The sequence below is a fragment of the Schistocerca piceifrons genome, chromosome 8 (genome assembly GCF_021461385.2).
Source record: "Schistocerca piceifrons isolate TAMUIC-IGC-003096 chromosome 8, iqSchPice1.1, whole genome shotgun sequence".
Taxonomy (NCBI): Eukaryota; Metazoa; Arthropoda; class Insecta; order Orthoptera; family Acrididae; genus Schistocerca; species Schistocerca piceifrons.
In genome coordinates, this window is record NC_060145.1 from 128,124,308 (window position 1) to 128,399,146 (window position 274,839).

The 274,839-nt window shown below is 42.0% G+C and overlaps 2 protein-coding genes across 3 annotated transcripts; one reads left to right on the plus strand and one right to left on the minus strand.

The window, feature by feature from the left end:
• Positions 1-15,696: 15,696 nt before the first annotated feature.
• Positions 15,697-117,699, minus strand: LOC124711671 (ribonuclease P protein subunit p29). 2 transcript variants are annotated; one of them, XM_047241863.1, is made up of 6 exons: positions 117,502-117,699; positions 106,207-106,367; positions 100,975-101,183; positions 50,207-50,394; positions 41,176-41,349; positions 15,699-16,105 (listed from the first exon to the last, which is right to left on the minus strand). In XM_047241863.1, the coding sequence occupies exons 1-5, from the start codon at positions 117,521-117,523 to the stop codon at positions 41,213-41,215; spliced, it is 717 nt and encodes a 238-aa protein (XP_047097819.1). In that variant the 5' UTR covers positions 117,524-117,699; the 3' UTR covers positions 15,699-16,105; positions 41,176-41,212. The 2 variants fall into 2 exon arrangements, with proteins under 2 accessions (XP_047097820.1, XP_047097819.1); XM_047241864.1 differs by lacking the exon at positions 41,176-41,349 and having other exon boundaries at positions 15,697-16,105.
• Positions 117,700-117,948: 249 nt separating this feature from the next.
• On the plus strand, positions 117,949-232,675 carry LOC124711670 (N-acetylglucosaminyl-phosphatidylinositol de-N-acetylase). Its single transcript, XM_047241862.1, has 6 exons — positions 117,949-118,490; positions 149,718-149,811; positions 200,942-201,038; positions 201,193-201,292; positions 226,836-226,966; positions 231,815-232,675. Exons 1-6 carry the CDS (start codon positions 118,139-118,141, stop codon positions 231,950-231,952), a joined length of 912 nt encoding a protein of 303 aa, XP_047097818.1. The 5' UTR covers positions 117,949-118,138; the 3' UTR covers positions 231,953-232,675.
• Positions 232,676-274,839: the final 42,164 nt, after the last annotated feature.

The window sequence follows — 274,839 nt, forward strand, 5'->3', positions numbered from 1 at the left end:
TTCACTTTTTGCAAGCTAAAGGCATCTACGAGCTTGAGAAACAAATAATATAATTTTTCTATGTAGTTCATCATCCACAAATTGCAATATACCGGGTGATCAAAAAGTCTGTATACATTTGAAAACTGAATAAATCACGGAATAATGTAGATAGAGAGGTACAAGTTGACACACATGCTTGGAAAGACATGGGGTTTTATTAGAAGAAAAAAAAAAAACAGATGGCGCTTCATCTGATCAGAATAGCAATAATTAGCATAACAAAGTAAGACAAAGCAACGATGATGTTCTTTACAGGAAATGCTCAATACGTCCACCATCATTCCTCAACAATAGCTGTAGTCGAGGAATAATGCGGTGAACTGCACTGTAGAGCATGTCCGGAGTTATGGTGAGGCATTGGCGTCGGATGTTGTCTTTCAGCATCCCTAAAGATGTCAGTTGATCACGATACGCTTGCGACTTCAGGTAACCCCAAAGCCAATAATCACACGGACTGAGGTCTGGGGACCTGGGAGGCCACGCATGACGAAAGTGGCGGCTGAGCACACGATCGTCACCAAACCCCATTTCATTTCCAGCATGTGTGTCAATTTGTACCTCTCTATCTAAATTATTCCATGGTTTATTAAGTTTTCAAATTTATACTGACTTTTTGATTACCCGGTATTTAATCTCAGTTTGAATTTGTAACTACATAATTTTGAGAACTCATCAAAACATGAAAAAAATGAATAAAATAATTCTTATTGTCTCATTCCAATACTTCAATATCTGTGGTTTACATCACCATTAGCTGATAATAAGCACCATGTTTACACAGACGCAGATTTGAACCAGTGTTGTCCTGAATGCGAGTCCCGTGTGCTAACCACTGTCAGTCCAATAGAAGAATGACCATGCTGGAGGAAACGGAAATGACATTCGAGATGTATGTCATGCTGCACCAATATTAGTGATAAAATGCCCGTTCTGAGAAGTGAAGGGCAGGGGGAGGGCACATTTTTTAACTTTAAAATACTTATTATTTTTGTTGCAATCCACGTAAATGTGGACACCCACTATATACTGATAGTAACATTTATTAACATATTTCTCTTATACAGAGCTGCTTCCTGTCCTTCCTCCTACCACCACACATTGTGCATAACTAGAGGTGTACATGTCCCGCTTTTAACCCGCCCATGCTTGCCCGGTGGCCAGGCCGCCGCTCGTTGTCAACAGAACGGGCAGGCTGCTTCACTCCCAGCCAAGCCAAGCAGAACCCAACCCGGGCAGGCTGCGGGAAACTTGCTTGCCTGCCTGCCCATATTACTGCTGAGCTGCGCTACGCAGCCGTTTAGTCTGCGCGCGTCATTGTCGTATTATGAACGTTAATCAAAAGTTTTTATTTTACCTGAGCACCAAAAGACAAACCCCAACATTATATATATATATATATATATATATATATATATATGTATTAATTTCAGGTAAAAAAAATATTGGTTTTATTTGTATATTCTTCCTTTACGCGTATATTTCGGGCTGCTTATCTATATAAATAAAAATTAATTGCCAAATGTGTTGATAAGCGTAAAACTCGAGAACGCCTGGACCAGTTCGGCTAAATTTTTTTTGCTGTGTTCGTAATTCTCAGGACAAGGTTTTTATGAAATAAAATTTTTCGAAAATCGACCGAAAAATTGGAAAATTTGACAAAAACTGAAAGTGCGTTTTCATTGTGTCCGTGTGTTTGTATTGCATACAATCTTGATTAAATTTTGCACACTATACCTTGAAACCAAGAGGAAGGTCACAGTCTACATTAAATTTCATATGGTGCATGGCAGAGGTTACTTTACATAACGGAACTCGACAAATTGTACGTATTTATCCCGATCTTGATGAAATTTGGCACACTTGATATTCAAAGCAGGATGAAGGGCGTTGCCTGCTTAAAATTCTGAATGGTGCATGGCGGAGGGTACTTTACGTACACACTTCTACACCAACCTACAATTTTATTCCGATCTTGAAGAAATTTTGCACACTTGACCATCAAGAGGAACATCACTGTCTACATAATATTTCGGACAGTACATTGAAGAGAGTACCTTACAAAAGATTTTGACATCGTTTGCGGGTTACCATGAAAGTTCACTATGTACGCATGTTTCCATGGAGAAGGTTTTTGAATATTTACATGTGCATATATATATATATATATATATATATATATATATATATATATATTTGAGAGCTGTCTGACACATTCACAGTCATCGTGTTGGACAATTCGCGCACAGCAAATGTCGTTTAACAGTTGCAAACCATTTTTGGTTGAGTGAACGTGTTATATTGGCTGCAAAAAACCTTGATGTTAACGAAATGAATTTTCAGATTCAAAATATGACACCTGGCGAATTGCTGACATACAAGTCGGTTTATTCCGTTACTAACCAAGATGATGTAGTCAACTATCCTACGGAATTTTTAAATTCGCTGGATTTCTCTAATCTAATCTAATCCCCAGATTACCGCCTCCCAATCTGTAATTAAGTCGGATCGGCAATCATGTTGCGAAAGGTAAACCAGCCACGTCTTTGTAATGGCACCCGGCTTGCGGGGAAGAAGTTAAAGAACAACGTAATCGAAGCCACAATTTTAAAAGGAAAGTACAAAGGTGAGGACAGTTTGATTCCAATATCACTAAGATTCCGACCGACATGCCATTCGACTTTAAACGGTTATAATTTCCAGTGCAGCTTACATTTGCCATGTCGATAGATAAATCGCAGGGGCAGTTGTTATATGTTTGTGGCATCAATCTTGAAAAATCATGTTTTTCACATGGCTATTTGTATGTCGCATATTGCCCTGTCGGGACACCTTCAACTTCATTTGTTTACGCACCAGAAAACAAAACTATCAATGCTGCGTATCAAAAAGTATTACAATAAATGCTACCTAGCAATAAACTTTGACACTGATTCACTGATCACCACAAAAGTTGACAGATATATATGAGTTTTCATAGATAGGTGAAGAGGAGATGAACTGAGGTGGCGGAATCCAACAGAGAGAGGACGAGGAGAAGGATAGAGGGTGGGGGGGAGATGGGCCAAGGGATGGGTTCAAAAATGGTTCAAATGGCCCTGAGCAATATGGGACTTAACTTCTGAGGTCATCAGTCCCCTAGAACTTAGAACTACTTAAACCTAACTAACCTAAGGACATCACACACATCCATGCCTGAGGCAGGATTCGAACCTGCAACCGTAGCGGTCGCGCGGTTCCAGACTGTAGCGCCTAGAACTGCTTGGCGACTTCGGCCGGCCAAGGGATGGGGAGTGGGGGGGGGGGGGGGGTGATCAAAGAGATAGTGGGAGAGGACTAAATGGATAGAGAGAAAATACGGGAGGGAAGATGGACTACGAGAGTATGGAATAAATAAATGCCCAGGCAACGCAATGCAGTCTGTGCTGCACTTTTCAACACCGAAACGGATGGATATTTGTACTAAAGAAGTGAACCTCCACCCCCCAAAAAGAAGATTGGTCACCTCCCCAAAAGAATAAATTATCTACGCCCCTATTAACCACTGTACTGCAATGAGAACCAAATTAAGATTTTGGAAGTCTAGATTCTTTAACTTTAGTATGTTTCAGCCAAGTATGACACCAATTATATAAATATTTAACTACGTTTCCAGGATGTATTTTACTGGTTCTGTGAATTCATTCGAAGTTGGAAAAATCATTCTAAATTGCCAAAATGCATTTTAACAAAATCGAAGGACTTGTTTCGTATCCAGTTCGTCTAAAAACTATAGTACTGGGAATACAATGGCGACCCTGAGCCATTTTTCGCGGCTCCTACGTTTGCGTCATGAGAGTCCACACTTGTAGTCTAGGTCTGCATCATGAGGGACCATATTTCGGACCATCATGATGCAGACTAAGACGACGAGTGTTTACTTGCATGATGCAAATCTAAACGACGACTCTAGACCCTCATAACACAGACCTAAACGACGAGTCTGAATCCTCATGACGCAGATATAGACGCTGTGGAGAGTGGCTCAGAGTTTCCATTATATTCCTACTACAATACATTCATGGAAAAAGACGCTCTTCATTTTAGGAGTATTTGTAGTATCTAGGTTTTCAGCATCTTGACTCTGCATGTGGGATTCCCCTTAATATAGAAATACAAGAATAAAATTACATTTTGCAATGTGTGTGGAACTCAACAAAATAAATTGTAATTTAAACTCAATGTGTATTGCCTTACTCCACAAATGAATATTTTATTTTGCAGAACACTTTTCAACATAAAATCTTTACAAATTTTCCTTCAGTTCCCCTGAAAGTATTATTTAGGCCAAACCAGATACTCCTAAAAATATTTGGCTACTTTTGCAAACCCAAGTAACAGAAAATGGTTTACAAACAATAATTAATGTCACTTGGAAGGATTGAAATCAAAAATTTTAGTCTAAAATAAAAATGAACTGTATGCATTACAAAATTTCTATCTCAGAAATTGACGCCCAGGAAGCACAAGAAAGAAATCTGCACTCTTAATTAGTAAATTTGCGCTCAAACTCATAGTTTCCCGTTTAATGTTCTACTGTATTTTCAATGTGTCTGCTGATTAGTGTTTGAATTAATTATGACGAGATCGTTAAGTCTGTCTGCATTAAGACGTGATCGTTTTTCGCTAATTAGGTTTCCAGCGCAACTAAAAATTCTCTCACTAGACGCACTAGTGGCTGGTATATTTAATATTTTTCTTGCCACACACGCAAGTCGAGGAAGTCGTTGGGAGTTACTTTTCCACCACTGTAGAATATCTCCCTCGTTCACACAGTGTTCTTGCAAGTATCTGCTGACTTCATCACGTAGGAGAGGAGGCTCTTCTGCCCAGTCCTCAAATTTCGCCATTTTGTACGGCCCTGGATTTGTTTCTTGGTTGCTGTGATTGGGCACTTGTACTGAAACTGTACAGGTTCCAATTAATATTTGCAGAATAATGTGAAGATCGTACTACACATAGTTGAAATTATAATAGGTTTTAGATGATGCTATCATTTATCGTCCTGTAAAGTCACCAGAAGATCAAAACTAACTGCAGGACGATTTAAATAAGGTATATATTTTTGGTGTGAAAATCAGCAGTTGGCAATAAATAATGACAAGAGCGAAGTTATCCCTGTGTGTACTAAACTAAGTCCGTTAAACTTCGTTTACAAGATCAACCAGTCAAATCTAAAGGCTGTAGATTCTACTTAATACCTCTGATTACAATTACGACCTACTTAAATAGGAATGGACATACAGAAAATGCTGTAGGCGTTTTAATGACAAAACACTCTTTTGGAGCATTGCTACGTAGTTGGAGAGCCTTACTATTGACGGAAGAAGTCGAAAGAGTCTAAATAAGGGCAGCTGGTTTGGTATTATCGTAAAACAGGGGAAAGAGTGTCGTGGAAATTACACAAGAGTTGGGGTGGTAATCATTTCAACAATGGCGTTTTTTGACGTGGCGCGATCTATATATGAAATTTCGATCACCAACTTACATCTCCGAATTCGAAGAGATATTGTTGAGTCCCATATACATTGGAAGAAATGATCATCAGAATAAAATACAAAAAAGCAGCGCTCAGACGGAGAGCTGTAGGTGTTCTATCCCGCGCGAAATTCGAGAAAAGGAGAAAAATAAGTTGAAAGTGGTTCGATGAACCCTCAACTAAGCACTTGCGTGTGTCTTGCAGAGTAACCATGTACATGTAGATGAAGAATATATGCATTATCTTAGGAGCTTACCTTCAGCACACATCTGTCGTGCTGCTTGGTAAACTTCAATTTTTTCATCCTCGGTTAACTTTCTTAATGTGCGGTAGTTAGCCACCATAAACGTTGCAATTTTATGCAACATACTAACGCACATTTTCTGTTCTAGGAAGGCATCAGCGGCTTGTTTCAAAGGTTTCATGTCCTGAAAATACATTTTCTCAACATACATATTTCACAAGTGGTTCTATAATATTCAGATGGAATAAAATTACAAACCTCTTCATCGTTATCCCGTACGGTACAGTGAGTTTTTAAGGCGTAAAACCACGGTAGAACTAAATGTAAGGTTGGATCCTTGTCACTCTCTAGATCAACTGTGGCTTCTTTAAACGGCTTAAGAAATTCTATAAGCTGGCCAGTTATATGGTGGTCATAACCCAGCATCTTATCAGAGGCACCTTCATTATGTAAAACAGCCTTCACTGAATCAATCTGAGAATGGACTGATACAAGCATGTCAAAATAACTATTCCAACGAGTTGAAACCCACTGCTTTAAAGATGAGTTCAGTCTCACACAGAAACCTCTTCTCTTGAAGTACGAAACCGTAGCCCGCACTGTATTAAGAATGGCTAATATATTTGGAACATTTTCTTTCAAAAACTGTTCGCTCAGAACATGTTTCAAGACTGTGTTTATACTATGAGCCATGCATGGAAGACGCTGATATACTTCGAGAGCTTTGACAATGTTACTGCCCTGGTCTGTGACAAACGTAATTTTGGCAATGTCTTCACGAGAAACACCCATAGTTTCTAAGCCATCTTCCAACTCATTTCGAATATTCGAGCCAGTTTTTGGGCAGTCAGGAAACGCAGAGCACATTAGTACATATTTATTCAAACGCCAGTCTGAATTTATGTAATGCATTGTCACGGACATGTAATGCACCCCTTTGTAATTGTCTGTCCATAGATCAATTGTACTGGCACATATACCAGAACGAATCGCATGCACTATATCTGGGAGCATTTTGCTGCGCACTTTATCAGCTAAGGTTTGAACTTTCCTAGCTACTGTCACTCGGGAAGGCATAACATTTTTAATATCAACTGAGCCATATTTTTTACCTATGTCGATCAGCGTCTGCCCTAAATTAAGAAATCCTTCTCCCTCTATACTGCTAAATGGTCTCAGGTCCTTAGTACACATTTCGACGCACTTTTCGGCCACTAAATCTTTGTCCTCTTTCAAGATATTTACGGAGTGAGGGAACTGCTTGTCAAATTTGCACACATGTCGTAACATACTCGAGGTTCCCGAATAAGTGCTTAAGAGCTTTTTACATAGTTTGCATTGACACACACCTACCGATTTATTTGAAGCAGCCTCATAAAACACACGAAAACGTTTCCCATGCGGCACTTGTGCTCTGTTTCGTTAGCAGCATGTATTCGCCAGTTGTCAATTTTTTTTCAATCTCACTAAAGTTCGACCTATTCATTGTGCTGCCTCCACCGTTGCGATAAATGAACTGCAGGCTAACTACCTGGCTACTCTAGTCACGGTAGCTTGACAGCGCAACCTGTTGTCAGGCGCAGCAAGCTGAGCGGGTCCCGTGAAGCTTGGCAGGCTTGCGGGAACCCAGGTAGCCCGGGCTTGCGGGAGCCCGTATCGCCCGCATTGCCCACTATGCCTCAGTACACGCGCACTCTTGTGTTTACATCGCGGCAGGCTGACCTGCATGAATGGTTGCAGAGGTGCTAGGGGCAAGCAGGCTGCAAGGGGAATTTGTACACCTCTGTGCATAACCACACTGGATGTTTTAATATGATAAAGGTATGGAAATTTGTTTCATTGGGTATCAGTCTCCGTATTCTACGTTGTTGTGTGGTATCAATAACCTCGATTTATCTTTTTTCTACATAAAATTCAGACAAATCATTATTGATTTACTATTTAAGTAAATATTCTATAAATAACAATTATGCATGTTACCCTGTCATATCCCAAATTCAGCTATTATTAATGTTTTTTTTTAATTTTTTTATTACAATTTAAAATTAAATTGTCTCAATTACTTATTTTATTTTATAAAATTAATTTTTATAATTTCAAATTACTGGCACAAGAACAAAAAAGATTATTTTTTTAAACTCAAATTTCTGTATGTAATATCTCTGAATCGACTGTGTACAGTTTCGGGTACGAACAGGTTACCAGATGTCCAGATAAATCCAGCTATGTCCCCCTTTTTATCTCTTTGTTCACATCTGGGCGGATTTTTACATTGTCCTCCTTTTTTCACAAAGTTGACCGTAATAAAATTATATTGGCTGTCATTCATGATCTAGTGCTCTTTTCTCAAATACCTTATCTACAGATGGCAGCAGGATTATCAATTTTATTGATTTTCCACAACTGATCATCGATTGATCCGCAAGTGCGTTCCGCATTTTCAGTTCTGGTTCCACCTTGTCTTGGCTTGGCATTATACATGTGTTTCATGTCATGTACTCAGGACTCACGTGTGAGTGCGATTTGCTCTTTATTGTAATCAAGTGAGTTTTATAAAGTATCTGGCAAAGCCTAAACACAAGGGTACATTCTCAGATGTTCTTTCTTACAGACATCCTGCCTTCAAGCATGGGAGAAATGAATTTGAAACTGAATGTAAAATATGTGGAACTCGAACTTACATCTTAGTGGCCAAAAGATGTAAGAAACAGCTTAACAGATTGTTTTATTGTCATAGTTTTATTTCATGGTTTCTTAGTCAATCAATTTACTTCTGTGAGAAAAACTGGTGATAAAATTCTCCAGTTCTGCACAGAATACATAAACATCATTTAATATGATTTAATGTTATAAAATAAAATGCATGTCACTGTGTGACTGAAATATTTTAAATTTCTTGTACTTGGTGGCCAAGATCTCGGCCATCACACATTTCATTTTGGAATCATATTACCTTGAATGCCAAAATTTAATAAAGTCATTTGTTTCAGATGTTGCTAAAAAGATCTCCTCAGCCAGAAAAACCTCAAAGCACTGAGACAATGTAATTGGTCCTCATGCCTTGAAAGTAACTATGGAAGCTTTGACTGGTGAATCCTGTTTTGGTGTCACAACCAATGGAAGTAACCACAGCAATATAAAAATGTTCCCCATTCTTTTTCGGTATTTTGACTACAATCTTGGTGGTTTAATAACAAAAGCAACTGACCTAAAATCTACCCATAATGAAACATCCGAGACTGTTGAACAGAATATTACAAAAACACTACGTCATTTCCTATTGCTAATAAGTGTGTATCATTTACCGTTGATAGTGCTAACACAAACTTTGGACGTGTAAATCATAAGGAAGGCAAGAATACATACAGCAGATTAAAAAGACATCTTTGAACAATAAGAATTTAATCAGTGTGAGATGTCCCGTTCACATTTTGCATAATGCAATTCAGCATGGTGCTGACACTCTTTCCGTTGATTTGGCATGAGTCATTGTGAAAATTACACTTTTTGAATGGAACAATTACACTCCTTGTGTGAATTTGTCGAGGTAAATTACAAACAAGTCCTGGCTTATGTGGAAACTAGGTGGTTGTCTATTTTCCCAGGCACTGAAACGGTACTGGGAATATAGCCTGCTCTGAAATATTACTTTCTGTCAGAAAGAAAGCCACCAAAGGTTTTATTTCAGTTCTTTGAGAATACATTAAGTGAAACCTACTTATGGCATTTGCATTCATTGATGTATGTGTTCAGTTCAAATATTGTACAGCTAGAAAAGGACAACTCTGTGCTTGAAGTGACTGACATTTTGGATTCTGTACATAAAGTGTTTGAGGATGAATTAAATGAAAAATTCATTTGCCTAAACATTCAGCAGAAGCTGGAAATTGTAACATAAAAGGCTTTGATAAATAAGTTAAACTTTTTCTGGTTGCTTTATCAATCATGCCATGAATATTTAAAATGATGGCTCTGTATGTTTGATGACTTTTTCTGTTTCAAACAGATGTTTCTTAAAAAGGTGTTAACTACAGTGACATTGAAGAAAAATGTAAATCTTTTGGAATCACAGATGTAAAACATTTTGACCAATTCTGTAATTTTAGGCAATTTCTGAAAAGAATAGTAATGATCCTTAATTTAATGGGTTAACTTGTAGTGGTGGAAAAAGAAGAAAGAAAGAAAGAAATGGGCCAAGTATTTTTGTGGAAGTTGGTCTGCTGATTGTCGTTCAGAAATGTTAAAATTTGCTAATACTTTATCAGTACATCATGGCATGATGCAAATACAAAAAGAGTATTTTTGCTCATTACTACACAGTGGCCTGGAGATGGGAATAGGTTGAACCTTGAATCTGTTAAAGGTGTGTTGATGGTCTAGTATAATTTAAAAGAACTTTCCTGTGTCTCTTTTTACAACTATCTGCTAAGCAAGCCCAAACTTCTACAGAAAATTGGATCTTCAGAGAAGTACCAATAAAGGTTAAGGATTGTTATGTCTATTAATTAATTAATTTATTAAATTTGAATTTGTCCTCCTTTTTGAAGCTGTTTGTTCTCTTTTTTTATATGTCTGTATTTGCTCCCCCTTGGCATGAGTTGCTGTGCAAACAGAGGTTGTATAACGACAATGTGAAGTATAGTGTGCATGTGTTCAACATTTTGTGTGAAAAAAAGGAAGTAAATAAACTGATACATCAATGAAAGCTGGAAGTCAAAATTACTTCATACAATGAAGCATGCACATGAATAATGCTTATGGCACACTTTGACATTTTGTAGAATCACATGGAATAATGTTGTATGTGTCAGGCTGCATCACCTGCTGTAATAGTTAACCTGTTTACAGTCTGAGGGCAGCATTAAACAGTGAGGAGATTAATGCAGTTTTCACACTTCTTGTGTGAACAATGCTCTATGTTACAAGGGTGGTGGCGTGTAGAAGGGTGACACTTACAGCAAGTGGTTTGAAATGTACAAATAACGCATAGAAAAGTAAAATTCACTTCAGTAATTGGCCGGATAATAAAGGGAAAAGACTTTGTGATGCTCGATTTGAATACAAACCACAAAAAGGTAATGTAGTTCCTACAAAACTGCCTACAACACAGGTGAGAACAATAATGCTGTTTGGGTTTTGTATAAAGGGATAAGTCTATAGAGTAGCGCACACACACAAAAGAGCCAAAGAAACTGGTCCACCAGCCTAATATTGTGTAGGGCCCGCGAGAGCACGCAGTGTGCCGCAACATGACATGGCATGGACTCGACTAATGTTTGAAGTAGTGCGGAAGGGAATTGACACCATGAATCCTGCAAGGTGGTCCATAAATCTGTAAGAGTATGAGGGGGTGGAGATCTCTTCTCAATAGCACGTTGCAAGGCACCGCAGATAAGCTCACTACTGTTCATATCTGGGGAGTCTGGAAGCCAGCGGAAGTGTTTAAACTCAAAAGAGCATTCCTGGAGCCACTCTGTAGCAATTCTGGACATGTAGGGTGTTGCACTGTCCTGCTGGAATTGCCCCAGCCTGTTGGAATGCACAATGGACATGAATAAATGCAGGTGATCAGACGGGATGCTTACATACGTGTCACCTGTCAAAAGTCATATTTAGACGTATCAGGGGTCCCATATCGCTCCAACTGCACACACACCCCCGGTCATTACAGATCCTCCATCAGCTAGAACGGTCCCCTGCTGACATGCAGGGTCAATGGATTCATGAGCTTGTCTCCATATCCGTACACATCCATCCCCTCGATACAATTTGAAACGAGACTCATCCAACGAGGCGACATGTTTCCAGTCACCAACAGTCCAATGTCGATGTTGATGGGCCCAGGTGAGATGTAAGGCTTTGTATTGTGCAGTAATCATGGCTACACAAGGGAGCCTTTGGCTCTGAAAGCCCTTATCAATGATGTTCCATTGAATGGTTCACACGCTGACAGTTGATGGTCGAGACCTGAAATCTGCAACAATTTGCAGAAGGGTTGCACTTCTGTCATGTTGAACAATTCTCCTCAGTTGCCGTTGGTACTGTTCTTACAGGATCTTTCTCCAGCCGCAGCGATGTAGGAGATTTGATGATTTACCAGATTCCTGATATTCACGGTATATTCGTGAAATGGTCGTATGGAAGAATCACCAGTTCATTGCTACCTCAGAGATGCTGTGTCCCATCGCTCATGTGCCAACTATAACACCACGTTCAAACTCACTTAAATCTTGATAATCTGCCATTGTAGCAGCAGTAACTGATCTTATATCTGTGCCAGACACTTGCTGTCTTATATAGGTGTTGCCGACTATAGCACCATATTCTGCCTGTTTTCATATTTCTGTATTTGAATACGCATGGCTATACCAGTTTCTATGGTGCTTCAGTGTACGTCCTGTACAGTGGCACATGTGCCTTCTACAGTACATGGCTCTAACGACGTAAATTATCTACAACTTCTGAAAACACCACAGTAAAAATACGAAACTTGAACAAAATTAACTACAGATATGTAGTTATCACTGATGAAAAAATATAATGCATAACCTGAGCACTGCTATATTATCAAGAGAATGTGAAGTACGATATTCCAATGGAATATTACAGGTACTAATACTGATAATCCAACTGAAGGTTAGGTAGTAATAGTGACTGCTTAAATGATTCAGGATCATGTATGCAAATGAAGGAAAGGTAAGACAGACGAGACTTCACAGAGACAAGCTACTTTCAAACACAAAGTCCAGTCAGAAGAAGTGTGTCAAAAACATTGGACATATTCTGCATCACCCAAAGACGAATACAGACCCTTGAACATACACTAAAAGGTGAAATGACAACTCCTACAGATGGCCGAGGAAAATATATCAATACGCCACATGCCATATCAAATGAGGACAGGGCTCTGTTTCAGGAACACATTAGAGTTTGCCAACGCAGATGAGCCTTTACAGCAGAAATAAATTGTCAAAAGAATATCTATACCCTGATCTCAACCTCTGCAGAATGTACAAATAGTTTACCAAAAACTTTCCTGATAAATCAATAAGCAAGTCATACTATCAAAGTGCGTAGCAAACAATTGTAATTCGTGTTTCAGAAGGCTTAGATCAGATACTTGCAGATGGTGTAATTTGTTGTTTAACCAAATGATTGCATCTTCAAACAAAACAGAACTGCACAATATCAAACTTGAGTCAGTTGCATCATGCAAAAGTAGACCAAGCATACAAAGTGATAAACAATATGGAAATGGCTAAAAGGAACAATACACATGTTATGTGTGTTGACCCACAACAGGTTTTACTTTGTCGTACATTGACACATTCCACAGCGTTCCATTGCAGACAGCTGTTGCTGTATAATTTTGTGGTTCATGACGTTGGTACTGGAAACATCACAGTAAAGGAGAAGTTCAGCCGAGATAGTTCCTGTCTCTTTAAATTTGTGATGAACAATTACAATACACTTGAAGAAGGTATGGAATGCAAACTCATTGGATGGTGGCTGTGTCAAACGGAACAATAACTGGAGTGTTTTAGTGCTTTATTTCTACTCTCCTGGAAAATGAAAAAGAACACCACGAATTCATCACCCCAGCAGGGGGAAATTTTATTGACACACTCTTTAGGATGTAAAAAACACTCTATCACACAGACAGAGCCATATGCATGTGAGTAACTCACAGTCAACAGAGTGCACACAATGTCAGTGCTAGTACCGTGTATACCCTTCTTTTGTAGCAATGCAGGCTGAAATTCTCCCATGTAGACAATTGTAAAGGCGCTGAATGTAGTCTTACAGAATGGCCTGCCATGCAATTTACACCTGGTGCTTCTGCTGGGCCAGTGTTCGTGCTGGACGTGCAGTCCACGCAAGATGATATTTCATCCAGTCCCAAACATGCTGAATGGGAGACAGACTGCATTGGTCAGGATAGTTGAGATATATGTTCAAGAGTACAGAGGGTGGCCGGGATACATGCGAACACGCATTTTCCTGTTGGAAAAACACATCACCTTGCAGAATGGTAGCATGATGGGTTGGATGATGGTTTGAATGTATCACACACTGTTCAATGTTCCCTTGATGACCACCAGAGGAGTACGGCCAGTGTGGGGTATTGCTCTCCACATGGTGACGCTGGGCGTTGGCCCTTTGAGCCTCTGTCATATATACTCCTGATTTTGGCACTCACCTGCATGACACCACACACGTGTACGACCATCACTGACACCAAGGCAGAAGCGACTCTCGTCACTGAAGACAACACATCTCCATTCTTCGTTCCATAAACGCCTATCGTGACACCACTGGAGGTGGGTTAATGATGCTGCGGCATGAAAGGAACATGCTTTAAAGGTACACAGACCGTAGCCCTGATTCATGGAGATGGTTGCGAATGGTTCTTGCTGATATCCCTGAAGCAACAGTGTCCCTAAGTTGTGAAGTGACAGTGTGGTCCAGAATGGCATTTTGTAGGATGCGACGGTCTTGGCATGCATCTATGTGTCATCACTCTCCAGACCCAGGTTGACAGGCATGTGCACCTTCCACTGACGATTGGTGACAACACTGATGCACTGTGGAGACCTCGCACCCCCATATGTTGCGCAATTCTGCGGTATGTCCACCTGGCCTCCTGTAGGCTCACAATATGCCCTCGCTCTTACTATATGCCCTCGCTCATATGCTCTCATTCAAACTCCACCAATTGCACAAATGGTTCATGTACACACTGTCGCGGCATGCTAACAATGTTGTAGACACCAAAGGAGCTCCGTATGACACATCAAACTGGCTGCCATTGGCTCTGGCAGTGACCAACCGCTGCACAGCTAGCAACAATCCACGGCCGATAACGAGGTTCCTGGTGTGTATGCAGTGCTGCGTATTTGTTCATTGCATGCACCACCCTCTCATAGTGTACAGTGCAAGTATGATAGGTCTTATTCACTTGTGCCACTGTGTTTGTTTTTCATTTTGTAGGAGTGTATCTGGTCAACTGCAAGTACTTTACAGATACACATCAAAAGTTTTTATGTTCAGGTACTAGTTTCCTACCTTGTGACAGGGACTTCACAATGATCCGAGAAAAGAAACAAAGTGTCAAAAGTTCCTTCAGAATGAAAGCATCCACTGAGTTGGTTTTGAAGAAGCCTCATGGTTTGAAAACTACTGGTGTGCTCTGGTTGAAGTTGTGTAGTGACAGTCCTCAAGGTGTAAGTGTGCGTCATAGTCACAAAGTGCTTTGCTATTGCGATAGACACTGTATGTTGAACAATGGTTCCCTTCTGGTTTTTGGTTGCTCTACAACGGGGCACTGAAACTTCATAAGGGGAAGAAATGAAATTAACTGGACATGGTTAATGAATGGAGCCAAAATACTGGCTCTTTTTTTTTTTTTTTTTTTTTTTTTTTTTTTTTTTTACAAAAGCTTGCAGTGTGACAACTGAGTTTAATGTACCAGATTTGTCTCTCAACTTGATGACAAACTCACGTTTTATGGCATTCTGGCCCGAACTGTTGGAGTTGGCGGTCATGTGTGCAAGAGATGTGCTTGCTTGTGTGAATGCATGGTGTGTGTTTCTCTTTCTCTTTTTCCGATGAAGGCTGAGGTTGAAAGTTTATGTGTAAATGTCTATTAATTGTGCCTGCCTGTGAATTAGAGTGTTATCTTTGCAGTAAGTAGCAATCTGTGTTTTCCTACATTGTTTTATACCTGCCTGGAGTTTCCATTGTTCCATGTTCTAATACTTTTTTTTAAGACTAAAGTAATCATTTATAATAAATATTATTTTGTGTCTAGCTATAATTTTCTTATGTACAAGTTTTGGATTATGGACAATCTTATCATTACCAAAAACACAACCAAGTAGTTTTGACAGCCTGTATACATAAACAATACATTTCTGCTATTACATTTTTATTTTACAATATTTATCTGGAATTAACAGTTTTTTTTTAATTTCCTAAAAACTGCAAAATATGTCATACATGATAATTCATGCACATCAAATCACCAGCTTCACAGGTGACATACAGACAACACAAAACCAGGCATCTAATGGAGACATGTAAAAATTATGCTTCTCTTGGGTAACATTTATAACATTACAACAAACTTGTTATTTTGGAATACACTGCTATTACAATGGAAGTATAAATATATTTAACAGTTGAGAAGAGCAGGAGCATTACATTATTCTATTGGGTTGTGTTCTCTTAAAAAAAGGATTTCACACCTTTTATTCACAGCACACCACACTGGCCAAGACAAAAGACTGCTGTACAACCAAAATCTGCAACAGGTAACAAGAATTACAATGAAATGCTCCACTTGGTGTGGCACAATGAACTCCTGCACCAGAGTATCTCCCATATACATCATTTAACAATGAATTAGTTTGAGGAAATAACAATATTAGTACATGAAATTTGTCTGGCTTCTGCAACTATTAGTTCTGTGTGTCTCTCTCTCTCTTTTTGTGGGGTGGGGGTATGTTGAAGAAAGTTGCAAAAAAGAGAGGGCAAGTCACTTGTATTCCTCACTACATCCTGGAATCTGAGTGACCTACACTTTCCTTTTAATCTTCCCTATTCCCAACCATAACCCCCTTTCAAACAAGGCATCGATAGTCCCAATTGCCAGAATATTCTCATTTTACTTTCATGAGTGTCCAATCATGAGTGGACAGTCTGAGTTTCTGCAAAAAAATCTTGGTGGCCATGCTAAAATCCGCTCATCAAAACAGAACCTAGTCTAATGCCATTTAAAGATTATAAGGTTTATAGTTAAATGAAATAACTTTGTTTGCAGATACCTATAAGTATGACCTATTATTCTCGTCTTTTCTGTTGTTCTGAATATGTAACTGCTCTGTATTATAACATTCTGAAAAGATACTTCCTACACCAGTTTTTTTTAATAGAAACAGGTGACAGAGCTACAATCAGTCTTTCTTTAGGTTTCAATGAATAATCTTTCTTAAAGTCAGTCCGCACTGAGTATTAATAGAGCACAGTTCCATTAATTTGGACACCCATCTTGCTGACTTATTCCACCCTCCACATCCCCAAAACTTCCTCCACCTTCCATGAACACACTGTTCCAGAACACCCATTCCACAACACTGTTGTCACTTTTACAATGAAACTCAATACTTCATAAAGACCTCCCCTTTGGCCCAAAACTTAAGTTCAACCATACTGGACTTGTAAGGGACCTCCTTACCTTTACTCATTCTCTGCAGTGGAAACATTTCTTCGCCAACCAAAACACCAAATAGAATCTTATTTATGAGGGTTGACTGAAAAGTAATGCCTCCACCTTCGTAACTCTTCAACAGTTGGCAGCATCGGTATACGGCAGGTACTGGCTTGTTCCACAGCCTCTTCTCTACAGCTCCAGTTGGCAGGAAGCCTTAGCATTGAACAGTTGTGTTGTTACAGTGTTAAGTATGGAACCGTGTGCAGATGGTCGGTCAATGCAAATTAAGCAATGTGCAGTCACTGAATTCTTGACAGCAGAAGTGTCATCCCAAAGGAGATTCATCAGAGAATTAAAGCAGTTTATGGTGACTGTATTGATGTGAGCACTGTGCATCATTGGGTGAGTAAGTTTAAAAATGTTGAGGCAGGAACATCTGACCTGCGTGACAAACAAAGAGTTGGACGTCTTGTGACAGCGACCACCGAGTTTCACAAGGAAAATGTTGCAGATTGATTCAGGATGATCGTTGTATCACTCAGAGAGAAGCTGCAAGCACAATCTGCATTACACAAGAACATGTGGGTCACATTACTGCTTTGCCTGGCTATCTGAAGATCTGTGCACGACTTCTCTCCCTTTGATTATGCCATTTTTGGTCCCCTTCAAAAGGCTGAGGGGCAAACGATTCGCCTCAGATGACGATGTCCAGCAGTATGTGCAGAACTGGTTAAAATCGCAGCCCCAGGAATTTTATGGGAGCCATTCACCCCCTTGTATCACAGTGGAACAAGTGTCTCAACAGCTGGGGTCAATACTTCTAACATACAAGTGCTGGTTTCTGTAACTATGCCTCTGGCTCGTTTCTTTTTGAACACCCCTTGTTTATTGCCCCTACATAATGCAAAATGTTTACAAAAATACTTTCATTCAAAAATCCTTTTCAGCACTCCATCTGTAGAGACCTTGTTTGATGGGACACAAAATCCAATTTTTCTCTCCTTCCTTCTTCTTGTCCTTCCAACGAAGAAATCCAACAGGCCATCATGTAAGTCTACAATGCCATTAGTCACATCTGAACCCGCTGAATAGTTGAGGTGCTTAGTCCTGTACAAAACTTCAGAGCTATAAAGTAAACAATTTAATTCCCCCAAGGACTTTACATTATTAGGAAGATTTTACATTAATTTTTTATTATAACATAAGATTTATATGTTTGTGGTATTGTAAACAAACATGGTTTTTGTTATTTGTTACTGACTGTAATAGTAGTAGTAGTAGTAGTAGTAGTAGTAGTAGAGGGGTTTTTGGGCGCACGACAGCAAGGTCTTCAGCGCCCGTTCAGTAACATAGGGAGACGGGTGTCAAGAAAAATCCCAGAACAGGAATATAAAACGGAACATAAAACACGGGTAACAATCATTGAAAAATATGTGCTCACCCACACCGAAGCGTGGGATGAAGCAGGGTGTCAGCAGTAAAACATGGACAACACAGGAAGAAAATGATAGAGGGAGCTAAAACAATGTAGCAGATGGAAGTGGCTGGCTGACCACAAGGAAAAAAGGGGAGGAGTCAGCCACTCTGCAATACACTAAAACCTCCAGCCTAAAAGTTTAGGCCAGAGTCCAGACACATCACAAAACTTAAAAACCCTAGGCACACTCGTCTCATCATTAGCTAAAACAGAAGGCAGATCCTCATCAACTTGTGCTTCTGCCCTTGCATCACGGTATAAAATGCAGTCTGTTAAAATGTGCCGGACACAGATGTGCACACCACAAGCGTCACAAAACGGAGGATCCTCCCGCCGTAATAAAAAGCTATGTGTGAGAGGACAGTGCCCGATCCGAAGACGTGTGAGGCCACCTCTTCCCGCCTGAGCAACCGGCAGGAGGAACGCCATGGCCGAGTGGTTGACTTTACCAACCGCAGTTTATTGGCCGTCACCGCCAGCCATTCGTCCTCCCACAACTCCATGCACTTCCTGTGGAGTGCAGCAATAACTGACTTCAAGGGGATAGGACACTGGTCCACATCCTGCTCTCTGCAGGCCTCCTTGGCAGCCCGATCGGCCTGTTCATTGCCCCATATGCTGACATGACCAGGCACCCAGCAGAAGGATACCTCTTTACCCCGCCGTTGGAGCAAGTACAGTTGGTCATATATCAGCTGGACCATCTCCTCAGTTGGGTATAGGTTCTGCAGTGATTGTAAGGCACTAAGAGAATTGGAGCAGAGAAGAAATCTATCGCCCTGAACACGATGCATCTGCTCCAGTGCCTTCAGGATCGCGTGGAGGTCCGCTGCGAAAACGGTATATTCAGCAGGGAGGTGAATCCGAGTAACATGATCAGGAAACACCACAGAACAGCCAAGGAAATTCTCCTGTTTGGAGCCATCAGTGTAAACGACAGTGAAACCGTGATGCACATCTAAAATGTTAAAAACCAGTGACTGGAATGTAAAATCTGGCATGCCATCTTTCTTAAAACGAGTCAAATGTAAAATAAGTTTGGGTCTCTGGAGGAGCCAAGGTGGAGATCTGCTCCAACCGCGACGTAAAACACAAAGACCAGCCATAGACATCGCAGCGAGGCAATCCTGTGCGCGAATCCCATAGGGCTGTGTCGCACCTTGCCGGTTATGAAATAACCGTGCCAGAGGAGGCTGAGCAACGGTATGGTATGCAGGTGTGGACAAAGTTTTATACGCCTGGCATACCGTAAATAGCCGTCGCCGCATATGAAGTGGCGGTTCACCTGCCTCTGCACAGAGGCTTGGTATGGGGCTAGTTCGGAATGCCCCAGTGGCCAACCGAAGCCCTTCATGGTGCACAACGTCCAACATCTTTAAGTAAGAAGGCCTCGCAGACCCATACACCGTGCACCCATAATCGAGCCGAGATCGCACAAATGCCCTGTAAAACTGGAGCAGACAAGTCCTGTCAGCTCCCCATGTACTGTGGCAAAGACATTTTAAAATACTTAAAGCCTGAAGCGACCGCTGTTTCAGGTCTTTAGGATGAGGTAACCACGTGAGCCTCGAGTCAAAAATGAGCCCCAGAAATCTCACCGTGTCTGTAAAAGTAAGAATAGTGTCCCTCAACCGCAACTCAGGAAAGTTTAAAATCGAACGAGAACGGTTAAAAAGAACGCATACAGACTTCTCGGTGGAAAACTTAAAACCACTCTTCTGCACCCAGTCATCCAAACGCCTAATCGTAAGTTGCAACTGACGAGTTGTCGTTGCAAGGCTTGAAGAAGAGCAAAACAAAGAGAAATCATCCACAAACAAAGAACACTGGACAGGACTTTTCACTATGGACGTAATGTTATTAATAGCGATGGCAAAGAGAGTCACACTTAAAACACTACCCTGAGGGACACCGTTCTCCTGCTCAAAGCGATCAGACAGGACGTCACCAATTCGGTATATAAAATATCGTAGCGAGAGGAAAGACTGAATAAAAAGAGGAAGACAACCATGAAAACCCCATTCGTGAAGCTGCTCCAGGATGAGACGCCTCCAAGTGGTATCGTAGGCCTTCTCAATGTCGAAAAATACACCTAGAAGGTGATGATGGCATAGGAAAGCTTGTTGTATAGCTGCCTCCAGGAGGGCAAGGTTATCGAAGGTGGAACGAAACCTCCTGGACCCACACTGAAAGCGACTAAGGAGTTGCCGGGATTCTAACATCCAGACAAGGCGGCGGTTGACCATCCGCTCCAAGGTCTTCCCTATGCAACTAGTGAGGGCAACACTATGGTAGCTACTTGGGCTCGTGCGGTCTTTCCCAGGTTTTAAAAAAGGGATTAAAACTGCCTCACGCCACGCGTCAGGAAAGTGACCCAATGCCCAAATGGCATTAAAAAGTGCGAGGAGGATTTCTCTGTTGCGCATTGTGAGGTGCCATAGCATACTGTAATGGAGCCTGTCATGACCAGGGGATGTGTCACGAGCTTCAGACAATGCAGAATCCAGCTCCCACATAGAAAATGGGCAGTTGTAAACTTCATGAGAGGTGGACTGGAAGTTCAGACTACATCTCTCAGCAACCGCTCTATGGCGCTGGAAACCTGGATCCTGACTGGTTGTTGCAGTAACTGTGGCAAAATACACTGCCATAGTCTGGGCAATGTCTCGCGGATCCGTGTGGAGAGTGCCGTTATTCATTACAGCAGCTATGGGGCACCTCCCTCCTCTGCCAGAAATTCTCCTGATGGTCTCCCACACAATGGAACTTTTGGTGGAACGATTAATGGTGTTCAGGAACTTTTGCCACGACCTCTTCTTGCTCTCAAGATATTGCGGCGACATCTTGCCCTCACCACCCGAAAGGCTGCAAGATTCTCAGCAGTCGGCCGACACTTGAACCGACGCAGAGCCGCACGCCTGGTCCTGATTGCAGAGCGGCATTCGGCACTCCAACAAGGCACAGGTGGCCTCTTCCGGTGGCCTGTGGACTGTGGAATGGATGCTGCAGCGGCGTGGAGGACCGTTTTGGTAATATGATCCACCCACACCTCAACATTCGCACAGTGTTCGAATTGGGCCAACTGGCTATAATGTGTCCAGTCAGCTCCACTGAGAACCCATCGTGGTGGTCTCCTTTCGGGGCCCACGCCATCTGGCAGGTGAATCCAGATTGGGAAATGATCACTGCCATGCAAGTCAGCGACCACTTCCCAGTGAGCACTGGCGGCAAGAGCTGGAGAGCAAAGCGAGAGATCAATGGCAGAGAACGACCCAGTTGCCGTGCAGAAATGAGTACTCTGTCCTCCATTGAGCAAGGAGGCACAGGATGACAGGAGAAGCCTCTCAATTGCTCTACCCCTGGGGCAGGTAATTGCAGAGCCCCAAAGCACATTGTGGGCATTAAAATCACCACAAATAATGAATGGCTGGGGGAGCTGTGTAAGAAGGTCGGTGAGGGCTGCTTCATCAAGAGCATCATGTGGGGGCAAGTGAAGTGAACATACAGTCAATGGATGACGTACGTGCACGGACACAGCGACGGCCTGTAAAGTCATCGTAAGTGAGAGAGGCGAGGAGTGGTAGTCTGTCCTGACGAAAATACCTACGCCTCCTCTAGCTCTCTCTCCACGCAGGTCGTCCTTTTTGTGGAGTGTATAGCCTCGTATCTCAGGGGAGTATGATGGATGGAAATACGTCTCCTGGAGACAGAGACACAGTGGTCTACCCTGAGAGAGTAGACGAAGTTCCTCCACATGCGTCCTGAACCCTTGCAAGTTCCACTGAAGTATGGGAGCCATCTATGTTGGGGGTAGCATCTTCATCCTGTCTCTCCGACGGGGCGGGGAGACCGCAGCAGGTGGAGGGGCAGGCGTGGGATGAGATGATTGCCCCACACATACATCGTACTCCATCAATTCTGGGGAAGAGTCAGATGAAGCCTCACGTAAAACAACATCCGCATGGTCAGATGGTTTACCACGGGATTTGACCCGCTGTTGCTGCTGTACAGTAGCTTTCTGTGATTTGGTGGACTTTGGGGGAGCTGATGTGGGAGTGGTAATTGGCGCACTGGGCTTGGGAACAGCCTCAGCTGTTGGAGGCGTCAGGGGCTGGCCCAAGTTCGCCACTGTACCTTTGTCTGCCGTTCGAGTAGGGGCTACTGGCTCTGAAACACTGGCTGCGTTGCAAGTGCACTGACAGCTGCAGGTGTTATTGCCAACGCTCACCACCTCAGTCTGCGTTGAGGCATCGACTTTTGGAGTAGGCTTCTGAACCAGGGATGCAAAAGATGTAGCAAATGTGGGAGGTTGCATCGACTTATAGATCTTCTTGGCCTCACCATAGGGGATACACTTGGTTGTTTTTATTTCCTGGACCTTGCGTTCCTCTAAAAATATTCGGCAGTCCCTACTCCAAACAGGGTGGTTCCCAGAGCAATTAATACATTTAGCCGGAGACGAGCAACCAACTCCTTCATGAACATCCTGACCACAGTTTCGACAAGTCGCTTCGCCTTTACAGCCTAAGGTGGTATGCCCAAAACGCTGGCATTTAAAACAGCGCATTGGGGTCAGGAAATAAGACCTCACACTAAGGCGAAGGAAGCCACCTTTAACATGTTCAGGAAGTTTTGTGCTACTGAAGGTCAGAATAAAGGAGTCGGACTTGACAAGAGTGCTATCAACCCTCTTCATGATGTGTTGGACATCAACGATACCTTCCGGAGCCCACTCACGTTGCAGTTCTTCCTTGGGAATGTCAACTAGATCCCGACATGTTACAACACCTTTGCTGTAGTTCAAGGTGCTGTGCAGTTCAGTGTCTATGGCATACTCTCCAAGGCATTTAGCAGATTGGAGGTTAGTTGCTTGCTAGGAAGTGGAAGTTTCCATTAGCAAGGTCCCATTACGTAAGCGCTTCACCGATTTTAAGGAGCCACAGATTCCCTTCAATCCCTTTTGTATATAGAAGGACGAAACCTTCTCGAAACTACCCTCCTTCCGTTTCACAATGAGAAACACATTCAGATTACCAGAATGCATTCTGTTACCTAAGACTGGACTTGTCAAAGAAGTGCCGGAGTCAGGGGGACTGACTGCACGGGCCCTCTTAAGAACTGGGTGTTCGAACCTTCCAGCGGCCCACCCTTTCCGCTGGGAGGAAGAAAAGAGGATTTCGAAGGATCCATCTTGGTCCTACGAGCAGCTAAGGAACTACAAGTCCCCCTAGACAGAGCCCCGCGTGCCTTGTACAACTGAGGTGCGGCAGGTTCCCCAGAGGTTGCCCGCTAACGACTGTTCCACCTCAACAGCCATGCATCTCATCAGCGCGCAGCACACCTTGAGATTGAGGGGTTGTTTATAGAGGTTTATTCCATCCTCATGATCCGGGCGGTCAAGCCACGATCCCCACTCCCTGAGACACACAACATTCCACCGCCGCGCCGTACGGTGGTCGTTGAAGTATGCTCAGAGCTTACGGTGACAGAGGACTGGCGGCGCTTACCAGTCCCCAGCTCAGGAACCCCGGGGTCGCCAAGCCAGTACCCAGCAAACGAATGCTGAGCCCCTTGACTGTAATAAGTGAGATCAAAACTTCATTTTCAAACTCAGGATTTGTCAACAAGAAAAATCTTATACTGTGGTCGAACACAAATCCACAGAGGCTTCTTTAATCATTAGGCCACTGTGTCAAATCATAGTATGGTGTTTTGTATTATTGTTTATCCTACTATAGTTGTTTTTATGGTCTAAAACAAAACAAACAAACTGTTTACCTTATCTATATTTTGTGGGGTATGATATGAATGTACTGTTTCTGTGAATCACAGCCTCATAATTACCAGTCATTTGATATCCACTGTTGAATAAAGGCTCCCTGTGCACTTTTCATTGCATCAGTCACCAGCTATTCATCTCTGTGTTGCTCCTGCATAGGTTTCAATGTCATCTGTGCACCTTCCATTAGGTAATCATCTCAGTCTTTTGTTATGTTTGGGAATTTAGAAAAGAACGTTAGTCCATCTGCTATCTGCTCGCTTTGCAACTGTCCGCCTCCATAGCTGAGTGCTTAGCAGAATGCCTTACAATAGGCCCAGTTTCAATCCCTGGCCAGGTCAGAGATTTTATCAACTCAGGGACTGAGTGTTGTGCTACCTTCATTATTGTTTCATCCTTATTGAGGTGCAAGTCGCAGGAGTGGCATCAACTAAAAGGATTTGTACCAGGCAAATGGTCTACTCAATGGGAGGCCCTAGCCACCTGCACGTTTCAGTTCATTTACTTCACTCCTCCTCTGATCCACCTCCAATTCATTTTCCTGATTCCTTTATTTGGTTTTTCTATCTCTTCTAATAATTCCCGACATGAATCTCTCCATTACTCACTGAACAGAAAAGTTTCTGAATGGTTTTTGCATTAGTAGTTCATTTCTTGGTGTCCGAAATGAAAACTGTTAGTGCACACATTTTAAACTCTTTTTTTTTTTTTATTTTTTTTATAGACATAATGGAATCTTAATTTTTGGAAACTTATTTAGTTAACTAATTTTCGAAACCTTATTTAGTTTACTAAAGTACTCCAGCCTATTTTTTACTCCTATGTTTCTTTTTTCTATTTGTTCAGTCAAATTGTTGTTTTCAACTGCCTTATGTACAAAAACTCATCAATTGCCTCCGTGACTTCATAGTTAATAAGGCCTATTTTCTTCTTGATGTGCCAATTATTCATTTATTGTTGTTATTGATTTTCTAGGGTCCTATCAAACTTTTTCTATTAATTTCTTCTACTTGTTGAAGTTCCTCTACACTGGTGAAAATGGTTTAGATATGTTCCATTGTCACACATTGCTTCTTCTTCCAGTTTAGAATTTCTCAATGTACTGATGAAGAGAATTCCTTGAAATATACATTCTTCTTTATATTAACATAGATTGAATTAGTGCCTTGTTTCTCAAGATCTATTATAGAAGTTTAGCTGAGTCATTTAAGGCTATCTCAAAACGTATTAATGTCAGTTGTAGCAGCAATTTACTGTAATAGTTTCAGTCAGTTATGTTATATCTACTTCAAAACCAGCTCACTTCTTTTCATAATGTAATGTTTGGTTTATGTGGTTGGTGGTAATTTTAGTGTCCATTTCGTGTGAAATAATTCTTCAGTTTTTGAGGAACTTTCTTTCTATGCAGACAGCGTGTAAATAATTTTGAAGGTTCCTTCTCTTCCTTCATATTGCAAAAACACACTAACACGAAAATTGAAAAAACGAAAGTACAAAAAACGCACCACGAAGGAATTACAGACATGGAACGGAAATCTTTAGATGTGATGTACATGTACAGACAAACAAGTGATTACAATTTCAGAAAAAACTGGATGATTTATTCAGGAGAGAGAGCTTTATAAATTGAGCAAGCCAATAATACATTGGTTCATCTCCGGCCCATAGGCAAGCAGTTATTCAGCTTGGAATTGAATAATAGAGTTGTTGGATGTCCTCTTGAGGGATATTGTGCCAGATTCTGTCTATTTAGCATGTTGGATCATCAAAATCTCAAGCAGGTTGGAGGGCCCTGCCCATAATGCTACAAACATTCTCAATTGGGGAGTGATCTGGCAAACTTGCAAGTCAAGGTAGGGTTTGACAAGCGTGAAGACAAGCAGTAGAAACTTGCCATGTGTGGGCAGGCATTGTCTTGCTGAAATGTGAGCCCACGATGGCTTGCCTGAAGGGCAACAAAATGGGGCGTAGATTATCGTCAGTGTATCACTGTGCTGTGGTGTGATGGTGACTAAATGGGTCCTTCTATGAAATGAAATAGCACCCCTGGTTGTTGGACCTTATGGTGGGCAACACTATACCAACCAGTCTGTCCCTCACTTTTCATAGCAGGGCCGCTTTGGTTGTCATCAATGGCACTCCAACAGCACTGCAGTATGTCAATGATATTCTGTGCCCCATTTTGTTGCCCTTCATGGCAAGCCATCCAGAGCTTGCATTTCAGCAAGATAATGCTCATCTGCAAATGGTTGCTTGCCAAATGCTATCTGGACCAGTAAGGTCACCGAATCTCTCTCCAATTGCAAACTGGCAAGGTCCTGGTATTGTTGGTACGTTTCAGTTCAATTAAACCTGCTTACTACCCAATTAATGAGGATGCAAATTTTCTACTAGATCACATGTAAGAGAATTGAGTGACAGACGTGAAGAGTTTTTTTTTGTTCCTTTCCCAGAATGTATTATCTAGAGGAATGAAAGTATAGTTTGGGCTTTGGGATTCATGGGCTTGTAAGCATATGGTTATTACCTTCCAGCTAGAGCCCTTGGACACCCTTTATAATCCTCATCCTTTGGCATCCTTGGAGCCCATAGTATTACTTTTGTGCTTGTTGCTATCCTCCCAATCAATATATGACTGCAATATCAAAAACTAATTTCCGGACATATTCCCTAAGAAGTTGCTCACTGTCTTCACATTTGGTAATTGAGCTGGGCATTGATCAGGACTACTGCAACCAGTCTCTCATTGCCCTAACTTACACGTAGCTGTATTATCATGCGCAGACAACACTGTGTATTCCGTCATGTTGGTAAAACCTGAGCACGTAGATGATTATCATTTTTATCGTCATCAGCTGCACATCTTGCATCATGGTTGAGAAATTAATGTTCAAATCATGGTTGAGAAATTAATGATCAAAAATACATGTAGTAGAAATCTAGGGTAATCTTTTTTTGGAAGTTAGAGTGAAAGTGGTCATTGGAACCATGGGCCAACAACATTTTTGTCATATATGTATGTGCCATTTGTCATGAATGTTGGCTTGACCAGCCTTGATTGTTGCATGTTCCTCTATGTCTAACATAACTGATTTTTGTCAGTGTCACACTGTGAGAGAGGGCATATGTGTAATGTCTGTTCATCAATTTGTATGGTATGCTCACTGGGTACTACAATCTGCTGGGAATCCCATAACACTAAGTTACTTTTTCTGGAAAGAATATTAGGTTTATACATAGATCACCTAAACAATCCACAAATGTAGGAGATGTATTATTTGATTGTAATACATTTGTTTTCAGATGTAACTAACTGTGACAAAGTTCAGGCTATGTGCTAGACTGGAACTCAAACCAAGATAATGCTGATACACATGCATGTTCTATAAAGTGCACCATTTAAATATGCCTCATAAACGTGACTCAAAATGTCTTTCAAGCTGTCTCCCCACACCATCCATAATCCATAAAGGTATCTCCAGAAAGCAGAAGGGGGGGGGGGGGGGAGAGGGGGGACGGGCACACACACTCTCTCCGGAGAAGAAGCTAATAGTTCTGAAAGATTTGACAGTTTTTTGTGCTTTGTGTGCTTATCACCAATACATAGAATTTCACCTGCTGTAGGTAGCAGTTAGTATTAGCTAGCCATTCGTAACATTATTGAGCTTCTGTGCCTTGAACGATGCTGTTTTTTCTTGTCCCATAGATGAACTTATAGGTGCTTAGACTATTTTTAAACAACTGAAAAAAAAACAGTGTCAACATTAGATTTCATTCAGTGCTCAACAATAATGGAAATACCTCGACGGAAAAGTACATAAAATTAGGGAAAGACAACCACTAGCCTACTGCTGACTGATGTGTAACTCATAGACACATGTAGTAGAACACAATATTCACCAGATTTTGGGGTATCTCTCTTCTTCTAGCATACAGTACACACATTCACACACATAATCACACAGACACACAAACACACACTACCACAGCCGTAATGACACAGATTAATTATTGAGAGTAGTTGCTTGGGCTGATGCATGTGGGGACGGAGTTGAGAAGGATGCACAAGGCAAGGAGGGGTAACACGATAGTTTGAGACAACAGCAGAAAAGACAGATGACTCAGTGGGTGCACAACAAAATGAAAGGAGTTCTGAGGGGGTAGAGTACATAAGAAATATACAGAAGGAGGGAGGGGGGGGGGGTGGGAGGTGGGAGGTGGGAGGAGGGAGGGAGGGAGGGAGGGAGGGAGGGAGGGAGGGAGGGAGGGAGGGAGGGAGAGAGAGAGAGAGTATCCATATGGCACGCATAGTAAAGCAGCTACTGAAGTCACTTTTGTTGTTGTGTACAGCAGGTTTGACAACTTGATGAACAAGTTTCTGGTTTGTCACAGTTTTGCACTGACCATTCCTTTGAGTAGCCAGTTTGTTAGTTGTCATGTCCACATATAATTCTGTGCAGTAATTGCAGAATATCCTACATATAACATGGCTGCTTTCACATGTGCCTCTGCCTTTTATTGGGCAGGAAGTGCCTGTGACTGGACTGCATTGTTGGTAGTTGGCTGTATGAGACAGGTTTTGCACCTGGGTCATCCACAAGGGAATTACCCATAGGGTTCGGGACTGGAATAGCATGGCAAGGATATTCTGTAGGTTGAATGTGTGGTCGAACACAACTTTGGATGATGTTGGTAAGATTCCCCTCACCTCAGAGCATGCCAAGAGGTAGTCGAAACCCTGGTGAGGGTGTAGTTGAGCTTTCAAAGGCCAGGGTTATATTTTGTAATCAGAGGAGTGTCGGTCAGTGGCTGGTTAACACATTTTCTAGTACCAGAGGAAAAGGTCGCACAAAAGGTCTGCATATGTGTGAGCTGTGTAGGATATTGTACGTCAGTAAACATTCTGGTAATGTTATCGGTATATTTCAACAACCCCTGCCTACCACTGCAGATGTTGCATCCACACATGGCACTGCTGTAACAAGAGACTTTTTACAAGGAACAAGTGATAGCTGTCAAAGTGGAGGTATCATTTGTGGTTGGTGCACTTGATATTTATGGAGCCATCTGAGAGGTAGAGGTTGACATCTAGGAAGGTGTCTCTTTGCGTTGAGTGGAGCCATGTGAAGTGGATTTGGGAGTAGTTGTTGAATATATGGGGAAAGAGCAAATATTGTCCTTGCCATGAGTTTAGATTATGAAAAATTATCAATATATCTGAACCAGACAAGGGGTTTTGTTTCTGACTGGATAGGATGGATTCATCCAGCTGACCCATAAATAAGTTCAAATAGAATGGTGTCATGTGAGTACTCATGGCAGTACCACAGACTTGTTTATACATATGGCCTTCAAAGTGAAATAATTGTGTGTCAGGATGTGCCTGACCTGGAGGATTAAGAAAGAGGTGGTGGGGAATGCTGAGAAAGGTAGTGTGGGAATGCTGGTGTACAAGCATGTCGTATCCACAGTGACCAACAAGGAGTTTAGTGGTAATGTGATAGGGTCTATGAAGGAAGTGAGCAATATCTTGGATGTAGGATGGGAGATTACAGACAGTGGTTTGGAGGAGTTGGTCAACAAAGGCAGTAGTCCATGGGGTAAAGTTTATGGAGGTTGGGAAGTTGGTAAAAGGTAGAAGTGTAGGGAATTGCTGGTGTTAGGATGGGAGGGATATGGATTTACGTGTCAGGTTTTGGGATGGCAAAAACTGTCTGCAGAAAGGATATGGTCTGGATCGGTTTTCAGGTTAAAGATAGTTGTGTGTCGCATAGGAGTGGCATTCGACTCACTGGGCAGCGATTTATAGAAGGAAGGTGAGGCCTGGATAGAAATGTGGAATTCTTGAAAGATTACCAGGGAATGACAGGCGGGATGTGAAACAGCAGTGTCACAGTACTTATTGTTTATATTAAGAAATTGAGGCATGTTTGATTTTTATAAAAATTACACAAGGTTATTCTGTGTATTAAGTTGTGACCGGGAATGCAAAATTTATTTATGCGTATTTACAAGTATGAACACACCTGATAAGAGGTCAATAATGTGTACAAACACATATATCTACATAATTATTTATGATACTATGATCATGGGTGATGAATGACCATGCTGCTGTAGATTATTTAATAGTTTGGAGCTGGTGAGTGGAGAATTTCAATGAATTGCAGTTTCACTGGGGCTAATGCAGTGGAACAGAGGAAGGGGTTCCTAGTGATGTTCTTCCTTGGATATGTAGGTCATGTGTTGAAGACAGGAAAATCACAGTACAAGAGGTGAAGATTTCCACACTTCAGGCAAAGGCTGAGGCCATGAAAACTGATTTAGAGATGGTGGAGGCAGGGTAAAGGGGGGAGGGGGGGGGTGGGAGAGGAAAGGTAACAGGAAAGGGGAGGGGGTGGGGAGGGGGAGGGAGAAGGAACAGTTTGGACAGTTCTATTACTGTTGAGATAAAGAACAGATACAGCCTGTTATGAATTGAAGGGGAGAAGTCTCATTCAGCTTTTTAAAAAAGTAGGACACAGCAGATCATAAATAAGAATTTAAGAGACAGTTTGCAGATTAAATTAAGTCAGCTAGATAGCAGTCTTGGTAGAGGGAATAGGCTAACAGCTGCTGGAAAAACTAGGTTCAGGGTGTAATGGATCTGGGAGATGTGCTACTTTCTACCGGATTTGTTGATACCAAATCTAATGAGGGAGGTTGTAAATGTTTTCTTATATTTTTGTCAGAATATTTTTTTGTGAATTGTAATTTGCCTTATTTTATGCTAATTTGCTTATATGTTCGAGAGTCACAGCATATTGATTAATATTAGTAGGTGTGACGAATAATATCAAAGAGACTGGTTACAAGTGGAAGCTTGTGTGTTGTGTGAAATGTCTTTGACACTGGAGTCGTCTTTGACCATAGTCAGTCAGCAGTGAACACTCGGTTTGTGACTGTGGAACAATGTACAGGTCCCCGTTATAATAATTTGCAAGTGACCAGCTAAAATGAGTTATTCTACTACTTTTTTATATAAACATCAAGAAGGAAGCACATTCGGAAAAATGGTATTTGAAGCACCAAAACTGAGGCAAACGCATTGAACCAGGACATTTCTGCAGCCGACAAAACAGCATTATGGAATCATACTTTCACTAGACGACTGAAGCGAACACAAAAAAAGGCAAATATCATCTTATAAACATCCACGGACAAGTGAGTACTGTCAGGAAATATGCTAAATTCAAGTATATAAAAATAGTGAGCATATTCCAAGGGTACCATGCCACAAGTATCATACAACCTAGTGCTAGCCTTGATCAGATAGTACAAGGACATTGAGACACTGACTGTGGATTTGAATGAAGAGAATTAGGTACTGATAGTTGAGGGTGCAAGCAACAGTCTGGAAAGGACAGAGAATACAGTATCAGGAGGGACCTGGAGAAGCTAGGTGCAAGAACATTATACACACTGTGGGCTTAGTTAAGTTTCTGCTGTGGCACAATCTACCCTGTATGAACAAATCCACCTGGCAGATTAACCAGGAACTGGTGGGGTTATTACTGAGATAGGGAAGGGCTTACATTGGTTCTGTGCCAGTTCCTGCAGTAAGTGACAAGGATTCACAAGACTCGGCCTACACTTTGTAGCAGAGGAAAGAAAAATTAGGTGAACTGACAGCTGAAAATACAGGAAAAGGGTTCAGGGTGGGGAGAGAGATCATAAACAAGGACAGAATTGCTGAGATTACAGGTCTGAGAGGAAGCCTTTTTTTCCCCTCTAAATACCTTATTTAGACGGGCTGCTTTAAAGGACTGCTCGACTGTTGTGTTGTTGTTGTTGTTATCTCCAGTTCAAAGTCTGGTACGTGGCAGCTCTCCATGCTAGTATATCCTGTACAAGCCTCTTCATCTCTGCAACCTACGCCCATTGAACCTTTTTACTGTATTCAAGCCTTGGTCTCCCTCCAATTTTTATGCCCTTACTTTCTTCCACTAGAAAATTTATCAATCCTTAATCATTAATGATATTATCTGTGATCGACTGTCAAAGATCTTGGGACAATCCTCAAGGTCTTGCTAGCTTGCTGCCTCACTAGTAGGTGATGAGTCGCAATTCTGCAAAATAAAGGAGCATACGCAGTCCAGCTAAGCGGTCTCTTGGGCCCATCTGCGAGCAGTGCTCTATGTGACGCCAGACAAATAGTTTCTGCACTGCCGAGTCTATTGTTGTTGTTGTGTTGTTGTTGTTGTTGTAATTGAGAGTTCAGGGAAGATCCTGTGGGAGTTGTCTGGTGTTGCTCTGATAGTTGGTTGTATGGTGTTGTTCCTTGACTGACATAGTGCACCTTGCTGGTAACCATGGTAGCCATAGTGGACTGCTACCAGATACAGCCTATTAATAGAGATGCTGCACTTCGGCAATCAGAAACATCAGACAGTGTTTTCGGCCACTCCCCATATTAATCACCTGCTGTGGGTGCTTCCCAAGATATGTCTGTTGATGGAGAGCAAAAGAACACTTCAATACATGGTGAGTGTCATGTCTGCATGCAAATGGTTTTTCACTAGCAATGGGACAAGAGGCTCATTTGTGCTCTGAACATCTGAGTTTGTGTCTGGGCTTTGAAGTGCATGAACTTGACTGGCCCTAAAGCTTTTGCTGGGTTAAGAATGTGTTGTTTTAAGAACAGTGGTTAAATTATTTAAAATTCATTGTGTGTTTGTTGGTACAATATCTTTTAGACATTCTTATTGTCCTGGTCCACTTATTTTAGTACCATTGCTCTCCTTGTAGTTCATCTTGAGTTTAAATGATTATAATGCTTGAAGCAAGTTATGAAAGGTTACACCTAGATTGTAATTCCATGGGGCTCTGTGTCAGCTGATTGTACTTACATTGCCAAGTGTTAAAATTCTACCTTAAGGTAAAGTGTATGTTCTGTGAAAAATTCTGTTCAGCATACCGGGGCATAAACTTTTAGCAAATATTAAGTTTTATTACTGGTTCTTCAACTCACCTAATTTAATTTGATTTTCACCCTAAGATTGGCTATATAAGTGTCAAGCACGTTTTCTTTTAATTATGTTGAATGATTATTCACCAATATATGTGTGTTTCAGATTTTGCCTATAACATACATTTGTTAATATGTTATTTGGAGGTAGCAGTCAGCAAGGCTGTAAAAACTATTTGTTTGAAGCCTTTGCCATTTGAACATCTTTTAAACTATTCAGATTGTTATTTGTTGGTAATTTATTGTTGAATAAATGTATTAATTTGTGTGTGGTCCTCTGGGTTTGTGTCCATGATCCTTCCATGCCAAAATTGAGGTGTTTTAAATTTTTTGTCCAGGACTGCTCAATTAGAAAATTTCCCAATCCTCGATACCTCAGGATGTGTACTGTCAACCAATCTCTTCTTTTAATCAAGTTGTGCCATAAATTTCTTTTCTACATACTTTGATTCAGTACACCCTCCTTAGCTATTTGATCTACCCATGTAATTTTCAACATTCTTCTGTACCACATTTCACTTATGTACAAGGCTACACTCCAGACAAATACCTTCAGGAAATACTTAAATTTATATTTGATGTTAACATATTTATCTTTTTCAGGAAGGCTTTTCTTGCTCTTACAGTCAAATTTTACTCTCTCTCTAGTTTGACTCACTGACTACTTTTAGTGTTTCATTTCCTAATCTATTTCTTAAAGCATCGCCTGATTTAATTCAACTACATTCTTTTAACCTTATTTTTGTTGTTGATGTTTCTCTTATAGCCTCTTTTCAAGATACTATCGATTCTGTTAAACTGCTCTTGCACGTCCTTTGCTGTGTCTGCAAGAATAACAAAGTTGTCGGCAAACTGTGAAGTTTTTATTTCCTCTTCTCGAACTTTAATTCTCTGCCCATGGTTTCCTTTATTGGTTGCTCAGTGTATGAACTGAACAACATAAGGGAGAGGCTACAACTGAGTCTCCATTCCCTTCTCAACTACTGATCCCCTTTCGTGCCTTTCAACCCTCAATTGCAGAATGCTTTCTGCACAAGTTGAGACACTTTTTTTCTTACTCTATTTTATCCCTATTACCATCAAATTTTCAAAAATGTACTCTAATCAACACCATCAACTCTCTCTCCAAATCTATAAATGCTGCAAACGTACATTTACCTTTCTTCAGTCTATCTTCTAAGATAAGCTATTGGAAGAGTACAGCCTAGTGTGTTCCAACTTCCAACTTTCCTCCAATCGCCAAACTGATCTTCCATTCCCAGTTTTTTGATTCTTCTGTAAATAATTTGTGTTACATTTTGTTATGATTACTTATCAAAATGATATTTCAGTAATATTCACACCTGCCTTCTTTGGAATAGGAATTGTTACATTCTTCTTGCAGTGTGAGGCTATTTCACCTGTCTGATATACCTTGCATACAAGAAAGTGAAGTTTTGCCATGGCTGGCTCTCCTAAGGATCTCTAGAAACCTGAAGGTATGTCTTCCACTCCAGGGGACTTTTTTTGATTTAGGTCTTTCAGAGTTATGTCAAATTCTTCTTACAGTACCATATTTCCATCTCAACTTTATGTATTTCCCCTTCTATTTCTATAAAATTGTTTTTAAGTTTGTTTCCCTTATATAGACCCTATATGCATTTCTTTCATGTTCCACACTTCCTTTCTTTACATAAAGGCTTGACATATGATCTCTTAATATTCATATATGTGCTTGTCTTTTCTGCAAAGATATTTAATTTTCCTTTATGCTGCCTCTAGCTTTCCCACAGTAATGCATGATTCTGCAGCCTTGCATTGCTTCCCAGACATTCCTCCTTTTACAGTTTGCTCTTCTTGACATCTGATGTTTAGATGTCTGTATTCCCTTTTACATACAGCATACTGAAATGTCTGGATACACAAAATCATCTATCAGTGCAATATTAAATACAAACTACACAATGATGAAATGATTTTGACATTGTGTTCACTATAGTTATTTTAGCACTTGAAAACTATGAAACAGTTTATAAAAGTAACTTTGTAAGCTCATTCACAAACTCAGTTTTGGAACAGAATTTCCTTTTCCTTAGGTATTTAAGCCCAGAGAGAAGTGAGTTGAATATTCTGGCACAGTACATGTAACACATACAGCGTGTTAGGGGTATAAGTGCAGATACTTTTACTCGTAACTGAGAATAGTGTACTGAACAACATTACATCAGTATTTACTTCATATGCAGACTAATAATTATAACTATCAGTAGTAGTATGTTTTTAGGTTGGTTAGTACTTCCAAGTATATGTGGCAAGAGCAATGCCATTAATGCTTATTTTCCCCTGGGCAGCAGGTCAGGTGCTGACGTGTGGGCAAAAAATGGTAAGTCTATAGTGACAGGTGTAGTAAACTTAGTGATGCAGTTATGACCGTGCAGAAAATGTCAGATGTTACGTGTTTTCAGGACTGTTAGATGCAGAGGAAAACAACTAACACACAGAAGTGGGTAGATATTAAGGCACCAATGATCACAATATACACATATATATCCCTTATACCCTTTATTTGCACCAAGAATAGTTTTTTTTAAAATTCATATCACCTATCATTCTCCCATCTGATGTCAGACTTTGGCACTGCATTCATAAAAAGAGTGGTTCTTTAGAATGAAGCACACAAGGGAAAACATATATTGCAAAGCAGCAGCAAGTATTTGTAAGTACCAGAACAATTTGTAGCAAGAGGTTCTTTCAATTACTTAAAAAAATATTTTAATCACTATTTAGCTTCAAACTTCTCATTACTTTACAAATGAGTTAATGTGTAAAATGTAAGGAGAAGATCAAAAAGTTTCCATTTGTGGACACTGATGCAGCATATATGCAACATAGCGCACCCCCACCCCCAATGCTGATACATACGCACCGGCATGTACGCAAGGATTAGAGTGGCATTCGTGCCTTTCCAACACGCATGCAGTAAATGCAGAAATGTAAACTATGGCAACATTACTACCAAATGCGCCAAAAAAAAAAAAAAAAAAAAAAAAAAAAAAAAAAAAAAAAAAAAAAAAGTCTGGAGATTCGTTAGATATGAATCACCAAAAGGGCCCAGCACATTTTTATTTAAATCAAAGACAACTGATCTGAGTCTCTCTCTATGGCATCACAAAGCTATGCAACGGCTATAAAAACACAAATGGAAACACTGAAAGAGAACGAGTAACTGCTGACATACAGGTTGCCAGCAACTTTGTATGATTTCTGTAAACTTTAACATGTAAAGCAATTAAAATCGACTAATGAGCAAATGAATTCCAACCACTGGAAAAAAACTGAAATGGCAAGTTTTCGAAATTAATATCCGGTTTGAAGGTAATTAGTATAAATTTGGAGAAATAATGGAATAATCAGGACACAGGAGAAAACTATGGGCGGCACCAACTTGGTCTTTGAAAGTATGGAGCGACAGGAAATTTTGGATGAAAATCTGGAGTGGGCCCCAGAGACCCCACTCATATAAAGTGGCAAGGATGTGATGTTGCCAGGTTGTCTCATACACTTTCTGTAAATCGATAAAGACAGCAATCAGGTGTAGGCACCTGCAAAAGGCCGTTCAGATTGCAGACTTGAGAAACACAAGACTATCAGTGGTGGAAACTGCCCTGACATGGAGCCAGTAGGCCCCGTGAAGAACACTGGTGAGGCTGATGGGCTGATAGCTATCCACATCAAGTGGGTGTTTACCGGGTTTCAGCACTGGAATGATGGAGCTCTCCCGTCACTGTGATGGAAAGGCGCCATCACACCAGATACAATTGAAGATGATGAGGAGGTGTCGCTTGTAGTCCGACGAGAGATGTTTAATCCTCTGACTGTGGATCCAATATGGCCCAGGAGCTGTTTTGGGGCAGTGTGTAAAGGTGCTGTAAATGGAGCATTATAGGGTTCACTGTGAACTTTCAGTGAATGAGAGGAGCTTCCCTTCCATCCGCTGTCTGAGGGTTCGAAAGGCTGAGGGTTAATTCTCCGATGCAGAGGCTTGAGCATAGTGCTCAGCAAAGTGGTTGGCAAAGTGGTCGGCAATGGCTTTGCATCGGCAGATAACACGCCATTGATGTTAATGCCAGGGACATATGTCGGGGTCTGGTGCCCAAAAACACATCTGATCTTCGTCCAGAATTGGGAAGGTAACGTATGGCACCCAATGGCCACGGCACACCTCTCCCAACACTCCTGTTTCCATCTTTCTATATGCTGGCGAAAGCAGGCACAGAGCCGTTTAAAAGCTATTTGGTGCCCCAGGGAAGGGCGCCGCTTATGTCACTGTAGAGTTTGCCGACACTCTTTAATTGCCTCAGTGATTTCTGCCAACTACCAAGGTACTGACTGTCCCTGGGGACACCCTAAGGAACAAGGGATCACATTTTCTGCTGGCGAAATGATCATCCTGGTGACTCGCTCAACCACAACATCGATGTTACCATGTGGGGGAGATACAATGGTGACAGCAGAGGTGAAAGCTTTCCAGTCTGCCTTATTTAAAGCCCATCTGGGTAGGCGTCTGTGGGCATGGTGCCAGGGGAGTGACAGGAAGATGGGGAAGTGGTCACTACCACACAAGTCATTGTGGGCTCTTCAGTGGACAGATAAGAGAAGTCCTGGGCTGCAAAGTGATAAGTGAATGCCCGAGTAAGTACCATGCACACCACACAGAAATATGTGGGGGCCCCAAAATTTAAGAGGCAGAGGTCGAGTTGAGACAGTAAATTTTCGACATCTCTACCTCGGCCAGTAAGCATGGTGCCATCCCACCAGGGGTTCTGGGCGTTAAAATCACCCAAAATTAGGAAAGGTTTAGGGATTTAGTGAATCAGTTCAGCCAATACATTCAGGCGTACTGCACTATCTGGAGGAAGATATACGCTGCAGATGGTTATTTCCTGTGTCATCCCTATCCTGACAGCCAAAGCTTCAAGAGTAGTTTGAAGGGGCACAGGTTCACTACATACTGAGTTCAGGACATAGACATAATCTCCACTTGATGCTCTATTATATTCTCTACGGTTCTTGTAATATCCCCTATAGCCACGGAGGGCAGGGGTTCGCACTGCAAGGAACCAGGTTTCCTGGAGGGCAACGAAGAAAGCAGCTGTAAAGCTTAACAGTTGCTGTAGCTCAGTCAGATGGTGGAAAAAACTGCCGCAATTCCACTAGAGGGTGACGTTATTGTGAGATTGGGAAGGCATGAAGTGCACAAGGAGGCAGGTTACACCTCAGGGTCACCTGCTGCCACTGACTGAGTATTGGTAATCATTCCTATTGTGGATGATGCATCAGTGAAATCCAGGTCCTCAGGGTGCACAAAGATCTCCACTTCATCCTCAGTAGGGATGAACTGGTAGGGAGTGGTGGTGTTGGGGGCTGTGGAAGGTCCTGTTTCTTAGCAGTCTTCTTCTTGGATTGCTTGCCCTCTTGCTTCCCTTTAGAGCTTGTTGAGAGGACATCTCCAAAGTAGCTTCACGCCAGGAGGAAGACCATGAAGCTCTTTGTCTAGCAGCTTTTGGCTCATTTAGCCACTGGTTAGTGTCCGCTGTGGCATTAATGGAGACCTTGGAAGAGAGGGTCCCAAGAGACTCCTTCCCCACCTTCCGCACAAGAGGTGATGGAGGACGCTTTTGCTTGTCCAGCTGGAGAGAGGGGACCAATGTCCCAGACATTTGGGAAGAGGGGGGGGGGGGCATTGCTTCCAAAGTAAGTGCTTTGGGAGCAACAGAAGATTTGCCCCCTACCACCAAGGGGGTGGATGTATTCTGGTGGCCCAGAGGGACCACTGTTCGTGGCACAGAATGTGAAACTACTGGCACTTGTAACAGTGATACTGAAGTTGCTGCAGCATATGTGGACGTAAACCAAATGGGGTATAATCTTTCAATTTTACATTTATCCTCTTGGTAAGTCAACCGGTCCAGAGTCTTGTACTCCATAATTTTCCATTTCTTTTGGAGTTCTGTGCAGTCTGGCGAGCAGGGAACTGGTGCTCTCCACAGCTGATACAAGTGGGAGGAGGCGCATGTGGAGTATCTGGATGCAGTGGACGTCTGCAGTCTTGACATGTGGCACTGCAAGTGCAGTGAGAAGACATGTGCCCGAATTTCCAGAACTTAAAGTACCGCATAGGGGGAGGCATGTATGGTTTAATGCCACAGTGGTAAACCATCACCTTGACCTTTTCAGGCAATGAACCACCCTCAAAAGTCAAGATGAAGGCACCAGTAGCAACCCTATTGTCTTTGGGTCCCCTGTAAACATTCCGGATGAAATGAACACCCTGCCGTTCTAGATTGGCGTGGAGCTCGTCATCAGACTGCAAAAGGAAGTCGCGATGGAAAATAATCCCCTCGACTATGTTGAGGCTTTTATGGGGAGTGACGGAAACAGGAATATCACCCAGCTGAACATAAACCAGTAATGTCTGGGATTGGACTAGGGATGTCTCATCTTGAACAGTACTTTCACTTCCCCAAGCTTATCCTCAAGATGTTCAACAAAAAATTGAGGCTCCATAGGTAGAAAGGAGTCCCCAGCCATTCTGCTACAGACTAAAGACCGAGGTGAATATGGCTCTCTTCTTTCTATAGTCCTACGTTCCTCCCAAGGTGAACCGATGGAGGAAAACGATTTAGGGTCATATCTGTCTGCATCATATTTGTTCTTGCTCTTCTTAGAGACTGCTGGCGTCGTTCAATCAGCAGCAAGAGATGACTTCATCTGCTTCATTGCGAGTCATCCGCACTGATACCACCACTCCGATCAAGGGCTCTCCCCGCAGGTGCCACCCAGCCACAGCGAAGGCTACCTGGCATGATGGTCACTGTCGGGAGTCTGGGTGCCCCACGAAAATGGGCATCTACTTCTTGGCATACGTGGGGAGTTTGCAGCTCAGGCATCAGCAGTGTGATCCCTGTGTTGTCAGGGGGCTACCATGAAATGGGTACACGACGGCCCCACCACAACGGACTGCCTACCATGCTGGATATTGGGCACAGAGAAATCCATATTGTCATGCAGGCAAACGAGGACAACAGGAGAAAATGACATACCCCAGAAAGTGTCCTCACCCAAATACTTGAATTGCAGGTGGAGGTGCTTAGCCATGACGAGAAGAGGTTCAGGAGTTCGAAGCTACGGGCACTATGGATAACTTGTGCACCATTTAAGGTATTCTTCCCCATATGAGCCGCACTTCTGTAGAATTTTGAAAGTGGCAGGTCAAACCATAAAATGGGACCTGAACTTATAGGGCCAAAACGTGTGAGACTTCTTTTAGTCACCTCTTACGACAGGCAGGAATACCTAGGGCCTATTCTAACCCCGGACCCACAAGGGTTTTCTAATTGTAATACTTGTCTTGTTGTACTAAAACTTTAACATAAGATTATGCCTGTGAATGAGGAGATTATGCCATAATTTTAAATTTTTAAATTGGGTCAGTAGTTGCATGCAACACTGAAAATCAAATTTTTGCCGCCCATGAAAGCTGTTAACTAGGCAATCTGTAACCAGCACAATGAATTTTGTTATTCGATTAGTAATATAGTTGAGTGTAGCAATCCACAGCTCTCTAAATAGACAATGATATACAAATGGCAGCACAACAGTAATTGCATATTATCTCTAGTGTAAGAACTGTCTATATCAAGTGGTGCAGAGTCTTTATTTCATTACTATACTTTGCATAACATTTTATGCCTGTAAGTAAAATTCAGTTGAAAGTTACAGTAAAGAGGTCTTGCACAAATAGAGAGAAATTAAAACAGAACTAACTAAACGGGGAAAGCAATAACTATATAATCAGTTGCTGAAAGTAAATTCTTTGAGCCAAAATGTCATATTTGAACAATTAAAAAGAATACTTACTCATGCATGGCTGAAGTATGATGAGTTTTGCACCCAACTATAGATCTGGCAACAAGAATGATTTTATTTTCTTTGCGCTTCGTTCACTAGGCCTGATGCAAAAGTGCTTCCCATATATGGTAAAAGTAAATGATGACAAAGTGAACGTAAATATACTGTTCATCTTTGGCACAACTACAAAAAGAAGAATGAAATTGTTTTATATACATATATATTCATATATCAATCTAATATTGAGTAATTTATTGACAACACATAAAACAAACCACCGTCTAGTTAGATGAATAAAAGTTGCTGTGCAGGTTAAGCATTTAAGGAGACCAAACACTTAAAGTTATCAGTCTCCTATTAACCCCCCCCCCCCCCCCCAAAAAAAGGACAAAAGCAGTGTACTCCAATCTGTCTCCATATAGATTAAATTGTGTAAGTGCGAGAAAGTGTTCTAAATGTTTGTGTAGCATGTATCTGAGGTACAACATGGAATCAGCCTGGGAAACTACATAAAAACCACATCCAGGCTGGCAGGCACAGCAACCCCTCATTGTTAATTTGCTGGTTGGATCAATAAAAGTGATTTTCTGATTTGGTAACTCCAGTTTACTCTGTTATTGAGCATTTGAATAGATGTAACACAGATCTTCTATGACCACCTGTCTCTCTCTCTCTCTCTCTCTCTCTCTCTCTCCTCTCTCTCTCTCTCTCTCTCTCTCTCTCCCTCCCCTCTCTCCAGGCACTGACTGACTTAAGTATAGATGTAAAATGTTTATTTTCTTGAATTTTCATTGCAATTACACATTAATTTTACCAATACATTCAACTCTTCCATTTCTTACTAATTTCTGTTGTTTGAAAAAGAAGAGAAGATTCTTGTAAACAATACTGATACAATTTTCTAATAAAATTTGCGAGAGGAGCTTGAACTTCACAACTACAGATCCATCGCTGGTAGACACCTTAATTTAAAAATACAGGTAAACACTTAGCTTTGGGAAATTTACCACACTAATTAAGAGCAGAATATGAGGGAAAGGGTATACGCACATATAAGTACAGAAAGAAAAGGTGCTTCAAATCTGGGAAGTGAGAGACACATAAGAAAGGAAATAATTAGGAAGTTATCACAGACTACAGTTCAAGAGTCAAAGTACCTGCTAACTTTAATAATGATACTTCAGGGTGTATACATGGACAAGAAAAAAAAAAAATTCCCCAGTTCAAAATATACTTTTTCCGTGTTAAGTGATAGTATACTTTTCCTCGGCACTGTAAAACTTATGAATCCTTAGAATGTTTAGGGTTTTCTACACAGACATAGAATTTGCCAGCACTTTTGAAAACGAAACCCGGGGGGGGGGAAATCACGTTTTGGAAAGATTTTTAATGTGCAGCAACGTGTACGCTGCATTTTTCGTGTTAAGGAGGTATAAATTCGAATTCCACCAAACACTGCATGTTAATTTCCGAAGCAATGAAATCGAGATTGCGACGCGCTTTTGTAAGCCATATCTCATGTCACGTGATCTCGCCAGCTGATGACAGCATAGGACATGTGATGTAATTAACCAATAGCAAGATGACTCTTTAAGTAGTGTGAACACACAAAAAAGAAAAGTTACTGGTTTAAATTAATATACATAGTGTTGCTACAAGAAAAACAAAGCTTTCACAAATAATACTGGTCACGAAGATTAATAGGCTGCAAGAGAAGCTAAGCTTTCACATATAATGCTGATCTTTTTGCGCATGTTAAACTTTAAGATACATCACACAAATATGCCAGTAAATGTCTGATCTTCTGGGCTCGAAATTCTTCTAGATGGTTGTCCTCATAGAGTTGGTTTTTAAATGAGAGTCAAACGCTCTGTGATTTAAGATATTCATCGTACATTCTCGCACATAGTTCGTCTTATGTAAAAGGAAATTTACTTTGAAAGTAATACTTTTCAAACCAACATTCGTTTCAGCCTTTGCCAGAGGGCGCCAGATAACAGGCGTCACTGCGCCTGCACAGCTACGATGACTCAGGAAGCCCGCATGTTCGTATGTATAAAACATTAAAAGATCTTGCATTATGACATAAAAGAAACAAGACATCAAAGGATACTTCAAGTGCATCGGAATTTCGTGAACCATACTAAAATGCATAATTCGCCTTAAAGTGCACAATCGTATGTCCAGATTCGGATGTAAATTTTCTTGAGTACCAGTACTGCATTATCTCATGTTTGGTTCTTTATTATGGCATAATGCCATACGAGCTAGAAGATGGAAAACGTGCACTTGAAATGCAGCGTACAGTTGAAACTAGCCAACAGTGTGAAATTAAATGCTTCGTTTCAAATAAATTGACTGCCTCAACGCAAAAGACTAATAAAAGCCAAATCTCTTTAGCAAACCGACAAAAATAACTTCATTGTTCTGCAAGGCGATTAATGCTTGACTGTCAGAAAGGTGGAAATAAAACCTGTAACTAACAACATATTTTAGCCTTCCGTAATTATGCGATCGTATTTTAATTCATTTGGTAGCTCCTGACCACAGAAATTCGTTTTGTTTTCATTTAATGTGAGAGCAATAAACGAAGAGGAAACAGCAAAATCGCTAAATGTAAACAAAGGTCACGTGGAAACTACCCACCTCCCCACTACAACTCAGAATGCTCTGTGAATCAGCCCCGGATCTACGATATTTCCGAACCGGGACAATACTAGATAGTGGCACCCAGCCACACTTCTGTAGCCAGAAGCGGGGGAAGGTACTACTCAGACGCAACTCAACTGCGCATGCGCATACAGCCCGCAACTGCTCAAATGAATCTAATGTAAAAACAGCTGTCACGTCACACTCATCGTAGGCAATTTGTTGTTAGGAAGCACTGCATATTCTTCCTAAAGCCTTTGACACACTTTGGTTAACTTGTATGAGCACATTTTGTTGTTGTATATGGCGGATTTCCTTTGTGACTTGAGTTTTATTTTCGTTTTTTTTGCTGCAGTATTATTCTGCAGAAGTGGGATACAGTAATATCCTTCGCTAGAATATTAGTTCTTACCAGTCAAAATTACAAAAATTTAACTGGTAACTAAACAATGAAACATTCCCGGAATTCTAAAAAATTCCCGGGTGTTTCCCGGTTTGCTCCCGGGTCATATACACCCTGTCCTTATATAGTAAATAATTCTAACTTGACAGCTTAATTACAATAGAATTGAAAAAGAATGCAAATAAAAGTAAAAGGCAAGGAAATACAAAATACGAATTGGTAAAGCAGAAGCTAGAAAGGAGGGTCATGTAAAATTATGAGGGGCATTCAATAAGTAATGCACAATATATTTTCTTTTTTTCAGCTAATTTCAGTTGAAAAAATCCAGAATTTGCTGTGGGACATTATGAAATAGTCCTGCTTCACCCCCTATAGTAGGAGGTGGCACTGTATGTAGCCTTCAAAATGGTGTCTAAGGGAGGTGCATTTCAAGCAGTGTGTCGTCACTGAGTTTCTTTTGGTGGAATATCAGAGCATTGCAGATATTCATAGGCGCTTGCAGAATATCTTTGGAGGCCTGGAAATGAACGTAAGCACAGTAAATTGTTGAGCAAGGCATCTGTCATCTCAATAAGGTCAAGCACTCCTATCTCTTCTCCTGCATGCCAGCCAGCTGCACACATTTGCGACTCCTGCAATGTTAAAACTTGTGGACACTCTCATTCGTTGTTGCAAAGGATCACAATCTAATACCTTGCTGGTCAACTGGGCATCTCTGTTGGTAGTGCTGACACAATCATCCACCAGTTGGGGTACTCAAAGGTGTGTGCCCACTGGGTTTCCACCATCTAACAGAACACCATAAAGAGCAATGAAGGATCATCTGCACAGAATTACTTGCACGTTATGAGGCTGACTGTGACAATTTTTTGGGTTCACCACTTTGAACTTGAAGCAAAACAGCAATCCATGGAGTAGTGCCACACCACCTCTCCTCCAAAGAAAAAGTTCAAAGCCGCACCCTTAACCACGTAAGTCATGCCAACTGTCATCTGGGATTCTGAAGGGTTTATTCTGTTTGAAGTCCTCTCATGGCGCAACAATTAACTCTACTATCCTCAGGCAACTGAAGAAATGACTTCAACATGTTTGTCACCACAAAAATTCAAATGAACTTCTACTCTTCCATGACAGTGCAAGGCCTCACATAAGTCTGTACCAGAAAGAAGCTCACTGGACCGTTCTTCCCTCATCCAACTTCTAGCCATGATCTCGCACCTTCCAACTTCCATATGTTTGGCCCAATGAAGTGTGCACCCCACAGGAAGCAGTACGCGGATGATGGGTAGGTTACTGATGCAGCAAGATGATTGTGATGTCAACCAGTAGAGTGGTACTATGTGGGCATACAGACCATCTCAGTAAGGTGACATATGGCCATTGCATTGAATGGAGCTAATGTTGATAAACAGTGTTTTGTAATGAAGTGGGGAGTCATATGGTGTATTGGAATCCTGAATAAAACCAACATGCTTTCAGAAAAAAAAGTCTGGCATTACTAATTGAACACCCTTCAAATAAACATGCAAAAAATTGAAACAAAAATATGAAAACAAAATGAAACAATGGTACGCCACATGAAGACACATCACACACACGAAACAAGAGAGAGTGAGAGAGAGAGAGAGAGAGAGAGAGAGAGAGAGAGAGAAGCCAAATATTATTTAAAGTATGGCAAATGGAAGGCAAGTAAAAGGAGACTAATGTAAATGAAGATATGACAGACAGGCTCAGAAGATGTTTGACAAATATGTCTCAACTCTTAGAGTTCAGAATATCTGGTGTCGGGAAATACATGCCACATCAACCATGTTCCAAGGCTCTTGTATGTTTTGAAGCAGCTAACAAATGGTCTCTCTTACTGACTTGCTAAGTCTGACAAAACCAAAGATTTTCTTTTGGGGTTTACTCCCTCAGCCTTTACCAGTCCCCTGCAGTATCTGTGAGACAGTTGATTTTTGAGTGGTATTTCCTACACTCAGGCTTTGTCAGCCCACAAAATGAGAACTCTTCCATTCACAGCCATTGGTTCTCCCTTGGTTGGTCAGGTGTGGTACTAGCTGCCCAACACTTGGCCTGACAGTCCCAACTTGAAATGTGAACTGTCACATATGGTAGCATGAATGCTCCTGACCTGACATCTGAAATTCCTTAGATCCACCACCCAGAAGACCAAGATGGGTTACGTTAAGGAATGAGGAGATGAGGACAAAAGCTGAAATCAAGGATAAGCAGCTCCATACTATGGCCGTATGGGCACATAATGGGGTTTGAGCCTGCAAGAACAAACCTAAACAAATTTGGAAAGAGAGGTGGAAGGAAAGCAACCTGTAGGAAGACCCAGTACACACTGGATGGCTGTGACCAAGGATGGTCTCACTGCCAGAGGAAGGAAATGGATTATTTTCTCCATGACAAGTTATACATGGACAGAAGGAAGTGGAAGAGGCTCATTAACAGCATCCAGAAAACTGGAACTGTGCAATAGTGGTTATTATTATTATTATTATTATTATTATTATTATTACTATTATTATTATGACAATGATCCATATTGTGATACAGATGCTTATGATATCTGACGATTAGATACAAGGTGTCGTTGGTGTAGGCAATTTATTTACAATCATTCATTTGAAGTGACTGCTGATAGTCTTTGTTTTACCAATGAAGAAGTAAGAATATGTGCCTCAGCTAGAATACACAGGGCAGGTAGAACAACAGAAACATTAACAATGGCAGGATATGTGGGATAATTTATTATTATGATGGATGTTATAGTACCTAACAAGTACAGTACAAATGTCTTATGTGGCAAGCTGTCACTTGGAAGATAGTGTAATTTAATAGTCAAAAGTCTGATGTAGATACAGATTTATACTCTAACACTGTAGTTCAGAGTGGTATCATGCAAAAAGGGGCACTGTTTTCCTCATTTTAGAGGGGGCATTACTCAGTTTCTCTACAGCCACAGCAGTTGATGAGATTTGCTTCCATACAAACTGAACTGTAGGATACAACAACATTTAAAAGGATTATGAAATTTTGTTGAAATTACAAATATTCTCGTATCATCAGCTTTATTAAGCATCGAAATCATACCTATTGGTGAGACGTGAAAATCTGTGCCGGACTGGGTAAGCTGCAAGCTATGGGGGGATACACACTGTGGCATATGGACGTTTGGATTGGTCCTGGAAGGGTGCTTGGATAGCCGAGATGGTTAAGGCAACCACTTGCAATAAGCGGAAACCTGGATTAGAGTTCCGGCCTGGTACAAATTACAACAGGTAGGACTACCATGCCTAATACAACAGGTGTCAAAAGTATTCACAACTGATGAAATTATGTAATATTACTACAGCTGCAGATTATCATAAAAGTTTGTTCCTTTAGACATGCATGTATGTTTGAAGGAACAGATGCTGTAATAATAAATTTAAAAACAAAATGTTAATGTTGTTGTTGTGATCTTCACTGGTTTGATGCAACTCTCCATACTACTCTATCCTGTGCAAGGCTCTTCATCTCCAAATAACTACTGCAAACTATATCTTTCTGAATCTGCTTACTGTATTCACCTCTTGGTCTCCCTCTACGATTTTTACCCCCCATACTTCCCTCCAATACTAAATTGATGATCCCTTGGTGTCTAAGAATGTGTCCTATCAATTGAACCCTTTTTTTGGTTACATTGAGCCACAAATTTCTTGTCTCCCCAATTCCATTCAGTACCTCCTCGTTACATACGCGATCAGCCCATCTAACCTTCAGCATTCTTCTGTAGCACCTCATTTCAAAAGCTTCTATTCTCTTGTTGTTTAAACTGTTTATTGTCCATGCTTCACTTCCATACATGGTTACACTCCAGACAGATACCTACAGAAAAGACTTTCTAACACTTACATCTATATTTGATGTTGACAGATTTCTCTTAGTCAGGAATGATCTTCTTGCCACTGCCAGTCTGCATTTTATATCCTCTCTACTTTAGCCATCATCAGTTATTTTTCTGCCCAAATAACATGACTCATTTACTACTTTAAGCGTCTCATTTCCTAATCTGATCCCCATAGCATCATCTGAGTAAAATGTTTATGAGAATTCAGTTATTTATTACAATTTGTTTGTTGTTTTTTTTTTTTAGACTGTTTTCATTCTTGCTGTATCTCAAAACTAATAAAATGCACAATCTTTGTTTTGGTATAAATGAGAAGTGGTATCACTGCATTTGATCACTGTCAGATTGTGTTTACCTGAGAGGGGACATTCCATCTCCAAGGCTTTGTATACACTAAGTTTTTCACATGCCACAAAGTAAGGTTGTGCCATGAGTTTCTGGTTTGGGAAAATATGCGGCTGGTAGATTCTATGACAATGGGCATTGCCAGCAAACCATACTCCAATTCAATGCTGGACAACAACATGGACAAGAAGTGGACATATTCAAATGTAGGAGATTTTTTAGATGTGACGAAATGGGTCCTGATATATATGTCAACATCCATTGCCAACAAACAACAGAAAACTACTTCAGATTACGTGCATTTGTTTGTTTGTTTACAGCACCCCACTGCTAATCTGCATTCTAAGGAAGATGATCACCCTGTCACACCTAAAATTTGTGACCATTATTGCAGACTCTAAAATGTATAGCCATGTGATGAATCTAAAATCTGTTGCACTGTTCATTATTCCTGATGATGTGTTACAGAGAATGTATACCCTTAAGCAAAACGTATTATCTATATTCACAGCCCCAGCTCTACTGTAAATCAGCAACAATCTGTAACATCATGAAAAAAATATTGCCACCAATATTTGTGTAATGGTGAGCAAGACACTTCTGACATCTGTGGATTTAATTTATTGGCTTTACAATAAATATCTCGAATGTGTCAAACATAGTCAAACACCGAGTTACTTCTCTGGTATCACCGAGATAATCTGGCAAATAATAACTACCAAGATTCTCTTTATTGTAAATGCAATGTTAATGTAACATTGCTATTACGTGGATGAGAGCAAACTCAGTAAATACGAGGAGCAAAAGTATGCTGCAGTCTTCAGTATCTGCTCAGGGGTGACAGCGCCACTACTCTAACACTGTTGGTGCAGGTACTTCAGGAGTCGACAGTTGCTCAATAACATCCAGGGAACAAAATCCTGTTAGCTGAAACGAACTCACTGTGTGAGTCTATCTAAAGAAAGCAGAGCGCCCAAACCTACATAGAGACATGGATGGCAAGAAACTCGGCAAGCAGCTGGCATGGGTGGTTAATGACTAAGCGACAACAACAACACTTGACACAAAGTGCAAGGTGAACCCCATGGTGGTTAAGGTCAGTGTGAGCACTTCCCACTCTGCTAACTGCTGCTCGCCAATAAACAGTTTCATCAACAGGTCCACCCCTACTATGTGAAGCCTTGACAGGTTTTCGAACTACTCTGCTCATGACAGTTAATCTGCCTCCACATTGCAATGTTCATTGGTGGGCATACTGAAAAGTCTTACTTTAGGACTAAATAATTACTAATAATAAACAAACAGTACACTTTTTACCGGTATTCATGTGATGCTGACAGAAGTGTATACCTGTCAGGATACTGAAAGCATTTGGAGGCAGCGAAGTTAGAACCATTTCCTCCATAAATACTGAAATGCTCTTTTATCAATGTATAGTGAATTCGAACATATAACTTTCCAACTTGTTATCTGGTAAGAGCACAGCAATACCGATGGAACCAATGTAGAAAGTGAAATAATATTTCCTATGTACAGATTATTTTTAAAACAAAAGTCAATATGATGACAGATTACTGTACTTAACTAATCTGATGGAAAATCCACAATGTAATATGTGTACTGGAAGATCACTTTACACACACACACACACACACACACACACACACACAGAAAGAGAGAGAGAGAGAGAGAGAGAGTTAGTTAGTTTTGATTTATGAAGTGACGATATGGTGAATACTTACTTAATAGTCTGTTTTCAACTGTTACAAGCTGGAATGTGTTCTTTGTCTCCAGCACAACCAGACCCTGCTTGCCAACAAGGCTTGGACATCGAGAACGAGTGACTGTCAAAAGACATCCATGATAATCGGCTTTCATGAGCAGTCTTGAAACATGGTCCCAGTGCTTGTCTGTTGGTTCTGCAGTAAAGCTGAAGAAAACACAGCACTCTGATTATTGCAACACATAGCACATGAATAAATGCTTAAAAAGATAATGAATTGTATGTGATTAAAGAAGGGCATCAGAATGGTCCTCATCCCTCTAAACTCAATCCTTTCCAACCAAAAACCTTTAAATTTGATTTTAAAGCATTTTGTTTCAGTTTACAGTTGACTATTTACCCCTGCAAAATATATCAGTAACATTTTTCTTCCGCAGATATAGAAGTCATATTCTATTTCAAAGATTATTCATTTCTCTTCTTGTTTGCGACTAATGATTCACAAACACAGATTACTGTTTAAACATAAGTTTTTCCATAATACCTTCCACCCCCCCCCCCCCCCTCCCAACCCCAAAAGAAAGAGAGAGAGAGAGAGAGAGAGAGAGAGAGAGAGAGAGAGAGAGGGGGGGGGGGGGGAGATATTTTATCGTGAACTACAAGACAAATTATTTACTAGAGTGTCATAAAATTATTTTAGAATGAAAATTGCTAGCGGATAAAATATATATGGGATTTATTAGACAGGGAGGTAGCCTCCCAAGAGTTGGCCCATGATTGTGAGAAGTGGGATTTGATGTGAAGCCGTAAATCCACTGCAGGAGGGGTTACAGAGAATGGGGGCTAAGGGACTGCTCCCCCCAGCCAAACAATCAGTAAGCTCATTACCTGGGATACCCACATGGCCAGGGACCCAAAGGAAGTCAACGGAACAAGCAGCACGGGGAAGATCAGCGAGATGGTCATGGATGGCCGACACCAGGGGATGGCGGGAAAAACACTGGTCAATAGCCACTCATTGAGTTCGTACATAACAAAACGCAGTTGTGTTGGGACTGTTTAATAAAGGTAAGGGCTTGGGAAATTACCATAAATTCCACAGTAAAAACCCCACATGTAGGTGGCAGAAGATGATTTTCCGTGCCAACAGAGGACGTGAAGGCATATCCCACACGATTGAGAGATTTAGAGCCATCAGTGTAAAAAACAACATCATCCGGAAACTCCCATAAAATTTGGCGGAAGAAACAACGAAAGACCATCGGGGAAACGGAATCTTTCAGACCTCGGTGGAGATCCATCCGAATTCGGGGCCGAGGAACTAACCAAGGGGGAGTGTTGGGGAGGGAGTGTGGGAGACAGGACAAAGAAGGAAGCTGAAAATCATGGTGAAGAGATGCCAGGCGGAGCCCAACCGGTAAATCCGCCCAAGGCCGGGAATCAGGTGGGTGACGTCCATGGTCTGGGAACAGGACAGAATGGGAAGGATGAGTGGGAAAGGAATGGACAGCAATTGCATAAGAAACCAGAAGCTGGGGCTGCTGAACAGAAAGGTGGGAGGATCCCAGCTTCAACCAGGAGACTATCAACAGGGCTAGTAGGGAAGGCACCGGTGGCCAAACAGATACCACGATGGTGGACCAGATCCAGCAGGTGCAGTGTGGAAGGAGCAGCCGAACCATAAACTTGACAACCATAGTCCAAGCGAGGCAGCACTAAAGCCCAATAAAGGGAGAGAAGGATGGAGCGGTCCACACCCCCAAAAGGTGTGGGCAAGGAAGCGAAGGACATTGAGTTTACGGAAACATCCTACATTCAGAAGTCTGATATGAGGCAGCCAAGTGAGCTTGTTGTCGAAAAGAAGACCCAGGAAATGAAACTATGGGACCACAGGTAATTGTTGTGCATCGAGATAGAGCTCCGGATCAGGATGGTTCGTAGTATGGTGACAGAAGTGGACCACCCGCGATTTTAAAGGAGAGAACTGAAACCCGTGTGAGAGGGTCCATGCATAGGCACGCTGTATAGCTCCCTGGAGCTGCCGCTCTGCAGAGGCCATTGAAGAGCAACTAACCCAAATGCAGAAATCATCCACATACAGAGCAGGGCCAACCAAAGGACTGACAGAGGCCCCAAGTCCATCGATAGCGATGAGCAAAAGAAGTACACTCAATACAGAACCCTGTGGGATGCCATTCTCCTGGGTCCATGGAGAACTAAAAACAGTACCAACTCGAACCCTGAACAACCGATGGATCAGGAACTGGTGGATAAAAATCGGGAGTGGGCCCCGAAGACCCCACTGATGAAGTGTAAGTAAGATGTGATGGTGCCAAGCTGTGTCATAGGCCTTGCAAAGGTTGAAAAATACTGCAACCAAATGGCAGTGCTGGGAAAAAGCCTGCCGAACTGTGGATTCCAAGAGAAGTAAATGATCGATCGGACACCATCCCTCTCCGAAGCCACACTGGTAAGGGGACAATAGATCCCGAGATTCGAGGACCCAATTGAGCTGACGGGCTACCATCCGTTCAAGTAACCTACAAACAACATTTGTCAGACTAATTGGCTGATAGCTTTCGACAAACAGGGGGTTATTACCAGACTTAAGGAGAGGAACTACGAGGCTATCCCTCCTCTGAGAAGGGAAGTCACCCTGGAGCCAAATACGGTTTAACACCCGGAGAAGATTTTGCCATTGTGGAGCACTGAGATGTTGAATCAGTTGGTTATGGATGGAGTCTGGGCTAGGGGCCGTATCATGAGAAGAAGAAAGTGCGGAAAGAAGTTCCCATTCAGTAAAAGGTTTGTTGTAAGATTCTGACTGACAAGGGGTAAAACATAAGGTGGAAGCTTCGGCCCACTGTTTCTGGTGAAGGATAGCAGCCGGATAGGAGGCTGATGCTGATGCTGTTGCAAAATGGGTCACAAGATGTTCCGTGAGAATCACCGGGTCCGTGCAAAGGTCATCCAGGAGGTGAAGGCCTGGGAGGGTGGACTGCCCGATGGCAACCTTGGAGAGAGCAAAGTGTACCCCATACCCATGACATACGGACAGTAGAACCGAGGCAAGAAAAAAAGCGATCCCAACACATCCGTTTGCTCTGTTTGATTAAGTAACGGGCTTTAGCGCAAAGGCGTTTAAAGGTTATAAGGTTGGCAACAGATGGGTGCCTCTTAAAGTGTTGCAAAGCTCGACGGCGATCACGGATGGCAATGGCAATGGCTGTACTCCACCACGGGACTTGCCAGTGGCAAAATGGTCCAGACGAGTGCTTTACAGCAAGGCCAGCAGCGTGAATGATCACGTCAGACATGTCACGGAGGATGTCATCAATACAATCTGACAAAGAGGGAGAAAACACGACCTGTGCCATGTATAGAGGCCAAGCGGCATTTTGGAAAGACCAACGAGGTAACCTGTCCATCAGGGAGTGGGAAGGGAGCGAGAGAATCAATGAGAAATGGTCACTATTACAAAAGCTGTCATGTGGCGACCAGTGTAATGAAGGGAGGAGGGAGGGAGAAGAAAGAGAAAGATCAATGGCAGAAAAGGTACCATGACCAGCACTGAAATGAGTAGGGGAGCCATCATTAAGAAGGCACAAGTCATGGTCTGTAATGAACTGGTCTATGAGAAGACCTCGTCTAGATGGAAATGCACTGCCCCACAAGGGATGATGAGCATTAAAATCCCCGAGGAGGAGGAAATTGCTAAAGAAGGGCAGTTAAGGCAGCAGGTGTAAGAGTCCTGTCAGGAGGGAGATAAAGATTGCAAACCGTTACCTCAGAGTCCAGGTGGACACTAACAGCAACCGCTTCCAATGTGGTTTGAAGAAGAATCTACGTGCTAGCAACGTCTGTATGGACCGACATACAAACGCCACCAGAGGTCTGCAGGGGGCCAACAGAAAACACAGAACCCACAGAGGGGCGGTGAGTGATCATGAGTAAAATGAGATTCCTGTAGAACCACACAAGTTGCAGAGTAAGACGAAATAAGGGATTTCAACTCCGGAAGGTGACGGTAATAGCCATTACAATTCCACTGGATAACCACAGAACGATATTTCAAGTGGGGGTTGAACAGGCTAAAGCCAGTCATGGCGCCGGGTCACCACCTGTCACCAACAAGGTGGGGGCGACATCCATAAACAACAGAGCAGAATCAGGTTGTGAAGCCGCGGATGAGACCTCTGGTGACATCAGAGGCTCCTTGTCCCGCGACTTACGTCTCTTCTTCTTTTCTGTTTTGAGATCAAGGAGTGCTGTCTGGCATAAAGGGACCAGCTGCAGCAAGATCGGGAACAGAAAGAGATCGGACGACCTAGGGGCCCACAAACTGGGTTCTCGCAGTCGTCGCGTGGCAGCAGACATTTGGCCTGGAAGGTGCCGGGAAGGGGTATCCCAGGAGGGGCGCCCTTGACCGGCAGGCGCTGAAGAAGTGGGACACTTCTCTGGCTGGGGAGGGGGATTGGCGCCCGGAGGAGAGGGTGTGGGAGCCGCAGGGGAGGGGGAGAGGAGAGTGGTTCGGGACTGAGGTAAGGAAGGGGGTGGAAGGGGTGAAGATGTAACTAAAGCATAACTAGACGCCATGGACTCAGGGTGAAGACGTGCGTACTTCTTACGAGCCTCAGTGTAGGTTAAACAATTAAGGGACATACACTCCTGTATCTTCTTTTCCTTCTTATATACTGGGCAATCTGGTGAATGTGGAGAATGATTTCCATGACAATTAACACACACAGGAGGGGGAACACAGGGACTCCCCTCACGGAGTGGACGTCCACAGTCACCAGAGAGAGGGGCCTGTGAACAGTGGGAAGACGTGTCCAAAATGCAAGCACTTAAAACACCTCATAGCAGGTGGGATGTATGGCTTCAAATCACATCGATAAACCATAATCTTTACTTTCTCAGGGAGGGTACCCCCTTCAAAGGCCAGGATAAAGGCACCAGTATCAATGTGATTGTCCTTCGGATCCTTCTGAACACGCCAAACAAAGTGAACACCCCGCCGTCCGAGATTGTCCCGAAGTTCCTCATCAGTTTGAAGGATGAAGTCCCTGTGAAAAATCACACCTTGAACCATATTTAGAGACTGGTGGGGGTAATGGACACAGGAATTGTGCCAAGATGGCTACAGGCACGAAGGGCCGCAGACTGGCAGCTGAAGCAGTTTTGATCAACAACGAACCTGACCACATCTTGCTGAGAGAGCCCACTTTGCCAAACTTGTCTTCAATGTGTTCCACAAAAAATAAAGGTTTGACACTGGTGAAAGTATCCCCATCAGTCCTGGTGCAGACTAGATAGCAGGGGAAAGGTTTCGCCCCTAGCGGATGGGCCTGACCCTCCTCCCAGGGGTTAGCCATGGAAGGGAAGGCCAAAGGGGCAGGAGAAGCAGCACTAAAAGAATCAGTTCCACGCAGAGAGACAGCCGCAGAAGAACAGCCAGAGTTCTGGACCCGTATGCATTTAATTTGCATAGCATCCGCCCTGATACAACCCACTCCGATCAAGGGCTCTACCCACGGGTGCCACCCAGCCACAATAAGGGCTGTCTGGCACGCCGGCCATTGCCATTGCCGGGAGTTCCGATGCTCCAGGACGACAAGCAACCACTCCTAGGCTTACATGAGGAGGTCACAGCTCAGGTATCAGAAGTGTGATCCCTGTGTGTTCAGGGGGCTCAGGAGGGCACACGTCGGAGACACTAGGTAAAGTGTCTTCCCCAAATGGCTCACACTACGGAAGAGAAATTTAGTAATGGAGGTCAAACCCCAGTGGGGGGGCCAGGTAATGCCAAAAGGATGAGGTGATTATGCTGCCGATTAACACGCAGTACTGAGTTTTTTTAGCAGGTGGTAACAGTCATATCACCTTCCTGCATTCTTCTGCAATTAGTTTAGGGCATTCCATTGAGTAAAATCAACACACCACGCAGAGAAACAAAGAAACAACAAAAGTGAATCACGCTGTTACATTACTAGCCAAAAGTGTTGTCTGCAACTGACTGTGGCAACTGGCACCTGAGGTAGCAGACAAATACAATGATAGCGAACAGAATAGAAAGTGTGATCAAGTTCATTCTTAGATTGGTTGCTACTATTGTAGCTGTCCTGTAAACAAAAACTTTTGCATTGTGATCCCGTTCTACCTGAGTGATGGCACCTCTATACTCATCATTGGCACTCAGGGTTCAACAATGAGGCCCAAATCAACTTGTCAACAGCACTGAAGGAAATCCTCGAGGTCGTGTTTGTTAGTTGGTTTGTGGGATTGAAGGGCCCAGACTACTAGGGCCATCGGTCCCTTTTTCCATGAACTTGAAACACCCACAAATAATAAAAAGAAATAATGGGGATGACAAGAGACGACACAGGACAAGAAAGACATAGACAGAGAGCAGAAAAAAGGAATTAAAATCACACTGAGTGTGACAGTGGTTGGCTGACCATACAAGCAAAAAGGAAAAGCCAACCACCAAGAAACGCACTAAAAACCCCAGTCTAAAATCGTAGGCACGAAGCGAGACTTGACACAAAAAAAGGCAAACACTTAGATCAAGTGATAAAAAACTCCTGCAAGAATAAAACTCAAAACTAAATCAGCCATTGCAACGTCATCTGATAAAAGTGCAAGGAGCGTATCAGGCAGCGCAAACGTGAAAGAAGGGTGTGCCATTCTTCACCCCAGGTGCGAAGTACCTTCTGCCGCAAAACTGACCTGAGGTCACTCTCTGAAAGGCCAATCTCCAAGGCTGGTGCACTGACAGCCTGTTTGGCCATCGTGTCAACACGTTCATTTCCTGGGATGCCGACATGACCCAGAGTCCACACAAAGACCACAGAGCGGCTGCAACAGGCAAGAGTATGGAGGGACTCCTGGATAGCCATCATCAGACGAGAGTGAGGGAAACACTTGTCGGTAACTCGTAAACCACTCATGGGGTCACTACAGATAACGAAGGACTCACCTGAGCAGGAACGGATATACTGTAGGGTGGGAGAGATGGCGACCAGCTCAGCAGTGAAAGCACTGCAGCCAGCCGGCAATGAGTGTTGTTTGTAATGATCATCTAGAGTAAGAGCATAACCGACACGAACAGCAACCACTGAACCGTCAGTATAGACAATGTCAGAGCCTTGGAACGCGGCAAGCAGTGAAAGAAAGCGGCGGTGGAGGGCCTCAGGAGGAACCGAGTCCTTTGGGCCCTGTGCCAAATCGAGCCGAAGGCATGGGTGGGGCACACACCAAGGGGGTACACGCAGAGGGACCTGGAAAAGAGGTGGAAGAGGGAAACTCTCAAACCCCGAGAGAAGAGCTCTGACTCGAATCGCGATCGTACACCTTGACCGGGGCCGCCACTCCGGAAGATGGACGACCAACTGAGAGAACAGGAGACGATAATTGGGATGCCTGGGCAAGTTACAAACCTGTGTAGCATAAGCGGCCAGTAATTATTGGGGCTGGAACTGCAATGGAGTGACACCTACCTCTACAAGCATGCTGTTGACAGGGCTTGTCCGGAAAGCTCCAGTGGCAAGTCGGATCCCGCTGTGAAGGATGGGGTCCAGCAAACGCAATGCAGAAGGGGATGCCGAACCATAAGCCAGGCTCCCACAATCTAGACGGGACTGAATTAACGCCTGGTACAGCCGTAGAAGGGTAGACCGATCGGCACCCCAGCTGGTGCGACTCAAGCAACGAAGAGGATTAAGATGCCGCCAGCACGTCTGTTTAAATTGCCGAATATGAGGGAGCCAAGTCAATCGGGTATCAAAAACCAATCCCACAAACCAATGTGTCTCTACCACAGCAAGAGGTTCACCGTCAAGATAAAGCCGTGGCTCAGGGTGAACAGTCTGTCGCCGGCAGAAATGCATAACGCAGATCTTTGTGGCCGAAAACTGGAATCCATGCTCTACAGCCCATGACTGCGCCTTGCTGATAGCGCCCTGCAGCTGCCGTTCAACAGCTGTGCCAGTAGAGCTATAGTATAGGTAGAAATCGTCAGCATACAAGGAAGGTGAGACGAACATTCCCACTGCTGCAGCGAGCCCATTAATTGCAATTAAAAAGAGGCAGACACTTAAGACAGATCCTTGCGGTACCCCATAATCCTGAACTTGGGAGGAACTATGGGAGACCGCAACTTGCACGCGGAAGAAACAAAGTGACACTCAAGTAGCCAACTCAGTTTCCGGTTCACCATGCGTTCGAGCAACTTGCAAAAAACATTGGTAAGGCTAATGGGGCGGTAGCTGTCCACCTCCAGTGGGTTCTTGCCATGTTTTAACAAGGGGATTACGATGCCATTGAGACGGGAACTCACCCTCAACCCAGATACAGTTGAAAAGGTCGAGGAGGCGTTGTTGGCAGCCCACCGAGAGGTGTTTGAACACCTGACAGTGCATGCGATCTGGCCCGGGAGCCTTATCAGGGCAAGCGGCTAGGGGACTTTGGAATTCCCACTCACTGAACGGAGCACTGTACTATTCAGGGCGGCGCGTGTGAAATGAAAGGCTCCGAAATTCTTTCAGGGAGTGGAAGGCCAGTGGGTAATTCGCAGGGGTGTGGAACTCTGACCAAAATGCTCCACTAAGCGGTTTGCAATTGTGTCGGAGTCAGTAAAGACTGCTCCATTCAGTGAAAGCGCAGGTAAACTTACGGGGGTCCGATAGCCATAGAGTCGCCTAATCTTGGCCCACACCTGTGATGGAGAGGTACGGAGGCCAATGGTGGAGACATACCTTTCCCAGTACTCCTGCTTGCGATGGCGAATGAGGCAGCGGCCTCGCGCACGGAGCCGTTCAAAGGCGATGAGGTGTGCCAATGAGGATTGCCGCTTGTGACGCTGCAGTGCCTGCCTGCGATCTTTAATCGCCTCAGCGATCTTGGGCGACCACCAAGGCACAGTCCTCCTGAGGGGACCCAGAAGAACAGGGAATTGCAGATTCTGCAGCAGAAATGATTCCGGTGGTGACCAAGTGAACCACCACATCAATGGCGTCATGGGAAAGAGGCTCAATGGTGGCAATGGAGGTGAAAAAGTCCCAGTCAGCCTTATTCATAGGCCATCTGGAGGGGCGCTCAGAAGAGTGATGCTGTGGCAGCGACAGAAAGATCGGAAAGTGGTCACTACCGCAGAAGTCATCATGCACACTCCATTGGACAGATGGTAATAGGCTAGGGCTGCAGATTGAAAGGTCGATGGCTGAGTACGTGCCATGCGCCACACTGAAATGTGTGAAAGCACCAGTATTTAAAAGAGAAAGGTCAAGCTGTGCCAATACTTGCTCAACGATGCTGCCTTAGCCTGTTGCCACTGATCCACCCCACAGATGGTTATGGGCGTCGAAGTCACCAAGTAACAGAAAAGGTGGCGGCAGTGCAGCCAGGACATGCTGCGGGATATCACCATCCGGTGGAAGATAGAGACTGCACACAATAACAGTCTGAGGTGTCCACACCCCAACAACGACAGCCTCTAAAGGTGTTTGTAGAGGGACAGACTCGCTGTAAAGAGAGTGAAGGACGTAGATGCACACGCCACCAGATACCCTCTCATAAGCTGCCCGGTTCTTATAATAATCCCAATAGCCATGGAGGGCAGTTTCCTGAAGAGCAATGCAGAGGAAAGGGTGAAGACTGAGAAGTTGTCAGAGCTCAGCAAGATGGCGGAAAAAACTGCTGCAGTTCCACTGAAGGATTACACTGTCCATGGCCGAGAAAGGCGTGAAGGGACCGAGGAGGCAGATTACGCCACTGGGTCACCTGCTGCCACTGACTGAGTACCGACGGGAGTGATATCCATCATGTCTGAGGGACCGGCGAAATCTAGGTCCTCGGCTGATGCCAGAATCTCCATCACATCCTCAGATGCAGAGCTTGTAGGTAGTGGTGGAGTGGGTGCCACCACAATTTCCTTGCTCTTAGGGGCCTTCGATTTCGATTTCTCAAGCTTTTCCTTTGGTTGCCCTTGCTGGAGGGACTGAAGAGGACCGTGAAGCCCTATGATCAGCTACCTGGGGCTTCTTCAGCCCCTGGGGGGTGTCTGGTATGCCACTGGTAGGAACCTGGGAAGGGAGTAACCCAAGGGATCCCTTCCCAGCGAGAGAAGCCGAAGAAGACTAACGCTTCTCCAGCTTAGAAGTGGGGACTGGTGTCCCCGATGGTTGAGGGGGATGCTGGCCCGAGGTAGGTGGTGCGGGAACAACAGGGAGGGGAGTGCCCCCCCACCATCAAGGGGGCAGGTGTGGTCCTTCGGCTCTAAGAGCTGACTGTATGTAGTGCAACGGATGGAGTTGTAACAGGCGTGACAGTGGCGGCATAAGATGACATCATGCGCACGGTATAAAGCCGTTCAAATTTCCGTTTAGCCTCAGTGTAGGTCATTCGGTCCAGGGTCTTTTATTCCATTATTTTCCATTCCTTCTATAGAATTTTACAGTCCGGCAAACAAGGGGGATGGTGCTCTCCACAGCTGACACAGATGGGAGGCGGGGCACATGGAGTATCGGGGTGGGACATATGAGGCTGGAAGCACAGTGGGAAGACATATGGCCGAACTTCTAACACTTGAAGCACCGCATCGGGGGAGGGATATATGGCTTGACATCACAGCGGTAGACCATCATCTTCACCTTTTCGGGTAATGTGTCACCCTCGAAGGCCAAGATGAAGACACTGATGGCAACCTGATTATCCCTCAGGCCCCGATGGACGCACCAGACGAAATGGACACCTCATCGCTCTAAGTTGGCGCGCAGCTCGTCATCGGAGTGTAAAAGAAGGTCCCTGTGGAAGATAATGCCCTGGACCATATTTAAGCTTTTATGGGGCATGATAGTAACAGAAACGTCCCCCAGCTTCTTACAAGGGAGTAATGCCCGTGACTGGGCAGAGGATGCTGTTTTTATCAAGACTGACCCAGACTGCATTTTTGACAATCCCTCCACCGCCCTCAACTTGTCCTCTAACTGCTCTTCAAAGAACTGTGGCTTCATGGACACAAACGATTCCCCTTCAGCTCTCCTACAGACTAGATACCAGGGCAAATACGTCTCACTGTCATTCATAGCCTTTCGTTCCTCCCATGGTATGGCCAGGGAGGGAAACGATTTGGAGTCATACATGTTTGCATTAAAGTGAACCCTTAAATACTTAGAGACTGCTGGTGGTTGGCCACCAGCACAAGATGATGTGCCATGCTTTATTGCGTGTCATCCACTCTGATGCCACCTACTCCAACCAAGGGCCCTCCCCAAGGGCACCACCCAGCCACATCAAGGGCCGCCTGGCAGGATGGCCATTGCTGGGAGTCCAGATGACCCAGGGAGATAGGCATCTACTCCTTGGAATACGTGGGGAGTTAACGGCGCAGGCATCAGTAGAGCGATCCCTGTGTTGTCAGGGGGCTACAACCAACAGGGTACATGACCGCCCCACCACAACTGACTGGCTACCGTGCTGGATGTTAGGTGGAAAGTGGTCCACGGTTGTCATCAGTGCAGAAAACGACACTGCAGAGTGCATGGCAGAAATTGCACCCAGGAATGTATCCTCGCCCAAGAGATGGAGAGCGAGCGGGACTGCAATGCAACGACGGACAAGCTGGCTAAAGGTCTCAATGCACGATGAACACAGTGCACTAAGTAAGGCGCCCTTCCCCAATTGGCTCGCTCTTTGGAATAATTTTGAATTATGGTGGTCAAACCCAAGACGGGACCATCACATAAGGGCCGAAACATTTGAGACTCCTTTTAGTCACCTCTTACAACAGGCAGAAATACCACGAGCCTATTCTTGCCCCCAGAATCCGCAGGGGGATCGAGGCCATGTTTACGAGGTGTGTGAGAAAAGTCATAAGACTCATAACACTACAGATCATCTGGCAAGTGATTTTCTACTTGAGTATGCCAGTGTCTTTATAACTACCAGATTCTCAGTCCAAGTTTCAGCTCCATACACCTATCATGTGACTTTTGAGAGCACCATCAGTGAAATTGTGTTTCTGTTGTGTATCACAAAAATGGAACAGTGGAATGTAGAGCAACATTATGCTATCAAGTTTTGTGTTAAACTTGAGGAATCCACAAGTGTGACCTTTGAAACGTTGAAACAGGCCTATGGGGAACATTCCTTATTAACAGCACAAGTTCTTCACTGGCACAAATCATTTTTGGAAGGCCAAGAATACATGAAGATGTACCTCACTCAGGGACTCGTAACTTCAAAAACTGCTCCTCCAGGACAAATTGTTAACCAAGTGTTTTACAAAGATGTTCATGAAAGGTTGAGAAAAAGAATGAATTGGGCGAGACTGACTGGACATTGCTGGCGAGTGGATGCTGCGTCTGACAAAGCCCCATGTCTCATGGCTACTTCCATCATGGAATTTTTGACTGCAGAAGGCATACCTGAGTCCTTGTGATTTTTTTCCTTTTCCTAAAATTGAAAAGGATCATTAAAGGACATCATTTTGGCACTCTGGAGAACATTCAAAAGAATGTGACAAACATGTTAAAAGCTTTACCAGTTGGAGGTTTTCAGCATTGTTACCAAGACTGGGAACAATGATTCTGTTGGTGTACATCTGCTGAAAGGGACAATACTGTTGTTAAAAAAAATAAAAGCTTTAGTAGATAAGAAATCAGTCTCATTACTTTTCTCACACACCTTGTGAACTAATCAATAGCATCTGAGCTGCAGTCAGGCATACCTACAGAAATTCTCCAATGGACTACTAAGAACTGTCAAGTTGATATGATTTCAGTTTGTGTCTGAAGGTGGTAGGTCATCGAAGACTTATTTCTGAATACCTCACTATTTTTTGTGCCACAGTAAATCTGAATGATATACAGTACAAGTAACCTCTACTTCTAGAATAATATCAATCAGTATTAATGTTTTCAATCTATTATTAACTGTTGACAACAAACTTCATAAGGGGGTATACGTGGGACACTACTGTCAGCTTGTAGGGTGGACGCCACATTTTATCCTTATTTAATGCTTCTGTGCAACGAACACTGTTTTCCTCAATGACAAGATCCCAGAATACAATGGCTTAAGATATTAGTGAATGAAAATAATAAAACAACAATATTGGGAAAAGGACAGATTCCTACTCACCATAAAGATGACCAATTTAGGCCAAAACACACACACACACACACACACACACACACACACACACACACACAAAAGCAAGCAAGCACAACTCATGCAAACATTTACAGCTAACACTGTCAGTCCAACCGGAATGTGACTGCCACATGAATAGCAACTGGTGTGGGCCAGTGAAGGGGGATGGATAGCACGGTAAGATGGAGGGAGAGTAGAGCTTGTATAGCAGGCATGCAGGGACTACAGACCGTCAGGTGCAGTGTTAGGAGGTGCAGTGCTTGGAGGGGAGGGGGGGGGGGGCAGAAAAGAAGGGGAGCAGGTAACGGGAAAGGATGGGCTGGTACGGTGGCAGAGGGTGGTGTCATACAAAAAGGGAGAGGGAGAGGGAAAGGGAAAAAAGTGGACAAGGGGGCAGAAACTGTAGGCTCAAGGGTGCAAGGGTGTGGGGACATTAGGTTACTGTAGGTTGAGGACGGGATAATTTCAGAAATGGAGAATGTGCCATAAGGATAATTCCCATCTGCACAGTTCAGAAAAGCTGGTGGTGCAAGGGAGGATCCAGATGGCATGGGGTTGTGAAGCAATCACTGATGTATAGCATGTTATGTTCAGCTGCATGTTGTGCTAGAGAGTGGTCTACCTTGCTCTTGGCTACAGTTGGGCGTGGCCATTTGGTGGACAGCTGCTCTCTGGATGGCAAGGTCTTAAGTGAGGGATTCTTTAATGCTGAATGGATGGCAGCTGTCAAAATACAGGAACTGTTGGTTGGTGGGTTTAATATGGACAGAGGTGTGGGTGAAGCCATCAGAGAGGAGGGGAGGCAACATCTGAGAAAAAAGCACACTGGGACCAGAGGATCAGCTGAAGTGGATGGGAGAGACGTTGAGGTTGTGAAGAAATGATGATAGGGTGTCTTTGTCCTGAGTCCAGATCATGAAGATGTCATCAATGAACCTGAAGCAGACCAGGTGGTTTGCAGTTGGGGTTTTGGGAGGCTAGTTGGCATTTTTCTTGTTGTTTTAGGGTTTTATGTAGCAGCTGGCTTGCTCCTTGTAGTGGAAGCTGAGTCAGAACACTTCATGAGATCTGTTACCTGTCATAATACCTGATGTATTTAGTCCCCCCCCCCCCCCCCTCTTTAAATCACATCAATGTAGTTGATTCTCTTGAAGTAGAGGTCCTGCTAATCAGTGCCTCTGAAGTTACATACATCTACATCTACATCTACATTGATACTCCGCAAGCCACCCAACGGTGTGTGGCGGAGGGCACTTTACGTGCCACTGTCATTACCTCCCTTTCCTGTTCCAGTCGCGTATGGTTCGCGGGAAGAACGACTGTCTGAAAGCCTCCGTGCGCGCTCTAATCTCTCTAATTTTACATTCGTGATCTCCTCGGGAAGTATAAGTAGGGGGAAGCAATATATTCGATACCTCATCCAGAAACGCACCCTCTCGAAACCTGGCGAGCAAGCTACACCGCGATGCAGAGCGCCTCTCTTGCAGAGTCTGCCACTTGAGTTTATTAAACATCTCCGTAACGCTATCACGGTTACCAAATAACCCAGTGACGAAACGCGCCGCTCTTCTTTGGATCTTCTCTATCTCCTCTGTCAACCCGACCTGGTACGGATCCCACACTGATGAGCAATACTCAAGTATAGGTCGAACAAGTGTTTTGTAAGCCACCTCCTTTGTTGATGGACTACATTTTCTAAGGACTCTCCCAATGAATCTCAACCTGGTACCCGCCTTACCAACAATTAGTTTTATATGATCATTCCACTTCAAATCGTTCCGTACGCATACTCCCAGATATTTTACAGAAGTAACTGCTACCAGTGTTTGTTCCGCTATCATATAATCATACAATAAAGGATCCTTCTTTCTATGTATTCGCAATACATTACATTTGTCTATGTTAAGGGTCAGTTGCCACTCCCTGCACCAAGTGCCTATCCGCTGCAGATCTTCCTGTATTTCGCTACAATTTTCTAATGCAGCAACTTCTCTGTATACTACAGCATCATCCGCGAAAAGCCGCATGGAACTTCCGACACTATCTACTAAGTCATTTATATATATTGTGAAAAGCAATGGTCCCATAACACTCCCCTGTGGCACGCCAGAGGTTACTTTAACGTCTGTAGACGTCTCTCCATTGATAACAACATGCTGTGTTCTGTTTGCTAAAAACTCTTCAATCCAGCCACACAGCTGGTCTGATATTCCGTAGGCTCTTACTTTGTTTATCAGGCGACAGTGCGGAACTGTATCGAACGCCTTCCGGAAGTCAAGAAAAATAGCATCTACCTGGGAGCCTGTATCTAATATTTTCTGGGTCTCATGAACAAATAAGGCGAGTTGGGTCTCACACGATCGCTGTTTCCGGAATCCATGTTGATTCCTACATAGTAGATTCTGGGTTTCCAGAAATGACATGATACGCGAGCAAAAAACATGTTCTAAAATTCTACAAGAGATCGACGTAAGAGATATAGGTCTATAGTTTTGCGCATCTGCTCGACGACCCTTCTTGAAGACTGGGACTATCTGTGCTCTTTTCCAATCATTTGGAACCCTCCGTTCCTCTAGAGACTTGCGGTACACGGCTGTTAGAAGGGGGGCTAGTTCTTTCGCGTACTCTGTGTAGAATCGAATTGGTATCCCGTCAGGTCCAGTGGACTTTCCTCTATTGAGTGATTCCAGTTGCTTTTCTATTCCTTGGACTTCTTCACATTCTGCTGCTATTATTGGAGTACAAGAAGATAACTTCTACTCATATCACGAAAAGCATGTCCATTACTTTCCTTTTACAAACATGTGTTTCCTTGAGTGGGTGTACAGATCACTACAGTGACTTGTGAATTAGAGTAGACTGCAATTTTTCATTAGACATACGCCTCGAAGGCTCAAAATGACATCCAAGATTACAATCTAATGTTTTTTATTCCAGTCTTTGATCACAATATAAAATCCTTCAATGATGACCGGTTTCAGTCAGTAATGACCATCTTCAGATCTACAACAAAAAAAGTATATGACTGGTGGACAGTCTATCTTTCAAAACAATATAGTATTTCATACCACGATTTTACTCTCATACAAACTGGGAATGAACAGATAAAAAAGGTAAAGCGTACCTGTTCTACACCATGTCCAAATGCGATAAAGCCACAATGGCATCATCAAACATATAAATACACTCAGCAAAGTATCGTCATGTAGAACTAAAATATGGTGTAAAATAGGCCACATCGTCCACACAGTCATCCTGCAACTGGTGCTACTGCACAAAACATACTGACGAGCAGTAACTACCAGAAATATGATTGCCTTTATGCTTCAAATATTTACCTTATTTTATCAGTACATTGCCAGTTTGTATGAGAGTTTGCCTCTGAGTCGATACTGATCACCTACAAGTTTTGGGCCTAAAATTTTTCTTCTGATCTTCTGTTCCTTTTTCTGCATGTTTTCTATATCGGTTTTCCTGTTTAAAATTAGTGTTTCTGATCCATATAGGCATTCTGGTTTTATGGTGGTATTGTGGTGTTGTAGTTTTGTGTGCTTGGAGACACGTTTTTTATTGTAGATATTTTGAGTGGGTCGATAATCACTGTCCATCTTTTGGCATCTGACTTTGTTGGCTTTTGTTCTATTCCCTTTTTCCTGAATCGTTTCACCGAGATATTTAAATTGTGGGACTCGTTTAATTTTGCCATATTTTATCTTCATGAATTTTGGTGCTTGTTTGTTGCAAGTCATATATTCTGCCTTTTTAAAAGATACTTGCAGGCCAACTTTTACCGCAGTTTCTTTCAGGAGTTGAATCTGTTTTTTGGCTGTTGAAACATTGTGAGATAAGATGGCTAGATTGTCTGCAAATGCTAAGCAACCTCCTGTAATTTTCCTCTGCCGAGAGTAACTGGTTGGTCAATCTTGAGGACTGATTTCAGTTTGCACCATTCTTGTATCACCTTTTCAAGGAAGAAGCTGAACAGCAGTGGAGAGAGTCCATCTCCTTGTCTTACTCCTGTTTTGATCAGAAAAGATTCAGAGATTTCCCCCATAAATGTGACTTTAGATTTTGTGTCTATCAATGTCTGTGGTATGATTGCAAGTGTTTTCAGATCTAAACCCTGTTCTTTTAATATTTGGAATAATGATTGATGATCAACTGAATTGTAGGCTTTTTTTAAAGTCAACAAATGTGCAAACTACATCTTTAACACTTATTCTCTAATGCCTTAAGATTAGTTTCAAGTTCAGAATTTGCTCTGGACATGAAAGGCCTGGTCTGAATCCTGCCTGATATTCTCCAATTTTTGGTTCTAGTTGTTGTGCTCTATAAGGGAAGGCACTAGGATAGAATCTTGTAAGCTACTGATATCAATGAGATTCCCGTATAGTTGTTTACATTCGATCTATCTCCTTTCTTGAATAGAGGATGAATTAGTGCATTTTTCCAGTCGTGCAGAATTCGTTCTGTTTGCCAAATGTCTTGTATTATATCGATGATTTCCTTTATAGTATTTGGGCCTGCTGATTTGAGGATTTCCACTACGATTCCATCTTCACATGCCACTTTATTGTTTTTAAGACGTTTGGTCTGTTTGGTGACTTCCACATCCAGTGAAAATGAGTTTGGGTTTGTGGATTCAGGTTCCTCAGGCAGAAATCTTTGTGTTGTTTCTGGGCAGTTCAGCAGATTTTCAAAATATCCTGCAAGTTCTTCACAATTTTCTTGAGTGTTCAGCGCAAATTGCCCATTTCCTTTCTTGAAGCAAAGATTTTGTGGCTGATATCCTGCAAGTTTTGTTTTGAAATTTTTGTAAAAACTTCACATGTTGTTTCTTTCAAACTCGTTCTCGATTTTAAGTAGCTGGTCCTTTTCGAATTTCCTTTTGGTCTTTTTGATTAATTGGGCTGCCTCTTTCCTCACTGTCAAGAATGTATTGTAATTCTTCTCAGTCTTTCTGCTGCTCCAATTACTATATACTTTCTGTCAAGATTAGATTGCTTGTTCACATTCTTCATTCCACCAAGGGTGTCCTTTTCTTTTTTGCAGAGGTATCAGTGTTTGTGCAGTTTCGATTAGTTTGCTTCTGAGTTGCTTCCAATTGTTGGAGGGCTTTTTCTCTTATTCTTCTGTGAAAGATGGTTGAATCTGGATAGTGTCAAATTTTGGGATTAGTGGCTTCCTTTTTGTGAACCTCTGAGGTTTTAACTGTAGTTTGATTCTCATTAGGTAATGGTCTGAGTCTACATTTGCACCCTTTCTTACTCGGATATTCATGATTTCTCTGTGGTTTGGACAGGAAAGATATTCATGATTTCTCTGTGGTTTGGACAGGAAATTGCTACATGGTCGATTTGGAATTCACCAATGAATGAGTTGGGTGATCTTCATGTCATTTGTTTTGATGGTTCTTCTTGAAATACATTGACATGATTTTAAGGATGAATATCCTGCAGAATTCGGCCAACCTCCATCCATTTTGATTAGTCCACTTATGTGCCAGGAAGTTTCTTATTGTTTTCCTGTATTTTCTTTCTTTGCCTGACTGGGTATTAAAATCATCTAGTAAGATTTTGACATGGTTTTGTGGAATTTTGGATACTATTTCTTCTAGTATTTCCCACAACTTGTCTACCTTCGCACGATCTGTTTTATGGTCATCATTGACAGGCATGTGTGCATTGATCAGTGTGTATGTTTGGTTGCACACTTTAGAATGATTGTTATTAGTCTATTATTTACAGACTTCACATGAGTTTCCGAGTTGAGTATGCTCTTTTTGACTGCAAAAGCAACTCCTAAATGTATTGTATTTTTGAGAATCCGTTCGTATGTTTTGCTTTTGAAAACTCTATAGTTCCCGGAATCTATTGCATTTTCGTCTGTCAGTCTTGTTTCTTGGAGTGCCAGTCTTTCCAATTTTTGTTCATTAAGGATTTTCTCTAGTTCATACAACTTCCCTACCCGCAAGAAAGAATTTATATTTGGTATTTGGGCGAAGTTGGCCAGAGGTCTCCAACTCCCTTTGTATGCGTGTCAAGTCAGACTCCTTAGAATCTGATAGTCTGGTTGTGCTGTTGATGGCAGCAGTGGATTGGTTACCACCTGGGATACAAATTTGTTTCCTGTCACGCCTCTTAGTACTTGATCATCACAAGTTTTGAACCGTAGTCCAGTTTCATAGGACTGGAATGGATAGTTCCAGAACATACATTTCTGGCGATCAGACACTGACCACTTTGCTGCTTGTTGCAAGTCAGACGCAGAGTGGATTTAAGTCAGTTCATCTTCCCTTTCTGCCACTGGGGTTTCCCCTCTTCTGCCTACGAGACTGTTTACCATTTTCCTCATTCCCTCAGTTGATCCGCGGGTGCTTATTTGGCTATGCCTTATTCACACCTGTCCTGCATATCTACAGGAATTCCCCTATCAGCCATTGGGACGCGCCGTATCCGGGTTGAGCTCCCCAACCCATTGTTGTACGCAGAGTTATTCAATTCAGAGCTAGACCCTCATGTAATATCACATTATTATTATTATTATTATTATTATTATTATTATTATTATTATTATGAGGGCTATTCAGAAAGTAGGGAACATTTCCGTCTGACGCCATTAGCTGCACATCGATTGCGTATATTTTGGTATGTGTGTGCTCGACAGCTCAGTCAGCATTCATCCGTGACAGTGAGAACATCTCTGACCGTCTGGTTTTCTTGATATTCGAATCTGAAATGAGCACTGCATTCGAAAATCCCACCAGTTGTGAGATGCAGTCTGTGATAAGGTTTCTGTTGGCAAAAAACCCAAAACCTAAAATCTATAGAAATTTATCGTGAACTGTGCGAAGTGTACGGAAACAACGTAATGAGTGAATGTTCCGCCCGGAAATGGTGCATTCGGTTTAAAAATGGTCGAACCAAGTTTCATGATGAAGAGAAGAGTGGACACCCGAGCACTGTGACTGACGATCTTGTCGCTAAAGTTGATGAAACGGTTTGTGAAAACTGTCACTACACAATAATGGAGCTTTCAGTTTGTTTTCCACAAGTTTCACAGACTTTGTTGTTTGAAATTGTCACTCAAAAGCTAGGCTACCACAAATTTTGTGCATGATGAATGCCCAAAATGCTTACAGAGCACCATAAACAACAGCAAATGGGGGCAACATTGAAATTTCTGGAGGCCTACCATAAACATCGTGATTCATTACTGGATCAAATTGTAACTGGTGATGAGATTTGGATGAAACATGTCAATTGCAGGACAAAATTACAGCCCATGGAGTTGAGGCACACAAGGTCCCCCAAAAAACCAAAAAAATGTTTGCAAACCTTGTCAGCAAGGAAGTTGATGGTGACAGTGTTTTGGTATAGGCAGGGTGTGCTTCTTTTCGATTTTCTCAAACGTGGAGCAACCATAAATTCTGCCCGGTACTGTCAAACTTTGCACAGCCTTAGGAGAACAGTTCAAAACAAACGCCTAGGAAAGCTGAGGTCCAAAATTTTGTTTTTGCACGACAATGCCCGACCTCACACGGAAAACTGCACTAAAGAACTCATTAATTCATTCAAATGGGAAATTTTCTATCTGCCCTACAGACCCGATCTTGCACCAAGCGACTTCCACTTCTTTCCCAAGATGAAGAACTGGCTTGCAATGCAGCACTTTGATGATGACACGGAACTCCAGGCAGGTGCAACTCACTGGCTGAAGTCTCAGGTGGCAGAATTTTATGACGAAGGGTTCTCAAAGCTTGTCCACCTAGGATAAGTGCCCATCAATGTGTCACATATGGGTTCAATAGGACCACGCGAGGTACAATCAATGTCGCTTTTGATGGTTGGCCTTCCTTTGTGTACAAATCTGTTTCATCCTTTCAGAACCAAATCTCTTCCTTTCATCAGATCACGGTGCTCCAGCCCGTTTTCTAATTTCCTACTGACCAAGTTTCCAATGAATATCTTTTGTCTGAATGTTTTTCTATCTGTAACGTCTGCCTCAGTTATACTGCCTACTTTAAGATTTTCCTTAATTTCAACGATCCATTTCATTGGCTCAGTTTTCACCTTCCTTCTGTGTTTGTGGACTTCTACTATTTGTTTTGTCAACCTAGTGAATGCCATTCTTTTAATGTGCCCTTAAAATTTAAGTCTTCATTTTCTCGCATCACCATATATGTCTGTACACTCTATTTCCTTACTGCTTCTCAGCCTATAAGTTTCTCCATCAGTAATTTTGGGGTCTAATACTTTCCTAATAATCTTTCTCTCTTTCTTTCTTTTGAATTTCTTCAATATCCCTCTTTCTATTTAAAATTACAGTTTCTGCTCAGTACAGACATCCAGGTTTGATTACAGCACTGTATGCCTAAGTTTACTGAATGTAGAAAATGATTTTTTATTATAAATATTTTGTGTTAATGTGAATGCAGTTGCCATTTTTTTGACAGCGAAATTTGCTTGCAGATTTTTCCAGGTCATCTTCTTTTATAATTTCCCTAAGTATATAAACTGAGAAACCCTTTTTATTTTTCCATATTTCGTGTTCAAAAACTATGGTGCTTGTTTGCTGCATGTCACATATTCTGTTTTTTTTCCTGAACTTCTTTAAGAATTTCTATTTGTTTTTGCACTGTGATAATATCCCTAGTTAAAACTGCCAGATAATAAGCAAAGGCAAGGCACTCTACTCTAATATTACTTCTATCTAACTGGATTGATTGATCTATATTTTGACTCAACTTCTGCTCTCACCATTCTGTAATTACCTTTTCCAAAACACAGTTAAACAGCAACGAGAAGAGTCCCTCTCCCAGTCTAACACCAGTCTTCATATCAAATGGATCAGAAATTTCTTCCATGAATTTAACTTTAGAGCTAGTGTCGGTTAACATTTCCTTAATCAGTATTAGAGTTTTATTGTCTAACCCTTTTGTCTTTAAAATTTGGAGGAGAAATTCATGATCAACTGAGTCGTAGGCCTTTTTAAAATCCACAAATGTACATACAATTTTGTTACTAGAAATCCTTTGCTGCTTAAGGATTAGTTGTAAATTAAGAATTTGTTCCAGACACGATCTGCTTGGTCTAAAGCCTGTTTGGTATTTACCAACTTTAGGTTGCAACTGTTCTTGGGCTTGATCAAGTTAACACTGCGAGAGAATTTTGTATATTATTGGGAGAAGAGAGATTCCTTGGTATCTATTAGGTCATTCCATGTCAATTCAACCAATCTGAGAAAATGTTCCAGCTGATAGTCTCAGATTTGGCTGAAATTTAGAATACCAATGCTACCAAGTGTGGAAACTCATGTACAACATTTTAAGTTCCCCTGCCAATTAGTTCCAGAATTATGGCTTGTGAAAGAAGGTAGCGTGATCCGGAAATTGCAACCCACATCTGGGTCATAATAACTTTGGAACTATTCTGCACAGTCCAGTGAAATTTTTACAACCCAGTAATATCCACTTAGAGAACACACACTATGAATCAAAACACCAACAACATATTTCTGAGGGAAAATAAAAAATTCCAAAATGTGATTTAAAAAATGTAATACGTTAAAAGGTACATATTGTAGGTACCCTCTACGCCAAATATAATTCAATCAAAAAAGAGTATAATTTTTTTTTTGTGGTGAGCTTAATGTGGCCGAAGCACACACAGAACTCATCTTGCCCATATCAGTCACACAAAAAGAGTTACATGCACATGAAAATACAAACATTTGAAAAATTACCTGAAAAATATGGATTTTTAAAGTGTGGTAGAACAAAAGGGACTGCATAAGTAGACCATAATATAATATGTGGCAAAATTTCAACTCATTATTGCAAGGCATTTGTGTACAATAAAAGTTGACAGAGATGTATTTGGTTATGTTTCTTTTAACACGGTTTAGCAAGTAATAGTGATGATGCAGAAAGCTTGTTTCAGAAGAAGCTGCAGCAATTGTTGGGAACCATTAGGCAACAGAAAGTTAAACAATGGTAGTTTTCAGGGACAGAATGAGTCATTGTTAACAGGAACAACAAAGGAAACAAGCAACAATTACAGGTTACTCACATTTTTTAGATTCTAGTTCAAACTGGTCAGTACTGTTGTGGAAAGTCAGTATGGAGGCAGAAGAGTGTACTAGTGGTGCTTTCATTCAAACAATTTGCAGTATTGGTAGAGCACAAGCATCTGAATGTCCTAAAACAACATATGGAACAAAATGTGGCATTCGCTTTGTACTGTATGATTTGGATGAATCGGACCAAGATTTGTTGCTATGGAGATCCAGGATACACCGTGGGCAAAAGAAGTACAGTTCCAAGAAACTTTAGTGTTTGTTATCATCATATGAAAGTGTTTCTGGATAAGTATTCTTTCCTACATAGAAGTTGTTTTGATCCATTTCGGATTCATAAGAAGACGGTGAAGTGCAGCCTCAGAGAAATTGATACAAAATCAATATTGAAAGTGAATCAGTGCATGGGACTTAACATGAAACCAGGACAAAAGTTATGTTCCAGGTGTGTTACACTGCTAAAACATGAAAAATATTCTGATAATTTACACGACAGTGATGTAGAGTATCAGCCACTAACAACCACAACGGATGAGCAATTAAATACTTCAGTGACTGCTCTTGGTTTGTCTCCCACGAAAACACACAAAGTTGGGAAAAGAGACAGGCCCAGCTATGGTAGAACACAAAATAGCTGACACACTAATGGTGGAAGAGGAAGAACTATCTGCTCCAGAGGAACAGAAATCATGCCAGAAACGCTCCGATTTGGACAAAATTGTGCATGATTTGAAAGAAAAATGTGCCATATCCACACGCCAGAAAAAAGTAGCTATTCTTACCCTTGCACCTTCCAGCTGGTCTACTGACTACACTGCAAAGGAATTCAATGTTTCTACATATATGGTAAAGTAAGCTAGGAAAATAAAAGCAACCCAAGGAGTGCTTCCACAACTTCAGCAGGGTCAGGGTAAGCAATTGAGTTCAGAAATAAAGGTGCTAGTGTCGGAGTTTTATGAAAATAATGACTACAGCCGAATAATGCCTGGAAAAAAAGACTATGTAACAGTGAAAATGGGAAATGTACAGGTACAGACGCAAAAAAGACTGTTGCTATGCAATATATCAGAACTATATGTAGAATTCAATGAAAAGTATCCCAATACCAAAGTATGTTTATCATCTTTTTTCAATCTTCGGCCAAAGTGGGTTGTGCCTGTAACTGCAAGGGGCACACACAATGTTTGTGTATGTGAGACCCATCAAAATGCTAAGCTGATGTTTGCTGCTATAAAGGATTCTGGTCTGGATTACGAAGGTGCAATGAAGCTGCTAGTGTGTAACATCAGTTCCTACCAGTGCATGATACACAGATGTGAAAAGTGTCCTGGTAAGGCAAATCTTGCAGAACACATGAATAACAAACTGTATGGTGAACTCCTTATAGATGACGATGAACTTGTTTCTTTCAAACAATGGACACACATGGATCGCACAAGTCTTGAAACGAAGCAAAGCACAGTGGAAGATTTTGGTGAAATGTGTTATCAAAAAATGGACAAACTGACCACACACAGCTTCACAGCAAGAGCACAATCAGCTTATCTCCAGTTTTGTAAGGATAATTTTGAAACAAGATGAAATTAGAGTGATACTAGACTTTTCCGAAAATTATGCATTTATAGTTCAAGATGCCATGCCATCCAAGGATGTCATTGGGACAACAGTCAAGCAACTCTCCAGCCATTTGCGATTTACTATAGAGGTGAATCAGGTGATGTGTGTGTCATGAACCTGTGCGTTTTTAGTGACTGTTTAATTCATGATGCCATTGCAGTTCATGCCCACATTTGCACTGTCATGGCATATGTGAAAAACAAGCTGCCTCACATACATTTTGCGAAATACTTCAGTGATGGGGCAGCTAGTCAGAACAAAAACTGTAAAAATCTCAAAAATTAATGCATGCATTACCATGATTTTCAGATTTACGCAGAATGGAATTTTTTCACAACAAGTCATGGTAAAAATGTATGCGATGGTATTGGTGTTACCATTAAGCGCATGGCATCACGAGCTAGTCTGCAGCACCCTACAGAAGGTCACATTCTAACACCTCTTCAATTATTTACCTGGGTACAGAACAATATCTCTGGCATACGATCATTTTATGTTTCGAAAGATGAGGTGAAATCAGTTGAAGAGTTGCTAAAAAGCAGACTATAACACGTTAAAACTGTTGCAGGCACAAGGAGCCATCATCACTTCTCTCCAGTGGACTCTGACAAATGTGCAGATGAGTAGATTGTCCGGTTATAACTATAGGTTCATGCACAACATGTGTCTTCACAGTGTGTCTGACTCAGGATGCAGAAGCAAAAGCAGCAAAATACAATCAGGTTGCTATGTTATTGGTGTTTATGATGACAAATGGTACTTAGGACGTGTTGCAGAGTGCTGTGAAGCAGAAGGTGATGTATTTGTGAACTTCATGGCACCAGCAGGACCAGCAAGATCATTTCATTGGACAAGTTTGGCAGACAGGTGTTGGATTCCTTTTGAACATATTCTTATGACAGTTCCAGTTCCTACCACAGTGTCAGGAAGACAGTACAATTTGCGCCTCAATGCACAGAGTACAATAGCTAAAACGTGGGAGGACTCCTGTTCGAAGCACAATCGACTGGTTTTTAGCAGTTAAGGTGCAGTAAACATTAATGATAGGTTGTGTTAATCTGCCTATATGTTGTTGCTTAGTGATTAAACAGTTTTGGGAGAGGATAAGAAGAGGCAGAACAGTTTACGATATGTTTTTACAAAATTGTGTTGTGGAGCAATGGCCACATCACCAAATACATCTGTCAACTTCCATTGTACACAAATGTCTTGCAATAACATGCTGAAATTTTGAGATATATATCATTATGGTCTAATTATGCAGTGTGTGAAATTTGGCTTGGATACCACTTGTCCCTTTTGTGCTATCACACTTCAAAAATCCATGTTTTTCAGGTAATTTTTCAAATTTTTGTATTTTCGTATGCATGTAACGCACTTTTTGTGACTGATATGGGCATGATGAGTTCTGTGTGTGTTCAAAAAAAAATTATACCCTTTTTGAGTGAATTATATTTCGCATAGAGGGCACCTACAAGATGTACCCTTTAACGTATTACATTTTTTTAATCACATTTTGGAATTTTTATTTTCCCTCAGAAATATGTTGTTGGTGTTTTGATTCATTGAGTGTGTTCTCTAAATGGATGTTACTGGGTTGTACAAATTTCACTGGATTGTGTGGAATAGTTACAAAGTTATTAAGACCTGAAGTTGGGTGTGAAGATAGATTGCCAGATGTGTGTTGCAATTTCCGGGTCACGCCACCTTCTTTCACAAGTCATAATTCTGGAACTAATTGGCAGGGGAAACTAATACTTTGTACACAAGTGTTTCACACATGGTAGAATTACTGTACTGAATTTCAGTCAAATCTGAGACTATGAGCTGGAGCCCCTGGTTGAACAGACATGGAATGACCCTAATATTTTCTTATAATTGCTAGATGTCGACAATTCAAAAGATTTTATAACAGGTTTTTCTTGCGAATAAGTGATGAAGCAAGGTGGGATAATTTTGATTCCTTTCTTGTTTTTCCATCTGCCTCCTTAAATTCGTTTTGTTAGTTTTAACAACTTATCATAAGCATATGTGAATATAATCTGCATTTTCATTAAAGGCCTATTGTGGGATTAAAGCTGCAATAAGGCTAATTAGCTTTGCTATGTCCAAAGGCTTGTTTATCACTAACTACCGACATAGGCAGCTGCACAAAGGAACATGGGTAAGCCAAGATGGAAAAACAGTCAACCAAATATACCACATAGCAATCAACGCAGAAACCAGGAACTGGATTATGGATGTAAGAAATTCCCGTGGGGCTGAGTGTGGTTCCGAGCATTTCTTGGTTAAAAGTCATCTCAGAGCCACCCTGAAACCAAACCAAAGAAGTAAACTAAAGAAAGGAGGATGTTTCAAAATAGAAAAAGTAGCACAGGAAGAAACCATTAATGAACTTAAGTTGAGATCAGGAATCGTTTTACAGTACTGCCAGACACAGAGGACTCAGATGTAAATCAGCAATGAGAAGAAATTAGAAATGTGGTTACAAATTCTGCAGGAGCAGTCACTGGAAAAAGAGAGGCGAGGAGGAAGAAGAAATGGTTCAATGAGGTTTGTGAAGAGATGGTCAACAGGAGAAAAGAAGCCCGTGACAAGTGGTTACAGTCAGCAACTGGTAGGATTTGACAGAGTCCAAAGAGAAACACAAGCGGTATTACAGAGAGAAAAGAGGAAGTTCGTGAGTGTGGTTATTACAGAAGCAGAAGAAGACTTCCAGGGAAGGAGGATGAAGAACATGTACAGAAAGGTCAACTATCTGAGGAAAACCTATAAACTCACAGAGAAATTCATAAAAAATGCCAAAGAAGAGATAATGACAAATTAATATAAAATTACAAAGAGATGGGAAGAAGATACTGAATACCTGCCACCAACTGTACAAGAGATCAGAAAACAGATAAAAAAGGCTTAAAAAGGACAGAAGCCTAGGAGAAGATGGCATCCATGCTGAAATAATTCAGGAAGGGGCGAATACCTTGTTGCAAGGATTCACAAATTAATAGGGACTATTTGGAACACTTAAAACATTCCAGAAGACTGGAGGAATGCAATAATCTGTCCCATCCACAAGAAGGATGACCGAATGGCGTGTGCAAACTATCGTGGTATCACTTTCCTCAATATTTGTTATAAGAACTTCTCAAATTGTGTTCTAGATCGAATCCAACCATTGGCAGACTCCATTATTGGAGAATATCAAGGTGGATTTCATCACAGGAGATCTACTATTGACCAAATCTTTGTGCTAGGCCAGATCACAGAAAAAAGGTAGGAGTTTGGCCAAGAACTACACATGCTATTTGTCAACTTCAGAAAAGCATATGACTGCATTTATTGGGAAAGAATGCTGAGGTGTCTGGAAGAGCTTGGTTTTGCCAAGAAACTAATAAGCCTCAATAAGGCCTGCCTGATGGATACTATAGCAAAGGTAAAAATTGGAAATAAGGTGACTGAAACATTCAAAATAAAAACTGGGCTACAGCAGGGTGATGGACTATCAGCTGTTCTTTTCAATCTCATATTAGAGAAGAATATAATAGACGGAAACATTCCACGTGGGAAAAATATATCTAAAAACAAAGATGATGTGACTTACCAAACAAAAGCGCTGGCACGTCGATAGACACACAAACAAACACAAATATACACACAAAATTCTAGCTTTCGCAACCAATGGTTGCTTCGTCAGGAAAGAGGGAAGGAGAGGGAAAGACGAAAGGATGTGGGTTTTAAGGGAGAGGGTAAGGAGTCATTCCAATCCTGGGAGCGGAAAGACTTACCTTAGGGGGAAAAAAGGATGGGTATACACTCGCGCGCACACACACACACACATATCCATCCACACATATACAGACACAAGCAGATATATTAAAAGGCAAAGAGTTTGGGCAGAGATGTCAGTCGAGGCAGAAGTGCAGAGGCAAAGATGTTGTTGAATGACAGGTGAGGTATGAGTGGCGGCAACTTGAAATTAGCGGAGATTGAGGCCTGGTGGATAACGGGAAGAGAGGATATATTGAAGAGCAAGTTCCCATCTCCGGAGTTCAGAAGGGTTGGTGTTAGTGGGAAGTATCCAGATAACCCGGACGGTGTAACACTGTGCCAAGATGTGCTGGCCGTGCACCAAGGCATGTTTAGCCACAGGGTGATCCTCATTACCAACAAACACTGTCTGCCTGTGTCCATTCATGCGAATGGGCAGTTTGTTGCTGGTCATTCCCACATAGAATGCATCTCAGTGTAGGCAGGTCAGTTGGTAAATCACGTCGGTACTTTCACACGTGGCTCTGCCTTTGATCGTGTACACCTTCCGGGTTACAGGACTTAAGTAGGTGGTGGTGGGAGGGTGCATGGGACAGGTTTTACACCGGGGGTGGTTACAAGGGTAGGAGCCAGAGGATAGGGAAGAAGGTATGGGGATTTCATAGGGATGGACTAAGAGGTTACGAAGGTTAGGTGGACGGCAGAAAGACACTCTTGGTGGAGTGGGGAGGATTTCATGTACGATGGATCTCATTTCAGGGCAGGATTTGAGGAAGTCATATTCCTGCTGGAGAGCCACATTCAGAGTCTGATCCAGTCCCGGAAAGTATCCTGTCACAAGTGGGGCACTTTTGTGGTTCTTCTGTGGGAGTTTCTGGGTTTGAGAGGATGAGGAAGTGGCTCTGGTTATTTGCTTCTGTACCAGGTCGGGAGGGTAGTTGCGGGATGCGAAAGCTGTTGTCAGGTTGTTGGTGTAATGGTTCAGGGATTCCGGACTGGAGCAGATTCGTTTGCTACGAAGACCTAGGCTGTAGGGAAGGGACCGTTTGATGTGGAATGGGTGGCAGCTGTCATAATGGAGGTACTGTTGCTTGTTGGTGGGTTTGATGTGGACGGACGTGTGAAGCTGGCCATTGGACAGGTGGAGGTCAACGTCAAGGAAAGTGGCATAGGATTTGGAGTAGGACCAGGTGAATCTGATGGAACCAAAGGAGTTGAGGTTGGAGAGGAAATTCTGGAGTTCTTCTTCACTGTGAGTCCAGATCATGAAGATGTCATCAATAAATCTGTACCAAACTTTGGGTTGGCAGGCCTGGGTAACCAGAAGGCTTCCTCTAAGCGACCCATGAATAGGTTGGTGTACGAGGGGGCCATCCTGGTACCCATGGCTGTTCCCTTTAATTGTTGATATGTCTGGCCTTCAAAAGTGAAGAAGTTGTGGGTCAGGATGAAGCTGGCTAAGGTAATGAGGACAGAGGTTTTAGGTAGGGTGGCAGGTGATCGGCGTGAAAGGAAGTGCTCCATCGTAGCGAGGCCCTGGACGTGTGGGATATTTGTGTATAAGGAAGTGGCATCAATGGTTACAAGGATGGTTTCCGGGGGTAACAGATTGGGTAAGGATTCCAGGCGTTCGAGAAAGTGGTTGGTGTCTTTGATGAAGGATGGGAGACTGCATGTAATGGGTTGAAGGTGTTGATCTACGTAGGCAGAGATACGTTCTGTGGGGGCTTGGTAACCAGCTACAATGGGGTGGCCGGGATGATTGGGTTTGTGAATTTTAGGAAGAAGGTAGAAGGTAGGGGTGTGGGGTGTCGGTGGGGTCAGGAGGTTGATGGAGTCAGGTGAAAGGTTTTGTAGGGGGCCTAAGGTTCTGAGGATTCCTTGAAGCTCCGCCTGGACATCAGGAATGGGATTACCTTGGCAAACTTTGTATGTGATGTTGTCTGAAAGCTGACGCAGTCCATCAGCCACATACTCCCGACGATCAAGTACCACGGTCGTGGAACCCTTGTCCGCCGGAAGAATGACGATGGATCGGTCAGCCTTCAGATCACGGATAGCCTGGGCTTCAGCAGTGGTGATGTTGGGAGTAGGATTAAGGTTTTTTAAAAAGGATTGAGAGGCAAGGCTGGAAGTCAGAAATTCCTGGAAGGTTTGGAGAGGGTGATTTGAGGAAGAGGAGGTGGGTCCCACTGTTACGGAGGACGGAACTGTTCCAGGCAGGGTTCAATTTGGATACTGTCTTGGGGAGTTGGATCATTAGGAGTAGGAGTAGGATCATTTTTCTTCGTGGCAAAGTGATATTTCCAGCAGAGAGTATGAGTGTAGGACAGTAAATCTTTGACGAGGGCTGTTTGGTTGAATCTGGGAGTGGGGCTGAAGGTGAGGCCTTTGGATAGGACAGAGGTTTCGGATTGGGAGAGAGGTTTGGAGGAAAGGTTAACTACTGAATTAGGGTGCTGTGGTTTCAGATTGTGTTGATTGGAATTTTGAGGTTTTGGAGAGAGTGGAGCTGGAAGTGGGAGATTGAGTAGATGGGAGAGACTGGGTTTGTGTGCAATGAGAGGAGGCTGAGGTTTGCTGGAAAGGTTGTGAAGGGTGAGTGAGTTGCCTTTCCGGAGATGGGAAACCAGGAGATTGGATAGTTTTTTGAGGTGAAGGGTGGCATGCTGTTCTAATTTGCGGTTGGCCTGTAGGAGGATGCTATGAACAGCCGGTGTGGATGTGGGAGAGGAAAGATTGAGGACTTTTATTAAGGATAGGAGTTGACGGATGTGTTCATTGGCTGAGTTGATGTGTAGGTGAAGGATTAGGTGGGTGAGGGCAATGGATTGTTCAGTTTGGAACTGGTATAGGGACTGATGGAAAGAAGGGTTGCAGCCAGAGATGGGAACTTTAAGTGTGAGGCCTTTGGGGGTAATGCCAAATGTCAGACAAGCCTGAGAAAATAGAATATGGGAGCGTAATCTGGCTAGGGCGAAGGCATGTTTGCGGAGGGAATGTAAATAAAACTTAATGGGGTCGTTGTGAGGGTGACATGGTATTAGAAGGTGGAAAGTGTAACATGAGGCTGAAATGAAAATGAAAATAAAATATATGGGGAGAGAGCTTCAAGGAATCCTCAGAACCTTAGGCCCCCTACAAAACCTTTCACCTGACTCCATCAACCTCCTGACCCCATCGACACCCCGCAACCCTATCTTCTACCTTCTTCCTAAAATTCACAAACCCAACCATCCCGGCCGCCCCATTGTAGCTGGTTACCAAGCCCCCACAGAATGTATCTCTGCCTACATAGATCAACACCTTCAACCCATTACATGCAGTCTCCCATCCTTCATCAAAGACACCAACCACTTTCTCGAACGCCTGGAATCCTTACCCAATCTGTTACCCCCGGAAACCATCCTTGTAACCATTGATGCCACTTCCTTATACACAAATATCCCGCACGTCCAGGGCCTCGCTGCGATGGAGCACTTCCTTTCACGCCGATCACCTGCCACCCTACCTAAAACCTCTTTCCTCATTACCTTAGCCAGCTTCATCCTGACCCACAACTTCTTCACTTTTGAAGGCCAGACATACCAACAATTAAAGGGAACAGCCTTGGGTACCAGGATGGCCCCCTCGTACGCCAACCTATTTATGGGTTGCTTAGAGGAAGCCTTCTTGGTTACCCAGGCCTGCCAATGCAAAGTTTGGTACAGATTTATTGATGACATCTTCATGATCTGGACTCACAGTGAAGAAGAACTCCAGAATTTCCTCTCCAACCTCAACTCCTTTGGTTCCATCAGATTCATCTGGTCCTACTCCAAATCCCATGCCATTTTCCTTGACGTTGACCTCCACATGTCCAATGGCCAGCTTCACACGTCCGTCCACATCAAACCCACCAACAAGCAACAGTACCTCCATTATGACAGCTGCCACCCATTCCACATCAAACGGTCCCTTCCCTACAGCCTAGGTCTTCGTAGCAAACGAATCTGCTCCAGTCCGGAATCCCTGAACCATTACACCAACAACCTGACAACAGCTTTCGCATCCCGCAACTACCCTCCCGACCTGGTACAGAAGCAAATAACCAGAGCCACTTCCTCATCCTCTCAAACCCAGAAACTCCCACAGAAGAACCACAAAAGTGCCCCACTTGTGACAGGATACTTTCCGGGACTGGATCAGACTCTGAATGTGGCTCTCCAGCAGGAATATGACTTCCTCAAATCCTGCCCTGAAATGAGATCCATCCTTCATGAAATCCTCCCCACTCCACCAAGAGTGTCTTTCCGCCGTCCACCTACCCTTCGTAACCTCTTAGTTCATCCCTATGAAATCCCCATACCTTTTTCCCTATCCTCTGGCTCCTACCCTTGTAACCGCCCCCGGTGTAAAACCTGTCCCATGCACCCTCCCACCACCACCTACTCAAGTCCTGTAACCCGGAAGGAGTACACGATCAAAGGCAGAGCCACGTGTGAAAGTACCGACGTGATTTACCAACTGACCTGCCTACACTGAGACGCATTCTATGTGGGAATGACCAGCAACAAACTGTCCATTCGCATGAATGGACACAGGCAGACAGTGTTTGTTGGTAATGAGGATCACCCTGTGGCTAAACATGCCTTGGTGCACGGCCAGCACATCTTGGCACAGTGTTACACCGTCCGGGTTATCTGGATACTTCCCACTAACACCAACCCTTCTGAACTCCGGAGATGGGAACTTGCTCTTCAATATATCCTCTCTTCCCGTTATCCACCAGGCCTCAATCTCCGCTAATTTCAAGTTGCCGCCACTCATACCTCACCTGTCATTCAACAACATCTTTGCCTCTGCACTTCTGCCTCGACTGACATCTCTGCCCAAACTCTTTGCCTTTTAATATGTCTGCTTGTGTCTGTATATGTGTGGATGGATATGTGTGTGTGTGCGCGCGAGCGTATACCCGTCCTTTTTTCCCCCTAAGGTAAGTCTTTCCGCTCCCGGGATTGGAATGACTCCTTACCCTCTCCTTTAAAACCCACATCCTTTCGTCTTTCCCTCTCCTTCTCTCTTTCCTGACGAAGCAACCGTTGGTTGCGAGAGCTAGAATTTTGTATGTATATTTGTGTTTGTTTGTGTGTCTATCGACGTGCCAGCGCTTTCGTTTGGTAAGTCACATCATCTTTGTTTTTAGTCATATTAGAGAAGGTAATATGAGTGATGTCATCTAATGAACTCACAGGTGTCCAGACTGGGGATGTGAATATAAAGTACCTCGGATATGCCGATGATATAGTGCTACTATCTGGGTCACAAGAAGAATTAGGGGAAATGGCTGACATTCTGGAAACAACAAGCAAAATTAGACTTCAGATCAATCATGACAAGCTGGAGTACATGGTTCTACACCATATACATAATAAAACTCAAGAACCACTCGCACCCTTACAGACAACTGAAGGTTCTTATCATCAAGTCAGGGAGTTCAAATATTTGGGCATAGTATTCAGATACGAACCATCCAGTAAAATGGAAATACAGGCAAGACTACAGGCAAGTAATTGCTGTTACCACAACCATAATGCTCTCCTCAAAAGAAGTTTGTCCAGACATTTCAAAATAAACATCTACAAAACACTCCTATAGCCAGTAGTACTACATGGATGAGCCACCTGGAGCACAACCAATCAAGATCTGAACAGACTGATGATATTTGAAAGGAAAGTCCTCGGACGATTTTTGGACCAATTTACGATAATGAGAGTGAAAAATGGAGGATTCGTCACAATACAGAGTTGTATGACATTTACAAAGAGCTGAACATTGTGGCCATAAGGAAGACATGACGACTCCAGTGGGCAGGGCATATTGCTCAAATGCAGGACAACTGAAGGCTGAAAACTGTACTCCTCACCAAGCCAATTGGCAGAAGGGCCGTAGGAAGACTTAGAACTCTATGGAGTGACTGCATATCCAAAGACCTTCAGAGAATGGGACTGCTGGAAGGATGGCAGAAAGGAGCCGAAGACAGGCTGAAGTGGAGGCAATCTCTCAAAGCAGCACACAGTTCATTGCGCCTGATCATGTAAGGTAAAGTAAGTAAGTAAGTATTTTCATAAAAGAGAAAGGCTGGCCCTCAGTTTTAAAGAATATGACACCAAATCTAATTTTGTGCTTAGTTTTATGTATGTAATTGATTTTATAATTTATTTCGACTATTCCTAGTTAGTATCTTTTGTTATAGAGTGAAATCAGTAATTGTTTCATAACTTAAATTCTATTGTTGACACATAAACAAATATAAATTCTGAAACTTCCTGGCAGATTAAAACTGCTCTAGTTCTGCAAGGTTTGCAGGAGAGCTTCTGTTAAGTTTGGAAAGTAGGAGACGAGGTACTGGCAGAAGTAAAGCTGTGAGGATGGGGCGTGAGTCGTGCTTGGGTAGCTCAGACGGTAGAGCACTTGCCCGCAAAAGGCAAAGCTCCTGAGTTCAAGTCTCAATCCGGCACACAGTTTTAATCTGCCAGGAAGTTTCATATCAGCGCACACTCCACTGTAGAGTGAAAATCTCATTCTGGAAATATAAATTCTGTACTAATTATAAACATTTGGAGTAATCTTAAAGTATCTATTTGGCTCTATTTGAAAACATATTAGCAAAGCCAGCCCTTAATTAATTTCAAGGTACTTAACGGTTTTGTCAAAACTACTGTTTGCCTAGTGATATTTGTTAATTTAATCATTTAAAAAAATAATTCGGCCTAAACCTTGTAGAAGAGGAAACTGATAAAAAGACAGAATTTTTCGATGTATTCAGTTAATTTAATGAGTTAAGTTTTAATTGTAATTTCTGTAAATTTAATTTCGAACAATGTGTAGTTTCCGTACCTATTATTGTGAGGATATATAAGAGCCTGATGTTTGGTCACGAGACAGTCAGTCCATAGCCAAGTTTCAGAGGAGAAACCTGTGTTGATTAGAACTACAATAAAGCTTCAACTTCACTGTGGAGTAAGTGTTAAGCAATTAGGCTGTGCGTAAAAACATTGACAGTGTCTGCTCCATACATACATGATTATTCTTCAAAAACTGTGAACTTAGTGGTTAGGTTTTACTGCTCGTAGATGTTCCACAGGAAACTATTGCAGTAGTGTGAAGGTTTGCCTGTAAACTAATAATGAGACTTATCAAAAGTTAAACAATAGTGCACTCGCCATATTACTGTGTATTGTTAGGGGCTTGTGAAAAGTGAAATTAAAGTACTGTGGAAAGCAACTGTGCACCTGTCAGCTACATTTATTTACACTAGCCAGTGTCAGAATACACAGCCCATTTTTCAGCCAGTGTAGCAACGCAGTACGTCAACAACGAGGATAAGACATGAAGAAAATAAAGCAGGAGGAACTGCGAAAAATACACTAAGAAAACGTTATTGTAATTAACCCCTCATGGACCTACTCCTTGTTGACTATTAGTAACCAAACCTTCTCATTCTCATGTTAACTCTCAAGATCTTGCTTCTTATTCAGCTACGCTTGTTGGCAGTCCATCAATTTGTCTTGCCAGTGCAATCCTACTGTTGTAGGTTGTAAAATTCAGTATATAGACTGTTAAAAGAAGATATCTTGTGGTAGAAATTTTGGATATGGACAGAGGGAACATAAATTTGGTACTCCTAAAGAAAAAGTAAGAAAGGAAATAGAGAGAGGTATGTTAGGATTGAAGAAGAGAAGAAGGCAGTACCCCATAGATGGATTCCCTAACAGCCTCCCACCCAGGGACCCCATGTGCTAAGGTACTTCACTGTGGCACCAGAGGGACATGTTGTTCGGGATTCACTACAGAACAGATATGCCACAGCTTCATCACCACAGACAGACCGAAAATGGATCATAATAAGTCTTACGAAATGCAACTGAATGGGCAAATATATTCACGTTAAGTCAGTACAATTTCTGTGGTCTGTCTATTCTTCAGTCAATACTCAATAGAGGTGACATCACTACTCACTATTAATCTCCACTAAAAAAATTCAAATACAAACCTAACCATTCTATTCTTCTTTCTTTATGTTCAAAAGTTTAAAACATGTACAAAACCAATAACTACTTCTGTTACCATTGAGCTGACTGCAAATAAATTGCAGGCAGCTCAAGATGGTTAATCAACAGTGACAGATTTTAACAGCTGATGCGGAAGACAGCCATGCAAACGAATGTATCAATAACTTCTTATTCTACATCCTGCAATGTTTAGCTTACTATATTCATAGCTTACGTAAAGACCTTGGGAGTTGAAGCATTTCTCTGCAAGTGTCTTAGGGCTATAACTTCTTCCACTTTCTATTATTGGCATATCATAACATAGCTAAAATCTTTCTTATTCTTGGCTTTTCGTGTACTACATGTACAGTACAGCTTCAAAATTTGCCTTGAAATGTTAATTTATAGTCACATTTATTAACTAACCTCATGGCTATCTTTGTAAACAGAATGATGTAGTTATTATCTAATAACACTAGACGCTATGTGTAAAAGTGTTGGGGTCGTAACTTTTTTCATAGTTCTATTTCTCGAAGAAGTGGTAGTTGAAGATATAATATTAATAAAAGATAATAAAATAGTCAAGGAAGGTAGAAATTGTCCTCGATAAAACTAAGGTAGAAATACAGAAACAATTTAACCCTGACAGCCTGTGGTCGTCAATCCACCAAATTTGAAAAGGGCACGAACTCTACTGGGGGCCTTAAATCTTTTAATCATATCTATGTTGTATACTCCTGCCCTGTATCAGAGTTTATTAGATACACTGTTCTTTGATGCAGGATATTCTGAACTTTAAATCCATCAGGTTTGAATTTTGGAAATTGCTTAAACTCTTATTACTTTCCAATTGTAGCTACTCTAATAAACTACTCGATAACACACCTATTTTCGGCTGCCTTCTTATGGATTATGAATTAGTACTCTCAATAGCCTTCCATAATCTCATTAAGTCTGTTTTATGTTATTCAGCACCTTCCTTGGAAGGGGTGTTAATATTAAGTGATACTTCTTTCCCTTGTATGGCAGAATTTACAAATTCTTGTAATCGTTCTTCCAAATTAGATGCATTTCAAATGTGTTAACCATTTCCCTGAATTCTTTGCATTGTTCTAATACAGTTTTCGCCTCCGAGATTGGCTCTGTAACCTGATTGAACACTCTAACAGCAATTTGACCTACTTTGTTAATTTTACCATCTAATTCTTTGAATTTCTCTTTTGGTTCCTTGTGAACAAAATTGCATTGGTTATTGAACTCATCCTTCAACTTCTGATGCATCAGGGTCAAAGTATTTGCAATGTTAGTTAATTGAGCAGCTTCTATTTCCTGTTTGATATGTTCTGTTACCTATGATTTTAGTTCTTCTTTTGTATTTTCTACTTTGACAAACAGTTAATTAATTTTAGACTCTACTTTGTCAGATAGTTCCTTAATTTTAGAATCTACTTTGTCAGATAATTTCTTCTTAGTGTCCGATAATTCATTCCTAGTGTCAGTTTCTTATTTGCTGGATCTACTTCACAGATAACTCCTTCATAGTGTCATAGTTCTTATTTGTTTATTTACTTTGTACGAAATTTTCTTAAAATTAGAATTCATTTCATCAAACATTTGTTTTAATAAACCTTTAAACCATACTGGTGCTTCTCCTGCCATTTTCCAAGTAATGATGGGCACACAACACAAATATTATCTATTATGTACCCTCTGTTATGCTAATAAATGATTACTGCATAGTTTTCATAAATGTGATAACACTGAAACACTGTGCCACTGTGTAGACAGAAAAAAGTTTTCACAGGGGATTTCTGTATTTTCTGAATAGCTCACCCTTTCTGATTAACTGCACACTCTTGCCATGTAGCCAATGCAACCACGTGCATGTGGCGAGGTACTGCAATGATTTACAGATTTGCAGCACCCGGCACAGCTAATGTCTCGAACACAGTGATAGATCGATTGCACTCATCGTACAGCAGCACCCCTGCAGCATTGCTCAGCTACTACTGGGTCCCTGCCGTTGTCAGAATTCAGAAACTTATTCTCCAGGCCCACCGGAAAATTCTTCTTCTCCAAAAGCTGAGAAATTACTCTGTTGTACTTAAAATGTTCTTTTATTAACATGTTGACGTGGTTTTCTTGACATGAAAATTTAATCGAAGTTGCGGTGATAGATGCACCACAATTGCATAAGTATGGTTTGTCTCCAGATTTCGTGAACTGTTCCGAGATTTCCTTTCACTTTCTTCTTAACGGATCTTTACTGAATTTAGACAATATAGTTATGTCCATTCACTTATACTCTCTTCTTTTGTTTAATCCTTGTTTCTCTTAGCAACCCCATAATTTATCACTCGTTCAATTTCACGATTTTTTAAATTTATGGTTCTTTATTTTCTTCCTTCTGCTTTCACTGCTCTGCATTCTGTATACTGGGAGCCAAATGAAGTGTTTTTCTTGGTGGTTTAGGGTTTTATGTAACTGCTAGCTCGATCCTTGTAGGTTGAAGCTTAGTCAGAACACTTCCTGAGATCTGTCACTCGATGCATTATATGACACATTTACCTTTCTTTTTTTAAAAAAAATCCAGTTGCCATCATAATTGATGCTCTAGAAGCAGAGGTCCTGCTAATCAGTGCCTCTGATTTCGAACATCCCATGTGTAGCTGAGGAAAGTCTTTACCATGATAAAGTGTATCCACTACTTTCCTTTTAGATACATTTATTTTCTTGAATGGGTGTACAGATCATAGGAGTGACTCTTGAGTTAGAGTAGAACATAGCTTCTCATACGACACTTTTCAAAGCCTCACCATGACATCCAAGATTACAATATACATTTTTTTGTCACAAAACCACCTTGTCTGTTGTTTTCATTCTTGGAGAGAGTGGTTGCTCCTTGACGGTCAAGCCACTGCAAAACCACAACACAAAAATGTAAAAGGCCTCACCCACAGCAGATGAAGCCATTTACTTGTCGTCACACCTTGTAGTTTTGTCGTGTTCCACACCTCCCATTTAATATCTGCACATAGAAAAATAAATAACTGCACGCAGTATATGTTCTGTGACTTACTCCCTACTTAATATTATTCTGTCACGATCATCTTTCCTTGCACTACACAAGGAGTGTGACGTGTTGGTGGTCACAGGTGTTGATCAATGACGAACAAATTCCTTTGAATGGGGGCACAATAACCACCTACAATGGGGCATCCAGGACTGTTGGGTTTGGGCATTTTGGGGTACATGTAGAAGGAGGGTATGTAGCATGTCGTAGGGGTGATGAGCAAAATGGATTCGGGTGAAAGGGTCTGGGAAGGGCCTAAGGCTTTAAGTAGGGACTGAAGATTATGTTGGACTTCTGGGATGGGATCACTAAGGCACAATTTACAGGTGGACGAGTCAGACAATTGGGAGAGGCCTTCTGCTAGGTAGTTACAACTCATCATGACAGAGTGAAGCCACTGTCTGCAGGGAGGATGATTAGGCCAGGATCTGTTTTAAGACTTTGGATGGCTGTCCTTTCCTCTGCTGAAAGGTTGGTGTTGTTAGTAAGGGACCTGGAGGAAGGACGGTGGGGCCAAGTTGGAGGTAAAGAATTTCTGGAAGATGACCAGGGGGTTGTTAGTTGGGTGGGGGAGAGGATCACGGCTGGATGTGGTAGAAATTGGGAGAGGCTGGATTCAATGTTGGAATTACATTGGCTTTGACTGGAGCGAGTGGTAGCACAGAAGTGTGTCTATGGCAGGGATCAGGAAAAGGCAAGTAGGGTTTTCGCAAGTCCAATATGGTTAAATTTGGGTATATGACTAAGGACGAGGACTAAAACTTCTGTGGGGCTCAGGATTTTGGCGAAAAGATTAACAACAGTGTTTTGGGATTGTTTAAGCTCTGGGTTTGAAGTGTTCATATGGAGTTTTGGGGGACGTGGCAAGTTGAAAAGGTCCATTAGGCAGGGTCTGGTTGCTATGAGGGATTGACGAGCAGGAACACTATGGGTAGGACAGGGATTAGATAGTGGTGCCCCAAAGTGGCAGTATGATGTCAGCAGATTGGATAACTTAAGGAGGTGCTGTCTGGAATGCTCTTCCAGGAGCAGAAGAGCAAGGGATTCAATTTCAAAGATGTGATGAATGTAGTTAGGATTGCACAGTAGCAGTATCTTGTGGAGGGAGCAGAGGTAATTCTGGGATGCCTACGCCTCGGAGATGTATTTTTGCTGTAACAGGTTTGTGAGGGACAGCGAGTGGTGGAATCTGAAAAGGTGAAGGTCGCTGTGAAAGGAGGGGTGGGATCCTGAGTAAGGAACTTTAATGGTTTGGCCATTGAAGGTGGTGGTGGGAGAGTCCATGGTTTAGGCAGCATCTAAGAAACACGATGTGGGACTGGGTTTTAGCCATGAGCAATAGGAATAATTTCAATTATCGGCAGAAAGAATTTGGGGAATGAGATGCTGCAACAACAATCAGCACAGTCAGGTAGCAAAGTGTTGTGCACGGATGAAAGTTGTTGATACAGTGGGTCTTTGAAGTCAGAGGGTGCACCATTTGAAAGGTGATGAAAACACATGAAGGAAGTAAGAAAAGTAAGTCTACTTCATTTCATCTCAGAATTCTAATAGCGCACACATTCAAGAAGATATGTAACGTGTGACTTCCAGTTCATGTTCTTATCAATATAAATACCTAAGAATATTTTGTTTTATTCTCCATTTCGAAGAGTTCACAATAGTGTCCCCCCATATTTCAGTCTGCTGGGAAATACACCCTGTGATAGTGAACTGTTGCCGCGTGTCACTGAATACACTGCATATATGTGATAACAAGATTTTAGTACTTTACTTCATAACAAGATTTTAGTACTTTACTTCAGATATTATCAACTGAATGAGAGGTTTTTCGTTTGAAGTAATTAATTATGCTCTTAATTTCTTTCCCAGAGCATAGAGCAATTGTAATCTGCATTATGTATGAGGCATTTCTACATGCATATAATATTGTTTTATCTCAAACTATCCAAGTCAGTCTTTTGAGCTATTTTAAGGAAGTGATTACTAAATATTTTGGCTACCTGACTGCTACCAGTTATTGTTTAGCTATTTTCTTTAATAAAAAAGCCCTCACATCCCTTATCCGATTTACCCGTTTCCCTTTTAACTATTGCCCTTATAGCGTTTATTTTTCAAGGTATGAGAGAAAAGTCACACTGAGAGCAATCTAGCAACACTGTGTTTTTCTACTTGTGTAGTCTAGTCTGTTCATCCCTTCCAGATGCTCAGTCTGAGTTTTAGCTCTATACAGCCATCACATGATTTTTGAGTGTGCAATCGGTGTTGTTACAAAAATGGAACAGCAGAATTTAGATCAATGTTATGTCATCAAGTTTTGTGTTAAACTTATGGAATCCCAAGTGTGGCTTTAGCAAAAGTGAAACAGGCCTACAGGGAACATTCCTTGTCAAGTTTTCCATTGGCACACATCACTTTTTGAAGAATGAGAACACACTGAAGGTGAACCTCACCAAAGGAGACAGTTAACTTCAAAAACCAATGAAAACATTGGACATTTGGATGCTCTTGTGAGATTGTTCCTCCAGGAAAAACTGTCAACCACACATTTTACAATGTGAATAGAGTGAGACCTGACATTGCTGACAGCATCCCATGTCACACAGCCACATCCATCATGAAATTTTTGACATCAAAAGTCAGTCTTGTTGTTCCACAGCCCCTTACTCACCTGACTGAGTCCTTGTGACTTCGAATCTGCTTAAAAAATATTAAAATTTCCACAGAGTATCATTTGCTTTCTTTTGTCTGCCATGTGGCATAATACTGACTCAGTTTCTTGTAAGAATATTTTAATGTTTCCCAGTGGGGATCTGTATACTGTAACAATCATTAATGACTCTGTAAAATGGGCGATAAATCTATTTTATTTATTTACTTTGTCCAGGTATTCAAGAAAAGTTTGTACCTGAGCTCTGTTAGCAGTATTCTGATGTAACAGGATCCCAAAAAATCCCTTCCCTGGATTCTTTTTTTTTTTTTTAAATTAAAAAAAAAAAGCTTGGAAGACATTTCGCATTATGATACAGTCCTCCTCTTGCAGTGAAGAAAGGACATATCATTCTTTTGTTCTTTTGTTCACATTCCTTGCTCTTTCCACATTTGTTTAAAAAGTATTATTAAGCAATATTCACACACACTACTGCTGTTTAACTGGTTCAGTCACTTTTCATAATTATGAGTTATGAAGGTGTCCCAAATTTAAGCCCTCAGTATCAAACCAGACAAGCACCCACTCAAATAATCCCAAATGCTGTTCCTGCAGTGTCTGCCATAGAAAACTTGTCTCATGTGTAGGACATCTGAGATGGCTACGAGGTTCGGTGGGTATTTTGCATAAACTATTCTTTGAGCGACAAATGCATTTTCAGAGTGTTAGAACTAACCTTTATCTTTAATTTGGGAAAATATAGATTGCTGCTTACTGTAAAGAAGACAGATCAAGATGCAGACAGGTGTGAGTAAAAGACACATACACACTATGTGAGTGTCTTTTAATCATGTCTGTCTGCAACTTGATGTGTCTTCTTTATGGTAAGTAGCAATCTATCTTTTCCTACATTGTTGATATTCCTACCTGGAGTTTCAATCATTTTATCTTTATCTTCTATACATATTTTCCATTTCTTCATTCACTGGGCCAGTCTAAGACTGGTTGTAGGAGGAAGAAATACCCCAAATACAATTTTGAAAACATTGATTTTTGCTCAATCCAAATTTGAAATTGCAAAAAATACTGACAAGGAAGATCTCACATTTGAACTTCCTGATTAGCTGTGAATGCATATTGTATGGAGCACAATACTGCAGACCCCTACTAATTCTAATATTTATAAAGCACAACCATAAGACAATTGGTTACATTAGGTGTTGCTATCACTCACTCACTTTTGATGTGCAAAAACAATCATTCTTAAAATGTTTTTTAGACTTGCTCTTGTAGTGTTTTCCATGCTTTCATTGTAATGAAAATATTACAGGCCAGTCATTTAATACAATATTTACACCAAATCTGCATTGCATTGTAATGATAATGGATAATAATGTCATCATTACAGGCCACCCAAAGATTTTGCAACCTGACAAACAGACATGTAGAAACCCACCCTGAATTTTTTATGCAGGAAGAATACAACAAAAGAAGTGCACTGTGAAATTTTAACTGCCAAGACACACTGCAAGTATTTTTGAAAACTTGTTGAAGTTACTCATTTCTGATGGTGACACAAGTAAATTGAAGCACCTACACCATACAAAAAAATGCCATGTTTCATTAACGTTTAGAATAAGACACAGTTCACTTTGACAGTTAAACTGCTGCATATGTAATTCTTACAATGGTGACTAGCAAAGGAAAATAATTAGACAGAATTACGTTAGAGTAAGAAATGGTCCTGGCTGTTGCTCAGCTTATTGTACTACATACTGAGCATACTTAAAACCATTTGTAAAATGTGCTGATGCAAACTGATAATGCACAAATTACTGAAATTTAAGAATATTATTCTCCTGACAAATCTCAAATGACACTGAGCAATCAGAAATTATGTTGTCTGGTAATTTCCTTAAATGCTTTCTATAGTTGAAAAAATTCTTTATCAGGAGTCACAATGGTTGTTCTGGGTGGAATCTGAATTATATCAACAGCCTTTTTGTCATCATCCTGAAAGACAGAGGTATTGTTATGTCCACACCAAGAGTCCAACAAAAGCAATGAATTAATCTGCAAGTGGTTAGAAACCATTTCGAATGAAATGTTAAAAATTATTCTTTCCTGTTTTTCCAGATTTTGATAGATCGATTATAATATTTTTGCCACTAAACAATCTTTTTTTTAAATATTTGATGTTAATATGCCTTAAAGTCCCTGAAGACACATATTAAGCTGTGGAAACAGTAATCCACTCTTACCTATCACTGTCATTGTTGTACATTTATGTTTCATAGCATTAACACATTCCACAACAGTCTCTGTGTTTATTTACCTCAAAATGGTAGAATGCAGTTTGCTCATAGTTCTTTCATGAAACCTGACTGATTGGCATTAAACACAGCAGATGTGGGGATAACAGTGAGCCTTGTCTTCACATTAGGTACAAATTAGTGGATCTCCTCTACACTTTTACTTGAAGTAAACTTCAATGTTTTGAGACTTCCTTTACTGTATGGTTTCTTGAATCTACTTAACCAGGCTGAAGAAGACTTGAAATTGACAATGTTCATCTGAACTCTTAGAACTCTATCGTTGCATTGCCACTCACAAGAAACTCTACATTGTTCGTATCTCAAGAAAATTCCTCTAAGGAAGAGTTGTTCATGCTCTTTATTGAATTTTAGGGGTATATGTTGGTTATTAATGGGAGGTAACAGGACTTTGTGGCCACACTCTACAGTAAGTCTTTCCAACAGTTATTCTTCCATACTTTTGGGAATTTCATTATAGTGCATATTTATTACTTCGTGTAAAACTTTCTTCCATGTACACAGTTCATGGTCAGATTTTATGAAGCAATACTCAGTGTTCACACAACTTAACATTAAGCATTAAACCCAATTAATATTAATTCAATTTTACTTCATTCCCCAACACATTATCATAAAATCAAACTAGTAATTATTAAGGATATTAAATGAGTTGTGAATATTAGTGAACAGTAAATGCAGAAAACTGTCTCAGAGAAACCATCAATGAAAACTGATATTTGCTTTACAAATTACAATTGAAATGAGTCATGTTATTTGTATAGATGCGCCATCAACCAAAGCTAGGTGCCTGTGTCACGGTGCACATGCGCAGTCCGCTACAGCTAAAGTAGGGTGTACATATCTCCAGCTGCTTAGCGAACTACAAATTTGGGAATTTTCAACTTTTTTAAAATACTTGCAGTGCGTCTCAGCTGCTAAAAGTTTGACAGGGTCTTTCTTTCAGTGTATTCTTCCACATTCGTGACAAAGGACATGGGCTAAAACTCAGATCAAATGATAAAACCCACCCTCACGAATAAAATACATAATTAAAGCTGCTGTTGAGGCACTGTCGCCCAACACCAAAGGTAAGGTGTTAGGAAAATTAAAAGTCCGCCACAAAGCAGCTAAAAGTGGGCAGTCCAGCAAGTGGTGGATGACTGTCATTTGGGAGCCACAGCCACTCTGAGGTGGGACCTTGCAGCGGAGGAGGTAACTGGGTCCTCGCGACCGACGAGGTAACCATGTGTGAGCCACGTATGGCCAATGCGAAGTCGACAAAGGACAACTTATTCCCTGCAAGAAGCCCGCAGGGAAGACTTCCACACATTCACAGTAACTTTAATGACACGCAGTTTGTTATGCATCCTTTTATGCTACTTCATCTCCCAAAGCCAAAAAACCTTGCACACAAGACAGAACGCAGGTGAGTTTCAGAGATGCCCATCTCCAGGAGCGGTTTCCACATAGTCTGTTTGGCCAGCCTGTCAGCAAGTTCTGACATGTCCTGGGGTCTACACAAACACCACTGAATGACTGAACTATTCCACGACAGAGATGGACTCCTGGATGTTCACTACCAAAGGATGGCAAGGGTAGCACAGGTCGATAGCTTGTAAGCTGCTCAGGGAGTCAGAACAGAGAAGAAACAACTCACCAGAACAGGAATGGACGTACTGAAGTGCACGAGATATAGCCACAAGCTCTGCAGTGAATACACTGTAGCCAGCAGGCAAGGAATGCTGTTCAGTATGGCCTCTGCGGACATAGGCGAAGCCAACATTACCATACGCCACAGAGCTGTTGGTGTAAATAACTTCAGAACCCCAGAACATGTCATGTCAAGAATTGACAGGGCCACATAAAAGCTCCAGATGAAGCTTCGGCCGAGGTGTGCACCATGGAAGTGTACGTGAATGGACCTCAAGTAGACGTGGTAAAGGGAAGGACTTCAGTTCGGAGAGAAGAGATCGCATTCAAATCGCAATCGTGAGCCCTGACTTGGGCCGCCGATGCGGGAGATGAACTGCCGCGGGTGGGAAAAGAAGACGGTCATTCGCATCCTCAGGAGAACTACGAATATGTGCAACGTAACTAGAGGGCAGTTGTGCATGTCGTATTCGCAATGGAGGGATTCCGGCCTCTGCCAGGACGTCACCAGACTCGTTCTAAAAGCTATCGTCGTTAGGCAAATGCCACAGTCATGCACTGAGTTGAGGATACGTAAAACTGAGGGCACCGCTGAACCATAAAACAGACTCCCCAAGTCAATGCGGGGTTGAACAAGGGCTCTGTAGAGCTGCAGCAGCGTAGAGCGATCTGCACCTCAGTTGGTGACGCTCAGGCAGCAGAGAGCATTGAGGTGCTGCTAGCACTCCCACTTAAGCTGACAAAGGTGAGAGAGCCAAGTCAATCAGGTGTCGAAAACCTGTAAAAAGAATCGATACCTCTCCACTACAGTGAGTGGATTGCCATTAAGATAAAGTTCAGGTTCCGGATGAACGGTACGACGCCGACAGAAGTACACGACACACGGCTTTGCGGCTGAAAACTGGAGCCCGTGGGCTACATCCCATGACTGCTCCTTGTGAATGGTTCCCTGTACGTGCCGCTCAGCTACACCAGTACTGGAGGAGCAATACAAAATGCAGAAGTCATCTGCATACAGAGAAGGGGAGACAAATGGTCCAACAGCTGCTGCTAGGCCATTGATGGCCACTAAAAATAAAGATACACTCAATACGGAACCCTGCGGAACACCATTCTCCTCAATACGGGTGGAACTATGGAGGGCACCGACTTGAACATGGAAAGTACGGAACGAAAGGAAGTTTTGGATAAAAGTTGGGAGTGGGCCCTGTAGGCCCCACTAATACAATGTAGCAAAGATATGACGTCGCCATATCGTGTCGTATGCTTTACATAAGTCAAAAAAGATGGAAATCGGGTTTTGGTGTCTGGCAAAGGCCGTTCGGTTGGCAGACTTTAAGGACACAAGATTATCAGTGGTAGAGCGACCCTGGCAGAAGCCACCCTGACATGGAGCCAGTAGGCCACATGACTCCAGGACCCAAACCAATCGCTGACACACCAAACATTCCAGCAGCTTACAGAGAAAGTTGGTGAGGCTGATGGGCCGATGTCTACCCACATGAAGCAGATTTTTACAGAGTTTTAGCACCGGAATGATGGTGCTCTCCTGTCATTGTGATGGAAAGATGCCATCGCACCACATCCGATTGAAGATGACGAGGAGATATCACTTTCAGCGAGACGAGAGATGTTTGATCATGTGACTGTGGATCTGATCCCGCCCAGGAGCTGTGTTAGGGCAATGTCCAAGGGCACTGAGGAGATCCCACTCTGTAAATGGGGCATTATAAGGTTCACTGTGGCATGTAGTGAACAAGAGTACTTTCCTCTCCATCCGCCGTTTGATGGTGCAAAAGGCCGGTGGGTACCTCTCCGACGCAGAGGCTTGAGCACAGTACTCAGCAAAGTGCTCGGCAATCGCGTTTGTGTCAGTGGAGTGCACACCACTGATGTTAATGCCAAGGACACCTGTTGGGGTATGGTACCCAAAAAGACATCTGATCTCCGTCCAGACTTGGGATGGTGACGTATGGCACCCAATGGTCGACACGTACCTTTCCCAACACTCCTGTTTCTATCGTTTTATAAGCAGGCGAACATGAGCACAGAGCCACTTAAAGGCTATTAGGTGCTCTAGGGAAGGGTGCCGCTTATGTCGCTGTAGATCTCGACGATGCTCTTTAATTGCCTCAGCGACTTCTGGCGACCACCAAGGGACCGTATTTCACCGGGTGCATCCTAGAGAACGAGGGATTGCATTTTCCAGCGCAGAAATTATCGTTGTAATGACCTTCTCAATCACAACATCGATGGCTCTATATGGGAGAGTGACAGCAGAGGTGAAGGTGAAGGCTACCCAGTCTGCCTTGTTTAAAGCCCATCTGGGTAGGCGAACATGGGCATGACACGAGGGGAGTGACAGGAATATGGGGAAGTGGTCACTACCGCACAGGTCATCATGTGCTCTCCAGCGGATAGATGGGATGAGTCCTGGCCTGCAAATTGATAAACCATTGGCCGAGTAACTACCATGAACCACACTGAAATGTGTGGTGGTGCTAGTATTTAAGAGGCAGAGGTCGAATTGGGACAGTACATTTTTGACATCTTTGTCACGGCCAGTAAGCATGGTGCTACCCCACAAGGAGTTATGGGCATTAAAATCTCCCAACAGTAGGAAATGTTTAGGGAGTTGATCAATCAGTGCAGCCAATACATTCAGGGTTATCATACCATCTGGAGGCCGACGTATGTTGCAGACAATTATTTCCTGTGTCGTCCTTATCCTGACAGCCACAGCTTCAAGAGGAGTTTGAAGGGGCACAGGTTTACTACACACCTAGTTCAGGACATAAATGCAAACTCCACCTGACAGTTTATTATATTCACTACAGTTCTTGTATTATCCCATGTAGCCGAGAAGGGCAGGGGTCCGTATCTGCTGCCACCGATATATTTCCTGAACAGGCTATAGCCATTGTGTATGAGGGTCTGGCGAGATCTAGGTCCTCAGCAGATGCCAGAATCTTCACCTCATCCTAGACACAAGCTTGTAGGCAGTGGTGTGTGGGTGCCACTGCAAATCCCTTGGTCTTCGGGGGTCTTGTGTCGGAATTTCTCTCACTGATCCTTGGGTTTCTCTGGCTTGGAGGGCTTCACTGATTCAGTCTCCGGGCCTGAGGATGATCCTGAAGCCCTACGAACAGCTGCTTTTGGGTATTTCAGCCACTGGCGGGTGTCATCTAGCAGAAACCGGAGGAAAAAACCTGTACTAACCACTTAATATTAAGTCCCGAGTTATCCCATTTTTATTACTTTGACAGTAATTTAAAATACTCGGGCAACTTAAGAACAAATCTGCGAAAAAATAAAAACTCCCTCATATCTGTTTCAGTGCAAATAGTTAAGTGTTTGGCCATTAAAGAGCGTCCAGTCCTACCTTTGTAGCTTGGCTGTTGTCTTTTGGTTGAGTTGGCTGCCACTAGATATCATCTTTATTGCATGTAGATTTGGATGCATGAAAAAATGAGCTTAAAGCATCAATTCTGTACTGCTGTTTAGGTAATGCTTCCAAAATCATGAGTTTGGTATTGAATTTAGTGGCTCAGAAAGTGAGGAAAAATGAGATATTACATCATTAGACATTGAAAAGAATGGCAGTTTGTCTGATGACAGACAGGTGTTCTCCCATGATAGGACATAAATATGTCCACTGTGTTCCATCCAGCTTTGCCAAGATTCTCCTTAGTGAAATACAGGGTTTGACTTCATACATACAAAGAAACTAAAAAAATTACTAAATTTCAGAATATTTTAGTCAGATTCCATTACATGACTATATGCAGCATTTTATTAATTGTGACATTCGAAATTTGTAAGTCATTATTTTGAACTTCAAATACTATATTTATATGTCTACATTATTCATTATGGGGCAATTTTCATTAATAAAAATATATTTTTGGAACACGATTTGTCAAAAAATTAGTATTTTAATGAGTTAAGGAAAGTACTAGATATTTTTCCTTAGAAAGCAGAAAAGGCTTGTTTCATTTGCATCAGAGGGATATTTTTGTGTAAATTCAAACACTGCAATTAGGAGACTACCCCCTACTTGTTCTCTTTTCTCTGTTTCAAATGGCTCTGAGCACTATGGGACTTAAATGCTGTGGTCATCAGTCCCCTAGAACTTAGAACTACTTAAACCCAACTAACCTAAGGATATCACACACATCCATGCCCGAAGCAGGATTCGAACTGGCGACCGTAGCAGTCGCGCAGTTCCAGACTGTAGCACCTAGAACCACACGGCCACTCCGGCCGGCTTCTCTGTTTCAAAATTATATTAAACTTGAATTTACAACACTTACACTAACATACACATTTGACCTAAAACATTGCCACATCTGAAAAACAGGAAATTTGACAGAAATTTCTATTTCTGACAAGTCAACTAAAGGTTATTTACAGATTCAAGAGAAACTTTCTGATGAAAAAATGTAGAATCCTTACCCAGACTCTTTTAAAAAACTTATATCTATATAGGAACTGAAATATTGTTTCCATAAGGAATGTAATGGACAAAAGTCACTATATTTCAAGCCACTTTTATTCAACTTGTGCAAGCCAAGTTCCCTCTTTTCACTAAGGGTCAGCTGAGATTTCTTCTGTCGCTGTGATCTCTTATGACCTTTCAACCTATGTTTTGCTAACAGCAGCCTCTGCAACAACAGAAAAGTTTGGTTTTCTCAATAAATAATTCTGTTATGTAACCATATTCAATACAAAATATGAATGGCAACATCAAATTTTTATTCCTTTAATCACAAAACATTCATACTTCGTTCTTCATTATGAATTATGAAACCAATAAAGGCAATGATGCCATTCTCCAAATATTAAAATAACAACAATTAAAAACTGACAATAGGAACAATACAAACAAAGATCATATTTATGAAACAATTTCAGTAAAACTGCTTTTTCTAACACCCATACAGTATTATGCAATGCCTTCCTCCTTGCAATTAAAAATTGCACATTGTTGTGCAGCAGGCTTATCCTGTAATCTTTCGTTGTTGACCATTCAACATGTCAAGAGTTTCACAAAATAATATTTCAAATCAAGAAGAAATAAGCTTACAGGCAAATTTCGCTTTCTCAACATCGATTTTGGAATCAATGTCCAGAAAGGTGTTCCTTTAGGACAGCAAATTTGTTTCTTCAGAAAATGGCACTCTGGGGCTTGGGGCAACATGGTGATCACGTCACAATCTTTTTCAATTACATATTTCAGCCAACTATATGATAAAGTTTTCTAATAAAAATTCATTTGCAATGAGAAAACATAAACTAAATACACAATTTGCATTATCTTATAATTTAGGATCGTTAATATCAAACATAAACTAAATACACAATTTGCATTATCTTATAATTTAGGATCGTTAATATCAGTGTACACAGAAGAATGTGCATAATGTCGCAGAAACAAATCTGTGATCATGAGTAGGAACATTTTTACGTATTGCTAAATGAATTTGAAATGTAAAGTATCATTTCATAAAAGTGGTAAGATATTATACTTATATCTGTTACCAATGAATGGTTATCGTCAGCTGCACTTAGAAATTTCGACAAATGATTATTGTCATCTGCACATAGAAATTTCGTTGAGTGGGTAATAAATGTGAATATGGTAACTGTGCGGAAACTAATTTGTGTGTGCATAAAATAGGGAGGCTGGACGCATTGTTTCATTTGTGGTAACTGTGCCGAAGAACATCAAATCTGCTAACTAGAAAAGAAGCAGGGAGAAGAAGAAAGATAATAAGAGTGCAGAAAATCATAATTATGTCACAGTACCAAAAAATCAAAAAGTGGTTGTAAGCAATGAAGTATCTCTCATAGTGGCAGTTAGGAGCAGAACACAATCAAATCCTAAGTGACAAACTTGAGAATGTTTAAAGATGGCTAAATTATGTAATAGTTGGGAAGAAATGAAGTATTTTTGGCAGAACAACTGAGGATAAACAAACGGGTTGTTCTTGAAAAGGGGATCAACAACTGTTACTGAGATGCAGAACACAAACTAATACTTGCACTGCCCTCTCCGCTCTCTTAAAAGTTGAGGAGGGAAGAACATATTAGTGGAGAAAAAGGATGATCAAGTTTCTTGACAGCATTTATATTCCCAAATGAAATTTTCAGTCTGCAGCACAGTGTGTGCTGATGTGAAACTTAATGGCAGATTAAAACTGTGTGCCATGCCAAGACTCAAACTTGGGACCTTCGCTATTCGCGGGCAAGCCATGTCTTCACAATATCCTTTCTTTCAAGGGGTGCTAGTTCTACTCGGGAAATCTGGAAGGAAGGAGATGAAGTACTGGCAGAATTGAAGCTGTGAGGATGGGTCGTGAGTCTTGCTTGTTTAGGTCAGATGGTAGAGCACTTGACTGCGAAAGGCAAAGATCTCGAGTTCGAGTCTCAGTCTGGCACACAGTTTTACTCTGCCAGGAAGTTTCAGCATTTATATTAAAGAAGCAAGTTATAAATCCGGACTGACACAGCATCAGTAAACTGTTACTATCTCATCAGCAATGTGTCAGTGCACCAGAGGTTGGCCAGAGATATCAATTAATTCCAGTGTCTTAGATGATCCATCACTGAAATGGCATGGGATTGTGGCTGGTCATAAACTTGCAGAAATAAGGAATACCAGCAAATATTTTTTATAAAATATATAACTTACATGACCAGTTGCAACACTGTATTAATGTATCTTCAGGCCCCTATGCAAACCGAATGGTGATATCCAATCACCGGTGCATTAGGACAGGTACCATGTATATTCACTTGTCTCAGGGATTTCTATTTACACGATTTGTGCAATCCAGCAATGGGGAATGTCAAAGTAGTTGTTATATGGCTGGAGTGCACGTCACATGATTATACATGAAACCGTGGCTGGATATCACCCTTCAATTTATATAGGGACCTAAAGATGACAATAATGTAGTGTCGAAACTGGTAACGTAAATAGTATATTTTATAAAATTATAACTGTTGGTATCCCTTATTTCTATAAATTCCAGCATTGGCTGCAGCCAACAGACCACCTACCTACAGCACTGCAGTTAGCATCACCCGCCAAATCAGCCTCTCAGCAACAATTCAACATGACGTGTGCTGCCTTTACACTTTGGTGAGCTGTGTTAGAACCACGCTGTTTGTTTTATTCACGACCATGGTAGTGTTGGGTGTTGCAGTCTGATGGAAAGTGATTTTATTCATTGAAGTTTCTTTTGTTAAATTTATAACATGCTTAAGTTACATAGTGGCCGCAGCTAACTAAAACTTATATACAATTTAGTCTTGTTAATGGTGTACACTGGCTGACATGTAAGCAAATGCTGAATTAAAAACTGAATTCAATGTTAAGGTCAATAGTTCTCGTACCAGTCTAAGAAGAGAACTAACTTGTAATCTAAAAGCAGAACCAACTTCTAGCCTGCAAACTCAAAGTGACATAAAGAATGAAATTTCTGTGCTGCAAAACACAATAGCCTCTTTAACCAAGGAGTTACATATGGATGTATTACAATAGTGGGATACGAAAAAAAACCGATGATGTAACACAAATTCAGGATTTTGCTGAACACAAAGAAAATTAAATACAAGAACAAGTCTCAGATACAAAACAAAGGGTAAATATTTTACAGAATGTCAAAGAAACAAAGGGGACTGCTTTTACAGATTTGATTTTGGCAACTTTGGATGAACGAGTTAGTGAGTTAATAGAATAGAAGTTTTATAAGCTGGTCAATTTATCACCCAGTACATTTAAGTCTACAAAAAATTTAGAAAGCACTTAAGAGGAATTCTCCAAACTGTGGGGTAAAACAGTAAAAACAAGGATGAACTAACTAAGAGGAAATTTGGCGAAAGTTATGACCATTCTACAGCTGCATCCACATCCACACCTATACTCTGCAAACTACCATCAGGTACATAGTTGAGGGTACATTCCATTCACATACGGGGCATAACAAGAACGATTGTCTGAATGCTTCAGTGCACGTAGTAATTATTCTAGAAATTACAGAGCCAACCACAACCATAAGAGAATCACGTACGTGGATACACAGTGCAGCATCAGACATTGTTACCACAATTATAGTATAACAATGAGTTCAGATGTCTAGCTAAAATAATGACAACTAAATAGCAATAAGAATAGTGCAAGTTCATGCTGGTTATTAGCAACACCACATTTGATGGAGAGGAGGAAAGGGAGATAATTTACAGGAATGGGGAATACTTGTGTTCTAACAGCCAGCGTACAGGATACCACTGTGGTCCACTGAGACTTACTACAGAATAGCCAAGTAAACAGATACACCTGAGTATTGTGGTTCAGCTGAAAGGGTGTACTGCATAAACAATAAAGACACAGTGGTCTGAGCTTTGTGAAATACTATTGATCATAAGAGTATTGACTAACAAATATCTCAAAAGAAGCAATGAAAGGTTACTAGCTGCAATTGATCAGTAACTCCTTACGTTAACAACAGGAAAGCAAAGAATGCAGATTGGCAAAATAGAAGGTGCTGTTGTGTTTAGCTCGAAGTCTCTACATAAAGCACAGTGAAAAAGAGTACTACAGAAAACTTGCTGGATTATTATTATTATTATTTTATGGAATGATAATGGAGAGTTTTATAAAGGGGTATTTATACTTCGGAGTGATCATTGCTTAAACGTTACAGTCAGGTCAGTATACAATTTTAAGGGTACTTTGTGCAACCAGGAATGGAGTACATCCACTCCCTTCTTAACTGTGTTACCTGTGGAGAATCAGAAGCAAGTAAGAGGTCAGTACAACCTTCATAGGCTGAAAGTACAATGCAAAAACAATAGGATGTTTATATGTAGCCTCTGGATTGAACAGAGAAATGGGAAGAGCAAACTCTGAAAGTATTATAGGCTTAAAATGATATAAATCAAAAATTGATTGGAAATGAGTTTGATTACCACCACATAAAACTGGGCAAGGCAATCAATTGATAGCTTGATTAGTTTTAAGAATAGCTCTACATTAAAATGATATTAAACATGAGATCAATGATGAATAAAAACAGAGCTGAAACAAGATAATACATACAACTTGCCTAGAATGTTGGGATATTACTCATAGTAAATAAAATTAAATAATATATGTCATGCCCTGGTGGCTTCCGTTTTACTTCTAAAGTTTAAAGAAAAGAAAATTAATTAGATATAAGTTTGGGTTAAAATTACAAATGTGGTGAAAGATGTGAGTAATATTAATGTTGATTACATAGTTAAGTTTTTCTTTTTGAAGATGACAACATTATTGAATCTCATTATGAAGTCACATCTAGAGAAGTTTACAGGAAAGTCTGTGTCCAATGGGAAAACTCTAAAAATGTTTTACCTTCACACTTTATGTGAAGAAAAAGTGTCAGACAGATAGCAACTAATGACTGTGAAGAGCTCCGAAGTACAAGAAAATGTCCCAGTGAGTTGCAAATATGCTATTCTTGAACAATGCAATCGTGTCATATCATACTACAGAAAGATTTAAGGCTTTTGACTCAAAAGTTAATTTCTAAAATTTAAAAAGAGGCTGTCGATTTCTTCTCAAGACATTCATTGCAGCCAGTGAGTAAGAGGCTGATGATTATGCTACCTCTACACAGTCGAAGTAAAGTGGAAACTTGCCTTTTTCAGTTCTCCATTTATCCGCTTTGTGTCAGTAGCAGGTAATACTGATGATAAATATGCTTTTACTGCTTGCTCTTTTGAGTCGCTATCAACAGCTGACTGTGTTGCTCCAAACACTCGTTCCTGAAGTGTCTCAGGAAGGGGAGAATAAAGTAATTCTGGAAATGAGTGTCGTCATAGTTAGAATGAAAGCAATGCGAAATGAAACATTCACAATTGTAAAATTAAAGCTATTTAGCATTGGCTACTAATCATCCAGTTCATAATTATCAAGTAATGAAAATCGAAGCTGAATTCACTTCATCTTTAGCAATATTTTTTCAGTACTCAAATTAGTGCATTAAAATAACTTTATGTGAAATTAAAATTATGGTAAAATTTACCATTTGAAACATTTTTTTATTTACACAAACAAGAAACAGCTTTCCTTATAAAATGAGTTTTTCCCAAAAAACAGCATGTTCCAAAGGAAGATGAAAACATCCTCACTTTTTATAAAGGGACACCATTCATCAATATGTGAATTGTAAGGGAACGGGTGAAGTAGGCAAGCGATCGTCCACCCTCCAGCGCGGTACACATGTTTCCGTCACAGCTGATTCGGCATTGTCGGGTCACTGCCCGCACGAGTCAGCTAGCAACGCAGAATAAAAGTGGGTCTTTCTGTCGGCCGGGCGGCTGTTGTCATCAGACACCCTGCTGCGTCGTCAGACACCTGGCTTCCGCGTCGCGTTCGGGTCGGTAGGCTGCGAGAACACTGACCGCTTCTGAGTATGTATGTAATGAGTTTTTAATAAAAATTAAAGTAAATTATTTGACCGTGTTCAAATGCTGATCACCGGCTCACCCTAAGACCCTCACGCCCACCCGCCATCATCCTGACCAGTCAAATGCCTTATAAAATGGTGTCAGAAGTGGGATACTCTGGAAATACTTTTCTGTGGAGAGAAGAAAACCTACAGTCTTCCAAGAGGGTATAGCGGTGATTGGCATTGTTCGCGAAGTTCGTGTTTCATATCCGTACGTGGAAGCAGCACAAGGCAGATACCATCCTCTGTCGGAGCACATCTCTGCAGACGATGCAATGGAACAAGACCCAGCACTGAAGGCAGGACTGCAGCAGATACTGGCTTTGCTTGGCGTGCATGCGAACAGCAATGATGGCAAATTTTTAAATAAATAGAGTGACCGGGTTATTCAGTATGGCAGAGGCACAACAAGATTTGCAGACTGTTATAGCACAGTTACGAGAAGAAATTCAGCGATTGAAAACAGATTCAGAAAGTAGAATGGATGTGGGACAAGTGAATAGTAGCCTTCGGAATGTAGCTGATGAAAGCACAACAGATTCAGCAGTAGTTAAAAATTTTTCTTTGATCCCCACAGTTCCGGTCTTCCGTGGGAAGTCTGATGATGATATTCACGTATTTTTTAGTAAACTGGAAAACGCAGCAAGTTTAGGATCCTGGAGAGATTCAGATAAAGTAACCGTGGCAAAATTGCGAATTCAAGATGATGCACTCGATTTTGTTACGTGTGATACCATGTGCACTCGAGCAGCTACCTATGACGTTTTTAAGCAGACACTGGTGCAATGGTACAAAGGGAAGAAGACAGCAAGATTTTACAGGGAACAACTGTACAACATGCGTATATTGGACAGAGAATCTATTGAGCATTTTGCTGATCGCATTAGAAAAGTGAACGCTAATACTTATGAGCTCAGCGAGAACGATTCGTACAATGACGAAAAATTGTTTGAACCAGGACAAAGGGCATTAGATACATTTTTGAATGGGTTACAGGGTGAAGTCGGTCGTGCAGTCAGATTGGCACGTTGTGAGACATTTGAAGAAGCCATACAGACAGCAGTTCAATTTGTGGAAGAGCTACGGAGACCTCAAATAGACCGCAAACCGGATCGGCGTGTGTTCGAAGCTTATTCAGGAACCAGTTATCGTGGGAACGGGCAACAGGCAGCCAATACTCGTGGGAAAAAGATTCAGTGTTTCGTTTGTGGAAGGGAAGGCCACATAGCGCGGAACTGTAGAGGAAGGAATGCAAGGAGTACGTTAAACGACAGAGGGGACGGGAGGGCCACCACTACTTCCGCCCCCAAGAAGCGATAGTTACTGCGAGCTCCACGAATGACAGTTCTCAAGGCCTGTTTGTTAACACAATTTACCATGGACAGAATGTCTGTTTTCTAGTTGATACAGGGGTTCAAATTTCTCTAATGTGGTGCCATGTAGTTAAAGAGAGAAGCTGGAGGCAGTGGAGTTGTACCATTAAAGGGTTAAATGGCAACCAGGTGCACAGTTATGGAGAAGTTGTGATTAACTTCGTGACAGGCCAAGATGAATATGAGGCCAGAATGCAAGTGATAAGAAGTAGAGAGAAACGCTACGAAGGTATACTAGGGTTGGATTTCCTGCAGCTAATCACGCTCAGATTGATGTAGCAAAGAGAGAATCCAATTCGGTCATAATGATTATGGCTGCAAAGGGCACTCTAAGAGTCAGACTCAAAAGAATGTTAGTGACGCTGAGGTAATGCGAAACCAAGTAGCGGCACAAGTATACCGTTCCGAGTCGACGTACATTTGACTGAAAGTGAGTGCATCCCCCAGGGAACAGGAAAAACACTGTATATCGACATGAAGATACCGAAGTTCTGAGGAAGTAATTTGTTGTTAACAGAGCCATCAGTAAACGGTTTGCTAGACCAGAAGCATTGTTATGTAGCAAGAACTGTCAGTGATATTGAGGACGAACCAAATGGGAAACTGCGAGTAATGCAGAAGCGGAATTACCACGGGGAACTCCTGTGGCAACAGTATCGAACCTAGATCCACAAGACGTGATAGAAATCCCTACCAAGGAGAAAGATATACAAGTAGCAACTTATGGTCCACCGAATGTCAATACAGGAGAGGCAACTGTCGAAGCACGTGGATCAATCGAACAAGAGCTGGTTACTAAATTAAACCATTTATCGCCGGAGGATCGGGAAATAATTTTACCAGTGCTACTTAGATACTCTGATCTCTTCCGTGAGTGGGATAATCTTCCAGCAACTCCATTAGTTCAACATAGAATAAATACCGGAAGAGCAGCAAAAATGGTTCAAATGGCTCTGAGCACTATGGGACTTAACATCTGATGTCATCAGTCCCCTAGAACTTAGAACTACTTAAACCTAACTAACCTAAGGACATCACACACATCCATGCCCGAGGCAGGATTCGAACCTGCGACCGTAGCGGTCGCGCGGTTCCAGACTGAAGCACCTAGAACCGCTCAGCCACACCGGCCGGCGAGGAGCAGCACCCATCACTCAACGACCATACAGAATTCCTTATAACCAATAAGCCTTAGTCGACGAGATGATTAAAGAACAACTGGAAGTCGGGTTTATTGAACATAGAGAGGCATCTGATCCAGCCTGGGCCTCCCTCATTGTGATCGTAAAAAGGAAATCGCCTACAGGAGAACAGAAGTACCGATTCTGTATTGACTACCGGAAGCTGAATGCTGTGACGTTACCGGATATTCATCCATTACAGGATCTTGTACACTCGTTGGATTATCTTGGTTTGTGCAAAATCTTTTCTGTTTGTGACCTAACCAACGGGTACAATAAACTGACTGTACATCCAGACAATCGGGCTAAAACATCGTTTATTATGCCTACAGGTGTGTACAAGTGTAACCGTCTTCCTTTCGGTCTACAGAATGTGCCAGCAACATTTCAACGTCTGATGGATACAGTCCTCAAAGGACTAACCTCGATGATGTTATTATCTTGTCAGGACATGCAATAACCCGCTGAAGGATTGACAGCTGTTTTTGAGAGACTACGCAGAGCAAAATGAAGGAAGTATGGAAGCATGTAAAGGCTCGGAACCATCAGTCCTTTTTGCAGCAGGCCGCGCAACACAATCGCAGAGCAGTCGTACCTAAGTATTGCGTTGGAGACTTAGTCTATCTGAGTAACCCAGTGTTGAAGAAGGGTCACGTTAAGAAATTTAAATTGCATTGGAAAGGGCGATATAAGGTCCTTGAAATTATCTCCCCGGTCACATTAAAAGTCCAATTGCCGTTTCACTCTATCACAGTGCACGTGAACCGTGTAAAATATTTGAGCAATCCAGCACCGGAACCAGCTGATGAACCAGAAGAACGACCCCGAGGCAGACCCTGGAAGCAGCTGAGACATCCACTGAGCACTCCCGGAGGTAACCAGCCAGTGTGCCGTCGACGCCGAGATCCACAGTGCAATACTGAGAAGCCAGGTCGCCGCCGAACGTGCCCCAGTGCGGCCCCGCGCTCCCCCTCGTCAATGTATTTGCTACGACCGAGACAACACTAAGCGTGTGCTAAGTGCTTATACATTGTTTGCAGCAGTGTGCAGTGTCTAATTGCGTATGTGCAGAAGTGGAAGTGTGTTATTCTGGTAACAACTAACTGAGTCAGTGTTAACATTGTTCTTATTGCAGAAGACTAACTTCTTGCCTTTATTATGTTAAATTTAAGGATAATGATTGTTTTTGCTTTGATCATTTGCTTTTATTTTAGGTTTTGTTTGTCTTTTAGAATTCTTCCGCATCAATCTGGTGTTCTTTTTGAACCACAGACTAGTATGGTACAGTACAGTTGTGTATACAGCTGTCAGAGAGATCTTTTCATGAATGTTCAACCCCAGAACTACTGTCCCAGGAACCTGAAAACACTCACTCAACCCTTCCTACAATGGTTCGCAGAAGGTATCATCGCAACAATTGACCTGACCTTCATGTGTAACAAGTCCTTCTCCCCCTTTACCCAAAAGATACAAGGTAGTGGTTTTGTGGTAGACATAGAAAACTGTGAGCTGTCAAGTGACTTTTTCCATGTATCCCAAATATCTCAAGGCACCTTGTATGTAAAAGTCAAGTTATCTGTAACTCCCTTTTCTACTGTATTCCACAATAATACTTACTTACTTGAGTCAATGAATTCATTCAACTTTAATTTAAGTGGGACAGTCAAACTGTACAACCAATTAGTTCAATCCATAAGTACTAGTGGCAATGATTTGAATTTGATTCGTGCTTTTAACAGTATTAACCAGTTATCGACAAGCTACTCAGATTACCATTACTTTAAAGCTTTCCATTGGACTAACTACAACTTTTGCAATAATTTTGTTATGTTTGATCACCTTTGGTTTTTATGTATTAAAGCGGTCAAGGCCCTCTGCACCTGCTGAGCTCGAATGCATTACTGCCGGTGACATTGTAGTTGACTTAGCAACTATTGTGAATGAAGCCTATGGTTATTAGAAGTTATTTGGTACAGGATTGTTAATGAGCCACCAGGTAGCTCAATGTGAATTTTTATTCCCTACTGATTTGTTTCTGGTTTTGGAGTCATTAGTTTCTCATGCTGTTAATAATTTGAAACTTAATTTCTTTTATTTTCCTTTTTTGTCTGGTACTAGGTATGGATTGTACCACAAAATTTACTAGTAATTTGTTAGCTCCTGCTGTGGGTAACAATATGGTCACTACATTTAAATATTTTCATATGACCTTGTGGCAGAAAGAGTGATGTGTGAGTAGTGCAGTGAATTGCTGGCATAACAATATTTGCACTCTGAGCAGAAAGGGTTTCTGGGTCATTAATGGTTATTTTGTTTTTGTATCGCGTGTATGTGGGTATGAATGTGTGGGGGTATGAATGACATGCCAGGCTAGATATATTTGTCAGCTGACTTTGGGTAGTTAATGCAGTTCATTCTTATGGCTCTTTGTTCTTTATTGTACGAAGTGTCGTGTGTGTGCTTATGTACAAAATTATCTTTGGGCTATGGCTATCAAAATTTATAATGAGGTGTTTTTTTTTTTTTATGGTTTGTCTTGTTACTTCAACCTCTTATTTCGTAGGTCATACTGGTGGGTGTCATGGAGTATGTTGCAGTTATTTTGGTCTGGTTAGGTTTGATAATAGTTTATTCTGTTGGCTGTGGTCTAGCGGTATCATGGACTTTGTTTAAAGTTATACAGGACAAGTGGAATTTTCAATATCCAAACTCTCTCTTTGTTATTGTGGCTCTGTTGATTGTTGATGTTTTCATTTGGTTCATTTTTGCATTGCTATTTCTTCTGGTGCATCTTCATTATTAGGCTTGTCAAATATTTCGTACATACCTACCTAAAATGCCCTAATTTCCGTACTTGTTCCATTAGTTTCATGCTGTTCTTGTAATTAAACATTTTTTAGTTTTTGTCTGTTTGCATGTATAATGTATCTGCTTCCATCAAACATAATGAGGTATCTTGAACAGAATGATTTCCTCAATGCAAACCAGCTGGATTTCAAAAACATCAATCACGTGAAACCTAACACTCACTTTTCTCACATGACATACTGAAAGCTTTGGTTCAAGGCAGTATTTCTTGATTTCCAAAAAGAATGTGATCAGTATGACACCTACACTTATCATCAAAAGTTCCATAATATGGGGTATCAAGTGAAATTTATGACTAAATTGAGGACTTTTTGGTAGTGAGGACACAGCATGTTATCTTGGATGGAGAGTCATTATCAGGTGCAGAAGTAACTTTGGGTTGGTTGGTTGATTTGTTGAAGGTATCAAACTATGAGGACATCAGGGCCTTTGGGTTAGAGAAGGAAGTCTGTTCTACCCTTTCGAAGGAACCATCCCAGCATTTGCCTGAAGTGATTTAGGGAAATCATGGGAAGCTTAAATCTGGATGGCTGGATTCGGGTTTGAACCACCATCCTCCCAAAAGTGAGGCAAGTGTGCTAACCACTGTGCCACCTCACTTGGTGTAACTTTAGGTGTGCCGCAGGAAAGTCTGTTGGGACCCCTCTTGTTCACATTTTATATTACTGATCTCGCAGACAATATTAGCAGTAAAGTCAGACTTTTTGTACATGATGCTGTTATCTATAATGAGGTACTATCTGAAAGAAGATGCATAAATACTGAGTCAGATGTTGGTAAGATTTCAACGTGGTGCAGAGATTGGCGATTCTGTCTACGTGTTCAGAAATGTAAAATTTTGCCCTTCACAGAATGAAAAACATAGTATTCTATGACCACAGTATCGATGAGTCACCACTGGAATCGGCCAATTCATACAAATACCTGGGTGTACCATGTTGTAGGGACATAAAACAGAATGATCAAGGAGGTTCAGTCATGGGTAAAGCAGGTGGTAGACTTCATTTTATTGGCAGAATACTGGGGAAGTGCAGTCAGTCTACATTTACATATCACTTGTGTGTCCAGCTCTAGAATACTGCTCAAGTTTGTGGGACCTGTACCAGATAGGACTAACAGGTGATACTGAAAGTATACAGTGAAGGGCAATATACTACAACACCCTAGGTATCATTCACATAGGGATTATGAAGATAAGATTAGAATAATTACTGTATTAACACAGGCATTCAAACAATTGTTTTTACTGCACTCCATACGTGAATGGAACAGGAAGGAACCCTAATAACTGGCACAATGTAACATACCCTCTGCCATGCACCTCATGGTGGTTTGCAGAGTATAGATGCAGATCATATTATACAAGCGTTAAGTAGGGCACAGATTATAAATGGTCTATGACGTATGAGTATCTGACATCTTGATATCATGAATCAAAGCTGAAATGTCTTAACACAATTTTTGGCAAGTTCCAAGTACAATTGTAAAATGATATGCTCCTGAAATGATATTGATAATAAAATCACACTTAAAAGAAGATCTACCATCATATACTCAAAGAACTGAGCTCTAGAATGTAAGTTGCAGTGGAATCCCAAAAAAGAACTGATTTTGATACACCCTCTTCTGCAGACCAAGTCATATTTAAATAAATGAACAGTTTTTCCACCATGCTGTTAAGACGAATTCCATTCTGAGCATTTTAATATACAGACAATTTCAAATAACAATGATCTGCTGTTTCAATGAAAATGTTTGATATACACTCCTGGAAATTGAAATAAGAACACCGTGAATTCATTGTCCCAGGAAGGGGAAACTTTATTGACACATTCCTGGGGTCAGATACATCACATGATCACGTTGACAGAACCACAGGCACATAGACACAGGCAACAGAGCATGCACAATGTCAGCGCTAGTACAGTGTATATCCACCTTTCGCAGCAATGCAGGCTGCTATTCTCCCATGGAGACGATCGTAGAGATGCTGGATGTAGTCCTGTGGAACTGCTTGCCATGCCATTTCCACCTGGCGCCTCAGTTGGACCAGCGTTCGTGCTGGACGTGCAGACCGCGTGAGACGACGCTTCATCCAGTCCCAAACATGCTCAATGGGGGACAGATACGGAGATCTTACTGGCCAGGGTAGTTGACTTACACCTTCTAGAGCACGTTGGGTGGCACGGGATACATGCGGACGTGCATTGTCCTGTTGGAACAGCAAGTTCCCTTGCCGGTCTAGGAATGGTAGAACGATGGGTTCGATGACGGTTTGGATGTACCGTGCACTATTCAGTGTCCCCTCGACGATCACCAGTGGTGTACGGCCAGTGTAGGAGATCGCTCCCCACACCATGATGCCGGGTGTTGGCCCTGTGTGCCTTGGTCGTATGCAGTCCTGATTGTGGCGCTCACCTGCACGGCGCCAAACACGCATACGACCATCATTGGCACCAAGGCAGAAGTGATGCTCATCGCTGAAGACGACACGTCTCCATTCATCCCTCCATTCACGCCTGTCGCGACACCACTGGAGGCGGGCTGCACGATGTTGGGGCGTGAGCGGAAGACGGCCTAACGGTGTGCGGGACCGTAGCCCAGCTTCATGGAGACGGTTGCGAATGGTCCTCGCCGATACCCCAGGAGCAACAGTGTCCCTAATTTGCTGGGAAGTGGCGGTGTGGTCCCCTACGGCACTGCGTAGGATCCTACGGTCTTGGCGTGCATCCGTGCGTCGCTGCGGTCCGGTCCCAGGTCGACGGGCACGTGCACCTTCCGCCGACCACTGGCGACAACATCGATGTACTGTGGAGACCTCATGCCCCACGTGTTGAGCAATTCGGCGGTACGTCCACCCGGCCTCCCGCATGCCCACTATACGCCCTCGCTCAAAGTCCGTCAACTGCACATACGGTTCACGTCCACGCTGTCGCGGCATGCTACCAGTGTTAAAGACTGCGATGGAGCTCCGTATGCCACGGCAAACTGGCTGACACTGACGGCGGTGGTGCACAAATGCTGCGCAGCTAGCGCCATTCGACGGCCAACACCGCGGTTCCTGGTGTGTCCGCTGTGCCGTGCGTGTGATCATTGCTTGTACAGCCCTCTAGCAGTGTCCGGAGCAAGTATGGTGGGTCTGACACACCGGTGTCAATGTGTCCTTTTTTCCATTTCCAGGACTGTAGTATTCAAATAAAGAAAAAAATATAAACCATATCATATAAGACTTCATACATCAGTATATGAAGGCCTTAATATATTCAGCCAACAGAAAAAGTTCCAAAAGTACGTATCCCATTTTGTGGCGCATTCTCGAGCAAAATAGAATGCATACGAGGTATCAGACCTATGTTTAAAGTGCCAAGGTAAAATAAAGCAGCAATTGTAGAATCAATAAAAGACTCATTAGTTAAAATTTCCAGGCTGAGACGCCATGGTCAATCTATAATACTACTACTTCCTGACGTTTTGTTGCTAACTGCAGACAACATCATTGGCTCATCTCGGAAAATGTTGTCTGCAGTTGGCAACGAAATGTCAGGAAGGAGTAGCTTTATAGATCGACCATGGCCTCTCAACTCAGAAGTTTTAATTAATGAAGACGCTGGGCATGAAAGCCATTTTATTAAAAGAATGCTTGCATTTGAAGGTATCTGGTGTTTACACGTGCCAAGCAAACTTTGAGAAAAGTACATATAGGGCAAACAGTTCACACTGTACCCAAGGTTTGCAGAGTGTAAATGATAAATCAGGGTCTTTTTTTTTTTTTTTTTTTTTTTTAAAAAAATCAGCAATAATGGAATACAAACTCATGGCAGAAAGTAAGAATTCCCTGGGAGCTACAAAGCTTACATCTCATGTTTCATTTAACTGTGCTTGTGCAATAAATATAGCAGCAGAAATTCAGATAATCACATTTAATTTTAACAGAACTGGCTATTATCATACTGTAGTCTAGAGCTGAGCATTAGAGATGGAATGAATGCTCATAAAGAAGCACAAGTAAATATTTAATTTCATAGGAAGGTGATGGGGCTTGGGGCTGACTTTCTTCTCCTGCCCCTAATTCTGGTCTGAGGATAGCTGAGGCTGTACTCACTTCACTGTCCACCTAGTGCACTCAAAACACGAACCAGGTGATGTCACTCCACCGGTGTTACTATTTGTAAGGAACACAAACTGGTTCACTGATACTGTAATCTCCCGATAAACAATACAGTGAATGTCTCTGAAATCTCATGTTTTAATTCAAACCATAACATGACTAGAAAACTGATAAAATTTTATACATGGATCATGTCACAATAAAACTCTGAATCCATATTGTATACTGTCAAATATTTCAGAACTTGGCATTTCGATGAATGATACTTCCTCGCATTCAATAAGGCCTAAGAATCCACATTTATAGCTCGTGACCTGCTCAGTTAGTTTCTTCCAGCCTTAAATGTATTCAAACTTTCCATAGCACTATTGTATGAGCACTTGATAGTCCAAATTGATGTAACTCCATCATCTGGTACAATAATAAAGAGAGAGGAGGAACGGGTCATATACATCCAACACGCAACAATATAGGAACAACAAACATGATTTTGTGTGTGTGTGTGTGTGTGTGTGTGTGTGTGTGTGTGTGTGTGTGTGTAACAGACGGATGTTTCGTTCATGTGTGACAAACATAACGAATAATGAATAACTTATTTATTTTATGAAACTAGTTTGTTCCATGTATAAACATAACAGCATTATCACTAAGTGTAAACTGAATGAAGACGTTCATTTGTTACTGTAGGAAACTGGCCTATCCTTATTAAACAAATGGCTCTGAGCACTATGGGACCCTTATTAAACAAATCTGAACATTTTTGTACCTCTGTATAAATGACATTTCTCTCCTTGTACTCGGCTGACAACTCTTATATCGTTGTAAAAGCGATTCTGGGACGACTAATTACAATAATATACTATTCTTCTAATCTTTATGTACATTTGCCGGTACTAATACTAAATATAAATACTGAATGATAATACTTAATATAAAGGTTCACAAAACTTCACCTGTAACTCCCTTTTCTGCCATTGTTCATACCTATCCGACGCAGCAAATCGTTCTAATATAAATCAATACCGCACTACCGTAAATCTTCACACACCTCCCCTCACTCCTCACTACAGTTGTTAAAGTGTTTTCCGTTCTGTTTGTGACACTGCATCGTGTTTGCTTAACAGTGTGCGTTATTCAGTTGTTCGCAAATAGGTGGTAAACAATTGGATACAATTGCCAACACTACCATGTTCGTAAGACTTAATGTATTTGTGTCAGTCAGAAGAACAGGAACAATTTGAGTTTTGATCTTATTTGATCTTAAGATAAATGGAACCAAAAGAACATGCTGTACTCGCAAACACGACTGTTTATCTTAAGCGTAAAAATTTAAAACTCTGTTGATGAACCATTTGACCATGTTATATTGGTCATGCTCAGCCACTTGCCGTAAACGTAAGAAACATTCGATGATCACATTGCGTGACGAGTGGAGTGCTCAGTGCAGTGTTGGGGTTAGAGTGTGGGGCTAATATGTGCATAATAATATACTAATGAATAGATTTGATGTCAAATTTTTGGCTGTGCAATTTTTATTTGCGTAAGAGTATGTATTTCGGTTTTGTTAAGAAAAGGCGAAAGGTATAACTAATGGACGAATCACGAATTTCTTTAATGTCGATTTTCATTGATATTTTCCATGACCGTATGGAAATAGTCAGAAACTTTTACAACACGCTTGTTGATGAATCAGTACAATATGCCAAAGACACCACACTGCACCTGACAATAGGATTGCTTTTGTATATTGTAGCATGTGTCGGTGTTTATTTTGCAACAGTGTACCTGAAAGTTAATCGAACATGGGGAAAGATAAAGTCCGTTAAAAGAGTTTTATTTGTCACCGCTCATCCTGATGATGAGTGCATGTTTTTTGGCCCAACGATTTTAACCTTGGCGAAACAGAAAGACTGCGGGATGTACCTGCTATGCCTTTCCAATGGTGAGTAGCTACAGGTCTTATTAACCATATATTATTGTAAGATGAATAAATGATGTACTTATCAAGTTAATAGAGCAAGTTTTCGCAGAACGACTCAGTTGATCATATTCTTTATATGGGGCTAAAAATTGCACATGTAGTGGACTACACATTTTCGTATGTAATGTGCGATACTCAAACGTAATATGTACCAAAAAACTTGTCTGGCATTTGTCAGTTGGATAATATGTGCTAGCCTTCCTGAATTTACGTTGCAGTTTTCGCTTTTATAAGTAAAAGTGCGTTAATTATGTCGCAACTGTCGGCACTATGATATACTGACACAAAGCAGTGTGTTATTACAACCATTATTACGCATTCAAATTCATTGACATCACCACTCAACCAATTTATCACCTGCCAGCCTAACCTAGACCACAGGCTCTGTGTGAAAGGGGGGGGGGGGGGGGGGGGGGGGGGGGGAGCACAACATTCACTTCCATATGCGAGCATGGGGACAGCCATATAGAATTCCATGATATGTTGCTCAAGCTTTTTTGTTACTATTTGTAATTCTTATCAGTATATTAAAAACTGAAAAGCCGTATAGAGATAAAACTAGGACGACTAAACGGCAATAAGCTCTTCAGTTAGGGCACTTAAATTTGATAACTGTATGGCAGTATTGTATGCTTGAAACTTCTTGCATTGGTCTGTTGTACTAGCCCAGCACATTTACTGAAAGAGAATACTTTTTTGTGCAAAACTTTCACCTTACTGTGTTAGAACTGTTTCTTGCCATTTCCTTTGTTTTAGAAACCTCCATTTTGTTTCTTTTAATTTTTAATTAGTTAAGCTGGTGTCATGTCTTCACTTTAGACACTACAGTTCTCCATTAACTCTACTATCTTACCTCAGTTAACATTCATAACAGAAGGAGGAAACTAACTAGTTATTTTTACTCAAAAAGTGCAGTGCTCCAGGAGAAATGATCTCTAAAATTAGTCATTTTTACATTTGATTGTCAGTCAGTCTATATTAACTGAGGACTGTCCACTTAGCCTCTCTACTGCACCTCTACTACCCCCCCCCCCCCCCCCCCCCCCCGTCCATTCCAAGCATCAGTGTTATCTAGAGTTAAAACAAATGTGACACCAAGTGCAGGTCACCCACTGGAGCATTGTCAGACTGATTGGATGCTACTGATGAAAAGATACGTGGCACTGTGATCATTACCATTCTTCTTAATCTCTTGGCCATGGGGCTATGCGGTTATAAAAGCCGGTTTTAACCTATCAGAGGAGGTTGTGGTAGGCAAACCATATATGTCAATGCAAATGCATCTTCACAAGGTGGTATCACTTTAGGGGACGTCATGGTGGCTGCAGTGACATCTGAGACATCATAACACTCACAGATGCACTTACTCTATTTCAAGTCTTGAAAAATAAATGATGCATGGCAGCATGTCAAAACCTCCAGATTTGCTTGTATAACTATTGGATGAAGTTGGATACTTCAAAATCATTATTAGAATTGGTATCAAAAAATTCTTGTGGTGTATATAGCACGCGCACACACACCAGCAGTTTTTGCATTCAATCAGCTATTTGATAGAACCCCTTTCCAATACTCAAATATTGGCACTTGCCAAATTGCACAATCTATCCACAGAATAGTGTTTAGCTACTGAAATGGCACTGGCCTAGGTAAGGGAGTTCAATGGAGAAAAGAGGACACTTTCAGTAATACGCTGGCAGAACATTTTGCCTTGACATCCACTGAACACTTTGCTGCTGCATGCCACTCAGTGCATGGCGAATTACTGAAACCAGGGACACTTTGGAATGTGTCACACATGATACCTGCTACAGTAGCACCACAATGAATCCGCCCCGGCATGTGAGGGGCCCAAGGGTTGAACTGAGGTCCTCCTAGCCACCGAGCCACTAGGTTGCCTGCCAGTGCCAGTTGTCACCAGACATCTGTCTCATACTCAACAGGCTGTGTCAGCCTGCCATATCAGCCCGGAATAACTTGCGCACTGGCCAGGGATGTTGACTACTCTGTGCTGCATCATGCATAGGCTGTACTGAGCATAGCAGATGCTGGTGACCTACCACAATGCTTCGCCACCTGGTCCATGGCTAAGGCCCGCCTTCCAATGCCCCACCAGATATGGGCTTGAGACTGTCATGTGATTTTACTGCCTTTGGGCAGAGTCTGCCTTCCATCAGAGCACAGCTACACTCTCTGCACTACAGTTCGAGCTGTTGTGTCTTCCTGTGGCTACATTTTTGCCACAGTAAACAGTAGTAATCATCCATCAGGTGGTTTGCACAGCCTTCTGATGTCTGAAGTGGTCCAACAGTATTGATGTGTATGTACTCAAATTGCTGATTTGGTGGAACAAAAATGCTAAGGTGACATTGTGACTAACGTTAATCTGCCACATTGCTGGGCGAAATATTTGTGGTCCTTTTCAATCTTGGGCCAGTCATATGGTCTCCTGAGTAGACGTATTGTCGGTTTATCTTCTGGGTGGAGCAGACGGTGGTGAAGGAGATGGCCTGTGATGGAACTCATCCATAACGAATGGGAGTGCAATCTTTTTTTAAAGGACATATTTTGTGTTGACTGTTGAAATTATTTATTTCACAATTGCTATTTTGGTCTTAGGGCCATTTTCAAGTGGTACTGCAAAAGATTTTGTTTCAGCTTTTCAGACTTTAAGATCCTCTGGCATGTATACATGTCATTGTCAAAACTAATCTTTTTCACTGTAGAAATACAGTGACATCAAATGAGTGCGATGCTCTGTATATAATGAAATAGTGTAAATTATTTGAACTGTTACCAGTGTTATGCATAAATTGCTACAAGTCAGTGTTCTAACACATATGGCAACAGATGCTAGCAAAGATTGAAGCCCAGGGGGTTATATAAATGAAGGCTATGTTATGGGGAGAGTTTCCACCTTCACAATTCAAAAAACCCAAGTACTGGTATTAGGAATACAGGTGGCACAGATGAGGAATACAGGTGGCACAGATTATGAAGCAGTCATTGAAGTCAAGCACAGTATTGGCTGACATACTGGCAACTCTGTGGTCCAGCTGTCTCGTGACTTAGTTTGGTGGTGACCATTCATGTGGACAAACAATTTGTTATTGGCCGGTCGTGCCCATGTACAATGTTGCACAATGATTGCATCTAAGTTGTAGATAGCATCACTCTTTTCACAGGTGAACCTTCCTTTGTGGTGGGATATGTCTGTGACAGGACTGGATTAGATGTTTTGCATGTTTACATAGATATGACCCATGGGGCAAGGGTATGGGAGCAAGGATGGAATAAGGACACTCAAGGATATTGCACAGATTGGGTGGGCAGTGAAATACCATTGTTTGAGTCATGGGGACAGTATTCCTCATTTCAGGGCATGACAAGAATAGTCGAAACTCTGACAAAGAACATGATTCAGTTGCTCCAGTCACAGGTGGTGCTGAATCACAAGGACGGCACTCCTTTGTGACCAGTAAGTGGCTATGTAGTGACTGTGGTGAACTGGGGAGACGTGGTTGGGAGAGTAATTTTGGTCTGCGAAGACCTCAGTGAGGCCCTCCAAATATTATAAAGGTCTTTAGTGCATTGTGTACACCGTAAGCCTACCCATTCTGCTTTATGCTTACATCCAGGTACCACGATTCTTTGAAAACTTAGTACTTAGGACCCATACAGTGTAGAGCACTGACATCATACAGGATTAGCAGGTACATTTGGAAGAGTTATTCAGTAAAAATGGATATTCAGAACATCAAATTATGGCAGCTCTGCAAGCAAAAACACCAGCCCAACCAAAGAAAGAGCAAGGACTTTGCACTATATGTGAGAATCAAAAATTGTCAGAATAGTGAAAAAAGCATAAAGCGGATGTGATCTTGTGCCTACAAACCAAGATGACTTCCTCTTTCAAGATCTCTCATTTTTTTATTTTTTATTTTTAAATGAAAAGTAGGTGTTTATGAAATTTTTGCCAATGTGGTAAAAATTACATAGGGCAAACTATATGCACTGTAGAAGAATGGTGCATCAAACACCAGAGACACACTGATCTTCCACAACACAACAAATCTGCAGTGGCTGAACGTTCTGTTTGCACTTAACATTCCATGGAGTACGGAAAAGTTCAGATAGTTACCACGGCTTCATCTAGTTGTGAGTCAGTGGTAAAGAATGCTGTGGAAATACATACAACCTGCTCAACCGAGATGAAAGTTTCCAGCTTAACAAATCATGGTAACCATTCATTCCACATCTGCCCCTCTGAGAGGAATTATTGTTCTAAGTCTTCGTTGCCTTGCATTTCAACTTATGTCATCAATTTTACTAATCAACCAGATAATTCAATGGTGTCATGTCAGGTGGTTTTAATTCAGTCACCAGTTCATCTTGAAGATGGCTGTATCATTATCAGCCAGAATATTGGGAGAAGAAATGTTTCTGTCTCAGATGCACGTCCAAAGATTGATGGAATATTCTGTCTACAGCGAAAACATTCAGAAACACTTCTAAGAAATACTTTACGGATTTGTCAAAGTTTTTTTGTGTTTCAAGAGCAGCAGTCTAAAGAAAGCTTACAGTGAAAGTTTATCAGAAAATAAATTTCAATTTCCTTCATTAAAATTCCTTCCTGTATACATTTTCTAATTGAAGTTTCTCTGTTTTTGGCAGTTTGAAAAACAGAGCTGACTGATAGGATATCTCTTGTATCTGTGCAGAATTTACCTTCATTGCCAATTTGTTAATTTGTAAAAATATTATCTATACAAGTTTCTGATTCGTAGTTTTCCCTATTGCATTTAGAAAAGTTTAATGTAAAATTTATTGTACAATGTTCCTTCAAAAGAAGGTGTGCGCTAACCAAAGTTGTGAGATATGGGAAAGGCCTGTTGTGGTTAGGCAACTGTGTTAGTAAGCTGCTCCAAACTCAAAGACAGCTTTACTGCGAATTTAAACATAACCAAAGCTTCATAGACAAATAAAAACCGAACAGAGCCAAAATTTGTGTAAGGAGAACAATGCATGAGGCATTCAGTGAATTTGAAAATTAAATTCTACCATCCAATCTTACAAAAAATTGTAAGAAGTTTTGGTGTCACATTAATCAGTAAATGGATTGAAGCCATCTGTCATGATCATAATGGCATAAAAATCGAAGATGACAGAGCAAAGGCTAAAAAACTAAATTATCAGAGTGAACACTGGAACACTAAACTCCTTTTTCCAAACTATTTCCTTGAGGAATATCACACTCATTCCTCCTTTAAATCTTCATACAAAAGTCAAAATAACAGATATCAAAATAAGTGACCACTGGATACAAAAGCGGCTCAAATTGCTCAGTAGAGGAAAGATCACTGGACGAGATGGGTTGCCAACACGATTCCACTTGCCAACACGATTCCACATAGAGGATGTGAAAGAACCTGTTCGCCCCCTATTAGTAATGTACTGCAGATAGCCAGAAGAGCTAAGTGTACCTGTTGTTGTTGTGGTCTTCAGTCCAAAGACTGATTTGACGCAGCTCGCCATGCTACTCTATCCTGTGCAAGCCTCTTCGTCTCCGAGTAACTACTGCAACCTACATCCCTTTGAATCTGCTTAATATAATCTTCTCTTGGTCTCCCTTTACGATTTTTACCCCTCACACTTCCTTCCAGCACTAAATTGGTAATCCCTTGATGCCTTAGAATGTGTCCTACCAACCTATTCCTTTTTCTTGTCAAGTTGTACCACAAATTTCCCTTCTCCCCAATTCTATTCAGTACCTCCTCATTTGTTATGTGATCTACCCCTCTAATCTTCAGCATTCTCCTGTAGCACCACACTTCAAAAGCTCCTATTCTCTTCTTGTCTGAACTGATTATCATCCATGTTTCATTTCCATACATGGCTACACTCCATACAAATACTTTCTGAAAGGACTTCCTGACACTTAGATGAATATTCGATGTTAACAAATTTCTCTTCTTTTGGAATGCTTTTCTTGCCATTTTATATCCTTCCTACTTAGACCATCATCAGTTATTTGCTTCCCAAATAGCAAAACATATTTACTACTTTAAGTGTCTCATTTCCTAATTTAATCCCCTCGGAAGCACCTGATTTAATTCAGCTGCATTCCATTATCCTCATTTTTCTTTTGTTGATGTTCATCTTATATCCTCTTTTCAGGATACTGTCCATTCTGTTCAACTGTTCTTCCTAGTCCTTTGCTGTCTCTGACAGAATTACATCATCAGCAAACCTCAAACTTTTTATTTCTTCTTCCTGGACTTTAATTCCCCCTCCACATTTTTCTTTTGTTTCCTTTACAGCTTGCTCAATATAGAAATTAAATAACATCAGGGCTAGGCTACAACCCTGTCTCACTCTCATCTCATCCACTGCTTCCCTTTCATGCCCTTCGACTCCTCTAACTGCCAACTGGTTTCTGTACAAATTGTAAATAGTCTTTTGCTCCCTGTATTTTACCTGCCACCTTTAGAATTTGAAGTAGAGTATTCCAGTCAACATCGTCAAAAGTGCTCTCTAACTCTACAAATGCTAGAAACATAGGTTTGTCTTTCCTTAACCTATCTTCTATGAGAAGTTGTAGGGTCAGTATTGCCTTGCATGTTCCTGCATTTCTCCGGAATCCAAACTGGTCTTCCCTGAGGTTGGCTTCTACCGGTTTTTCCATTTTTCTATGAAGGATTTGTGTTAGTATTTTGCAGTCTTCACTTATTAAATTGATAGTTTGGTAATTTTCACACCCGTCAGCATCTGGTTTCTTTGGAGTTGTGTTTAATATATTCTTCTTGAAATCAGAGGGTATTTTGCTTGTCTCAAACATCTGGTTCACCAGATGGAAGAGTTTTGTTATGGCTGGCTCTCTCAAGGCTACCAGTAGCTCCAACGGAATGTTGACTGCTCTCGGGGCCTTTTTTCGACTTGGGTTTTTGGGGGGCTTTGTCAAATTCTTCGCGCAGTATCATACCTTCCTTCTCATCTTCCTCTACGTCCTCTTCCATTTCCATAATATTGTAATATTGCCCTCAAGTGCACCACCTTTGTAGAGACCTTCTATATGCTCCTTACACCTTTCTGCTTTCCCTTCTTTGCTTAGGACTGGCTTTCCGTCTGAGCTCTTGATGTTCATACAGGTGGTTCTTTTACTCCAAAGATTTTTTTTTTTTTTTTAATTTTTTCGTTGTTAGTATCTATCTTACCCCAAGTGATACATACTTCTACGTCCCTACATTTGTCTTCTAGCCATACATGCTTAGTCATTTTGCATTTCCTGTTGATCTCATTCTTTAGACATTTGTATTCCATTTCACCTGCTTCATTTATTGCATTTTTATATTTCTCATTTCCTCGATTAAATTCAGTACCTCTTGTGTTACCCAAGGATTTCTACTAGCTCTCATCATTTACCTACTTGATGCTCTGCTGGCTTCACTATTTTGTCTCTCAAAGTTACTCATTGTTCTACTTTATTCCTTTCCCCTGTTCCTTTCAATCGTTCCCTAATGCTCCCCCCTGAAATCCTCTACAACTTCATGTTCTTTCAGTTCACCCAGGTCTCACCTCCTCAAATTCCTGCTCTTTTGCCGTTCCTTCAGTTTTAATCTGCAGTTCATAACCAGTAAATTGTGGTCAGAGTCCACATCTGCCCCTGGAAATGTCTTATAATTGAAAATCTGGTTCCTGAATCTCTGCCTGACCATTATATAATCTGTCTGAAACCTCCCAGTCTCCAGGTGTTTCCCGCATATAGAATCTTCTTTCATGATTCTTAAATTATGATTAAATTATACTGTGTGAAAATTCTACCAGGCGGCTTCCTGTTTCATTCCTTTCTCCCCAGTCCATATTCCCCTACTACTGTTCCTTCTCTTCTTTTTCCTACTATAGAATTCCAGTCTCCCATGACTATTAAATTTTTGGCTCCCTTAACAATCTGAATAATTTCTTTTATCTCATCATACGTTTCTTCAATCTCTTCCTGGTCTGCAGAGCTAGTTGGCATATAAACTTGTACTACTGTGATGGATGTGGGCTTCATGTCTACCTTGGCTACAATAATGCGTTCACTATGCTGTTCGTAGTAGATTATCCGCATTCCTATTTGTTAACTTGTCATTAAACCTACTCTTGCATTACCCCTACTTGATTTTGTATTTATAACCCTCTATTCTCCTAACTAGAAGTCCTGTTTCTCCTGCCACCGAACTTCACTGATTCCCATTATAGCTAGCTTTAACCTATCCATTTACATTTGTAAATTTACAACCTACCTGTCCAATTAAGGAATCTGACATTCCACACTCCTGATAATGACATCCTCCTGAGTAGCCCCACATGGGTCGGAATGGGGGACTATTTCACCTCCAGAATATTTTCCTCAAGAGGATACCATCATCATTTAAACTTACACTAGAGATGCATATCCTCTGGAAGAATTACTGCTGTAGTTTTCTCTTGCTTTCAGCAGTTTGCGGTGCCAGCACAGCGAGGCTGTTTTGGTTGATGCTACAAGGCGTGATCAGTCACTCATCCAACCTTTTGCCCCTGCAATTGCTGAAAAGGCTGCTGGCCCTCTTCAGGAACCACACGTTTGTCTGGCCCCTCAGCAGATAACCCTCTGTTATGGTTGCACCTATGGTACGGCTCTCTGTATCACTAAGGCACGCAAGCCTCCCCACCAATGGCAAGGTTCATGATTGGTGGGGGGAAGATGTGTACCTAGTGATTGGAAAAAGCACAGATGATCCAGAATGAGATTTTCACGCTGCAGCAGAGTGTGTGCTGATATGAAACTTCCTGGCAGATTAAAACTGTGTGCTGGACCGAGACTCGAACTCGGGACCTTTGCCTTTCGAGGGCAAGTGCTCTACCTCCTGAGCTACCCAAGCATGACTCACGCCCCGTAGAGCACTTGCTCGCGAAAGGCAAAGGTCCCGAGTTCGAGTCTGGGTCCGGCACACAGTTTTAAGATGCCAGGAAGTTTCAAGCACAGATGATGCCCGTTTTCAAGAAGGTTGGTCGAATAGGTGCTCAAAACTATGCCACTGACGTTGGCCTGTTGTAGAATTCTTGAATATGTTTTATGCTTGTGTAGTAAGAAATTTCTAAAGACCAAAAGTCTCCTCTACAGAAATCAACATGGCTTATGACAACAAAAATTGTGTAACCCAAAATATCAGACAAATTTGTGATTGGATTGAAGAGTTACTAGCAAATTAATGGAGATAATTTTTCACAGTGAGAGTAACTGTGGATGTATCCCAGCTTAGTGTTACACGATCATTACTTTTGGCAGTACATGTAAATGACCTAGTGAATAAAGTAGGCAGCTCTGTGAGGCTGTTCACTGATGATGTCCTTGTAATCAGAGAAGATACAACTTTAGAAAATTGTGATAAAATACAGAAAAAGCTGCAGGGGATCGGCACTTGGTGCTGAGGTCGGGGTTGACCCACAATGTAAACAATTGTATTGTATTGTGCATAATAGGCAGAAAGACCATTGTATGATTACACAACTGCAGAACAATCACAGGAAGCAGTCACATTCATTAAACATCTTGAAGTGTGTACATGGAGCTATTGAAACTGGAATAACCACATAAAACTAAATTCAGGTAAGGCAGATGCTGGGGGAGGTTGCTTACAAAAACCTCATTAGACCAATACATGAATATTGCTCATTAGTGTGGGATCCATACCGGATTGGATTGATTAGAGGAAATACAGAAGATCCAAAGAGTAGCATATTTCATTACAGATTCATTTAGTAAGTGCAAAAGTGCCACGGAGATGCTCGGCAAACGCTGCTAGGGGGGTGTTGTGCATCACGGTATGGTTTGCTATTAAGGTTCTGAGAGCATATGTTCCCAGAAGATTCAACCAATTTATTGCTTCCTCCTATTAATATTTCATAAAAAGATCATCAAGGTCAAATTAGAGAGATTCGAGCTGACATAGGGGCTTACCAAAAATTGTTCTTCCCGGAGATCATCTGCGTCTGGAAAGAAAAGGGGATAGTGATAGTAGTACTGAAATGTACCCTTTGCCACACTCATCAGGTGGCTTCTGGAATATAGATGTAGATGTCAAACATGAAATTTTACAGTCTCACTACTCTCACCTATTACATTTTAGTTAAAGTCATCTTCAGTTGTAAACTTTTTTCTCCTTTCATTTTTAAGTTTTTCTTGAAGTCATTGAAATTTAGATAGGACTGGTTTAGTTACAGCACTTCTAAAAACCTACCGAGTGATATCATCACACTTCTACAGAGCAACGTTTAAGAATGCCTTCTTTGTTTAAAATCTTATCTTTATTTTGTAGTCTGTTAAAGTATAAAGGAGACTGCAGGAACCTCCATGAGATATGTTCTTTCTATAAAAGTTCCTACTGACCTTATCACACTTTAGACGACATCCAAGTCTCGAGTGCCGTCTCAAAATGGTTTACATTGTGACAAAATGCATTGTTCACAAGGAAAAAATCACTTTCATCTTATTATTGGAATTGTGTGAAAACATTGCCACCTTACACTTTTTTTACGTGTTTAATGCTGTCACTGGAATCATCCTCAGAACCATAAAAACATTTATTCACAGAGTCATCCAGATCTCACATTGCATGTGAGAATGCTCACTAGGATCATCTGAATAATCATCGTCAAAAACCTCCTTAACTATTTCAGATTCATTCATTTCATTCTGTTTTGTGAATAGGGTCATCCTGAAAAGCAGGACGAACATAGTAACTTTGAATTATCAAAATGCTAAAATTGTAGGATGTGAGGTCCACCAGTTATGCAAAACACTGTTTTTCCAAGTACCCACACGTGTTTCGGCACCAGTATGCCAGCATCAGTGGCTTTCCATTTTATTTAATCTTTACACTTGGTGCGCATGATTTTTCAGCACCACTAGTGTATTATTTATTACAGGTAGAGTGTCACATTTTCGTGTGGCAAGCCCTTTTACTCTCAGCATCATGGCGAGGTGTCATGATGCACATGTATTTTCACAGATAAGGTCGTAAAAGCACTTTGCACTTCACCAAAACACAATGTAATTGTGGACAACCATAATACTCCTCTGTGATACAGACAAGGGGGAGATTGAGTCAGTAATTAAATCACTGAAGACTAAAGACTCTCATGGTTATGACTGAGTACTGTGCAGCACATGTTAGCTCTGTATTTAGCCATATTTGTAATTTTTCCTTTAGGAATGGTCAGTTTCCTGAACGATTAAAAGTACTCAGTAGTAAAGCCACTTTATAAAAAGGGAGAAAGGGATAATGTAGATAATTTTAGACCTATTTCTATGCCATCAGTGTTTGCTAAAGTTATTGAAAAGGCTGTGTATGTAAGGATAATTGATCATTTTATATCACACGATTTTCTGTCAAATGTACAGTTCGGCTTTAGAAGTCATGTGATTGAAAATGCTCTTTTCTCTGTGAGGTACTGGATGGGTTAAACAAAAGTTTTCGAATGCTAGGCATATTTTTTGATTTAACTAAGGCATTTGATTGTGTTGGTCACAAAATATTGCTCCAGAAGTTGGACCATTACGGAATACGGGAGTAGCTCACAATTGGTTCACCTCTTACTTTAGCAACATACAGCAAAAGGTCATTATTCACAATGTTGAGAATGGCTATGATGTGGGGTCTGAGTGGGGTACGGTCAAGTGGAGGGTGTCCCAGGGATCATTGTTGGGGGGCCACTTCTGTTCCTTATTTACATAAATAATACACCCTCTAATATCACAGGTAACTCTAAAATATTTCTGTTTGCTGATGACACTAGCTTGGTAATAAAGGATGTTGTGTGCAGCATTGGCTCAGTTTCAAATAGTGCAGTTCATGACCTAAGTTCATGGCTTGTAGAAAATAAAGTAACGCTAAATCACAGAAAGACTCGGTATTCGCAGTTTGTAACACACATTTCAACAAAACTTGACATTTTAATTTCACAGAATGGGCATATGATTAGTGAAACTGAACAGTTCAAACTTCTAGGTGTTCAGATAGATAGTAAGCTGTCAGGGATAGCCCACATTCAGGATCTTGTTCAAAGACTTAATGCTGCCATTTTTACTATTCGAACGGTATCTGAAGTGAGTGATTGTTCAACACGAAAATTAGTCTACTTTGCTTATTTGTATTTATGTCATATGGTGGTATATTCTGGTGTAACTCTTCCCATTCTAAAAGGAAATTTTTGGTTCAGAAGCGGGTGGTTCGGGGCAATAAGTGATGTAAGTTCACAAACCTCTTGTCGACCCCTGTTCACAAGTTTGGATATTTTGACATAGGCCTCTCAAAATAAATATATATATATATATATATATATATATATATATATATATATATATATATATATATATATATATATATATTCCTTACTGTCATTTCTTGTTAACAATTAAGTTATTCCCAAGAATAAGCAGCTTTCACTCAGTTAATACTCGGCAGAAATCAAACCTGCATTTGGATTGGACTAGCGTAACTCTTGCGCAGAAAGGTGTACAGTATACTGCTGCATCCATTTTCAACAAGCTACTACTCGAATTCAAAAATCTTAGCAGTAATCCACATGCTTTCAAATCAAGACTGAAGAGTTTCCTCATGGGTCACTCCTTCTATTCTGTCAAGGAGTTCCTTGAAAAATTAAGCTGATTTTTGTTGTATTGTTGACTGCATTTCCAATAAACTTATGGACTGACTTTTTTAGGGTTCATAAACATTTATTTTTATCTGTTATTACTTTTATGTTGTAATTTCGTGTACTCACACATTCCATTACCTTGGAGATTTGCTACTCAATTTGGTCCTACAGAACTTGACGTTTAAATAAATAAATAAACATCACCAGGATGGGGTGTGTTCCTCTTCTCTGTTAACTCTTGGAGTTCGATTTTGGTTCTTGCTCCAGCAGATTCACTTCACGCTACCTACAACTTTGCTGGTAGGTGTGAACTCCTCACCACCTTGGCTTTTTATGGTGGCAACCCTGCTTTATCACCTTCAGTTTCATGACCTTCACATGGAACTTTGCAATAGTACCTTTGTGTACATTGATGGAACTTTGCAATAGTACCTTTGTGTACATTGATGGCTCTCGGACTGACCGTGGTGTTGGGTGTGCTTTCATCATTGGTGCCAATATTTTTTGGTATTGGCTTCTGGCACACTCCTATTTACAGCAGAGCTCTTCACCCTGTATCAGGCCACGGAGTATGTCCGGCAACGCAGGTTTTTCAATTGTTTCATTTTCTCAGACTTCCTTGGTGCCCTTCAAAGCTTCTGTGTGCTGTACACTGCCCATCCTTAGTGCGACAGGTCCAGAAAAACTGTCACTTGCTCACTTTTGTTAATTATATAATAGATCTGAAACCAGTGGTACGAGGATTAAATTGGGGCAAATCTCCTGGTTTTTCCTTTGTAAGGGAGCATTTGAGAGTGGAGTGAAGCATTTCAGCTCTTACTTTGCTACGCTCAATTTCAGTTTCTTTCTCATTTGTTAGGGACTGGACACTAACTTTGGTCCCGTGAACAGCCTTTACGTAGGGCCAGAATTCTTTGGGGTTCTGTGAAAGATCACTTGACAATATTCTGCTACAATAGTCATTGAAGGCATGAGGCATTACTGTCTTGACAGCCAAATGTGTTTCATTCAGTAATCTCCATTTGTTTAAAAGTTTCTTTACAGTGTATGTATACTATGGAAGTTCTCTCCCATTATGAACTGTTCTCCTGGGTACATATGTGTCCAGTGTGTGGTCAAATATTCTTTTAAACTTGAGCCAGAGTTCCTCTACATGGTCCTGCCCTATGCAGAAAGTTCAAGTTCCTCATTGAGATATGACTACTGATTTTTTATCTAGTTTACTGAAATATGTATCTTTCTGATTGTTTTAGTTGTCCTTTGTGCTTTGATAATCATTTTTGCTACATCCACATAATGTTCAGTGATACCAGTTTCGACGTGAACATTCTCAAAGAGGTCAGGTCTATTTTCTGCCACTAGATCCAATATATTTCTATCAAGTAAGGTTCTGAACTATCTGCTCTAGGTAATTTTCATAGAAGGCATTCAGTAATATTTCACAAGATGTCTTGTCACAACCATCACTAACAAAACTAATTTTCCCAATTGATTGTTGCCTGATTAAAGTCGTCACCGATGATTACAGCATGATTGGGGTACAAGTGAACTGAGGTTTTCTCCAAAGTTTTTGGTTAGTAGATGGATCTGGTAGACAGTAGAAGGCTCCAATTATCATTTTATGCACATCCCTGATACTGTGTTTTGCCCAAACAATCTCACATCCAGCTTCATGCCCAAACAATCTCACATCCAGCTTCATGCCCAAACAATCTCACATCCAGCTTCATTTTCTGTCTTGGTGACTCTGTGACAAGCTAGGCTGTGGCTTCCTGGTCTTGGGCCATTTCGTTGAGAACTGTAGGATCCCCGTAAGTAGTTGAGGTGTACACTACACATTAGAGGCTGCTGCTCAGGTAGCTGACTGTGTGTTGGGGGCACACAAGGTTTTTTTAAGATTGGTTGGCTCTCCATCCAATCCAGAAAATGATAGCTGTAGCAAACCCAGAAGTATCAGTGTAAGTTTGAAAGATCCACAGATGAGAGTATTAAAATTCTTGTCTACTGTGACAAATACACCAACTCCATTTCCCATTTACCTATCCTTTGGATATGTACTTAACTTTTCCCCAAAAATCTCATTGCTAACAATTTAAGGTTTCAACCAGCTTTCTGTACCTAGTATTATGTTAGCTTCACTGCCTTTTTTTCATGAGTGCTTCAAACTCTGGCACTTTGTTGCGAATGCTTCAGCAGTTCCTCAATAGGACTGTGATACTCTCACCTATGGAAAGCATATCTTTCAATCTTATACTGATTCTTCTGGGTTTCCTACAGCTACCATTATCTAGATTGGATGGAGAGTCACCTAATCTAAAAAAAACCCTTGTATACACCACACACAGTCAGCTACCTGAGTAGCAGCCTCTGATGTGTAGTGCACACCTGACCTTTTTAAGGGAACCCTATAGTACTCAATCCTGCGGCACAAGTTCAGGAAATTACAGCCTAGCTTGTCACACAACTTTGGAAGTCTCTGGTTCAGTCCTTCATGTCAACTCTGAACCAATGGGGCACAATTAATTGTGGGAAAAATTCTGCAAATAGTGAACTTTGTTGGAATTCCACTCGCATAGCTGGTCTTCTCAATCTTGTGTGCCAGGTGCTGGAGTGACCCAAGAATGACTCTGGAGCCCAGATGACAGGCATTGTTTGTTCCACCGTGTGCCACAATCTCCAGTTGGCTCCACCCTGTTTTAGTTTTAGTTATGTCATGTTCCGTAGATCATTTTCCTGATTATTTTATCGATATGATGTGGAACAGGTCAGATTACAAGATATATATACTCACATGAATAGTGCTAATGTTAATATTACTGAAATTTTTGTTCTACACATGCAACCACATTTAGAGGTACAATCTTTTTTTACCATTTCTGAAACAGAAACTTGTCCATGAAGTAGAAGGAGTTGTCCAAAAGAAATGATTTTAAGCTAGATTTAAAACTTGATCTGCTACCTGCCAGGCACTTTATGTTGTTGGGCGAATGATCAAAGATTTTTGTTGCCGAATAGTGTACTCCTCTTTGAGCAACTAACAGCTTCAATAATGGATAGGAAAGTTCGTTTTTCCCTCTAATGTTGTACGAATGAACATCACTGTTCTTCGCAAATTGAGATGGATTATTTGTAATGAATTTCATTAGAGAATATATGTACTCTGCCAGTGCAGTTAAAATACGTAACTCCTTGAAAAGGTGCCTACATGATGTCTTTGGGTGAACACCACTAATTACTCTCACTGCTCTCCTATGTGCAATCAATACTTTGTCTAAGTGGTGAGTTACCCCAGAAAACTATTCCATAAGACATTATTGAGTGGAAATATGCAAAGTACATTAGGAGGCTGATCTGCACTCTCAGTGGCTGCAATTCAACATGTTGAGAAAGGCTCACAGGTGATTTGCAGCTGTTTATGAATGTCAACCAACTTATTGCTTGTTTGAGAACAGCGTTCACAGTTGGCCTGAATTTTAGCTGGAGCAATGTGTTGCAAAGCAGTGAAAGGTAACTTTAAATTATGCCTGCTGTTTATCTTGTCATCTGTTGAGCCAAAAAGTTGCTAATTCCCTTTAAGAATTGAAGCAGATACACAAAACGAGATTTCGATTAAGGCAACACAAAAACCTGCAGTAAAATGAATAGTTTCCTGAAACATTTTGGTGTTAATTACGGTTGTTAGCAAACTCAAAAACAGAGTTAATTTGTGATAAATGCAGACAATACATACGGCTTCTCCTCTCCAAGGGGAAACTAGATGTAACACAATATGTTAGTTAGATAATCGGCCACAGTAACTAAATCATAAACACTGATTTGACACAAATTGCTCATAGACTATGCAAAGGACAATGGTAGCTTCCAAAAATTCTCAGAAACGCACATTTATTTGCATTGATATACAGTGACATTCAGGAGTGATGTATTCTTTGGCTGAACTTTGAACCACAAAAGCCGACTTGCTTTGAAATAAATTACGTATCCAAAACATTCGTTTGGGTAACTTTCGAAAATAGTTTTCAAGCATCCGAAAATTCTGAAACTAACCTATTTCCTACATAATTGTACAATGAAATTAGAGAAAGATTGTTTTGAGTGAGGATAGGCCTGCCATTCTCAAATTTTTTAAAGAGCGCAATCTAGTTTAAGCCTACAATTGACCATAACAGTACTGGTTGGACTTGCAAATGCTCGAAATTCCACAGTATATCTCATTACAAATGGGTATTGATACAATCAGTGAAAGATCACGCAGAAGCATCACCATCAGTAAAAATATATGACACACACACACACACACACACACACACACACACGCGTGTAATGCATAAATTTTCCACTTACCTGATTCTGTGTGCACTCCTATACTGGGGTGTCGAAGAAGAACACTACCGCTTGAGTTTATCTTGATCAAAATTGCTAAAATTTGAAGCACCAACAAGGCACACCTTCTGCCTGTTGCAACTAACAGTGAATGTTATAATGTCGTCTGCCTCCCCCTGTGGGTCCGGGGCTTAGAGTAGGCCCAAGCTATCCCTACCTGTCGTAAGAGGTGACTAAAAGGAGTCTCACAATTTTCGGCCCATTTTATGGTTTGACCTTCCACTTTCCAAATTCTACAGAAGTGCAGTCCATATGGGGAAGAACACCTTACATGGTGAACGAGTTATCCATAGTGCCCTTAGATTCGATCTCCTGAACCTCTTGTCATGACTTTGCATCTCCACCTGCAATTCAACTATTTGGGTGAGGATACTTTCCGGGGTATGTCATCTTCTTCCGTTGTCTCCTGTCCTTTTCTACCCCCTTGATAGCATTGGATTTCGCTGCGCTCAATATCCAGCATAGTAGCCAGGCCGTTGTGGTGGGGCCGTCGTGTACCCATGTGGTGGAAGCCCCCTGACAACACAGGGATCACACTGCTGATGCCTGAACGGTTAAACTCCCCACGTATGCCAAGTAGTAGATGCCTGTCTTCCTGGGGCATCAGGACTCCTGGCAACGGCCATCATGTCAGGTGCCCTTTGCTGTGGCTGGGTGGCGCCTGCGGGGAGAGCCCCTGATTGGAGTGGGTGGCATCAGGGCGGATGACCTGCAATGAAGTGGACAAAGTCATCTCTTGCTGCTGGTGACTGTATGGCACCAGCAGTCTCTAAGAAGGGCAAGATCTAGTACAATCCTGACAGATACAACCCTAAATCGTTTCCCTCCCTGGCTACACCATGGGAGGAATGTAGGGCTACAGAAGGAAGAGAGCCATATTAGCCTTGCTATTTACTCTGCAGCAGAATTGACGTGGACTTGTTTCTACCTATGACGCCTCAATTTTTTGTTGAACATCATGAGGAAAAGTTTGGGGAAGTGACAGCACTATCCAAGATGAGAAGTGGTGCAGTCGTGATTCAGACAGCATCTCCAGCTCAATCTCATGCGGTACTCGCTTGTGACTGGCTGGGCGATATTCCTGGTCCTGTAATCCGCAGGGGATTATTTTCCATCGCGACCACCTCATGCGGTCTTGACGACAAGCTCCACGCCAAACTAGAATGGCGGAGTGTTCATTTCATCTGGCGCATTTACAGGGGATACAAAGACAACAGCGTTGCTACCGATGCCTTCATCTAGGCCTTTGAGGGTGAATCATTGCCTGAAAAGGTCAAGGTGATGGTTTACTGCTGTAACGTTAAACCATACGTCCCTCCCCCTATGTGGTGCTTTAAGTGCTGGAGATTCGGGCACCTCTTCCCGCTGCACTTCCAACACCACATGTCAAGACAGTGGATGTCCACTGCATCCAGAAAATCCCTGTCCGCTTACTCCCACTTGCATCAGTTGCAGAGAGCAGCACTCCCCCTGCTCACCGGACTACACAGTACTCCAAAAGGAGCGGAAAATTGTGGAGTACAAGACCCTGGACCGGTTTACTTACAAAGAGGCTAAATGTAAATTTGAAAAATTACACCCCGTTCGGTTGATGTCCACATACGCTGCAGCTACATTACCATTGCCATCAGAAGTACCAGTTGTACCTGTGCCACAAACAGTGGTCCCTCCGGGCCTCCAGAATACATCTGGCCCGTTGGTGGTAGGGGGAAAATCTCCTTTGTTGCTCCCAAAGTACCTACTTCAGGAACAAGGCCCCCCAAATGGGACATCAGTCCCCTACCCCTAGCCGGAGAAGCAACAGCCTCCTCCGGCTCCTCTCGTGCAGAAGGGTTCCCTTGGGACCCTCTTTCCCAAGGTCTCCACTAATGCCACAGCAGACACTCGTCAATGGCTAAAGGAGCCAAAAGCTGCTGGACAAAGAGCTTTGCGGTCTTTCTCCATGTCTGAAGCTACTTCAGAGAAGTCTTCCCAGCAAGCCCCTAAAGAGAAGTGAGAGGGCAAGCAAATGAAGAAGTATGCTAAGAAAAAGAACCCTCCAGTGACCCCAACACCATCACTGCCTACCAGTTCTGCACCTGAGGATGAGGTGGAGATCTCAGCATCCCCTGAGGACCCGGATCTCACTGATGCCTTATCGACAATAGGAATGGATACAAATACACAATCAGTGGCAGCAGGTGACCCTGAGGCGTAACCTGCATCTTTGCATTCTTCATGCCTTCCGAGCCTCACGATAACATCATCCTCCAGTGGAATTGCTGCGAATTTTCCACCACCTGGGTGACCTACAGCACCTGTTAAGCTTTACACCTGCTTTCTGCATTGCCCTCCAGGAAACCTGGTTCCCGGCAATGTGGACCCCTACCCTTCGTGGCTATAGGAAATATTACAAGATCCATAGCAACTATAATAGAGTGGCAGGTGGAGTTTGTGTCTATGTACTGAACTCTGTATGCAGTCAGTCTGTGCCCCTTCAAATACCTCTTGAAGCTGTGGCTGTCAGGATACAGACGATGCAGGAAATAATTGTCTGCAACCTATATCTTCCTCCAGATAGTGCAGTACCACTGAACGTGTTGACTGCACTGATTCATCAACTCCCTAAAACTTTCCTACTTTCAGGATATTTTAATGCCCATAACCCCTTGTGGGATGGTACTGTGCTTACCGTAATGGCCGAGGTAGAAACTTTCCTGTCTCAACTTAACCTCTGCCTCTTAAATACTGGCCCCCCACACATTTCAGTGTGCCTCATAGCACTTACTTGGCCATTGAATTATCCCTCTGCAGCTGAGGACTTCTCCCGCCTGTCCACTGGAGAGCCCACGATGACTTGTGTGGTAGTGACCACTTTCCCATCTGTCATTCCCCCAGTACCATTCCCCCAGATGTCTACCAAGATGGGCTTTAAACAAGGCAAATTGGGAAGCTTTCAACTCTGCTGTCACTGTTGAATCGCCCCCACATGGTACCATAGATATTTTAGTTGAGCAGGTGACTAGAATGATCGTTTCTGCGGCGGAAAACACAATCCCTTGTTCTTTAGGGTGCCCCAGCGAAAGTCAGTACCTTGGTGGTTTCCAGAAATTGCTGAGGCCATTAAAGAGTGTCGGCGAACTCTACAGCGGCATAAGCTGGACCCTTCTCTAGAGCACCTATTAGCTTTCAAACGGCTCCATGCCCACATTCATCAGATTATAAAAAGATGGAAACTGGAGTATTGGGAGAGGTATGTCTTGGCCATTGGGTGCCATATGTCACCCTCCCAAGTCTGGACGAAGATCAGACGTGTTTGTGGGTACCAGACTCAGACAGGTGTTACTGGCATTAACACCAATGTCGCGTTATCATCCAATGCAAACACAATTGTCGTGCACTTTGCTGAGCACTATGCTCGAGCCTCCGCGTCAGGGAATTATCCCCCAGCATTTTGCACCCTCAAACACCAGATGGAAAGGAAAGTCCTCTCATTCACTGAACGTCATAATGTACCCTATAATGCTTCATTCACAGAGTGGGAGCTCCTCAGCTTCCTTGCGCATTGCTCTGACACAGCTCCTGGGCCAGATTGGATCCACAGACAGATGATTAAACACCTCTCGTCCGACTACAAGCAACATCTCCTCCTCATCTTCAACCGGATCTTGTGCGATGGCGTCTTTCCATCGCAATGGCAGGAGAGTACCATCATTCCAGTGCTCAAACCCGGTAAAAACCCGCTTGATGTTGATAGCTATTGGCCCATCAGCCTCACCCAAGTTCTTTGTAAGCTGTTAGAACATTTGGTAAATCGGCGGTTGTGTTGGGTCCTGGAGTCACATGGCCTATTGGCTCCATGCCAGGGTGGTTTCCGCCAGGGTTGCTCTACCATTGATAATCTAGTTTCCCCCCATGTCTGCCATCCGAACAGCCTTTTCCAGATGCCAACACCTGGTTTCCATCTTTTTTGATTTACAAAAAGCTTACCACACGACCTGGCGACATCATATCCTTGCCACATTGTATGAGTGGGGTCTCCGTGGCCTGCTCCCAATTTTTATCCAAAATTTCTTATCGCTCCGTACTTTTCATGTCCAATGAAGCCATACCAACAGGCATTACATGCATTGAGCGAAAATAATAGTGCTTTGAGAATGGCTAGCTTCTAGCCGAAATCTAAATCTGCGCAATAAAATTTTAAAAAGGATGACTGGTCACTACAATCTATAATTTACAAGTCTTTTCTTGCTGTTGATAGACTGTGTTTTGTAATGTTTTTAATTTGTCCTTTCTCCACCATTGAGTTGCAGTGAGAAAAAAACAAACACCCTCCAAACAGGCTGTGAAGGCCCAACTGTACCGACCAGCAAACATGTCATCCTCAGCCCTTGGGCATCTCCAGATGCGGATACGAATATGGAAGAGCACATGGTTAGCACACTGCTCTCCTGGCCATTAACAGTTTTCATGACGAGAGTCACTACTTCTCAATCAAGTAGCTCCTCAGTCAGCCTCACAAGGGCCTCAGCATCCCACTTGCTAATAGCACTCGGCAGACGCGGACGGTGGCCTGTCCCAAGTGCTAGCCAAGCCTGACAGCACTTAAGTTTGATGATCTGACAGGAACCGGTATTACCACTGCAGCACGGCCATTGGCTGCTGTGAGAAAGATTGTTATAAATTCAATTCGACAGATAATAAGGTAATAAACACCCATTTTTGGGGCCATTACTGGAAATAGCATTATATGGTGCCTGAAGAACGACACTTGGTGCTGCCTGAGAACGTTATAGCTTGCTGTAGCGCCTTCAAAATATGGTGAAAAAATGTGTCCTTAGGTGTTTTGATGAGATTTGATAAATAGGACATTTTCCTAAACTGTGGAAACTTGCACTTTTAATCCTGCATTTAAAACCAAGAGAGGAGTAAACATCACGTAGTAGTTAAAATAGTGCTTAATTAGAGTGTGTTTCATGAATACCCTCCATTGTTGATTAGTGAGTGTTTCACAAATGCCCCTCCATTAGTACATGGGGATTCCTTTTGCTATATCTCACATAGTAGACGTCGGAGAAACAACACATCCCAAATCAAGAAGAGAGAGGTTTATTACAACACAACATGATTTTAACTAAACAAAAAACTTCCTCTTACGAAACAACAAAGCTAATTAAGACTAAGGAACGTAAAGATTGATCCAACAAAGTTTCCCACTGGAAGGAAGGTGAGTGTACTCGGCAGCAGCTGGCGAAAGATACTTGTTGAAGGCAATGTTAAAGAGGTCCGAAGTCCTTCTGTGCGCCTCCAACTGGGCTCTGATTGAAGGGCTAGTATTAGCTGGCACAGGAGTTGCCGATGAGTGGAGCTGTGCTGCTATAAATAGCCAGTGTGTGGAGCATATTTCTGGATCTACTTCCATGCATGTGACTCAGCAGAGGGAAATAAATCCGCAGTGAGGAGGGCTTCTGGTTGCGCTTGCCCCACTGTCTGTTGGTTCCGATACAACACTCACCAGTGGGCAAAGCCCTGGAAGATAATGCCCTGGAGGTACGCAGGTAGCAATGCTTCTCCACCTGTAGGGTTGCTAGTCCATCAGGCGTACTGCTGGCATATGACAAATTTGCTCTCTGTTTTGTAGGTATGATATTGGTAACGTTTTACAGACCTTTTTGAACATGAGAATAGTTTTCCTCAAGGCTAAAGAACAAGCAATGATGTCCTTTCAGCTACAACAGACAATTGGGAGCCTGGACGGGTGGACAGCAATGACTGTTTTTAGATTTTATCCAGCAAAGGCTGTGTTGATTGTAAATCTTTTGTCACTCATACTGCAGTGCAGCTTCTAGGCCACCTGTCCAGTGACGTTATTGTTATTATTATTATTGTTATTGTTGCCATTGTTATTATTTGGCATTGATGTGACAGTCAAATAGCTATCACACAAATTATACAATTATCACTATTTGTTACAGTAGATATTCAGAAAATTGTCATCCTGCAAAATTGCCCTCGATCTTCCCCTCCTCTCCCCTTCCAAATACACATTACAATTTTTAATGCTGCATTTCTTATGCAATAAGGAGGTTCAGTAGTATAGTAGCTGGTAGACACTGACATTGACAATAGGCAGAAGTGTTAAGCTGTGATGTCCCCTGTATCCCAAGTTCAGCCCCCTCAGGGAGCTCACAACTCTTTCACGAGTATGTGCTTGGCGAGCGCAGGGCCCCAAGCTATCACAGTTACCTACTACCTTTCCTGTTCTGCAATCTCTCATCTCTGACTATTGTTCTTTCTTGTACTCTCTTTACAATGGTGGCAACCGTGTCAAACCAGCTGTTCCTTAGGTACTGCTTTCATTTCTTGGAACATTCATTCACTCATCCATCACTTTTTGGCTGTAGTAATTTTTGCTCTTCTTCTGGGTTTGACCTTTATTTTTCAAATTTTTACTGTAGTGTGGACTGATTGAGGAAGGGAATCTTAAATAGTGCTTACTGCATGCAGTGTTGAAGATCATTTGTAGCCAATACCTGTGTAGCCTCATATATGCATTTCATAGCCAATGCAGTAATCAATCCAATGTATGTACCCTTTAGGTTGAGCTGCTGACAACACAGGGGTCACTCTGCTGAAGACTGCCTTAGTAGTGTCCAGCACATGCCAAGAACTAGATGCCCTACTTTCTGGGGTATCTGGACTTTCGGCAACAGCCATTGCACCAGATGGACTTTGCTGCGGCTGTTTGGTCCCCATGGGGAGAGCTTGGAGAGGGTGGATACTTCTCACATGAAACATATTAAATTGCATCAAAATCCTTAATTACACCAGATCTGGCCATCTCTTAAGACGGGTAGGGAAATGTCAATGTGGACTCTATTGCTCTCCCTACCCTGGCTACTCCATAAGAAGAGGGGCCAGCCAGATGTCTGGAAGTGAAGCTATTAATCTAATACTTATTGGATTGATCAGTGCTTACTCATTGGTAGTATGTCGTCCTGCTGCACAGCAGAACCAAAATGCGGTAACTCTGGACAATCACTCTGTGAACATAGTCCTTGTGAAAAGCAACATCTGCACTGTCTTTAGGAAAGAAAAGAAATACTGGTATATAAATATATTGATTTCATGTCGTATACTGAGGCTGAAAAAAATATGAGCACCTACATCACGTTGATACGAAGATGAGTTATGTGAAAGTCACAGCCATCACTCTTGCCGTCTCAGCTTTTCCAAACCAGGTTTCTCACTACCCTCCTCACTTGTGATTCCAGCGGCACCATTTTCGAAAACCACATTCCATACCTGCACAGAAGAGCAGCTTCCTTCTCTAGTCTCCACCGGCGAAATGGCCCCATTGTTGGACATTCTCCCCAGAAACCCATAGATCAGAGGTCTGATGCCAGCCAGTAGTTGAAGGAATCTGGGCTGCCCATCTTCATCCATCCCAGTACTCATTGCAGATAGGCCCTCACTAAAATCCCAGACACCAAAGGCTGTGGAAGAGGAGGGGGGGAAGAAAAATCAGAACAAGGCTACACTGATGACCCCAGAGGCACCAGATCCCTCCATGGTGTCAGACTCTGAACCAGTGTTCATTGTTGCCATGTATGACAGGCTATGAGCCTGGGTAATGACTGGCCTTCCTGGCACATTAACACCTAATGTGGATCCCCATAATGTGATCATTCAGTGCAACTTATATCCTCTTATTTTGCAATTTGGTTGTTCTACAAGAAACACATTTCATTGCTGAGCATTCCCCAATGCTCTATGGTTATTGTACATTGTCAGAACTATGCTGGTCCTGGGATAGCATTTGGAGGGACCTGTACATTGGTTCGCACACATATTGTCATTGAATGGATTGCCCTTCGTACTACATTGGAAGCAATAATGATGCAGCTACAAACAACCTCAGTGATCACCATTTGCAATGTTTACTTAGCTGCAGCCAGGCTACTTACTTACATTTCTCGTACTTGGTGACTTCAGTATACACCACCCCATGTGGGGAGGTACTAATTTGTCTGGTGGGGGAGGGGGTCTTAGACCAATTTGTCTGGTTGGGGCTTTCTAATTGACCAGTTTCTTACCAACCATGATCTGTGCCTTCTCAGTGGAGGTTATTCTATCCACTTCACGGCCACTGTCACCTTTTCAGCTATTGATATAACTGTCTCTTCCCCTAATTTCATTGCTTCCCTACAGTGGTCGCTACATGACAATCATTGTGACAGTGACCACTTTCTGGTGATCCTTGTCAATTCCTGGCCAGTGCCACATGGACCGGCTACCACACTGGGTGCTCTGAAGAGCCAACTGGCACTGAATGCCTCTGCTGTTACCTTCGCCCCTTTCCGTCAGACTGCATCGATGAGGCTGTGCGAGACATCTCTGACATGGTCATCCACACTGCTGCAACTACTATTCTCCCCTTCACCCCTCAGTATGCTGATTTATATACTCTTACAACAAAAAAAAGACACATCACAAAGGAATTATACAAATGGGATGGGAAACTGTAGATGTGATGTACATGTACAGAAAAAAAGATTACAGTTTCAGAAAAATTGAATGATTTATTCAAGTAGCGTTGCAAATTGAGCAAGCCAGTGATGCGTTGGTCCACCCCTGGCCCTTATGCAAGCAGTTATTCAGCTTGGCATTGATTGACAGAGTTGTTGACTGTCCTCCTGAGGGATATTGTGTCAAATTCTGTCTATTTGGCATGTTAGATGGTAAAAATCATGAGCTAGGTCCTGCCCATAATGTTCTAAACGTTGTCGACTTGGGCAGAGATTCACTGACTTTGTTGGCTGATGTAGTGTTTGGCAAGCACAGAGACAAGCAGTAGAAACACTTGCTCTGTGCGGGCAGGCATTATCTGGCTGAAATGTAAGTCCAGGGTGGCTTGCCATGAAGGGAAACAACAGGGGGTGTAGAATATCGTTGATGTCCTGCTGTGCAGGAAGGGTACCACAGATGACAACCGTAGGGGATGACAATCATACAGGTCCTACTGTGAAATGCAATTACACCTCAGACCATCACTCCTGGTTGTCAGACTCTATGGTGGGCGATAGTCAGGCTAATATCCCATTGCTGCCTGGGACACATCCAGACACATCTTCAGTGGTCATCATGCTCAGTTTGAAGCGGCATTCATGGCTGAAGACAATCCTACTCTAGTCAGTGAGAGTCCAGCCCGAATGTGACAGACACCACTGCAAACGGAATTGTTGGAGTACGGAGGTCAATGGTAGTCAGCGCAAGGGGCGCCGTGAGCTCAGCCCCCTTTCTGTGAGCTGCCTATTAGTGGTCCTTTTGGTCAGTGAAGCTTCAGTTACACATTGGAATGATGATAATGATGAATCTGGGGGCCTGAGTGTCTTTCTGGAAATTGTGCAGGCCTCACATTCTTTTGTCTTTCTAGGTCAATTGCTTCCTTCTTGACCATGTGTTCAACTGTGGTTCATGCATTCCTGCCATCATCACCAAACAGTGACATCACTCTTATTCAAATGTCAGCGTCTTTGACCCCACTACACTTGCTGACATCCGCATATATTGTTTGTATTCCTGTTTGTGAAGGTGTAGTTACTGTGCATCTGGGCACACAAAACGAAATCCACAAAGGCTTTATGCCATGGTTAGTAGTATCCTTGCCAGCTGCCTTGCAGCATTGCACATTCTTCCATCGGCCACCAAAGTTTACAATTTTATGAACGAGTAGCAATTTATGACCAACTTGCACAACTCCTTCAGGGTGGTGGTTTTTTTGTAGAGTATATAATTAACGTTTCACTGATGGGGAATTGCTTCAGGCTCTTGCCCCATATCACAATATGGCCCCAGGCCTTAATTCCATTCACAATCAGATGATACAACATTGACTGGTACTCAACAGCTCCATCTCCTCAGAGTCTTCAACCGTATTTGCCTCGGAGATGTCTTCCCTTTGCTATAGTGAGATAGTGTCATTGTTCCATTCCAATCCTTAAAACAGACAAAAAACCCAACATCCATTGACAGTTACTGCCCAGTCAGCCTCACCAATGTGCTGTGCAAACTGTCTGAAAGAATGGTTGCCCTCATATCGTGCTGTGGTCGAACATTGGGGCTGTTGTTTCCTTATAATTATTGTTTCTGGAAGGAACAGTCCACAACCAACCATCTGGGTAGATTGTAAATGGCAATCAGATACTCTTTTTTTCAAATTCCGACACCTGATTGCAGACCTTTTTTACCTATATAAGGCATACGACACCACCTGCCGCTGTCACATTTTAGTTTACCCTTCATGACTGCGGCTTTCAACCCTCCCTACCAATTTTTATTCATGATCTTCTGTCCTACTGGCTATTCCAGGTTAGAGTCAGTATTTTACCCGGGTCTCCATGGGGCAAGATAATGTCATCCCACAGAGCTTTTTACTGAGTATCATGCTCTTCTTCAACGCCATCAACGGGCTAGTGACTTCTGTGGGAGCACTGGCCACCCCCAAGCTGAATGTCAATGGCTCCTGTAGCCTTGGTTGAATGCTAGTGTCAAGGCGCCATCTGTGGAGCCTTTATCGTGATTTCCAATTCTCTCCTGCAAAAAATGCAGATCTTCCGTTTTTGAAATCTTACCACAGTTCATCTTGGCCCAAAACTCTACTCAGGCACCCAGTGCTTGGATAGTGTTTGTCAGTCTCAAATTTTGTGACTCCTCTTTGCAAGAAGCTGGCTTGGATAACGCATATTTGTCATCTAAAGACTAGCTACATATGAAAGTTTAATGCTCTCTGCTTCATTACTCACAAATCTTGCTGTGCAGCTCGCACTACTCCAGTTCATTTGAACTATGGTTACCAGGTGTAGTGTTCGGCAGCACCTTTGGCCTTGAAACTGTTAGACCCAGGCCCATCGTTGTGGAGTCCAGAGCCAATGACACCTTCTGGACTAGTCCCATTGACTGTCTCCTTGATGAAGTGGGGATCTTCCCTATTCAGTTCCAATGGTACCAACTCTTGCTCACATGTGCTATTGCCATTCGACAGTTTCCTGTTCACCCAACATACCCTATTCCTTTTTACATATGGGGAGCATCAACCCTGCTGACACTGGCACTTGGGTGGAATTGCTTGTTGGTATGCACCTTGCAGCTCTGTCAGGACTCCTCCTATCATTCTTGAAGTTTGCTTCCCCAAGTTCTCCCACATAGACCCACTTGGTTGGTGCCAGGCCACAGTTTAGGACCAGTTTATTTCATGGACCTGAAGTGTCAGCTGCCTGCGAGAGCCTTCGGTGTATGTCTGTATCAGTCCATCAGGAGTAGAATGGAATCTAAAGCCATGGGCAGTGTGGGTTATGCTTTTACATCTTTCACCAGTCTGTTCATTGCTGTTCCTAATAACTTGCTGAAGCTACTTCCGCACGTGTGGAAGTTGACTTATTGGGAGTGTTTCTACATTAAACAACCTGCAGAAGTAGCTTCAACAAGCAATATCCTGAAGTTTATTTGCTAGTGAACATATACCCAAACAGTGTTCTTTGATAGTGCTGCATGTATCCCATTAGAAGTCCCTTTTGTTTTGTGATGTTCCTGCGACTTGTATTACAAAACATGAGCACAAAATCTTATCATACTTCTGATTGCTTGTGGTAATAACTTCTTTCACTGACTTGTCAGCTGTTTTATTCCATTGAAGCTTGCAATGATCTTTTATCCATATAACAATAATTTTGTGGTACCTCTCCTGCAAGTAATTCACATGCTGCATTATTTAATAAACCAGCTGATGTTATTGTGCCTTAACTAAGTACAGTGTCATTGCAAATGAGTAATGCCTCTCCACCAAATCCTTCTTCTCTGTCTGGTCTTATGGCCTGGTAGCCTAGAAATGTAAACGAACTCCTGGAGTCACCCATGTTTCACTTATTGCACAAACAAGAAAGTTGTTTAATTTTTGCTGCTGTTTGGAGTGTCATTTATTTACTATTTAATGGTCTCGAACTACACTGTAAAATAACAGTAGCCATGTTTTATTGACCATGAGTAGTTGACTGATGGAGTGTGTTAACTATTCTTCTATGAGTTGCTGAATATCTTCTGCATTTACATATTCTCCTACTATTTTTTTACTCAATGATTCTTGGTATCAGTTTAAATAATCGATCAACAATGCTACTTTGCTTTGTATGGCATAATGAGGATAACCATTACTTCAGTTCCACTTAAACCTCTGGTGTCATTTGGCCATGTGCACTTTTATTTTGTTATTATGTATTTGTAATGCTTTCAACAGATTTGTCAGCTGTGTGCTCTCTCTGTGTTAGTGTTCATGTTGCCTCATTGCACCTTAAGCTGTGGCGAGATACAGGTCTTGCATGTGTCTTTCCACATAGCTTGTATATGATCTTGTTCAGTGCTGAACTGCCTGTTGTGGGAATTTGTTGGCCTGCTGTATTTAACCTTTGATCTTCTGCTTGGGGCCAGGTTGACATTTCGTGTAAATAAGTATTTTGCAGGTGACTGTGATAACTGAAATGTTTCACTTGCCTCTCTTATTGAGATATTACATTATGCTGCAAACCTTTTAAAAAGCTCAATCATACGATAGAGGACTCATTGACGTCTGATGCCTGGATAATACTTATTTTGATATTTCACACTAAAAGTTTCTTTATTTTATTTCCTGACCAGAATCATCTATCATTTTACCACTCAACTACCCACTGCTTTAGCCGCAATTGACTTTAACTTCTGATTTTTAACACTTCACATAATTTATAATGTCATTTTGAATTAATGAGGAAGAACTTTTTGTGAGTATTCATTTTATGGCTTATCTTTTTTCACATTTAAAAGTGATCAATCACCTACATCTCTTCGCTTTATGATTATAACCATTGTGAGTTTGTTTTATTTGATTTTAACACAGAAACACACAGTAAAAATGTTTGAGGTTGTATGGGACTGTGCGAGCGTGCCCAGACAAGTTATGTTGTAAGAAAGATGTTACTTTCTAAATGTGAAGTTATATGTTTTCAGCCATATTTGTCTCATTTCAGTGTGGGCATTAATAACCATGCTGTTGCTATCTTATAGAACATCTATGTGCTTTCTGCTATAATTAATACTGTTTTCTTTTTTCACAGTTCTGGGTGAATTTGGCAATTATTTACAAGTTCTCATTCACCCATATTTCTGTTCTCTCAGTTGCTATCTTGCCTTTACTGTTTTCAGTAACTACTCATGTAGTTACATGCTGTATTTTTCCTGTTGTGCTGATTCTAGTTTATAAGTTTGGATTATGTTTCAAAGTTACAAACAATAGTTGAGATAAAATGTCCATAAATACTGAGAACTATACCTGATCTGAAACCAGGAGGTCCAGTGGTAAAATGGGAATATGCATATCAGTCTTTATCTTTTGTATCCAATGACTCCCTCATCTGAAAGTGAGGCGTGGGGAATAGGTAAAGAGCAGTACAGGAGCTAGCAAAGTACTTAACGATGAATAAAAAAAAGGTAACCATTTATGTAGAGGATCTCTTGAGTGGTGGAAAGGCACATAAAACAACTCCTTGTCATCTCCAGTGTATGATTGGTGGATACCTTTACTCATTCTGTTATTTATATTCAACCAGTATTTTTCCGTATCGTACTAAAATAATAAAATAATGGAAGTTGGAACCCTCACCCTCCAACCCATGAGAAGTGATTTTTTTTTTTTTTTTTACAGTGTCACTGTGGAGGATTTTTTTTAACCCTACTATCTTTTCCAGCTTGCTACGGAATTTATTTTTCCCTTATTTTTTTTATTTTGGCAAGGGGTTCTTTAATTCTGAAAGCCAGAGGATTGTTTAGCTTTTTTATTATAGTGTTAGTAACAGATAGCTAAAATTACTGCAGTCTGCTAGAGTTGTGGTCTCATTCTATTGTATGTAACTGAAACAAAGTCAATAGCACTGAAATAAATGTACTCTGAAAAACTGGCAGAATTTGTCAAGATTTGAGATTCATTGTCATTTATGACATATGGTTTTAGCTGTACTCCAATTTTTAGAGTGTAAGATGGCTGCAGAAATTTAGCTGTCTATAGCCAGTTATAACTTGTATTTTTTTTATTTGTAAAAAGGGTTACTTTATTTTTAGGGAACTTTGAAGAAAAAGGAAATGAGAGGAAACAAGAGTTGTGGAACAGCTGCAATTTGCTGGGTATCCCAGATAGTAACATCACTCTTTATAAGTAAGATGTTATTTATTCAAGTAATCCTACATATTTATTTCTTGCTTGACAAGTGTGCTTTTCTCAATTTTATCGTCTTTGTTTTAGCTTTTGCACAGTATAGGATGCAAGGTTTACATTTTGGAGAATTTGTATCAATCCTATCTGCTAACACTACTTTACAAATGGTTCATATTTTACATTCTGTTTGGTGCTGGAAACAATGACTAGTTGATAGTTTCATCAGTGTATCACAATTCTCACTCATAATTTTTATGTGCAAGTGTTCAGTAGCTAGTCGTCTTTGTAAGTGAGCTGAAGTTGCCTGGTATTGTTTCAGAGTCAGCCTTTTCTGTTAACTGTGATCAAATTTATAATGATAGGAATTTTTATATCTGTTATTTTGGAAGAGATAAGAAATAAAAGATCAGTTTACAGCATAAATATGCAAATTGGAGTTGACAAGATACTGAAGAGCATGATTTTTCATTAAGTGTTTTATTTTCTCTTATACTAACAGATCTGATTCGTCATTTATGTGCAGAACATTAACTGGAAAGGTTTCCATCTCCGTCACTTGCACCACAATCAAATTCACAACCTTGTTTATTTGCTGCAGCAATTTGAACAACAGCTAACAAAAGAAAATCTTTATGAAAGCAGGCAATTTGGTTCCAGTTCTTTTTATAAGCCCATGCTATTGTTAGAATTCATCATTGAAATAGTTATGTTGCTCTCAAAAACCATATATGGGACAAGTTGGAAGAGAACTATTGTTTTCATTTGTTTCAAAATCTATTAAATAGTGCTCCATCTCAGTAGATCATGTGGTACACATTCATACAAGCAAAATAAACTGCTTTTGGAATAAAGTAACCACAATTATTCAGAAAAATGAGAACTTCGGATTAATGGAATTCAATGGCAACAGGGGGCTAACATTCCAATAGATTGTTGAGGAATGACGTCAATGACAAAGAAGAAAAAGAAAATAGAGGTATCACAAAAGGCAATGTCAAAGTCTGCAGTGGGTGCCCAAAGAGACTGACAATGAGAGGCAGCAATGAAGCATAAACTGGAGAAGAATGTGAGTAGAGAGGATTATCAGAACAACAAGTGCTGCAACAACACCAGAGTATCATGGACAAATATCAGAACCTAACATTTTGAGATGATCAGATGTTGGACGTCTATTATTCTGGGTCTATAGGTAGTTCACAATTGTTTTGTAATCAAATTAGGCATTTCAAGTTAAGGTCTGGGCTTTAGAAAAGCTGTTAGTTTTAGACACTGCTGCATCCTTTTCTCTGCACTGTGATCATTTGATGTCCGTTTTGGCTCATTTTTGCAATTTCATTTTATATTATCATCTTCTTTTTGTTACACAGGTGGGGTGATGTGATTCTGAAACAGTTTTGTGGGAAAGTATTGTGCTATGAGGAGTGACTACAGAAAATTCTTACACTAGCAGCTGAATCTGCATCAATATGTAGTGCTTGGTGCTCATACTGTCTACATCCTGCACTTTGTTTTAACAGATTTTGTCATACTCTTGCGCAAGAAAGCAGCTCTTGGTTAACCTGGGATCTAACTTCCATTTTATAAGATTAAAACTCAGTTATGAAGAGATCTTTATCCCGTGTTTAGGTAGTTTAATATATTCTTCTTGGTTTTTAAAATCAGATAGCGCTGTAGCTTGTCATGCTTCATGGAATCTCTCCCCCCCCCTCCTTTCCTCTCTCTGCCCCCCCTTCCCAAACCTCTCCTTCTCTCCCCCTACACCTTCCGCTCACTAAAGTGACGTAATCAGAGGAATAATGTTTGGGAAGACCAGGGATCAAATCTTTGCCTGTCCGATATAATTTAGTCTTTCCATGCATGCTGTCATGTGAGTATATTTATTTAAACAAAATATAGTGTGCTCTTAATTGCCTCCCCTCGGGGGCTCAGCATTCATTGCTGGATATGAGCTTGACGACCCAAGGGTCTGTCAGCTGGGGACTGGTAGGTGCCGCCAATCCCCCGTCACAGTATGCCCTGGGCATGCTTCTTTGACCACTGTGCAGTGGAATGTTGTGTGTCACAGGGAATGAAGATCTTGGCTTGACCGCACAGATCATGAGGATGGTTAAAAAAAACTCAATCTCAAGGTGTGTTTCACGCTGATGAGATTCATGGCTGTTGAAGTGGAACTCTTTTGCAGGCAGTCTCTGGGGATCTTGTCATACCTCAGTTGTATAAAAAGACATGTGGGGCTCTGTGTAGGTGGACTTTTATTTCCCTACCTGCTTTTAGTACTGAGATGGACACTCGAAATCATCTCCTTCTCCTGCTCCCAGCGGAAAGGGTGGGCTGCTGGTATGCACTAACACCTGATCAAATTAGAGCATTCATGTAGCCAGTCCTCCTGACTCAGAAATAAATTCGAAATGTTTTTGATGTAGTAACAGATCACTTGCTGGCAGTCAGATTGTGTTTTTAATAGTAAAAAGGAAAGAGGGCAGCTTTGAGAAAGTTTTGCCTTTCTATAAGAGACATTGAAATTAAACCTAATCATTAACGTAAAGTAACGGTAACGATTTTATTAATTCAAAACTGTAGTTATACTAAGTACACATACTCAAAAATAGTCACCAAAACTGTACACACATTTATCCCATTGCGACACTAGCCGGTTGATTCTGTCCTTGAAGAAACTAGTAAGCTGCTGTTGGATCCAGGCCTGGACCCAGTCACACACTTTGTCGTCCTTTGCGAATGAATGTCCATGAATAGCTTTTTTTAGAGATCCAAACACTTGAAAGTGACATGGTGAAAGGTTGGGACTGTATGGTGGATGTTCCAACGTTTCCCACCAAAACTGCTGCAATGTCGTCTTCACCACATTGGCCGTGTATGGGTGGGCATTATCATGCAGGAGGATAATGCCATTGGGCAACATGTCTTGGCGTTTTGACTTGATGGCTCATCTAAGGTTCTGTTAAGTTGCTTGATAACGCTGGGCATTGACGGTGGTTCCCCGTTCCAGGAACTAACAAGCCGTGGGCCCTTGTGGTCAAAAAAGGAGGACATCATGACCTTACCAGAACTGGTGTGTATGGCCTTTGATTTCTTTGGAGGTCACATGTTTCCCTTGCTTGCTCTGGTGCTTGCTGGTTCAAAATGGTAACACCATGTTTCGTCACCTGTGACAATAATGACAGAAAGCTGTATTCTTCTTCATGATAACGTTGCAGATGACTCAAAGAGAGCACCATTTGAGTATTGCGATGTTCGGCGGTCAGTTGGTGGGAAACCCACTGCACACAGATTTTTCAAAAATTCAAGTGTTGATGCATTATGATGTGGGCAGTGCCCATGCTAATACCCAGTAACTGATGTATCTTGTTCACTGTCATGCTGTGGTTGTCCAAGACTAAAGCATACACTTCCGCTACCATTTCTGGTGTGATAACATGGTGAGCCTGTCCGGGATGAGCATCGTCTCCCAATGACTCACGCTCTCAAGGAATAATTTGCGCCATTCCAAAACACGTGAACGACTCTGACTGTACTCACCATACACAGCCTTCATCCGCCGATACATTTCACGGTCTCCAACTACCTTTGCCACCAAAAATCAAATCACTCCTTGTTGTTCCTGCTTACTCACATACATGTTCAATAGTGGATGATAACTTGTGTGAACACCTTCTCTTCGCGTGAAACCACACTGGCGCTGTGCAACATCAAATGGTACGCACTTGTCAGTCTCTCTACCAGTAGATGGCAGCACAGTACCCACAGTTATGTGGTGCCACCTTATGTGTAAGGCAAAGGTAGATGCACTGACCAGGTTTCATTTGAATGAACCTCAAATATTCAAAAAGGGTTAGAAGGCATTTTTAGCAGTTTAAAATCAGTTAAGCAATTGTGTAATGGGACAATGTTGGTGGAAACATCTAGTTCCCAACAAGTTAAGAACCTCCAAAAAGCTCAGTGCTTTGGGGAATGTTTCATCGGCACTAAGCTGCACATCAGCTTGAATTACAGCAAAGTTGTTGTGATGTGCAGGGATTGATGGATGTTCCCAAGGAGGAATTGAAAGATGAATGGGCTCTAGAAGGTATAGTCGCCATGCAAAATACGAGGGCTGTTTTTTCAACCTTCGATTGGCTATAAGTAAAAGAAAAATGCACAGAAAATAATAATTTTATTACCAAAAGTACAGTAAAGTCTCAACTTATTTTTCTACATAATCGCCAAAATGATTGAGGCACTTGTCATACCGTGACACAAGCTTTTCGATGCCTTCCTCGAAGAATGTTGCCGCCAGTGAGGACAGGTAAGCCTTGATTGCATCCTGAAGTTCTTCGTTAGTAGCGAAGCGCTGCCCACCTAACCATGACTTCAGTTCTCGGAACAGGTGATAATCACTTGGTGCTAGGTCTGGGCTGTACGGTGGATGTTCAAAAACTTCCCATTTAAACTTTTTGAGGAAGTCTTTTGTCATGTTGGCACTGTGTGGTCGGGCGTTGTCATGGATCAAAACAACGCCAGACGAAAGCATTCCTCTGCGTTTGTTTTGAATGGCTCTGCGGGGACAACGTAAAGTTTCACAATAAACTTCCTTGGTTATCGTCGTAGTTTGCTCCATAAAGTCCACCAGCAGCACTCCTTTATGGTCCCAAAACACAGTGGCCATTCTTTGTCTTTTTGTCAGTGAATGTTTAACTACTTTGGTTTGCTTGGGGAAGCTGTGTGCATCCACTGCCTTGATTGTTCCTTTGTTTCAGGATTATCATAAAGACCCACGTTTCATCGCCAGTAACAATCAACTTCAAAAAAACGTTTCCCTCATTGGCATAACGTGTGAGAAACGATAATGCTGATGCCATCCTTTGCGTTTTGTGGTCGGTACTCAGCATTTTTGGGATCCAATGTGCACACAATTTCTGATAGCCTAGGTCTTGAGTCACAATTGTGTACAAAGCAGACCTTGAAATGTCTGGAAATTCATCAGACAGTTCGCTAATTGTAAACCTTCATTTGCACCTCACCGCCTGATCAACATGCTCAACGAGGCCTACAGTGGCGACAGACTTGCGACCTTGTCCACTTTCATAATGGACATCTGTTCGTCCTTCTTTAAATGTTCAACACCATTCCCGAACACTACCATCACTCATAACGTTGTTACCATACACATTGCTCATTCTGCAATGGATTTCCACAACACTACATCCTTCTGCTTGCAGAAAACGGATTACACTTCGTAACTTGCATTTGGCGGGAGCATTTGTGGCCATGTTTACACAGACATAGCTCAACTAAGACTGACACACTGCAGCTGAAAATAGCAGAGGTTGTGGCGGGGGAGCTGCGCAATCACATGACGCGCAGGTCCGACCCCTCCCTACCTCTTACTTGCTTAGATGGACGATCGGAGGTTGAAAAAATAAAAACAGCCCTCGTATCATGCAGAGGGTGGATGGGGAATCTTATAAAGTCTGACTCTTTATCCTGACGTTTAATAGCACAAAATTTTCTGAGCACATTAAGGCAGGTTTCCTTCACTTAAGTGTGTGACTTTATGCGCTGTTTCAAGTGTCAGCACTTTGGGCATACTACTGTTGGGTGTCACAGGGAAGCCACTTACGGCAAATATGGTAAGTCTGCTCACGAAGGTTCCAATTGCACATCTCATTTGAAGTGTGTGAATTGCTCTGGAGCTCACCCTGTCTGGAGTCAGAACTGCGGCGTATACCTTGAAGAATGAAAGATACAAGATATAAAGACTGCAAAGTGCATTCCTTAAATAGCCAGTGCAGAATGCCAAAGCTGCTTCAGAGACAGAGGTGGTTAGTGTCAGCACTAGTACCTGCATTTGTCAATGCATTGTGCTGCTGCAGTCGTTTTGAAGCCTGTCCCTCCCCCCAGAGCTTCACAAAAAGCCATGGTTGCTGACATTGTGGTGATGGAATCAGGAAGTAAACAGTCTGACGATGTCAATGTCATTCTTCAGAAGTCTCTCCCAATTCTTCTTCAGAGGCAATGAACCTCGATCTCATCCCACGACTGAGCCTCCACAGATTGTGGGCTCGCCTCTAGGGCAGAAAACCAGGATGAAAGTGCTAGCCTCACGATAGATGGCTCTCATTCTACAATGGAATATTAATGGGTTCAGGACACAAGGAGGAACTGAAACTGCTAGCTTAGGAATGCCTCTTGTTTTTGTGTTTGCAGAAAGTGCATTTTAGAGCATCTGATGCCCCTGTCCTAAGGAGTTGTACGCTGTTATCATAAGGATGATGTGAATGGGGAAAGAGCCAAGAGAAGGCACACCAATCATCTGCTCCCCCCCTGGCTACTGATCTGCAGGCAGTTGCGCTTGCAGTCATGTATGTCAGAGGATAACAGTTTGTTCGCTAAATTTACCTCCACACGATGTTATTGACTCTGAGGCTCTGATATGTCATATAAAACAACTCTCCCAACCATTTCTGCTACTGGGAGACTTCAGTGCCGATCATGTGTTGTGGTGTTTGACGTTTATTTGCCCCTGGGGTCAAGTTTTGGAGAGCCTCATGGCATCTCATGAGCTGTGCATTCTTAGCATAGGTACTCTCACTGTTTCTTTGCTGCTACAGGGTCATTCTCAGCCATCAACCTCTCTTCTTTTTTTTTCTTTCCAGCCCTCTCACACTGTTCAGGGGGAAGTGGTTGAGAACCTTCTTTCCAGTGACTACTTCCCACTCCTCGCTCATTTCCTGGAGAGAGCATTACCTGCACAGAAACCACCAAACTGGATGGTCAGCAGAGCTAACTGGACATTGTTCAGCCAGCTAGCTGTGTTTAAACACCACGATCGCATCCAAGAACGGGTGGACCATATCACACAAATGATCCATCATGCTGCTGACATATCAATCCCAATGTCCTCAGGTAATTTAGGAGGCAACCTGTCCCTTGGTGACCAGTGATCGATGGTTTAAGTACCGCCCAGCAGCAGACAACCTCATAGCCTTCCTGGTCAAGAGAGCTAAGTCTCGATGTGTAATTAAGGAGAGCAAGAAAAGGCCATGGCAAGCATTACTGGACTCCATCAACCATTCCACTTTTTCCACAAAAGTATGGGAAGCCACAGGACATAGCTGTTTACCAATAATGACAGTGCTGAAACGAGGGTGCCTTCAAACAGCATCTGGAGATATCAGTCAGATGACAGCAGAGCATCTTGCAGGATTACTGACGATGCAAGCCAAGATCCAGTGTTTTGTTGCTACTGTGCAGCTGCAGAGAGTGGCAAGTTAGGCTTCAGATCCCACAATTGTGAGTCTCACAACTGCCCTTTCCCCCCCAGGGGATCCACAACTCTTTTGTGGATATGTGCGTAGCGAGCACGGGACCCCAAGCTAATGTGGCCTTCCTTCCTTTCCGGGCTGCATCCCTTCCCTTTCCGCATCCTTCCCCATCCCCCATCTTCGCCCCCCCCCCCCCCCCCCCTCACCTCTGGCTCTTTCCTTCCCTTTCTCCCCCTCTGGGAGTATGGTTTGTGCCTACGTCCGGAGACGAACGCTTGTAAATGTACCGCATTCTTCGCCTTCCTTGCTTGTATATCTTCATCCTTCCTTTGTCCTTCTCTTTTCCTTACCTCTTCTCTTTACCCTTTTCTCCGCTGCGGCGTTTGAGACCTCTCTTCTTTCCTTTCCCTTTCTTTCTTCCTCCCTGTGCGTGTCTGAAGGCCGACCCACGCACTTCCATGTGTAGCCGGTGACGGGGTAACGCGTAATTCCCCGCCCCGGGTAGACAGGTAGGACAAGTACGTACCCCCTGGTAACGGCCAGGCCCAGGGAGGGGTGATTACCCGAGCTGATACCTTCCGAAAGTGCCGATTGGTCCCTTCGTCCGTTTGTCGGGAGGTGTGACCTGAGGTGTGAACAATCACCTAAGGCGGGAGTGCCCTCAGAGAGGGCCCCCACAAGGGAGGAGCGCGCCATTGGAGACGCCGGTAATCATGGGGGATTCTTCCGCAATGGTTTCCTCACCTTCCACTGTGTCTGCTCACAAACGTAAGTTCACTGAGTCTCAGCCACAGTCAGTTCTTCCATCGTTGCCACAGTTCCTTGTTGTTTCTCGGTCTGACGAAGGTCACGACTTCTCCACGGTCAACCCTTTCATTATTCAGAAAGGTGTCGACGCAATTGCAGGTCCTGTAAAGTCTTGTTCCAGATTACGGAATGGCACCCTGTTGTTAGAAACAGTCAGTGCCCTCCAGGCACAAAAATTGCTGCGTACCTCACCACTGCACACCTTCCATGTCCGGGTGGAACCGCACCGTACTTTAAATTCCTCGCGTGGAGTCGTTTATACACGCTCCCTCGATGGATTGCCTGACGAAGAAATTCAGCACTACCTGTCTGACCAGGGCGTAACGGCTGTTCATAGGGTTATGAAAAGGGTTGACACGAACATCATTCCAACCCGCACTGTCTTCTTGACGTTTGACAAAGTTCAACTCCCATCGAAAATCAAAGCAGGCTATGAGATAATTTCCGTTCGCCCTTATGTCCCAAACCCTATGTGTTGCTATCGGTGTCTGCGGTTCAATCACACCAGCCAGTCCTGTTCCAATCTGGCCAAATGTGTTACATGTGGCAAGGATGCCCATGAGGGTGCTTGTCCACCTCCATCCCATCGCTGCATCAACTGTATGGGTGACCACGCTGCTTCCTCTCGAGATTGTCCCGTTTTTAAGGACGAAAAGCTCATCCAGGAAATTAGAGTAAAGGAAAAGGTGTCGACCTTTGCTGCTCGAAAATTATTCGCCAGTCGACAGCCCACCGTGCCTCAGAAAGGAAAATACAGCACTGTCCTTGCTTCTACTCGGCCAACAAAGGAGGCGGCCACGCAGACTTGCGACCTCACCTTTAGTGCCACAGTCGTCAGATCGGCCAGCGCAAAGATCGCCCGTTCAACCTCACCACTTTCGCCTGCCCAATCTCTGGCTCACCCTACGTCGAGTTCTGCTAAATCTCGAGCCCAAAAGTCAGACACCAAGACTTAGAAAAAAGAGCATACTCGTGAAGAGTTTTTACGTACGGCAACTTCCCAACCATCGGTTCCTCCTTCCTCTAAATATCATACTTCCAAGAAGGCTACAAAGAAACCCAGTTCATCTTCTTCTCCGCCAAGGCGTGTCCCATCTACAGCACCACCTGGCGGAAATCGCCCTCGGCCGTCTTCTGTGTCGCCGAGGCGCACTGCTGGCGGCCGATAAACCGGCCGATCGCTGGTGTCAGGAGCTGCTCCTGACCAACCTATGGATCAGGATCTTCTGCCTTCGGCAGAATGCCATTCCATGCTGTCGGTCGCAAGCTCTGAGCAGTTGTTGAGTTGACAGCGACCTTGGTCACATTTCTCCATTTTCTGTTCACCCTATGTCCATTATCCACTGGAATATCTGCGGCATTCGAGCCAATCGGGATGAATTGTCGGTCCTCATACGATCCTACTCGCCGGTCATCTTCTGTCTTCAGGAAACAAAGCTGCGTCCCCATGACCGCTTTGTTCTCCCTCATTTTCAGTCCGTCCGATATGATATCCCCCCTGTTGAAGGCACTCCAGCGCATGGAGGACTCATGATTCTTCTCCATGAAACTTTCCATTATCACCCAATCCATTTAAACACTTCCTTCCAAGCTGTTGCCGTCCGTCTTTCCCTTTCCGGATACACGTTCTCTCTTTGTACTGTATACATTCCATCGTCCACACCAATGGCACGAGCTGATCTCCTTCATCTTCTTGGTCAGCTTCCACCCCCATATTTGCTGGTTGGGGACTTCAATGCACACCACCCGCTTTGGGGATCTCCACATTCTTGTCCACGTGGCTCACTATTGCTAGACGTCTTCCACCAAGCAGATCTAGTTTGCCTCAACACTGGGGTCCCTACATTTTTGTCTGCCTCCACGACAAATTTATCTCACTTGGACCTTGTGGTCGGTACTGTTCCGCTAGCTCGGCGCTTCGAATGGTTCGCCCTTGATGATACACACTCGAGTGACCACTTTCCATGTGTCCTTAGACTGCAGCCTCAACTGCCCTACATGCGCCCGCGACGCTGGAAGTTTGCCCAAGCCGATTGGACACTTTTTTCGTCTCTTGCGACATTCGATGACCGTCGCTTTCCCGGCCTCGATGTTGAGGTCACACATATTACCGACGTTATTCTTACAGCTGCGGAACATTCAATACCACGCACCTCCGAATTGCCCCGGCGCCCCCCAGTTCCTTGGTGGAATGAGGCATGCCGTGATGCAATACGTGAGCGGCGACGTGCTCTCCGCGTTTTCCGCCACCATCCTACTTTGGCCAACTGTATCCGCTATAAGCAATTCGGAGCGCGATGCCGTCGTGTCATCCGCGATAGCAAGAAGGCAAGCTGGAAATTCTTTATTAGCTCATTTAACACCTTCACTCTCTCTACGGAAGTTTGGAGTCGGCTTCGACGGTTCTCAGGCGCGCCTAGTTTCTCCCCGGTCTCTGGGCTCACTGTCGCACATGACGCATTAGTGGACCCCGTCGCAATTTCTAACTCGTTGGGTCAGCACTTTGCTAAGATTTCGAGCTCTTCAAATTACCCGCCAGCGTTTCTCCCGAAGAAACGTGCAGCGGAAGTGGGACCTCTTGCTTTCTCCTCTCAAAATCGCGAAAGCTACAATACTGTTTTCTCCTTGCGGGAACTCCAACATGCACTCTCTACTTCTCGCTCGTCCGCCCCAGGACCGGATGGTATCCACGTCCAAATGTTGCTGCATTTATCAACCCATAGTCTGCGTTACCTCCTTCGCCTTTATAATCGAATTTGGACCGACAGTACTTCTCCCAGACGATGGCGGGAAGCTATCGTCGTTCCTGTTCCGAAACCTGGAAAGGACAAATATCTCCCCTCTAGCTATCGCCCCATTTCTCTCACGAGTAGTGTCTGTAAGGTTTTGGAGAGTATGGTGAATTACCGTTTAGTGTGGTGGCTGGAATCCCGCAGTCATTTAACACCTGCCCAATGCGGATTCCGAAAGCATCGTTCTGCAGTTGACCATCTTGTTGCTCTCTCCACTTATATCATGAACAATTTTCTCCGGAAACGCCAAACAGTAGCAATATTTTTTGATCTGGAGAGAGCATACGATACCTGTTGGAGGACAGGCATCCTCCGCACACTGTTCTCTTGGGGCTTTCGAGGTCGGCTGCCCCTTTTTCTTCGCGAATTTATGGCAGAGCGCACATTTAGAGTGCGGGTGAACACTACTCTCTCCCGTACTTTCTCCCAAGAAAACAGGGTACCCCAGGGCTCAGTGCTGAGTGTTGTACTGTTCGCCATTGCCATCAATCCAATTATGGATTGTCTCCTTCCTGATGTCTCGGGCTCCCTCTTTGTGGACGATTTTGCGATCTACTACAGCTCTCAACGGACCAGCCTTCTTGAACGACGTCTTCAAGGATGTCTCGATCGCCTCCACTCTTGGAGCATCGAAACCGGCTTCCGTTTTTCTCCCAGTAAGACCGTTTGTGTTAATTTTTGGCGACGTAAGGAGTTTCTTCCGCCCTCCTTACATCTAGGTCCTGTCAACCTTCAGTTTTCAGACGTCGCTAAATTCTTGGGTCTTCTGTTTGACAGAAAACTGTGCTGGTCCTCCCACATTTCCTATCTTTCGGCTCGCTGTCTGCGATCCCTCAACACCCTCAGTGTCCTGAATGGTACCTCCTGGGGAGCGGACCAAGTGGTCCTTCTCCGCCTATATCGCGCCTTAGTTCGCTCGAAATTGGACTATGGAAGCATAGTCTACTCCTCTGCTCGGCCGTCTATTCTTCGGCGTCTCGACTCTATCCACCACCGTGGATTACGTTTAGTGTCTGGAGCTTTTTACACCAGCCCTGTGGAAAGCCTTTATGCTGAGACTGCTGAACCTCCGCTGTCCAATCGGCGAGCAGTCTTTCTGAGTCGTTATGCTAGCCATCTGTCTTCCATGCCTGCTAATCCAGCCCATGACATTTTTTTCGACGCCTCCTTTGATGTAGGGTATGCAGGCCACCCCTCCTCCCTACTACCACTGGGAGTCCGCTTCCGTCAGCTGCTCCATTCTCTTTCCTTCCGCTTTCCTAAAACCTTCTTGACAACTTGGGGTACAACACTGCCTTGGCTCCGTCCCCGGATCTGCCTGCTCCGTGACCTTTGTCGATTTCCCAAGGATGGTACCCCTTCACTTGTTTATCGTCGGGCATTTGCTGCTCTCTGTGCACAAATGACGGACGCCACATTTATTTACACCGACGGCTCGAAAACATTGTTAGGTGTAGGGAGTGCCTATATTGTTGGCGACACCCCAAATCACTTTCGGCTTTCCGACCAGTGTTCGGTTTATACTGCGGAGCTTTACGCTGTTCTCCAGGCTGTCCACTACATCCGCTGCCATCAGCGGATACAGTACGTTATCTGCTCAGATTCTCTCAGCTCTCTCCTCAGTCTCCAAGCTCTTTATCCTGTGCACCCTCTGGTCCACCGGATTCAGGACTGTCTGCGCTTGCTCCACCTGGGGGGCGTCTCGGTGGCGTTCCTCTGGCTCCCGGGACACGTTGGTATCTGTGGAAATGAGGCGGCCAATATTGCAGCCAAGGCTGCAGTCTCTCTTCCTCGGCCAGCTATTCAATCGATTCCCTTCGCCGATCTACGGAGCGTTCTACGTCGACGTGTTGTTCATTTATGGCACACGCATTGGTCGACACTTCCCAATAATAAATTGCGGGACGTCAAAGCTCTTCCTTGTGCTTGGACCTCTTCCTCCCGAATGCGTCGTCGGGAGGAGGTAATTTTAACTAGACTCCGGATAGGGCACTGTCTTTTTAGCCATCGACATCTTTTAAGCGGCGATCCTCCCCCACTCTGTCCCCACTGCTCTCAGCTGTGGACGGTAAGACACCTTTTAATTGAGTGCCCCTATTTTAATCCGTTACGCTCCCGTCTACAGCTTTCGCCTGATATATCGTCGATTTTAGCAGATGACACGCGCTCAGCCGACCGCGTTGTCGAGTTTTAGTGCCAGTGAAATGACGTCAGTCATTTGAAGTTTTTTTTGGGCACAACCAACCCCTTTCTGTAGTGGATTTTTAAACATTCCTTCCGCTTTTAGTTTCTCCAATTTTATGACTTTCGTTCCCATTGCTGCTGGCTTTCAATTTCGGCTTTTTACTGTTTCCTAAGTCACGGACCGGGCGCTAATGACCATAGAAGTTTTGCGCCCTAAAACCAAAACAAACAAACAAAACAAAAACGGCCCTTTCTCCATGTGGGAAGTAGAATCAACATGTCAGATTTGTTATACTGAACGTGGTCATGATGAAATCCAGTACTGCATGCTTTGACATTTGTCAACAGCATCAAAGGAAATCCTCCCCAAATGTTTTAATCTTATATAGCAGACAGGCAACTTCCCCAACTTGTGGTGAGAGGCTGTTTTGATACCTCACCTCAAACCAGGAAATCACTGCACATGCCCCTGTAGTTACTGGAGCACTGTCTTAACGAGCTGTGCATGGTCTCATTGTTAGAGACCAGGCAACTCCCCTTAGTGAGGATTCTGGAGATTTTGGTCCAACGTCAACAATCTGACCCCTCTAGAGGCAGCTTTTCAGCAGGTTTCCTACATAAACATCACTGTATCGACACATTCTTTGATGTCAGTAAAGCATACAACACTTAGAGACATAATATTCTTGTGCGACTCCATCAATGGGGTCTTTGTGGCCCCCTCCTCATTCTCATATGGTCCTTCTTGTCTAATTGGTTTTTTAGACCTCACTTTGGCGACATACTATTGGATCGTTTAGAGCAGGAGAATGGTGTTCCTCAGCGCAGTGTTTTAAGTGTTAACCTCTTTGCCATAGCCATATGCAGTATCACATCTACGGTAAGGATTCCTGTAGACTGCTCCATATTTGTGGATGATTTTGCTGTTTTCAGTTCCTCCTCCAGTGTTGCAACAACGACCAATCAGTTGCAATGTATAATGTGGAGGTTGATGGACTGAGCTGTGAAGACGGGGTTTCAGTTTTCTGCAGATATATGTGTGTGTTTTCATTTTAATCATTCTTGTTGTGTTTTTAATTTACCTATAAGGGACACCATTCTACATTTTAAAGGGAAGACAGATTCCTTTCCTTCTCATCCCGTACAGTAAGTCTCCCCTGACCTGCAGTTCTGGATGAAGTTCCCCCCTGCGGGTATGGGGGTAAGAAAAGGCCAGCGGTATTCCTGCCCATCATAAGAGGTGACTAAAAGGAGTCTCTCATGTTTTGGCCCTTATGTGATGGTCCGCTCTCAGGTTTGACCTCCAAATTTCAAAATTATTCCGAAGAATGAGCCAAATGGGGAAGGGCGCCTTACTTGGTGCATTGTGTCCATCGTGCATTGAGACCTTTAGCCAGCTTTCTCATCGTCGCATTGCAGTCCCGCTCGCTCTCCGTCTCTTGGCCGCGGATGCGTTCCTGGGTGCGATTTCCGCCATGCACTGTGCAGTGTCGTTTCCTGCGGAGATGACGACCATGGTCTTCCTTGCACCTAATATCCAGCATGGTAGCCAGTCCGTTGTGGTGGGGCCGCCATGTACCCTGTTGGTTGTAGCCCCCTGACAACACAGGGATCGCTCTGCTGATGCCTGTGCCGTTAACTCCCCACGTATGCCAAGGAGTAGATGCCTATCTCCCTGGGGCATTGGGACTCCTGTCAATGGCCATTCTGCCAGGTGTCCCGCCCTGAGGCTAGGTGGTGCCCATGGGGTTAGGCCCTTGGTCAGAGTGGGTGGCATCAGGGCGGATGACCCGCAATGAAGCATGGTACATCATCTCTTGCTGGTGGCCAGCCGCCAGCAGTCTCTAAGCGTTCTACGGCTCAATTCAACACCCAGAAATATGATCCAAAATCATTCCCCTCTCTGGCCATACCATGGGAGGAGCAAAAGGCTAAGGATGGCAGTGAGACTTCTTTGCCCCAGTTTCTAGTTTATACGAGATCTGATGAGGAGTCTTTCATGGCGACGAAGCCTCAGTTCTTTATAGAGCATTTAGAGGACAAGTTTGGGAAGGTGGAGGGCTTGTCCAAAATGTGCTCTGGGTCAGTTTTGATAAAAACAGCATCCTCTGTCCAGTCACGAAGGTTACTTGCTTGTGACAAGTTGGGGATGTTTCAGCTACCATCACACCCCATAAGAGTTTAAATATGGTCCAGGGTATTATATTCCATAGGGACCTTCTTTTGCAGTCTCATGACGAGCTGCACGGCAATTTAGAGCAGTGAGGTGTTCATTTTGTCCGGTGCATTCACCGGGGTCCAAGGGATAATCAGGTTCCTACCGCTGCCTTCATCTTGGCCTTCGAGGGTGATACTTTACCTGAGAAGGTCAAGGTGATGGTCTACCACTGTGACATCAAGAGCCACCTACTTCGGGAGCAACCCCCCCCCCCCTCCCCCCCCCCACCCATTGGGAACGTCCATCCCCACTTATAAGCCGCAGAAGCGTCTAACTTCTTTGGCTCCTCTTGCTCACAAGGGGTCCCTTGGAGCCCTCCCTTCCAAGGTTTCCACCAGTGGAAAGGATGACGCCCGCCAGTGGCGTAAGTGCCCACAAGCAGCTGGTCGTAGGGCTTCACGATCCTCCTCAGTCCCAGAGACTGAATCAGTAAAGCCCTCCCAGCCAATGAAACCCAAAGAGCAGCGAGAAAAGTGCAAGAAGAAGACCTATAAAAACAAGGAACCTGCGGTGGCACCCACCCCACAGCAACCTGTAAGCTTTATGTCTGAGGATGCGGTGGAGATTCTGGTGTCCACTGAGGACCTAGATTTCGCTGGACCCTCAGACACTATTGATGTCAAATGTACACACATTCAATCGGTGGCAGCAGGTGACCCAGCGGCGTAAACTGCTTCCTCAGTCCCTTCACACCGATTTCAGCCACGGGCAATGTCATCCTCCAGTGGAATTGCAGCGGTTTTTTCCACCACCTTGCTGAGCTCCGCCAACTTATCAGCTTTCACCCTTTCTTCAGCATTTCTCTCCAGGAAACTTGGTTTCCGGTGATGCAAACCCCCACCCTCCATGCCTATCAGGGTTATTATAAGAACTGGGCAGTTTGAGATGGTATCTGGTGATGTGTGCATCTATGTCCTTCACTCTCTTTACAGCGAGTGTGTCCCTCTTCAAACACCTTTAGAAGCTGTCGCTGTTCAGGTGTGGACACCTCAGGCTGTTACTGTCTGCAGTCTCTATCTTCCACCGGATAGCGGTGTTCTGCAGCATGTATTGGCTGCGCTGATAGCCCAATTGCCAACACCTTTTCTGTTACTGGGCGACTTCAATGCCCGTAACGCTCTGTGGGGTGGATCAGTGGCAACGCCCGAGGCACAGTCGTTGAGCAGGTGTTGGCACAGCTCAACCTTTCCCTCTTAAATAATGGCGCCTTCACACATTTCAGTATGGCGCGTGGTGTGTACTCAGCCATCGACCTTTTGATCTGCAGCCCTAGCCTTTTACCAGCTGTCCAATGGAGTACGCATGATGACTTGTGTGGTAGTGACCACTTTCCGATCTTTCTGTCACTGCCACAGCACCACTCTTGTGGGTACCCCTGCAGATGGGCTATGAATAAGGCTGACTGGGACTTGTTCACCTCCGTCGCCACCATTGAGCCTCTTTCCAATGATGCCATTGATGTGGTGGTTCACTCGTTCATCACCGGCATCATTTCTGCCGCAGAATCTGCAATTCTCTGTTCTTCCAGGTCCCCTCAGTGGACGATTGTGCCTTGGTGGTCACCTGAGATCGTTGAGGAGATTAGAGATTGCAGGTGGGCCTTCCAGCATCATAAGCAGCATCCCTCATTGGAACACCTCATTGCCTTTAAACAGCTCCGTGTGCGAGGCCGCTGCCTCATTTGCCGACGCAAGCAAGAGTACTGGGAAAGGTATGTCTCCACCGTTGGCACCCGTACCTCTCCATCACATGTTTAGGCCAAGATTCGGCGACTCTATGGCTATCGGACACCTGTTAGTGTACTTGGGATTTCCCTGAATGGAGCAGTCTGCACTGACTAGGACACGATTGCAAACCGCTTAGCGGAGCATTTTGCTCAGAGTTCCGTTTCTGTGAATTACCCACTGGCCTTCCGCTCCCTGCATCGGTTTTTGGGATTGGTTTTTGATACCCGGTTGACTTGGCCCCCCCACATCCAGCAGTTTAAACAAATATGCTGGCGGCATCTTAATGCTCTTTGTTGCTTGAGTCACACCAGCTGGGGAGCCAATCAGTCTAACCTTCTACGACTGTATCAGGTGTTAATTCAGTCCCGTCTAGATTATGGGAGCCTGGCTTATGCTTCGGCATCAACTTCCGCATTGCGGTTGCATGACCCCATCCTTCACAGCGGGGTCTGACTCGCAACTGGAGCTTTCCACACAACCTCTGTCAACAGCATACGTGTGGTGGGTGGTGTCCCTCCATTGTGGATCCGGCGCCAATGATTACTGGCCACTTATGCTACACACATTTTTAGCTTGCCCGGGCATCCCAGTTACCGTCTCCTGTTCCCCAACTCGGTCGTCCATCAGAACGGCGGCCCCGGTCAGGGTGTACAATCGCGGTTCACGTCTGGGCTCTTCTCTCTGGGCTTGAGTTTTTCCCTCTCCCACCTGTTTTCCGGGCCTATATACGTCTATCCCTGTGGTGTGTGCTTGTCCCACCCATACCTTCAGCTCGATTCGGCACAGGGCCCGATGGACTCAGTCCCTCCTGAGGCCCTCCACCGCTGCTTTCTTTCACTCCTTGCCACGTTTCAAGGCTCTGACGTGATCTATACTGATGGTTTGATGGTTGCTGGTCATGTTGGATATGCTCTTACTCTAGGGGATCATTGTGAACAACGCTTATTGCCAGCTGGCTTCAGTGTTTTCACTACCGAGCTGGTAGTCATCTCTCACGCTCTAGAGTATGTCCGCTCCTGCTCAGGTGAGTCCTTCGTTATCTGCAGTGACTCCCTGAGCAGTTTACGAGCTATCGACCAGTGTTTTCCTCGTTCTCATCTGGTGATGGCTATCCAGGAGTCTCTCCATACTCTTGCCTGTTGTGGCTGCTCTGTAGTCTTTGTGTGGACCCCGGGTCATGTCGGCATCCTGGGAAATGGACGCATTGACATGCTGGACAAACAGGCTGTCAGTGCACCGACCGTAGAGATCTCCAGTCAGTTTTGTGGCAGAAGGTCCTTAGTACGTGGTGTGATGAAAGGCGCACCCTGCCTTCACCCAACAAACTTGGGGTCGTCAAGGATACTACCGGTGTGTGGCGCTCCTCCTTGTGGGCCTCTCTCAAGGACTCCGTTGTCCTCTGCCGGCTACGCGTTGGCCACACCTGGTTGACGCATGGCTATTTATTGCTCCGCAAAGGACCCACCTTTCTGTCGCTATAGTTCGCCATTGACGGTGGTCCACGTATTGTTGGACTCTTGTTTTTAACTCCACTCAGGCAGACGTTTGTGCTGCCTGATATGCTCCCTGCACTTTTTATCGGAAGTGAATGCTTGTCAGTCACAACAGTCTTTTATGTGTGTGTTCTGCAGCCACTTGGTGAGTAGACTTTTTACCTATCGAACAAAAGAATTCTGTCTAAATAAGAGATTTTTCACTGTATTTTATTCAAAGTGATAACTTAGGATCCACAAATATTGCTGGGTTAGCCCAGTGTTCCTTTACACAGGAAAAGGAGTCAGTTGTAAAGTCCAATCAGCAGATACTCAAAAGGGAGATACCTTACAAAAGGTCCAACATTATATTTTAAAAACTAGCACCGCAGCACTTGTGAAGTGATTGCTGTGTTTCGCATCACTTTTCACCGAGGAGCAGCCAGTGTGGGAACACTGTAATAGCAAGTGATATACATCAACTATCAAGTAATTTTAATCACACTATAGATGTATAGCCTGGAACACCTGGAACAAAGAGCTACATCACCTGAGAGTAATTCATCCACCACCCTTCTCACAATATCCGTACACCTCCAATGTCTGTACATAAATGTGTATGCCTGTATGTCTGTGCATAGGAAGATGAATTATATTGCCACTTTTTGATTAATTTTATGCTAGTGACACACCCGTGGCTTCACACAGGTATAACTAAGTATCTGCAGCTGGACTACTTCTCTGGTGTAGCAGTAATAGATATTATATACATGAACCTTCCTCGTGAATCAGTCTGTCTGCCAGTAAACATGCAATTCTGTAAATAGTTGAACTCCCGTGTATACCTCCCATGTAGAAAACAACTTCAAGCTTTTGATCACTTTACAAATGAGTTAATATGTTAAATATTGAACATTAAGCGTGTAAGCCAGAAAAAGTTTAGAAACAGTTTGAGATTATTTTTAAAGTTTGTTTGAAGTTGCTAACTCCTCTTATCAACCACTGGATGAGTATAGTCTGGGTAATTTGTGCTCTGTTTTAAGCAAAAACTAGTTTACCACACATTTCAATGTTTATGGTGCCATATCTCCTGAAGTACGTGTTTTACAATGATAAAATTTTGCAGATACATTCAGAGGTATTCTGCAAAATGTGTTGCAAATAGAGTTGTTAGTAAAGAAGTAAGAAATTAAAATGCCATGCCTGATGTGACAGTTTTACTGCATGAACAGCGAGAATGTAGTAAACGATAAACTATTTTTCCTTTAATAATTTGTGTGTGTGTGTGTTTGTGAGAGAGAGAGAGAGAGAGAGAGAGAGAGAGAGAGAGAGAGAGGGGGGGGGGGGCGGGGATTATTGAGAAAAGGTGTCATGAAGATTTGAAAGTATGGGGGTGAGTCAAATGAAAACTTTAAATTTGTAATAACACATCAAAATTTCGCACCGTTATCCTGTAAGTTGGTAAGCGTGCTACAAACAGCATGCAGAATGGCCTGTAGCTGGCAGCATAGTCCAGATGCACACGTACCGTCGCAGTATCAGTATAAAGACGGCCGCCCCACTTGCGATGTGCACCAGGGAAGAACAGTGTTCTGTTATTTGGTTTTTGCGTAGTGAAGGTGTGAAACCTATTGAAATTCATAGATGAATGAAGGTTCAATACAGTGATGCATGTTTGTCACAGCAACAAGTCTAAGAATGCAGTGAGAAGTTCGCAAATGGTGTGGCTTCAGTGGAAGAAGCTCCTCGTCTAGGTCAGGCACGACGAGTTGTGTCTCCACAGAACATTGCAACAGTTGAAGCCATAGTGAAGGAAAACTGCCGAGTGACACTGAATGACGTTGCAGCAAGTTTACAGATTAGTCATGGGTCAGCACACCACATTGTGCATGATGTGCTCCAGTTTCACAAAGTGTCTGCAAGATGGGTGCCACGGCAGCTGACGCTGAAATGAGAGAATGACATGTTGATGCTTGTGAAGAACTTCTTTGGTGCTCTGAACGAGAAGGTGATGGCTTCCTGGCAAGAATCGTTGCTGGGAATTAAACCTCGGTTCACTTCCACCAACCGGAAACGAAGAGAGCAAGCAAGGAATGGCGCCATTCCTCATCACCAAAACTAAGAAGTTTCGAACAGAACCATCAGCAGGGAAGGTTATGCTGACTCTCTTTTGGGATGAAAAAGGCATCATTTTGGAGCATTGCCTAGAGGGACTACTGTCACCAGTGCATCATACACAGATCTCCTAAAAAATCATCTGCGGCCTGCAATCAAATCAAAGCAACATGGATTGCTGTCAGCAGGTGTCCTTTTGCAACATGACAATGCAAGGCTCCACACTGCCCGTACAACAGTTGCAATAATCACAGATCTGCATTTTGAGTGTCTTCCTCATCCACCATACTTACCAGACCTTGCCCCCAAGTCATTTCCATATGTTTGGACCACTCAAAGACGCAATGGGAGGAAAGAAGTTCCATTCTGATGAAGAGGTACGCCATGCAGTGGATGAGTGGTTGTGTGGACTACCAAAAGAATTTTTTTCTAAAGGGATTTATGCACTTTTTAAGTGCTGGAGGACTTGCATTGAGTGTGGGGGAGATTATGTTGAAAAGTGATATCACTTTGTACCACTTCTGCACAGTAAATAATATTTTTAAAAAAATTTAAGGTTTTCATTTGACTCACCCTCATATATTGTGTGTAAAGTTTGTTGCAAGTCAGTAAGTGCTCTCATTTTCAAGTACTGTAGGAATGTAGTCTGGGTATTTGCATGTGATGAGTTATTCTGCCTCAAGACACACACACACACACACACACACACACACACACACACACACACACACACACACTTTCTAATATTGTAATACTTGTCTTACTGTGTTAAACCTGTAACATAAGATTGTACCTCTTAATGAGCACTTAAAATTTTTAAATTCCATCAATAATTATATGAAATATTGACAATAAAATTTTTGGTGGCCATGGAAGCTGTGTGACAGACAACATATGACTGGAACCATGCACCATGATCCGGGTTACCCATTTAATAATGTAGATTAGTGAAAATCATTTCGGAGATTATCTGTCACATACAGACCAGAAATGTGGTGGACGGACCTCAGTTTAGCTATAGAAGATATTTATAGATTCTGGTCAAGCTTTGCTAGTCTCTGGAGTTGATGTGGCTGTATACTTTACTGCTTTTCTCACCAGATACCACCTCCTCTGTAGTTGACCAGCTCGTAGCTCCTGTCATTGCCATGAGATGTCATTCCAAATGCCAGTTAAATAATAAACAGATAAAACTACATGTATTACACACTCATCAGTCATCATTACTGTAATTATAAATTATATAGACAAACCTGATGCTTCAGTCAGTCTATCTATTACTGAAAACTGTAGCAGAAGCCTTACAGTAGTTCACGAGAGTAATCTTCACATAGATTGAAAAATGCGGTGGGAACTTGAATTTATCTGGCAGAAGGAAAGCTGTGAGGACAGGGCGTGAGTTGTGCTTGGGTAGATCAGATGGTAGAGCACTTGCTCGCGAAAGCCAAAGGTCCCGAGTTCGAGACTCGGTCCGGCACACAGATTTAATCAGCCAGGAAGTTTCATATCAGCACAGACTCCGCTGCAGAGTGAAAATCTCATTCCGGGAACTTGAATTTATATTATATGTACTGTATTTGCCCAAGTATAAGATGACCCTGATTACATATTCAAGCAAACTGCAGTTTAAACATGTTGGATGTTCTTAAAAAAGCCAACATACGTTTTATCAAGCAATGGAAAATCCAGGATGGAATGTAACAATACCAGAGAAGGATAGTTGCTGCTCACCATATAGCGGAGATGCTGAGTCACGATAGACACAACAAAAAGATTCACACAGTTATAGCTTTCGGCCATTAAGGCCTTTGTCAGCAGTAGACACACACACACACACACACACACACTCACTCACTCACTCACTCACTCACTCACTCATGCACGCACGCAAACGCAACTTGCACAGACGTCTGCAGTCTCGGAGAACTGCAACCACAGTGCGAGAGGAGCAGCACCAGTGCATGATGGGAGTGCGACTGGGTAGGGGTAAGGAGGAGGCTGGGGTAGGGAGGAGGGGGGGGGGGATAGTATGATGGGAGTGGTGGACAGTGAAGTGTTGAAGTTTAGACGGAGGGCAGGAGAGAAGGTGCGGAGTGGGAGGGGGTGAGTAGTGGAAAGGAGAGAAATAAAAAGAAATTAAAAGACTGGGTGTGGCAGGAAATGACGGCTGTGTAGTGCTGGAATGGGAATAGGGAGGGGGCTGGATAGGTGAGGACAGTGACTAACGAAGGTTGAGGCTAGGAGGGTTACGGGAACGTAGGATGTCTTGCAGGGAAAGTTCCCACCTGCGCATTTCAGAAAAGCTGGTATTGGTGGGAAGGATCCATGTGGCACAGGCTGTGAAGCAGTCATTTAGATGAGGGATATCATGTCTGGCAGCGTGTTCAGCAACAGGGTGGTCCACTTGTTTTATGGTCACAGTTTGTCGGTGGCCGTTCATGCAGACAGACAGCTTGTTGGTTGTTATGCCTACATAGAATGCAGCACAGTGGTTGCAGCTTAGCTTGCAAATCACATGACTGGTTTCACAGGTAGCCCTGACTTTGATGGGATGGGTGATGTTAGTGACCGGACTGGAGTAGGTGATGGTAGGAGGATGTATGGGACAGGTCTTGCATCTAAGTCTATTACAGGGGTATGAGCCATGAGTTAAGGGATTGGAAGCAGGAGTTGTGTAATGATGGATGAGTATATTGTGTAGGTTCGGTGGACGGTGGAATACCACGGTAGGAGAGGCGGGAAGGATAGTGGGCAGGACATTTCTCATTTCAGGGCATGACAAGAGATAATCGAAACCCTCGCAGAGAATGTAATTCAGTTGCTCTAGTCCCGGATGGTACTGAGTTACGAGGGGAATGCTTCTCTGTGGCTGGACTGTGGGATTTTGGGAGGTGGTGGGAGACTGGGAGGATAAGGTACAGGAGATTTGTTTTTGTACAAGGATGGGAGGATAATTACAGTCAGTGAAGGCTTCAGTGAGACCCTCGGTGTATTTTGAGGAGGACTGCTCGTCGCTGCAGATGCGACGACTACAGTTGGCTAGGCTGTACTGAAGGAACTCCTTGATATGGAATGGGTGGCAGCTGTCGAAGTGAAGGTATTGCTGGTGGTTAATAGGTTTGATATGGGCAGAGGTACTGATGTAGCCATCTCTGAGGTGGAGGTCGACATCTAGGAAGGTGGTTTGTTGGATTGAATAGGACCAGGTGAGTTGTTTAGGTTCTGGAGGAATGTGATTAAGGTGTCCTCACCTTCAATCCAGATGGAAAAGATGTCATCAGTGAATCTGAAACCAGGTGAGGAGTTCAGGATTCGGGGTTTTTAGGAAGGATTCCTCTAGATGGCCCATGAATAGGATGGTGCCATGCGGGTGCCCATAGCCATCCGTGGATTTGTTTGTAGGTAACACCTTCAAAGGAGAAGTAATTGTGAGTAAGGATATAGTTGGTCATGGAGACTAGGAAGGAGGTTGTGGGTTTGGCATCTGGAAAGGTAGTATTCGATAACAGTAAGGCCAATGGCATTGGGAATGTTAGTGTACAGGGAAGTGGCATGAGTAGTGACGAGCAGGACACCGTGTGGTAAAGGGACAGGAACTGTGGAGAGTCGGTCGAGGAAATGGTTGGTATCTTTTATATAGGAGGATAGGTTCCGGGTAATAGGTTGAAGGTGTTGGTCTATGAGAGCAGAGATTCTCTCAGTGGGGGCACAGTAATGGGCCACAATGAGGTGTCCTGGGTGGTTGGATTTATGGACTTTAGGAAGCATGTAGAAGATAAGAGTGCGGGGAGTGGTAGAGGTAAGTAGAGAGATGGACTCTGGGGAGAGGTTCTGGGGTGGGCCTAAGGATTTGAGTAGTGACTGGAGATCCTGCTGGATTACTGGAATGGGATCACTGTGGAATGGTATGTAGGTGGAAATATCTGACAGCTGATGGAGTCCTTCTGCCACGTAATCCTTGCGATTCAAAACAACGGTGGTGGAGCCTTTGTCTGCAGGTGGTCGGGTTCAGTTTTTAGATGGTGGACTGCGGTTCTTTCTGCAGATGTAAGATTAGTTTGCATGTTGAGGGACTTGGGAAATGACGGTGAGGCAAGGTTTGAGGTTAAGAAATTCTGGAAAGTTAATGGGAAGTGGTTTGGAGGCAGTGGGGGTGGATCACTGTTGGATGGGGGAGTGAACAGAGTTAGTTGAGGTTCAATATTGGTCTTTGTTTGAGTCTGATTGGTCGGGTTGGTGGTGAAAAAATGCTTCCACTGTAGGGACTGGGAGAAGGAGAGAAGGTCTTAAATAATCCCGCTTAGTTGAATTTGGGAGTGGGGCAAAATGTGAGGCCTTTGGAAAGGACTGATATTACCGTAGGACTAAGACTTCTGGACGAAAGGTTCATAACTGTGTTGTGGGTCTGTTTAGGTTCTGGGTTCTGTGTAGTGGTGGGAGGGAATTGTGGAGGGTGGGGTAAGTGTAGTAGGTCTGCGAGACAGGGTTTGTCAGCTATGAGGGGCCATGGGGGAGGTTTGGAGCTTATAGAAGTGGTGGACAGTGGTACTCTGAGGCGGGAGTATGAAGTGAGCAGGATGGAGAGCTTTTTGAGGTGGCGTTGTGAATGTTGCTCAAATTCCTGCAGGGCAAGAGTTTCACTGTGTGTTATGGGTTCCAGGAATTTGGGATTGTGTAGCAGGAGAATTTTGCAGATGGAGAGAAGGTACTGCAAGGGGGATTGGGCTTGGTTGATATGGTTTTGCAGGACTATGTTGGTGAGGGCTAAGGATTGGCGGAATCTGAACAGGTGAAGGTTATTGTGGAAGAAGGGGTGGCAACCAGAGATGGGTAATTGGGTGTTAAGGCCATTAGGGGGGATTTCATGAGCCAAGCAACAATGCAGAAACAATATGTGGGACTGGGATCTGGCTAGGGATAAGGAAACTTTTCTGTTTTGATGCAGATGGAAAGAGCAAGGCTCCATGGTGGTGCAAAAAATGTGAAAAATTACGTAAGAAGGTAGAATTACGTCTGAAAAATCACGCAAAAATACACCACAAAAGTACGAAAAGGGTGAAATAGATGCACAAGGGGAAAAAAACGAGATGACATCTGAGGAAGACGATGATAGTGGAAGGGGAAAACTCACTAAAATTGGCGAGAAGTCACAATGGTCGAAGTAGAGAATAACTGATCATTAATAAATATATGTATATTACTGTGGGTAGCAAGTTTAAGGGCGGATAAGTGTAAAGAAGGGTGATGGCAGATGCGACTGGATGAGATGGATTTAGTGGGTGGGAACAGGAATAGAATGGAGAAAGTGTGGGGGGGTGGGGAGGGGTTCGTAGTTAGATATGTAAGATCGTGTGGCACCAGAAAAGTCCGGGAGATAACACGCAAAATACGGGAACTGACACAGGGAGTGTGATCAGTTTGAAGCTATAGGCTTAATTATATCAGCAGGACTAATGTGGGACATAAGATGCTGCACGAACAATCAATGTGGTCTTGAGGCAGTCTGTTGTGTGTGGTCGAGACAATTGATACAGTGTGGCTCAAAAGTAGAGCGTACAGTGCGGTTCGTAAAGCAACATGAGAAACACAGGAAAGAAAAGAAGGAAGGATGGACATTGAGTATAGTGATGCAAAAGAAAGTAGTTACAAAGGAAAACAGCACAAGGTTAGGATAGAAGAAAAGCCGGGAGGCAAAAATCAACCAATGGAAAATCCAGGATGAAATGTAACAATACCAGAGAAGGAAAGTTGCTACTCACCATATAGCGGAGATGCTGAGTCGCGATAGGCACAACAAAAAGATTCACACAATTATAGCTTTCGGCCATTAAGGCCTTTGTCAGCAGTAGACACACACACAGGCAGGAGAGAAGGTGCGGAGGGGGTGGGGGTGAGTAGCGGAAAGGAGGGAAATAGAAATAAATTAAAAGACTGGGACTGGAGAAACTGAATTACATTCTCCGCCAGGGTTTCGATTACCTCTCGTCGTGCCCTGAAATGAGAAATGTCCTGCCCACTATCCTTCCCACCCCTCCTACCGTGGTATTCCACCGTCCACCGAACCTACATAATATACTCGTCTATCCTTACACAACCTCTGCTCCCAATCCCTTAACTCATGGCTCATACCCCTGTAATAGACTTAGATGCAAGACCTGTCCCATACATCCTCCTACCACCACCTACTCCAGTCCGGTCACTAACATCACCCATCCCATCAAAGGCAGGGCTACCTGTGAAACCAGTCATGTGATTTACAAGCTAAGCTGCAACCTCTGTGCTGCATTCTATGTAGGCATAACAACCAACAAGCTGTCTGTCTGCATGAATGGCCACCGACAAACTGTGGCCAAAAAACAAATGGAACACACTGTTGCCAAACACGCTGCCAAACATGATATCCCTCATCTAAATGACTGCTTCACAGCCTGTGCCATATGGATCCTTCCCATGAACACCATCTTTTCTGAAATGCGCTGGTACTTTCCCTGCAAGACATCCAACGTTCCCATAACCCTCCTAGCCTCAACCTTCGTTAGTCACTGTCCTCACACATCCAGCCCCCTCCCTGTTCCCATTCCAGCACTACACAACCATCATTTCACCGCCACACCCAGTCTTCTAATTTCTTTTTATTTCTCTCCTTTCCGCTACTCACCCCCTTCCCCCTCTACACCTTCTCTCCTGCCCTCTGTCTAAACTGCAACACTTCACTGTCCGCCACTCCCATCGTACTATCCCTCCCCCTCCCCACCCCAACCTCTTCCTTACCACCCCCCCAGTCACCACTCCCATCACGCACTGGTGCTGCTACTCGCATTGTGTTTCAGTTCTCTGAAACTGCAGACGTGTGCGCAAGTTGCGTTTGCGTGAGTGAGTGTGTGTGTGCGTGTGCGTGTGTGTCTACCGCTGACAAAGGCCTTAATGGCCAAAAGCTATAATTGTGTGAATCTTTTTGTTGTGCCTGTCGCAACTCGGCATCTCCACTATATGGTGAGTAGCAACTTTCCTTCTCTGGTATTGCAACATACGTTTTACAGATTTCCATGATTGGCAGTATTATATAATTTGCCGCTGATTCGCTATTCCCACTCCCCATTCCCTCTACTTCCCAGGTAAGATGGTATTACTGTTACCCCAACAAAACTTTCATAGTGGAGTGCATGAGCAACTGTGAAAAAGGCATTACAATCTCTTCCAGGATGGAAATCGTATGTAATGACAGGAACTAGTGCATAAATAAAAGATCACAATTGTGATTCACTCCAGTTCTTGAACTTTCACTCATCCCGTGATCTACTAATATCTGTTGGTACTATCTCACAACAGGCGTTGCTGCTGTAAATTATTCTCATGATGGGAATTACAATCAGTTTAATATTAATGACTTTGTTTGTTAGACATTTCATTCTGAATTAATTTTCCTTCATGTTTCATTCAAATATCACGATGATGATCTAAATCTCATTACAAGCTGGTAATATTTTAACCCGCCATTCTAATATATGAATAGTGACTGAATTTCTCATTTGCAACCCACTTACTAAATCATTATTCTTTTATTATCAAATAAAATATTTATTTGGGTCCAGAATCAAGTAATGTTTTTTGAAGGACATTTCCACTTTTAAATGTTATCTTTACTTAAACAGCAGCATTAATGTTTGTACACGGTATCCATACATGTATGAGAGCTTTTATTGCAAACCTTTTTAAATACAACATTTCATATGATGATAGAATTTAGTGCTATTTCCTTCTGTGTTTCACTAAACTATCAAATTTTAAGCAGAGCAATAGCTTGTTGTCGTTGATAGTTCATAGTTTCTCATGTATTCCTTGCACTAGCGTCGTGCTATTCAAATGTTGTTGTTGTTCAAACATCAATACAGTATCGAGTGCTTCGGTGTATTAGGAAATCATGAGCCTGTTCAAATGCGAGTATTGGTTGCTCACAGTCTTTCCGTTCCAAATTCTTCAAAATAAATCTGTGCCTGAACTCAGTAGCCAAAGCTTCTTCTAAAAATGTAAGGCTACCCCTATTTACTGTTATTGAAGAACGTAAAAATGTTAACTTCAGCAGCAGTAGTTTAATCTGGAAATATAAGATGACCCTGTATTTTCAGATGACAAATTTGGGGAAAAACCTTGTTTTATAATCAGGTAAATATGGTAGATGTCACTCTCTTCCATCCCCAACCACGCCATTAGAGGTGAACTGTCATCAGGACTGCCACCTATGAGGATACTGAACGTGAAACTATGGATTTGACACTAATATCACTCATTTTCAGTTACTTTTACACGTCGTCCATTTCTCGCCATCACTATTACCTCAAGGAGTGAAATGTCATTGATACTGTTGGCACTCAGGCCAGTGGACCAAAAATACTGTAGATTCAATACTAGTTTCAGTATTATCCCTCAATTTTCCATGTCAATTCCTCGCTATCCTTGTAGTGGTTCCACCTGCTTTTATTTATTTCATTGGTTGTCTTCAGTGTCAATGTACTGCATTGCTACACTGGCTGAAAAAATATGGGTTACGGATTCCGGCACTGACTACTGTAAATTATGTATCTGACTGATGCACAGTTGTATGGCCAGTGCACTATTGTTTAAACTGTCCATAAGCCTCATTAATAGTTTGCAGGCAAAACTCCATATACTGCTACGATAGTTTACTGTTGAACAACTACGAGCAGTAAAACCTAACCACAAAGTTCACAGTTCTTTAAGAATAATAAGGTACGTATGGAGCAGACACTGTCACTGTTTTTACACACAGCCTAATTGTTTAACACTTGTTCCACAGTTAAGGTGAAGCATTGTTGCTGTTCTAACCACCTCAGGGTACTCCTCTGAAACTCTGCCATGAACTGACTAACATGTGACCGAAAATTGGGCCCTTATATATATCATCGCAATAATTGGTACTGAAACTACACATTGTTTGAAGATAAATTTACAGAAATTACAATTAAAACTTAACTCATTAAATTAACTGAATACATAGAAAAATTGCACCTTTTTAACCGTTTCTTCTATTGCAAAAGTTAGGTCAAATTATTTGTTTAAATCATAAAAGTAACAAATATCATTATGCAAACCTATACTTTAGACAAAACTGTTAATTACTTTGGAATTAATGAAGAACTGGTTTTGGTAATGTGTTTTGGAACAGAGCCAAATAGATACTTTATGATTACTAGCATTTCATCTTCCAAATGTTTGCAATTATTACAGAACTTATATTTGTTTATATGTCAACAATAGAAGTTAAGTTATGAAACAATTACTGATTTCTACCTATAATGAAAGATACTAACTAGGAATAACCAAAATAATTAGAAAAGCAATTAAATACATAAAACTAAGCACAAAATTATATCAGGTGTTATATTCTTTAATACTGAGGGCCAACCTTTCTCTTTCATGAAAATGCAGGTTATAAAAGTAACGACTAATTTAAGGAGGCAGATTGCAACAAAACAAGAGGGGATCTAAAATTATCCTAGCTTGCTTTGTCACATCCTAAAGCCATTCTTAGGGATGTTTTACTCATGCAGTAGTTTTTTTCAGTTAGGAAGTCATATGGGTAAGCAAGTTTGCTTGAAATTGCCTCAACCCGGAGCAGGTGCACCAGGGTAGATGACACGCCATGAAGCGTAGTACGTCATCTATTGCTGGTGGGCAAACACCAGCAGTCTCTATGTGGTTGTATTTCAATGCTTAGAAATACAACCTCAAATCATTTCCACCTCCCCCCCACTCTGGCCCCACCATGGGAGGAACGCCATAAGGATGGCAGCAAAGCTTATTCACTGCGGTACCTCGTATGTACCAGAGTTGATAGGGAATCTTTCTTGTCAATGAAACCTCAGTTTTTTGTGGAGCATTTAGAGGACAAGTTTGAAGAGGTGGAGGGCTTGTCCAAAATGCGGTCAGGGTCAGTCTTGATCAAAACAGCATCCTCTGCCCAGTCACAGGCACTACTCACCTGTCATAAGCTGGGGGATGTTTCTGTTTCCGTCACACCCCATAAGAGCTTAAATATGGTCCGTGATAAGCTGGGGGATGTTTCTGTTTCCGTCACACCCCATAAGAGCTTAAATATGGTCCAAGGTATCATATTTCACAGGGACCTTCTTTTGCAGTCTGATGATAAGCTGCACGCCAATTTAGAGAGGCAAGGTGTCCATTTCCCCTGGGGCGACCACCGGGGTCTGAGGGATAATCAGGTTGCCACCGGTGCCTTCATCTTCGCCATCAAGGGTGACACCACTACCCCCGATGTGGTGTTTTTAGTGCTGGAAGTTAGGCCATGTGTCTTCCCACTGTACTTTCAGTGTCACCTGTCTAGATTGTGGATGTCCTTCACATCCCAATACTCCCTATGCCCTGCCTCCCATCTGTGTCAGCTGCGGAGACCACCATTCGCCTTGCTTGCCAGACTGCAGGATTCTCCAGAAAGATAGAAAAATAATGGAGTACAACACCCTGGACCGACTGACATCATACACTGAGACTAAGAGAAAATATGAGAGGCTACACCCTGTGCGTATGACGTCAGCCTTAGCCGCCACTACTATAATGGTTCTACTGTCTTCGGTTCCGCTGCGTACAGTTGGCTCTCCGAGCTGTCAGACTCCACTTGCCCCCTTGGTGGGGAGGGGGGTTGAGGGGGGGGCAATTCCTTCCCTGAATACGTGCGTAGCGAGCACAGGACCCCGAGCTAATGTGGCCTTCCTTCCTTTCCAGGCTGCATACCTTCCCTTTCCGCATCCTTCCCCATCTCCCATCTTCGCCCCCCCCCCACCTCTGGCTCTTTCCTTCCCTTTCTCCCCCTCTGGAAGTATGGTTTGTGCCTACGTCCGGAGACGGACGCTTGTAAATGTACCGCATTCTTCGCCTTCCTTGCTTGTATATCTTCATCCTTCCTTTGTCCTTCTCTTTTCCTTACCTCTTCTCTTTACCCTTTTCTCCGCTGCGGCGTTTGAGACCTCTCTTCTTTCCTTTCCCTTTCTTTCTTCCTCCCTGTGCGTGTCTGAAGGCCGACCCACACACTTCCATGTGTAGCCGGTGACGGGGTAACGCGTAATTCCCCACCCCAGGTAGACAGGTAGGACAAGTACGTACCCCCTGGTAACGGCCAGGCCCAGGGAGGGGTGATTACCCGAGCTGATCCCTTCCGAAAGTGCCGATTGGTCCCTCCGTCCGTTTGTCAGGAGGTGTGACCTGAGGTGTGAACAATCACCTAAGGCGGGAGTGCCCTCAGAGAGGGCCCCCACAAGGGAGGAGCAGGCCATCGGATACGCCGGTAATCATGGGGGATTCTTCCGCAATGGTTTCCTCACCTTCCACTGTGTCTGCTCACAAACGTAAGTTCACTGAGTCTCAGCCACAGTCAGTTCTTCTATCGTTGCCACAGTTCCTTGTTGTTTCTCGGTCTGACGAAGGTCACGACTTCTCCACGGTCAACCCTTTCATTATTCAGAAAGGTGTCGACGCAATTGCAGGTCCTGTAAAGTCTTGTTCCAGATTACGGAATGGCACCCTGTTGTTAGAAACAGTCAGTGCCCTCCAGGCACAAAAATTGCTGCGTATCTCACTACTACACACCTTCCCTGTCCGGTTGGAACCTCACCGTACTTTAAATTCGTTTATACACGCTCCCTCGATGGATTGTCTGACGAAGAAATTCAGCACTACCTGTCTGACCAGGGCGTAACGGCTGTTCATAGGGTTATGAAAAGGGTTGACACGAACATCATTCCAACCCGCACTGTCTTCTTGACATTTGACAAAGTTCAACTCCCATCGAAAATCAAAGCAGGCTATGAGATAATTTCCGTTCGCCCTTACGTCCCAAACCCTACGCGTTGCTATCGGTGTCAGCGGTTCAATCACACCAGCCAGTCCTGTTCCAATCCGGCCAAATGTGTTACATGTGGCAAGGATGCCCATGAGGGTGCTTGTCCACCGCCATCCCATCGCTGCATCAACTGTATGGGTGACCACGCTGCTTCCTCTCGAGATTGTCCCGTTTTTAAGGATGAAAAGCTCATCCAGGAAATTAGAGTAAAGGAAAAGGTGTCGACCTTTGCTGCTCGAAAATTATTCGCAAGTCGACAGCCCACCGTGCCTCAGAAAGGAAAATACAGCACTGTCCTTGCTTCTCCTCGTCCAACAAAGGAGGCGGCCACGCAGACTTGCGACCTCACCTTTAGTGCCACGGTCGTCAGATCGGCCAGTGCAAAGATCGCCCATTCAACCTCACCACTTTCGCCTGCCCACTCTCTGGCTCACCCTTCGTCGAGTTCTGCTAAATCTCGAGCCCAAAAGTCAGACACCAAGACTTCGAAAAAAGAGCATACTCGTGAAGAGTTTTTACGTACGGCAACTTCCCAACCATCGGTTCCTCCTTCCTCTAAACATCATACTTCCAAAAAGGCTACAAAGAAACCCAGTTCCTCTCCTTCTCCGCCAAGGCGTGTCCCATCTACAGCACCACCTGGCGGAAATCGCCCTCAGCCGTCTTCTGTGTCGCCGAGGCGCACTGCTGGCGGCCGCTCAACCGGCCGATCGCTGGTGGCAGGAGCTGCTCCTGACCAACCTATGGATCAGGATCTTCTGCCTTCCGCTGAATGCCATTCCATGCTGTCGGTCGCAAGCTCTGAGCAGTTGTTGAGTTGACAGCGACCTTGGTCACATTCCTCCATTTTCTGTTCACCCTATGTCCATTATCCACTGGAATATCTGCGGCATTCGAGCCAATCGGGATGAATTGTTGGTCCTCATACGATCCTACTCGCCGGTCATCTTCTGTCTTCAGGAAACAAAGCTGCGTCCCCATGACCGCTTTGTTCTCCCTCATTTTCAGTCCGTCCGATATGATATCCCCCCTGTTGAAGGCACTCCAGCGCATGGAGGACTCATGATTCTTCTCCATGAAACTCTCCATTATCACCCAATCCATTTAAACACTTCCTTCCAAGCTGTTGCCGTCCGTCTTTCCCTTTCCGGATACACGTTCTCTCTTTGTACTGTATACATTCCATCGTCCACACCAATGGCACGAGATGATCTCCTTCATCTTCTCGGTCAGCTTCCACCCCCATATTTGCTGGTTGGGGACTTCAATGCCCACCACCCACTTTGGGGATCTCCACATCCTTGTCCACGTGGCTCACTATTGCTAGACGTCTTCCACCAAGTAGATCTAGTTTGCCTCAACACTGGGGTCCCTACATTTTTGTCTGCCTCCACGACAAATTTATCTCATTTGAACCTTGCAGTCGGTACTGTTCCGCTAGCTCGGCGCTTCGAATGGTTCGCCCTTGATGATACACACTCGAGTGACCACTTTCCATGTGTCCCTAGACTGCAGCCTCAACTGCCCTACATGCGCCCGCGACGCTGGAAGTTTGCCCAAGCCGATTGGACACTTTTTTCGTCTCTAGCGACATTCGATGACCGTCACTTTCCCAGCGTCGACGATGAGGTCACACATATTACCGACGTTATTCTTACAGCTGCGGAACATTCAATACCACGCACCTCCGAATTGCCCCGGCGCCCCCCAGTTCCTTGGTGGAACGAGGCATGCCGTGCTGCAATACGTGAGCGGCGACGTGCTCTCTGCGTTTTCCGCCACCATCCTACTTTGGCCAACTGTATCCGCTATAAGCAGTTCCGAGCGCGATGCTGTCGAGTCATCCGCGATAGCAAGAAGACAAGCTGGAAATTCTTTATTAGCTCATTTAACACCTTCATTCCCTCCTCGGAAGATTGGAGTCGGCTTCGACGGTTCTCAGGCGCACCTAGTTTCTCCCCGGTCTCTGGGCTCACTGTCGCGCATGACACATTAGTGGACCCCGTCGCAATTTCTAACTCGTTAGGTCAGCACTTTGCTGAGATTTCGAGCTCTTCAAATTACTCGCTAGTGTTTCTCCCAAAGAAACGTGCAGCGGAAGTGCGACCTCTTGCTTTCTCCTCTCAAAATCGCGAAAGCTACAATACTGTTTTCTCCTTGCGGGAACTCCAACATGCACTCTCTTCTTCTCGCTCCTCCGCCCCAGGACCGGATGGTATCCACGTCCAAATGTTGCTGCATTTATCAACCCATAGTCTGCGTTACCTCCTTCGCCTTTATAATCGAATTTGGACTGACAGTACTTTTCCCAGACGATGGCGGGAAGCTAACGTCGTTCCTGTTCCGAAACCTGAAAAGGACAGACATCTCCCCTCTAGCTATCGCCCCATTTCTCTCACGAGTAGTGTCTGTAAGGTTTTGGAGCGTATGGTGAATTACCGTTTAGCGTGGTGGCTGGAATCTCTCAGTCTTTTAACACCTGCCCAATGCGGATTCCGAAAGCATCGTTCTGCAGTTGACCATCTTGTTGCTCTCTCCACTTATATCATGAACAATTTTCTCCGGAAACGCCAAACAGTAGCAATATTTTTTGATCTGGAGAGAGCATACGATACCTGTTGGAGGACAGGCATCCTCCGCACACTGTTCTCTTGGGGCTTTCGAGGTCGGCTGCCCCTTTTTCTTCGCGAATTTATGGCAGAGCGCACATTTAGAGTGCGGGTGAACACTACTTTCTCCCGTACTTTCTCCCAAGAAAACAGGGTACCCCAGGGCTCAGTGCTGAGTGTTGTACTGTTTGCCATTGCCATCAATCCAATTATGGATTGTCTCCTTCCTGATGTCTCGGGCTCCCTCTTTGTGGACGATTTTGCGATCTACTACAGCTCTCAACGGACCAGCCTTCTTGAACGACGTCTTCAAGGATGTCTCGATCGCCTCCACTCTTGGAGCATCGAAACCGGCTTCCGTTTTTCTCCCAGTAAGACCGTTTGTGTTAATTTTTGGCGACGTAAGGAGTTTCTTCCACCCTCCTTACATCTAGGTCCTGTCAACCTTCAGTTTTCAGACGTCGCTAAATTCTTGGGTCTTCTGTTTGACAGAAAACTGTGCTGGTCCTCCCACATTTCCTATCTTTCGGCTCGCTGTCTGCGATCCCTCAACACCCTCCGTGTCCTGAATGGTACCTCCTGGGGAGCGGACCAAGTGGTCCTTCTCCGCCTATATCGCGCCTTAGTGCGCTCGAAATTGGACTATGGAAGCATAGTCTACTCCTCTGCTCGGCCGTCTATTCTTCGGCGTCTCGACTCTATCCACCACCGTGGATTACGTTTAGTGTCTGGAGCTTTTTACACCAGCCCTGTGGAAAGCCTTTATGCTGAGACTGCTGAACCTCCGCTGTCCAATCGGCGAGCAGTCCTTCTGAGTCGTTATGCTAGCCATCTGTCTTCCATGCCTGCTTTCCTAAAACCTTTTTGACAACTTGGGGTACAGCACCGCCTTGGCTCCGTCCCCGGATCTGCCTGCTCCGTGACCTTTGTCGATTTCCCAAGGATGGTACCCCTTCACTTGTTTGTCGGGCATTTGCTGCTCTATGTGCACAAATGACGGACGCCACATTTATTTACACCGACGGCTCGAAAACATTGTTAGGTGTAGGGAGTGCCTATATTGTTGGCGACACCACAAATCACTTTCGGTTTCCCGACCAGTGTTCGGTTTATACTGCGGAGCTTTACGCTGTTCTCCAGGCTGTCCACTACATCCGCCGCCATCAGCGGATACAGTACGTTATCTGCTCAGATTCTCTCAGCTCTCTCCTCAGTCTCCAAGCTCTTTATCCTGTGCACCCTCTGGTCCACCGGATTCAGGACTGTCTGCGCTTGCTCCACCTGGGGGGCGTCTCGGTGGTGTTCCTCTGGCTCCCGGGACACGTTGGTATCTGTGGAAATGAGGCGGCCAATATTGCAGCCAAGGCTGCAGTCTCTCTTCCTCGGCCAGCTATTCAATCGATTCCCTTTGCTGATCTACGGAGCGTTCTATGTCGACGTGTTGTTCATTTATGGCACACGCATTGGTCGACACTTACCCATAATAAATTGCGGGACATGAAAGCTCTTCCTTGTGCTTGGACCTCTTCCTCCCGAACGCGTCGTCGCGAGGAGGTAATTTTAACTAGACTCCGGATAGGGCACTGTCTTTTTAGCCATCGACATCTTTTAAGCGGCGATCCTCCCCCACTCTGTCCCCACTGCTCTCAGCTGTGGACGGTAAGACACCTTTTAATTGAGTGCCCCTATTTTAATCCGTTACGCTCCCGTCTACAGCTATCGCCTGATATATCGTCGATTTTAGCAGATGACACGCGTTCGGCCGATCGCGTTCTCGAGTTTATTAGGGCCAGTGAGATGACGTCAGTCATTTGAAGCTTTTTTTGGGGACAACCAACCCCTTTCTGTAGTGGATTTTTAAGCCTTTCTTCTGCTTTTAGTTTCTCCAATTTTATGACTTTCGTTCCCATTGCTGCTGGTTTTCAATTTCGGCTTTTTACTGTTTCCTAAGTCACGGACCGGGCGCTAATGACAATAGAAGTTTTGCTCCCTAAAACCAAAACAAAAAAAAGTCCTTCCCTGTTGATCCTGCACAACCTGCTTCAGGGGCAACTCCACCCCCCCCCCCCCACAACCATCAGGGACGTCAGTCCCCTCTTGTCAGCTGGAGAAGTGTAAGTATTCATTGGCCTCTCTTGCCAGGAAGGGATCCGTTGAGTCACTCCCTTCCCAGGTTCCTACCATTGACAAAACTGACACCTGCCAGTGGCTGAAGCAACCACAGGTAGCTGGTCGTAGGGCTTCGTGGTCCTCCTCAGTCCCTGAGATGGAATCAGTGAAGCTCCCCCCCCCCCTCCCCCATAGCTGGACAAACCTAAGGAGCAGTGAGAGAAAACTGAAAATAAAAAGACCACCAAGAACCAAGGCACTGTGATGGCACCACTACTACCTACAAGCTCTGTGTCTGAGGATGAGGTGGAGATTCTGGCATCTGCTGAGGACCTGGATCTCACTGGGGCCTCAGGCACAATGGATGTCGATTGCACAGGTACTCATCTGGTGGCCGCAGGTGACCTTGAGGCATAGACTGCCTCATTGAGTATTTCATGCCTTCCCATCACCCCCCCAGGGGGTCCACAACTCTTTCGTGGATACGTGCGTGGCGAGCACGGGGCCCCGAGCCATTGCAGCCTTCTTTCTCTCCCGGGCTGCATTTCCTTTCCCTTCCCCTCCTTTCCCCTCCATGCCTCTTTCCCCTCGCCCTCTCCTCTCCCTCTATTGGTGTCCTTGCTTATGTTGGCCCCCGCTATCCTCCTGGTTCTGTGGGTTTTACACTCTGGCTTTGTTGCGTAATCATCTCCTCCTTTTGGCATTCCTTGGTCCCCCTCTGGGGTTTGACCTCCATTCCAAAATTTCTCTTCCGTAGTGTGAGCCATTTGGGGAAGAGCACCTTACCTAGTGTCTCCGACGTGTGCCCTCCTAGTATATTCCACCTTTTCTTCTACGTCGTTGTCTGATGCTAGGGTGCATAGCCAGCACGGTAGCCAGCCCGTGTGGTGGGGTCGCTATGTACCCTTTTGGTTGAGCCCCCTGAACACACAGGGATCACACTTCTGATACCTGAGCTGTGACCTCCTCATGCATGCCTTGGAGTGGTTGCTCGTCATCCTGGAGCATCGGAACTCCCGGCAATGGCCGCCGTGCCAGACGGCCCTTGCTGTGGCTGGGTGGCGCCCGTGAGGAGAGCCCCTGATCGGAGTGGGTGGTATCAGGGCGGACGCTATGCAGATGAAACGCATAAGGGTCCAAACCTCTGGCCGCTCTTCTGCGGCCGTCTCTCTGCGTGGTACTGATTCCTCAAGTGCTGCTTCTCCTGCCCCTTCGGCCTTCCCTTCCGTGGCTACCCCCTGGGAGGAGGGTCAGGCCCGTCGTCTAGGGGCAAAACCTTTCCCCCGTTATCTAGTTTGCACCAGGACTGATGGAGATACTTTCACCAGTGTCAAACCTTTATTCTTTGTGGAACACATTGAAGACAAGTTCGGCGAAGTGGACTCCCTGAGCAAGATGCGGTCGGGTTCGTTACTGATAAAAACTGCTTCGGCTGCCCAATCTGCGGCCCTTCGTGCCTGTACCCATCTTGGCACAATTCCCGTGTCCATTACCCCTCACCAGTCTCTGAATATGGTACAAGGTGTGATTTTTCACAGAGACCTCATCCTTCAAACTGATGAGGAACTTCGGGACAATCTCGGACGGCGGGGTGTTCACTTTGTTCGGCGTGTTCAGAAGGGTCCTAAAGATAATCGTATTGATACTGGTGCCTTTATCCTGGCCTTTGAAGGGGATACCCTTCCTGAGAAAGTTAAGATTATGGTCTATCGCTGTGATGTGAAGCCGTACATCCCACCTCCTATGCGGTGTTTTAAGTGCTTGCGTTTTGGCCACATGTCTTCTCGCTGTACCCAGGACCCTCTCTGTGGTGACTGTGGACGTCCACTCCATGAGGGGAGTCCCTGTGTTCCCCCTCCTGTATGTGTAAATTGTCATGGTAGTCATTCTCCACGTTCAGCAGATTGCCCAGTCTATAAGAAAGAAAAAAAGATACAGGAGTATAAGTCTCTTGATCGTTTAAGCTACACAGAGGCCCGTAAGAAATATGCACGATTGCACCCTGTGTCCATGACATCTAGTTACGCCTTGGTTACATCTTCATCCCTTCCTCCCCCTTCCTTACCCCCGTCCCGGACCCCTCTCCTTCCCCCCTCCCCTGCGGCTCCCACACCTTCTCCTCTGGGCGCCGCTCCCCCTCCCCAGCCGGAGAAGTGTCCCACTCCTTCGGCGTCTGCCGGTCAAGGGCGCCTCTCCCGGGATGCCCCTTCCCGGCACCTTCCAGGTCAAAGGTCTGCTGCAGCGCGGCGACCGCGAGAGCCGCGGTCTATCGGCCCCCAGGTCGCCCGGTCTCTTTCTGTTCCTGATCTTGCTGCAGCTGGCTCCATTATACCACACAGCCCTCCTCGATCTCAGCCTGAAAAGAAGAAGAAACATAAGTCCCGGGACAAAGAGCCTCTGGTGTCACCGGAGGTCCCTTCCCCGGCTTCACAACCGGATTCTGACCTGTCGTTTATGGATGTCGCCCCCTCCTTGTCGGTGACGGGTGGGGACCCGGCGGTATGACTGGATTTAGCGTGTTCAGCCCTCATTTAAACCATCGTTCTGTGGTTCTCCAATGGAATTGTAATGGCTACTATCGTCACCTTCCGGAATTGAAATCCCTTCTTTCGTCCTACTCAGCAGCTTGTGTGGTTCTCCAGGAATCTCATTTTACTGATGCTCACTCACCGACCCTCCGTGGGTTCCGTGTTTTCTGTCGAAATCGGGTCGGACCCTTGCGGGCTTCTGGTGGCGTTTGTACGTTGGTCCGTACAGACATTGCTAGCACGTGGATTCCTCTCCAAACTACATTGGAAGCAGTTGCTGTTAGGGTCCACTTAGACTCTGCAGTCACAGTATGCAATCTTTATCTCCCTCCTGACAGGACTCTTACACCTGCTGCCTTAACCACCCTTCTTCAGCAACTTCCTCCTCCTTGGGGATTTTAATCCTCATCATCCTTTGTGGGGCAGTGCCTTTCCATCTAGACGAGGTCTTCTTATCGACCAATTTATTGCAGACCACGACCTGTGCCTTCTTAATGATGGCTCCCCTACTCATTTCAGTGCTGGTCATGGTACCTTTTCTGCCATTGATCTTTCTCTTTCTTCTCCCTCTCTCCTCCCTTCATTACACTGGTCGCCACACGACGACCTTTGTGATAGTGACCATTTCCCGTTGATTATCACGCTCCCTTCCCGCTCCCCGATGGAGAGGTTACCTCGTTGGTCTTTCCACCGCGCCGATTGGCCTCTATATACTGCACAGGTCGAGTTTTCTCCCTCTTTGTCGGGTTGTATTGATGACGTCCTACGTGACGTGTATGACGCGATTGTTCGCGCTGCTAACCTTGCTGTCCCGCGCTCATCTGGACAATTTCGTCGTCGGCAAGTCCCGTGGTGGAGTACGGCCATTGCCATTGCCATCCGTGATCGCCGTCGAGCTTTGCAACACTTTAAGAGGCACCCATCTGTAGCCAGCCTATCTACCTTTAAGCGCCTTCGTGCTAAAGCCCGTTATTTAACCAAACAGAGCAAGCGGATATGTTGGGAACGATTCGTTTCTTCCCTTGGTTCCACTGTCCCTCTGTCACGGGTATGGGCTACACTTCGCTCTCTCCAAGGTTGCCATCGGCAGTCCACCCTCCCAGGCCTTCACCTCCCAGATGGCATTTGTACGGACCCATTAGTTCTTGCAGAACATCTTGCGACCCATTTTGCAGTGGCATCAGCGTCGGCCTCCTATCCAGCTGCTTTCCTTCATCAAAAACAGCAGGCTGAAGCTGTCACCTTATGTTTCACCACTTGTGAGTCAGAATCTTACAACGAACCTTTCACTGAATGGGAATTTCTTTCTGCTCTATCTGCTTCTCATGATACGGCTCCTGGCCCAGATTCCATTCATAACCAGCTGCTTCAACATCTCAGTGCTCCACAACGGCACCATCTTCTTCGGGTGTTTAACTGTATCTGGCTCCAGGGTGACTTCCCTTCTCAGTGGAGGGATAGCATTGTGGTTCCTGTCCTTAAGCCTGGTCAGAACCCCCTATCTGTTGACAGCTATCGGCCAATTAGTTTGACCAATGTTGGTTGTAAGTTACTTGAACGGCTGGTAGCCCGTCGGCTCACTTGGGTCCTCGAATCTCGGGATCTATTGTCCCCTTACCAGTGTGGCTTTCGAGAGGGACGATCTCCAATCGATCATTTGCTTCGCTTGGAATCCGCAGTTCGGCAGGCTTTTTCCCAGCGCCGCCATTTGGTTGCAGTGTTTTTTGACCTTCGCAAGGCCTATGACACGGCCTGGTGCCATCACATCTTACTAACCCTTCATCAGTGGGGTCTTCGGGGCCCCCTCCCGATTTTTATCCGCCAGTTCCTGATCCATCGGTCATTCAGAGTTCGAGTTGGTACTGCTTTTAGTTCTCCACGGACCCAGGAGACGGGCATCCCACAGGGTTCTGTCTTGAGTGTCCTTCTTTTCCTCATTGCTATCGATGGACTTGTGGCCTCTGTCGGTCCCTTGGTCGCCCCTGCCCTGTATGTGGATGATTTCTGCATTTGGGTTAGTTCCTCCTCGATGCCATCTGCAGAACGGCAGCTCCAGGTGGCTATACGGCGTGCCTCTGCATGGACCCTCTCCCACGGGTTTCAATTCTCTCCTTTAAAATCGCGGGTGGTCCACTTCTGTCGCCGTACTACGGTCCACCCTGATCCAGAGCTCTATCTCGCTGCACAAAGATTGCCTGTGGTTCCACAGTTTCGTTTCCTAGGTCTTCTTTTCGACAACAAGCTCACTTGGCTGCCCCATATCAGACTCCTGAAGGTAGGATGTTTCCGTAAACTCAATGTCCTTCGCTTCCTTGCCCACTCCTCCTGGGGTGCGGACCGTTCCCTCCTCCTCCGTCTCTATCGTGCTCTAGTTCTGTCACGTTTGGACTATGGTTGTCAAGTTTATGGTTCAGCTGCTCCTTCCACGCTGCACGTGCTGGATCCAGTCCACCATCGTGGTATCCGTTTGGCCACCGGTGCCTTCCCTACTAGCCCTGTTGATAGTCTCCTGGTTGAAGCTGGGATCCCCCCCCTTTCTGTTCGGCGGTCCCAGCTTCTGGTGTCTTATGCCCTTACTATCCGTTCTTCTCCCGCTCATCCTTCCTATTCTATCCTATTCCCAGACCATGGACGTCGCCCGCCTGACTCCCGCCCTCGGGCGGGTTTACCGGTTGGGCTGCGCCTTGCGTCTCTTACCCGTGATTTTCGGCTTCCTTCTTTGTCCTGTCTTCCTCGCTCCCTCCCCTCCACCCCTCCTTGGTTAGTTCCTCGGCCTCGAATTCGGATGGATCTCCGCCGCGGTCCGAAAGATTCCATCCCCCCGGTGGTGTTCCGTTCCTTTTTTCCGCCAAATTTTATGGGAGTTTCGGGATGCTGTTGTTTTTTACACTGATGGCTCTAAATCTGCTGATCATGTTGGGTATGCCTTCACGTCCTTCGTTGGAACGGAAAATCATCTACTGCCACCCTCATGTGGGGTGTTTACTGCGGAATTGATGGCAATTTCCCGGGCCCTTACCTTTATTAAACAATCACAACACAACCGCATTTTGTTATGTACGGACTCGATGAGTGGCCTTCTTGCTATTGACCGGTGTTTTTCGCGCCATCCCTTGGTCTCTGCCATCCATGACCATCTCGCTGATCTTCACCGTGCTGCTTGTTCCATTGACTTCTTATGGGTCCCGGGCCATGTGGGTATCCCGGGTAATGAGCTCGCTGATCGTTTGGCTGGGGGAGCAGTTACTTACCCCCCGTTTTCTGTAACCCCTCCTGCAGCGGATTTACGGCTTCACATCAAATCCCACTTTGCACAGTCATGGGCCAATTCTTGGGAGGCTACTCCACTGTCTAATAAACTTCGTGCCATTAAGGTGAATACAGGCCCATGGCGTTCTTCCTTTAGCCTCTCCCGCAAGGACTCGACCACACTGTGTCGTCTCCGCATTGGCCATACCAGGCTGACCCATGGTTTCCTTTTGCGTGATGAGCCACCCCCGCTATGTGGTTGTGGAGCCTTCCAGTCAGTGGCCCACATTTTGGTTGAATGCCCCCTTCTTTTGGCTCTGCGTGCTAAGTACAGACTCCCCCACACTTTACCTTTGATGTTGGCTGACGATTCCCGGATGGTCTCTCTGGTTCTAGGTTTCCTCCGGGAGAGTGGTTTTTATTCTCAGTTTTAAAGTTTTTAGTCTCCCTCTGGTGTTGGGGCAGGGCGGTGAGTGTTTGGGTGTCTCCCACTGTAGGCAGTGTTCAGAGATTCCCGATTCACCTCCCTGACCGGAATCCTCTTTTCTTTCCCTTTTACTCTGTTTTTACCCCTTCTTTTTAAGGCTTGGTTAGTTTTTCTATTCCCATACGTACTTTCTGCATTATAGCAGTTGTACCTTTTAAGTCACAGGTGGTCTTGCCTATGCTGTTTCAGCATAGTGTTGGGTTCGTTCTCTTGCCAACTTCCCTCATTTGTTTTTACTAATGACAACGTGACTGCCCTTTTACGTTTCCCCTTTATCCGTTTTATTTTTCTGACTATACTGAGATGTCCCGTTAGCAGAATGGAGTCTATTTGAAACAAGGGACTGATGACCTTGCTGTTTGGTCCCTTTAACCTCAAACAACCAACCAACCAACCAAGCCTTCCCATCACGTAATCCGCCAGTGGAATTGCGGCAGTTTTTTCCACCACCTGGCTGAGCTATGGCAACTGTTAATCCTTACACCTGCTTTCCCCATTGCCCTCCAGGAAACCTGGTTCCCCGCAGTGTGGACCCCTGCCCTCTATGGCTATAAGGTATATTACAGGAACCTAGCGACTGTAATAGTGTCAGGTGGAGTTTGCGTCTATGTCCTGAACTGAGTATGTAGTGAACCTGTGTCCCTTCAAACTCCTCTTGAAGCTGTGGCTGTCAAGATAAGGACGACACAGGAAGTAACTGTCTGCAATATATATCTTCCTCCAGGCGGTGTAGTATCCCTGAACATATTGGCAGCACTGACTGATCATCTCCCTAAACCTTTCCTACTTTAGGGAGATTTTAACATGCATAACCCCTTGTGGGGTAGCACTGTGTTTCCTGGCCGAGGTAGTTAGGTTGAAAATTTACTGTCACAACTCGACCTCTGCCTCTTAAATACAGGTGCCCCCACACATTTCACTGTGGCATATGGCACATATTCGGCCATTGATCTCTTAGTTTGCAGTCCAGGCCTTCTCCCATCTATCCACTGGAGAGTACATGATGACCTGTGTGGTAGTGACTGCTTCCCCATCTTCCTGTCACTCCCCAGACATCATGCCCAGGGACGCGTACCCAAAATGGGCTTTAAACAAAGTAGACTGCAAAGTCTTCACCTCTGCTGTCACTGTTGAATCTTCCCCACGTGGTGTTGTCAATGTTGTGTTTGAGCATTTCTGCGGCGGAAAACGCGATACCTCGTTCTTTAGTGTGCCCCCGGCAAAAGACAGTCCCTTGGTGGTCGCCGGAAGTCATTGAGGAATTAAAGAGTGTCGGTGAGCTCTACAGCGACACAAGCGGCACCCTTCCCTAGATCTAATAGCCTTTAAGCGTCTCCGTGCCCGCATTCACCAGCTTATAAAAGGACACAGAAACAGGTGAGTTGGGGGAGGTATGTGTCGACCATTGGGTGCCATACATTACGTTCCCAAGTGTGAACAAAGATCAGACGTGTTTTTGGGTAACTCCAGTACTAAGTAACAAATTGTCTTACATCTGCAGGTACACGTACATCTTCATCTACATCTATATCTGCAAACCACCGTGAGGTGCATGGCGGGGGGTACATCCCATAGTACCATTTATTAGGGTTTCTTCCTGTTCCATTTATGTATGAAGTGTGGGAAGAAAGATTATTTGAATGCCTTTGTGCGTGCAGTAATTATTCTAATCTTATCCCTATCATTCCTGTGTGAGCGACACATATGAGGTTGTCGTATATCCCTAGTGTAATAATTTAAGGCCAGTTCTTGAAACTTTGTTAATTTTCTCAGGATAGTTTGTCTGTCTTCAAGATTCGGCCATTTCAGTTCCTTTTGTATTTCTGTGATACTCTCCCATGGATTAAACAAAACTGTGACCATTGGTGCTGCCCTTCTATGTATACATTCACTATCCCCTATTAGTCCTGTTAGGTATGGCTCCCAAACACTAAAGGAATATTCTAGGATGGGTCACTTGAGTGATTTGTAAGCATTCTCCTTTGTAGACTGGTTGCACTTCCTCAGTATTTTACCAATAAAGTGTAGCCTACCACCTGCTTTACTAATGGCTGAACCTATGTGACCATTCAGTTTCATATCCATACAAAGTGGTACATCCAGGTACATGTATGAATTGGCTGAGTCCAACAGTGACTCACTGATATTGTAGTTATAGGATACTATGTTGTTGGTTTTTTTTTTTTTTCATGTTGTGAAGTGCAAAATTTTACATTTTTGAACATTTAGAGCAAGTTGACAATCTGTGCACCACTTTGAAATCTTATCAAGATCTTACTGAATATTTATACAGCTTCTCTCAGATAGTACTTCATTATAGATAACTGCATCATCTGCAGAAAGCCTGATCATACTATTAATATTGCCTACAAGGTCGTTAATATACAACATGAACACCAAGCATTCCAACACAGTTTCTTGGAGCACATCCAAAGCTCCTTTTACATCTGGTGATGCTTCTCCATCCAAGATACCATGCAGTGTCCTCCCTACCAAAAAGTCCTCTATCCAGTAACAAATTTCACTTGATACCCCATATGATCATGCTTTTGACAATAAGCATAGGTGAGGTTCTAAGTCAAATGCTTTTTGGAAATCGGGAAACAGTGCATATACCTGGTCATCACCTTGATTCAAAGCTTTCAGTATATCATGTGAGAAAAGTGCGAGTTAAGTTTCACATGATTGATGTTTTTGAAATCCATGCTGGTTGGCATTGAGAGAGTCATTCTGTTCAAGATACCTCATTATGTCTGAGCTCAGAATATGTTCCAAGATTCTACAAGAAATCATTGTCAAGGATATTAGACGGTAGTTTTGTAGGTTACTTTTATGGCACCTCTTTTAGACACATGTGACCTGTGCCTTTTTCCAAGAACTGGGCATTGTTGTACGATAGGTTATAGTGTGAAAGGGGCTAACTCAGCAACAAATTCAGGATAGAAACTGATTGATATTCCATCGGACCCTGAAGCTTTGTTCAATTTCGAAGATTTCAGCTGTTTGTCAACACCAGTGACATTAATGCTCATTTCATTCATCTTTTTGTTGGTAAAAAAATTACATTGGGTCAATAATCCGTTGTTTTCCTTTGTAAAGGAACATTTGAAAATGGAGTTAAACATTTCAGCTTTTGTTTTGGTACCCTCAGATCCAGTTCAGTCTCATTCGCTAGGGACTGGACACTAACTTTGGTGCTACTAACAGCCTTCACATACGACAAGGAATTCTTTGGAGTTTGTGAAATGTCATTTGACAACATTCTGCTATGGTAGTCATTGAAGGCATCAAGCATTGGCCCCTTGACAATCAAATGCGTATCATTTAGCATCTCTCTGTCTATAGTCCTATGCTTTGTTTTACATCTATTATGCAGTAATCTCTCTTTATTTAGTTGCTTTTTACAGTGACTGTATGCCATGGAAGTTTCCTCCGATTATGAACTGTTCTACTGGGTACTTATCTGTCCAGTACGTGGTCGAATATTCTTTTAAACTTGAGCCAGAATTCCTCTAAATGCTCCTGCCCTGTGCTGAAAGTTTCAGGTTCTTCATTGAGATATGACATTACTGATATTTTTATCTAGTTCACTGAACACACACGTCTGTGATTGTTTTAGTAGTCCTTTGTACTTTGGTAATCTTTGTTGCCACAACTCGTGTCATGGTCAGTGATACCAGTTTTGGTGTGGAGATCCTCAAAGAGGTTAGGTCTGTTTGTTGCCATTAGATTCAATATATTTCCATCATGATCTGGGGTTCCTAAGTATATGTTCTAGGTAGTTTTCAGAGAAGGCATTTAGTAAAGCTTCACAGGATGTCTTATCACACCCACCACTAACAAAACTTTTTCCCAATTAATTGTTGCATGTTTAAAGCCTCCACCAATGATTCCACTATGTACTTAACGTACAAGTGAACTGAAGTTTCTGGTTATAACAGGAGATGAGTCTGGTGGGCAATAGAAGATCCAATAATCATTTTATGCACGCCCCTGCTACTGAGTCTATCCCAACGATCTCACATGCAGCTTCAATTTCTGTCTCTGTGAATTTTTGTCTACTGCAACAAATAAGCCACCTCCATTTCCCATTTGCATATCTTTTTGATAAACACTTAAATTTTCCCCAAAAATCTCACTGCTGATTTCAGGTTTTAACCAGCTGTCTGTACCTAGTATTATGTGAGCTTCACTGCTTTTTATGAGCACTTCAAACTCTGGCACTTTGCTGCAAATGCTTCAGCAGTTTACCATTAGGATTTTAATACACGCACCTGTGGGAGACATTTCTTTTGTTCTTACACTGATACTTCTGGGTTTCCTACAGCTATCATTATCTGGATTGGATGGAGAGTTGCCTGATCTAATACACCCTTGTGTGCACCGTACACACAGTCAGCTATTTGACTAGCAGCTTCTGGTGTGTAGTGCACTCCTGACGTATTTAGGGGGACACTACAGTTGTCTACCCTACGATGCATGTGCAGGAATTCGCCGCCTAACTTGCCACAGAACTTTCGAAGTCTCTGGTTCAGTTGGTTGGTTGGGTTGTTTTTTGGCAAGGAGACCAGACAGTGAGGTCATCGGTCTCATTGGATTAGGGAAGGATGGGGTAGGAAGTCAGTCGTGCCCTTTCAAAGGAACCATCCCGGCATTTGCCTGGAGTGATTTATGGAAATCACGGAAAACCTAAATCAGGATAGCCAGACGCGGGATTGAACCATCGTCCTCCCGAATGAGAGTCCAATGTCTGGTTCAGTTCTTCCACTCAACTCAGAACAAAAGGGCCACAATCAGTTCTGGGGACAATGCTGCAAAGTGTGAGCTTCGTTGAAACTCCATGTGCAAGGCTGGTCTTCTCAGCCTTCTCTGCCAGTCTGTGGAATGACCCAGACGACAGGCATCATTTGTTCCAGCGTGCACCACAATCTGCAGTTGGCTGCATACTGTTCCCTCATTGGCTGCAGGAATAGCCTCTTGAATATATTTAAATAGGTCCCCAGGATTGTACACTGAGTGCACCTGGCGTCCTTTCCTGTCCCTTGCTGCCATTCCCCTAAGGGGTACCATCATTCACCGTACATTTGAACTGCCAACATTTAAAAGACCCCTACCCTTTTGTGTTTGCTGCCTCTTGACATCGGTCAAAACAAGTTTCCCCACAACAAGTGAAGCAAGGCCCACTGGCTCAGTTTCAGTAACAGTGAAAGACAGCACTTCAAACTTTGTTGGTTAGGGGGACACTTTATTAAGAGAGAATGAATTGCCCAGTAGGAAGCGATCGCAGACCTGCCATTCTCAGGCACACTGTAGTCACGTAACTGCAATGGGAAGGAAGTAAACCAATAAAGTACTGATGTAACAGCAGTGCCTTGATTTGAAAGGTGTGCAGCCCTCAACACTAGACTCATATTTGCTCTATGTCTGATCTCTGATGTAGGAGCAGTCACAGTCATCTGAAACATGGATTGCTAGGCTGTGACTCCTGTCAGACTGGATTAGTCACAGTCTAAGAGTTGTTTGCAGAATGAATTTTTGACTCTGCTGTGGAAAGTAGGAGATCTACTGTCAGAGAATTGAATCTGCTAAGGAAGTCCATGAACTGTGCGTAAATTGTCCAGTTGATAAAAGCAGTGACTGTGAATGAGCTTATCGGCCTGAAAGCCATATGCACAGAAATTATGTTAATGTTAATAGCCACAGTTAAATCTAACGTAAAATGTTGGCTTTCAACGTGTTGTGTAATTAGGCACTGAAACTATGAAGGCTGTATTGCAAGTACTGAGCAAATATTTTTAAAATTTGTAATCTTCATTTTTTTTTTTTCAATTCAAGTGTGTCATCTAATATAAATACTTTGTCCATTTCAAGTTTACCTTTTGATAGCACTTCGATTCAGCTTTCAAAGACACTGACACATTGCTTGCCAAACATCGTCTGTGGCCTCATAGTGTTGGCCTCACGTCTCCACACTTTCATGAACAGTGTGAGGACACATGTTATCCTGCTGTGGGGCAATCCTTTTCCCAGAGTGTTTATTGTGCAATGCTTGATGGAGCTTCCGAAATGTCTGGATATAGCAGGTGGCATTTATGTTTTGTCCAGGTTCAAGAAAATCAATCGGAATGCAACCTTTTGATCCCAGAAGACAGTGCCCATAACTTTCCCAGCAGATGGAACTGTATTTGCTTTTTTCCATTTATACTGTGGAACTTCGTTTCAGACTGTCACAATACTCACCAAAACTCATCACCTCCATTTTGAAATCTTCTCTGAAGTGCATTGTCTTCAGTCAGTAAACATGGGACCCAGCAAGAACAGACTTTTCGAGAACCTAATCCTTAAATCATTCTTTACACTGCACTGCATCATAGTACAAAGCTCCTATTGCAAGGCTCATTTTGGATACTTATTTCTATATGTGAAATGTTTCACCTCTCCTAATACTGTTGTCACCCATGAAGACTCTCCATAGGCATGATGGAGTCTGAGGTGAATTTCAGCAGAACATTTCCCATGTTTAGCGAAGAATTCAATGACAGCACCCTGTTGAAATGAAATATTGATGTAAGCCATTTTGTGGTCACATGATAGTGTGGCAACATTTGATGTAAAGTCTGCACATTCTTGTTGTTGTTGTTGTTGTTGTCTTCAGTCCTGCGACTGGTTTGGTGCAGCTCTCCGTGCTACTCTATCCTGTGCAAGCTTCTTCATCTCCCAGTACCTACTGCAACCTACATCCTTCTGAATCTGTTTAGTGTATTCATCTCTCGGTCTCCCTCTACGATTTTTACCCTCCATGCTGCCCTCCAATACTAAATTGTTGATCCCTTGATGCCTCAGAACATGTCCTACCAACCGATCCCTTCTTCTAGTCAAGTTGTGCCACAAACTTCTCTTCCCCCCAATCCTATTCAATACCTCCTCATTAGTTACGTGATCTACCCACCTTATCTTCAGCATTCTTCTGTAGCACCGTATTTCGAAAGCTTCTATTCTCTTCTTGTCCAAACTAGTTATCGTCCATGTTTCACTTCCATACATGGGTACACTCCATACAAATATTTTCAGAAACGACTTCCTGACACTTAAATCTATACTCGATGTTAACAAATTTTTTCTTCTTCAGAAACGATTTCCTTGCCATTGCCAGTCTACATTTTATATCCTCTCTACTTCGACCATCATCAGTTATTTTACTCCCTAAATAGCAAAACTCCTTTACTACTTTAAGTGTCTCATTTCCTAATCTAATCCCCTCAGCATCAACCGATTTAATTTGACTACATTCCATTATCCTCGTTTTGCTTTTGTTGATGTTCATCTTATATCCTCCTTTCAAGACACTGTCCATTCCGTTCAATTGCTCTTCCAAGTCCATTGCTGTCTCTGACAGAATTACAATGTCATCGGCGAACCTCAAAGAGATTCACATTACAATCCTGCATTCATTTTTGTTACATTGTTGAAAGTGGAATTTTAACAATGGGTTACTCATGATTTTCAGTATGGCCCTCATAAAAGTGGAGTAGATTTTATTAACTTTTAATTTTAAGTAACATTGATTTTACTGTAATTGTGGGGCACTATATTTATGGTGCACTTGATGCAAACAGTATTTCATTTCTTGTAAGCAACACATATGGTCATTTCATTTTTACATAGTAACTTAACTTCCTCTTGTTTGATCTAACAGGAGTGACGATATGCCAGATGACCCACACTTGCGGTGGCGTGAGGATGTAGTTGCAAATATAATACTTAATCACATTGAATCACTGTCCATTGATACTGTAAGTAACACTATAAATGAGCAAATAATTGATAGCGAATAAAATTAGTCTTCTCTTTTCTTGAATCTCATTTGTTATTTGCATTTTGTATTTCTAATGCAGGTGTTGAAATGACTTCAGACGCGTTAAGAAAGACCTCGTTATTTGTTGGCAGGTGATAACATTTGATAAAGTTGGTGTGAGTCGACATCAGAATCATATATCTCTATTTTACGCAACAGCGTACCTTTGTCTGGAGAAAAAACTGCCTCTTTGTAAGTAAATGATTCTATTTTTTATTTTTAAGCACTTAAGAAAGATAATGCCCAAATAGAAATATTTCTTCACCTTTCTCCTCCATACCTTAATGGCTATCCATCCTAACAATTTTAAAAGAATACAGACTCAATTTTTATTGTGCTTTACTTTTTAACAGTTTTGCTAACCTTGTCAGCTGCATTTCAGTATGGTTCCTTATTGCGTAAGGAGTGTTCAAATGGAAAGGTATGAAACATCACAACAATCAAACTAGTTGAAATTTGCTTATGCCACTTTGGGATAATGTAGTGAACATCTAGGAACAGCATACAATGAAAGCAAACATCATGATCTCCCGCTAAAACATTCAAAGAGGTGCCCTCAGCTGGCGATGTGGTGCTCACTGGTTTTTTGGATGTTAGCGCACTGATATTGAATTTCTCAAGTGTGGAAAAACTGTACTGTGAGACACTCTGTAGCCTACGCATGTCCATCAAGAGCAAATGGCCTGGACTGCTCAAGGAGGGAGTGATTCTGTTCCGTGATAATGTGTGTCTACATGTCTTCCAGGTCACATGAAGCATAATTGCCAAGTTCAAGTGGGAGCAGCTTGAGCATGCACCCTTAAACAAGATCTCAGACGGAAGCATTTCAATTTGGACAGCGAATTGGAGGACAGAGTGGAGGACTGACTCCCGTCACAGCCACAGGAATTCTAAGAACAGGGTATCCTTCAGTTTTTGAAACCATGGATTAGTTGTGCTGAGGCCTCTGGTGATTACTTTTGAATAAAGACTTCAGTTATATCCACAGTGTTGTTTCATACCTTTTATTTTGAACACCCCTCATATGTCACATAACACTAGATTACTTTATGCATGTTTGTTATATCTGTATGTGTGCCTAAATTTGGTAATTAAAATTTTGTAGCGTAGTGCCTGTTACTGATGACATTGTTTTTCATCTAAATGTTGTCTTGATGTTTGGACAGAGCTAGTTGACTCTATAACAATCAGTCTGCTCTGCTGATTATCTGCTTCAGTCATTTTGTTTCAGAGAAAATTTAGCATCATTGGGATGTAGTTGGTTAACAAGAAGTGAATTTTTTTCTGGAAAAAATATTTTGACCCCGTAAGTTTTAGGGCTTTGCATATAGACCCAAGGTGTGGTGCACTAAAGACAACAGGCTGGAAAGTGTATGCTGTAAGCAGAGTGCACAGTACACTAGGCTAGTGAGCCAACAGGCCTGCTGTATGTAGTGGGGTGGGCTGCACTCTGCTTTTCAGACCAGTGGGCCAGACGTGCTAGCCTGTGGGACACGCCACACGGGCTGGGCAGGCTGAAACCCAAACTTGGCTCTATTTGGGGCTCATTTCACCAAGAAATCTGAGAGGCATATATTAAGCCTGTTGGGAGAGTCGTGATGTAGCAAGTTGGTAGCTCAGTATGCAGTATTCTATTGTGATAACCTGAGTAGTGATAGAGTGTTGATTTTCTGTAAATTAAAATATAGTTTGAAAGGTTAATCATATCAAGTAGTTTCCTCTTCTAGTATTGTAGAGAGAAGTGTCGACCATATAAACATAAGCATCCTACAAACGCATTATTTCTGTTGAAAATATATCTTTGTGTACTGCAAATGAACTGGAACATAATTAAATTTCAGCAGAGGCAGTCTTTGATTATATGGAGATTATTCTTTTCTTGATGTATCATTGTTGAATGAAATCAGTACCATTTAACAAATTATTAGACAGAATTACTGGTCAGTTCTTATCTACAGGAAGCAAAATCTGTATTCCTGCCAATAGACATACTTAAGTGACAATGCTGTTCTAGTTTTCGGAACTGTTAGTGCCTTCCACATGGAGCAGGCTAGGGAAGATTAAAAAGGAAGGACAGCCCACTCCAATTTCAGGATGAGAGGGATCTACCTGTAGTGAGGACGATGAATGAAGAGAGACTGCAGGGAGACCCCTCTCATTCTGAAGTTGGAGTGGCCAGCCCTTTCTTTCATTCATTGATAGATGAAATGAAAATGAAGTCCGATACTTCTTTACAGAGCGTAGGGGAACGATGCGGGAGACCTGCACCGCCTTACTAGGCAAGGTCATTGATAGATAGTGTTTGGTAAATACCATAATGAACGACAGCCTTCAGAAATGTGGGATCAATTAAGTTATACATTAACAGGCAGAAGCAACCACTGCTGATTACTTCTGTAAAGTATACAATACCAAATTGTGACTAGTTCTAATCTAAGTAATTAATTTTGAGAGTACGTAATACAAAGAAAAACCGCGACTTTGAAAAAAGCCACTGCTCCTTTTGTTCTACTCACCCACTGTTTTAGTATGACACTTCAAACAAAATATTTTGCAACTTTATGTAAACCATTCACAGCTCTCTATACAATAACAAAGGCAGAATTTACATTCTTGAACTAAGGTAGCAGGAGTGGTTAATGAGATAATCTTGTACTTCATTTTTAAATATTTGAGTGTTTCCATTTTCCTGCCTGATGTCAACTGCAACCTAATATTAGACATTTGCTCCAGAACATTACACTCCATTCGTAATCGTAGAGAGAGAGATGCATAGCCTACATGCAAATTATTTCTACTTCTAGTATGTGGTTGTGAATTGCTGTATTCATCCATAGTACACTCTTTTTATTAACCGCAAATACCATTAGGGAGTATTAGCATGAAAGTGTAAGAATCCCTAGCTCCTTGAAGAGCCTTCTGTAATATAGTTATTGCACAGTTTTTTGTCTTAGCAGCATTTGCCCCAGGCTTTGCCATAGGGCGGAATTGAGTGAAAGTATGATAGTAGTCAAGTCTGCGGGTCAACACAGCAAGAGTGTTTTTGGAGTGCAAAACTGGGTTTTTTGGTTAACTTACCCACATACTTTATCATCTATCTAGATGCTGAGGAACTTCACACATGGAGGCTCATCCACTGTGCACCCTCTGACATATATGAGGGGCTGTCAAATGAAAACTGAACATCTGCCACAACGGAATCATGAAATGGTTCCCTTCAAAAACAATCACCACATATGTTACTACATTTATCCCACTTAGAGACAAAACGCTCAATTCCTGTTTACAGAAAGTGGCCGATCGCTGACAAATCCACAACTGCACCCACTCTTCCACTTCCTTGTCCAATTGAAACTAATGTCCATGCGTGTCTTTCATTGGGTCACCAAAGATGTGAAAGTCACACAGTGAAAGATCTGGGCTCTATGGAAGATGTAGTGTTTCCCAAACAAATCAGTGAGATGTAGCCTTCGACTCGTAGGCAGTGTGGTGGCATGTGTTACAGTACAACAGGATGATTCTATGTAAACATTCCTGGGCTTTTTGACTTTATGGTGCCTTGCAGTTTCTGCATAGTGTCTTCACAACACCGCGCATCGATTGTCACTCCTCACTCTAAGAACTCGATGAACAGAGGGGCCCCTGCAGTCATCAAAGGAAGAAATCATTCTCACCTTACCGGAATGTGTGTGAACAGCTTTGGATGTCTTTGGCAGGGAAGATATGTTTCCACTGTTGACTTTGACATTTGCCATGGGGCCCAAAATGGCGGCACTATCCCCTGTGACAATACAGGACAGATACACGTGTCCTTCCTCATGATACCATAGCAGATAACTTGGATTTCACACCATTTTGTCCCCCGGTGAGGTGATGGGTCATCCACTCCACCTAAATTTTGTGGTGATGCAAATGGTCTTTGATGACCTCGTGCACAATGGCATGCCCGGAGCCAAGGCTAACACCGCCCTGAACACAAAATTTCATCGTCCATGATTCATTGGTCTCCTCGGATAGGGTCATTAATCTGGCCCATCGTATCGGGGATAATGCCTCAATGGTCCTGTCCTGGACATAGATAGTCTCGTACTGATGTGCGCGCTTCGCGGAACGTCCTCTGCCACTTGTGCACACAATTCAGGGACACGCAGTGTTTACCATACAAAGAAGACATGCGGCAATGAATTTCACTTACTCCAGCACACTCAGCCACCAGAAAACAAACCACGCGCCTCTGTTCTTTTTTGCTTGCCTCCGTGTCAACAGCTGGACAACCACACTTGGTCAGTATGCCAACAACAGTGGGGCCATCTGTCCTGCGGACTATCATGCTGGGTGTTCAGTTCCCATTTGATTGTCCTGTCAGGGTGTATACGACCTGGGACAACTGGGAGATCCGGGATAAATCCGGGAGAAAACTGGGAAAAACCTCGGAATTTTTTCGAATTCTGGGAATTTTTCATTGTTTTAGTTATCATTTAAATTTTTGTAATTTTGCCTGGTAAGAACCAATATTCTAACAAAGGATATTACTATATCCCGCTACTGCAAAATACGACTGCAGCAATAAAAGATGAAAAATTGAAAATAAAACTTAACTTGCAAAGGAAATGCACCATATACAACACCAAAACACAGGACTCATACAAGTGTCTGCCAGCAGCAAAATGTGTCAAAGGCTTTAGGAAGAGAGTATGCAATGCTTCATAGGGGAGGGGGGGGGGGGGGGGGCATATTCATATTCATATTCTTGAGGAAAGTGCACGTTGGTCTACAGATTATTCATATGAATTTGAACACATCCATGTTGGTTTTTTAACATTTTTTAGCACCTTCTAACTTGATTTCTGAATGAACCAAAAGTTGATTTTTGAATGCGTGCTTAGTGTACGTGATGTCTGTCAGAAGAATTCTCGTCGTGCCTAGAAATAAACTTTCCTGCAGACAAAAGGGGACGGGTCTATGTGAGCTGAGCGGAATAAAGCCGAGCTGATGAATGCAAGTCACTGTCTGATTATGTGGTTGATTGGGTTTGCGAATGATCAGCGTTGTTGTATTTACTAGCGAAATCCATAGATTCAGATTACCAGAGTGGAAATGAATGACTAACAGGAATAACAGGTAGGAAAGATTATGTATTATCTTCTGGGTGTATCCAAGAAAATGAAATTTTGACAGAAAAGTTTTGGTCAGATTGCTACACTAGTAAGGACCAGTTGTACAATCCCAGACTAACAGCCGCTTAAGTTCTGTTCTGGAAGAAGTGCGGAAAACGTGTTCTATGAACGTTTTACAACGCCTAACCTGGAATAATTGCGGGATAACGAAACCGATGATTCTGTCAGGGTTAGTGAAGTTAACTGGCAGAGAAGTTTTGACAATAGCAGGAATAGTTACAGAATTAGTTATAAGATTGTTTGTTAGAATGAGGAAGGAGAAGAAACGGGGACATCACACAAATTATGGAAAAACATCACGATACCAAATTTATGTAAAAAATTCGTACTACTACTTTTCTATCTCATGCTTGAGAAACTGGAGCATATCTCATGATTGAGAAACTGGAGCATATCTCATGATTGAGAAACTGGAGCATATCTCATGCTTGAGAAACTGGAGCATATCTCATGCTTGAGAAACTGGAGCATATCTCATGCTTGAGAAACTGGAGCATATCTCATGCTTGAGAAACTGGAGCATATGAATGAAATGTGAAACTGTTTCCTAACATAAAGCTTTTTGCCTGTAGTAGGCCTAACAGGCATTTGATATTGGTGCTTTATGAATTATGTTCTGTCGTGTTATAAAAATGACCATTTGTGTTAGAACAGTCTCGTTTATTTGGTGTGTTAAAATTGCTGCTATATTACAAAGGCCTATTTTTGTTTTATCAAGCAGACAGTGACAAAATAGACATAACCAGATCGAGAAACCACACCAGTCTTGGGTGCTATTTGTATTAACAGCTTTTTCAGTATTAGACAACGACATTTCGATTTTTCATGTAGAAGACGTTTCACAAACTTTGATGAGGTAACAGATTCTTTCACAGAAAGGAAAGCATGCCTTTTAAAGCTTTAGCATGATTAGAGAGAGAAAAATGTTAGGAACTGAGGATTGAAAAAATGTGTACCGTCTTTCTTGTCTCTTGTGTTTACTGGTTTTATGTACCCTATATTTAATTTTATGTCACACAAAACAGCAAGTTATTAGCTAATAGGCAATAAAGAGTGCAAATTTTCTGAAGAGTTCTTGTTCTCCCGATCACAAATAATCCCATCCAATATTAATTGCAAGCTTCCTTTAAAAAATAAATAAATAAAAAAGAGGGGCAGGATGTCAAACCAGCCAACTGGAAGCAGGAGAGGCACCACAGGGCATTTTAATTTCCACTATCCTGAATATAGTTTGACAGCATCCATTACAAAATATACACGTTTCAATTCCACAGAGCGAAATACAGGTGACATGCTGTGTGAAGAGGCGTGGCACTGTACGTGGGCACACTTAAGATCAAATGTCTTACATTTCCTCGAACACACATGTTTTATGTATCAGATTCTTCAGCAAGATGTGCACTACAAAATGAACATATTTTTGAAAACTCGAATTTTTATAAATTTTTGACCTATCTCAATCGCTCGTGAGGGAAGTATTGTCCCGGTTCGGAAGTATCATAGATCCGGGGCTGATGCGCAGAGCAGTCTGAGTTATAGTGGGGAAGTGGATAGTCTCCACGTGACCCGTGTTTACGCTGTTTGCTGCTTCCTCGTCATTTAATGCTCTCACGTCAAATGAAAACAAAATGGATTTCTTTGGCCGGAAGCTATCAAGTGAATTAAAACACATTCACACAATTACGGAAGGCAAAAATTTGTTATTAGTTTCAGATTTTATTTTATTTCCACCTTTCTGACAGTCAAGCACAGTGACTTTGTTTTTGTGGGTATGCTAAAGAAACTTGGCTTTTATCAAACTTTTCCGCTGAGGCAGTCAGTGCATTTGAAACGAAGTGTTTAATTCCACACTATTGGCTAGGTTCAACTGTTTGATGCATTTCAAGTGCACGTTTTCATCTTCTAGCATGTGCGGCATTATGCCATAATAAAGAACCAAACATGAGATAGTACAGCATTGGTACCCCAACAAAATTTATGTCTCGAAAACCACACTGAAAAGCTTATAATATCTGGTCGAGGACTACTTCATTGGGAATCTGGACATACGAATGTGCACTTTAAGTATGCACTTTAAATGTGCACATTCCGATGCTCTTGGGGTATCCTCTGATGTCTTGTTTCTTTTATGACATAATGTAAGATCTTCTAATGTTTTACAATTACGAACATACGGGCCTCCTCCGTCATCGTAGCTGCGCAAGCGCAGTGGCACCTATCATCTGGCGCTCTCTAGCAACTGCTGAAATGAACCTATTTCTAACAAATTGCGGGAAAATATTGTGAATAGTGATTTGAACAGTGTTACTTTAAAAATAAATTTCCTTTATGCAAATTGAACTATGTGCGAGAATGTACAATGAATTTCTTAAATCACACAGCGTTTGACTCTCATTTAAAAATCAACTCTTTGATGACGAGCCATTTAGAAGAATTTCGAGCCCAGCAGATCAGACATTTATCTCACTATTAAAATTTTTACTGGCACATTTGTGTGATATATCTTAAAGTGTAACATGCGCAAAAAGATCAGCATTATATGTGGAAGCTTAGCTTCTCTTGCAGTATTAACCTTAGAGACGAATATTATATGTGAAAGCTTTTCTTTTCTTGTAGTAACACTATGTATATCAATTTAAACAATTGACTTTTCTTGTTTGTGTGTCCACGCTACTTAACAGTGATCTTGCTATTGGCTGACTACATCACGTGCACTATGCTCTGAATATCAGCTGTCATCGGCTGGTGAGATCATGTGACATGAGTGTGACTGGCTTACAAAAGCGCATCGCAATCCCGATTTCATTGCTTGGGAAAGTAACATGCAGTTTTTGATGGAATTAGAATTTATACTTTAGCAATACGAAAATATCCAGGGTACATGTTGCTTCACATCAAAATCTTTGCAAAACATGTTTTTTTCCCTGAGTTTAGTTTTCTAAAGTGCCGGGAAATTCTACGCCTGTGTATAAAACCATAACCATTCAGTTCCGAGGGAAAATATACTGTCACTTAACACGGAAAAAGGGTGTTTTCACCTGGGAGAAAGTGTTCTCTTAGTCGGGAAATCCGGGACATTTTTTTCCTTGTCCGTGTTTCCACCCTGCCCATATACTTCTGATACCTGTGAAGCATTTGTATTTATGTGGAATCATGTGAAGTAAGGCTGATGGTGTGTCTGTGTCTGTGTCTGTGTGTGTGTGTGTGTGTGTGTGTGTGTGTGTGTGTGTGTGTGTATTTTTAATGTAACTTTAACCAACCTATCCTCATCTTCTCCCAAAGGCAGTAACTAATGGTTCTGACCTCCCTCCATGAACCGTGGACCTTGCCGTTGGTGGGGAGGCTTGCGTGCCTCAGCGATACAGATGGCCGTACCATAGGTGCAACCACAACGGAAGGGTATCTGTTGAGAGGCCAGACAAATGTGTGGTTCCTGAAGAGGGGCAGCAGCCTTTTCAGTAGTTGCAAGGGCAACAGTCTGGATGATTGACTGATCTGGTCTTGTAACCCTAACCAAAACGGCCTTGCTGTGCTGGTACTGCGAACGGCTGAAAGCAAGGGGAAACTACAGCCATAATTTTTCCCGAGGGCATGCAGCTTTACTGTATAGTTAATGATGATGGCATCCTCTTGGGTAAAATATTCCGGAGGTAAAATAGTCTCCCATTCCGATCTCCAGGCAGGCACTACTCAAGAGGACGTCGTTATCATGAGAAAGAAAAGGCGTTCTGCGGATCGGAGCGTGGAATGTCAGATCCCTTAATCAGGCAGGTAGGTTAGAAAACTTAAAAAGGGAAATCGGTAGGTTAAAGTTAGATATAGTGGGAATTAGTGAGGTTCGGTGGCAGGAGAAACAAGACTTTTGGTCAGGTGAATACAGAGTTATAAATACAAAATCAAATAGGGGTAATGCAGGAGTAGGTTTAATAATGAATAAAAAAATAGGAGTGTGGGTAAGCTACTACAAACAGCATAGTGAACGCATTATTGTGGTCAAGATAGACACGAAGCCCACACCTACTACAATAGTACAAGTTCATATGCCAACTAGCTCTGCAGTTGATGAAGAAATTGATGAAATGTATGATGAGATAAAAGAAATTATTCAGGTAGTGAAGGGAGACGAAAATTTTATAGTCATGGGTGACTGGAATTCGACAATAGGAAAAGGAAGAAGAAGGAAACGTAGTAGGTGAATATGGATTAGGGCTAAGAAATGAGAGGAAGCCGCCTGGTAGAATTTTGCACAGAGCATAACTTAATCATAGCTAACACTTGGTTCAAGAATCATAAAAGAAGAATCCTGGAAATACTAGAAGGTATCAGATAGATTATATAATGGTAAGACAGAGATTTAGGAACCAGGTTTTAAATTGTAAGACATTTCCAGGGGCAGATGTGGACTCTGACCACAATCTATTGGTTATGAGCTGTAGATTAAAACTGAAGAAACTGCAAAAAGGTGGGAATTTAAGGAGATGGGATCTGGACAAACTGATTAAACCAGAGGTTGTACAGAGTTTCAGGGAGAGCATAAGGGAACAATTGTCACAAATGGGGGGGAAAGAAATACAGTAGAAGAAGAATGGGTAGCTCTGAGGGTTGAAGTAGTGAAGGCAGCAGAGGATCAAGTAGGTAAAAAGATGAGGGCTAGTAGAAATCCTTGGGTAACAGAAGAAATATTGAATTTAATTGATGAAAAGAGAAAATATAAAAACGCAGTAAATGAAGCAGGCAAAAGGGAATACAAACGTCTCAAAAATGAGATCGACAGGAAGTGCAAAATGGCTAAGCAGGGATGGCTAGAGGACAAATGTAAGGATGTAGAGGCTTATCTCACTAGGGGTAAGATAGATACTGCCTACAGGAAAATTAAAGAGACCTTTAGAGAAAAGAGAACCACTTGTATGAATATCAAGAACTCAGATAGAAACCCAGTTCTAAGCAAAGAAGGGAAAGCAGAAAGGTGGAAGGGCGACATACTTGAGGACAATATTCTGGAAATGGAAGAGGATGTAGATGAAATGGGAGATACGATACTGAGGGAAGAGTTTGACAGAAGCACTGAAAGACCTGAGTCAAAACAAGGTCCCGGGGGTAGACAACATTCCATTAGAACTACTGACAGCCTTGGGAGAGCCAGTACTGACAAAACTCTACCATCTGGTGAGCAATATGAATGAGACAGGCGAAATACCTTCAGACTTCAAGAAGAATACAATAATTGCAATCCCAAAGAAAGCAGGTGTTGACAGATGTGAAAATTACCGAATAATTAGTTTAATAAGCGACAGGTGCAAAATACTAATGCGAATTCTTTACAGACGAATGGGAAAACTAGTAGAAGCCAACCTTGGGGAAAATCAGTTTGGATTCCGTAGAAATATTGGAACACGTGAGGCAATACTGACCTTAAGACTTACCTTAGAAGAAAGATTAAGGAAAGGCAAACCTACGTTTCTAGCATTTGTAGACTTAGAGAAAGCTTTTGACAATGTTGACTGGAATACTCCCTTTCAAATTCTAAAGGTGGCAGGGGTAAAATACAGCGAGCGAAAGGATATTTACAGTTTGTACAGAAACCAGATGGCAGTTATAAGAGTCGAGGGGCATGAAAGGGAAGCAGCGGTTGGGAAGGGAGTGAGACAGGGTTGTAGCCTCTCCCCGATGTTATTCAATCTGTATATTGAGCAAGCAGTAATGGAAACAAAAGAAAAATTTGGAGTAGATATTAAAATCCATGGAGAAGAAATAAACACTTTGAGATTCGCCGATGACATTGTAATTCTGTCGGAGACAGCAAAGGACTTGGAAGAGCAGTTGAACGGAATGGAAAGTGTCTTGAAAGGAGGATATAAGATGAACATCAACAAAAGCAAAACGAGGATAATGGAATGTAGTCGAATTAAGTCGGCTGATGCTGAGGGAATTACATCAGGGAATGAGACATTTAAAGTAGTAAAGGAGTTTTGCTATTTGGGGAGCAAAATAACTGATGATGGTCGAAATAGAGAGGATATAAAATGTAGACTAGCAATGGCAAGGAAAGTGTTTCTGAAGAAGACAAATTTGTTAACATCGAGTATAGATTTAAGTGTCAGGAAGTCGTTTCTGAAAGTATTTGTATGGAGTATAGCCATGTATGGAGATGAAACATGGACGATAACCAGTTTGGACAAGAAGAGAATAGAAGCTTTCGAAATGTGGTGCTACAGAAGAATGCTGAAGATAAGGTGGGTAGATCACGTAACTAATGAGGAGGTATTGAATAGGATTGGGGAGAAGAGGAGTTTGTGGCACAACTTGACACGAGGAAGGGACCGGTTAGTAGGACATGTTCTGAGGCATCAAGGGACCACAAATTTAGCATTGGACGGCAGTGTGGAGGGTAAAAATCATAGAGGAAGACCAAGAGGTGAATACACTAAGCAGATTCAGAGGGATGTAGGTTGCAGTAAGTACTGGGAGATGAAGAAGCTTGCACAGGATAGAGTAGCACGGAGAGCTGCATTAAACCAGTCTCAGGACTGAAGACCACAACAACAACAACAATAGTTCTGAAAGATGTTGTTGTTGTTGTTGTTGTTGTTGTGTGGTGGTGGTGGTGGTGGTGGTGGTGGTGGTCTTCAGTCCTGAGACTGGTTTGATGCAGCTCTCCATGCTACTCTATCATGTGCAAGCTTCATCATCTCCCAGTACCTACTGCAACCTACATCCTTCTGAATCTGCTTAGTGTATTCATCTCTTGGTCTCCCTCTATGATTTTTACCCTCCACGCTGCCCTCCAATGCTAAATTTGTGATCCCTTGATGCCTCAAAACATGTCCTACCAACCGATCCCTTCTTCTAGTCAAGTTGTGCCACAAACTTCTCTTCCCCCCAATCCTATTCAATACCTCCTCATTAGTTACGTGATCTACCCACCTTATCTTCAGCATTCTTCTGTAGCACCACATTTCGAAAGCTTCTAGTCTCTTCTTGTCCAAACTGGTTATCGTCCATGTTTCACTTCCATACATGGGTACACTCCATACAAATACTTTCAGAAACGACTTCCTGACACTTAAATCTATACTCGATGTTAACAAATTTCTCTTCTTCAGAAACGATTTCCTTGCCATTGCCAGTCTACATTTTATATCCTCTCTACTTCGACCATCATCAGTTATTTTACTCCCTAAATAGCAAAACTCCTTTACTACTTTAAATGTCTCATTTCCTAATCTAATCCCCTCAGCATCACCCGATTTAATTTGACTGCATTCCATTATCCTCGTTTTGCTTTTGTTGATGTTCATCTTATATCCTCCTTTCAAGACACTGTCCATTCCGTTCAACTGCTCTTCCAAGTCCTTTGCTGTCTCCAACAGAATTACAATGTCATCGGCGAACCTCAAAGTTTTTACTTCTTCTCCATGAATTTTAATACCTACTCCGAATTTTTCTTTTGTTTCCTTTACTGCTTGCTCAATATACAGATTGAATAACATCGGGGAGAGGCTACAACCCTGTCTCACTCCTTTCTCAACCACTGCTTCCCTTTCATGCCCCTCGACTCTTATAACTGCCATCTGGTTTCTGTACAAATTGTAAATAGCCTTTCGCTCCCTGTATTTTACCCCTGCCACCTTTAGAATTTGAAAGAGATTATTCCAGTCAACATTGTCAAAAGCTTTCTCTAAGTCTACAAATGCTAGAAACTTAGGTTTGCCTTTTCTTAATCTTTCTTCTAAGATAAGTCGTAAGGTTAGTATTGCCTCACGTGTTCCAACATTTCTACGGAATCCAAACTGATCTTCCCCGAGGTCCGCTTCTACCAGTTCTTCCATTCGTCTGTAAAGAATTCGTGTTAGTATTTTACAGCTAGATAGTGTAGTAGTGTGCAATAAATACAAACTATGCCACATGCCAAGAAATTCAATAAAAGTAAATTCTGTGGTAACCAGTTCACAAGAAAAGCAAGCCACACTGTGGAAAGTAACCTATGTATCAGTTCTTCAGGGAAGAAACTGCCACATAGCATGCCTCTTGGTGATTCAAATTTTTGTGTTAACAATGACGCTCTTTGTAGTGGATTTGTTGTTGTTGCTGCTGTGGGCATCTTATCTTCTTTGATAAAGGAAGTGGCGAAACGTAAACAGTGTGATGGTGTAGGCTCTCTGGAAATAACTGAACAATGACTGCAGCTCATGGTCTCGCGGTCGCGTTCTCGCTTCCAGGTTCGATTCCTGGTGGTGTTCAGGGATTTTCATCTGCCTCTAGATGACTGAGTGTTTGTTTTGTCCGCATCATTTCATCATCATTCATGAAAGTGTCAAGTTTGGATTAAGCAAAAATTGGGAATTTGTACGGGCGCTGATAACCATGCAGTTGAGTGCCCCACAAACCAAACATCATCACCATCATCATCATCATAACTGAACAACAAAATAGCAGGAAGGGTTTAGCGCCAAAATTAGTTGTTCTATGTAGATCCTGCAATAAATCTACCTCGAAAATGACTTCTAAAACTGTGCATAATTCATATGATGTGAATTTGGTGTTAGTGTATGCAATGTGTGCAATAAGGAAAGGAAAAAAGGCTGCTCAAACGTCTTGTGGTTTGATGGGCCTTTGTCCTCCTTCCAGTAGGTTCAGCAAGTACATAAAAATACTTTTAGTTGTGTCTAAAGCATCAATGAAACGTGCAGTAGAAGAAACTGTAAAGATTAGTGGAATGACGGACATTGCTGTTGCACTTGATGGGACATTGCAACATTGAGGACATCGTTCCTTCAATGGTGTTGTAAGTGCTACTTCTCTGGAGAATGGAAAAGTTGATGTTGAGTGCTTATCTAAGTACTGCCACACCTGCCATGGTAACACTGAAGGACATATTGAACATCAGTGTTCTAAAAATTATTATGGTTACAGTGGAGGTTGTAATACACAAAAAAATGTAAATAAATAAAATTGAATATGAATACGTTTGTTATTGTCACTGTTGCATTTCGAAATCTTTTCTGTCATCTTACTTTCTCTTTCTGTTTTTGAATGAAGCAACCATGGGTTAAAGCTTGAATTTTGTGTGTTTGTGTCTCTTATCAACATACCAACGCTTTTGTTTGGTAAGTTACATCACTTTTTTTTTTTTTTTTTAATATGAATATAGTTGCATTGTTAAAATGTTCTGTGGTTATTGGCATTCTTTTGGGCATCGGACTTCCTTACATTTTTGTTGAAGCTGCAGGCGGTGGAGGACTCCGGGACACCAGCGCTTGTCGTAATCACGAAAATCCTCTTCCTGTAACTTTCCTCTTCATTTACTTCAACAAATAAAATGTTTGATATGGTTCTTTAACATTACTTTATTCACTCACACATACAATACATTGACATCACAATACTTCATCTCTAAAATCGCACATCCTCATCGTCCTTCTACATATGAGAGAGTTTGACTGTGTCTGTCAAAAAAAAAAGAACTGTACAACAAAATGAATGAGAAAATGTTTTCATTTGTCTGCACCTTACCGCGCATTCATAATTAATGTTTTTGCCAACCCTCTGGTTACTCGGTGTTTCAATTTTTTTGTTTTTTAATAAATCTTAATTTTATGGCATCCTGGGGGCCTTTCATCATGTTCTTATACAAGATATAGAGTGTGATGGACCTCTAAAAATATTTCAGAGGTCACTGCCCGTTCATAACATTAGATATATGAAGTACCTAGGCGATGGGGACTCTAAAGCTTTCAGTAAAATTAATGAGTTCAATGTTTATGGTCGTACCTTGGTAACAAAACTGGAATGTTGTGGACATTTGCAAAAGAGGATGGGTGCTAGATTGAGGAAGCTACAAAGAGAAATGGAAGGAAAGTTGCTATCTGATCGAAAATCTCTGTCTGGCCGAGGCAAATTGACAGAAACTGAAATAGACAGTCTTCAGTGTTGTTATGGACTGGCCATTAGACGAACTACACCTCTGAATGATGTTACAGCAATGAGAAAAGCTGTATGGGCCACCTACTTTCATAAGTTGTCCACAGATGACCACCCTGTTCACGGACTTTGTCCTAAAGAAGCAGGTTCTTGGTGTGATTACCAAAAAGCAAAAGAAAGTGGTCAAATATACAATTAAAAAGCGTTCGCTACCTGAGCCTGTTATGACTGAAATAAAACCAATTTTTAGAGACCTGAGTGACCCTGTTTTGCTTAGTAAACATCTTCATGGGGGCACTCAGAATACAAATGAAAGTTTCAAACTTTGCATATGGGAAAGATTACCCAAGAATGTTTTTGTAGGATTAAATACATTAAAAGTTAGTGTACTAGATGCAGTGATACGTTTCAATGATGGAGAGATAGGAAGGTTGAAAGTCCTGAGAAAATTAGGCATAAAATGTGACTCTAATATGGAAGATCAATTGCTTGCGTGTGACAGACAGTGGGTGCATGAAGCTGAATCGCTCTTCAAGTTACCAAAGGAGCAAGAAGTGCTAGAATGAATGCCAAGAGGAAGCTTGAAGATGAAGAAATTTTACAGGATGAAGACTATGCTTCAGGAATGTTCTGAGGCATGGTTTAATTGGACTCATATCGTCATTCGCAGTTTCCCGCAAATTGTATTTTTAAAAATTCAGGTACAAATATTTCCTAAAGTTTATAAAGCATTTCTTTAAATTTTTTCTGTAACTTGCAATAGTCCGTAGTTATGTAGTAGACCTAAGCTTTATTGCAGAGTCAACTAAATTATAGAAAAATAACATTTTATTAGGAAAAAAATTATAAAAATTAAAATGTAAGATGTGGTAATTTTTTATCATTTTGATATACATATTTAGGTGGAATTAAATAGGTCTGGTACCACAGTCATCATGTCATACATATCTGGTAAAAATTTGGTCTCCTTCAAATGCATAACATTGGATTAAATGGTACCTCAATTTGAGGAAGCATTGTGGAAAAAAATTGCATCAATTTCTTTGTAATTTTTTAAATAGCCCTAAACAAGTTCAAAAATATTCAAAATACTTCTAATCTGTTTAGAAAGTATGCTGCTTTACCTGTTATCAACAAAAAGTCTGTAAAACATATACATTATAAACAGTGCCTGAAAGAAATAGGTGTTGATTTTTACATAATATTGAGCTGGGAAAGTACCCTGTATCCTTACGAGCTATAAGGACTTGTCCAACAGAAGAGATGTGTTTTACAGTAACAAAGATGAACAAGAGCTCATAGCTCTTAAGGTATGTACTTTAGAGCTCAGCTTCACTGGACCTTTTTTGTCTTTATTTTGGTCCATACAACCTCCTCCCAAAATACGGAAAGCAAAAAGCTTGCAGTAGAAAGGGCTCATTTTCGGAGGAAGCAAAGTGATTTTCATATATAACTTTAGGTTGTCATTTCCAGACCAGGGTCCCTTACCTCAAATTGGTGCATTTACCCTACGTCCCTGAAAGTTTGTGACACTGTCACAGAATCACCCTATTTACTGGGCGTGAATAGCTTCAAATGTTGAGTGATCACGATGAAGGACCCGGAGATGCCACACACTCATTATCAGCATCTGACAGAGCTCAAAAAGGATCCTTATTCTGTATCTCCATTTGCCTGGCTACACGTCGTGGTTCCATCAGAGGCATGCCCTCTACTACCCACATTCTGCGGTACTCAACAATATTCCAAAGAATTTACAAAGCAAAAGAGTTTACAAACTTTCTTGACAGAAGAAGAATCTTTACCACATTATATCATTATTTTATAAATGAATCCAGAAATAGATTTAATAATTAATGTTAGATTGTGCAATCAATAATAGGAATTTTAAGTATGCCAGATATTTCGTAATTTCAGATATTTCTAAAAGAAGAGTAATTTTAACTCTACATGCAGAGTACTAACAAATTGATTTCTTTTTACATATTTTAGCCCGAAACATAACACATCGTATACAAAATCATATGAAGTTCATTCAGTTAAACAGCTGATATAATGTTCACCTTTACAAGAAGTGATAGTATACATGGTATCGGTTATTTCTATATAAAAAAAAGGTAGTGTTAGAGGATGGTGTCCCATTACACCCTGCTGTCTCTGATAGGAAAAGATATGCCTGTGTTGGGACTGGAGCAGATATGTAGGATGGGGAGAGGGTGGGGAGGGCTGTATCAGACAGTTCCTGCACCTGGGTCTTCCATAGGGGGATTACCTATGTGGCAAGGGACTGGCAGTAGGTGTGGCTTAATGATGGAATAAGATACTTTTTGGATTGGGTGGGCAGTGAAATACCATTTTGGAAGGGGTGAGCACTGTTTGTAGGATATAGAACGTTCCTCATTTCCAGGCAGAAATCCTGGCGAAGGATATGTTGCAGGCATTTTATAATATGAGGATTTATGCCCAGAAATGAGAAACATCCTACATCATATAAACAGTCCTCACCCCCTTCCCAAGTGGTATTTCACCACTCACACAATCTACAAAGTATCTTATTCCATCCCAATGCCATTTGTACTCCCAATGCCTTGCAACATAGGACATGCTCTTGTGGAAGACCCAGATGCAGGGCCTGTATGATACATGCATCCAACACATCCTTCTCCAGTTCCAACACATATCTTCTCCTGTCAGAGGCAGGTTCACCAACAAAAGCAGTCATGTTACATACCAACTCTATTGGCGGCCCAAGACTTTGCGAGCTAACGTAACAAAGATGTTTGGGCTCACATGTGGTTCATCATTGTGGAAATGTCATGCCCCAAACTCATCTAGGGGTTGAACCGCACGTGTTGCATTACACACCCTACATCAGACATTTGTGACCCTTTGGTTAAATTGCCTGGCTGATGGCAAGTTTGCGAAATACAAAGTTAATATAACATACAAAACTTTGGGAACTAAATTAACGGTTCATAAATGATGTAGGCCACACAGTTGCGAATTGGTTAGAATAATGTTTATTCAGACAGCAAACTAATAGCGAAAGTGGTCGTATTTAGAATTACTGTTAAACTCGAGCCCATATCCATTTGACACAGTTCGATCATTCACAATCTCCTCATGAATTGCAAGTTCATTACTCCACATTATTAACTACATGAAAAGTTAGAGTTTACGCCAGGCACGTGGCTGCTCACCGCTCAGAGACTAAGACCCACGATACCACACAATGTGAAATTTTCAAAGTCGTTTCACTTCCTAGCTGCCTAAAGACCGACTGTTCATGTTCGCGTCTCTACCAGCACTCGCCCTTTGGTGTCTAGACCAGAACTGCCCACTGTCTGTATCCGACTTCATTTCCCACACACCGAACATCTTTGCTCAACTGACTAGTGCAGTTCCCTTTCCTGAAGCTGTCCATCTGATTGGCTACAGCTTACTCTACACTACTTTACGTTTTAGCATATTTAAATAATCAAAGCTTGACCACTTTCACGTTCTAAATAAAGTAACAATAATATCCATTACATAATAAATGTAAAATTCTTTTACATAAAACCAATAGAATTTCCTTCTTAACCTTGAATGCCATGGCCAGTAGCTCCGCACCAATGTGCTTTCTGATAAATAGATCAAGAACAAAAGTAAGTATTATGCACTAAACTTCACAACAAATATTCCATTACCTAATGATTCAGTAAGGTGTCTTGCTGTCATCGTTCAGTGTGTTTTGTGTGGAGGAAATGATGATCTCATGCTTAACTGAAAATACTGATAATTTAAATTTACTATATCTTTTAACTAAACGAAGTTACAGAGTTGATATTTACAACATTTGTCATTTTAATGATGCGCTTATATATGAACTGTCGATCATTAAGATCAACTAAAGCGTTCAGATTTTAGCTCTGAGATCTTTGTTACAAACTTGTGAATTTCACTTTAACAGTAAATTGTAAACTATTATAGATACAATCAATACTAAAGTTTTATTAGGATCACCATGACATTTTATGGAGGATAGCAAATTAAAATTACTGTGGCTTGATTCCCTCCATTACTACAGAATTAAATAGTTTTCATAAATGTTTCCCTTTATGGCCAATCTTAGGTCTGCCATATTTAACACTGCTACACCTCCTTGGCCACAAACGGATTCTACTGTGTTTCCCTATGATGTAAGTTCTCGTCTTTCTCACTTGTACACTACAGCACTTAGGCCCCAATAGACAACAGACACCTGTGCGTTTCTCTCTCTCGTGGTGAATCTCCGCCATTTGTGGCATCCGGTCCTGGACGACATGGTTCATTTCACAATTCCTGCATGGTGACTCATTCGGCCATATACTTTTATGAGAGCGAAATACTCGTTTAAATCACAACTTTCAGCATAAGGAGTCACCCTCATTCTGCCAATGGCCTTGTTGAAGGGGGCGAAGGAGCAAACAGAGTTTCAGGGTACACTCATGTCCTTGGGGTGGGAAACTGCCATTAAAAGTAAAATAATTGGCAAACATCAACAGCATGAGGACGCAGAAAGAACAGAAACCACTGCATTAAACATACATAACATGTATCCATAGGACATGTGTCCTGTAATTGAAAAAGTGTCATGATCTCTTCATTGGCAAAAGATTCTGGAATAGTCCCCTCATTCGTATCTCTGGGAGGGGACTGCCGGGGAGGAGGTGACCATGAGAAAAAGACTGAATAATCAATGGAAGGAAAACTTTCTATGAGTCGGGGTCTGGAATGTCAGAAGCTTGAATGCTGTAGGGAAGCTATACAATCTGAAAAGGGAAATGCAAAGGCTCAGTCTAGATACAGTAGGGGTCAGTGAAGTGAAATGGAAAGAAAACAGGGATTTCTGGTCGGATGAGAATAGGGTAATATCAGCAGTAGCAGAAAATGGTTTAATGTGGGTATTATTCTTTATGAATAGGAAGGTAAGGCAGAGAACAAGTTATTGTGAACATTACAGTGATAGGGCTGTTGTGATCAGAATCGACAGCAAACCAACACTGACAATGATAGTACAGGTAAGCATACTGATATCACAAGCTGAAGATTGAGAGAGAGAGAAAGTATATGAGGTTATTGAAAAGGTAATACAATAGTAAAATGACATGAAAATCTAATAATGATGGGGGCCTGGAATGCAGTTGTAGGGGAAGGAGTAGAAGAAAAGGTTACAGGAGAATGTGGGTTTGGGATGAGGAATTAGAGGGGAGAAAGATTGAGTTCCGTACTAAATTTCAGCTGGTAATGGCAATACTCAGTTCAAGAATCACAAGAGGAGGAGGTATACTTGGAAAAGGCTGGGTGATATCGAAAGATTACATCAAGGTCAGACAAAAATTCTGAAATCAGATACTGGATTGTTAGACTTACCCAGGAGCAGATGAAGACTCACCACAATTTAATAGTGATGAAGAGTAGGTTGAAGTTTAAGAGATTAATCAGGAAGAATCAATTAGCAAAGATGTAGGATACAGAAGTACTAAGGAATGGAGAGACACGCTGGAAGCTCTCTAAGGCTGTGAATACAGCAATAAGGAGAAGTGCAGTAGGCAGTACAGTTGAAGAGGAATGGACATCTCTAAAAAGAGTAGTCACAGAAGTTGGTAAGAAAAACATAGTTACAAAGAAGGTTATTGCAAAGAAACCATGGGTAACAGAAGAAATACTTCAGCTGATCGATGAAAGAAGTAAGTACAAAAATGTTCTGTGAAAATCAGGAGTACGGAAATACAAGTCACTGAAAAATGAAGTAAGTAGGAAGTGCAGGAGAGAGCAGATAAGTGGAAAGAGCACATTGAAGGCCTCTATGAGGGGGAAGATTGGTCTGAAGTGATAGAAGAAGAAACAGGAGTGAATTTAGAAGAGATAGGGAATCTAGTATTAGAATCGGAATTTAAGAGAGCTTTGAAGGGCTTAAGACCAAATAAAGCAGAAGGGATAGATAGCATTCCATCAGAATTTCTAAAATCATTCGGGGAAGTGGCAACAAAATGACTATTCACATTGATGGGTAGAATGTATGAGTCTGGTGACATACCATCTGACTTTCAGAAAAATATCGTCCACCCAATTCTGAAGACTGCAAGAGCTGACAAGTGGAAGAATTATCGCACAATCAGCTCAATAGTTGCTGCATCCAAGTTGCTGACAAGGATAATATACAGAAGAATGGAAAAGTAAATTGAGGATGGGTTAGATGATGATCAGTTTGGCGTCAGAGAGGCAATTCTGACATTGTGGTTGATAATGGGAGCAAGAATAAAGAAATATCGAGACATATTCATATGCTTTGTCGACCTGGAAAAAGTTTGACAATATAAAGTGGTGCAATATGTTCAAAATTCTGAGAAAATAGGGGTAAGCTATAGGAAGAAATAGGTAGTACACTACTGACCATTAAAATTGCTACACCACGAAGATGACATGCTACAGACGCAAAATTTAACCAACAGGAAGAAGACGCTGTGATATGCAAATGATTAGCTTTTCAGAGCATTTACACAAGTTTGGCGCCAGTGGCGACACCTACAACATGCTGACATGAGGAAAGTTTCCAACCGATTTCTCATACACAAACAGCAGTTGACGGCGTTGCCTGGTGAAACGTTGTGATGCCTCGTGTAAGGAGGAGAAATGCGTACAATCACATTTCCGACTTTGTTAAAGGTCAGATTGTAGCCTATTGTGATTGCGGTTTATCATATCACGACATTGCTGCTCGCTTTGGTCGGGTTCCAGTGACTGACTGTTAGCAGAATATGGAATCGGTGGGTTCAGGAGGGTAATACGGAACGCCGTGCTGGATCCCAACGGCCTCGTGTCACTAGCACTCGAGATGACAGGCATCTTATCCGCATGGCTGTAACGGATCGTGCAGCCACGTCTCGATCCCTGAGTCAACAGATGAAGACGTTTGCAAGACGACAACCATCTGCACAAACAGTTCGATGACATTTGTAGCAGCATCGACTATCAGCTCGGAGACCATGGCTGCGGTTACCCTTAACGCTGCATCACAGACACGAGTGCCTGTGATGGTGTACTGAATGACGAACCTGGGTGTACGAATGGCAAAATGTCATTTTTTCGGATGAATCCAGGTTTTGTTTACAGCGTCATGATGGTCGCATCCGTGTTTGGCGACATCGCGCTGAACGCACATTGGAAGTGTATTCATCATCGCCATACTGGCGTATCACCCGGCATGATGGTATTGGGTGCCATTGGTTACACGTCTCGGTTACCTCTTGTTCGCATTGACGGCACTTTGAACAGTGGACGTTACATTTCAGATGTGTTACGACCCGTGGCTCTACCCTTCATTCGATCCCTGCAAAACCCTACATTTCAGCAGGATAATGCATGAATGCATGTTGCAGGTCCTGTATGGGCCTTTCTGGATACAGAAAATGTTCGACTGCTGCCCTGGCCAGCACATTCTCCAGATCTCTCACCAATTGAAAACGTCTGGTCAATGGTGGCCGAGCAACTGGCTCGTCACAAAATGCCAGTCACTACTCTTGATGAACTGTGGCATTGTGTTGAAGCTGCATGGGCAGCTGTACCTGTACAAGCCATCCAAGCTCTGTTTGACTCAACACCTAGGCGTATCAAGGCCGTTATTATGGCCAGAGGTGGTTGTTCTGGGTACTTATTTCTCAGGATCTATGCGCCCAAATTGCGTGAAAATGTAATCACATGTCAGTTCTAGTATAATATATTTGTCCAATGAATACCTGTTTATTATCTGCATTTCTTCTTGGTGTAGCAATTTTAATGGCCAGTAGTGTATAATATGTACAAGAGCCAAGAGGGAATAATAAGAGTGGATGACCAAGAACAAATTGCTTGGATTAAAAAGGGTGTATGACAGTCTTTCACTCATTACTGTTCAATCTGTACATCGAACAATCAATGATGGAAATAAAAGAAAAGTTCATAAATAGAATTATAATTCAGGGTGAAAGGATATCAATGATACAATACGCTGATGACATTGCTATCCTGAGTGAAAGTGAAGAATAATTATGTGATATGCTGAATAGAATGAAGAGTGTAATGAGTTCAGAATATGGATTCGGAGTAAATCGAAGAAAGACAAAAGTAATGAGAAGTAGCAGAAAGAAACTTAACATCAGAATTGGTGGTGATGAAGTTAAGGAATTCTGCTACCTAGGCAACAAAATAACTAATGACAGATGGAGCAAGGAGGATATCAAAAGCAGACTAACACTGGCAAAAAGGGTGTTCTAGGCAAAGAGAAGTATACTAGTATCTAACATGAGGAAGAAATTTCTAAGAATATATGTTTGGAGCACAGCATTGTGTGGTAGTGAAACATGGATAATGGGAAAACAAGAACAGAAGAGAGCTGAAGCATATGAGCTGTAGTGCTACAGACGAATGTTGAAATTACGTGGATTGATAAGGTAAGAAATGAAGTAGTTCTGCACAGAATTGGAGAGGAAAGGAATATGTGGAAAACACTGACAAGGAGGAGGGCAGGATGACAGGACATCTATTAAGACATTGGGGAATGACTTCCATGGTAATAGAGGGAGCTGTAGAGGGCAGAAACTGTAGAGGAAGACAGATTGAGTACATCCAGCGAATAATTCAGGACATAGGTTGAAAGTGCTACTCTGAGAGGAAGAGGTTGGAACAGGAAAGGAATACATAGTGAGTCACAGCAAACCAGTTTGACGTCAAGCATGTAAGTGAGAAATTGTTTAAAATAGCTTTGAAATTATTTTTAAAGATGGTTGGAACTTGGTAAGTGTTCTCAGTATCGACACTGCATGAGTACAGTATGGGGTAATTTACACTCTGTTTTAAGTGAATGCTAGTTTTTCACGCATTTCAGTGTTTGCCATATCTCCTGAATTATGTGCTATACAATTACATAATTTTGCAGGTATGTTAGTGGTATATGTGGATACTGCTTGTAAATAGAGTTAGTAGTAGCGAAGTAATAAATTAAAACAGGATGCCTGATGTGGCAGTTTTACTGCATGAACAGCAAAAATGTAGTAAGTGATAAACATTTTTCCTTTCATCATTTTGCGGGAGGGAAGGGTGGGTGATGAGAAAAAGTTTTGTAAAGGTTTGAAATTATGTGAAAAGTTTGTTGCAAATCACTAAATGCTCTCATTCTGAAATGCTGAGTGTATATACTCTGAATATTTGCTTGCAGTGAGATAATTGTCTCAAGACATGTATGTAGTTTCTGATTGTAACATATGTTGTACGTGTTACATTTTTAACATAAGATTATATCTCTTAATGAGTAGATTATGGCACCATTTTAAACTTGTAAAATCGGCCAATAACTAGAAAAAATTGAAAATCGGGTTTTTGTTAGCCCTGGAACCCCTTAGCTATGCAATCTGCAACTGGGACTGTGCACCTTAGCCGTGTTGACCATTTAGAAATACAGATATAGGTAAAACCCTAGCATCGGTAAACAAATGATTTGCTGCTGCCACTTTATCTTTGTTACCCAGATGACAACCTCACTGTATTGTTAATTAAGCCAGGTCTGAAGGCTTCTTTTTGTGGTTCCTCTGTGCATTTGACCACATGTCAAGGGGCTCTGTGTGCTCCTGTGGCAATTAGATCCTTTGCAGTGTTCAAATGTTCCCACACCTGCCTTTTTGTTTTAAACACTATGTCAGTACTGTGTTTTGTTAGTACTTTCCTGATTCAATCTGTGGAAATTGAATGGGAGGAAAACTTTTCCCTTAATTAGTTTGTTTTCACTTGAAGCTCCAGATCTAGGCCTACTCTTTGTCAGAGTAGCCTTTTCTCCTGAAGATAGTTCTTCAATGATCAGACTGTTTCAGCAAGAACTGTGGCTCAAAGAAATATGCCTTGTAACGTGGCCTAACGTCCATAAAACAAAATTCCTCAATGATATAGCATGGTAGTCAAAGCACAATACAATAACAAATAGCTAACAGTAAAACGGGCTTCATAGAGAACTGAAATTGAAAGGCTACCATGTGTAGTTCAAACTATTCAAACTGAATTATAGCAAGCAGTGCTTTCTCATTTGTATTTTGCATATCTATTGTGCCATGCGAATGCTTGAAGAATGGATGCATATTTTCATGCATTTCTTCTTCTGTACCTTCTTTAATCATGTGTTATGTTGTGTGTTAATAATTTTGTTGCTGTTTAATGATGTAAATCTTTCCACATTGTCTATGGCCGTCCCGTAAGTATTTGTTCCCTTGCTTGACCTGCACACATATTTGGTAATATGTGTATTCTGTCCAAGTGCTTTAATATCAATACAGTAAATATATTTTTTAAAATACATCTCATAAGTTTTTTAGTGTAAGTGTAACTTTAACGAAACATGATGAGAAATGAGAATAGGACTAAACAATGAAAAATTTCCATTTCTTTTATGAACTTTGAACTGAGTGAACCATAAAATAAAAATGTGTGGAAAGGGGGGGGGGGGGGTGGAGTAGTTATGACACACGTGGAAAAGGAGTAAATAAGTGTGTTTTCATGTAACAGAATAAATTAAAAGGTGTGCCATATAGAATATTTACTTATTTTTATTCTTCTTTTTTTCTAATGTGTATATTTTATAAATTTTGCAGATTGCAGAGCGTACGCCTTGGAATCTATTAATGTAGTGCGGAAATATTCTTGGATCTTAGATGTTCCTTTGAGCTTCTTTCTGTCCACCTATTGGTATATTTTGCCTTCAAATGAGCGCAGAATTCTGAAGGTAAAAAAATATATACATTTTAATATTGTTGTCTGCTATTTCTTTGTATAAAGCTGTAACAAAAGTACTGGATGGATCAGTCTGATTTTTTTATGCCCAGACATCTTTATCATCTCCTACAAAGGCATAAAGGGTGCCGTCAGCTTTTTTACCTTTAAGAATATACAGCACAACATGTAACTGTGCATTCTTAGAGGCCTCAAACCAGATAAAACTAGGGCTACAGCAGTATTTGCATTAAAATCAACCTTCCATGCAAGAGCATGTTCTGAATCATGGGTCAAACCTGGATCACTATCTTGTAGAACCAACACCACCTCCCAATTTGGCCGGCCGTGGTGGCGAAGCGGTTAAAGGCGCTACAGTCTGGAGCCGCGCGGCCGCTACGGTCGCAGGTTCGAATCCTGCCTTGGGCATGGATGTGTGTGATGTTCTTAGGTTAGTTAGGTTTAAGTAGTTCTAAGTTCTAGGGGACTGATGACCTTAGAAGTTAAGTCCCATAGTCCTCAGAGCCACCTCCCAATTTGTTTTATTGGAGGATGGTTGAAAGTTTAGTCTTACTATAAGTCTCTTCTACTTTCCCCAGAATCAAATTTCCACTCTGTAACAGATACATTAATAACTGCTTGCCGCACCATAAGTCAAACTTACTTTTTGGCTATCTAATACTGACATATTTCGGACCAATTCAGATCTTTAGCCAACTAGCTCTTCTCTTTATCAGTGTGGTGGGCTGCTACAAAAGTGTGATGATAAATGAAGGAATTGTGGTTTGCTAATGGAAGATTAGTGGGAGGCAAATACCTGAAGAAAACTTGATAAAACCATGCATTTCCGTCTTATGTGGAGAAAGTTTGTATAGACTGCAAGTTCTTTAGTTATAAACAACTACATACACTGAGGGACACAGAGATACTCTGGCATAATGTTTGCTGTTGTGACAGAAGCAGTAGTTTGTAGGTATCTTCTGTTTCAGCACCACAGCTTAGATAATGTGAAAAAGTTTATAAACATGAAATTTCCGAACTAGTTCCTTAGGACTTTAACAATTAAGAACTGTACAGGCATAATTTGTAACTGTGGTGTATCTGCCAGAGGCAGGAACATAGCCCAGCAGCTCTGATCCTATGCAAATCTTTTGGAAAGGAAGGACTGTCATTTGCCAGGGCTATGATAGACTTCTTTTTGATGACTCCTAGTCACAATACAGCTGTTAATAATATCACACAGAGTCAGAAGTTGCCATTGGCAGTCAGTAAATATTTTCTCGTGTTTTCATGCTCTGTGCTGGACAGAGAAGATACATTTACATATCAGTAAAATGTTTGGGTTGTTATATAAATTAAATTTTGTTAATTACAGTAAAACAATATTGCAATGCAATATGTAATCTGGAAAATAAATTCCATTGATGATTTCTGGCAACAGTGGTGCAATGATCTGCAAGCACAACCGAAAATTTTCTGTCTTCTACGGCTAGTGGAATAGTTCAGTGTGTTGTGTGATTGTCGCTAAGCCTTTTACTGGCTGCAGTACACAGTATGAGTGAGATGCACTGTGTCAGGACATTTGACTATGATGGTATCATAAGGTGTCAGAGACATGTGGAGGCCTCCCAAGTTTAAGGTAAAGCAGACACTGGTCTTATTACTTTTCATCCCTCATCAATGGTGTGCCATGAGGAATTGCATTCAGGGCAAACTAACACCATGAGAATTAACTTCCATGGGCAGCAAAAGTCAGTGACAGGGGTTGCTATCAACTAATGTGAACTGTAACAGCAGATAAGTAGGCCACAATGCTCTGGAGAGCTCAGTAATACTATCAAGACCCATCTCTGCATTAAGGGATACAGAATAAATTGGCCCTTTGTATATCTGTGTCTGGGGAAAATCAAAATCACAGTGCACAGAGATTAATATGGGCACCATAACGCTGCCATTTAATGCTTAAAGCATGGGAAATAATCCCTGCGCTGATGAGTTGCAGTACACTGGTACACATTGAAGCAGGGGGGGGGGGGGGGGGGGGGGGGGGGGGGGGGGGGGGGTATTAGAGTGTCAAATATCACACAAAGTGATGCAGTTTGCTTACCAGGCAGGACACTGTCTTGGCAGATGTTGGGTGTGTTGGGGAGGGGGGGAGTGAGTGAGTTACAAAGGATGAAACAGGTCACCTGATACATCTGCCATTGCTTCTCACCAGTGAATTATACAGGTAACTATTGTCCAACTTTGCAGGTGATCTTAACCTTCAGCACGACAGGCCACCACCATCTTGCTCACAGATTGTGCCAAAATTTGTTTGAGTAATACATCACAGACAAGAAGGTGCTTTGATGGCTCTCTGATTACCTGACTTCAACCCTATTGAAGCATCTGGGATAATGTTCCGTGAACAGAGTGTATCTTGGACCGATCACCAACTGCTTTCCATCCATTGTGGATTGCAGTTGAATAGTCCTCCATCATACTGTCTCCCTAATGTGACTCATGGAGTACATGACATAAACTGACATCTTTATCATCAGAGGAAACTAGGTGCTACACATTATTAGGAAGGTGTGCTTAATTCAGTTACTGATGACTGTATATGCCCTTTTCATTTAGGAGTGGCCTGTGTTTATAAAGACAAGTATAAACATCCATTGCATGGGAGGTTTGGGATGTAATTAAATTTTTCAACTCTTTCACTTCACAACAACGGACTTTCACCATTGGAGCTGTTAAGTTATAGGATGAATGAATGCTCACAGTAAAGGGCAGATTGGTTGTCCAGTTGGAGTGATATGATTTTATGGAAAATATTGGTTAGAGGAACAAAGGTTTGACTGTGTCAACATTTGCATTCTGGTTTCAGTAAATCGCACGAAAAGACCTACGTGACATTGTGGCTGCAAAAATCAAATATTGAAAATTTATGGTCAGTTTATGCCGAAGATGCCCATAGGAAAAACAAAAAATATAACATTTTGATTGCATTGGGTAACCTAATAAAACAAGTTTGAATTTCCACTAGTCCAAAGAGTGAATACAATGTAAAAACCATTGAAACACTAAAAAAACATCTGCTACCTTGGTACATCTAAAGATTGGTGCTATATAAGTTTAATCCCTTTCCAGCTATCAATATAAACATGTCGTGTATCTGGCCTCATGAAAACAATTACAAATTTTGGCTGTATGTACTTAAATGCATTATAATCATTGATGTTATCTGTGTGCTGTTAGTGAGAACATTCAGTAAAGAAAATTTTTTATCACTTTGTCAATATTTGAATTTAAATTTGCCTGCTGCAGTCAACAGTAATAAATATTACAGTAACAACCGAAAGTCAGTTTGTCTCTACCCCTACAGACACACATTCCCAAACTGCAACACAAAGATTTTATTATGATATAGTCTGTGACAAAATAAAATGGAATAAAATGGCTGAATAGGGAGAGAGTGGGGACTAATTTAGAAACCAACTATAGTAAATGACAAAATTCTGAAACAGAAATCTGGCTGCTGGTTGTCCACGGGATGTATAAGATTTGGGGCAAGTTCAGGAAGGAGATAAATGTGTATGAGACGTTATATACTTAGACTTCTGTATTTGCATTTGTGCTGGAATAGCTATTCAGCAGAAATTATTGTGCGTTGGCACCAATTAGAGCGGATACAATAGAAAGGCAACACCACAATAGTGAAACAAGTTGAACAGTACTCCACAAAAGTGTATTGAGTGAAAACAAAGTGACGTTACCTGGGATTGTCATAGATAATGTGTAAATTTATCATTAAATAAAATCCGACTGATAATGTTTAGCACTTGCAGCAAAATGATTCCAAATTATAGTGGAAAAATCAAATGTCTGCAAATTCAGAGATCCCTATAAAAATACTGTAATACCAGATGACCAGCATGTCATTCCCCACAGGAAAAAAAAAATGATTGTCCGTCTATGACATGACATGCATGGCTGTCTAATTTCATACTTAATTGTATGTTCATGCTGGACAAAAGATATAAATTTGTAATACTGCACCAATATGTCACATTTCTGTGTTGATTACAAGAAATAAAATTAATGTTGACATGCTACAAACATTGTCTTTCTGTATGTATACTCCACACCAATTTAGAAGGAACTTTATGAATTAAATATGACTCTTTATTTCTCCATGGATATTTAATTATATTACAATGCTTTCAGTTGCTGGTTCAACACTTGCATCACAAGCCAATAGAAGCAGTGACGAGAGAAAGCTGCATTGTATAGCACAAGAATTCAAATCTGTACCATAGGGAGTTTCAAGCTTGGAAACTGTGACAAAAATCCCACATTCCATAATTGTTTTTCAGCAACTGGCAGTTGAAATCTCTCTTGTGAATTTTAACTGACATTAACTAAAAGTGGCAAAGCAATCAGGCAAATTTTGGCATGTCACATCTGACCATTCCCTTGTAAGTAATGTGTCTCATTATCTCTATGTATTGTAACTCTCTCTTTGTTACAGAAACAGTGTGTCTGTTTGTGCCACACTAAAAAGAGATTGTATAAGCATAAATTGAATGGGAGACAATGAATTAAAGTACATTACTCTGGAAGCAGGTTTTCACAACTTCCAAATCTTTGTGCGTGCAAGGTATAAGACATGTATCTTTGGGTCCATTTTTTTTATTTCTGAGACTTGCGTGTGTGCCTGCGTGCCCCCCCCCCCCCCCCCCCCCTCCCCCCCACACACACACACACACACACACACACACACACACACACACACACACAGAGAGAGAGAGAGAGAGAGAGAGAGAGAGAGAGAGAGAGAGAGAGGACTTTCTAAAAGTGTTTCTTTTTGTTTCAGGCAGCAATGGCAGCACACAAGTCCCAGTACGTATGGTTCCGTAAACTGTACATGGCTTTCTCAAGGTACACAGTTATGAACACATTGAAAGAAATTGAAATAATTGATCTTGAATTAGATCTCGAATTGGATGATTGAAATACAACAATCTCTTTGTCCCACATGGAATTTGGCAGCTACCACAAAAGACTACAGTTTGATAATTGTCAACATTATATTACACTGTCATGTAGCTGTGGATGTGAAGACAAGTAATGTAACATTTATTTTTCTGTTTATACTGGACCATTCACTGCCATTATGAATTGGAGAGGTCCAATGAAAGAATGAAGTCACGCTCTTATTCTACTTCCCATGTTGAAATATTTATAAACTTTTGTATTTTAAAGTTGAGCAGTGTAGCTAACTGGTTAATGTGAAAATACATTACCATTGTCTTGAGGAGGCTAGGATTGTAAAGCAGTTTTGCAGGACTGTATGTGATATAGACATCCTTTTTATAGTGTGCTTAAGAGTGAGTTTGTTATGTATTATGTTGATTTATTTTGGTTAATTTTGGTTAATTTTAAACTACTGAAATTTAATAATACCCTCCACACTTGTATTATGGAAGACAAATTAAAACCAGTAGAATAAGTAATTGAGAAATTTAATAGTAAACCACTGTCTCCTATAATGCCACTAAAATTTGTTGTTCCCTTATGTTTTTATCTTATAAAATGTCGTAAGTTAATGTAATTTTGATGAGAGCCTCCTACAGGATTATCACAGTACAAATGTGTAAGAACTGTTTTTTTGTAATGCTCACGTTGAACTGTTACCTTTTATTGATGTAGAAGTGCAATAAAGAATTTCTCACAATCAGGTTCTATTCGGCACATTCCCTGAATGATTACACAGTTTTCTATATAGACAGAGGTTATACAGTCTATGTAACCTCTAAGATGATTTTCTAACCACCCAGCCTCAGTCATCACACAATATGGCTATTGCGCATATGAAATAAAGCCATCTCTCCCTGGAAAACACCAAAGTGCAGCAAGCAACACACCAAAATCGGCACATGATAACCAATTCTGTGGAGCCCATCAAGTGAATGTTAAACAAACATAGGATTAAAACCATCTTTTGGTCGCCTAAGGAAGTCAATGAGGTGTTGCTCCCTGTAAAAGGTAGTCAAGGCTTTAAAGAGCTGTGGTATTTATAATATTCCAGTTACATGGGGCAGTCTACTTCAACCCTCTCTCAGTAACTTGTGATGAATGTCAGCTGTACTCCATATACAGAAATCTAGAAAAATCTGCTGTTATCCAACACAGCCTTAGGAATAAAAACATATTCAAGCCCACACTTCAGGCTGCTGGCACTCGATCATCGAGGAGCCTGTGGAAATTTAGTGAACGTACTGGATTTGCACTAAACAATACCTGGAAGAGGTTACGTGGCTGAGAGAGACTTCATAAGAGTATGTGCTATACATTATTATGAGTAATAACTGAAACAAAGCACTGTGAGAGACATTCCATCATTGGTGCCAACATAATTTCTGGTCTCAGTGGACTCTAATGCATCTGTTACTCCTTGGATCTCAAGTTCTTTCCAGGTGAAGATTTCATGATTATTGTGAAATGCTAAGATTTTTCGTAGTGAATTAGCATAGCAAGTGCACCATCAAGAATTTATATCTCCTGCTTTTTGTTTAATGAATTTGTTTTTGTGTTGTCAACTATCCTCTGCTCAAGTGCCATGTTTCTGAATATCTTTAACATATGTTAATTTGAATTGTTGCCATCATTGTTTCTCGTCAGAAACAGCTATCACTCACAGCTCGACATGTGGATCACATAGTGATTTTGATATTATTATTTTGCTTTGTTCTTTATCAAGAGTCTGTCTAATTGCCAAAATTGTAAGATGTCCATGGTGCGCAATTCCCACATGTATTTTGAGGACAAAGGCGAACAGAGTAAGAGCAACTGTGTGTCGCAACTAGTAAATATAACTATTTAATGTATGAATATAGTGAAATTAATCTGAAGAGAATGTTGTAAAACTTCAGTTACTGTGTACCAGTCATGGACAACCATTGGTGACCCATGGGCCTGATTCGCGTAATTACTTAAGCTTGTGGGCTGCCTCATCACGTGACACACCATCAGCGCTCGTAGTGCATAAAGTCAGAACTGTGGCACCCATGATAGTATTGTTTATAGGATAATGCACCAACATGAAGTACCGCATTCTTGACGTTCCTTGCCAACAAATTATGCCTCAAAACATGCATTTTTGAGAGTACGTTCATTTTATGCCTGCCCTGTCTTCAAGTGTTTAGTTATTTGTGCATTGAGAACATTGTTATTTTGGAAGTGCTGTCTTACAAACATCCGGCCTGCTGGTTGCCCACCCATACCATGTACCTTCAAAACAGTCTCACTAGGAGACAGAAATTTGTATTCAATGAATTCTCCATGTAAAAACAGCAGAAGGACTACAGAAAAGGTGAAGATTCAGATGGAAAATTTTAGTATAGGTGAGATTTTTTTTGATAATTTAACAAAATCCGTTCATCACCGAGAAATGGGTACGATTACCACATGTATAGTGTACGAAAGAGGAATCCAGACACCATGTGGAAGTGGAAAGAGGGCAGTGGTATGTCATATTAGGAATGAAGATGGGTTAGTGCAAAATACTGACTTGTGCTTTGCAGAGTTCAAAGGTGTTGCAGATCATTTGAATATTAAAGCAAGACACTGTAAGAGTGGTTCAGGGAAATACTTGAAAAGCTATCCAGTAGATCTGTGTTTGTAGTAGCTCAAGTCATTTATTGCTGAATGATACATCCAGTACCAAAAAAAAATCATCTTGGAATGGATGAAAAACTACACTGACTGGTTTTGAAACGGTAACAAAGCGTTTTCATATAATGCCATGTCTAGCAACAAATTTATGTCATCACTTTTACTGGAACATTCTTAGACCAATTCAAGCAACAAGAATTCCATTACGAGAGCAGATTGCACTCATTGCACAGATAAATTAAATTTTTGTGGTTGTCTGCAAATTCAATGTGATTGTAGTTATGTGGGGAAAGGAGATGAGGACTTGATAGGCCTAGTAAAAAAATCTACAGCAGTGACACTGCGCTCTGAAAAAAATTGTTAGGAGGAATTTGAGTCGTGAACAAACTCAAAAATGGCATATGCACAAAGTATTTTGACATGGCGATGTAACCATTGCTGATTCGGGTAGATGCTTATGACAGTAGCCAGATGTAAGGCAGCAACATAAAAAATTAAAGTGGGCAGCTTTTTTATCACTTTGTCCCACTAAATCTATTCCAGCTAATCACATACGTCAAAGTTTGTATTTGCATGTTCATTTAGTCAGTGTAATATCATGTTCATGTGCTATAATCTATTTTATTCCTGAAAGGCTTTATTCTATACCATTTGCATGTGACAACCACAATCAAAGCAATCTGTTTTAAAACATGAAAACAGAATGCTGAATTGTGTTTGCAGAATAGGCACTTGTAACAAATTACATTTGCAACAGTGTATTAGTTTTCACAATTATGCTGAACTGCAGTCTTGCATAGATTAGGACTGGTAAGAAATTTCTTCAAAGTTAACAAATATGGTGATTATTTGTAGGTAATGAAATGGTAAGCTATCAGTGAATGTTCTAGCTTTGTGATGTTTTCTCAACCAGAACAGAAAGCATGTTAATCCCAAATGAAGCCTTGTGCATTAGATATTGTTTTAAAAAAAAGGAAGAAAGAAAAGAAAAAAACACTAATCTGTGAAGTCACCAGTGCCCTTCCATGAAATAGACAGTTTGGTTAAAATCTATTAAATCAACAATAAATTTCCAACTAACATAGCATAATAAACAAAAATGTAAAGTAGAAGTTTTATATATGCAGAGTCGTAAATGACAGTCAATGATATGCACAGGAAAATAACTGTAAATAAAATCAGGTATAAAATACCATGACAGATACATTTAAAAGGGGATAGTTTAATGTGGCAAGGTGACCCAACCAGTCTGCAGCACAGTAAAATGTCACCCCTAATATTTTTGGAAGGAGCCCCTGATGACACATACAAACTTAAAACATGTACCGCGCTCGGCATTTAAAATAGAGGTCAGGTCCTGTGGAGACAAAGATCTGCCATCAGAACATCAAATAAAATTCACTAAATTAAAATATGCTGTATTGGCATCTGTGTAATGCATCTTTGGTGCACTGACAGATCCTCCCATGATCAGAGAAAGCAATGTGTCAAGGGACAATGCCCCATTCTTAGCCTTCTAAGGGCTACTGCTTCAGCTCATTATGGTCTCAAGGAGGTTAACCACAGTCGCACTGTAGATTTCACTGACTGCAGCTTACTGCTCATTACTTATAGCCACTGAGCATCTGACCAACACATGGTGTTGTGGATTGTGAGACTGCCAGCAGGGAGTCTGTACAGTCAGCAGGAAGTTGAAGGGAGAAGGTCTCCTGGCAGCTGCATCAGTGAGTTCATTTTTGCAAACCTCTTGTGCCATTTTTTGCAAACCTCTTGTGCTGCAAACCCCACCAGAAAATTATTACCTTCTCCTGCCTTTGTAAGAGAAGAAAAGTTTCTTTTATATCTTGGGTCATCCTACCCATTGAGTACATTCGTACAATAGCAAGACGGGCTCTTTAGGAACCAGAGCAGATAAATAATTTCTTGCCACAGTGATATCTCGTTTGCTCTAGTGCCCTCAGCATACTAAGGATAGCAAATAATGCTGCTTAGTAATATGAAAACTGCTCTGGGAGCCCTGTCCTGAGGAAAAATTCAGTGAACATGACTGAGCAGCTGATAAAGTCCCTTTGCCTAGATCAGTCAGCGTAAACACTAATATAATCTGGTTGATGATTTAAAATCTTGTAAAATTTAGCTTTAAAAATGTAATCTAAGGTACAATTCTTCCTGCACTTCCTTAATTCCAAAATTAACCAAGGCCTCTCTGATATGAAGAGGGATTCGCTACTCAGCCCTGGCTTTGGACCTTAATTCCATCCACCTGTAGTACCTCAACGCTCTACCTTGCACATGTCCCAAATGATGTCATTTCCTGCAGATAGTTATTGAACAGACATTCCAGTCATGGCAACGCAGTGGAGAAGGATGCTAGCGATTCGGAACAGACAGAGAAGACATTGAATGGACAGTGGGGCGCCCACCAGTCTTTGCGTGTTAAGCTAGAAACCGGGATTGCATGATAAACTCCTGTAAACATCCTAATACTCGCATAGTGTACTGCACCCAGCATTCTAAAGCCTTGGTAATCATTAAATGTAGCGTCTGTATTCAAGCCGAGGTCATGTGAAGGCTTACATAAGATAGGAGCAGATGTGCCCAGTCTGCTCCACACGATATATGACTGACACATTTTAAAACATTTAAAACCCTTAGGCATCTTAATTTCAGGTCTCTAAGGCGTGGCAGCCATGTTAGTCTTCCATCAGAACTCGGGCCGAGATTTGATTTGAACATGTAGATAAAAACAACAGCAGTCCAAGCCCAATATTGTCTGCACCAAAACACGTTTTATTGTGCAATTTCACTCCCTGTGGTTCTAGCAAAGCCAACCAGTGCCCTTAAAGTGTAGTAAAAGGCCCTTTACTAGTTGTTTATTAGACAGGATTCCGTCAGGGGTTGATGACCCAAATGTTCTGTGTCTTTTGATCTCTAGTGCTTCACACTGGAAGATGAGATGTGGTGTGGTTTCATCACTCATCTCACAGCCAACACATGTACCATGAGTTTACTCTGTGTCCTGTTCAGGCTCAGGATTACAGAACTTTTCTTAACGCATGGCTTTGGCATCATGAGCTTGCCATATTTTTGTTTTTGGATCATAGTCCAGTATTCTACATTCTGCCTCCTGATCCTAGTTCTGATTTAACCATTGTGTTAGTCATGGTTACGACAGGTTCTGGCCTCGTAAATGGAGTCATCGCACCTGTCCTGGCCAGCCTATCAGTTTATTCATTGCCAATTATCCTTATCAACCAGGGGCTCATTGCAGGTTTGCCCTGCTGCGTTCCTCTAGTCACACAAGGACTTTGTTGCAGTGTGCAACAGTCTTTCATCTCATTGCAGCAGCTGATAGAGATTTCAGAGCTGCTTGGCTGTCAATAAATGTAGATGCTATGATCTTTTTAGTGCCTACACAAATTCTCCTCTGTGCACGCCCTGATAGTGGATATTTCCGCCTGAAAACTGTGGCCCTAGTCTAGGCTGTACTGCCTGTACTCTGGCTCCAAATCTGTTTTCGACCGGTCAGTAAACCAGACTGTCTCCTGCATAGTGTCGTGGTTTATTCTTCCACTGCTTCCCACTTGCAATTGTTACATGGAAAGTTTTATTGAAACAGTTGAATGTTATTGTGTAGTCAGCTGGCATTTCCCCTGACCATTTCTATATTTATACATTCCATCCTATTGATATTCAGTTATTTCCAGTTTTTAGCCTGTATGCCCCTACTGCTGCTTCCATTTTAAACCACAGGTGTAATGGAGGCACGTCCAACATGTTCTCCAACCTAGCCGTGAGTGTGCTGCTAATTCTGCCTGTTATGGCTAAGCAGGCCAGTCTTTGCATCTTGCCAAGCTCCTTAGCAGCCACCTTACTTTAGCCCCATAATTTCCATAGGTCTTATTACAGCAGTGTATATCCAGCATATACCCCTGGGGTATAGATTAAGTTTTTCCATAGGCTCTTTCTATTGCTCTTATAGAATACCTTTTGCCTTGGAAAATATATTATTTCTGTGAGGGGGTCCATGATAGTTTCACATCCAAGGTTACCCCTAGATACTTCACTACCACCTCTCTAGGTAGAGTTTCATTAAGAAGCTTAAGATTCCAGTGTGGGAGTTGGATATGCTTCCTCATGAACAGTACAACAAGTTTTATTGAGGCTGATCCTTAGGTCTTTTTTTCTGTACCAGTTTTACACAGTGTTCAGTGCACACTGTGCCATAGTTCTAACAACAATAGTGGGGACTTAACACCACTTTACAGGTATTGATCACCACATCCTCATGAATCATGGTGGCTTCTACCTTTCTTCTGCTCAACATGGTCTTAATCCACCTATGTTTGGTGGTCTCAATGCCATATTCTTCTGTAGCAGTTCTGGCCATGGGTTTGAAGCTTGTATTGCAACCCCCTCTCCCCTGGCACTGTGCACACGACATCCAGGACGATGCAGAGAGCATTTTCATGAAAGCGTAGTGCTTTTCCACCTTCCCAACAATTAGGTGAAGTGTTACTTCACATTATTTGCCTCGTTCATATGCATGTTGGTTTACATGTAGGGAGCCTCCTTTCCCCAACATGCACATTAACCAGTTTTTCTAATGTCTTTAAAAGTAAGGAGGGCAGACTGATCAGTCTCATATTCTTGGTATGATAATTTCTCCCTAGCTTTGGAATGGAAACCGCTCTCACTGTCCTCCAACCATTAGTAATGTTTCCTGCAGCTAGGCTGACCCTAAACAGCGTACATACGAGTCTAATTAAACTCTCCTGCTCGTTGCAGTAGAGCTGGGAAAGTTCCATGCAGGCCTAACTACTTGAACGATTGAAACGTTCCTGCCACCCACTGGACTTTTTGAAATCGGCACATTCCCTGACACATTCCCAATTTTCCTTTCAATTACCTGACTGAATCTTGGTCTATGTTATCTGCCAGAGTGCATCAAGGGAAGGGAGTCTTGAGGAACACATCCAGCATCTTATTTGCTGTCCTTGTATACTCACTATCCTCCTTCCTTAGATTACCTCCAGGATTAGTTGGTATTCTGGTGAGGATTATGTGAAGTCCAGTGCACATAGCTGTACCTTCTGCTTTCTCACAGAATACCTTCCAATTTAATATTTTAGCTGATTAATTGCAAGAGCCTCCTGGTATTTTGCCCATTGTCCTTTCCTTTGTATAAGGTTGAACAGTCTTCTTACCTGCTTCCTTTGCAATCCATGTCATTGTTCCATAAGGTACATTTCTGTTTGTGCACTTCTTGGTGATTTGGCAGTTTTCTAAACATGAGATCACAGTGGCAGATATCACTGTGTGTGACATTTCCTTGAAACCTACTGGATTCCTTATCGAAGTTCTGACTTCAGATAACCATATGAGTTCCAGTATGTTTTCCTAGGATTCGTATAGACTAAGATTTGTTTAACACTCATTTAAACCTCAGATTAGTATGGCTCCAATTCCCATGTCATTTTTTGTTATAGCTGCCCATTAGAACAGACCCAAAGTTATGTCAATTACTTCTTCCCTTCTTAACTTCCTGAATGTTGGTTCCCTGCCTCTATTCAGGCTCTCCACGTTACTTTTGACTAAAAATTCAAAAGGTACTCACCTTTGCTGTTGGTGTTATTGCTACCCCACACCAGGTTGTAGGCAAAGGCATCATATCCAGCCAATAGTTGTTCATTCTGCTGTGAGTAGGTGTCTACTAACCACCTCATTTCTTGGGAAGGAGTAGTACTGTCCTAGTACGGAAGGTAAGCTGAGATCAGTACAATTTCCTTCGTGCTTCCTTCCGCACATTGTTTCATCCTGATGGTCACTAAGTCCCTGGAACAATACTCCACCTTAGGCAAGAGTGAATTTCCATTTTTTACACAAATACATGTTTAAGAGTTCCTACATTTCTAGCATAAATCAACTTACCTCCAGTACCTCTCAGACCTGAAATGCCTCCCTTATGTAGATAGGGTTCCTGGATCAGGGCAATGTCCATCTACTGTCTTCCCGGAAGACAACTCAGTGTGGAAGTTGCCCCTTTACTGTACTGTGGTTTATTTGCAACACTTGCAGTCTCTATCTTGCTGCCATGGTTACTTCCTGATGGTAACCTCGAGAACCCTAAGTACAATCTCAGGTCCTTTTCCTGGGTTACTCTCAGGGATTTTTCACTGACTTCCACCACAAGGGTTTGCCCATCTGGTACAACCTTTTGATTGATTACCCTTCAGTATTATGATGAGACTTTCTGGTTCTGTGCCCTTATTTTCCTGAACAGAGTCTGGTTCTGTGGCCTTATTTTCTTGAACAGAGTCTTTGAAGGAGTGTCATTAAGAAGTAACAGTACCAGAACTGATACCTTTGTGATTTGAATAGCTCAGCCACTGTCTTGACTAGCAGCTTCGCCTCCTCCCAGGGAGAAATCATGGGCACTATCTCATTACTCCAATCCACTGTTTCCATCCACTTGCAGACAAAGATAAGAGCACCATTATCCAGATAGACCCTCCTGAATCTGGGTCCTGGACTTACATGTCTCCCCCCCCCCCCCCCCCTCCCCTCTCCACCTCACCCAATCTTCTCAAAGAGAGCCATCTGAACAAGCTCCATCTGCTGTGAGTGACACTAGTCACTTGATATCCTTGCTTGATAAATTCCATCCCGAGAAGCGAGAGTGCAGCACTTTATGCCTGTTTCCCTATTTCCTGCCGTGGCTTTTTCCGGATGTGATTATCTCAAGAAGTGGGACTAATAGACTCGTTTCCTGTCTTAGAAGTGGCCTGTTTACCACCTTCACTGTGAGACAGTCTTTTTTTTTTGGAGGTCTTAGGTTGAAACCTTTTACTTCCCTCAATTTTTTTTAAGGAGCCATTCTTTGTTTCTTCTGTTTCCGTTCTTTTAGAAGTTTCCTTCTCTTAACCCTAAATTGGAATTTAATCTTGACCTGGTCCAACTTCTCCTTGACAATTTCCACATCTGAACTGGTCTATCAGTCTATCAAGACTGGACCAAGGTGAAGACGGAGAGATGATGGCAAGACAGAAGACGATGGATAGGCCTATGTTCCATACAGACCTGGACAGAGGCTGTAAACTGTCCAAGATGATGATGAAGTGGTCTATCACCCAATCCAGTTGCAGAAACTACTTCCATCAGTTCCAACTCTGATTTTTGAATGTTTGAGGTCTCATCATGTCTAATTTTTTGTTTTTTCTTGTTCCGTGTTCTCCATTTTGATCCTGGAAGGTTGCCTGGTATCTCTGAGCCTCCAGTAACGATACATCTTTCCATTTGTCATGCACTCCTCAGCACAGATCGCATCACACCTTGGGTTGGGTGCAGGGGAAATGGGATACGACTATAGAACTGGATACAGGAATAATGAGACTCTGTGGGACACTCTTTGTCAGGTCTGTCTGCTAAGGTCCATGTGGAATGGGAGACCTTGTCAGTAATTGTGCTATTACCGGTATAGCCCTCAGCTTCTTGCGAATATGCAAGCATCTCTGCTTACACAGACAGTACTTGTACAAGGCAGTGCCCCTGTAGAGGAGATAATTGACGAATTTCTTAAAAGTAAGAACAGCATCTCTCTGCTTTAAAACACACAAATTAAAAAGGAAGGAGGAGTGATTCACTTCAACAGTAACAGTTTTCTCTGAACAGAACTTAAAACCTGTGGCATTCACCTATTTCTCCCTCTGCCTTATCTTCAAATGCAGTTGGCTAGTGGCTAATACAAATTTGGTGGATGCACAGAAGATGGAGAAGTTGTCCATGAGTAAGGAACACCATAAAGGACTCCTTACCATCGGTGGAATACTATTTATCACAATGGTGAATATTATTACATGTAAAATGCTCCCTTTACAGTCGTCGTTCTCCTGCTTTAAAGTGCTCAGACAGGTCATTTCCAACCCTACATCTAACACACCATTCTAATACAAAGGACTGTATGAAAGTGGGGCACTTCCATAGAAATCCCGCTTGTGTAGCTGCAGCAAAATATTGTTCCTCCAGATAGTATTATAGATCTTCTCCAAATTAAAGAATACACCTACAAGGCATCACTTAGTAGGAAAGCTAATTGAATTGCTCCTTGCATCTGGGTCAGGTTACTGAGTGTGGAGTGATACCTCCTGAACCCACACTGTGAGCTACTTAGTAATGGCAGGTTTTGAGAACTCTCACTAGGCCACCAGTTCACAATACACCCCAGTATCTTTTCTATGAGAAGACACATTATTACTAGTGTTAGTATGTTCCCTTTTGGTTTAAAAATTGGAATAAAAATGGAATCTTTTCATGAGTTGGGAAACTCTCCTGTCAGCCAAATTAAATTAAAATGCTGAAGGAGGACCTCCTTCAACCACTAATTCTACTTGTATGGTACCAGGTCAAGACCGGGCCTGATCATGAGCTGCAGACACTGCAGAATCCAAGTCTCATGGAGAGAAAGGTCGACTGTATGTGCTGTATGTGCTGTATGTGTATTCTGTGGTTGTGGAACAGAAATGTCAATCATTACTCTCCTCTGTCACCCAACAGTGACGGAAGGTTGAATTTAGGGTGTAATCAGCCATAATGCTATTTTAAAATTCAGTCATTGACCATGCTAAGTGTCTCCGTGTTGTAGGGAGGCAACTCTGCTCTAATACACTTATTATGGTGGTTGTGTCCCCTAGAAATTGTCCTAGTGGCTTTCTATACTTTACGCGTGTGTGTGTGTACGTTTTATCGATGGAATGCAGGAACTCTTTGTGACATCCTCTTAATCTCTCAAATTCTTCTTGTCACCTTTCCCCGCACAAGCCAAAAAGTTGCAGGGTTCTCATCCATACAGCACATGGCAGACTTCGCATAGTCACCCACCATAACTGAGTGCAGAACTGCACACGTCACTCCAGCAGGAGACAGGCTGCTTCCTAGGTTTTCATGGTGACTTTGGGACTGATGCATCATCAGCCTTGGTGAATCATGGCAGTTCGTGATCTTGTAATATGTGCCCTGGTTACTGATAAAGACCAGCTAACTGGCTGTAAAGCATATAGTTAGCTTTTCTAAATATCTATCTTGGTAGTCTCTTTTTGTGATCTTCTCTGTCTGGCAGATGGATGCAGCTTGGGAAATGGTCACTTCCATGAAGGTCATGATCCACATCCCTCTGGGCAGCATCTGCACAGGCAGGTGAGAAGAACGAGAGGTCTTTGGCTGTAGACTAGCCTATAGCAGTGCTGAAATAAATAGGGTGACCCACGCTAATTAGTATGATAATCTCAGTTTGTGTGAGATCCTCAATTACCCTGCTACTAGGGCACATGGTGTTGCAACAAGCTGTCTGAAATTCTCACCATCAATGGGCTCATGTGGTGGGAGGCACAAAGAGCACACTGTGACATTAATATGGGCCATTATAATGTCAACCATCACTAGCAGTGTTGCAGTTAAGAGCACAGGCAAACAGTGCAATGTGTCCTTGATGAACACTGTCACCCCACCTTTCACTTTGCAACCAGTAAGGTCATCTATTCTGTGGAAATCATAGTGCACAAGTAGAAGTGTGTTGGTGTTTTAAAAATGAATCTCTTGGAGAGACAGACAGAAAGGTGAGAAAGGTGTAACCTGTATGAGGAGTCTCAGTTTCTCCATCCTGTATCCATTCATATTCTATCGAATTATGGAAGCCATTTTAGCACCATTATTTTAATTTCTCCCTGTCTTTGTACCAAGACATTCATTGTGATACATTCTGCTGATTTCATGCAATTGTTTACACTCACTCTCCCCAACGGCAATGGTCCTTGTCTGTCAGAACATGAGGTCCTCCCTGTTCTTGGTTTAGCTATCAGAGCTTTAGATGGGTTACTCAGATGACACCCAGTGACTAGTCCGCATTCAAAGTTACTGAGCCCTTCGGACTGACACATTCTGCTGTTACTGCTTCACTAATGGCAACACGACACTCCCCACCTCCTTTTATACTGGTGGTCCACCTCTCTTAACATCTAGTGATCAATTCCAAATTGCATAGGAATATCCAGATATCTTTGATCAGATGATGTACATTTTTCAGTATCCTAATGTAGATTGAATCAATGCCTTGTCTCTCAATGACTGTTAGTATATATTTAGTTGAAACTGAATCAAAAGCTTACTCAAAATCTATGAATCCCAGACGAAATGATAATTCATACTTATTGCTCTGTTCTGTAATTTTCTTCACGAACTGCAAATGGTCTAATGTGCTGTATCCACCTTGAAAGCCACATTTCCCTTTGTACCTGATAAAAGACTGTTAATGAAGTCTTTCATATACCATACCAAGTGTTGTAAAATTCTTAATGACTTTTATGTAATTTAAACATTTTATGATAACAATGAAGCAAATACTGGGCCAAAAAAGAAGAAAAAGCTACAAAAGTTGTGAAAGAGAATTTCAGTTGAATTATTGTTGTATGTGACTGAAAAGTAGACTCTATGACTTGCCTGAGTGCAACAAATAAAAGTTACAAAAATTAAATTCCTGCTCAAATGTGAAAGAAGTAAAGTCATGCGAGAAGAGCTGGCACTTCATCACATCACTTACATAGTAATTAAATATAGAAACAGCTGCTAACAGTACTTGAAGCACATGGCTGAATCTCATTACGCCATATAACTATTGCAAGATGATTTAGTTCTGTTCAGTTCTGTGATCTTTCACAAATGTGTATAAAAAAAAAAAAGTGCAAATTTCATTTAGTTCCAAAGATGATTTGTCTTCCTAAACCGACTGTGTGTGTGTGTGTGTGTGTGTGTGTGTGTGTGTGTGTGTGTGTGTGTGTGTGTGTGTGTGTGTTTCCATATTCTTACATAAGGTAATATTGGTAAAAATCAGAAAATAAGTTCTATAAACATATGTCTGGAAATAAATACTTGTTGAGATATGGGCAGTTATGTCCCATGATAGCCATCTGCCTTCATAAAGTATATGGATTTATGAATGGGTAATCCACTATTACTACCAGAAATTGATACTAAACCAATCCTTTTGTCTGGCTTCTAGGATCCCTCAATGATTTGCACTTGCCCACATTTGGTTATTGTAGTAATTTATTATACCAACCAGTGTAAATTCTGCCTCATCTGTATCATATAAGAGGTAGTCAATTTTAATTATCATGTCAGAGATTAAGATCCAACCACAAAAAATGGTGATGGTAGAAGTCCTCTGATAAAAAATCCAACTGCCAGTGCAACAAATTTCTTCAGTATTAGATGAGTACGTGAAGATCTTTGTTGTAGAAATCTGCACTGGGAATGAGGCAAAATTTGCTATCCCGAAGCAACAGCATATGTGACAGAAACCCAGGCAGAATGAACTGGGCATTGTCATGGAACAATACCACCCCACTGTACAACTTCCCGTGACACTTTGTGTTAGCAGCCTCCTATAAACTCACCAGAAGATTTCAGTATTATGCACCTGTGAAAGTTTGTACCCTTACGAGCATAATTGTTAGCGTCACACCATGGCAGTCCCAAAAAGCTTATGATGGCTGGATCTTTGCCTTTCTTGGTTGTGGTTAATTTAAATTTTCATTGCTTGTTTTCTCCTTTGTCCCGGGCTCGTAATGATACATACAGCACTCGACTGTAGTGATAAGCTAGTTAAAGATGCCATATGGACTGGCCTGACATAACTGGAGAATCCAGTGAGAGGCAATCTGTGTAACGTTAAAAATGTTGTGCTATATGTTGCAGATAGATCCACGACATATTTTCATTTTTTCCATTACCGCCTCAATTGTGATACGCCGGTCTTTGAGCACCAAGGCTTCCACCTCTGCTGCCATTCCTTGTTCTTCACAGAGATGGTCTGCCACTTCATTCTTTGTCATTCAGACTCATTTGACAACTCTAGAAGTATTGGGGGCACCTTACCACAGTTGCAGTACATTTCTGTCAACTTAGCATGAACTGTTCCCACATTGTTCCCCTTCAAATGAAGAAAACAAATTATCGCCTGATACTTAACTAGATCAATGGGTTGGGCCATTTTGTTTTTGCTCCTGTAGCTGTGTGCAGCAGTACTGTGGCTCAGGTATTTCAATGTGTACCCAGACTGCAGACATGAACCTGCTCACAAACAAAAACATTAATTGGAACTTCCTGGCAGATTATAACGGCGTGCCTGACAGGCATTTGCACTGGGGACCATTAAACAGCTTATTGCTTTACTGGCTGAGCTATCCAAGGACAACTCATGACCTGCCCTCACAGCTCTACTTCTGCCAGTATTTCATCTCCTACCTTCCAAATTTCACAGAAATTACATGCTTCTGGAAGGAAGGATATGGCCACGACAAAGCTTAATGAATTTTCTCTCTGATGTGGAGTGTGCACTGATTTGAAATTTTCAGGTAGATTAAAACTGTGTGCCAGACAGAGACTCAAATGTGGTACCTTGACCTTTCACAGGCAAGTGATCTGCTGACAGCTCTCCAAGCGTGAGTCACAAGCCACCCGCACATCTTTATGCAGTGGTCCACAGCACCATTTTAATCTGCCAGGAAGTTTCAAATGGCAGTCACTCCACTGCAGAGTGAAAATTCATTCTGGAAAAAGTTATGTAACTGTTTTCTCAAGGTGACAAACTTTATAACTGTCCCTCCTAGATCTATTGGCAGAACTGTGGTGGTTTTGTGGGCTGAGAGTCTTCCTATCTTGTAAATGATGTGGATGAAGTAGCTGCTCATGCAGAATTAACCACACAAGAACATAGTTTGTGCCTTCAGCAGCTTCAACTTCCCTCACTTGTTTCAGGATCATCATCTGCTTTATGCAACAATCTAGTGTAAAGGTCTTCCTTGATCCCTTGTCCTCTGTTTTTTTTATCCCCCCCACCCACCCACTTTTTGAAAAATGTTCTTGCATTAATTTAAGGGAGTAGACAAATACACCAAAGTTTTCAACTTTTTTATCATCATTATGTACAGGAAGAAAGGTGCTATTACAACACTGCGGCTGTTCTCTTATTAGGGGCAAGATGATTTCATCCTCCCAGAGGTGAAACGATAGACTAGACCTAGATTGTGTACTATGATGATGATGGTGTGTGTGGGGGGGGGGGGGGGGGGGGCTGAAATGTAATTCCACTGTAAATTCATGTCCCAATGGAAAATGACATTTCCTTTGGGCGTGATGTTCCTTAGATTTGATAAGAAACTGAGGGGCAGATAAAAGGTGCCTTGTTAATCATAAGATTGATCTGGCTGATTACAGATGTTCTGCTGTTTAACAGTTTAGAGTATTTTTTCTCCATTTTTTTCTGTTCTGTGTAGAACTGTTCTAAAATATTACAAAAGTATGGTGAGGTTCTGTTGTTATCTGCATTAGCTGACACTAGTTAGGTATGGCATCATTTATACATTGGTGTCTGAACAGTCTGTATCCTCATTTCTAACTATTATGTTTCTTGACAGCTGTTGCAAGTAATATTGCACAGATTGCTTTCTCAGGAGGAGAGGGGCATTAAGGAGGAGCCTAATACTTCTTCCTTTTGAATTTGGATTTTACTGAATCACTGTTGGTCTTCAATTTCCATATCCTCTGGTTGTTCCAGCCTCCAAAGTAATTGATTAATGAAGGACATGAACCATCAGTGAGGATGAATACAGTGTTAGTTGTTCATAGGGGTAATCTCATCCTGCAAGATACCTTCCTTTTCCAAACTAAGCAGTGACTATATTTTTATCTCTAATTGCATTCTGGATATTAGAATTACAAACTTACCTTCATCGTGTGGCCTTCATTTTCATGCAATCAGGCATTAAAGCTAGAATCAAATAAGACATTTTGTCAAGCTAGTTGCTGACACTTTTCATTGTATTCAATTTCTGTAGTTTTTTCCTATCTGAAAGTCTTATGTAGTTTATTGGGTCAATAATCATATTATTCCAATTGCTTATTACTGCCAAAAGTATGAAATAATTATCACTCAGTACTTTGTTATATCTCAAGTAATCCATATGTAGAAGTTCCCATTACAAGTTTATTATTATGGAGCTGTGGCAGATGTAGCCAATGTTAGAGAGGAACAATTTTTCCCAAGTCTTCTTTTCCTTATGTACTGCTATTATAAATTTCCTGGTAGTTTTGGGCTGTTACTACTACTGGCTTTATTCTTATTTTGTTTTCAGTCAGAAGTCTAGTTTTATCACTGTCATGTACAAAGGTGAGTAACATTTTTTACCAATCAAATAAATGCTAAATGCACATATTGTCCTCAACAACTCTTCACCTCCTCACTGCCAAATCTCATAATTATGTGATCTAGTAAATCAAGTTTTGTGAGTACCATTTCTGACTACTCTTTTCTATTTTTGTAAATCTGACCATGTTATATTGTTTGTATTTCTCCAGTTTGCTAACAAAGAACTGTTACACATTTCACCATAATGAAGATATTTTCTCCACCTATGAGGGTTGTTCAATAAATAAGGTCCTTTTATGTGCTTCAACTTCTATATTTCTTCTGCACATATGCGAAGTTTCAAACAATTCCAACTGATGGCAGTGCCATGGTGTACCATCAAAATGCTGTCTATGTGAGACAGTTGTTACAAGCAACATCAACTGAATTCTTTCTTGCAGAAAAAAAATGTGGTGATCATCCATAAATGTTTATGTGCATTTTATTGTAATGATCAGTTGACAGGAGTACTGTTGGACAATGGATGAAGAGAGCTAAAGTGTTAGAAATAACAGAAACTGAGCACAAAGATGATTGTTCCAAAAATTCTCACAACAGACTACAAGATTCAAAGAAAGGCCATTTCACCTGAAATGTTATATTTTTTGAGGCCAGTGTAGAGGTCTTTCCATCACAGATTGTTAGAGGTGACGAAATATTGGTTCAGCACTTTGAGTTGGAAACAAAAAGGGACTCACTTGAGTGGCATCATCAGCCATCACATAAAAAGAAGAAATTCAAGACAGCTCCCTCTGGTGGCCAAGCCACAATGACAGTCTTTTTGGATAATGATGGTCTCATTCACATGGATGTGTTGGAAACATGGTTAACCATTAATTTAGAGACATGTGTGAAGACTCTACAAACTTAAGAATTGTTTCTTAAGTGTTTGATCTGGCAAGAATGTAAAAGAAATCTTACTCTAACATGGCAATGCATGCCCTCAACAAGTCTCAAAAACTGGGAACACATCACCAAATTGGATGGGACATCATTGCTTCATCCACTCTACAGTCCACACCCGGCTCCCCGAGGCTTCCATCTGTTTGGGCCACTTAAGGAGTCTCTGTGTGATGCATTCTTTGGAGACTGGGTGCAATTCATACAGTGAAAACAAGCACTGACAAGAGCTTTTACCAACAGGAAATACATGTTCCTTGAAGAATACTCAGTATTGTAGAACACTCAGTATAATGTCATTTATTGAAACTGAACCACACATCTCGAACAATCACTATATACACACAAAACAAATAACTTGTGGACGATCATTTATCAAGAGCCTCGGTGAGGTCCGTCGGAGCTGGTCCTAGCTCGGCGAGGAACTGGCTGTACTGCTGCTGCGCTGGCCTTATAAAGCTGGCGGAGGCCAGCGGAGTACAACTTTCCCTGTATCTGTGAGGTAACCTCTCCAGAAAAAGGTTCATATTAGTCTCTAGCAAGTTCTGTTTGTTTTGAAGAATTGTTTCCCTCTTGGTTGCGCCTGCAAGTGCTTGTGTATGTTATATGGTACACAGGGGTGTCTTGAGTGTAGTCTGCCTGGCAGGGACTGTCTGTGGCAGACGTAACATTCTTAGACAACACTGGTGTAAGACCATAGAGCATGGTGGAGACTGTGTACCAAAATAGTACATGTAAAAGAAATGTTGACTGATATTGTCACCAAATTCTAACTGTTAAGAACCTTAAGAATAAATGTGTTCTGTAAAAAAAATTGTGAGGGTTCATTGGTGACTTAAGGCTGGAATTTGCACACCAGTACCACAACTGGGCATCCACCAAGTGGCAACAAGTGGCCTTTTCAGATGAATCAAGTATTATGCTTAATCAGACAGATGGCCATTGGCATGTACGGCCCTGTAACAACCATCAGAAGGGTCCATGACACAGGAGGGAGCGTTGTGGTCTGGGGAATATTTCCTGCCATTCCCTGGGTGAGTTCATCATTCTAACAGGCACAATAGATCAACACGATTATTGTTAGGGACCATGTCTATCCATATATGCATTTGTTGTTACTCAGGGTAATGGCATGTAATATCAGGGCAATGCTTTCAGTTTACATGCATGGTTCAATGATGATGATAATTATTGCTGTGTGGGGTGCTCAACTGTGTGGCCATCGGCACCCATACAAAGTCCTAATTTTTACATAGTCCAATCTGTCACGCAATCCAATTGAGCCACTGTCACAAATGATGATGATGATGACGACGACGACGACGACGACGACGACAACGACAACACCCAGTCCCCGGGCAGAGAAAATTCCCAACCTGGCCGAGAATCAAACACAGGACCCCGTGATCCAGAGGCAGCAATGCTAGCCACTAGACCACAAGCTGCAGACGTGGTTCGAAGAGCACCGGGTTAGGTGTACTATACTCCTTCAGCCAACAAAGCTCCTGGATTTATACCCTATCAAGAATCTGTGGGACCACCTAGATTGGACCGTTTGTGCCATGGATCCTCAACTGAGAAAGCCAGTGCAGCTGGCCACTGCACTGGTGTCAGCATAACCCCACATTCCTGTTGGTACCTTCCAGAAGCTCGTATACTCTTTTTCCTGTAGGTCTGCACTCCAATAGGTACTTATTCAGGTTTTCAATAGGTGGTCACATTAATGTGACTGGACCGTGTGTCAAACAGGTTATATTATTCGAACGAACTGTGGTTTCAGTAATCTGATGTTATAGTATTCTCTTGATTTGACTACTCAATTGTTTCTTAACTTTTGGCTCCAAAATGTGTCTCCCTTGAGACAAACACACAGCTCACTTGTCTATTCCATGTGGAACGTCTCCTGGAATGCGAATTGTGTGCTTCACTAAAAATTCTAAAATGTATCTTGTGGCAACCCTTACCACATTATGGATGGTGTATAAAACTTTGATATACTTGTCCATTTTTTACCTATCACTAGATAGTTACAAAAATGTTGTTCAATGCTGTGAAGATGTGCCTAGATGAGCTTGGTTCTGATAATAGAATTAATATAGCCACAATTTAGTTTTTAATGGCAGATGTGATTATTTGTGAAAAACTTTTCTATTTTTAATTTTGTAAGATGTGTGTGTTATTTGAAGATTACATGAATAATGATCTTTTGAAATTATATTTTTATAATAATTTTAAATAAAATTCATACATTATACAAGCATGTGCAATTATGTCATCTGAAATGATCAAAATATATATTTGAAAATTAAGTAGACGCAATGTAAAATACCAATTTGAGAATGTGACAGAAAAAAATGGTTGCATAAAAATGGCAAAATTTTATAAAATTGCAAAAAATCTGTTCAGTAATAGTGGCTTTTCTTGTCAATGTTTGCTGACGCTGTTGTTCACAGACAGTAGTGAACAAAGTTGAAGATTAGACTCAAATTAAGCATTACGTAGTGCTGTGGTGTGTGAAACTATCTTAGGATTCATGATAGCTTACTTAGCCAATACTCACTGTTGCAGTGTCAATTATGTAAAACTTCAACAAGGAATATATACAGGGTGAGTCACTAACTATTGCCACCAAGAATAACTCCGAAAGTATGATAGGAGCTAAAAAGTTTGTGGGACAACGGGGGGCCATAATATGATGTTGGTTTTTTGTTGCTTGGTGGGATTGCTTCAGCATGAACGTCCGTTTATAGAAGGTATTTGAAGTGATGACCATTAGTATCAATGCAGTGCTGCAGTCTTATCATGGATTGAGTTGTATTCCTTATCACATCGGCACTTATCGAAGCACATGCTCTGACAATTCTCTCTCACATACCTTCAAGCGTAGTTGGAATGTCTTTATAAGCAATGTCTTTTATGAATCCCCCACAAGAAAAAATGCAGAGATGTCAAGTTTGGCAAACAAGCCGGCCACGACACTTCACCTCCATGTCCAATGCAATGATTTGGGAATCGTCTTTGCAACTCATTTCTAACCATCTGCAAAAAATGTGCCACACACCCATCATGTTGATACCATTTTGTTCTTTGTTCCTAAAGGTATTTCTTCCAATAACAGACCTTATGTTTCTTGCAGGAATGTGGTGTACTTCCTACCATTAAGATTTCCTTCGATGAAATAGGAGCCTATAATTCTGTCCTCCAGAATCCCACACCATAAATTCACTGACAATGGTGTTTGGTGTGTAACTTGCCACAGCCAACAGGGATTTTCAGTTGCCCAATAATGCATGTTACGCAAATTAACATTTCCATGGCTCGTAACTGTAGCCTTCTCAGTAAATAAAATCAAATTGATAAACGTATCATCCATCTGAACCTGAAGTTGAGCCCATCGGCAGAATTCAATGCAACACATACAATCTGTACCAGTTAATTCTTGGTGGAGACTGATATGGTAAGGATGATATTTATAGCTATGCAGAACACAAACAACACTACTCTGTCTGATGCCAGATTCCCTTGTGATTTGAAGTGAACTGCCACAAGGATCTAGAACCACAGTGGCAAAAGTACCAATTTCTGTTTCCTTGTTAGTAACTTTCCTTTGCCGGAGATGTTTCCGATGTGTTAAAGATCCAGTTGTTCTAAATTTATCATACACATATTTAAATGAACGATGCGTAGGTTGAGTATGTTGAGGATATCTTTCAGCGTGTAAGTCTCTAGCTGTCACTGAATTTCGTTGGCATTCTCTGTAAATGAGAAGTGTATCGACTTGTTCTTCAAGGGAATGCATCTTTCACATTCACTTGATTCGACGATACTAGTCTTACCGTTCCTAATAGTGTTGTATTGCAAAACAGTCAAATAGTGTTTACGTGTCAATAGCACGTTAGATGGATACGCCGTATTCAGTGAATATTTACTATTTGCACAATATACGAGAGAGAATTGTCAGAGCATGTGCTTCAATAAGTGCGAATGTGATAAGGAATACCACTCAATCCACGATATGAAGATTGCACCACAGCACTGGTACCAATAGTCATTACTTCAAACACCTTCTGTAAATGGACATTCATGCCACCTTTTTGACCTTCAAAGACCTTATTGTTACACGTAATTGGATTTGTCTCGGTAGCCATTATCAGAAAATAAGTACCAAACTATAGCATCTCATTTAAGAATCCAAAGTTGACCTTCATATCTCTGTCGCGACCCCACCTAGCAACAAAAAAACCAACGTCATATTATGGCCATATAAAAATACTTGAAATTTAGAGAAATAGACTCTTGAGGTTGAATGTTCAGCATGTGGAAGTTATGACAGCCACTCAGTGTTATGTTTACCACATTAGGCCAAGAAAATTAGAGTTCTGCCTTAGTGGCATCTGGAAACTGTTTCAGTCACTTGAGTAGTCCTCTGATACTAATCATCCAGGCTTGCCCCAATTTCTGAGTGGCATTTCAGCCATGACGAGAAGAAAATCACCAAAATTTTGGACTTTTTCTGTTTTGTTGCATAACTAAGTCTTTAACTGAAAAACCCAAGGTTACCAGCAACATAGAGAATTAAATTCTGCATTGATTGAGTACCTAAACTTTAATATTTGATTAAATGTTCTTACTGGAAAACTATGTCAGAAAACTATACTTTTTCACTTCTTTCATTGTTGTAAAATGTGAAGCTTCTGAGAACTGGCCAATATAACAAAATTTTATAGGAGAAAAGTTGCAGAACATCAAACTGTGTCTTCAAAAAGTTTTAAAAAAAATGACAAAAACCTAACTGGTAAGTAAATATCGACCTTATTCATTTCTTTGTAAATCACATATGCTGACCAATATCAGCTTTTCACTTTCTGTTAAATTCCTTTTTTATTTTTGCTTCTGGTACACAGTCCCTAACATACACATTATCAAGGGAATAGTTTTCAAAATTAGGAAAGTAGCAGCATATTGTATAAAGAACAAAGAATATGTTCACAAGGGTATTAGTGTAAAGAAACTGTTAGGTTTATTATGGTTTTATTAGCAATAAAAAAACTACAATTCAATTAACAATAAACTGAGTTACATTTGACTACATAAAATTGCATGGTAGTAAAAAAATAAAACAAAGTATCTTCACTTACAGTAAAAGACAAATAACCGCTATGTACAACCTGTTTTTCTTAATTTTACAATATTACTCGTTTACAGATTTGGAAGATGAGAGTCCAAATAACATTAACTGCAACTATTCCGTTTCTTTCGTATTCCTATCTTTGGTGAGATGTTCTAAAATGTCATCAGTGTCAATAATAGTTGGATAGATAGAAAATCTACTCATCAAATGGCGGCAGGAGAACACACATAAAAGATATCTCAGTTTGCAAGCTTTCAGAACTGTGGCTACTTCTTCTGCCAGGATGAAGACCCACTGGCTTTGAAAGCTTGCAAATTGTAATACCTTTCATGTGTGTGTTCTGCCACTGCTTGGTGAGTACATCTTTTATCTATCCTACTACATTATATTTACAAAAATAGATTATTTTCATTGATATAAATATCAATAATAGGGATGTCACTTGGAACATTGGTGCAGGACTGGCCTTTGCATAGTTCACTAGTGGTGGTACACTTAATGCCTTTTTCCTGCAGGAACAACCTCCCTGGCACCCTGCGCCACTTGTGCAATAAATGGTTTTTAACAGTTAGTAGCAGGAACTGGCAAGGGGTCAAATTTAGTGACTTTCATCTTTGCAGTACATGGCTTGCTATAAACTTCTGCCCAGTCTCATCAGCAGTAGGACGAATTTCTGAATGTCTCTGCTGTTTTCTGTAGGTTGTTTTTTGTATCCAATGCCTTTAGGAGTTTCAAGTTTTCCTTTGTTGTAAAATGATGGAGTTGTATCACAGAAAAGTCAACCACAGTAGCTCCAATCACTGTCCTCAGGAGTGCTTACCCTCAAATTGTGCAGCCATAAAAGAAATGATGCACTATTTATTTTGTTCATTAAACACAAACAAATCTTTCACCATAGTACTGATGATGTTACATTACCCGTGACAATTGATGCAGTTCTTTTGATGGCACTGCGTAGTTGATTTTGTACTCCTGTCATTTGTCACATTAGGATATTCATCAGAAAAAACAGTACCTTGCTGTAATACCAACACTTCACTTCACATAATCTATGTACGTTATAATCATGGAGAGACGAAAACAATTATTTTGCCTCTCATGCAAAAGAAATCCTCCATCTACAACGAATTCTGCCTTTTCAAAATCAAATAGACCTTTAGAGGCATCAAACAACTTGTAAAATGCCCCTTTCTGTCATAGGGGATATGGGGCTAGCTCATACTCAAAACAGTGCTTAAGCTGTTCATTGGACTTCTTGTGCAAGATGCAAAAAATCATTTCAGCACTGCTGTTTTAAATGTCATGCAGCTTAAAAGTCAGACTCTTATTTCTTTTTTGAATTTTCACACAGTCAAAACTGCTACCAATATTATAATCTTAGAAATTAATTTCCCAGTTCATCAAAATTAATTTCCCAGTTCATCAGCTTTGTGGCAACTGATCTTTTCATAAACTACTATCCCAGCACTAATGACATTTCATGCACGCAAACAGGAAAAGGATCATGTCACAAAAACCAGTCGTACAATTTTTTGGCATCTGCTTTGTCTCTTTGTATTCGTACATTTCCAGCATCCAAATGTTGCTCAGTATGTGCAAGTGAAACATCACAAAACTGTTCAGTTTGGTCAACAATGCCAACTTCTGTAGGCTTTGAAGCAATCCATCTGACAAGACTCTTATCTGCTAATCCTCTACCATGCGTTAAGCCACCACTACTCTGCATTGTATGCATTAAAGTTTGTTCAGTTGTCAAATCAGACCAAATTCTTGCCCACAATTTTTACAACCTTCTGATTGTGAACCATCCCTTAGTTACAAAAAGCTCATGTTCTTGTCTAGTAAGTTTCATTTCCTATTCAATCATTTCTTGTAAGTATAAATCACATAATTTTGCATAAAGGTAGTGACCACTGGCATGGAGTAGGAAAGCATATCCTTAATACATTGGAGGTACACTGCCGGAGGGGGGAGGGGGAGAGAAGAAGAAGAAATGAAATTTTGAGAATACATTTGCCTAGGCAACATATTTAAGTGATTAACATCACAGGTTCAGCGGTTACTGCGAGAGATAATCCATTGCAAATGTGAAATGCTGATACATTAATAACCACTGCCATCGCCAGACTGCTGAATGCAAATGTGCATGCATTGTGTTGTACAGGTGTAATGGGATTGAGTTCCATGCTGTTGGAATAGGTCACTCAACACAGGGATGGTTAAACTGTTTGTGGATGATGATGATGATGATGATGATGATGATTGGTTTGTGGAGAGCTCAACAGGGCAGTCATCAATGACGCCCGTACAAAGTGCCAATTTTGACTCAGTCCAAACTAACCACTGTCACAAATGACGGTGACAACACAAACACCAAGTCTCCGGGCAGAGAAAATCCCCAACCTGGCACCATGTGATCCAGTGGCAGCAACGCTAGCCACTAGACCACGAGCTGCAGACTTTGTGGATAATGCTGGAGTTGTCGTCAAATGATGTCCCATATGTGTTCGATTGGAGTCAGGTTTGGTGATACGAGCAGGCCAAGGCGTAATGTATAGACTCTGTGGAGCATGTTCACTTACAACAGCAGTGCGCTAAACATCTACTGGAATGCTGGTCATGAATGGCAGCACAATGGGTCAAATAAGTCAGAGTGCTCCTGCTGTCATATGACACTGCAGTCCACACCCTAGCTCCAGATACTGGTCTAGCATGCAAACAGACTGGTTGCAGCCCCTCAACTGTCCTCCTCTTACCCAACACATGGCTATCACTGGCACCAAGGCAGGACTGGCGTTCATTAGAAAACACGACAACCTCCACCTTGGCCTCAAATGAACTCGACACCACTGAAGATGCAAATGGTGACGGTTTAGTGTTGGTGGAATGCGTGCTATGGGCATCTGGCACAGAGCTGTCCTTAATTAATTTGTAACAGTTCATCGTGTCACTGTGGTGCCAACTACTGCTCAAATTGTTACTACAGATGCAGTATGACGTGCCAGAGCCATATGCCAAAGACAATGCGCTTCCCTCTCAGAAGTGCCACATGACCGTCTGTACCCCAGTCTTCTTGTGATTGTACATTCTCGTGACCACTTTGCCAGCAATCATGCACAGTGGCTACAATCCTGCCAAGTCTTCCTGCTGTGTCATACAAGGAATACCCACCTTCTCATAGCCCTAGTACATGACCTCATTCAAAATCAGTGAGGTGTTGACAATGGCGCCTTTGTCACCTCACAGGCATTCTTCACTAACATCAACTCACCATGTCCAGTCTCAAAGGTAACTAATGCTAATGACAATTACAGTGTGTATTTAAAGCAAACCTGATTTGCATCTCCATTGTGTCACTATTAGTGATCTTTTGTTTGTTGCACAACTCCTTATTGGTGTTGCAATAATTTTTTCCGTACAATTGACAATCTCCACTCCTCTCAGCTCCCATAAATTTCTTTACAATAGTTACAGTTCTGAAGTAGTGCACCCACAATCATGCTGTATCTCCATTTATAGCAACTTCCATTTTATGATGAAATCTTTTGGCCAATGTGATAATCAAAGACATATCTACATCAAGACTGTTAGTGTCTAGTCATCGAGGATAGTTTTCAGTGCTGAATGTTCTTCCTCCATTAGACTGGTCTTTGAGAAAATAATGTGAGCCAAACTCAGGTGTGCCAACAGATGGCACCACAAAATCAAGTGCCTCCAGTCATCATCATCATCATCATCATCATCATCATCATCATCGTGGATGTGGCTGTGCAGATAATACTTAACAAATCCTACAACCATCTTCCATCCACAATATATACTATACCTCCCATGAAAGACATTAATATTTGAAAACTTCCAAGGCGGATTGATCCCATGGCAGTGTTAGGATTCGAGGAAACGAGTCTGAAGTCCTTATTTAAGAAAGTGGTTGATCAAACGTGATGAAGCAGCCATTTGTATTATGTGACTTACATTTTCGTGCTGCAGCCAAAGGTGCAGTATGTACCACATCATACAACGAAGGAGGTGATTCTCCAAATGGTAGCCACAGGAGACATGATGTCAAGGAATCTCCATGGGAGTGTCCTTCCAACTTGGAATGTTGGCCTCAGATTTCCATTTGCTGTAAATCTATAGCAACTCATTATTTGACAATTGTACTTTAGTTGCAAGATACTTACTACTAAGATCACGTATGAATTATGTGACTTACATTTTGGCAGTCTTCTGTCTCTTCTTTGAAATGAAACTAGAGGTAGAGTTCCAAATCTTCCTAAGGCAGTTACAGTAGGAAATTTCATCAATTTTGGGATCTGCACTGCAGGACAAACCAACACCCCGGTGTTGCACATAGAATACCACACACCAGGTGAAAAGTTTTTCTTACATCAGTTGTACCAATATTTATGTCCACACTGTTAAACACAAACAGGATAAAAGAATTGTCTTGAGAGATTTCAGCTGCTTTATCCATACTAGTTACTTCAAGCTGTCTGATATCATTGCAGGGACAGAGGAATCCACAAGCTGATAGCACATCTACAAAATCCTTTGATGCATAATTTTTATATATATTATTGTTCCAAGACACATTTGTATATTAGAAACTAAGGATCTCAGCCTTGCAGCTGAAATAAATGCATGTGCAAGGTAACTGATTTTTGTATTTAGATTTTAACTGTTGCCTATCTTTGTAACTAGTTATTTCAATGATTCTCAAATGTCACTTTTCACTCCATCCAAGAATGTATCTGAATTGTGTATGTCTCCACTTCATAAACTCATGATCTGATGTCCTACAGAATTACAAATGGTGAAGTTTCAACAATTTGGATGCACTGTTCTTGTTGGAATTTCCCTCTGGCCTCATACAACATGTCAGATACAATGGAATAGCCTGTGTTTAGTAAGCACAACATTGTTTTCTTGCGCTCATTTCTTTTTCTAGTGAATAACAAGTCTCCACTGTACTTTTTGAGTATCTAGGGTATATCATTTTGATCTCTGGAACATATCCATTATAATTCTTCAATTGCGAATTGCCATTCATCTTCATTTGCTTCCAAATTCTCACTAAAGAAATTCCCACAGGCAGATACCTCATCTTTTGGTTATCCAACAGTACTATGAATTGCTATCAGACATGAAGAGGCTTTCGCACAATTACCTACCTTCAACAGCAATAAGATCTATGGTGCATAAACAAGGTTTCCAGATGTTCTTGAAGTAGAATGTCATTCAGGAAGTCTGGCAATGAAGACTAACAGGTTAAGATAACTAGCACCTGTCAGCCTTGTAGGCAGCTTTAATGGACCCAGCAAAGTATCCCTGGTGATGCTGGTCCATATGTTTGTCTTGAAATCCATGCCGTCAAATAGGCCAGGTGCAAAGATTATGCATATTCACACTACCTTCACAAGTGAATGTGGTTTCATTTGTTAGCAGTACTTCCTGACGAGACACTGCCTTGTTTTCACACTTTTCCAAGAGCTAGGTGGAGAATGTAACTCTGGTGACGGTAAGAATGCAGTTCATTTGCATGAAACATGCAATAAACACTCCAATCAGATGTTCCCACTTGACATGCCAAGTTTCTTGTACTTACTGTGGGTTGTTCTTAAACTATTCTTAAGAGTTTCCTCCTCATGTACCAATTTTGCAGCATTATGTTGTGGTTCAGGTCCCTTGAGGACAAAGATATCACGTCCCAATCACTGGAGCATGGTAATGAAGGTTCCTGCATTTGGAATGCAACGATTTGGAAATCTTTAATAATACACCTCCCTTGCCATTATTGTTGCAGATTGCCTTGCTTCTTCATAAATTAGGTGAATATCAGCTAATTCTACAGAAGAAAATACCTACTTTATGCCAGAACTGAATTTGAATGCTTTCTGCAAGGCTAATGGCTCTAGACAACCTGGGCAGTAAATCAGGTATTGAAGTGCTGTCATGTAGAAACAAAGCAGTACTGACAGTAGTAGGCCACTCTGCGGTGCAGGTATGAGTGTGCAGCAAACATTGGGTAGTAAATTATGTGATATTTTTGTAGGAAAAAAAATACACTGAAATGTACAATATATGTACCAATACCTCTTACAACCTGCATGATTGAGATATTTATTTGCCGGCTAGGTTTCTGGTCACTTTCTTTGACTTCTTGAAAACACAATTTGCTGCTCTACAACTTTTCTCCTACAAAATTTTGCATAAAATTTTAATCAAATAGTGTAGTTTTGGCACTCAATGCAGAATTTAATGCTCTACTTTTTTAGTAACCTTCACTTTTTCAATTAAATGCTTCATTTTGGAGAGGGAGGGAAATAAAAGTCTGAAATTTTGGTGGTTTTTTCATGGTGAGTGAATCTCCTTTGAGTAACTGGGGCAAACTCGGATTGTTTATATCAGAGGCCTGCTTGAGTGATTACAAGTTTACAGATTTCCACAATTTTTGGAAGGCAGTCCTTGGTTCCTTGTTCTGTCCTACTTGTACAAAATCTCTCATTGTCTTCTGCAAACTTAGGAAATTAAACTACAAAAAATAAAATACAATTATTAATAAATCTCAAGGCCTCAGGCTTACTGACCTCCCACGCATTTCAAACAAAGAGGTCACTGTTTCTCATTTCTCAATCAATCATTATTCCCATTTTCACATGTACTAAAGCCTACTGAAGTAAGTACAGATCTTCTGGAATTAAAGAATGTATGTTGCTAACCGGTGACAGCTGAGGAAACTGAATTTGGTAAATACTGGCTGGGAATGGGTCTATCCATCTTTCTTGGCTATTAATCATAGCAAAATTTTGTAAAATATTGTACCAGCCACACTGTGAGTGCTGTCTTGAGCATGAGATGAGTTTACTTGGTTTTTGTAAACAGCTGGAAATCGCCGTGACTACTACCAAGCAATTGGAACCTGCATGGGTGTTTTGGGAAGACTACAGTACTGAGAGTGGTGTACCCAAGATACAAAAGTACCTTAAGTATTATTCTCTCCTGTGAGTGCTGTCTCCTCTACAGAAAGTACAGGATCTATCACTACTCATGCACTTGATTGAGTGGCACATGTAACTCACTTTTACTATTGGGAAATATACTATGTCCTGTGTCAAGAAGAGAGACACAAAAAGGTAGGGGTCTGAAACATCAGCAGTTCAGACTGCAGCAAATAATGGTACCCCACAGAGAAATAGCAGCAAGGCATGGGAAGGAATGCTGTTTGTGTTCAGTGTGTATGCCTGTGAGCCTGATTCAACATGTTGAAGAGACTATTCTGGCAGCCATTGAGGAAACAGGGTGCACATTGTGACATATTATGCCTGTCATATGGTCTCTGAGCTCATACTTTGATTATTCCAGAGACAGCCAGAGAAGGTTGAGAATGTGAGTCTTCTTCACAGAACTCCAAGAAAGTTAAAAAATGAGCAGCACTATCCTCAGAACTGATTGTGGTCATCTGGTTCTGAGTCGGAGGGAAGGTTCAAACCAAAGACCGGTTCTGTGGAAAGCTAAGCTGCAACTTTATGGACTTGGGCCACGGATTTGAGAACTGTAGGGTCCCCTTAAATGGGTCAGGCTACACATTAGAGGCTGCTACGCAGGTAGCTGAGTGTGTGAAATGCACACAAGGGGGCTCTGAAATATTTTATGAGGCATAAAATGTATATAAGAAAGACAGATTAGATAACTGACAAAAAAATATTGTGTCTACCAAGGTCAAAATTAGGTCGGATTGTAAAGTTATCTGGAGGCGAGTAATTATGTGAACTCTGTTTAACCATTGGATGTCTTTACTAGCCCAAAGATTACACTGTAACAGTTGCAGAATCATTCAAAGTCTATGCTCAGTAGCATGAAAGTAACACAATCGTGCAATATGAGTTGGACTGAACTAACCTATTGAGTATACACTGGCATATCTATGGATTCATTGCAGATTGTACAGCAGACAATCTTGTGAAGTGTTTCTGAACACATTTTCCAAAAACTGTCCTGATTAACTAGTTTGAGAACCCACACACAATGCAAATATTTTAGAACCTGCATCTACAAACAACAGGACTGATGTTATTAAGAGTCCCAGTATAGAGACAAGGATTAATGATCATATAATAGAGTGACAATGGTTACTTAAGTTGATAAATCCTTCAAGAAGGCTAGGAGAGTTTTTATACTAGAAAGAGTGCATATAAGCAGTTGTTAGCAACATATTTAGACAATGAATGGACATCACTGAGTTCCAGTATGACACAGATAAATTATGGTCAAAGTTTAAACTCACTGTAAATTTCACTCTCGAGAATTATGTGCAGAGCAAATGGATTAAAGAAGGAAAATACCCACCGGCTTTAACCCCTTAACACAAAGTTCTGAGTTGCCTCAGTATTATTATTATTATTATTATTTTGGGCACTTATAATCCCAAGTACACTAAGGCAACTTAAGAACAGAGCTTTTGGAAAAATAAAACCTCCTTTACATCCATTTCAGCACTGATAGCTTAAGTGTATGGAATGGACAGTGTATAAGATGAACATCAACAAAAGCAAAACAAGGATAATGGAATGTAGTCTAATTAAGTCGGGTGATGCTGAGGGAATTAGATTAGGAAATGAGGCACTTAAAGTAGTAAAGGAGTTTTGCTATTTGGGGAGCAAAATAACTGATGACGGTGAAGTAGAGAGGATATAAAATGTAGGCTGGCAATGGCGAGGAAAGAGTTTCTGAAGAAGAGAAATTTGTTAGCATCCAGTATTGATTTAAGTGTCAGGAAGTCATTTCTGAAAGTATTCGTATGGAGTGTAGCCATGTATGGAAGTGAAACATGGACGATAAATCGTTTGGACAAGAAGAGAATAGAAGCTTTCGAAATGTGGTGCTACAGAAGAATGCTGAAGATTAGATGGGTAGATCACATAACTAATGAGGAAGTATTGAATAGGATTGGGGAGAAGAGAAGTTTGTGGCACAACTTGACCAGAAGAAGGGATCGGTTGGTAGGACATGTTCTGAGGCATCAAGGGATCACCAATTTAGTATTGGAGGGCAGCGTGGAGGGTAAAAATCGTAGGGGGAGACCAAGAGATGAATACACTAAGCAGATTCAGAAGGATGTAGGTTGCAGTAAGTACTGGGAGATGAAAAAGCTTGCACAGGATAGAGTAGCATGGGGAGCTGCATCAAACCAGTCTCAGGACTGAAGACCACAACAACAACAGCTTAAGTGTACAGCAGGTAAGGAGCATCCAGTCCTACATTTGTAGCCAGGCTGTCTAGTATTGGTTGAAGTGGTTGCCACTAGATTTCATCCTTACTGTCTGCAGCTTTGGGTACTTAACAACAAAAAGCATTTCTTCAGCATCTGTTCTGTGTTACTGTTTAAGTACTGCTTCAGAAAATGGATGGCTGTAGTGACTGTACATTTGACATAGAAATTAGCAGCTCAGAAAGTGAAGAAGAGTGTGATGTTACTGCAATACAGATGAAGTAACAACTGTGTCGAGATAAACACATCTACTCTGACTCAGCCAGTTCCATGACTTCTGTTCATGGGAAACTACAGTGAAATACATGATTTGAGTTCATATCTTTATAGCAGCTATTAAATGGCTAAGTTTCAACTTACTTTAGTCAAAGACCAGTGCACAAGTATACTAACCACTTTATTAATGGTTATGTCCAAAGCTATAAATATATATCTGTATCTAACATTAGTAACTGAACAATGTTTCATTTCAAAAATCCTATGTTTTGGAACAAGTTTTAAAATGAAATAAAGGGGCTAGCAACAAAATTCGAAAATTCTGAGAAAACAGATTGTTGCACTCTTGGTTCAAAAAAGAACACAGAAATGGCGACAGGCAGAAGTTGGCACAAATTCACGCATCTATGAAAAGACTGATGTGTGAAGCATATTACAACTTCCATCTTCATATATTAGTGAAGGATCTTTCCCAGAACTTGAGAAAATTCTGGACCTACGTAAATCGCTGATGGATCAAAGACTTGTATGCAATCACTCATCAACCAGACTGATGTGGCAATAAAAGACAGAAAAGAAAAGCTGAACTTCAAACTTTGAATTTAAAAAATCATTCACACTGGAGGATCGTACAGACACGCCAGCACTTGGCCACTGCACATATTCCCTTATAGCGGACATAGAAATAGGCATCCCTAGTATTGAGATTTAACAACAAATAAGTCACCAGGTCTAAATTGAATCATAGGTTGATTTTACAGAGAATACTCTTCAGCACAGGCATCTTAGCTTGTACAAGGTCCGGCAGAAAAACCTCCCCTTTAAGGAAAGCTAATAAAAACAAAACCAAATAAGGTAGAACAATTTTAAGGTCTTACTTTTTAAATAAAACATCCCTTAAATGGCTTCCTGCACTGTCGACACACTGTTTGAGTCTTTCCCTGAAGTTATTCATTACTCTTTGAGTCATTTCAGGTGGAATAGCTTCAACCTCTTGTGTAATTGCTTCTTTCAGGGCTCGTAAAGATTGTGGACGTTGTTCATAAACTTTTGCTTTTAAATAGCCCCAAAGAAAGAAATCACAGGGCGTTAAGTCCGGCGATCGTGGGGGCCAGCCAATGTCTCCACGCAACGAGATCACATGTCCAGGAAACATTTCCTTCACCAATGCCAGTGACTGCCGCGCTGTGTGGGCTGTAGCACCATCTTGCTGGAACCACACGTTCTCTATTTCACCAAAAAGCTCCCTTAGTTGCGGTTGGAGAAAGTCGCGGAGCATGGCACAATAGCGTTCACTGTTGACGGTTAAATTCCTGTCATTTTCTTCGAAAAAGTAAGGACCGATCACTCCGGAATTGTAAACAGCACACCATACTGTTACTTTAGGGCTATGAAGTGGTCGTTGATGAAGTTCTTGGGGATTGTGTTCACACCAGTACCTGCAATTTTGGCTGTTCACTGTTCCGGCAAGGTGAAAGTGTGCTTCATCAGAAAAAGTCACAATATCGTTGGGACGAATGTTCCGAAGAAGGTCTTGGCACAAACTTACACGGACACCACAGTCTCGTTCACTCAGTTCCTGCGTAGTTACAATTTTGTAAGGATGCATTTTAAGATCTCGATGCAAGATTCTTCTCACACTTCGATCAGATATCCGTAATGCTGCCGCATGCTTTTTAGCGGATCGTCGAGGAGATTGTTGAACTGAAGCTCTAACTGCATCAACATTTCCGGGGCCTGTTGCAGTGCGTGGTCGTCCAGGTGGTTTCCTTTTTAATGCGGAACCTGTCTCACGAAAGTTAGCAACCCAAGAATAAATTGTTTTCTTATCGGGAACAGGGTCCCGTCGTCCGAGCGCAAAGCGAACGCGAAAAGCACGTTGAGTATTAATAGGCGATTCGCCATTTTGAATAAAATCTTCCACTACGAAGGCACGATGTTCACCAGACCACGCCATGGCGTACACTGAAAACGGCACGTAGGCAGCTACTTAACGACGCGCCCCCCACCACTCTGCTCCTTCTACTGTCCGCTGCACGTTACTTTGTAATCGGGGAGTTTTTTATGCCGGACCCTGTACTTATTTACCTGCTGTCCAGCACAAAGTCTCAAGTGACTGGAAGAAAATGCAGGTGACTTCCGTATACAAGGAAGGTAAAAGAACGGACCCACAAAATAACAGACCAGTATCCTTAGCATCAGTCTTCGACAGAAGTCTTGAGCATATTCTATATTAAAATAAATTTCCTGAAGATAGAAAATTTTCTGTCAGACAAATAAGAACAGATTTAGACAGCAAGAGTCGTGTGAAAACTCAGCTTGACCTTTTCTTGCAACGATATCCTATGAACCATGGATGAAGAACAACAAGCAGATTCTATATTGCTAGATTTCTTTAAAGTATTTGACACAGTGCCTCATTGCAGAACTAACAAATGTGTGAACATATGAAATAGGTTCTCTTAGGTATGTGAGTGGCTCAAAGATTTAAGTAATAGAATCCCAGTACTTTGTTTTGTATGGTGAGCGTTCATCACAGACAAGGGTAACGTCATGAGTACCACAGGGAACTGTGATACGACTATTCATGTACTCTATACACGTAAACAGTCTGCAACTGTTTCCTTAAGACACTGTAGTTTGCAGCAAAGTGTTGTCACTGAGTAATTGCAGGAGGATGCAGGATGACAGACAGCATTTCTATTTGGTATGATGAACGACAGCTTGCTCTAAATTCAGAAAAATGTAAGTTGATGCAAATGAGTAGAGAAAACAATCCCATAATGTCCGAATACAGCTTTAGTAGTGTACTGCTCGAGACAGTCACATCAATTAAATATTCAGGCATAATACTGCAAAATGGTATGAAATAGAACAAGCATAGGTCAGTAATAAGAATGCAAATGGTCAGCTTTGGTTTATTGGGGGAATTCTAGGATAGTAAAGCTCATCTATAAAGAAGACCATATAAGGAACACTGATGCAACAAAAAAAAAAAAAAAAAAAAAAAAAAAAAAAAAATAAAATAAAAAATAAAAATAAAAAAAATAGTGAAAACCTCAGTTTGTTAAGACATAAGTTCCCACTGTAATCATCGGAAGAGGTTTTAATCACCTGCTAATCAATGCGAATAACTGCAGTTTTGACAGTGGTATGTGGGGCAAGATATCTTGCAAAACATTACTAAATGCCTGCTCTGAAAATTAACTAGAATAGGTAGTTCGGAACCCTACTGGATATGATGGCAACTAATACAAGTGACCTCTCTGAGGACGTCACATTGAAACTGGTATCAGTGACCATAATTATCAAAGTGCAAATGATAACTAGAACAAGTAGAAAGGTTTGTACATTTAGAAAACTATAGAAAGGTGGTGCTGTCATATCTCAATGAAGAAAATTAAACTTTCAGCTCAGGCGTGGAGTATGCTCAGGAACTATAGTTCAAGTTTAAAAGAACTGTTGACCATGCACTAGATAGATATGTACCTAGTAAAACAGTTCATGACAGGAGGGATCCTCCATGGAATACAGGCAATGTAAAGGAACTTCTAAAGAAAACAAACTGCTCCGTAATAAGAGTAGGGGGAAAAAACAGAGGCATATGCTGAATGAAAAAAAGTTTGGCTGTCAAGAGAGGAAGGTGTGAAGCCTTCAACAACTACTGCAGCAGAGTAGCATCTAAAGAGTTCAAGCATAACCCAAAGAAATTCTGGTTGCATGTAAAAACTGTTAGTAGCACAAGACAGGAACTGAAATAGAGGATCGGAACTGAAATAGAGGATCGCAAAGCAAAAGCAGAAATGCTGAACTCCATTTTCAGAAGTTCCTTTACAAAGGAAAATCTAGGACAATAACCCCACTCGAATCCTCACATCACAGCAAAGATGCATGATTTAGATATTAAACAATGTAAAGCCCAGATTGGAATATCAACAAAATCAGGAAAAGGACAGACTGATACTCACCGTACAAAGATAACATAATGAGTTGCAGACAGGCACAATGAAGAGACTGTTGCACATTTAGCTTACGGCCAAAGCCTTCTTCACAAAAGAAAACACACACATTCACACAAGCAAGCACACCTCACACACACATATATCACCACTATTTCTGGCAGTTCTGACCATAATGCAACTGTCGTGTAAAATGAATGCAACAGTCTGGAGTGAGCCTGGGGAAGGGGAAGGGACAGTAGGGTACAGGTGGAGGGAGAAATGAGTGTTGTCTGGCAGAGCATGCAGAGGCTAGATAGCAACATGACATGACTGCCACCAGACACAGCACTGGGAGGCTCTGGAAAAGGGAGAGGGGTGGAAAAACAGAGGAGCAGAGAAGGTGAAAAGATGACCGAGTGCATTGGCAGAGCACGAGACACAGTGTGGGTCAGGGAGATGTTAATAGGGAGGAAGTGGTAGGACAGAGGGGGCAGAAACTGTTGGGTGGAGGGTGTGGGGACAGTAGGTTGCTGTAGGTTGAGGCTGGGATAATTTCAGGAGCAGAGAATGTGTTGTAAGAGGAAACTCCCATCTGTGCAGTTCAGAGAAGCTGGTGGTAGAGGGGAGGATGCAGACGGCCCTGGTAGTGAAAAAGTCATTGAAATCAAGTGTGTTATGTTAAGCTGCACGTAATGCCACAGGGTGGCCTACTTTCTTTACCACAATTTGGTAGGCACTGTGCATCCTGATGGAAAGCTGTCTGGTAGTCATACAATATAAAAAGTCGTGCACTGGTTGCAGCAGAGCTGGTATACAACATGCCTGCTTTCAAAGGTGACCTGGCCTTTGAGGAGGCAGGACAAGCTTGTGGACTGGGTTAGGAAGTGGTCAGTGGATTGGGCAGGTCTTGCACCTGGGTCTTCCATAGGGATATGATCGCTGTGGAAAGGAGTTGGGATTGGGCATGGCATAAGTATGGACTAGGATGTTGTGGAAGTTGGGTGTGCAAAGGAACACCTGTTTAGGAGGGGTGGGAAGTATCTTTGGTACAATGTGCCTCATTTCAGGGTATGATGATAACTGATAGACAACCAAAGCCCTGACAAAGATATTAGTGTCATTGCCAACCAGGAACAGCTCAAATTTTTGAAACTGAACAAAGCTCTAACATATTTCAGTGTATATTGAATTTGCAGCCAAGTTAGCCCCTCTATTAACTATAATAACCGGTGATTCCTCCGAAAAAAAGCTGTTGCCAGTGGTTGTACGGAAGCACAATGGTCACCCATTCTACGAAAAGAGCAGAGAAGTGATCCATAAAACTACCATCCAATATCCTCAACATCTATTTGTTGTAGAATCTTAGAACATAGTCTTAGCTCAAATGTATAGGCCAGTAGTGTAAAACCAAAAAATTATACAAATCGAAAAATAAGTGCTACAAAAGTGTTATTGTTTTAATGGTTTCAGTTGTGGTCCAATATGCCTGTCCTAGGTTTTGCTCCTTCGCAAAGTTGTGCTTAAGTGGTGTGTGTATGTGTGGGCGGGGTGGGGGGCTCAAAAGGGACATTTTTGTGGTTCGCGGCTAACTCTCATGAAGGTCTCACAACACTGAAAATATGGCCCTATTAAAAGTTGTAGGGCATTAAACTCTGCATGGAATACAACCAGACACAAATTTTTTGGACCACCTGATCCCACAGTAGTGCTCATCAAAGTTTGACCAATATTACATACTCATGAAAATTTTGCATTTTAACCTCTGCTTTTTGGTAATATTATTTAAACTAACTTGTCTATCAATAAAATGGTGCATATAAAAGTTATAGAGAAATAAATTCACCAAAAGTGAATTTTTTGGACCATCCATTCTGTACAGCTCCACCTTAAAGTTGGATCATTTCTCAGAATGAATAAAGTTCGTTTAAACTGTAGTTCCCCAATGAGTATTATTTACACTAATATAATATGACATAATTACACTAATATAAATGTAGTACTATAGCATTCCATTGCACTAATATTGTACTTAGTAAATACAGTAATACAATAAAATATTAGAATTGTAGAATATATAAAAAAGATTAAAGTTAAAAAATGGTTTCATAAAGAATATGAAGAAATCCATTCAACTGATTTGAAGATGGAGGCAAGATAAGAAACACAATTATTGAAATCAATTAGTGATGATTACATTTCATACTAACAAAAATTGTAGTTAAAGGTATGACGATAAAAAGGAGAGAAAAATAGGTAGGTACATAAATTTCACAGATGTTGACGTTTGACTGTCGCTGGGCCGCTCGGCTCCCCAAAGTCTGTAATTTCCAATTCAGAGTCTGTTGCCCCATCACTAGGCTCCTCAAAGTCTGTAATGTTTATCATCCCATATATGCAGTCTACGTCTTTGCCAACATCTGAATCGTTTGTTTCATACCGTTGGAGACAGTGCATTAGTTCCCCTTGCAATTGGCACAAATCAATGACCACTTAATCCAGCCTTCCAACAACCACAATCAGATGATGTGTTTACAGAAAACTGTAGAGAGAAGAGGCTGTGGAGCTGTTTTCTTGGAGACAAGTTTTCAAGCAGTTTTGGTGGGCTGCTCTGAATGTTGGTGGTAGGGATGCCAGGTTGAATCTGGACGTCAAGAGGGCTTTGGAAAACAGGTTCAATTGCAATTTATCAAAAGTATCTCCTGCCCTAACTCTGTAATGGGGTGTTAAAAATCATAGGCCAGCTTCAGTAATAGCTTCCGCTTGATTGTCAAGCTAAAAAAAAAAAAAAAAAATTAAATTAAAAAAAAAAAAGACAACACAGTTTCACCACCACATTCTTGCTCTGCTTGAAGAGTGCTGAAGTTGTGTCACATCCTCTTATTGTGTGGATAAATATGAGTGGCTTTCTGATGATGTATGCCTATCTGAAACTGTTGGGACCAAATATTTTTGATAGGGTCATTCTTCTGTTTTTGTTGTCTTCAGTCCTGAGACTGGTTTGATGCAGCTCTACATGCTACTCTATCCTGTGCAAGCTTCTTCATCTCCCAGTACTTACTGCAACCTACATCCTTCTGAATCTGCTTAGTGTATTCATCTCTTGGTCTCCCTCTACGATTTTTACCCTCCACGCTGCCCTCCAATGCTAAATTTGTGATCCCTTGATCCCTCAGAACATGTCCTACCAACCGGTCCCTTCTTCTTGTCAAGTTGTGCCACAAACTCCTCTTCTCCCCAATTCTATTCAATACCTCCTCATTAGTTATGTGATCTATCCATCTAATCTTCAGCATTCTTCTGTAGCACCACATTTCGAAAGCTTCTATTCTCTTCTTGTCCAAACTATTTATCATCCATGTTTCACTTCCATACATGGCTACACTCCATACAAATACTTTCAGAAACGACTTCCTGACACTTAAATCTATACTCGATGTTAACAAATTTCTCTTCTTCAGAAATGCTTTCCTTGCCATTGCCAGTCTACATTTTATATCCTCTCTACTTCAACCATCATCAGTTATTTTGCTCCCCAAATAGCAAGACTCCTTTACTACTCTTAAGTGTCTCATTTCCTAATCTAATTCCCTCAGCATCACCTGACTTAATTCGACTGCATTCCATTATCCTCGTTTTGCTTCAGTTGATGTTCATCTTATATATCTACCTTTCAAGACACTGTTCATTCCGTTCAGCTGCTCTTCCAGGTCCTTCTCAAGGGGCACTCTAACATCTGTCGCATCAACATGTTCCACCAAGGTAATGAGTGACACCCCACAGAACTCTTCAACCCACAGGGTAACTGTAATAACAGCTGGCATGGTCAGAATCCATCCACTCGGAGTACTGCTTGAAATGCCGCAAGCATGACCGAGCCCTCCAGTACTTTTTAACAAGTGCATTACAGTCTGCTCAACTGTCACGTTACACCTAAACCACTCCAAAACTTGTCAGATATTCTGATAGTTAACTACCCATGGAGTGCAAATTTTAGTGAAATAACATATTACTATATTTACTAGGCACAAGACTAGTACCATGGTGTGCTACAGTACTATATTTTACCCCTTATCTAACTTCAGTACAAAACAGGCTGCAACAAAGATATTCCCTGCTCTTCCTCACAGCCCACACAATCAATGTAAGTTGGTCCTGCTTTAAGGTGGAGCTGTACGTGAGCGAGTAGTAAAAAAAAAAAAAACTTTTTAGCTCACTCAACACAGAAAGTGTTCCTCTGTGACTTTTGTATCGGCCATTTTTATTGATAGATGGGTTACTTTGGGTGATATTACCAATAAGTAGAAGTTATAACAAAAATTTTTATAAATACGTAAAATTTTTCCAACTTTGATGAGCACTAGTATGGGAAGGAGTGGTCCAAAAAAATGTGTGTGTTTGGTCTCATTCAACACAGAATTTAACGCCCTACAATTTTTGATAGGGTCGTGTTTTCGATATTGTTCTTTATGAGATATAACTGTAAAAATACCCCTTTTGGGGTTACATTTTTATACCCCACTCCCACCACCACCACATCCATCATTTAAGCACAACTCCGCCGAGGGGGGAAGCCTAGGACAGTTATATCGAGCCACAAATGAAGCCATTAAAACAATAAAACCTTTTGTAGAAATTATTTCTGATTTCAATTCCAAGCCCACTGGCCTAATAATGAGGTATCTTCAACAGGATGATCTCATTCACACCAACCAGCATGGATTCTGAAAACATAGATCATGTGAAACCCAATTCACAGTTTTCTCACATAACATCCTGAAAGCCACGGATAAAGGCAGAAAGATAGATGCTGTGTTTCCTTACTTCAAAAAGGCATTTGACTCAGTATCAGACCTATGCTTATTATCGAAACTATGACTGTATGGGGTATCAGGCAAAATCTGTGACTGGATTAAGGATTTCTCAGTGGGGAGGATACAGATTGTTATTTTGGATGGAGCGATGTAGAAGAAACATCAGGTGTCCCTCAAGGAAGTGTGTTGGGAACTTTGTTGTTCATGTTGTATGTTGGTGAACTTGCAGATGACATCAGTAGTAACATCAGACTTTCGAGTAGATGACACAGTTATCTATCATGAAATACTGAGAACAGCTGCACAAATCTTCAAAATGGGGTATAAATTGGCAATTTGCTTTAAACGTTCAGAAATGTAAACATTTAAACTTCAAAGAAAACATAGTATCCTATGACCACAATATCAATGAGTCAAAATTAGAAGTGGTCAACTCGTACAAATACCTGGGAGTAACATTAGTGAAATATGGGGCATGCAGTAACTCATTGGTAGAATACTAGGGAAATGCAGTCAGTTGACAACAGAAACTGTATACAAAACACACGTGATCCACCTTAGATCATGTTCTATCCCATGGGGATGATTGTGCCCTATATGACCATGATGTCATCCAGGACAGAAAGAAGGTCAGCATCAGTTGTAATGTCATCTGTCTTTTTTATTGCATTGCAGATCTAGATTTCAACTGACAGTGCAGTTATTATCAGTGCTGTAGGTAGAAATAATACAAGAAACAGCACACTGATCAGTCACGTACACTGGAGTAATTATAACACATATTCCAATGTAACTCAGGCATTGTACAAGTATTCATTCAAATGATGCTGCTGTTTATAATACATACAGTTAGCCTTGATTTACATCATACCAGACAGCCCTCTATTTATTCCTGTATGTAAAAGATTGTATTAAGATAAAAAAGTTAAATACATAAAACTGCAGGGAATTCAAACAGTAATAATAATAAATTATAATTTTGTCTGAAGGCATATAAATTTAAAAAAAAAGAAGCAGTATGACAAGTTTTACATTATATCTTGCTGGACAGCCAACACCCTCTATTATTATTGCCTAGGTGCAAAAGAATGGGTTAAGATAAAACGTTTATGTGCATAAAAAGATAGTAAAATTAAATAGTAATTACAATAAAATACAGTTCTACACAGAAGCATATACATTCGAAAAATCATTACAATAATGTTACATTATGCTTAATCATGAAGTACTTTGTAATATTAAATTTTATTCTCATAAAACATTGAACCAAAATTAACAAGTTGGTGTACAAATTATAATTTACCATTCTAATAAATGAAGAGCACCAGTTTGCATTTGTTCTATAATATTACTTTTAAAACTTTTATCCATTCTGGATTTGAAAAACTGCGACTGTCTTGTTTCAGGAATTACTGCAACCAAGTATGTGGGAGTCGCCATCGGTGGGAAAGTTCCTGTTTCACTTGATATTTAACGATACTGGCAAGCATACATTATGTTTTCCAGAGCAGTGCCTGCCACAAGAATAAAAACAATGCACGACGCCCACAATACTCAAATTCGAAACCAGTCATGAATAAATAAAAATGGAAGAAAAAACGGTGATTGGTTGCGGTAATTCCTGCAACCTTTAAATATTGCTTTTATTGTGTCAACCGGTTTTTGGCTTACATTTAAATGTCTGAAGATGGCCTTGTAAGCCAAAAACCAGTTAA

Excerpts from the sequence above, each read along its gene's own strand:
- LOC124711671 (XM_047241863.1), bottom strand. The coding sequence starts at position 117,523 with ATGGCAGAAAAGGGAGTTACAG. Across the intron at positions 101,184-106,206 it reads TAAATGGAGAACTGAAAAAG|AGGCTGCTGTTAGCAAAACA; the intron begins GCAAGTTTCCAC and ends CTGTTGTTGCAG. Across the intron at positions 50,395-100,974 it reads AGTTTTTTAAAAGAGTCTGG|CTTTACTGCAGAACCAACAG; the intron begins GTAAGGATTCTA and ends TGTTTTCTTCAG.
- LOC124711670 (XM_047241862.1), top strand. The coding sequence starts at position 118,139 with ATGGACGAATCACGAATTTCTTTAATGTCGATTTTCATTGATATTTTC. Across the intron at positions 201,293-226,835 it reads GGAGAAAAAACTGCCTCTTT|ATTGCAGAGCGTACGCCTTG; the intron begins GTAAGTAAATGA and ends TAAATTTTGCAG. Across the intron at positions 226,967-231,814 it reads ATGAGCGCAGAATTCTGAAG|GCAGCAATGGCAGCACACAA; the intron begins GTAAAAAAATAT and ends TTTTTGTTTCAG.